The sequence below is a fragment of the Lytechinus pictus genome, chromosome 3, assembly GCF_037042905.1.
Source record: "Lytechinus pictus isolate F3 Inbred chromosome 3, Lp3.0, whole genome shotgun sequence".
Taxonomy (NCBI): domain Eukaryota; kingdom Metazoa; phylum Echinodermata; class Echinoidea; order Temnopleuroida; family Toxopneustidae; genus Lytechinus; species Lytechinus pictus.
Window position 1 is genome coordinate 74,972,430 of NC_087247.1, and position 280,728 is coordinate 75,253,157.

Sequence of the window (280,728 nt, forward strand, 5' to 3'; positions counted from 1 at the left end):
ACAATGAATAGAGGTGTGAAGATTATAGAACAGCTAACAATGAGAAGACTGTAAGTTACACAATGATCTTTTGTGTAACTGTTTGAAAAGAACATGTATTAAGCCCACTGATCAGTGATTAAGCCAGTCTACGATCAATGCCCACCCCCAAATTGTCCAATATAGTCAGCTTTCGGGGGCCCAGAGTGGTGATGAGGGTGACGATGATGGCCATGAGGATGATAAAGAGAAGGAAGATGTTGATGTGAAGGGAGGATGAAGATGATATTGAAAATCAATAATTTTTTTGGTATAAAATCACCTGTTGATAAAAAGAGAAACAATTACAATAAGTCCAGGTTGTCTGTTCTATATAGACGAACATTACACAGGGCAACATAAAATGAATATACATAAACAAACAAATTAGCAAGAGATAATATACACATGGATTAAAACGCGTCAATTCATAAAAATGTATCATTGCAACATTTTATTAATACTACTAAAATACATTAGGGAAATACGTTTTAAATGGTTTTTTGTCTCGCCTGCATAGCAGAGCGAGACTATAGGCGCCGCTTTTCCAACGGTGACGGCGGCGGCATCAACATCAAATCTTAACCTAAAGTTAAGTTTTTGAAATGACATCATAACTTAAAAAGTATATGGACCTAGTTCATGAAACTTGGCCATAAGGATAATCAAGTATTACTGAACATCCTACCTGAGTTTCAGGTCACATGACCAAGGTCAAAGGTCATTTAGGGTCAATGAACTTAGACCATGTTGGGAGAATTATTTTCAAAATCTTAACCGAAGGTCAAGTTTTTGAAATGACATCATAACTTAGAAAGTATATGGACCTAGTTGATGAAACTTGGGCATAAGGTTAATCAAGTATTAGTGAACATCCTGCTCGAGTTTCAGGTCACGTTACCAAGGTCAAAGGTCATTTAGGGTCAATGAACTTTGGTCAAGTTGGGGGTATTTGTTGAATTACTATCATAACTTTAAATATTTATGGATCTAGTTCATGAAACTTGGACATAAGGTTAATCAAGTATGAGTGAACATTCTGCCTGAGTTTCAGGTCACATGACCAAAGTCAAAGGTCATTTAGGGTCAATAAATTTTGGCCAAGTTGGGGGTATTTGTTGAATTACCATCATAACATTGAAAATTTATGGATCTAGTTCATGAAACTTGGACATTAGGTTAATCAAGTACCACTGAATATCATGTGCGAGTTTCAGGTTACATGACCATGGTCATTTAAGGTCAATGAACTTAGGCCATGTTGGGGGTATTTGTTAAATTACCATCCTAACTCTGAAAGTTTATGGATCTAGTTCATAAAACTTGGACATAAGAGTAATCAAGTATCACTGAACATCCTGTACGAGTTTCAGGTCACATGACCATGGTCAAAGGTCATTAAAGGTCAATGAACTTTGGCCATGTTGGGGGTATTTGTTGAATTACCATCCTAACTCTGAAAGTTTATAGATCTAGTTCATAAAACTTGGGATATAAGAGTAATCAAGTATCACTGAACATCCCCTGTGAGTTTCAGGTCACAAAACCAAGGTCAAAGGTCAGTTAAGGTCAATAAACTTAGGCCATGTTGGGGTAATTGTTGAATTGCCATCATAACTTTGAAAGTTTATGGATAGAGTGAATGAAATGTGGACATGGGTGTAGTTGACAAGTCTTAAGTCACCGTTCAAATGTCATTTATGGTCAATGAACGTGGTATTATGTCATTATATGAATGGTGTTTTTGTGAATGATTATTTTATTGTAGTTTTCAAAGTTAGCATTGCTGCTATATTAAAATCGCGTAATGCAGGCGAGACTGCCAGAGGCGTTCCACTTGTTTTTTAATGTTACAGCTAAACGTTAGGAAAATGTTTTATAGCATTGAGAAAACCATACATTTTTATATGATTTTAACATTTCCCTTAAACAATTTCATAATGTTTGACCAAACATTTTTATGATATTTTGTCAATGTTTTTGTGTTCGCTGGGGTATCACGGAAAATGGAGTATATTGGTCAAGCAAGAAAAGTGGAAGGTGGTGACTTGACCTTTTGACCTCAAAATGAATAGAATTCCAGGAATCCATGCTTGTATCATATACACACCAAATGATAAAAGCCTTGGTTAAGTTAAACTGGAGTTATCATGTTTACAAGGAAATGTTACCGAATGGACGGACAGACGGATACCGAGCGTGATACCATAATACGTCTCGTCCTATACGGGCGGGCGTAAAAAGACGATAGGCCCTAATATTACTTATAGGGGGGCAGGCTGTTGCTGGAATCAGGGGCGTCGATCCATTTTTTCAGATTGGGGGGGCAAAATCATGAATCAACGTTCCAAAAGCGCTCAATCACACAAAACAAACAAACCCACACACGCACACACATAGGCCTATATATATATACATACATATATATATATACATACATATATATATATATATATATACATATATATATATAAGGATAAAAATGAAGGTCCTGCGTCGGTTGTGGTAGTATATAGCAAAATACAAGGTGAATAAAACAACCGTTGAGAGAAAAGTTGATCAAATTTTCGCCCATATGGCTTCATCAGGAAAAATGAAGCCCTATGGGCGAAAATTTGATCAACTTTTCTCTCAACGGTCGTTTTATTCACCTTGTATTTTATATATATATATATATATATATATGACTCATGAGAAAGAGACACATATCTCACCAACAAATTAATGTGAGCGAGCGCAAAGCGCGAGCTGAATTTTTTAGTATACTGTCCTGAAAACAGGAAAAAGGTACTTGTTTAGGACTGATTGTAGTAACTCATGAGGAGAATACATATCTCACTACACAGATAATGTGAGTGCTGAGAGCGATATATTCTGAACTGAAAGCTTGATATTTTAAGCATTTATGGTACCAATGATTAAGACAGGTATCTAAAAGAACAATAGATGCGAGCGCGAAGCGCGAGCTGAAAATTTTGATTTGGTACTTAAAAAAATGAAAGTTTAATGGACGTTTTTAATAAAAGAACAAGATATATATCCAACAAAAGATTATTGCAAATCGAAGCGGGAGTTCTTTTGAGGTTTAGAACTGAAAACGGGACATTCTATTCACCTATTTAATCATGAAAAGTATGGGTTTATGCTCAAGAAATCATGCGAGCGCGAAGCGCGAGCTGAAAATTTTTACATTCCAATTGGAAAAACGGACATTTTGAGCACGCGATTTTAAATGAAGAACGAGTTGTGTATCTCAATGTCGCTTGCTGATTTCTGTGTAACATTACAATCTTATTTTATTTTTGCACATGCGGAATTATTGGGGGGGGGGGGCAAAACGATATGTTTGCCCCCCCAATATTTTCATTGGTGGGGCGATCGCCCCCCGTGCCCCCCCAGGATCGACGCCTCTGGCTGGAATGATGGACGGAGAGAAAGGTAACGGAGTAACACTAACATGCAAAAAAAAATATTTAAGGAAGATACAAGGGGGGGGGGGGAACTGAATAAGATTTTTCAGAATGTGCTGATGCTAGGCATTTAAAGCAGGGCCACTTGCGGGTTTTCTTTTTCCGGGGGGGGGGGGGTTTCAAGATAGCCGATCGAAGAGAAAAGAGGGCGAAGTAGGAGGAAGAAGACGACGGCTAAGAGAAGGAAATGAAGGATAAAGAAGATAAGAGAGAAGCAACAGATGATATGGTGGATGAACGAATGAAAATGATAAAGATAAAGGTAAAGCAGGCCTCTACAAAAGTGATGAAAATATTTGCTTGCCCGATAGAAAAAACTGCTTGCCCAATTTGTTTTATTATTTATGAAGATCATATAAATAAAAACAATTGAGAATCATGTACAGTAAAGAACACACATTTATAATTATAAGTATATTTTCAGCAAAGTAGGCCTGAGTCATTACGTTTATTTTGAAGAAAAAAAAAACTTTTGCTATAGTACTAGTAGATCTAAATGGGCGTTAAACGTTAAAAAAAGTATTTAAAAAAAAAAAAAAAAAAAAAAAACTTCCCCAAAAGTTGCTAAAATTACATATTTTGCATCTTAAAATCCATAAATGGTCATCTGTTTGCCACATTTCCTGGGAATTGTTTTGATTTAGTTGGAAACTATTAAGAAAATGAAGAATATTCAGCTCTTTCTTGATTCTGGAAAAGATCGTTTTATGATGTAAAAAAAAAAAAAAGGCCTTCACCAACTGGACTCTTAGAGTGGCTAAAATTTCACATTTTGCATCTTTAAATCCATGCCATTTATTTTCCATATTTCCTTGAAATTGTTTTGATTTAGTTGGAAACTATCAAGAAAATTAAGAATATTCACCTCTCTCTTGTCTTTTCATCATCGTATTATGATGTTACACTCGGTCAATATTTTTTTATATTGTGGTCCCACATGTAGACTTTCATGGTGTTGCAACATTATACTTGGTCAACACCATGAAAGTCTACATGTGGGACAACAGTAAGAAAAAACATTTACCGAGCGTAACATCATCAAAATCAGAGTCAAGAAAGAGCTTAATATTCTTCATTTTTTGGGTTGTTTCCAACTAGATCAAAACAATATCAAGGTAATATGAAAAATAGACGTCCATTTCATGTATTTAAAAATTAAAAATGTGAAATTTTAGCCACTTTTGCCTTTCTTTTTTTTTTTTTTTGGAGGGGGTTGCATCGGCAAATTGCGCAAGATAGTAGCGCATGCGCACATAGAACGTGAGATGAGATGGCACGGTTCTTCGAACGAGGTACCTCGCGATAAATTATCTGTATTTGGCGCTGATTTTACATCAGTTTCCATTGTTTTTTGACTGGTTTGACAATATATGAGAGATAGTTGTGATTATCACTGACATTTATTTTCAAAATATTCACTTGCCCGATCGGGCAATTGATTTTGAGAAATGCTTGCCCGCCCGTCATTTTCACTTGCCCCGGGCAAGCGGGTTTGTCGCGCCCTGGTAAAGAAAGAAGAACACGAACAAAAAAAAAGTGCATGAAAGACATAAGAAGAATTGAATAAGGAGAATAAATAATATACAAATGATGATGATGATATTGTTATGTAATATTTTTGGGTATAAAATCACCTGTTATTGATAGCGAAAAAATGAAAAATGATGGGAAGCGAATCATCTTTGAAAAAAGAAGTAACCGATGAAATGAACACACAGAATTGATAAACAGAAAATGATGGAAACAAGTCTACTCGTTCTTTGAATAAACAGACGTAACTGATTAAATTAAAACACAGAATTGATGAACAGGAAAATGGAAAGCAAATCTACTCGTCCTCTGAACGTCATAATGACGGAAAGTGAATCTACTCGTTCTTGGAATGAACGATGTAACTGATAAAATAAAAATACAGAATTGTTGAACAGAAAAATGATGGAAAGCGTTTCTTCTTTAAATAAAAGACGTAACTGATGAAACAATGAAAACAAAACACAGAATTGATGGAACTAAAAAATGATGGAAAGGGAATCAACTCGTTCTTGCAATGAACGATGTAACTGATAAAATATACAGAATTAAACAGAAAAATGATTGAAAGCGAATCTTCTTTGAATAAAAGACGTAAGTGATGAAATAAAAAAAACAAACAGAATAATGATGAACAGAAATGATGGAACACGAATCTTCTTTGAATAAAAGTCGTCAGTGATGAAAAAAACCACACAGAATATTGATGAACAGAAAATGATGTTAGCAAATCTAGTAATCTCTGTTCCATTCTTAATGGATTTCATATTGTGTTTTTTTATTTAAATGTTCTATAACTATGATTAATTCTAACTTGATTCTAAATCTCTATTTCATAACTCCATAATAAAACTCAAATCTGAATTATACTCGTCCTTTGAATTAACGTCGTAACCGATTAAATGAAAAAGGGTCAATCAATGAACAGAAAAATGATGGTAAGCAAATCTAGTAATCTCTGTTCCATTCTTAATGGATATCATATCTCATAGGTTGTGTTTTTTATTTAAATGTTCTATAACTATGATTAATTCTAACTTGATTCTAAATCTCTATTTCATAACTTCATATTAAAAAACTCAAATCTGAATTATACTCGTCCTTTAAATTAACACCGTAACCGATTAAATGAAAAAAGGGTCAATCAATGAACAGAAAAATGATGGTAAGCAAATCTACTCGTCCTTTAAATGAACGACGTAACTGATAAAATAAAAATACAGAATTTATGAACAGAAAAATGATGGAAAGCGAATCTTCTTTGAATAAAAGACATAAGTGATGAAATTGAAAAAAAAAAACAGAATTGATAAACAGAAAATGATGGTTAGCAAATCTACTCGTCCCTAAATGAACGACGTATTACTGATTAAAAAAAACAAACAATGAACAGAAAATGATGGAAAGCGAATCTTCTTCTTTGAATGATGAATAGAAAAATGATGAAAATTCTCGTTCTTTGAATGAAATACGTACCTGATTAAAATTACAGAATTGAAGAACAAAAGATAAAAAAAGATTATCTACTTGTCCTTTAAACGGAAGACGTCATTGATAACATAAACACTGAAAAATAAACCATGGAGCTAGCTCCATAAATAAACAGTGGAAAGAAAATCTACTCGTCCTTTAAGCCAAAGATGTAACTATAACTGGGTCACCCGGTTTCACGCGCGAAACCGGCTGGCGGTAATTTTTTGGTTCACGCCTGTCTCGCGGCAGATGCGTGACCCTTCGGAAGGGTGTCAACTTTATTCCGAGCAAAACTGTATTGGGGATGATTATGGTGGTGTATTTTCCTGTATTCTGACAGATATTGGGGATGATAATAGTGGTGTATTTTCCTATATTCTTACAGATATTGGGGATGATAATAGTGGTGTATTTTCCTGTATTCTTACAGATATTGGGGATGATAATGGTGGTGTATTTTTCTGTATTCTTACAGATATTGGGGATGATAATAGTGGTGTATTTTCCTGTATTCTTACAGATATTGGGGATGATTATGGTGGTGTATTTTTCTGTATTCTGACAGATATTGGGGATGATAATGGTGGTGTATTTTCCTGTATTCTTACAGATATTGGGGATGATAATGGTGGTGTATTTTTCTGTATTCTTACAGATATTGGGGATGATTATGGTGGTGTATTTTCCCATATTCTGACAGATATTGGGGATGATTATGGTGGTGTATTTTCTGTATTCTGACAGATATTGGGGATGATAATGGTGGTGTATTTTCCTGTATTCTTACAGATATTGGGGATGATTATGGTGGTGTATTTTTCTGTATTCTTACAGATATTGGGGATGATTATGGTGGTGTATTTTCCTGTATTCTGACAGATATTGGGGATGATAATAGTGGTGTATTTTCCTGTATTCTTACAGATATTGGGGATGATAATAGTGGTGTATTTTCCTGTATTCTGACAGATATTGGGGATGATTATGGTGGTGTATTTTCCTGTATTCTGACAGATATTGGGGATGATTATGGTGGTGTATTTTCCTGTATTCTGACAGATATTTGGGATGATAATGGTGGTTTATTGTCTCGCCCTGTTTTGGCGGTAAATACCGGTAGCGGTAATTACCGGTGGTAAATACCGGTAAATAAGATGGGTGTCCGGTAAATATGTAAAAAACGGGAAATATGATTTATAATTCTTTTTTTTTTCCAAAATTTTAGTTTTTTTTTACAAATGAAAATAGTGTTCTGAAATAATTAGAATCACAAAACTCATAGTAGAAACACACAAACAGATAGAATCCATACTGCGTACATGTACATAGTACCCAAACAAACATAGGATCTAAGTCCACACATACGTACACAAACTCAAATTATGTTCCTGGAAATTGAATAATCATATTAAAACATAAACAAATATTTCTCCTGGGGTTTAACTTTTTACATGCCATTGTATCTCATTACAATATGATTTTTGTTTTCAAGTGTGAATAAAGCTCAGTATTCTACTGTATGTAAGGAGTTTTAGTGTGTACATGTATCAGTGTGTACTAGTGGTTGCTGGTTTTGAATTTTGATATTGCTTACAGAAAAAGATCTTTTTGTAGCCTAAAAATCACACAATTCGGATTATGCCATTTTTAATGTTGCAATTCTTTTAATATAACTTTTAAAAGAAGTTTAACAAACAAAGCAAACACAAAAATTAAAAAGCATAACTTATACAAATGTACATGTACACAAAAGTGGAAAGAGGTGTCAAAAGTTGTTTCCTTTAAGAAATATAAAATGAATACAATAACAACACTAGATTTTAATTCGTCATGCGGACGAATTAGGTGGTCTGTCCTTATTCTCGCCATCATGATCACTATTACCATGTTCAAGCAGATCAATATGATCTTCATGATGACAACGGAATGTTCATTATGGATGGAATACTTGTGAAAGAAGGGAGATGATAAAGCACTGTGAAAAGGGTCTCTTTGATATATGAAAATACATGTGATATGAAAAAAGTAATTATAATCTGTTTAATCTTGCTAAATTTTAACTTTTATACCTTTTAATTATAAAGGATCATGTACGAGGTGGTAAAAAGAAAAAAAAAATGAAAAAAAAAATCATCTTGTTCACCCCCAGGACTCGAACCTGCGCCCCCGAGAACTCAAGTCAAGTGCGTTATCCATTGAGCCACGATATTCCCCATAGAGATTACACGTTCCCATAGAGATTACACGTAAGCAAATTTGAGAATTACAAATCCAATTTTGCAAGCGAAAAACGGGCATGATCCTGGCATCTGATCGAAAAATGGAGGGCACACTTCCGAAAGCTTAGAATCTCAGCTACATCATACCAAAAGCTCAGGGATAACTAACAAGAAAAAATGGAGATATAGCTCACGAAATAGAGGAATGTAGAATCTAGTTTTGAGAAAAAGTCATGTCCCATAGAGATTACACGTAAAATGAGGAAAAATGACATGCCTCTTTTCATCGCAATTTTACACCATGATGCGTTTTTCAAAATGAAAATTCATGCTAACTAACGAGAAAGAGTACATTCTAAACTACAACATATCGAAATCTTGGCGAAAAATTATCAATATTCACGGAGTTATGATCAAATTTGCATAAATTTGATGACGTCATTTTTGAAAAAATGAAATTTTCAGTTTAGGCGCAATTTTGATGACGTTATGATCAAATTGAGGGACAATGGTGACATGAAATCAAATTTACAACTCATACTCTATCGATATATGAAAAAAAAAATTGGGGTCAACGGACTATTTAAAGAGCTACAGTGAATTTTCAATAGACATGTTTTTGCCCATATATGGCCTGTAGTGAGAGCTCGCGCGCACAGGTGCTGCAAAGTTTAACGGGTGATAATTTCGTTATTACTTGTCGTAGAAGGTTGATCAAGGTATCAAATTGTTCAGAATTATATTATCGGTGCATTGATATAAAAAAATTTGGCGATTCTATGTTGGAAGATGCAATTACGCGCGAAAACGCGCGTGCATGTGCGTGCGCGCGTTTTTTTGCAAAATGCTTAAAATGGCCTGAAACGTATGGAAAATTAATTTTGAACGAATTTGAGCATTTTAAAATTTTAATGCGCGCGTACGTGCGCGTCGAGGTGCGCGCGCGGAATTTGATGAAATTTTTAGTTGACCGTTGACCTGAAGTTGATGTATACCAAATATAGTTGATTTTTGATGACTCGTTATCGAGATATGATAATGACCTGATTTTTACAAAATGGCGCCTGGATGACGTCACGATGACCTAATGACCTTGAAAAAGTTGATTTAACTTGAAATCATAGGGCTTGATGACTGACAGAAATTTGAAGGAAATTGACCATGTCGATTTCGAGTGAACGTGTGTACAAAAAAGTGTACGGAAGATATAAAAATAAATAAATAAATAAATAAAGAAAGACAATTCTAGCGAAATCAAGAGGTGATCTGTCATAGACAGACCACCTAATAATTGACATACATGTACTTTAGCTACTGAATGTTTCATGGGAAATGTAAAATAAATAACTTGTACAGTTTTGTCATATTCATATTGATTGAAAGCTATTGTAAACAAATCAATCTTGGAGCACGCTCCATTGTTTCCCCTTACAATAGCTTCTATTTTTAATCAGTCATAGTGAGATCAACAAAATTTCAAAAGAACGTCTAGTGCACATTGAGACAAGGATATCCTCGATCAGGGTTGGCGCGTTTTAAACGGTGTGTTTTAAAACATGTTTTAAAACGCGTTTTAAAACACCCGTTTTTTTTACAAAAAAAAACGCGTTTTAAAACACCTCATAGACTTGTGTGTTATAAATATGCATGGATGTGATTTTACATGAATTTATTTTTTTTACTTTTATTTCTTAATTGGTTTATTATTTTCTTCTAACTAAATATCTTTCTCAACACTACTCTTTTTCTCCTCTCTCTTTCCCCCCTTATTCTCCCTTTCTGCATTGCTTTGTCATGTTCCTTTCCTCCTGTTCAATTGTGCACATCAATCTATATTTAAGAATATTCTCATTTTAACAAACATCTGAGTGTTGTGCTCACTTTTAGACAGGGAAAGAAACACTATTTAAAATGAGCTCAAATATGTAATAGTAGTACTTGAATGAAATGGAAGTGTTGCACAAACATAATAATATTTTGCAAATAGACTGTATATCTGACATTGTAACCTTGAGGTACACACAAAATTAGGTGAAACTTTGCGCTTCGTAAAGATGAAGAAAAGTAATTTAATTCAGTATAAGATAATCAGCTAGCAAACCTTTTTATCTCCCTGAACATGTGTGGAACTACCATTGTTTTAACATTTTTTGGTTCAGTCAAGTTGGTCATTATTATCAAATCTGTACAAATTGAAATATTGTATTGTTCAAACAATTTTTAAAAAAATAGTGAGGGGCATTATCAACTCTCTCATTTGCACATCACTGAGTTGTAATAAATGTTTTTGTGAAAAATAAGCGAAATTTTAAAATGTTATAACTTTCTTATTTTACATCCGATTTTGATGAAATTTTCAGCATTATGCTTGTTTGAATTTTTTCTACTGATTCAAATCAAACATTTTTCTGGGGTGGACTTGACCTTTAACCCTAACACTCCCAGGGGACCGTAATGGCCCCCTTAAAAATTTCTATGATAAATCCATAAGCACAACAGGGCCACGCCATATGACTATTTTTTTGGATACATGCATGGATATGTGGTTATGATATTACCATGGAGCTATCAACACATTAATAGCTCAATGATATTACAAGTGCATGACAGACCAGAATTGCTCAATTTCGTGATTTCATGTATAAAGCCAATGCAAATTTTTCGCCAACATTTTTATCTGTATCAATATTTGTACTTTTTGTTAATGATTGGAAAATTATTGCCAATAATTTCCATTAAAAAACCGATTAAAAAAACACAAAAGTAACCACAAAACTGTAGATAAGAAATATGTAAAAAAAACAGTTAAAACAAACATTAAAAAAACAATTTGATCAGAATTCCTCAAATAAAGAAATAAGCAGTTCAAGGGCCTAATATTTATTATCTACAAAACTGTAGATAAGAAATATGTAAAAAAATACAGTTAAAACAAACATTAAAAAACCAATTTGATCAGAATTCCTCAATCAAAGAAATAAGCAGTTCAAGGGCCTAATATTTATAGATTTAAACCCAATTTTGTATTTCATGCACTTATGGGTACCCGGTAGAATGTAAAAGTCATTGTAGCTTGTCCAGTACTGTGTGCGCCTCACTGGCGACTGACTTGAATACTACCCAGGGAGTGGAGGATGTGCATACATTGTGTGCGGGAATTACTGATTGAATCCGATGATTGTGGTAATAATAAATCTTTAAAGCGCTTAGACATGTCGTTCCAATGTATTAAGCGCGATATAAAAGCGGACTTATATCATTATTATTACTTAAAATTTGTATAATTGATTCAAATGAAATAAAGCATATTGAGTAAATGAAATTAAGCATTGAAAGCCTATAGTCTATAGATTATGTCATTTTCTTACATTGTGCAAATTCTTCTCACCCCCTAGATTGACAAGACTAAAAAAAACCTGAGACTACATCATATGTATGAGGAATAAACTTATGAAATATCAACTTACTTTTTCGGCATTCAATTTCCTTGATTTTGTTATTTGGGGGAAAATATGAACTTATCTGTTGGAAATTCAGTAAAAAAAATGGTAGTCATCTCTTACTAATTCTCCAAAAATGTATTTAAAACATCAAGAGCTTAAATCATACTGTATTAAATGTACAATTTAATTGATTTACAGAAAATTACATCGTTCGTTGGGAAAAAAACGTTTTAAAACGATTTAAAACGTTTTAAAACAATAAAAAGCGTTTTATTTGTTTTTTTTAATAAAAAACGTTTTTTATTACAACCCTGTCCTCGATATACATGTATAACGAAGAAGGATATAGCAGAGATAGTGACATCAATGAGGATGACAGAGAAATTGAAGAATTTGACAATGAAAATGGGGTCCCAAATGTTTATGATAATATTTATGTATTTTGAAGCACATGGCATTTTGTTCATATGCTAAAACAAGTTTATGCTCATTAATACATGTACACATAAATGTAGGTATTCATGAATATGGTAATTATTGACTGACTTAATGAAGAACATCATATCTAAATTAGATGTATATTTGGGATCTTTTTAGTATTTTATTGTATTTTTTCCAGCATTTCATGATAACAGACATAGATTACACCCAAACACAAACATAAACACACATACAAACAAACAAACACACACACACTCACACAAATAGTACACACCAGAGCAACCATACTCACCACCTTTGTTTTTATGTTCAAAATTTGACAATCCCTATTAGGCCTAGAGCATTAGGCCAAAATAGGCTTAAGAAAGGAAATTTCTGGTAACAAGCTGATTTTTTCAGGATAGGTCCAGAAAAATGTCTAGAATAACATACTAAAAGTCCTCATAAATCTTCCGTGGGGGTTTTCCGTAATCCAAGATGGCGTCCAAAATGGCCGCCATTCACAGAAAATGGACATAACTCACTCATTATTCACACCAAACATCAAATTTTGGTGCATATTTCATGGTTTAAAGAGGTAAAAGATCTAGTGATACAGGTAAGAGTGAAAATAAGCAGACTAGGGTACCTAAAAATCCAAGATGGCATCCAAAATGGCTGCCAAAGCCTAAAAGTCCACTAATAATCTACTACTTCCTTTAATGTCTTTAATTTTGTTTCTATTCAATGGTTTTAATGGTCAAGTAATAAATTGGGACAAGTTACAAGGACAGTCAGTGGTCAAGTATGTCCAAAAATCCAAGATGGCTTCAAAAAATGGAGTCTAAAATGGCTGATTTTACTTACGAATGGGCATACATGTAGTTCATTCAATATCTGCCTGAGATATGTGATTTTGGTGTCTAAACCATGGTTTGAAAGGTCAACTAATACATTTGGACAAGTTAAAGGACATTCAGTGGTCAGGTATGTCAAAAAATCCAAGATGGCGTCCAAAAATGGAGTCTAAATTTACCACTGTTACTGAAAAATTGACATACTTCATTAAAAAATCCACCCGAGAGATATGATTTTGGTGTCTAAACCAGGGTTTGAAAGGTCAAACAACATATTTGGACATGTTAAACGGACATTCAGTGATACGCTATGTCCAAAAATCCAAGATCGTTTCCAAAATGCAGTCTAATTTGACCGCTGTTACTAAAAAATTGACATACTTCATTAAAAAAAATCCATGTGAGAGATATAATTGTGGTGTCTAAACAATGATCTAAAGGGTCGAATAATACATTAGCACAAGTAAAAAAGACAGTCAGAGGTTCGGTATGTCTAAAAATCGAAGACGGCTTCTAGAAATGGAGTCTAAAATGGCCGCTGTTACATTCAAATTGACAAAATTCATTTAATATCTGCATGGGAGATAAGATTTTGGTGTCTAAACCATGGTTTAAAGGGTCAAATAAAAACATTTGGACAAGTTAAACGGACAGTCAGTGGACTAGTATGTCCAAAAATACAAGATGGCTTTTAAAAAATGGAGTCTAAATTGACCATGGAACTTAAAAAATACATAAGCACAAGTAAAAAGGACAATCAGAGGTCCAGTATGTCCAAAAATCGAAGACTGCTTCTTAAAATGGAGTCTTAAATGGCTGATGTTACATACATATTGACATAGGTCATTTAATATCTGCATGGGAGATAAGATTTTGGTGTCTAAACCATGGTTTGAAGGGTCAAATAAAAACATTTGGACATGTTAAACGGACAGTCAGTGGTCTAGTATGTCCAAAAATCCAAGATGGCTTCCAAAAATGGAGTCTAAAAATGGATAATGCTTCTTACAAAATAACATATCCACCTGAGAGATAATATTTGGGTGTGTATACTGTAGTTTCAAGCGTCAAATAATACTTTGGGACAGCTTATGATGATATGCAATTGTCCATTTTCCTTCATAATCCAAGATGGCTTCCAGTATGGCGTTTAACTCTCATCGCTTAAAAATAGTCATACTCAATATTCACCTGTGAGAAATAAATTTTGTTTCTGCACTATGGTTTGAAATGTCAAATATATATTAAGGACAAGTCGATCGCAAGAATGTTCAGTTTTCCATTTGATGTGCAATTTGGTTCCCAAATTGAGCAAAAACATCTGCTGTTACGTACCCGGTACTCCTTAATCCTTAAGATTACTTTTCCCAAATGTATTTAAGTGTAGTAGACACCACAATTATTCCTCACATGAGGATATTGTATAAATAATGATCATTTTTAAGTGATTGGAGTCATTTACACGCCATTTTGTAAGACATTTCGCATTTTTAGGAAAAATGGACAACTGCATTATCATTGTTTACAATCCCAAAATATTATTTGACCCTTCAAACCATGGTTTAGACACCAAAATCATATATATCAGGCAGATATTAAATGTCCATTTGTAAGTCTCAGAAGTCATTTTATTATTATTATTATTTGTTTTGGCGTCACCTGTGCCTGGGAGGCAAAAAGCAAACTGAATCACTATGATCCACAAGTCTCTCCTCCAGATATAACTGATTTATACTCCATTTTTGGAAATTATCTTGGATTTTTTAACATACTGGACCACTGGCTCATGGTCTAAACACCAAAAACATATTTCTTAGGTGTATATTAAACAAACTGTCAATTTTTAAATAACAGTAACCAATCATTTGTACCCAATTCACCAAAATCATATATCTCAGGCAGATATCAAATGAACTATGTCCGTTCGTAAGTAAAAACAGTCATTTTAGACTCCATTTTTTGAAGCCATCTTGGATTTTTGGACATACTTGACCACTGACTGTCCTTTTAACTTGTCCCAATTTGTTACTTGACCATTAAAATCATTGAATAGAAACAAAATTAAAGACATTAAAGGAAGTAATAGATGAATAGTGGATTTTTAGGCTTTGGCAGCCATTTTGGACGCCATCTTGGATTTTTAGGTTCCCTGGTCTGCTTATTTTCACTTTAACCTATATCACTAGATCTTTTACCTCTTTAAACCATGAAATATGCACTGAAATTTGATGTCTAGTGTGAATAATGAGTGAGTTATACCCATTTTCTGTAAATGGCGGCCATTTTGGTCGCCATCTTGGATTACGGAAAACCCCCACGGAGGATTTATGAGGACTTTTAGTGTGTCATTCTGGACATATTCCATGACCTATCCTGAAAAAATCAGCTTGTTACCAGAAATTTCCATTTTTAACCTAATGCTCTCGGCCTATATAGAAAAGTGAGTGGAAAATTATATTTCCCGGTAAAAAGTGGTAAATACCAGAAAAAATTGCTTTTGCCTTGTTTTTCTGTAATCTGACAGATACTAGTATTGTGGATGATAATGGTGGGGTATTTTCCTGTATTCTGACAGATATATAGGATGATAATTAAGCCTGAGTCATATCGATTATTTTGAAAACCGGTGTTCGACAGCTTTAATTCGATCGAACATCGATGAATCGAATTTTGAAGGCGCGGCGGGGAAAATCGAGTCAATATTTTTTTTGCTCCGGCCGTCGCGTCGATGCACTATGCACGCATTGCATGCACTGACGGTATGCGCTGGCTGGGTGAGCGTTGCACAAGCAGATGACAGAGCAAAGTTCGTTTGTATTTTCCATGATCACAAAACACAAAAAAGCCGGGACCAATGCAGAATTCTTCCCAAAATATCATCAACAATGATATTTGCAGATGACAATATATAAGTTTAAAATGAAACAATATCAAAGACATGAATCACGCAGAGTCGATCCGAACGATTCTCGGTCAACTAGCATTCGCGGTCCAGACTCGCACACACCACCCCCGCCCGCAGCCCCGGCCATCGCCAGCAAAAAAGTGCAACCAGCGGGAGCACTGTAACTTGCCTGAGATTGTGTAGTTAGATCCAAAATGAGCTCCAAATTGACGGGAATAAATACGTAATTTTCTCTGGATGGTCATTTGAATTGGTATTCAATGCTGATATAACGATTGTGAGGAAAGATTGTGGAATATGAGTAATGACGATGTTCGAGAATTAATCCTGATATGATAATCCATATTTTTTTAATTTTAGACACGTCAAGACAAGAGCATGCAATCGAAATAAATATATCTCGGATCGAGCACTAAATTCATATGAATTATTATTGGATGTTAAGTAATTACGATTTAATAAGATTTTATGGCCATATTAAAGATAATGACAATGTCAGCAAAGCATGTCATGTTCATATGGAAGTATTTATAGTATTAAATATACTGGCATTATTTTTTATTTTAATTCCATCTCTGGCCTGGACGTCTCCGGAGCTAGCTAGCTAGCTCCGAGAAAAAAAAGCACAATGCGCATGCGCGTTCGTTGACGTAGGACATATTTTCCATTAATGAAAATCAGAGCTCGAAGTTGGGCACAAATTAGCTTCAAATTGATGGAAAAAAAATATCACGCAATTTACTCTGTTTTGTCATGTTACATGATGTAAAATGTTATTATATGGAGATATTACGATCTTGAAAAAGTTTCTGCATGTTGACAATTATGTTCGAGAATCAATCCTGACGTGATAATTTTTTTTTTTTTGACAAGTGTTCTCGCTCAAGTCGATCGTCATGTGATGTCCGTCATTGAAAATTGAAACGAAATACAAACGTTTCACATCAAGCTCTAAATTCATATTAATGATTATCATATGCAAATTATTGTCAAATATTACGATTAAATAATGTTCTATGGTCATGATATTAATATTGTTCATGATAGCAAGGTTTATTTTACGTTGATTGCGTCAATTTTCCGGCCATTTTCTGTTTTGATTAAAGCACAGTACAGCGCATGCGCTGCACAATCGATGATTTCCATTCATGAATTCATCGTGCATAAATTATCTCGGCACGAGCAGACGAGTAAGACTCGAACTATGATCGAAATAAACTTCAAATTAATGGTGAATAGGCATCATAATTACACAATCGGTTTCATTTTGGGGGGAATACAAATCAAGTAAGTAGTACTAGTAGTCAAGTTGGACATTTCTGTTTATTTTGATGATTGATTGTGTGAATCAAACGAATCTGCCGGCCGATGTATTTTTTTTCTTTTTTTTTTCGATGCACCGATTTTGCAAAATCTGCACCGGCGCTCGATGACATCGATCGAACACCGATTTTAAAATCGATTCGACTCAGGCTTAATGATAATGGTGGTGTATCTTGTTTTTCTTCATTATCTCTGCTCTGTTATGTTTTTAGCTCATCCGGCCTGAAAGGCCGGATGAGCTTATGCCGTGGCGTGGCATCCGTCGTCTGTCCACAATTTCAAAATGCTTCTTCTTCGTCATTTCAAGTCCGATTTCAATTCTGTTTGCTTTATATCAGGGTTGGCACGTTTTTAACGGTGTGTTTTAAAACATGTTTTAAAACAACGTGTTTTAAAACACCGCATACATGTAGGCTTGTGTGTTGTAAATTTGCATGGATGTGATTTTAGATAAATTTTGTTTTTCATGCTTTTATTTTTGAAGTGGTGTACTATTTTCTTCTAACTAATTAAAACTCTTTCTCAACACCACTCTTTTTCTCCTCTTTCTCTTTCCCCCTTTATTCTCCCCTTCTCCATTGCTTTGTCATGTTCCTTTCTTCCCAGTTCAATTGTGTACATCAATCCATATTAAGAATATTCTCATTTCAACAAAGATATTTAAGTGTTGTGCTCACTTTTTGGACAGGGAAAGAAACACTATTGAAAATAAGCTCAAATACATACATGTAGTAGTACTTGAATGAAATGGAAGTGTTGCACAAGCATAATATTTTACAAACCACCGCCATTCCACATAAGGGCCATTAGCACGCACTGTTAACTGCACGCTAACGACATTTCTGCGGGAAGGCGACATGCAGAGTGCACTAATGGCCTTTGTTTGGGAAGGCAACGTGCATTGTGCGCAAACGGCCTTTGTATGGGAAGGTGACGCGCAGTGCGCGCTTAACGGCCTTTGTGCGGAAGGTGATGATTAATAGATTGTAAAACTGACATCGTACTCCTGAGGTACACATGAAAGCAGGTGAAACTTTGCGCTTTGTAAAGATGAAGAAAAGTACTTTAATCAGTATAAGATGATCAGCTAGCAAACCTTAACCCTAACAATCCCAGGGGACCTCAGTCCTCAATGCATGGCCCCCTCAAAAATCTATATAACTAGATTTTAATTCGTCATGCGGACGAATTAGGTGGTCTGTCGTATAGATAGATAAACAGGAAAAAAATATTTAAACAGATATTAGATTGAAAAATAGATAGACAAACAGATTTACATAATCAAACAGATACATACAAGAAAGATAATTATATTAGATGGATGGAGTGATGGATGGAGAGATAAATTATAGGTGGTTATATTAATAAAACATAGACATATATAGATAGATATAGAGAGACAGACATATAGATAGAGAGACAGACATATAGATAGATAGAGAGACAGACTTATAGATAGAGAGATAGATTGATAGATATATAGATATATAGATAGATAGAGAGATGATTGGTGGTTATATTAATAAAACATATATAAACATATAGATAGAAAGAGAGACAGACAGATAGATAGATAGATAGAAAGATAGACAGACATATATATAGATAGAGAGACAGACATATCATGAAGCTATTACGAGCTATCTCGTAATAGCTTCATGCTGCGTGGTCCTATCGCGTTATGTAAGCGGGCTCTAACTTTCGCCTGGCGGCTCGCCAATTGATGTTAGATATCGTTCCTTCGCCCGAAGGAAGCGATAACAAAGGATTAAGAGAGAAATTGGAAGATGGTTCTCCTTCTCGTGATAGCTTCATGGATAGATAGACAGACATATAGATAGACAAACATATAGATAGACAGAGAGACAGAAATATAGATAGATAGAGAGACAGACATATAGATAGATATATAGATAGATAGATAGATAGATAGATAGATAGATAGACATATACATGGATACAGAGACAGACAGACAGATTGATAGAGATCGAGACAGAGATAGATAGAGAGACAGACATATAGATGAATAGAGAGACAGACATATAGATAGATAGATAGATAGATAGACAGATAGATAGATAGATAGAGAGACAGACAGACAGATAGATAGATAGATATATAGATAGATAGATAGATAGATAGAGACAGGCAGATGGATGGATAGATAGATAGACATATCTAAACAGATAGATACATATATATTAGACAGAGAGAGAGAGAGAGAGATAAACAGACAGATAGATATACAATGTAGGTAGATAGACAGACAGACATATGGATAGATAGAGAGAGAGGGACGTATTCAAACAGAAAGATATATATTAGACAGAGAGATAGATATGTCATGTAGGTAGATAGACAGACAGATAAATAGATATGATATAAAAAAGTAATTATAATCTGTTTTATTTTGCAATATTTTAGCTATTATTTGTTAGAATTCTTATAATTGATCGTGGGCAAGATAGCTAAAAAAAAAAAAAAAAAAAAAAAAATCATGTTCACCCGCGGACTCGAACCCCTGCCTGCATGATGGAATGAGAAGTAAGTCTGACGCCTAACCGATTGAGCTAGAATATTTCCCATAGACTTAACACGTAAGCAAAACACCAGAATCTCAAATCCAATCTTGCAAGTGAATTACGGGCATGATCCCGACATCTGATCGGAAAATGAAGGAAACGCAACCGAAAGCTTAGAATCTCAGCTACTACATACTAAAAGCTCAGGGATAACTAGCAACAAAAATTGGAGATATGGCTTACGAAATAGAAGAATGTAGAATCTAGTTTTGAGAAAAAGTCATGTCCCATAGAGATTACACGCAAAATGAGTAAAAATGACATGCCATTATTATTTGCAATTTTTGAGGATGATCTGTTTATCGAAATGAAAAATAAAGGCAATAACTCAGAAAGAGTAAGAACTAAGCTACAACATATCAAAAATTGGGTGAAAATAGACCGATATTCACGGAGTTAGAGCAAGATTTGCATAATTATAATGACGTCATAATAGGCAAAATGGATTTTTTGACTTCCGACGCCATTTTGATGACGTCATAATATAATTGAGGGTCAAATGAGACATGAAATTATATCTCTAGTTCATACTCTATCAAAATATGAAAAAAAAATTGGGGGTCCCCACGCGTTCTGAAGAGCTACAGCGGATTTTCTATAGGCATGTTTTTGCCCATATATGGCCTATAGTGAGAGCTCGCGCGCACACGTGCTGCAAACTTTAACGGGTGTTAATTTCCTTATTAATGGTCGTAGAAGGTTGATCAAGGTATCAAATTGCTCAAAATTATATGATCAATGCAATGAAATAAAAAAAACGGTGTTTCTGAGTTGCATTCAAGGCGTTACGCGCGGAAACGCGCGCGCATACGTTTGCGCGCGCAATTTTTTGAAATGCTTAAAATGACCTAAAACGTACTCTGTTTTGGTCAAAAAGTGATTTTTAGCATTTTAAAATTTTGACGCGCGCGTACGCGCGCGTCGTGACCTTCAGGTGACCTTTGATGACATGACCTGATGACCCTTGATCTGAAGTTTATGTCATGTGAATTTGATTTATTTTTGATAATTGATAATGGAGATATGATTGATAATGTGATTTTACAAAATGGCGTCTAGATGACGTCATGATGACGTCATGACATTAAGATTCTTGCAGAATTGAGGTCTTATTGATGTTGATATGTGGTGATATTTTGATGATTATTGAATATGAACTTTCTGAGATTTGCTGTCCACAAGAAATGGAGGAAATAAAAATAATAAATAAAAACTAGATTTTAATTCGTCATGCGGACGAATTAGGTGGTCTGTCGTATAGATAGATAAACAGGAAAAAAATATTTAAACAGATATTAGATTGAAAAATAGATAGACAAACAGATTTACATAATCAAACAGATACATACAAGAAAGATAATTATATTAGATGGATGGAGTGATGGATGGAGAGATAAATTATAGGTGGTTATATTAATAAAACATAGACATATATAGATAGATATAGAGAGACAGACATATAGATAGAGAGACAGACATATAGATAGATAGAGAGACAGACTCATAGATAGAGAGATAGATTGATAGATATATAGATATATAGATAGATAGAGAGATGATTGGTGGTTATATTAATAAAACATATATAAACATATAGATAGAAAGAGAGACAGACAGATAGATAGATAGACAGATAGATAGACAGACATATATATAGATAGAGAGACAGACATATCATGAAGCTATTACGAGCTATCTCGTAATAGCTTCATGCTGCGTGGTCCTATCGCGTTATGTAAGCGGGCTCTAACTTTCGCCTGGCGGCTCGCCAATTGATGTTAGATATCGTTCCTTCGCCCGAAGGAAGCGATAACAAAGGATTAAGAGAGAAATTGGAAGATGGTTCTCCTTCTCGTGATAGCTTCATGGATAGATAGACAGACATATAGATAGACAAACATATAGATAGACAGAGAGACAGACATATAGATAGATAGAGAGACAGACATATAGATAGATATATAGATAGATAGATAGATAGATAGATAGATAGATAGATAGATAGACATATAGATAGATACAGAGACAGACATATAGATTGATAGAGATCGAGACAGAGATAGATAGAGAGACAGACATATAGATGAATAGAGAGACAGACATATAGATAGATAGATAGATAGATAGACAGATAGATAGATAGATAGAGAGACAGACAGACAGATAGATAGATAGATATATAGATAGATAGATAGATAGAGACAGGCAGATGGATGGATAGATAGATAGACATATCTAAACAGATAGATACATATATATTAGACAGAGAGAGAGAGAGAGAGATAAACAGACAGATAGATATACAATGTAGGTAGATAGACAGACAGACATATGGATAGATAGAGAGAGAGGGACGTATTCAAACAGAAAGATATATATTAGACAGAGAGATAGATATGTCATGTAGGTAGATAGACAGACAGATAAATAGATATGATATAAAAAAGTAATTATAATCTGTTTTATTTTGCAATATTTTAGCTATTATTTGTTAGAATTCTTATAATTGATCGTGGGCAAGAAAGCTATAAAAAAAAAAAAAAAAAAAAAAATCATGTTCACCCGCGGACTCGAACCCCTGCCTGCATGATGGAATGAGAAGTAAGTCTGACGCCTAACCGATTGAGCTAGAATATTTCCCATAGACTTAACACGTAAGCAAAACACCAGAATGTCAAATCCAATCTTGCAAGTTAATTACGGGCATGATCCCGACATCTGATCGGAAAATGAAGGATACGCAACCGAAAGCTTAGAATCTCAGCTACAACATACTAAAAGCTCAGGGATAACTAGCAACAAAAATTGGAGATATGGCTTACGAAATAGAAGAATGTAGAATCTAGTTTTGAGAAAAAGTCATGTCCCATAGAGATTACACGCAAAATGAGTAAAAATGACATGCCATTATTATTTGCAATTTTTGAGGATGATCTAATTATCAAAATGAAAAATAAAGGCAATAACTCAGAAAGAGTAAGAACTAAGCTACAACATATCAAAAATTGGGTGAAAATAGACCGATATTCACGGAGTTAGAGCAAGATTTGCATAATTATAATGACGTCATAATAGGCAAAATGGATTTTTTGACTTCCGACGCCATTTTGATGACGTCATAATATAATTGAGGGTCAAATGAGACATGAAATTATATCTCTAGTTCATACTCTATCAAAATATGAAAAAAAAATTGGGGGTCCCCACGCGTTCTGAAGAGCTACAGCGGATTTTCTATAGGCATGTTTTTGCCCATATATGGCCTATAGTGAGAGCTCGCGCGCACACGTGCTGCAAACTTTAACGGGTGTTAATTTCCTTATTAATGGTCGTAGAAGGTTGATCAAGGTATCAAATTGCTCAAAATTATATGATCAATGCAATGAAATAAAAAAAACGGTGTTTCTGAGTTGCATTCAAGGCGTTACGCGCGGAAACGCGCGCGCATACGTTTGCGCGCGCAATTTTTTGAAATGCTTAAAATGACCTAAAACGTACTCTGTTTTGGTCAAAAAGTGATTTTTAGCATTTTAAAATTTTGACGCGCGCGTACGCGCGCGTCGTGACCTTCAGGTGACCTTTGATGACATGACCTGATGACCCTTGATCTGAAGTTTATGTCATGTAAATTTGATTTATTTTTGATAATTGATAATGGAGATATGATTGATAATGTGATTTTACAAAATGGCGTCTAGATGACGTCATGATGACGTCATGACATTAAGATTCTTGCAGAATTGAGGTCTTATTGATGTTGATATGTGGTGATATTTTGATGATTATTGAATATGAACTTTCAGAGATTTGCTGTCCACAAGAAATGGAGGAAATAAAAATAAGAAATAAAAAATAAAGAAAGAAAATTCGGACAAACATAAGAGGTGATCTGTCATAGACAGACCACCTAATAAATCTATACACATGACAGGGCCACACCATGTCATTCAAGACTATTTTGGGATGCATGCATGGGTATGCGGTATGATATTACACAAGTGCATGTCAGACCCTGTATTGCTCAAAAACCTGATTCATGTATAACGCCAAAATCTGTATCATTATTTGTACATGTACATGTAAGAGGAATAAATGTATAAAATGTCAACTTAAGTGGGTTTTTTTTTTGGCATTCAATTTCCATGATTTTGTAATTTTTTGCGGGAAATTGAACTTTTCTGTTGGAAATGAAGTAACAAAAATTGTAGTCTTCTCTTACTTACTCCAAAAAGTATATTCAAAACATGAAGAGCTTAAATCAAACTGTATAGTTTAATTGTTTTACGGAAAATTGCATCATTCATTGGAAAAAAACGTTTAAAAACGATTTAAAACGTTTTAAAACAATAAACGTTTTATTTGTTTTTTGTTTTTTTTAACTTTTTTTATTACAACACTGCTTTATATGATAGCACTAGGTTGGGTATTCAAAACTTCTACACAGAATTTTGAAACTCATGAAATATGCTAATTTATGTGCATTTTTCAAAATAAAAAAAACTTCTTTATTTGTTGACCGATTTTGATTTTTGTCTCACTGCATAGCAGAGTGAGACTAAAGGCGCCGCTTTTCCGACAGCGGCGGCATCAACACCAAATCTTAACCAAAGGTTAAGTTTTCGAAATGACAGCATAACTTAGAAAGTATATGGACCTAGTTCATGAAACTTGGCCATAAGGTTAATCAAGTATTACTGAACATCTTGCCTGAGTTTCAGGTCACATGACTAAGGTCAAAGGTCATTTAGGGTCAATGAACTTAGACCATGTTGGGGAATCAACATCCAAATCTTAACCTAAGGTTAAGTTTTTGAAATGTCATCATAACTTAGAAAATATATGGACCTAGTTCATGAAACTTGGACATAAAGTTAATCAAGTATTACTGAACATCCTGCTTGAGTTTCACATCACATGACCAAAGTCAAAGGTCATTTAGGGTCAATGAACTTTGGCCAAATTGGGGGTATCTGTTGAATTACCATCATAACTTTGAAAGTTTATGGATCTGATTCATGAAACCAAGACAAAATACAGGGATGCCAGAGTTCCGGCTATAGCTGGAATTCCGGCTTTTTCATTTTTTTGACCTTAAGTTCCGGCTGGTCGAGTTTTCTCAGGCCGGACAGAACTGTCAACGGCCAGATCCGGCCGTTCAATGAGATGTCTTTGCTCCGTACGGCTGTTGTATGTACCTAAGCTATTGTGCAAGAAAAAATCCTGTGATATAATGGAATTAGACTCCTACGAGCCGGTCAGTTAAACGCTAGTTTTAATCAAGGTTTTTTTGTGCGCGTGTGTGTATATGGTCGCATTACGCTAGACTGCACTGTATGTATGTTATTGGTGTTGACTGATCGCCGTACATTATAACGTGTATGGATTGTGAACGTAACTTTGAATTTTGATAAAACGACTGTATTTGAGTCTAGTGTAATACCAATGCGATAGTGGCATGGGTTGCATGGCCATGCATTCGCTGCGCGATGTGTATGCCTATACCGGCCGTAGTACACGGTGTTTTCGCGCTCCCGTTCAATTCACGTTGTTATACTGAGCTGATTCTCCGTTTTGATTGTGAATTTAATCATAATTTTTCAACAAGTATGGATGTTGAAAGAGGAACCAACATTAAGCAAATAGACAGTGGAATCAAGAACAAATTCCAGTGGAAGTGGTTGGAGAACAAAGACAATAGTGAAACGTTTCTCTCAGATTATTTTTCATGAATTAATTGTAAGTTGAGGCTCTGCAACATAAAAAATGCACAAAACTTGAGCTAAATTTTTGGGAAATTGATCCCTAAAATAGGCTCAGATTGCATCAGAGACCATTTAGAACCCTAGAGCTTCCAGAGCTTCTGGACCCCGGCCAAATGGGACTTCGCGCTTCGCGCTCGTCATGTGCGCTTCGCGCACATAATTTACCTTCCAAAAAAAGTTCAGGCCCTGGGACCATTTGCCACTGGCATCCCTGATAATAGTAATCAACTATCACTGAACATCCTGTGCAAGTTTCAGGTCACATGATTAAGGTCAAAGGTCATTTAAGGTCAATGAACTTTGGTAAAATTAGGGGTATTTGTTGAATTACCATCATAACTTTGAAAGTTTATTGTTCTAGTTCATATAACTTGGACATAAGAGTAATCAAGTATCACTGAACATCCTGTGCGAATTTCAGGTCACATGACCAACGTCAAAGGTCAATGAACTTTGGCCATGTTGGGGGTATTTGTTGAATTACCATGATAACTCTGTAAGTATATTGGTCTAGTTTATAAAACTGGGACATAAGAGTCATGAAGTATCACTGAACATCTCATGCGAGTTTCAGGTCACATGACTAAAGTCAAAGGTCATTTAAGGCCATTGAACTTTGGCCATTTGAGAGGTAATTATTAGATTGCTGTCATAACTTTCAAAGTTTATAGATATAGTGTATAAAATGTGGATATAGGGGTAATCAAGTATCACTGACAAGTTTTAGGTCACATGATCAAGGTCAAATATCAATGAACATAGTATTGTATAATTATATGATTTTTTTGTGTGAATCGTGTGATGCAGGTGAGACCGCCAGAGGCATTCCACTTGTTTTTCTTCCATCTCGTAGAGCTGAATGAGGTTCACCAAACTTCTACACAGAATTTTGAAATTTATTAATGCTAATTTATGCAAAATTATTCATAAATCACAGAAAATTCCTCTTCTTCTTTATTTGTTGACCGAATTTCAAAATACTTCTTCGTCATTTTTTCGTCAATTTCAATTTGTTTGCTTTTATATAAAAGCAATGTTTCAGAGAACAAATGAGAGAAATCCTGGAACTGGTACACTGGCTATTTAACAATGCTGATGGTCAGATACGATTCCAGGTGAGAATGTTCATAGTGTTATAATCCAACATGACATCCTGTCAGTATCAGCCATCCATTCATTTGCACTCACTACCAAAATTAATTTCAATTGCAAATCTAGTAAACAATTAAGTTATAAAAATATATTGACTCAAATTTATAATAACCAGAAAATATCAATTTAGGAATATGTTAGCATTTAGCAGATATAAATGTATTTCTTAGTTGTAAAAGAACATTATTCCCATTTTGACAAATGCTTCGTGTACTGCCCTAGAGCAGTGAAAATTTGACATGTGATCATATTTTCAGCTGAAACTTTCTTATAAATTGGAAACATTTAATTGGAATGTTTGCTGTAAATATCAGTGGTAAATAGAGTGTATAAAATATATTCTTTATAATCTTGTAGTACCATACTGACTGGGCAGGTTTTTGTTTGGTAAGAGCAATTTAAAATATTGAATCTGATATCAATTCTACAAATTCGATATTGGATTGACAAAAAAATTTGAAAACGAACAGTTGATTTGTATATTATTTCATTCTACATACTTAAGTTGGATCCAGGAGCCAACATGCTTGTCAGGTGGGTCATTGATAATTCCCTGAGCACCGCAGATGTGATCTGATTTGGTGACATGACGGTTGAATTGGTAGTGACTGGATTTTAACAGTGTGCCCTGATTTTGAATTGTTAAAGTAACCAAATAAAACTAGAAACATCTTCTGAGAACTCTGACTGCGATTCTGATGATGAAACTTTGTCTACACTTGTGAAAAGTATAAAGGAGTTGGCTCTGCCTCATGGCCTATCAACGCTCTCACTTAACTTTTTCTTTAGTTTCCAGCTGGGTAACTGATGCCAGTTTTAATTTTCTTGTGATTTTGACTTCAACATTAGTTTAGTTTTTAATTTTGATAGGATTTTCAAATCTGGCTTAATTTTTAGAGCAGTGTATTATATAAAGAAACCATGCTGCTTGAACTAGTCTGTGCTCTTACAGTGATATGATTATGAACTCCTTCAAATATGTTTTATATACAGTCAAATATAAAGTTCAGAATAGTCATTTATCTGCTATACTTACCACATGTTTAAATTGCTTATAAATACACATCGTCCGCATATGGATGCAGAAGAATTACCCTTCTTTATTCATTTTGCTTGGTGCCATCTAAAAAAAAATACTGCATATTTCTACATTTTTGTAAACAGAATATTACTAGTTTTATTGTGCTTAAATGTATTGTATTAATACTTCATAGTCCTCTCTTATGATAACATACATCTGTAACCATACAATTTAGACTGACATGTATTGTGAAACTCGATTGTTACAGGATATTACTAGTAAGGCTGAAAATCATATTAGGTTTTCATGAATTCATTTTCAAAAGCCAGATGTGTTAATACAGACCCCCCCCTTCCATGAGGTAATGTTTTTTTGGTCTATCAGGGGTGTGAGAATTCTTAAGCTGATTTCGATATTTTAGATTTTTTTTTCCAGCTTGATATCCCTTTTCAATAGTTTGAGAGCTCATTGAATTTCATCCCCTAACACTCTTCAGCATTTTCAGCTCTTTATCTTTCATTCACACACTTGGTTTATGCAGGTTTACAGTTGATGTGTCATCATTTTATTCCAGAATACCCAACTGTTTATTTTTTAATGAATGATATTCAGGAAAGAAATAATACATGATTATTCTTAGCAGACATTTTACATTAGCTTGAGGTTAAAGATACACTGCAGACTGCAGCACATGTTTTTCTGTATATTTGTAGTAAGAATTTAACTTATTTGTACATGATCCCACTAATTCAAAGATGTTATTTGCTAAAATCGTGACAATTTATTGTAAAGTTTTCATAGTTGGAACTAAGGTGTATTTTAATGTATCTTTCTGTTTTTGGACTCGGGCAATAATTTGCTATTAAAAAACAAGTGTTTGATTGGAAAATGTATTGATGAGTGTTTTTAGCCAATAACTTGAGAATGATGGAAAAATACAAATCTACTTAGTCATTCATATTTTTATTACTACATTTTTTTTGCTTTTGACGCTGTTTTCGGGATCTTGATTATAAATTTGTTAATAAATGATCCTGTTTGATATGAAGTTAAATAATTGATTTAAAATTACATTTCCTTGTTTGAGTTTCATTAGTTGATAATTGTTTATTCAAAGGTTTACATGTTTCCTTTGGTAAAGATTGGCTTTTAGCACTTAGACTTTTTAGTACTTGACAGTGTGAAAAAAGATGAAATAACTCAAGGCAATTGTGTCAACTGATTTAATCATGACATTCTTTAAAAAAAAGTTTAGTGAATGTAATAAGTAATGGTGATTATGTTACTTCTATTTTGATGGAAAATATACCATTTTACTTGTATATGTGTACATGTATGTCAATACAAATAGACATAGAGAATACAACTTTCCTGCACCACTAGTATTGATTATATTCCAGTATTCTTATAATTTATTTTATTGTTGCATATATTCAAGTTTTATTTAATGTATAAAATGACAAAATTATTTCAATGTGTACCTGATGATTCACTTCTTATGTATACATTTCACAGTGCAATATTAGATTCATTATAATAATTATGAATGTCGATGTGTTTGTCACTAGCGATTATGGTCCGATATATTATTGAATTAAAAATATGTCAAAAATATATTTCAATTGTTAACATTGTATAGAATTGATAATTTAATGAATTTATTAAGCATATCCTTTATCAAAATGATTGATATGAAAAAATGTTATATTTTACTTGTCTATTTGTCACTTGCTGCTATGGTTTCATATGTTATAAAATTAAAAGAGTTCTTCTAAATTTATTTACATTGCTCACTTTGTGGGATTTATTTTATATAGTTAGTATTTTCAATGATTTATGACAAGTCATAATTCTTATTTTGCATGAAAAAGGTATTTTAATTTTGTTTTTAAGGAGAGAATACATGACAATTTTGATAAAGGAAAACTTGAGAAGAGAGAGAAAGAGAGAGGGGGCAAGAGTGGCTGTACTCAAAATTTGCTCGCTTTTTTAGACAAATTCTTATTCTTCTCATTTTTTTTTTTTTGGGGGGGTGGCAATCAGTCATAATTTATCAATTCTTGCCGTTTTGACAAGTTAGTTCCACATTTAGTTTTGTACCATTTTCGAGGTAATTAAGTCTCAAGGAATAACTTTGAATAGCTAACTCGGCCTTAACAGAGAATACCTTTAACATTATAAACAACATTTAAGAGAAACTTAATTGGGATTTCATATTTTTAGGGGGGTAGGGAGGTTAGTAAACTGACAAATATTTGTAATGTTGCATTTTCTACTCCAACGGAGTCAGTGCTTAATAGTCCTCCTTTTTCAAACTTAGAATTACAAAGACGAAATGTGTTGTATCTCTTGTAGTCATTTTATTCATATCCTGTTAGGAATTTTCCGTATATCAGAGTTCATCTGTCAAAAATGAAGATAATATTGAAATGAAATAAACCTAAGTATAACATGTGTGTCTATTGGTCTTCCTGTTATTACTTGAAAAATGAAATCAAAGTATTTAAAGTGATTTTTTTTATTAAAAGAAGTAAATGTAGGCCTAATTATTCTGACATTTGGTATTGATTTTTCTAACAATAGCAAATAAAGAAATTATGTATATCTAGACCCTATTTATCGAATTGCATCAACAAGGCTATACGTGGGACTAAGGCGAAGCTTCTTCCCGTCACTTCGTAAAAAAAAATTTAAGAGCGTCCTTGAATTTTGGGTTTTCACGAAGTGACGGAAATGCGCGCGGAGCACTCTCCGTCACTTCGTGAAAATAAATCTAAGCGCGTACCGTGATATATTTTTTTCATGAAAATATGGTTCTGCTTACAGCTCATTATCTTCTTAAATATTCAAGGAAAATGCAATTGATTGGACTTGAATATTGTCCAGAATATGCCCAATACGAGGATATGAAATTTATCCACCCTGCATACGTGGAAGACGTTGAGATTGAGGTCTAAACCTTTGAACGCGATTTACTAAAAACTAACTTTTTAAAAGTTGCGCGCTCATCCGTCACTTCGTGAAACAAGGGATGATGTGTTGTGAATATGCTAATGTTAGGGCATTTATAGCTATTTTTAAATCAAGGTCAAAAGATAAAGATATGACTTTATGTATTATTTGGAGCCTAAAATAGAACCAGAAAGGAACATGATTTGCAATTGTCAGCTTTAAGTCACCATTAGTATTGAAATGACACACAAGTGAAAGTGGGTGTAAACACATTTTAACGCCCTATCATTATGGAAAATTGACCATTTATTGTTTTTGAATATTTTCAGCTGTGTTTTTCAAGGTCATTGCAAATAAGACAAACTATTTGTGATGCATATCCTTTTAGTACTAATTACAGACTACCATTACAGACAATACCAGTGATTGCTCCCTTTTCATTTTTCATTCATCCCAATTTGAAATGTGCTGAAAACTTGTACGTGTCGTTTTTCATCGATTTTGGGGTGTTTACGACAATTTTCGATTGCGTTAACCAGCTATTAAACATTTCGGTCACAAAAATTTTTAAGTATCCCATGAAAATATAGGTAAATGTCTATCAGTATACAGAAATTGGGGTCGCACCTGGGTGGGACGAGGGGTAATTCGTGACCTTGAACTTGGCAACTTTTAGAAAAAATCCAACTTTGAGGGCGCCCTATGAGAAATCGATGCGCATGGTAGGGCCAATTTTTTTTAGGTCTGTTGAGCAAGTCATAGTCTTCAAATATGCATAATATTGGGTTCTAAGCTAATTGAATTTGGAAGTTATGAGCCTCAAAACATGCACCCAAAATCATTGACTTGGATGCTTAACACCATTTTCGGCGACCTTGTGCACAATAACGGCTGGTCAGATCCACGTCATATTATATTGTGTGTGTTAAGACTATAAAGTTCTTCCAATTTACAGAAAATATAGTCTACCTCATCAAACTTAGCTGCAGCAGTCAATCAAAATTAGTCAATTTTATTTAACCACTTGACTGCTATAGGCTGTAATGCGCACTGACCCCCCTGGTGCTACTGAATGGGACTAACAAGTTAGATCTATTTGGGACTACTACCGACAGCAACTTGGGGGAAAATTGTAAATAATCTCGTCAAAATCCTTCTGATTCACTTCTCCACTGCGAGTCGCCATTTTGAACTGAGCGCCGTACACTGTCACTATGGAAAAGTGAATACAAACATTTATAAATCACTGCAAAAGTTTCAATAAGTTTTGTGGAATAGCGCCATCTAGTGACCATAGTCTGAAATTTGATATACATGCGCTGTTTTCATCGTAGGGGTATTAACAACACGGTGCTGACGCCTCAAACAGAAGATAGGTCAAGCACGTAATATTACGTGCCCAGCACATATCGTACACTCGCCCAGCACGTAATATTATGTGCTACGCAGTCAAGTGGTTAAACTCGATTGTTTGGCCACGCATTGGTTGCTAAGGGAGGCTATATCTTAGCAACCGTTTGACCTTGGAGCAAAATATTTCAGATTTTTCCGTCAGACACTTGGAGGAACATTTGGTGCGAGTGTAAAGAAAATCGAAGGGGGTCGGGTGACAAATTTTCTAAAAATTGGTTGATTTGATGTGGATTGACCCACATATGATAGCACTAGTAGTGTGGTACGGTATGTCACTGACACAGCTCCCGTAGGACTTTTGTGCCAAAATTGATTTTTTTTTGTTGGTTGTTTTAGGCTTCAATAGGGTCCCTTTAGACCAAAAATGATGGGGTTCAAATTTTCAGACCCCTCTTTCCCTTTTTGGGGGTCCTTTTTTGGTGCCATATTGGCCTGTACAAATTCCAATAGGATAATCCATTGTTTCAACCTTATTTCTCACTTTTCTTCACCAACTTTATTTTTAAGTTGTCTGAGGTGTACAAGAATGAATATTCAATAATATTTTGATGTCAACGTTTTTTCACTTTTACCACATGGGGGCGGACTTTACGAAAACTGCTGAAAATTGTTAATATTACCCCCAAAATCTTATTTCCCCTCTTTTTGGCACTAGAATTAGGACAAAAAAGATTACAAAATGAAATAAATATGTCTTGTTATACAGTGCAATAACAGAGGAATACTTCACATATAATTTTGCAGTACATGTATATCATTATTTTTGGTTGATGTAAAAATCAACCCCATTTCAGGATTTTATGCAGTGAAAACCTTACTACATCACTAGATGGCGCCATAACTTATCATGATGATAATTATGATAAGCACTTCTCTCAAAATAATATCGACTTCTAGGCACTGTAATTGTATCATTGAATCAGAAACCTGACACATTTCGAGAGCAATTATTTCCAATGCCATTTCATACAACAAGTATGGGCATTTTGTTTTGTTTTTACTCAGGGGGGGGGGGGGTGGCAAAATGGCTGTCTTAGGCTTGAAATTCACTATTCATTTTTTTTACTTTATTGGCTTTAATTGGGTTTCTATTCAATTGTTTTAAGCGCATACATTTGTAATTCCGAAGCTTCGTTATTCCGAAGGTTCGGTTATTCCAGGTTCGTATTTCCGAAGGTTCGTAATTCCGAAGGTTCGTTAATCCGAAAACGAAATAAGGTTCGTAATTCCGAAGGTTCGTTAGCCCGAAAACGAAATGAGGTTCGTAATTCCAAAGGCTCGTTAATCCGAAAACGAAATGAGGTTCGTAATTCCGAAGGTTCGTTAGTCCGAAAACGAAATGATTAACGAACCTTATTTCGTTTTCGGACTAACGAACCTTCGGAATTATGAAGTGTAACCGTTTTAAGGGTGAAGTAGTAATTGGGAAAAGTTACAAGGACAGCCAGTGGTCTGGTGTGTCCCAAAATCCAAGATGGCCTCCAAAATGGAGTTTAAAATGGCTGTTGATACTTTAAATGGACATAGCTCATAACCATCTGAGGGAGATGGCTTTGGTGTCTAGACCATGGTTTCAATGGTCAAATAATACATTGGGACAAGTTACAAGGGCAGTCATTGGTCCCGTATGTTGAAAAATCCAAGATGGCTTCCAAGAATGGAGTTTAAAATTGATGTTGCTACTTAAAAAAAATGACGTAGTTTTTTTCAATATCCGGGAATATGATTTTTTGTGTCTACCATGGTTAAATGGGTCAAATAAAGGAGAGTGGGTGGTCAAGTATGTTAATGAAATGGAGTATAAAATAGCCGCTGTCATTTACTATATACAAATATTCAATGTTGATGAGTGCGATCGTTCCAAATATTACATGAGTGTGCAAGTTGAAAGAGTCTATTCAACGACGCAAAGCGGAGTTGAATAGACTGTTTCAACTTGTAACGAATGTAATATTCGGAACGTCGCACGAATACAACATTGAATATTTGTTTTATACAACACCGATAGCTTACAGTTTAGACTACTATGGATCTAGAGATCTAGTCTATATTAGGTCTAGATCTAAGTTAGGACTAGATCTAGATAGGCTAGATCTATTGGTCTAGTCTACATGTATGACTAACATGCGTTAGGTCTTATTTTGCGTACGTTGTCTTTTGAGCGTCAGTAGATTTACTCCAGTAAAAGTAGAGCCAAGTACCGCGGTAGACCTACTTCCAACATACATCCATAAAGTCACAGATCCATGAAGTCCAATTTGTGAACAAATTCCATAAAATCCAGAAGGAAATCCATTTCAACCTCATAACACAAAATTTTCCAATACCAAGTCAAACTTCAACAATAAACAAACTCTCGAATTTCGTTCCATAAATATCCAATTCCAGTTGGTAGAATCTTCTAGAATAGTCTAGAGTAGGCCTAGTCCTCATGAAAACGAAAGTTGATATTGGAAAAGTAAAAACGAGATAAAACCAACACTGCACTATTTAAAGCGCATCGTCTAGGTTACGCAGCCGTACCCTGGGAATGATTAGCTTAGCAACGTACGTACGGGCATTGTGTTCAGCTTAGCAACGTGCCACATACATCGGTCAAAATACGAAAAAGGTGATTACGTATGCGTGTATACAGCTAATTCACTTAATTTGTAAAGGGTATGTCCATGGGTTTAGTGTGCCCTGGGATCTTGCAGTGCTGGCTCATTTACTTCAGCGTGCTATAGTCGACTATAGCACGGCTTTCATATCTAAGCATGCTATAGATGATTCCTCTGAATGTCATGTGACGTGCATTAATCCAATCAGCTGTCAGGGATCTCTGTATGTGTTGTAAAAAAATGGATATGTAATATCTGTCAAGGGTACACTGTATATGATTTGATGTCTAAACCAAGGTTTTTAAAGTCAGAGAAAATTAGTTACAAGGACAGTCAGTGGTCTAGTATGTCGAAAATGCAAGATGGCTTCAAAAATCTGAGTCTAATACCCCTTTCATAAACCCATCCTCCAATTATCCGCCTAAGAGTAATGTGGATAATTAAATAAAAATTGCATTCACAAACTCTGAAAATGATCCGCACTATTTTTTACGAGTGCCTGACCTGAAAAAGGCGGATAATTGTCATGGCAACTGCAAACACCCCCTCCAATGGGGTTGTGTTGGAAAAGGGTGACCTTGTGACCGCACCATGGCAATTATCCGCATTACTTTGGAAATGCGTTCATAAAGTCAAAATCTGGTCCCGATGCCGCTATTATGCGGATAATTGCAGCATCGAAATAATGCGGATAACTCTGGTCCCGCTCCGATTTTACAACCAAATTATGCGGATATTATCCGCATAATTGGGTTCATGAAAGGGGTATGAAATGACTGCTGTTACTTAAGAATGGACATAGTTCATTTAAAATCCACCAAGGAGATATGATTTTGGTGTCCACACTGGTTTCATGATTAAAATAATATGTTTCAACTGGTTCCAAAGATATGCACTTGTCCATTTTGCCTAAAAATCCAAGAGGGTTTCAAAATGGCATCTAAAACTACTCCTATCACTCAATAATGGTCAGAGTTCATACAATATTAATCTGTGACAAATGTGGTGTCTACACTGTGGTATAAAGGGTCAGATAATACATTCAGACAAAAATCCAAGGTAGATTCTAAAATTTCATCAAAATGTGCAGGTGCTGTTACAAACTCATGAATCAATATGATTACTAATACATTAGAGTGTAGACACCAAAGATATTTCTCACAGGTGGACATTGTATGAACTATGTCCACTTTTAAGGAATAGTAATTTTTAGAACCCATTTTTGGAAGCCAACAACTTGGATTTTAAGGCAAAATGGATAACTGCATAATCATTGTAACCAGTCCTTAAGGATTTTATAACCCTTGGAATCCTAGTGTAGACACCAAAATAATATACCCAGGTGTAGTTTAATGTTCTATATCCACTTTTAAGTAACAGCAGCCATTTAAGACCCCATTCTTTAAAGGACAAGTCCAGCCCAACAAAAAGTTGATCTGAATAAAAAGAGAAAAATCTAACAAGCATAACACTGAAAATTTCATCAAAATCGGATGTAAAATTAGAAAGTTATGACATTTTAAAGTTTCGCTCAATTTCACGAAACAGTTATATGCACATCCTGACTAGTATGCAAATGAGGAGACTATGACGTCATCCACTCACTATTTCTTTTGTATTTTATTATATGAAATATGAAATATTCTAATTTTCTCCTCATTGTCAAGTGATAAAACGATTAATTCCTCCCTGTACATTTGAAATTTGCATTGTTTAATACTATATGGTTCAGTCAAGTTGGTCCTTATTGTCAAATCTATAAAAAAATGAAATATTGTATAATTCAAACAATAAAAAACAAAAGAAATAGTGAGTGATGGACATCATCGACTGACTCACCTTAGTTGTGCATATCACTGTTTTGTGAAAAATAAGCAAAACTTTAAAATGTCATAACTTTCTTATTTTATGTCCGATTTTGATGAAATTTTCAGCACTATGCTAGTTTGATTTTTCTCTATTTATTCAAATCAGCATTTTCCTGGGGTGGACTTGACCTTTAAAGCAATCTTGGATTTTTGGATTGACACCCGACTGTTCTTTCAACTTAACACAAAGTCTGTATTACTTGACCCTTTATACCCTAGTGTGGACACCAAAATCAAATCCACAATGCGTATTTCTAATGAACTATGTCTACTTTTAAGTAACCACAGTCAATTAAGACCCCTTTTTTTTGGACATACCAGGCCACTGTCTGTCCTTATAACTTGTCCTAATATATTATTGTCCCAATTATAACCAGTTGATTAGACACCAAATGACATCTCCCAGGATGATATGAAATTAGCTATGTCTGCTTTAACTTTAAAGGAGAATGAAACCCAAAATTTAATACCACATAATATCATTGATAAGTACATGATAATCAAAATGAATCCACTTATACCCAAATCCGATTTCCCAGTATGGAGTACCACCTCTTCAAAGTTGGGCTTCTTCAGGTTCGAAGTCTCTGAATGGAGATCGCCATTGTTGTGGGGTTCGTTCAAAATTGTGATGTCAGCGACGAACAACTGCTCTCGGTAGTACTTCCATGTGCAGTTATACATGGGCTGAAACCACCCCCAAGTTTGCATAATATAGATACTTTTTTTACCAGAAATACCGTAACGGACTATAAACCGCACCTGTGGATTAACCGCACCCCCAACTTTGGACTAAAAAAAAAAAATCCTTCTCACATTTACATGTGCATATTTGAGGTACGAAGAAACAAAAACTAATTAAAAGATTTCAAAGTATCCAAAGAGATTAATACCGGTATGCGGAAATCTGCTGTTCTTGATCAATTCATCAACAAATGTTAGCAAGAAAGGTCCCAACAATATTGGCCACTTACACACTCACTCACCTCACAGTCACAGTGTACACACACAGCACTGCCGTTCTTTGTACATTGCAAACTACCATACGGTACCAGTACATCTTATCAAATAATGATCTGTGTCTTTCCCTGCGTAGGAGCAAGAAACATTCACATTTCTTGCATCACAAACTCACAATCACTTTCAGAATTTGTCTAGCATTCGATGTCTTAGCATGAATTTTGGATACGGGATTACAGAAAGGTTCAAGAAACAAAGAAATTGGAATTTTTTACAGTCGTTTTACGGCTACGTGCCGTCTCTCTCGTGCCTGGTGTACATGGTATCTTATGAAAAGCAAACGGGAAAGAAAAAATAAGCTGGCGCGAAACGGGACTTTGGAGGGAGGGGTTAAAATGAATAGCGCCAGCTTAAGTCGCACCATAACCACAATACAACGCAAGCTAGCTCAGCCCACTCAGCTCTCGCTCAGCTGTGACAAAATATTACAGAGTATGCTTGGCGTCTCTTTGAACTTGGCAAGGGAACTTCGCTGCTTTGAATCGAGAATAAAGTCGAAATTAGTGTCATGAAGGTGGGTGCGTTTGTTATGGACAATATTTGATAAGATCGTAATAATCGCTTCTCATTCATTACCCGCGGCTCATACCCCTCTAAACGACATTGCCCTGGGCGGCTACGCCCGGCCACTCGATGTGTTGTGAACTGGCAGACGTCTTACATGTTCGGGAGGGGTTACGACGGACTGGCTCAGACCGGTCACCGTGGATAAACCGCACCCCCGACTTTTGCTTCTATCCCGCCGAGAAAAAGGTGCGGTTAATAGACCGTTACTTACGGTAAATAAAATATACACATAAAACACTTTGAAATATTATTAAAAAGCTATTAAAATTATGCTATGGTTTAAAAACACAAATTGATGAGTTTTGATGAAAATGTTTACACATTTATGTACGATATCCAAATTGGCAAATTTGACAAAGCTAAATTTGTACGGACGGCCGGCCCCTGAACCGAGTGATCGTGTTATGTTGGAAGTTTGATTGTCTATCCCGTTTGAATATCGTAAAATTGTTGATTGTGCTATATTTCAATATATCTAACGTTTATTATTTGTTATCGTCGATTTTAAGTAAAACAAAACTTATCGCGGACGTTTGTATTGAAATAGAACTTAGAAGGCCCGAGAGCCTACAACTTCGAGCCCCAATACTCGGCCGAAGAAATCAGTAAAATGCTCACTACAAACAACATCATTCCTCGTGAATTTGGAGGAAGGCTTGTTGTATTTCTCCACCTTTAGTGCAGCCACCCATTTTTAGAGATTTCTGGCTTCTTCTGAGGATCAGAATTCGGTAAAAGCTGCATTTTGTGCCCCTTTCAGACCGATTTTATGCTAGCAATTAGTCGCGCGCCGGGGTCGGACACCGAGTTGTCCGTCGCTGACATCACAACCCCCCACGGAGATACAAGGAGTATGAGCAAAATGGCGACCTCCACGAGTCTTTAGAATATCAAAATATTGATAACTTTGACTTGGCATATCATGGGAAATAGGAAACCGTTCTGACTTATTTTAATTTTATTTTAATCAGTGAAATGTAATCGGCTTATGACCTGATGATAAATCTATCCTTTCATTTTCCTTTAAGTATCAACAGCCATATTATTAAGATCAATTTTTGGAAGCCATCTTGGATTTATGGACATAAGCAGACCACTAACTGTCCTTGTACCTTATCCTAATATATTACCTGACCCTTGAAACCAGTGGTTTAAACATCAAAATCACATCTCCCTGGTCGATATGAAATGAGCTATGTCTGCTTTTTAGCAGCCATTTCAGAATAAATTTTTGGAAGCCTTCATGGATTTTTGGACCCAGCCACCAGACCACTGACTTTCCTTGTAACTTTTTCCAATGTACTACTTCACCCTTAAAATCATTGAATTGAAACCAAATTAAAGCCACTTATGTAAGTTAGAGATGAATTGTGGATTTTTAGCCCACAGCAGCCGTTTTGGACGCCATCTTTGATTTTTTAGGTACCCTGGAATCCTTATATTCACTACCCCGTGTCAACAAATTATTTTACCCCCTAGACCATGGAGTATGGGATTACACACCATACCGCACTACAGGTGGGGGATTTAAAACAACTACACAGAATTTTGAAACTCTAATGCTAATTTATATACATTTTTCACAATTCACAAAAAATGCTTCTCCTTCTTTATTTGTTGACCGATTTTGATTTTTATGCTCCCTTATGGTAGAACTTGTCCTTTAATGAGTTTCACCAAACTGCTACACAGAATTTTAAAATTTTGACTAGAAAAATTTGTATGCTAATTCATGCGAAGTTAATTTATGCATATTTTTAAAAATTCACATAAAGTGCTTCTTCTTTATTTGTTGACAGATTTTGATTTTTTTTTTTTGTGGCGTGGCGTCCGTCATCTGTCCACAATTTCAAAATGCTTCTTCTTCGCCATTTCAAGTCCGATTTCAATTCTGTTTGCTTTATATGATAGCACTAGGTGGGGGATTCAAAACTTCTACACAGAATTTTTAAATTTGGAGTAGAAAATTATTTATGCTTATTTATGCGAAATTCATACATCACAGAAAATGCCTCTTCTTCATTTGTTGACTGAATTTCAAATGCTGATATTTTGAAATTTTGACTAGAACAATTTTTATGCTAATATATGCAAAATTAATTTATGCATATTTTTCAAAATTCACTAAAAATGCTTCTTCTTTATTTGTGAACCGATTTTGAATTTTTTGCTTCCATCTGGTAGAGCTTTACGAGGTTCACCAAACTTCTACACAGAATTTTTAAATTTGGAGTAGAAAATTATTTATGCTTATTTATGCGAAATTCATACATCACAGAAAATGCCTCTTCTTCATTTGTTGACTGAATTTCAAATGCTGATATTTTGAAATTTTGACTAGAACAATTTTTATGCTAATATATGCAAAATTAATTTATGCATATTTTTAAAAATTCACATAAAATGCTTCTTCTTTATTTGTTGACCGATTTTGATTTTTTTTTCTTGCATCTGGTAGAGCTTCATGAGGTTCACCAAACTTCTACACAGAATTTTTAAATTTGGAGTAGTAAATTATTTATGCTAGTTTATGCGAAATTCATACATCACAGAAAATGCCTCTCCTTCATTTGTTGACTGAATTTCAAATGCTTCTTCGCCATTTCAAGTCTGATTTCAATTATGTTTGCTTTATATGATAGCATTAGGTGGGGAATTCAAAACTTCTACACAGAATTTTGAAACTCATTAAATATGCTAATTTACGTGTATTAAAAAAAATTCACATAAAATGCTTCTTGAATTGTTGACCGATTTGGATTTTTTTTCTTCCATCTGGTAGAACTTCATGAGGTTCACCAAACTTCTACACATAATTTTGAAATTTTCAGTAGAAAATTATTTATGCTAATTTATGCAAAATTTATTCATAAATCACAGAAAATGCCTCTTCTTCTTTATTTGTTGACCGATTTTGATTTTTTCTTCAATCTGGTAGAGCTACATGAGGTTCACCAAACTTTGTCTAGAAAATTATGTATGCTAATTTATGCAAAATTTATTCATAAATCACAAAAAATGTTTTTTCTTCTTCATTTGTTGATCAATTTCAATTTTGTTTGCTTTATATGATAACTCGAGGTGGTGATACAAAATTTCAACACAGAATTTTGAAACTCATTAAATATGCTAATTTATTCATATTTAAAAAAAAAAACTCACAAAAAATACTGAATTATTTGTTGATTGATTTTGATTATTTTTGTTCCATCTGAGAGCTACATGAGGTTCACCAAGGTTCTACACAGAGTTAAGAAATTTTGGCGAGAAAATTATTTTTTGTTTACAAATTTTTCGGCATTACTCCTACTTGTATAAGATCGGTATGCTCGATCTGTAATGAAAATCATAAGTCAGAAAAAATTGGAACCAGTGGGATTCAAACTTGCTATCTACTGCTTTCTGGGCAGCGACTTAACCACAAGGCTATTCTGGTTCACGGCTAAGCCACGATGAACTGGAAATCAAATACCCTCGATCCTCTTATTTCTGACTCATTAGTATCCGAATGCCATCCGCTGTGGACAATAGATAGTAAATGAAGAGGCTTTAATAGGAGGAAATTATAATTTGTTTACAAATTTTCGGCCTTACTCCTACATGTATTTGTTTAAGATCGGTATGCTCGATCTGTAATGAAAATCATAAGTCAGAAAGAATTATTAAAAAAATTATTTATGCTTAATTTATATGAAATCTATTCATAGATCACAAAAAATGCTTCTATGTCATTTCTTCATCAATTTCAATTATCCTCAATTTATTTCACCAATATAATTCACTACAGTGTCAACTGGGCTGAAATCAAAATTGTGTTAAATTTCGTTGCGAGATGCCGGATGAGCTCCACATCATTGATATGCTAGTTTCTTCATCTGGTTGAGCTTGAGTTTCACAAAATGTCTCAACAGAATTTTGAAATTTTGAGTAGAAAATTAGTTATGCTAATTTATTTGAAATTTATTCATAATAAAAAAAATGCTTCTTCTTTATTTGTTGACCAACTTTGATTTTTTTCATCCATCTGCTAGAGCTACCTGAGGGTCACCAAGTTTCCAACACAGAATTTTGAAATTTTGACTAGAAAATTATGCTAATTTATGCAAAATTTATTCATAAATAAACAAAAATACACTTTCTCCTTCATTTGTTGATCAATTTCAATTTTGTTTGCTTTATATGAGAGCTCTAGGTGGGGATACTAAATTTATACACAGAATTGAGAAACTCATGAAATATGCTAATTTATGCATATTTTACAAAACTCACAAAAATGCTTATTTATTTGTTGACTGATTTTATTTATTTTTTGTTCAATCTGAGAGCCTCATGAGGTTCACCAATTTAAATTCTGTTTCCTCAATTTATGTCACCAATATAATTCACTACAGTGTCAACTTGAACTTGGCTGAAATTGAAAATTGTGTTAAATTTTGTTGCAAGATGCCGGATGAGCTCCACATCATTGATGTGCTAGTTTTATTTTCTGAAATGCTCCCATGTTTTACATGTATGTGCTCAAAGAGAAATTTTTTCTTTATTTTGATGTTTTCAGTGGGTGTATAACATCTTGGAGAAGAAAGCTGAATCAGAACGCATTGTCTTTGAAGATGCAGATCCTGAAATAGGCTTTGTTATGTTACCAGACATGAAGTGGGATGAGAAACAAACAAACAATCTCTACCTTATTGTCATCATTCATCAGCGAGGTATCAAAAGTCTACGTGATCTCACTGCGTCTCATCTTCCACTGCTGCGTAATATCCAGGAAAAGTGTTTGGTAAGAATTATCAAAAGCTTCATTCTTCTATGTACTCCAGTGCATTACCACTGACAAACAATGCTCTCTGTTCATCAGGGAGTATGATAAAAGTTACATTTTATATAGCACTTATTACACTTTATTTCTAAGCGCTTTACATTGTAATTATTATTATCCTGTTCATTGTTTCCTGGCATGCTCGCATACATTGTATTCTGATGCAGGATAAAATTTCTTTTTAACCATTTAGTTTTACTTTGCATTCATAGTTGAAATAATCTTCATAAATAATCTTAATTCATGTACAAACTACTCTCTTAACTTTTTCTGAATCCAGTAATGAAATGGTATTTGTTGAAAAAAAATAAAACCCCAGACCTGTTGTTGATAGACCATTGGCATCAGATATATCTTGTTTTTATAAAAAAATACAAAATGTCTTGGGAAAATCCCGAGTATGGGCTGAGAGCATTAGGCCGAAATAGGCTAAGAAAGGGAATTTGAGGTAACAAGCTGATTTTTGTCTCACCTGCAAAGACTTGAGACTTTTCCGACGGCGTTGGTGGCGTCAACATCAAACCTTTACCGAAGGTAAGTTTTTGAAATGACAGCATAACTGAGAAAGTATTATGCTTTTCACATTGCATTTCCTTAAGGACGTTCCACAGTTAAAATGAAGTCCATGTCATTTTCACCAAATTTTGCAGAGAGTTACTTTGGTTTCTATGCATTATAAAAATGCCAAAAATGATATAGGTTCATGTAATTATTATTTTTCTACGGGACTTCAAAGTCGCCGTATTTGAATGATCTGAAATGTTGCGCAATCATGAGAATTATGCCTCTCTTAGACCTCACGGATTCACCAAATGAGTTTAAATCATCTTTACTCTCTCGATATTGCATCAAACTTCATCAAATTTTCAGAATGTGTAACTTAGTAGATACCAAAGTAGTAGAATGTCTTTTAATTGGTAAAACTATATCTATTTGGAGTCAGCAGCGCCCTCATGTGGCAAGAATTGTTCAAAAACTTGGAAAAAACAAATCTTCAAAGACGTGAATTTACTCAAAAATTAAAAAAGTATAGTTTAAGCTGCACTTTATTCAAAATCCATGTCATTTTCATCGAATTCGGCTTAACTGTAGGGAAATGTATATGGAAGATGTAGGGAAGTTAAAAATATAGGGTCCATGTGCTCGTTTTTTAACTGTAAGTGTCCAAAGTGTTGCGAGTTGGCTTGAAAATCGCTTAAAATGCGCCGAAAACATGCAAATGTCTAATAACACCGTCTTAAATGGGAATGGTTCCGTAGTTTTGCTCCCAAACATTCAAAATCCATGTCATTTTCATCATACTCTCTAGATTTGTAGAGGAATATATTCTAAAGCCGTTAAAATATTAAAAATATGGGGTCTATGTGCTCGTTTTTTAGTTATCAGTGTCCAAAGTGTTGCGAGTTGGCTTGAAAATCGCTTAAAATGCGCCGAAAACATGCAAATGTCTAATAACACCGTCTTAAATGGGAATGGTTCCGTAGTTTTGCTCCCAAACATTCAAAATCCATGTCATTTTCATCATACTCTCTAGATTTGTAGAGGAATATATTCTAAAGCCGTTAAAATATTAAAAATATGGGGTCCATGTGCTCGTTTTTAAACTATCAGGGTCCAAAGTGTTGCGAGACGGCTTGAAAATATTGAAATCCTCCTAAAGTGCGCCGAAAACGTGCAAAAGTCCAATAATACTGTCTAAAATGCGAATGGTTCCCGTATTTCGCTCCCAAACATTCAAAATCCATGTCATTTTCATCATACTCTCTAGATTTGTAGTGGAAGATATTCTGAAGCCGTTCAAATATGAAAAATATGGGGTCTATGTGCTCGTTTTTTAGTTATCAGTGTCCAAAGTGTTGCGAGTTGGCTTGAAAATCGCCTAAATGCGCCGAAAACATGCAAATGATGGCTTCTTATTCCCCCTATTTTTTAGTCAACTGTGATCATGACACCACATTGTATATTGTCTAGCTTCATTTCAATCTGATATTGTTTACTTTTTAGAACTGCATCCAAGACAAGTATGGTATACCAGCAGATGAGCTGAGAGCATATCTCCACTATCAGCCTTCCTACTACCACCTCCATGTTCATTTTACCCATCTGAAGTTTGATGCACCCGGTACCAATGTTGGTCGTGCCCATCTCTTATCTTCAGTCATTGAGAACATTGAGCTGATATCTGATTATTACCAGAGGAAATCTCTTGCATATGTCCTCAAAGAGAACGATGGCCTCTTAGCAAAGTTTAGAGAAGCAAGATGTGGGAATGGAAAGTAGAAATGGAGTTAATCATATTGTGTTTACTTATTGTTGTGTACAACATGTAAACTAGCATACATGTAAGTCAACCTTTAAGTCAAATATTGGCTAAAGTCAAAGTAAATATTTTAGACCAGATTATGCAATATCACTTGTGTTTATACCCTTCTTCTAGGTCGAATTTCTCTGAAGTTGAGGACATTTCTGTGGTCCTAAATATAGATTTGACCTGGACAAAGGTACCCGTACTTAAGTTTTAGGGGCATCATGACCTTGGCTCTCACTAATCTAACATGAATTTTGAGGGAAAAAAATCCTACATTAAACTGTAAGATATAATAAATAACCTATTTTGAAACATTCTGTGTTCACAGTACCAGAGGTCTTTCTCATAGACAAAATGGCTAACATGATGAATCATATATTACTATTATAACTATGGGAAAAAACTGTCATTGATTTGACATTTGAAAATTCAGCCAATTATTAATTTGTGCCAGTTCCATACATACTTATAAGACATTGAAAGTGGTTGCATTTCTTGTTATTCAGAGGGGAGTGCATGCCATCCAGGGTTTAACACATCGAAATTGTAGATTGATTCCTATACCATCAGTGTGTCCATGAACAGCAAATGAACAAGTTCTGATTAAAGTGTTCATGTATTATTCAAATATGTCTCAAAATAATGAGAAAAAAATTATCTTTAAGATACAATATTACAGATCTTTGTATACTTTCTATCATCTATTATATGCATATGATTAACTGATTTATTGTAGAATTGGAAGATTCTACTTACAGCTCCATTGATTAATTTTTGCCAAATTTGCGAAACCAAGTTGTACTTATAAATTTCATACTCTGTACACATTTTAAATGGTTTGTATTAGAAGTACACTTTACATGTATATACCATTGTTATCTCAAGGTTGGTCTATATTTTGTTACTTTTAGGTTTTAATAGTGATAATACGGTAATAGGGTATTTATTTAGTGCACATCCACATTGTTAGGTGCTCAAGGCACTCTATAAGCTTGGCTACTGATTCTGGTGCTCAGGGCTGTGTAAGGAAATCAAATCAGCACCTATCGGATCGATTTCTTGCTGAAGGAAATTATGCCTTGTGACTCAAATCCTTAACCCTGTTTCAAAGTCCGGAGACTAATCCACTGGGCCACAGTGCTTTACTTTTAGGGTCATGATATTCAAAAGCCAAGTTTAATGTAATTCAATTGAAGATTTATTTTTACTCTCAATAAAGTGCTTTGATACCTATAATTCCATTCACCTTTTACCAAACTTCAAACAGTATTTTAAAAGAGCTCTGTTACTATGGTAGGTACGAGTAGAAAAAAAAATATTCTTGGCTGCTATAGCATTCTTACAAAGACATTTTTATTTTAGAATTGTAAAGTACTTTGTCTTGAGAAAATTGAGTATAATATGAGTCTGTTTATAAAAGTTCAGGTTAGAGTTCTCAACATCTTTGTTCAAAATGGTTTTATATTTTTTAGTATTTTAATCATTTGTAATTTTCCTTTAATAAAGCTGAATATTTTCATTTTGCTTACAATTATCTAGTCAGATTATGAATTCAGTATGTAATTTAAGTCATTAATTAATAACCAAAAGACATAATAAATACACACACACACAAAAATAACTTGAAATATATATATTTGTATGTGAAAAATTATAACAAAAATCCAATGAAATCATATATTAAAGGAGAATGAAACCCTTGAAACCAGCTGAATCCATATCAAAGAGAAAAATCAAAGGAACACATTGTTGAAAGTTTGAGGAAGATTGAATGAATAATAAGAAAGTTATGAGCATTTGAATATTGAGATCACTAGTGCCATGTAGATCCTCCCGTTGGCAATGCGACCAAGATCTGTGATGTCACACACGTACAACTCTACCATTTGGACACTGAAAATATACCCCAAAACATTTCTTTTTGCTCATTCTAATCATATGACAAACGATTCATCAATGATATAATGTTGTGAAACCTCTGTACGTGTCATCTCATAAAGAGAACACCTCACCTTGTGATAGACTCTATAAAAGTGAGAATATAAGTGAAATAAGTACTAAAGTAATGAGGGAGTTGTACGTGTGTGATATCACAGATCTTGGTCGCATTGCCGATGGGAGGATCTACATGGCACTAGTGATCTCAATATTCAAATGCTCATAACTTTCTTATTATTCATTCAATCTTCCTCAAACTTTCAACAATAGGTTTCTTTGATTTTTCTCTTTGATATGGATTCAGCTGGTTTCAAGGGTTTCATTCTCCTTTAAAGTCTGTCTTTTGTTATTAGAATTTACCATATAATGAATAAACAACAAATCCAAGAACTGATGGAAAATATGTTAAGAAAGTCCAAAGCAGCATATTTGGGACTGTGTACTATACATGAAATAGATGTGAGTTTGACATGGAGGGGTATAAATATCCCTGCTAATTGAAAGAAAAAAAACAAAGACAGACTAACCACTTTGGATTGATAAGAAATATAACTTTAAAACGTAATAAATAAATCAAAAACTTAAAAAGGGTGATTCAAGACTGAAGAACTTGACTTTTCCTGACTATGTTGATCTGAATTGCCACTATCAAATCACAGCAAAACTATACTTCTTCACATTTCAAATGTTTAGTAATGGTAATCTACATTGACAAAGTGTGGGCTAGACCTTCAATATACATGTACGTTTAGGGATCAGGATATTACTCTCTTCATTGCGAAGTTTCACTGTTATTGTCCTGCTTCTTCCACAGTATTAGAGAGTTGCAGACTGATTCCTACCTGGGGGTAGGATGTTATACCACTCAAATTATTCTCACTAATCTATTCTTAAAAAAAAAATTATATACCAAATTTCTTTGGTAGATGTGGTTATTATGCAAGATTGACATGGAATAGTGTGAATGGGTGAACTGAGAAGTAAAGTGAACAGTATATAAATTTGACTCTTTATATACGGTATCTACATCAGTATTAAAGCAGAAATTGTGGGTATACAAAATAAACCATCTGACACAGTACAAGTGATATAATCACTCTTCACATATTTGAGGATTAATGTGTAACTACACACATCATTCTTTGATGGACAAATGGCGACTTGAAAAATGTCAACAAATGGATTATATGTGATGCACCAAGAATGTACATGATACAATTTGAAACCTTTTTTTTTTCATGCCATGCAATAATGGTATGCAATATGCCTTTCTCACATACTCCATATAGAACACATAAAATGAATTACCATGGCATGTAGTTTGATTGGTCATGAAAATATCTTTTGATAAGCTGCTTTAGTGACCACATCATCTTCAATGGTTCTGAATTCAGAACATCATTAATTTACCCACCACAATGCAATATTCAAACATTTAAGAGCATGGATGATGTTCACATAAAACAAACTAACAAAGACTAAAACTTTAACCACATAGAATTAATGGGCTGAAGTGCAATAAAAAATGAATTCCCTAAGTGATCGTCCAACTTAGCACCAGTTTGCTCTTTTTTTTTCAACTATCCTATGTACATGTATTTTGATTCTTTATTTTGTAAAAATTCTGATATTCACAATTATGATACTAGAAGAAAATCTGATTACCGTGTTTCATGTGGGAAATTATCCTTATCCCGAAAGTCAATAATTCTTAATGGTCCTGTATTCTGGAACAGTCTCCCCGATGATGTAAAAAGTTCACTATTCCTTAATGTGCTTAAATATAAACTTAAAACATTTCTTCTACAAAAACTTTAATTTCCTAGACTAAGTTACCTCAATTACATTTTCATTTTTTTTTCTAGTCTTTCTCTGCAAAACTCAAACTTTTATTGACAAAATTGGGATTATGTTATAAGTTTTTAACTTTTTAAATGATCCCCCACATTTACATATACTGTTTCTCTTCTTGTCTGATTTAAGTATTGATCAGATTTTGGTTTATGGTTTTGTGTAGTGTATGTTTTCTTTACGCATTGGAATATATTGTACTGTATTCTGTAATAATCATCTTTACACTGCATTGTTCTTTTTATGAAGTGTGGAAATAAATGAATCAATCAATCGTTTGAAAGAGCAAACTCTGAGTGAAATATAATTTGTCAATATTTCAGCGAGACATTTGAAAGAAAAAAAAAAAAAGTTTGAAGTGTGAGGTTCAATTATTAAGCATAAGATGTGCTGAAACTCTCAACAATCTGAAAAAATAGTGTTATGGATAAATTCTTGTATATCTTGTTTGTGTGAATATTAGGACCTTTAGATTTAATAGTCTTACAGGAATGTCAATTTCATTTTTAGAGCACAAATGATCATTGTCAAATGATTTGATAAATTGCACCTGTAATGTTTTGTCATATTTTGCTATCCATAGCCTTTATATGGACAAGAGTTTAGAATACAGATCAGAGACTGCACTTTGTTGGAAATAAGAAAGAGATTGGTGCAGTGAGGCAAAAGTTCATATTCCCTGAAAGATGGTGTTTACTAAGCTGCACTTATTCCCATTAAATCCAATCAAGAAGATTCATTGAATAGGAACGAGTAAAACTGATATACAATTTTTCTTCAAGATGGATGCAGCGTTTCAAGTACAAAAGTTGGTCAATGAGATATATACTTGGACTGGATATTTTTATTCTGTGTAGCTGACTTTAAACATTTTGTGAGCCTCTCACAGCTTCGTATGATGCTAAACTCCAGGAACACCAAACTTATCAAGATGTGCAGCTCTCTTTGCTGGTATGAGAATCTATGAGAATAATAATCAAAAGAAGAAATATACATCTCAGATGAAATTATGAAAATACTTACCATGATTTTCTTATTTACGAGATAACTGGATATACTCATTTGATTTGCTAGTTCATTACGATTAACTTGCACGCCGAATAAAAGTACACAATTTTTCCTGCGCGCGCGCAGCATCTCCCTACGCACGCACTATCCCAAGATCATCACGCAAAGAGGCGTCCATTTCCTCTCATGAGCCTGAACGCAAGACATGTTGCCACGCAAGGCGAGGGGTCGGTGGGAGGGTTCAAATGAGTATATCCAGTTATCTCGTAAATAAGAAAATCATGGTATTTTCATAATTTACTATCAATAACTGGGATCTACTCATTTTATTTGCTAGACCAACACGGATTCAACGTGAAGGGAGGCATGTCTAGACTAAAAAAGTGCGTACAAAATAGGGAGATGAAGACACGAAAGGAGAGCGCCAAAAAGGCGGTCCTAAAGATGTCGTCTACGACGATTCAATAGAAGAGAGCCCAAGAAGAAACGATACTGTAGTATCATGGGCCCTCGGCCTAGTGTCAGAAGGAGAACATCATCACCAACTGACTTGATCGTTTCAACAATCCAGCGTGAAATGATGTCTCGAGAAGCTGCCGCAAACGGCTCGCGCGACAATACAACCAACTGAGCAGAGTTGGGAATTGTCTGAAGAATGGCAAACAAAGACAAGGGTTAAAAGTTACGCCTAATCTACGCCATCCCGGCAAAAGTCCGGGAGCGATGCATAAGTATGCAAAGCTACGTACTGTAAATGGTTACAGATAAAACAGATACAGGAGGGATCTAGACTGATAGACAGACGAAAGATACCCTGAAAACCGACCCAAAAGGAAGTTAGTGAAGCGTCAAGAACGACCGACAGGTGCCATGACGGACTAAACCATACAAGCTCAATGTTTGAGAAGAAACTCAAGAGTTTGTAAGATTCCGATTGAAGGTATTAAACATCCGTAACCGGAGGGATGATAATCGCCGATGATCAATAAACGATCCGACTTTGTTGAAAACTTGGACAAGAATCGTGATCGGAATACTGAAACTTGAACGGTTCAGTAAGTGATCAATCAATCAATCCGAGAAGGCAACAGCGGGGCTAATAAAAGCCACGGTCGGGTCACCGGCTTAATAAAATAAGCCAAGCTGCAACGATGCAAACGTAAGGAATGCGAGATATCTCAGAAGCCCCCGCGTGGGGGAAAGCGCCCAGAATTCGATATCTGTCTCAAAAGCGTGAGGGCAGAACATCTGCAGAATTCCGATAGAGAGCTGTGGCAGGACGTTTCCAGCGGTCCGATAAGGACATGGAACGGCAGAGAGTAAGGTTGAAGTAAACCACTCGTAAGGCAGTCAATATGTCGAGAAAAACGACTGAGTGCCATCCTGTTAATAAAGAAACTGCCACGGACCTGCTGTCTATGTGGAATAGAACAGTCTGGTCAAACAGCTCAACTGGGCGTATCGGAGAAAAAACGCGGCTCGCATCACGACATAACAAGCGTGATAGACCGAGCGGTCGAGAGAGGACCCCGGATCCCATCTCTCCCTTACTAAATAAAGCACCCGCCCGAGGGTGCAGCGCCCGCGGCGGGAGAGGTGGCTTGACTGAAGCCACCATCGGCGAAACGAGAGGGCCCGTAAGGCTAGGCTGCGATGGATGTCCGCTGAGCGGAGCAATCCCTAGCCGCAGCAAGCGTACGCCAGAGGTGAGCTGGCGAAAAAATGCCTCTGTCATGATCTTACGTGTAAACGACAATCAAGAGATGTTGGTCAAGATGATGCTCTGAACCAACAGACATCGCCAGACATGATACCTCAACAGTTACGTTCCCGACGGAATCGAGTGAGGTAACAACGGCCCTGTCCTATCAAGGTTAGGGACGGAAACTGGCTAAGTCCTCACTTGAAGAAACAAGCGGAGGAGTAAGGCGACTTGAGGAAAATAATCACCAATATTTCCCTCAGTCTGCGATGAGCACCAGTTGTTTACGAAAACAGCCACAATGCCTGGTTTCTCTGGTGATCGCAAGGGCAAGCACCGCCGGCGCCGGTAGCGAAAGCATGGAACAGTCCGATATCGGTAAGACAATGAGTTCCGAAAGCTGCGGGGGGGGGGGGGGGGGGGGGGGCAAAACAGACGCCCTAAGCAGGGGGGGATGAGAATCTAAGCTTCTAAAAAGAAGAGCTCCAGTGAAGTAAATCACTCTCATGGAGGAACTCATCCACAGTCGGCCCAAGAGAAAGCGGGTCGCGGTGATCGTGGTTAGACAGATATAAGCATACATACACACACGCATACACATATACCCCAATATATATATATATATATATATATATATATATACATATGCATGCACATAGCATCCATCCACGATCACATCATCCCCGGTCACGCAGTGACCATGGCCACATACATAGCATGGAAGGAGGATGAAAGCAGCCTGCGAGGCGACTCAAGTGTGCCGAGTGAAAAAGCTCCTAAATAAGAAGACAACTCGACACACGGGCACAGTAAATGCATAGACCGTAGCCCACTCCACACAAGGAGGAAGCGGCGGAGACGCCCACAAGCTTGACCCACATAGAGGGCAGTCTATCAGATAGACTGTTTGAGCTCGACCGATGGCCTGGCGGCGGACAGTTTGGTTTGAACTCGCCGACCCGGCACGGTGGGTGCGCCCAGGAAGTAGGCATAGAAATGCCGACAGAAAAAGCCTGAACGCACATACACAGCCGACAATCTGATGAGATACGGCTGTTTCTTTCCTCCGAGATTATGCTTACCCGACCGGGAAAGACTCTGGGAACAAGCTGTGAATGTCAACAGGAGGGGTATCTGGCATATAAATAGCCGATTCCCTCCGGGCGTTCGGTGCGGGTGCTGCCGGGGGGGACGACCGATGATGGCAGCTCGGGCAGGGCTCGCACGAGCCGCCCGAATACGAGACAAACAGGTTAAAAATAACCATAATGCACGGGGTGGTGAAGGCATAGCGATTATTAAGTATAGGAGAACTATTAAACGCCGTGACATTCAGATCCGATATTTATGCTCATAAGCTCGGCAGAGCTACGAGATAGAGAGACATACCGCTGAGCGGTGATGGTGCTAATATCGGAGTCGCCCTCTCTACAGCGGCGATCGCTGGAGGACGGGTGTCTGTACTAGCCCTGACTCTAACCTTACAAGGAGGAGTTAAAAGTAGAGACAGGGCACCCTTACTTTCGTATAGAAAGTGAGGTTCAGGCCAAAAGCTGACGGTCCCGTCGCCTGGGCGGACGGTCCGCGGGCGTGATAGGTTGCCCTCTCAAAAACAGCCAAATATTCTCATGAGAGAAGGAAGGCATGCGGTATGTAAGAAATTCTTACCCCCAATCTACAGGCCCGCCAAAGGGGTAGAATGGAGAGAGTTACCGCTGAAAGAGCCGTCGCCGTAAGCGATGCCCGGTCAAACTGTGAAGCTTGACGTAGAGGGCGAATTCGGGAGTACCTGCATATTAATGGGGGATACCCATGCAGACCGACAGAAAGCAGCGTCCAACCAGCAACATACGGGGGCTTGCCGACTTGCTGGGTGAGACCCATACGTCAGCAGCACCTGTGCATATCGTGAAATCACCCGTGCGGGTGAAAGGGCCGGCAATTTCAAAGAAAAAGGGGGCCGGCGGCTGGTGCGAGGCTGCTGATAAGCTGGCTGAAGCTGACATGAAGCGTGGGGCACATTACCCGCATTCTCGTGGGCGTGTGAAGCAACATGAGAGTTGCGACGCCTGACCCACAATTATCGGTGACATAATGGGGGGCGATGCCCATATGTCGATAACACCTGTGTAATAGCGGGAATTTCCCTTGCAGGTGCGTGAGCCGGCGATTCATGAAATTGCTGGTGACTCTCCGAAGTGTGAGATGGCGAATGTCTGCTTGACCTGCCCGGTGCTTGACACGGCGGTTTTAGCTGACGGAGAGCATGAGGATAAGAATCCGTGATGCTCGAGGGCGTTCTGTTGTAACATGAAGTTACGACGCCTGGCCATCGGCACAAGAATCAGAAAGAAAGGTCTGCTCGCGAAGCGGGGTTAGCAACCTAGAATTTCTTCTTCTTCCTCTTCTATGCAGCCCCCGCCGGGGGGCAGAAGAGAGCACAAGAGACAGGGGGGACGTGATATCTCGCATGAGAAAAGTCACCCAAATCTGATCAAGCCGTTTAGGCACATGAACGCTAATTCCACGGTTCCACCTTTAAGGGCACGTGGACGCGATTCCACGGTTCCACCCTGATCAGATAATCGTGAGATTGACGGGGTCGAGCTCACGTGTCTCTAGCGACTAGGGGCTGGTAGCCCTTTGCTAATGCTCCCTGACGGAGACTGACAAAGCATCGAGCCTAGTCTGTGCTGGGAAAAGAGTCCCATGCTCTTAACCCGGACTTGTTGGACCCGATAGCCGGTGGGTCAAGCAGTCCTGGAGGAGTGAGGTTTTCTATACTAGTACAACACTCCCCAAAATAGGTTCAGGTCCCGTCGAGGGAGCCTTGGCTATCACCTTTCAGGCACGTGGCCGCAGCGCCACGGTTCCACCCTAAAACGCTCGGGCACGTGGGCGCGGTTCCACGGTTCCACCCTCTTGGGCACGTGGACGCAACTCCACGTTTCCACCCTCCTTTTTCCAGGGCACGTGGACGCAAACCACGGTTCCACCCTTTATAGAGCCCTTCGCAAAGGGTCTCACTCTCTTGCCCTCATACTCACCGCCGCTGATCACGGGAACAAATACCATGTCTGGTTCTCTTCCAGCGGCAGGTTTGGAGTCATCAAGAGATGAGTCGAAAGAGCTCATCTACCTGGTAAGTTCTTAGCCTGAAAGAACAAAAAGAGGGTCGAAAACAGAGAGGGGGCGGAGGGGTGGGTGGGCAAGAAAGGTGACAAGCAAGATCCTTTTCAGAAAATATTAATAATAAAATTAATAACTCCGGAAAAAACAGGACCGACTTCTTAAACATGAGTTTTGAAACAAAGTTAAGAAGCTGAAGTTTTTTTTTTATTAATTACACGAGACATGACGTTAATTAATTAAAACAGAAACGGTCTTAAGTCCAAGACGAAGAGCAGGATCAGCTAAGAAAAAAAAACACAAAGGTTTTTTTCTTTTTTTTGACAAGGTCAAAAGAAATAAGTAAAAGAAGCTGATCTGAAGGGAAGAAGTCAAAACTTACTTCCCTAAAACTGGAAGCCGAAAACTCATTATCGAAAACAAAGGAAGCTAAAAGAGAACAGGGGGGCTTCCCAAAAATTTAAGATTTTTTTTTTTTTTTTTAAGACAATAAGTCAAAAAAAAAATTCAAAACAAAATAATTATTAAAATTAATTAATAATTAAACAATTAACCAATTAGTTAATTAAACAATTAATTAATTAATCAATCAATCAATTAATCAAACAAGAACAAAAGATGATTGAGACAATCAACCGACTCACAAAAGAGCAAGTTGAAAACAAGTTTGAGAACAAACAAGGACGACGCTCCTACCTGTCCCATAGCCTAAGCAGTGGAGAGGAAATAAAATCAATTCAATTCAAGACGAGGCAAAGGAGCAAGTCAAGAATTATAATGAATTAAAAAAGGATTATAAAGAAAAAGGGAGCATCGTATCAGTGCCTGCGTCACGCAGGGAAGCGCGGAGCTATTCGGGGAAGGGAAGCGGAAGCAACCCGTCTGTGAGAAAACGAAACTGACGGTTCGGAACTCACAAGTTTATTTAAAGAAAAACGTGAATAATAACACGAAAGCTCCGTGCAGTAGAGATATGAATGAAATCAATCTAAAGCCGAAAGGCAAAGGATTGAAATAGGTTGTAAATACATAGATAAATATGTTAACAACGGACACTTTAAAAAGCAAAGTGGGAGTGTACTTAGCTAACGTCTGATCACGGCGGCAGGCGAAAGTAAAAGAGGAAATGGACGCCTCTTTGCGTGATGATCTTGGGATAGTGCGTGCGTAGGGAGATGCTGCGCGCGCGCAGGAAAAATTGTGTACTTTTATTCGGTGTGCAAGTTAATCCTAATGAACTAGCAAATCAAATGAGTATATCCCAGTTATTGATAGTAAATTGCATAATATACATGAACATTACTTAGTGAGAACTACAATCACACAAACTTTGTTACTTATATTGTTCTTCCAGTGTTTAAGTTAATTAAACCTACTTCATATCACTGACAAATCATCATAGCTTAACACCATAACCTACCCCTTTATGAATATAAGATCAAACTGATATCAGTATAGCTTAGCATCATAAACCTACCTCATGTATAAAATCCATAGCACCAAACTGAAAAATCAGTGTAGCTTAACACCATAAACCTACCTCATTATGTATATAAGCATCGCATCCATAGCACCAAACTGACAGGTCAGCATAGCTAAGCACCATAAGATGATTAGACTCCAACCCATGCATTAACATATGCTCGTTGACATAACGCCCACAGTATACCTACAATATACAAGAAATCAATGCTCATTAAAGGCACAGTATAGAAAGCATTTAAAAAACTGAATAAACCATGCTACTGAACCAGAAAAACAGCATTGCCTTTTTACATTGGGATTTGCTCTGCCGATCTCCAAAATGCACTTATTTCAAGATATACATGTACACTGATTCTTGCTATATATTCAATACTGTCCAGAAAGATGAAGAACCAAACCCATCTAATAACATGGCCTTGCACAAGCAAGACAAAAAAATATCAGCATGACAGTACACTGGGTTAGGGTTCTTTATTTTTGTCTCACTTGCATAGCAGAGCGAGACTATAGGGGCCGCTTTTCCGGCGGCGGCGTCGTCGTCAACATTGAAACCTTAACCAAGGTTAAGTTTTTGAAATGTCATAACTTAGAAAGTATATGGACCTAGTTCATGTAACTTATCACTGAAGATCCTGCCTGAGTTTCAGGTCACATGACCAAGATTAAAGGTCAGTTAAGGTCAATGAACTTCGGCCATGGTGGGTGTAGACTATACTATGTTATTACACGTGACCACTTGTACTGAGAAAGCTATGGCTGCTACTAAGATGACGGAGTAGTGATGCAGCTCACCTAATAAATGTCTGTTGTAAATATGTTACAAAGAACTGCCTACTGGACTTTGATTTATATTCAACACAAGTTCCAATTATGGTGTCAGATCCTGCATTATTATGCTGAGTAACCCACCGAGCCTTGAGATGGAGGAATCATTGAAATCAGGCCAGTTCATTCCATTTTCTCCCAAACCCTCGTGAGAGATGGTGAAAGACAAAGAGCTTATTGTATTGTGTATCAGTGAATGACCATTGCAGTGTGATATGTTATGTCCATAGAAGTTGGCTCTGTCGTTGTATGGATTTGGAATGCATGAATGTGCCTGGCCAAACTCCAGTATGACGGGCAGTTAGCGTGACGTTTATGGGACATGAACATTCTATCTCAGTGAGAGTAGTAATAATTGAGTGAACATAATTGTTGAAAAGATACAAATATGCTAATTATTATACTGTTCATGAGTATATGCATATGTGATATGGTTTGTTAAAGTTACTTAAGTAAGACAAAGTTACTAACATTAACGATACACAGAGACGAAGACAACAACAGACAAAATTACAAATCTAAGTCAACCTCCTCCACTTGACTTAAAGGGAAATATTTCCGAGAATTGGAAAAGATTCAAACAAAAATTCACTCTATACAATGTTGCCTCAGGAATGTCAGAAAAAGATGACAAGTCACAAACATCAATGCTTCTACACGTAATTGGTGATGCTGCCTTGGAATTGTATAATACATTTGTATTTGCCGAGGATGAGAGCATGAAGCTTGAGAAAGTGTTGGAAAAATTTGAGGAATATTGCATGCCAAAACGTAATCTAACGTATGAGAGACATAGATTTTTCACAAGATCACAATTAGAGCATGAGAGTGTTGATCAGTATGCAACTGAATTGCGAAGTCGTGCACAGTCATGTGACTTTTCTTCGTTGAAAGAGAGTCTTATACGGGACGGAATATCTGTGGTATCTTAGATGATGGTCTAAGAGAGCATTTGTGACTCGTCATACCGAAATGAGAGACAACTCGGAATTTTTCAAATCCAAGTTTTGTAGTGATTATTGTTCTCCGTTTCTTTACCTTTAATTTGATATATCACTCGACCCTTAAGAGTAAATAATAGTGGAGATATTAGCCTTAGAATGCAAGAAGAATTGGGCTTTTGAAAATAAAAATCAAGAGAAAAACGCCTTCGAAGTTTGACTTCCGTTTTGAATCCGCTCAATGAAAAAATATATATTTTGCCACCGCCAAACTAACCGAAATGTCCTAGCAACCGCTTGCCAAAGAAGGCGAAACGATTGACCAATGAGGAGGCTGCATTTGGAACAATAGTGAACTTGCAGGTCACGCGCGACTGCAAGACGAAACAAAGTTAATGTTCTGGTTCGATATGTCAATCCACTGATCTTCTATACAGATCAGTGTAATAGCTCCATAGTTATACTGGGGTTTTATAATTATATTCGTGAAAGAAATAATTGTCATGATCTCCCTTTTTAATGAAATCAAAGGTAGGGAGAAAAGGTCGGACCTAAAACCAGTGAGGAGGGAGTATACCAATGATTTTCATTGTATCATCGTCTTGTTTAATAATAATAACAATTTCATATACCACAAATTGCCTCTATGCGGTTGTTTGAATGTCGATCCCGTTTACTCTAACATGTTATCTATCAAGCGAGTCATTATGACCTAAACTTTAACCGCATGTTCTAATAAAAAGAACTATCCGTTGTAAAATGGTAAGATAAGCCTTCAAAATATTTCAATTTGAACCTTATCTTTATACGAAAGGCTTGTGTGATCATGTTTTATGAATGCTTATGTTAGATTGAGGCAGTGAGAACAAAAAACGTGAATAATTTGCTCAATATCGCATATTGTCGATCTTTTTTTTTTTGGGGGGGGAGGGTATAATTATTTACAGCATTGGAATGATTCAAAATTAGTATGAAAAAAAAGAAGATATATAAATGAAAAAAAAGTTATAGTGATTCTAAAACTGATTCCGGAAAAAACCCTGGCATAAACGTCTTAACTCTACAACAAAAAGAGCGAGGAGGTGCCCTGAGTAAAATCCCGCCACAATTATTTCCAAAGGATAGATTAGGGGAGTTAAGATTATTTTTTAACTAACAAGTGCACACCTAGTTACCAAGAATGCATACAACATTCCACTTATTTGAATGCAGGATAAACCCCGGGCTTCCTATGTATAGTCAGGCACCTTGGACCACTCGGCCACGACACCTCCACGAATGCTGATTTTCGGATCGATATCAAGCACAAACAATATTTTGGTTGTGCCGTGGCCGAGTGGTCTAAGGCGCCTGGCTATACATAAAAAGTCGCGGCACCTATGCCTGTGAGCAAGGCATTTTATGTGCAATGCTATTTTATCCTGCTTTCAAATAAATGGAAATTCTATAGGCATTATTGGTAGCTTGGTGTGCACTTGTTTTAAAAAAATATATATATTCTAACGCAGTAATACAGATAAAGAATCAGAAGATTGTTGCAAATGCCTTGTGCAACAATGATATCTTTGTAAGATTGAATGATTAAAGAAAGAACAATAAAAGCTGTTCGATATTTTTTCGCATGTGTTCACTCTCAAACATATAAAGAGGATTTTAAAAAATAAGACGAAGAATGGAGGAAAAATACGGTGGGCGTGGGCAGGAAAGAGGAAGAAGAAAGAACGGCTGTGAAAAAAAAATAGAAGATCGAATGGGGAGAAGAACAAATAATACAGAACAACAAAAGAAATAAGAGGAAAAAGGATGCGGAATAAGACGGTGGGGTGAGCAAGAGAGAGGAATAAGAAGGAAAAAAGGGGGAAGAAATGAGGTTAAAAAATATTGAGAGCAGATCGACGGGGGAGAAGAAAAAGAAATGGAGGGGGGAGAGGAATAAGATGGTGGGAATGGGCAGGGGAGAGGAAGAAGGAAAACATAAATATATAAAGAGGAACGAAAGAAAAAAAGAGGAATAAGACGGTGGGTGAGGGAGGGAGAAAACAAAGAAGGAAAAAAGAAAGAAAACCGGCAAAAAGAGAGAAGATCGAAGGGTGAGAAGAACGAAAAACAGAATTATGTAAATAGAAACGAAAACAAGAAGAAAAGGGGAAAAATTGAAAAAAAAGTGGAGGGTGAAAAAAAGGCAAGAGAGAAGAAGGAAAGGAGGGGGAAAAATCGGCAGAGAAAAAAAAGATCGAAAGGGAAGAAAGAAAAACAGATTAAGAGGGACGAAAGAATTAAAGAAGAGAAAGGGGATGAGATAGAATAGGGGAGGGGGGTAAGAGAGAGGAGACCGAATGACCTGAATAAGAAGAGCGAACGAAAAGGGGGAGAGAGGAAGAAAGGAAGAAATAAAACACAAGAAAGACGAAAGTAGGTAAGAGAATAAGAGAGAGGGAAAGAGAGAATAGATCTGGACACAGTCGAATGGAACAACATGACAATGACTTTTATGAAATGTTTATTTCAATATGTGTATTTTAAATGACTAATATTTTCAATCAATGTCTTTATCCAAAAAAAAAATGCACTAAACCTTCTGCATGGTCGTTTCAGCCATTTTTCATTGGTCGACGTTAGCTGTCTCAGACTTTCTGTTTGTACAGTTATTTCTTTCGCTTTCTCTATCGTTCATTCAAACATGATAAAAATTGAGGGCAACAATGTCTTGATTATAAATAATTGGAAATAATGAAGCCCACCAAGCTTTCTACATAAAATTTTGTTTCTTTTGTTAAAGATACTGCAGATCAATTAACTCACATTCACGATCAAACAATACTTTTAAGGATTGTAAACCCTTTCTTTTGAAAATGTTCTCTCTTGAAAACATCCCGATCACTTGCAAATGATGGAGAGAATCTTCAACATGTCCATGTTATGTTTAATGAAATTAATCCTCGCAAACAAACCGTGTTCTGAATACTTTGTGTCTCTGCATGACTTTTATTTCGCGATTATAGCCAGGCTAATACTCTAAATCCGGTATCAATCTATCGCTAATACCCCCGCCTGGTACTATTATCACCAAAAAATAACCCTTTAGAAGTTGTATCCCATTTGTTAACTATTGTCAAGAAGCCCCCCTTTTGAATTTCAGAATACGTATTGAAATCGATGCTTTTGATCTTTCTTTTGAAGCTGAATCATTGAACCGATCGATCGATCGAGCAAGCGGCCGCCGCCAGCTGTACACGAGTTTAAATGAATAGCCAATCAACAATGGCATACGTTGCTAGGGGCGGAGCTTAGTATGAAGCGAAATTCGATCAAGTCGAATGTGCCAAGTATCAGAAATTTTCGAATTGACCGGAAAAAACACTCGCAGAAAAACTGCTTTTTTATATTCCCGTCATCAATTTCACTCATCTTTTTCACAGAGTAATTATGAAACATGGAAGAATCATAAAATGAAAAAAAAAAAAATCTTCACAATTTTGACTTTTTTATTTGTGTGTCGAATTCCAAGGAATTTTGATTTGCGACTTGTCTCTCATTTCGGTATGATCGATCACATTTGTTGAGGCTAGATGATCTCACATTGGATAAAACATTGCAAGTGTGTCTGGTGGCTGAACAAACTCGAACGCAGGCCCAAGCGTTGAGTTCCACCGGTGAAAATGCCTCAATTCCGGTTGATTCTCTCAGCAAGAATATTTCTTCTGGTAAAAAGTCAAACCAAACAAGACAAACAAAACCTCAAGATCGTACTAACAATAAAACATGTACAAGATGTGGTAATAGACATACCAAAGAAAAATGTCCTGCACAAGGTAAAACATGTAAAAAGTGCGGTAAGCAAAATCATTTTGCTAAGTGTTGTCGTACCCCGGTAGCAAAAGTCAATGAATTGCAACGCTTAAAGGTAGATTCAGACGGTTCCATGATTTGTTCAGTTGATTCACAGGAACATGAATCAAAGGAAAAGTGGAAAGTCAATTTGAGAGTCAATAATGAGCCAGTTGAGTTCAAGATAGATACTGGAGCTCAGGCTAATATTCTCCCTGAAACAATCTATCACAAATTGAAACCGAAACCAAAACTACAAAAAGCCAAAGTGAAATTAACAGGTTACTATGAGACAAACATTCCAGTAAAAGGTCGTTGTTATGTCCAAATGGAGTACAAAGGAGTTAAACACAGTGTTCAATGTTTAATCATTCCTGGAAATCGTTAACCATTGCTAGGTCTCAGGACAAGTGAAGAATTGTATCTAGTAAAACGCGTCTATCATGTTGATAAACAGAGATAAAAACAGGCAAAACTGTAGTGCAAGATTATGACAATGTATTTGTAGGATTAGGATGTCTTCCAGGCAAACACCACATCACATTGAAAGACAATGCACAACCAGTTCAACATGCATGTCGCAAAGTTCCATTTCCACTTCAAAAGAAACTAAAAGAGCTATATAAGATGGAAAACATGGATGTAATCAAACAGGTTGATGAACTGACATATTGGGTGTCTTCTCTTGTTGTAGTCAAGAAAAAGAATGGTCAACTCAGAGTCTGTCTAGATCCGCGTGATCTAAATCGAGCAATCAAAAGAGAACACTATAAATTGCCTTCTAGAGCTGAAATAACCTCTGTTTGCTGGAGCCAAGTATTTCAGTAAATTAGATGCATCAAGTAGTTTTGGGCAAATCCAACTTGATGAAGATAGTTCCAAGCTTTGTACATTTATCACTCCATACGGAAGATATAGATTCTTGAGACTACCTTTTGGTATCTGTAGTGCTCCTGAAGTTTTTCACAAGATAATACATAACTTGTTCGTAGATGTACCTGGTGTCAATACCGTGATGGATGACATAGTGGTATGGGGAAGCACGCAAGAAGAACATGACGATCGTCTGAGTAAAGTTCTAGACATCGCACAAAAATCAAACCTGAAACTCAATCGAGAGTTCAATGTGAACCAGATGACTTTCATTGGTGACTTGATCAGCAAAGATGGAGTCAGACCAGACCCTAAAAAAAGTGGCTGCCATCAGAAACATGGCAAGACCAACCTGTAAACAGGACATACAAAGGTTCATGGGGATGATAAACTACCAAGCAAAATTCATTCCAAACCTATCAACAAGGTCAGCACCTCTACGCATATTGCTTGACAAGAAAGTAGAGTGGATGTGGGAAAATGAACAAGAAAAAGCGTGGTGCGAGCTGAAAGAAGCTCCGAGTCAACCAGTGCTTCATTTCTATGATTGCACAAAAACCACAAAGATATCAGCTGATGCTTCAAAAAATGGACTAGGAGCAATTCTACAGCAACATGAGCAAAATGGGCATCCAGTAGCTTACGCATCAAGAGCTATGACTGATGCAGAAACACGTTACGCTCAGATAGAAAAAGAACTCTTAGCTATCACGTACGGATATGAAAAATTTCATCAATATATCTATGGTCAAAAGATAGAAGTTGAAACAGATCACAAGCCACTTATTCCATTGTTTGTTAAGTCATTGGCAGATTGTCCTCTACGCATTCAAAGATTACTAATCAGAGTACAGAGATATGAGCTCAAAGTGTCATATACACCTGGAAAGTACATGTTCACTGCTGATACACTGTCACGAGCAGTAGATTCAAAAGCAGAATTGAATGTTGAAACTGAAGAAGATATCAGAGTCTATGTAGGTATGATAGTACAAGCAATGCCAGTAACATCAAACAAAAGACAAGAAATTGTTGAAGAGACAAAAAAAGATGTAGAGCTTCACAGTCAGTCGGCAAGCCCTGAAAAAGTAGCTTCTTTTATCCAAGTGATATTCATGACAAGAGGGTTTTTGCATAGTTAATGAGCTTGGTGCGAACCAAAACACCTCTTTTTATTCGGCCATTGCTGCTCTAAATATTGACCAAATGTCATGTTTTTGGTATCTTTGTAAAGAAGAAGAATCATTCTTGTAGGTCATGTGTTTGGATGTTTAAAAGGATGTTGTAATATAAGGAAAACTTTTGATCTAATACATGAAACAAAATAATTTTTTCATGCAACAAAAGTTGTTGTTTTCACACTTAATTTCTGTTTGAGCACAAATGATTTTTAGATCATGATAAAGCTTTAATATGATATAATTTTTATAAGAAGATGTATTTTAGATGGGTCAGCAGCCAGCTTTTCATAGGCCAAGTACATTTAACAGCTCAAAAACAAGAATACTGCGCTCTGATTGGTCATAGAGACTACACACCCACGCAAATTCCAATGTTCCCATCACTGGGCCTCTGCAAGGTCACACTCACCATGTGGTAATCTCTTCAAATTACCCGCGCCTGTTGTGTTGAAAACATTATTTAGCCAATCAGAACTCTGGATTTTATGTTACTCAGAAATTTTAGAAATCTCGTCTTGCATCTTGATGGAAAAAGCTAGCTGCTGACCCATCTAAAAGATGCCACATATCAAGAGTGACATTGTAAGAAAGTATAGAGTTTGAGCTTTCTGATGATATAAATAATGTTGGTGCCTAAAACACAAAATGTTGCACAATTTGCAAGTGAAAACAAAGGAAGAAAATTATGTTTGATGCATCTTTTCAGGTAAAAATTTCACTTATTTATCAAAATATTTCGTTCAAAAGAAATGACCAATATAAAAGAGTAACATTTACTCTTGCCCATGGTACAAAAGTAATCAATATTACTCAAGTAGAAAGTGGTTAAATTCTTTGAGAAAGAAAGTCTCACAATTCACGAGATTTTGCAGGGACATGAATTCAGCCACGAGAGGACTTGGATAAATCTTGCTCATTTGCTCATTAACACAGGGGCTTGCCGACTGACTGTTCAAGAGTTGCTAGCCACCATCAGAAATGGTTGGCCAGAAAGTAAGCAACGATGTCCAGCAAGAATAAAACAGTACTGGAACATTAGAAGTGAACTCTCTGAAGCAGATGGAATCATCTTCAAAGGTTCTAAAATAGTGGTTCCAAATTCCATGAGACGATACATACTAAACCAAGTACACGAAGGTCACTTAGGCATTGAGAAATGTAAGAAACGTGCTAGGGAAGTAAATTATTGGCCCAGAATCAATGCAGACATAACTGAAATGGTCCAAAATTGTACTTCATGCCTAATGTACAAACCAAAACAACAGGCTGAAAGCCCAAATCCTCATGCCGTGCCCAATCGTCCTTGGGAAAAAGTTGCCGTAGATCTATTCACTTTGAACAAAAGAGAATATATGGTCGTCGTCGACTACTACTCACAATACATTGAAGTATGTACTATGACTTCAACTACAAGCAAGGCTGTGATTAATCACATGAAAGCAATATTTGCTCGTCATGGTACACCATGTGAACTGATGTCGGATAATGGTCCTCAATTTGCAAGCCAAGAATTCAAAAGCTTTGCAAAGGAATGGGATTTTCACAATACCACATCGAGTCCATACTATCCACAATCAAATGGCCTCGCAGAAAATGCTGTGAAGATTGTCAAAAATCTCATACTGAAGTCACTGCACAGTGGACAAGATATCCACAGAGCTTTACAAGTCTATCGAAGTTCACCAATAGCATGCAGAAAATCTCCCGCAGAACTTCTGTACAATCGTCAGATTAGGTCAAACCTTCCCATGCTTGATACATTGCTCAATAACCAACAGATTGATACTAAATCTGTGAAGGGAAGAAAGGATGAGCAGAAGGTGAAGCAAAAAGAGCGATTCGATAAACATGCTCGAGACTTGCCAAAGCTAAAACCTGGAGATCATGTGATACTCCAAGACATGAAAACTAATACCTGGTCACAACGAGGTATCATAAAGTCTGTCAATAATCATAACAGATTGAAACAGCTACAGGCGAGATACGTCGCAGAAACAGACGTCACCTCAGGCCAGATCCGAGACACCAAGCCGAGTCTATTCCACTACCAACACAGGATGACTTCGAGCTAGATGACAGCACAGAAGCGGAACCAGCATCTGATGTTCGCAGTTCGCACATCTTCGTCATCATCCCGTACAACCAGAAGCGGACAAGTCGTTAAACCGCCAGATCGTTTAAACTTGTAAAATAGAGGAAAGCGAACTAAACAGAAAAACTTTCGCGTTTCGTTTTGTAAATAGCCATACGAGTTCAAAGATAACTTTAAAACTGTAAATGGTTTGAACTCTAATACAACCCCATGATAACTGCATGATTGCATGTGCATGATATAAATTTGCATGTTAAAGTTAATCAGCAATACAGGATTGAATTTATCGCTATCACAAAACTCAACTCAACAGATGTCTCTACCTGGTCAACGAATTGTCGTATCATGAACAGCAAAAACGAAATATATATGAACTGTAATGTTATATGTTGAAATATTTGACAGCGACAGTACTCCAGCTTGAAGGGGCAGAATAATACCTTAGTACTGTTGTAAGTGTACAGGTAGTCCACCCTGTCACTCTGTAGTTTAAGAAGTATTATATATGTGTATATAAACCTCTTTAAAGAAAGGTAGGTGTGGTGATGTCTGATAAAGGTCTGCAAGCGTAGACTACTATGTTATTACACGTGACCACTTGTACTGAGAAAGCTATGGCTGCTACTAAGATGACAGAGTAGTGATGCAGCTCACCTAATAAATGTCTGTTGTAAATACGTTACAAAGAACTGCCTACTGGACTTTGATTTGTATTCAACATAAGTTCCAATCAGTGGGGGTGTTTGTTGAATTGGCATCATAACATAGAAATACCCCCAACATGGTCAAAGTTCATTGACCCTAAATGACCTTTGACCATGTTGGGGGTATTTGTGGAATTGTCATCATAACTGAAATTTTGTGGATCTAGTTCATGAAACTTAGACATGTGAGTAATTAAGTCTCCCTGAACATCCAGTGCGAGTTTCAGGTCACATGACTAAGGTCAAAGGTCATTGAGGGTAAAAAAACTTTGAAAATGTTAGGGGTATTTGCGGAATTTTCATAACTTTAGAAAAGTTTATGGATTTAGTTCATGAAACTTGGACATAAGAGAACCATGTATCCCTGAATATCCTGTGTGCGTTTTAGGTCACATGACCAAGACCAAAGGTCATCTAAGGTCAATGAACTTTGGCCGTGTTGGGGGTGTTTGTTGAATTGGCATCATAACTTAGAAAGTTTATGGATCTTGTTCATGAAACATACATGTAGACATAAGGGTAATCAAGTATGAATGATTGTTTTGCACACATCTGATGGATCTACACATGTAGTTCATGAAACAAAGATATAAGGGTTATCGAGTGTGTTTTGCACACCTCTTAGGTCACATGATTATTGTCAAAGGTCACGTTGAATCAATGGACATAGTATTTTATTATCATATGAGTGTTTTCTTTTTGAATAATTATTCAATAGCTGTTTTCAAAGTCAGCACTATATTTAATCGCGTAATGCAGGCGAGACTGCCAGAGGCGTTCCACTTAAAATCATTTTTAAAATTATAAATTGTAATCCATGATTACCCACTGCAATTTGATATATATATACATGTACTTGCAAAAATAGCTATTTGCATCATATCAATATTAAGTATACAGTATATAGGGGTGAATCAGGTTGTCAAATAGAGTTTTTCATAAAATACCAACAGTAAACAAAGTGAATCATCAAGCTATATGATTGTTTGTATACTTGTGCGGGCAGTAGATAGGTTGCCATCAGCTTATCATACCTTTTAGGGTTTTTGTCTCGCCTGCATAGCAGAGCGAGACTATAGGCGCCGCTTTTCCGACGGCGACGGCGGCGGCGGCGTCAACATCAAATCTTAACCTAGGGTTAAGTTTTTGAAATGACATCATAACTTAGAAAGTATATGGACCTAGTTCATGAAACTTGGACATAAGGTTAATCAAGTATTACTGAACATCCTGCCTGAGTTTCAAGTCACATGACCAAGGTCAAAGGTCATTTAGGGTCAATGAACTTAGACCATGTTGGGAGAATTTTTTTCAAAATCTTAACCGAAGGTTAAGTTTTTGAAATGACATCATAACTTAGAAAGTATATGGACCTAGTTCATGAAACTTGGGCATAAGCTTAATCAAGTATTAGTGAACATCCTGCTCGAGTTTCAGGTCACATGACCAAGGTCAAAGGTCATTTAGGGTCAATGAACTTTGGTCAAGTTGGGGGTATTTGTTGAATTACTATCATAACTTTGAAAATTTATGGATCTAGTTCATGAAACTTGGACATTAGTTCAATCAAGTATCACTGAACATCCTGTACGAGCTTCAGGTCACATGACCATGGTCAAAGGTCATTAAAGGTCAATAAACTTCGGCCATGTTGGGGGTATTTGTTGAATTACCATCCTAACTATGAAAGTTTATGGATCTAGTTCATAAAACTTGGGATACAAGAGTAATCAAGTATCACTGAACATCCCCTGTGAGTTTCAGGTCACAAAACCAAGGTCAAAGGTCAGTTAAGGTCAATAAACTTAGGCCATGTTGGGGTAATTGTTGAATTGCCATCAAAGTTTATGGATAGAGTGAATGAAACGTGGACATGGGTGTAGTTGACAAGTCTTAAGTCACCGTACAAATGTCATTTATGGTCAATGAATGTGGTATTATGTCATTATATGAATGGTGTTTTTGTGAATGATTATTTTATAGTAGTTTTCAAAGTTAGCACTGCTGCTATATTAAATTGCGTAATGCAGGCGAGACTGCCAGAGGCGTTCCACTTGTTTAGTCTGAGCCTTACTTTGATCATCAAAAAAATATATATTTGAAATGGAAAACTGTTGGACTTTAAATGGATTTCACTTACTAATATCCCTTATCAATCCAAGCTTTCTGACAAACACACTTATGACATAAAATGAAATAAAACATGTGAGCTTTATTTAAACTTTAAAAGGTAAAGGTTGGTTTTCCCCATCAAGAATCGTTTTAATTCGGGAAAAAAAACAAGATATGAATGATCATTAATAAATTTCCTGTTACAGGTAACAAAGTTAAACATTCAGAAAATCAAGACAATAAAAATGAGATGGATTCATGTAGTGCAACCACTATGAGTGGATTGCTGAATATACTAATTAGTCTTACAGTTGTTTATTGTCTCCAGTGTATGTAGAACTTCTTACTGTAATATTCGACTACCTCAGATGACTAAGCTTCTTTGGTAAACCAGTAGTAGTGATACCATTTGGTTTGGTATGAACTTCATATTGGTATGTATACCGCCGCTAAAATGTCAATACCTTTATACCAAAAGTTGAAAATATCATACCGGTATTTTTCTTCTGTATTGTCGTCTATGGGTATTTTTACAGTAAAATTAAGCTAAAACAAGAAGTTGTTTGGCTCTCTCAATGTATTTAAAGAAATAGAAAAACGATAATCTAACCTCGAAATGAATACATCATCCCTAAACTGATGTTTGAGCTCCGCTAGCCGCTGCATAAGGCCTCAGCCTCTACGCTACGTACATGGTGGGGTGTATGTCGGCTACATGCACTTGTGTACACAGTTACAGTGCACAAACGAAGCTGATCGAGACGGGGAGCATTTCATGAAGAGTTTTTCAGTGGTTTCAAACAACAGATTTGCTTTCCGCCAATTATATGCAAAGGTTTTCCATAGCTTATAACATCCCTCTGTAAACAAACAAAATCACTGACACATCTCTTTTTGAAACACTCCCGAGCCTGCCTTTTGACCACATGGTGTATATGGGCTTCAACAAAGTATCAACCTCGGGGCATTGACAGACAAACCACAGGGATTAACACTTTTTTTTCTTTATGCAATTTTTTTTTCTCGGACAAATAGGCAACTTACTGCTCTTAACTTGTTTCAATGGGATTTTAATTGAGTTTTTTTTTATTATTATTATTTCTTTTTTTGGGGGGGGGGTGTGACTATAATAATCTTATACCTACGACTGTATGTAGGCCTATGATGGCAAGTTTACTTTTATACTATACTATATGCTATAAAGTTTGTCTGACCCCCCCCATAAAAAAAATAAGAAAAAAAAGAAAGAAAAATGTTAACAGGAAAAAACGTTACGCCGTCCGTCTTGCTTTATTTTGAAAATGATCTGTGAACTGATCGCGAATGGAAGAAAATTGCTGGGAATATTTATGTGATTTGTGATGGGTGCTGTATCCTTTTTGCACATGTGCGGTCATGAATAAAATGAAAATTTAAATAAACTATTGGATTGATTATAATTTAGATTTATGATGGAATGGTGGCATGATGATAACGATGATGATTAACTCAATTTTGGCATGTGTGAAAGATAGAAGAATTTACATTATTAAAATGAGAGAAAGAGTATTGATGACCAGGACTTGGGGGCGAAAGAAGAGAGAAATAGAAAAAAAAAGGGGGGGGGGGAGATCAAGACTCGGACAAGAAGAGGATGTTGAAGGTAAGTCCACCCCAGAAAATGTTGATTTTAATGAATAGAGAATAATCAAACTAGCATAACGCTGAAAATTTCATCAAAATCGGATGTAAAATTTTAAAAAATTATTATGATTTTAAAGTTATGCTTATTTTTCACAAAACAGTGATATGAACAACTCGGTGGCATGAAAATGAGATAGTCGATAATGTCCCTCACTCACTATTTCTTTTGTTTTTTATTGTTTGAATTATACAATATTTCATTTTTTACAGATTTGACTATCGGGACCAACTTGACAGAACCATATAGTATTAAACAATGATGATTCCACATGTTCAGGGAGAAATTAATTGTTTCACTTGACAATGAGGATAAAATTAGAATACAAAAGAAATAGTGATAGGATGACGTCATCAGTCTCCTCATTTGCATACCGACCAGGATGTGCTTATAACTATGTTGTGACATTTGGCGAAACTTTAAAATGTCATAACTTTCTTATTTTACATCCGATTTTGATGAAATTTTCGGTGATATGCTAGTTCGATTTTTCTCTTTATATTCAAATCAAATTTTGTTGGGGTGGACGTGTCCTTTGATTGTTTGTGGTAAGAGTGGGGGAGAGCGAGAGAGAGGGGGTGGTGAAGGGGAGAGGTTGGGCCAATTGGAAAGAGAAGGTGGGGAATTAAGGGGCTGTGGAGATCAAGAAAGAGTGAAAGAGGCGGGGAATAAGAAGTCAAGGGGGAGAGGGTTTTACACAAGGGAGAAAACAAGGCCTGTATGGACTTTTAAACAAATCAAGATTATTTCCATTTGAAAATCTAAGGTTAGTAATGATTGGCAAAGCTCAAGTCTTGACTTCGTCATAATTTTTTAATATATGTCTATAAGAGCGGAACATGATGAGCATTCTTTAGCTGACCGCAAGCACCCACCCACTCTTTATCCGAGGCCATAGCAGGGCTAAACATTGGACACTGTTTGCACAATGAATTGGGAATTAACATTATATTTGTCGGTATACCGGTATTGAAGTAATTAGTAATTCCTTTAATGAAAATATCAATTCTGAAAAAGCTTATTGATGACTATAAGCAGTGAAATGATTGCTCTGGGGGAGATGTCCCATATCTGAATCCACTTGGTATGCTAGCAGATGGCATAAATAATTTTCAGCTCATCTTACACCGTTATATGTAAACCCACTTGGTCTATCAATAATATGGTCTACTTGCTGGTTGGTCAATCCATTACTTGGTCTTATGCCCAGATGGCCTCATTTCCACTTTGTCAAATGAATATTTAATTCATGAACAGTATCTAAACATACAGACCATGTGCTGTTTTACCAAGGGGACACTAGACAAAATGATGAAGGGCTAAATGGCAATTAGGCCAAATGGCGAGTAGACAGTTGAAATGGTTGTAGATGAATGAGGATTAGACCATGGGGGATGAGACCAAATGGAAAGTAGACAAAGTTAGTGGAAACCAATTAGCACTTTACCAACAATATGGATTGAACATGCCTTGCAATAGAATTTCAATAAGGAACTGTGCATGGAGGTACTTCTTACAGCAATCAATGTCTATAGTAAAAAAAAAAGTCTTGATATATGCTTGTAAACAGTGCAGTGATTGCTTAATAAAGTGACTGGGGATTGAGTGTTATAACCTTACCTGATAGCAGTGTAAACACACCCAATTCTCTTTGGTATCACCACAATCCGTGCAAGGTAATGATACATCTAGTCCATAAAAAGGTAGAGGTCTTACATCAGATTCTAAATGAGGGCACCATGGCTGAGGAATCACTGCATGCATCTCTACCTGAAATCATCAAATAAAACAAAATCAATCACTCATAGCACACTATTAAGATATTATTTATATTTTACATGTTGAGTTCTGCAATCGCTGACTTATTTCAATTTATGTGATTCATGAGAATTGCCGATACCTCATATTCTTTTTCTGGTGTGAAAGTGGGCTTATAGTCAGTATTTAGCTACTTTGACCTTCAATTATGCATTACAATGTTATAGGAATTGTACAGGCAAAAATTTCTGAAGCACTGGTACACACAGCGTGTTAAGGAGGCTATTCAAATCTGATTAGAGATAATGGCATGGCATCTGGGAGGAATCACTTTCCCTCCTGTTGCACACTACCTATTAAGGCCACTTCCAATTTAAACTTGCATTTCCATTTGAGTATTGCCATAATGCAGCAGTGAGTGCAATCACAAAGGACTCCTTGGCATCTGCATTTCATTTGCTAGAAGCACTGCCTGCTGCTGCCAGGGATTCCCCAATGTCTGCATCCCAACCAGTAATTGCATGGACAAATAGTAGTAAATCGGTACCAGCGCCTGCAAAACACAGCTTTGCTATAAAAGGTGCCTGCAGCGGCAATCAGTCCACATTACCTGATGAAGGATAGCAGTACGCAGCCGTAACATTGCAACTCTTGTTTGTGACAACTACTCATCTTTACCTACTCAATACGATGATCATCATCTTCTGTACTAAAAATAGGCTAATTTTTCTTTTAGCCTATACTTTTACGATGTAGATGATAACAATCAAAATTATAAAGAGGAAATATGATTGATTTAATAACACCAGAAGACTTTTACAGATTATTAAAATTGATGAATATACTCGATTTGGGAGATGTTTATATCCGTAGAAAGTTCATGGCTTGACAACTGGGGATGTTCTCTTACTTCAGGACCAAATGATCGTTGAATGCTACTAATGATGTTATCTTCTGCTTCTGGAGTTGTAGCTTGATCTGATACACCACATGCTCCTAGTGCTTCATCTTCAGGAACTATCAGTTTCGGGATATATATGCAAATAAAGATGAAATTATAATTATAATGAGACTGTATATGTTATGAACGTGTCATTTCCATCAAAAAATTGTACATTTATATCACTGCCCTGCATTGATTAATGAGGCACAACCTGTGCTTATCAAAATCTGTTTGGTATGTTTTGTATCTTCATGCAATTTGTAAATCAATTTCCTTTCACTGGTGTACAGACCCCTAAAAGTTTTACAATCAAGGAAAAAAGGAGAAAATGACCTGTTGACCCCATCATCTCCATGGGCACATATGTGGTACCGTAAGTAACGGTGTATTAACCGCACCTTTTTCTCGGCGGGACAGAATCAAAAGTCGGGGGTGCGGTTTATACACGGTGACAGGTCTGAGCCAAGCCAATCTCGGCCCGATACCACTACTAGTTTACAACTTGCGTCGGGTGGCCGAGCGTAACCGCTTGGGCCAATGCCGTTTAGAGGGGCATGAGCGGCGGGTTTAAAAGAAAAGCAACTATGACTACCGGTATCTACCGTAAATGTCCCTCAAAGTTAGATTACGGTAACAAACGCACCTACCTTCATGAAACTGACATTTTGAATGGTGTGACTTTGTCTTTGTTGTCATTTATTAGTCAACGCGGCAAAGTTCAGACGCCGATTGACAATCGACTGAACAGCGCGGTGCGGCTAGCCGAATAAGACACGCATATATGTAATGCTTATCGCAACGTCAACGTAAGCTGGCGCTTTACCTTTCCGTGGCTGTTATAATGTTTGACAAATTATTGGTATTATTTGACAATTTTGTGCCATGAGGAGGGAGGTAAACGGAAGAAAGTTTCTTTCATTTGCCTTTCCTTCATTTCTCTCTATCATCCATCAACTTAAAATCAATCTTCGATCCCGTCTTCATTCCTTCCGACTATTCCCGCCCAGAGCTCCCATTGAAAATACGGTATACCGGTACTAGCATTTTTTTCCTATTTGCTGTCTGTAAGATACCGCCACACACGTACTGAGAACTACCGGTAGTGGTTCAAAGCAGACAAGAAAAACACCTGAACAAAATCGCAAATTTCTTGTATCTTGATCCTTCCCACATTCCCGTGTCTGAAATTCATGTCAAGACATTGAATGCTAGACAGAATTCTGAAAGCAAAAGTGGGGCTGTGATGCAGGAAATATGGTATGAACGATCTTCTCGAATGGGTGAGCCCCCATGTTGATGCTGGTATCGGTACTTGCAATGAACACCAGTACCATATGTGTGTGTGAGGTGAGTGTGTAGTTGGCCAATAATGTCGGCAATTTGCAGATAAGTGACAAAGCGCTGATTTCCCATCATTTTTTTACCAGTAATACTTTGATATTTTTTTTTTATACATTTTTGGTTCTTGACTCTTTCTTAAATACGCATATTAGAGATAGAAAGTCAGTTTGATTACTTTTTTTTTTTGGATGATTTTTTTTTTTTTCTTTTTTTTTTCATCCGAAAATGGGGGGTGCGGTTAATACACCGTTACTTACGGTATTACTAGTATGAACATAATTAATATTTTAAAAAAATGAGAGAAAGTTGAACAATCACTTAAACATTTTTGTAACAGACCAACAGGATAAGTGATTACAAAGTTTCTGCTGAACTTTGTTCAGGTGAGGGGCAAGACTAAATGTAGTCCCATACATTTATAATTTTTGTATAGTTTGTATTCTCCTGTAAGGGGGTGCGTTAGGCAGATTTTTTGAGGCTGTTTATGACCTGCCTTTGTATTCATGAGCTTTCATATGAGTTTTCATTCAAAATTTTGATCTACATTTGCAATAAAGCCAATTTTAAATCTTGGAAAATGTCCACTGTTGCTTGGAATTGGTCTTATACTATTTTATAAATATCAAGTTACACTCTATCCAAAATAAGATTTTTTTATCAAAAAGGTCAAATTTTTTGAACGCCTGCATCTTCTTAAAACTTTTGCTCCATCTGCCATACCTGGCCCCCTCATATCATTGTTTCCTTTATTGCAAATGATCTCAATTAAATGATATCAAATCAAATGTTTTGTCTTCAAACTAATGTGATTAAAGTGAATGGATATTTCATTTTCATTACTTCCATGACAGTAAAGACAGCAGCAATATTCTCGATATATCATCTCAATTACTATAAAATGTCTTCTGTGCAGTTCTGTTGCAGATGAAATTCATTTGAGAAGATAACTTGATAATAACATTCTAAAAATAAAAATTATAACATTCTTGTGAAAACTCTTTACCATCATCATGTATAACTTCATCCTTGGCACCTCTTCCTCCTCCTGGAGATTCCTCTCTTGACTGCTGAAGATTCATCCCTGATATTCCTTCTAAGATATCTTTTATTCCATCTTCTTCATTGATCATCTTCTCTCCATCATCCAATCTTGAAGATGAAACCTCATCAACTCTCTCTGGTTCCAACGAGGTCACTTCAACCCTTGGTGCAGCACTATACACAAAAAATACAACAACACTGATAAGGAAAGCTGGTGATGGAATATTATTCTTTGAAAAGTATATTGGCTATTGCATCATCTATATTTTTAAGATTGACTCATTGTTTGAATTACTGTTTGCCTATTTTTGCATATAATTTGGTCTTTGTATTTCATTTATTTGAAAAAATTTTTTGGAGGGGAGTGGGGTTCCAAAGCATATCATTGCAATATTGTTTAAATAAATACATGTAATCATAAAATGATCAGTCTATGCATTGTGTAATGTACAAACATCTAGAAGCATATCTTATGAGTCTTAAAGGAAACCAACATACATGTACAAGGAGAAAACCTATCCTATCAGAAAGAATACAATGAGAGGAGCAATCTAAAACCTGTTTGATCAAAATCGGTTAAAGAATAAGGGAGTTATGGAAGTTTAAAAACTCTTGTTGTACTTTCTACGGGATCCTCAAATTGGCAAACGTACTTCAAAATAGCTGATTTTGTGGACAACTCTCCATTTGTTTTGTACACAAATTTTCAGATTTTCCTCATCTTTCAAATTGCATCTTGCCTCCTTCTGAGCACAACAATATATCATAGGAAAATATAATTCACACCACATATGTCAAGGTCAGGAGGAGATAATGTGAAATATGTAAAATAAAGGGGAAGATCTGAAAATTTTTGTACAAAACAAATGGAGAGTTGTTCACATAATAAGCAATTTTGAAGCATTGTTTGCCAATTTGAGGACCCCCATAGAAAGTCCAACAAGACTTTTTAAACATCAATTACTTGCTTATTTCATAACCAATTTTGATGAAACTTGTTTTCAATTGTTCCTCTCATTTTACTCTTTCCAATAAAATTGATTCTCTTTTTGGGATTTGGTTTCCTTTAAAAACAACATTCAGACATGAAAATTTGGCTCCTTTCTAGTCTTGTAATTAACTGTAGAGGGGGTACGCTTATCACTTATCTTTGCCCACAATTTGTCCATTTACATGTACTTTTTAGTTTTATATTATCTATATATATATATCACATATTGTTTTCCATCACTAATGCCGCATGCTACACCCCTTTACATTACAAGCACTTTATTAATGTTTAGTTATTAATTTTAAATCAGCCATTGCAATTGGGACAGGAGGAGGCTTTATGCCACAGTAGTTCAGTTAACTTTTTCTGTCCCTGGCATTCCAATGATTGAAATTTCTTATTTGGTATTGTTTATACTGAAAAGTATTTTCGTATTATTTGCCAAATAAATAATAATCATAGTAATAACAATTTTTCTTGACTGATCTTTAGAACAAAAAAAAAATCTCTCAAATTGTTGAACATTACAGAGGATCTGCAATAAGATAATCTGACCCCTAATGGATCAGGTCTAGCAAAGATGTTCATTATTAAGACATTCTATTTCCAATGCCCCAAGCTAGTTCGAAAGATAATTCCATCTGAGTGTAATTGTGGTATCAATTCTCCCCTTGCATGTTATATGTTCATAATGTGATTATAGCCAACCTTCCAAACTTTGTTCAAGGCTAATTTGAAATATTTCTACAGTATGCTTATCATTTTTTATTGATTATACTCCAGAAATAATGAATACTGAGAAACCTTAAGGATGTAGTGTATACTGATTACAAGCTAATAAATAAAATTCAAGAAAAGGAAAAGCTGGAGACAACAATGATAAATAAGTGGAACGCCTCTGGCAGTCTTGCCTGCATTACGCGATTTGATATAGTAGCAGTGCTGACTTTGAAGACAGCTAAATTGAATAATTATTCACAAAACTAAACAGAATACTAGAATTTTAATTCGTCATGAGGACGAATTAGGTGATCTGTCTCTGATTTCATGATCACGAAGACAATCAGCATGTTTATTGACATCAATACGATGATCATATTGAAAACTAAACTTCTATTACAAAAAGAACATGATGAATACTCTTGAAAAGAGAGAAATGAGAAACTTTGGAAAATAGATGTAAATGATACACATGGTACATGTACATGTTATATTAAAAGGATTTTTAAAACTATTTTATTGTGCAATGTTTTAACTTATATACCTTGTAATGGTCATGAAGGACCATTTGTGAAATGTTGAAAAGAAAGAAAAAAAAATTAAAAAATCTCATGTTCACCCTGGGTTCCAACCCTCGACCTTAAGATTGCAAGTCTGATGCCTTATCAACTGAGCTACACTATTTCCCATAGACTTTTACACATAAGCACTATTTCCCATGGACTTTACACATAGCAAATTGAGAGGATCTCAAATCCAATTTTGCAAGTGAAATACGGGCATGATCTCGGCATCTGATTGGAAAATGGAGACCACATTGCGATAGCTTACAATCTCAGCTACAACATACTCTGAGCTCAGAGAAAACCGACAAACAGAAATGGAGATATGGCTCGCGAAATAGAAGAATGTAAAATCCAGTTTGGAGAAAAAGTCATTTCCCATAGAGATTGCACACAAAATGAGCGAAAATGACATGCCTCTATAACTTGCCATTTTTCAGGATGATCCATTCCTTTAAAAGAAAATATAGCCATCAAATTAAAAAGAGTATGTCCTCAGCTACAATATAAGAAACTGAGCGAAAATTGACCAATATTTATGGAGTTAGAGTCAAATTTGCATAATTGTGATGACGTCATAAGTAGCAAAGTGGAAATTTTGAGTTCCGACGCCATTTTGATGACGTCATGATAAAATTTCGGGTCAAATGTGACATGAAATCATATCTCCCGTCCATACTCTATTTGAATATGAAAAAAAAATTGGGGGTCAACGGACTACCTGAAGAGCTATAATGAGTTTTGTATAGGCATGTTTTTGCACATATATTGTCTCTGGTTAGTGCGCGTGCGCGTGCGTGCTGTAAACTTTGATGGATGCTAATTCCGTTATTACTTGTCGTAGAAGGTTGATCAAGGTATCAAATTACTCAGAATTATATTATCAATGCATTGATATGAAAAAAAAGCCGATCCTATGTTGTATAGTGCTGTTACGCGCGAAAAGGCGCGCGTAACCGTGCGCATGCGCAAATTTTCGATATGCTTAAAATGACCTGATTCATACTTTACTTTGGTCAAAAAGTGATTTTGAGCATTTTAAAATTTTGACGCGCGCGTACGCGCCCATCGTGACCTTTACATGACCTTTAATGACATGGACATTTGACCCTTGACCTAAAGTTAATGTGATGTAAATATTGTTCATTTTTTATAATTGATAATGAAGATATGATTGAAACTGTGATTTTACAAAATGGCGTCTAGATGACGTCATGATGACCTTTTGACCTTGAACTTGCTTTATACACATCACATGATAAGTCTTTATATTTGATGATATTCTGAAGATAATTGATGGTGTAGATTTGGAGATTCTGTGCTAACAAAAAAAGGGCGGAAAATAAAAATAAATAAAAAATAATAAATAAATAAAAAAGAAAATTCGTACGAAATTAAGAGTTGATCTGTCGATTGACAGATCACCTAACTAGAACTTTAATTCGTCATGAGGACAAATTAGGTGATCTGTCTCTGATTTTCATGATCACGAATACAATCAGCATGTTTATTAACATCAATACCATGATCATATTGAAAACTGAACTTTTATTACGAAAAGAACATGTTGAATACTCTTGAAAAGAGGGAAATGAGAAGTTTTGTGAAATAGATATAGGTGATACACATGGTACATGTACATGTTACATTGAAAGGGTTTATAAACTATTTTATTGTGCAATATATACCTTGTAATGGTCATAAAGGACCATTTGTGAAATGTTGAAAAGAAACAAAAAAGAAAAGAAAAATTCTCATGTTCACCCCTGGGCTTGAACCCTGGACCCTAAGGACGCAAGTCTGATGCCTTATCAACTGAGCTACACTGTTTCCCATAGACTAATACACATAAGCACTATTTCCCATAGACTTAACACATAAGCAAATTGAGAGGATCTCAAATCCAATTTTGCAAGAGAAATACGGGCATGATCCCGGCATCTGATCAGAAAATTGAGACCATTTTGCGATAGCTTACAATCTCAGCTACAACATACTCCAAGCTCAGAGAAAACCAACAAACAGAAATGGAGATATGGCTCGCGAAATAGAGGAATGTAAAATCCAGTTTTGAGAAAAAGTCATTTCCCATAGAGATTGCACACAAAATGAGCGAAAATGACATGCCTCTATAACTTGTCATTTTTCAGGATGATTCGTTCCTTGAAATGTAAATATAGCCATCAAATTAGAAGGAGTATGTCTTCAGCTACAACATATAAAAAACTGGGCGAAAATTGACCAATATTTATGGAGTTAGAGTCAAATATGCATAATTATGATGACGTCATAGGTAGCAAAATGGGAATTTTGAGTTCCGACGCCATTATGATGACGTCATGATAAAATTAAGGGTCAAATGTGACATGAAATCATATCTCCCATCTATACACTATTGGAATATGAAAAAAAAATCGGGGGTCAATGGTTTACCTGAAGAGCTATAATGAGTTTTGTATAGGCATGTTTTTGCACATATATTGTCTATGGTTAGTGCGCGCGCGCGTGCGTGCTGTAAACTTTGATGGAGGCTAATTCCGTTATTACTTGTCGTAGAAGGTTGATCAAGGTATCAAATTATTCAGAATTATATTATCAATGCATTGATATTAAAAAATAATGATGATCCTATGTTGTATAGTGCCGTTACGCGCGAAAACGCGCGCGCGCGCAATTTTTTGAAATGCTTAAAATGACCTGATTCGTACTTTACTTTGGTCAAAAAGTGATTTTGAGCATTTTAAAATTTTGACGCACGCGTACGCTCACGTCGTGACCTTCACATGACCTTTGATGACATGGACAGTTGACCCTTGACCTGAAGTTAATGTGATGTAAATATTGTTAATTTTTGATAATTGATAATGAAGATATGATTGAAACTGTGATTTTACAAAATGGCGTCTAGATGACGTCATGATGACCTTTTGACCTTAAACTTGCTTTATACACATCACATAAGTCCCCATATCTGATGATATTTTGAAGATAATTGATGGTGTAGATTTGGAGATTCTGTGCTAACAAGAAAAGGGCGGAAAATACAAATAAATAAGAAATAATAAATAAATAAAAAAGAAAATTCGTACGAAATCAAGAGTTGATCTGTCGATTGACAGATCACCTAATAAAAAAGAAAATTCGTACGAAATTAATAGTTGATCTGTCGATTGACAGATCACCTAATAATAACTAAATAAATAAATAAAAAAGAAAATTCGTACGAAATAAATAGTTGATCTGTCGATTGACAGATCACCTAATAATAAAATACTATGCCCATTGACCCAAAATGACCTATGACCATGATCATATGACCTAAGACGTGGCAAAACAATCATTCATACTTCATTACCCTTATGTCTACATGTATGTTTCATGAACAAGATCCATAAACTTTCTAAGTTATGATGCCATTTCAACAAATACCCCCAATTGGCTAAAGTTCATTGACCTTAAAGGGATGGCCGGGCTGAAAGTATTTATAGCTTAATAAATAGAGTAGAATTCACTGAGCAAAATGCCGTAAATTTCATCAAAAACAGATAACAAATAACAAAGTTAATACCAAATAGGTTCATTATTGCAGAATGAAATAATCGCTAGAGGGTATTCATTTGTCTCGCAATCTACTATGGTCAACAAGGAAATTCGTGATCACTCTCGCAAAAAGTGTTCACTAGCTTTCTAGGAAATTCGTGATCACTCTCGCAAAAAGTGTTCACTAGCTTACAAGTTCACGAGCTTTCGAGTGCCGCTGCAACTCTTTATCAAGTGACGAAAATTATCTGATACGGTAGTCAATTTATACGAATTTCCTTGTTGACCATAGTAGATTGCGAGACAAATGAATACCCTCTAGCGATTAATAACAAAGTTATTGAATTTTAAAGTTTAGCAATATTTTGTGAAAACAGTCGTCATGAATATTCATTAGGAGGGCTGATGATGTCACATTCCCACTTGTTCTTTTGTATTTTATCATATGAAATTAGGTTTATTCATTTTTTTTCCTCCAAGAACTAGAAAAATTGGATTGACAACTGATTTAGTGCATTAGATATTTATTGCTGCAACTTATTTCATTTTAAGGGAGACATATTATTCACACAAGTATGAAATAATGAAAAAATTATGATTTATGTAAATAACATAAGAAAACGGAAAGTGGAGATGTGACATCATCAGCCCACCTAATGAATATTCATGATGACTGTTTTCACAAAATATTGCTAAACTTTAAACTTCAATAACTTTATTATTTGTTATCCGATTTTGATGACATTTTCGGCATTTTGCTCAGTAAATTGTACTCTATGTATTAAGATATGAATATTTTCAGCCTGGAGCATCCCTTTAAATGACCTTTGATCTTGGGCATGTGACCTGAAACATGCACAGGATATTCAGGTATGCATGATTTTTCTTATCTCTTATGTCAAATTTTCATGAACTAGATCTATAAACTTTTAAAGTTATGACAATTCTGCAAATATCCCCAACATTACTGAAGTTCATTGATCATAAGTGACCTTTGACCTTGGTCATGCGACCTGAAACTCTGGCAGGATCTTCAGTGATACAACATTACCCTTATGTCTAAGTTTCACGAACTAGGTCCATATACTTTTTAAGTTATGATGACATTTCAAAAACTTAACCTTGGTTGATATTACAATGTTGATGACGCCACCGCCATCGCCGCCGTCGGAAAAGCGGCAGCTACAGTCTCGCTCTGCTATGCAGGCTAGACAAAAATGAGGAAGAAATACTGAATAGTTCTGAAATGTTCAATGCTCTTACTTGATTTTATACTGCTGGTTCTTCAAAAATAATTTATTTAAAGCTATCAATCATTCAACATAGTATGCTGTTTAATAGATCAGTGATGTGATGAAAAGGCAGTCACAGCAAATAACATGAGAATGGGGCTAACTCAATACTTTCTGCGTGACAACACTTCCAAATGTGAAGGCATGCATGGTAATGGCATGAATTAAGTCCTTATTACATTCAACAGTTACTGTAAAAAATAACAGACCATATACAAAATGAGTCATTGAACATTGGGAGTGAATTTCTGTGAGGATATGATACAAATGAAATTCATGTAAGAGCAGTGTTGGCATCAGAGGATGCATAAAAAATACTTAAACAAAAAATAAGCCACAAATATGTAGGTCTATATCTTATACCCTTTTTACACAGGATTTTCTTAACCCCGGACTATCGCTAACCCCGTACTATCCTTAACCCCGTACTATTTTTTTTTCCTTTTCACACATGCCAAATTGTTATCGCTAACCCCGGATAAGGAATGCTTGCTTTTCACACACGAAACTCGCTAACCCCGGACTAGTGGTTTTTGTCGATCATTCGTAGTACAAGTACTTCACTCGTACCTTTTTACACACGCTAAAATTTCCTTAACCCCGTACTATAGGTGGGGCTAAATTGCCATTTAGCCCCACCTATAGTACGGGGTTAAGCTTAGCCCACTTTCGTTTTACACTAGCGATCTTAACCCCGTACTATCGCTCTTAGCACCGCAATTGCTGGGATAACCCTGCTTTTTTGCAGGGCCAAATAATCCCGTACTAAAGGTGGGGTTAGCCCACTTTGCAAAAATGCTGTGTAAAAAGAAAGTGGGCTAAGCTTAACCCCGTACTATAGGTGGGGCTAAATGGCAATTTAGCCCCACCTATAGTACGGGGTTAAGGAAATTTTAGCGTGTGTAAAAAGGGTAATATTGGATGAAACGTTTAATACTGAAATTCCCCTTTCATTAAAAGCTGCACAATCTTTGCTACAATATGTCTTCATGGTCATAACTGGTCTTAATTGCCCAAAACAAACAATATACATGTCAGCAATCTTTTTTTTCAATAGCTCTCACTTCTATCTATTTTTAAATCGATGAGAACCAATGAATAAAAGATGACAAAAATGTAATTAAAAGTAAAAATAACGATACTTCTTCTGAGATGCCAGGAACTTTTTTAACCCAGGGAGCCCAGGAGCTCACCGTGCATTTACTCATACTCACGGGACTAGGGTAGATTGTGGTCACAATAACTTGGAAAGGAAATTGTGAAAACAGAAATTATGCACTTACCACAATTATATGGATGAAGGTCTATTGTGTGGCAGTATCCTGACATCGAGGCACAGACTGGAACCTAAAAAAAAAACACGAAAAGTTCTGTCGCAATACCTCTCCTAATTCTTTCAAAATTCATAACAAAATGGCCGATCGAGACTGGGGTAGGAGAGAACTTTTCGTTTTTTTGAGGTTCCAGTCTGTGCCTCGATGTCAGAATACTGCCACACGATAGACCTTCATCCATATAATCGTGGGAAGTGCATAATTTCTGTTTTCACAATTTTATTTCCAAGTTCTTGTGACCACAATCTACCCTAGTCCTGTGAGTATGAGTAAATGCACGGTGAGCTCCTGGGCTCCCGCCCGCTTTGCGGGTGGGAGCCCCCTGGGTTAGAACTTTTTGAGATCTCTCTAAAACAGCTTTGTAACAAAGTTTACAAGCGCAATTTCATAAATTTAGATTTGAAATTTAGATTTGCCATTCAGATATGACACAAAATATTTTCATTGAATGGTAATGTGTATAATTTATTAGGGGGTTAGTTTCTCCAAGGTTTAAGGATTTTTTTTCTTCAATCCACATCCACAATTGTTTTAAGTATCCTTTAAACAATCCCTCAAACTCAGTTCTTTCCCACATTCCATTATGGTTACTTAATGATTTATCTGTAACACTACTTAAAGATTGCCATGAGCCTTCCTTCTTAAATTTTACTGATAATAGCAAAAGGGTATCAGGGTAACCAAACTGTCTCATTTGACCTCCCCCCCCCCCCATAAAAAAATGTTTTCCTTCAAATTTGGTTAATGTGACTTAAACAAGTGAAATGAAATTTCTCTTAAATTGCAAGGCATAAGGTCTATCACTTACTTTTTCTGATTTATACTTGGGTTCAATCTTTAATTACATGTTCTGCCTATATTGAGCACTTATAAAAAATGGATTCGAAAACATGGAACTGTGAACTGACTGAAAAATTAGTGGATGTAGGTGAAGTGAATACTCTTAGTTTGTTGTAAATATAATATACAAGTGTTCTTAGAAACAAAATCATTATCAATTGAGTTGGCTAACCATGCATAAAATCACTTAATTCAGAGAGGAAATTTGGAACAGAATTGGCATGTTATTTTTAGCTTTTAGGGTTTTTAATTTTTTAAATTTTGCATTTCAATAATCAATTCTGGTTTGTACAATGCCTAATGATTGCTAATAAAAAGATGCGAGGGCTCAAAATAAAAAAAACAAGTGGAGCGCCTCTGGCAGTCTCACCTGCATCACGCGATTCAATATAGCAGCAGTGCTGACTTTGAAAACTACTATTATACAAATAATGAATGTTCAAGAGTGCAATGGACAGAATACTTCATGAGGTGAAAGATGAAATGATCCATTCAACGAGGCGTAGCCGAGTTGAATGGATCATTATTTCATCTTTCACCGAATGAAGTATTCTGTCCATTGCACGAATGAAAAAACATTCATTATTTGGTTTATATGACACCTAAAAATTGATTTTTTTTTTCATATGAAATTAATGAATTTCGATGCAAAACACGCTCATGCAGTGCGAGTTCGGTCTGTTGATTGTTACGTCATTGCAACATGCGCACTGTTGGTGCCTGCAGCTGCAGTCTGTGTGCGCGAGTGCAATGGACAAAATCGTATGGATCTAAAATTGCACGATGAATGGATCCAAAATTGCACGGTTGATGACGTCATTGTAAAATGGACTGAATGATCGATATCAAACAACCAATCAAATCACGAGGATCTATCTAGGTGTCATATAAAAAATAATCATTCTAAAAAACACCATTTATATAATGATACAATACTACGTTCATTAACAATAAATGACATTTGACCTTGATCAAGACTTGTCAGTGATACTTGATTGCCCCTATATCCACATTTCATAAACTACAGTATATCTGGTCGCATTTCATTAGTTGGGTATGCAAAAAGGGTGGCGGGTGAACAATTTTCCACATGGTGCCATGGATAGATGGTTGCTACATCACAGCATCTTGACCAAATATATTGAGTAAGATCTCATTTTAAAGCTAGAACTATAGGCTACATATATTACTATAAATTAGATCAATACAATATAAAGAACAAAAACTATAGAACATTCAGTTTGAAGGGGTGGTGGAGCCGGTGGATGCGGGGAATGATAGAATGTTAATAAAACTTAATTAACAAGTTAATATAATATGTAATATGACTGTTAGCCTCAATGACTGTTAGCCTCAAAAGCAGGGAACAACTAAATGCTATGAAAATTTGACAATTTTGAAAATATGCAGGAATGAAATACATGTGCATGTTGGCTCTGATCTGCAACCTAATCAATTAGTAAACTGGAGAAATTTGGTTAATTATCTAATTTGTAATCTTAATTTTTAATGCAAATGTTGTGGATCGTTGCAACAAACATTTCTTCCCATAATGTAGTCATTTAGCCAAGCATATAAACAATGACAGGCATTTTTGGGGGGAAAAATGTAAAACTAAATATTGTTAATTAATTAGTGTAATTAATATGCATACAATAACGGATAATTATTCAATTTTTGTTACAGATTTAATTATTGATGTTATAAGATTTAAACTGCAAAATACTAGGGTGATCCAATGTTGCATTAACTTTTGACACCAGTTTATGTGCTGCAGGTCCAATTTGAGAAAAACACATTTCAAAATTCATATTTACATTGACGTCTATGTAATAATTAACTGTTAATTAGTCATTTTAAGGAAAAATAAAGGTATTTGAGACTTAAAACTTTGTCATTATTTACAGAATGGAAATACCTATAAAATATCAAAAAATATTTTTTGACCATTTTTACCTTGTTTGCGAAATTAGACCACCTTATGACATGTGACCATCTATAAACTCTGAAAGTTATGACAGCAATTCTAATTATTACCTCCAAAATAACGAAAGTTCAATGGCCTTAAATGACCTTTGACTTTGGTCATGTGACCTGAAACTCACATGAGATGTTCAGTTCTTAAAACAAAAGTTTTATGAACTAGATCCATACAATTTCAGAGTTATGATGGTAATTCAACAAATACCCCCAACTTGGCCAAAGTTCATTGACCTTAAATGACCTTGATCATGTGACCTGAAACTCACACAGGATGTTTAGTGATACTTGATTACTCTTATGTCTAAGTTTCATGAATCAGATCCATAAACTTTCAAAGTTATGATGGTAATTCAACAGATACCCTCAGCATGGCCAAAGTTCATTGACCTTTGACCTTGGTCATGTGCCTTGAAACTCCGGAAGGATGTTCAGTAATACTTGATGAATCTTATGTTCAAGTTTCATGAACTACCGTAGGTCTATATACTTTCTAAGTTAAGATGTCATTTGTCGTTTCAAAAACTTAACCTTCGTTTAATATTTGGTATTGACGCCGCCGCCGTTAGAAAAGCGGTGCCTATAGTCTCACTCTGCTATGTAGGTGAGACAAAAAAATGAGACAATAATTTTTGCCCTAAAATGCAAGAGAGAAAAAATTTTAAGAATTAAACATGCATTACAATAATTTTGTTCTCTCTTGAAGGCCCGGGGGGGCCACTTCCATTCACGAGTGGATACCATGCGCGACCATGAGGTCTCGAAAAGCACCCTAAACACGTATTGGCGTGTAAAACCCTACCCTTAACAAGTATTGGAAACAAAGCGATACTCTTGGCAAGTATTCCCTGAATTGAACCCCTAAACAAGTACAGCTATATTTCAATTGTTATGTCACAGACATCGGTCGTCGGTTTTACCTACATCATTGGGTTTAGTACAGCCCCACCTCCCACACCTCGCGCAAATCGTACTCTAAACACGTAGTGTTGACTCTTGGGGCAAAAAGTACATCCTTTATAAAACATTTAAGTCTCAATTTTTTATAACCTCGCAAATTTGACCCTAAACACGTAGCTTTCCTAGCAAAAATAGATACCCTTTTTTTCATCATTTTGGGTGATTCCATACGTGTCGTACAGGACATTTAGAGAACATTTGACAGTTTTTTGACAAGAAAAACAAAAAATATTCCAGTAACTAAAGGTGATCATCAAGTATTACCAGAGTGTTAGAAAAACCAAGACTTAACATGACTTGAATTCACATCCTGTATAATACAGATTTAAAATAGTAATGTGTCGTATGGACGCAGAAAAAGTGGCTCTTTTAGAAACCTCAAGTTTGTACTCTAAAGTCTGTGAGTTGGGCAGATAATTTTCATAGAAACTGAACTCAAATTGATATTCAATTACCCAAAAACAAACACATCTATGAAAGAAAGCAAAATATACATTCATGAATAAATAAAGCAAATTGCAATTTTCGAGAACATTGTGGCGTACAGGACACTCAAAATGTGTCGTACGGGACATCTCTAAATTGAAGCCAAACTTTCTTACTTTATGTCTCTTTGACTTCTTCAATCACTTTATTTGGCTGATGATAATGATAATCCTATCAAACTAAAGACATTCATTATGTTAGAAACCGCTATTGGCTGAATATTTCTGTCAATTATCATAAACAAAATAATGTGTCGTACGGGACACTTGTGTGTCGTACGGGACAGTTTTGTGTTGTACAGGAACTTGCGTGTTGTCCTCGGCAGCCTGAATAAAACAATGAACTTTTTATCAATCAGAAGGGGAGCATTGCCCCTAAATTCTTCCTTTTTAATGAAAAGTATTTTAATAAGTAGTCATTCAGGACAATATAATTAAGTAACCTCAATATATACAATCGGGAGCAATATGTTATCATTTTTTTTTCATGATGGGAAATTTACAAGGTTTCAAAGCATTTTTACGAGCTGAAAAACTTGAGGTTTTGTGTGAAGTTATATTTAGTGAATTAATTGATATCCAATACACTATTTAAACAATGAATGAATGAGACTGTTTGTGTAAATTATGGGGCAAAAATGTTATAATTTTTCATATAAAATGTATATATACATGATATATGTCACACCTGTCACATGTAATTCCACAAAATATTTTTTTTTTCTAAAGAAATGCGGTTCTACTTTTTCAAACCTTTCTGCATTTCATGAAACCATATGGTTTGTCTTATTTTCCAGATTTTGTGAACAACATGGTTTGTCTTATTTCCTGATTTTTTTTACAACTTGAAAAAAGTAAGGAGTTTCAATACTGTATATAAAAAAATAAGTGATCATCAAGCGAAGTCCAAATAGATGATTGATATGTAATTTTTTTTTACATCTTATAATAATTCCACATTAGCATGCAAGAGGAAGTCATCTTCCAGGCTAGGGTGAATCAATTATAAAGTTTTTCTTCTCATGCTCAATGACAAAGAAATTAACCTGCTCTGACCAGTGAAAATCACCAGTTTAGCTGAAGGGATTCACAAAAGAATACGCCTACATGAAATCAATTAAAATGGTTAGAATCACCTATTTCATGTTCTATTGAGATAAAAAAGTACTTTTTCAGTTCACTTTATGTCAAATCAATTACTTGAATTAAAATAGGTCAACTATTTATAGTTTCTGAATCCAAATCCTGCAATTCAATGCATTATATATTGTGTGTCGTACGGGACATGTCCCGTACGACACAGTGTGTGTATAAAAATAAGAAACATTCTTTCCACAAAGTCAGTCTTTCTTACTATACCCCAATAAATATGCATTACCCTCATACACACACACACACACAACACATATACAAACATCTCTATATCCCAAATCTTTCACACACAAAACAAGTTCACATCTTCAGTAGCTAACATGTTGGAGCCAGCAGTGCACTGCTTATTCCACCAATCACAGACTTTGCCTACAGTAAAGGGGTGTGTCTTTAACAGCTTCTATAAAACACACAATCACACTACATATCTGTACATAATCATCTCAATGTAAAACACTTGTAGCTCTCAGCAGAGAAGTGCACAGAAAGTACATTGAGTTGAACCATACCATTCCTATGATTATAGATCAAGTCACAATTTTGGATGCATCTTAACTACACATGTTGGAAACTTGTTTTTTTCTTCTAATTACTCAGCTGAATTACATACAGTCATCTCAAATTCTGGAGGTAAGTACCAAGGATCTAAAAATTCATTTAACCACTGCCAATAATTTTGACATTTCAGACATCAAAATTTTGTCTTTAATAAAATATCTTTAAATATTATGCTTAAATTAAAATCAGGCAAAGAAATGTTCAAATATAACATGGCAAGGAGATATGACATTTTCAGAGTTAAGATTATGGCATTTAATTAAATGTATCTACTGTTGTGCAAATAAATTTAAGAATTTTATTTTAATACATCATAGTTTGTTTCAGCAAAATTGCAAAAAATGCTTCATTTGCAGCATTTTGTTTTCTGCCTAGTTTCAGATCTATTGTTTAACTTATCAAATCGTCGGCGGTCATCCGAACCGTAGTATCAGTCAATTTTGGTCCAAAAATCAATTTGGAGAATTTTTCATAAAATGAAAGTACAAGTCCTACTCTATTCATAACTAAATTTCTAGGCAGTAATTTATTTTATTTTCTGAGACATGAGAGGATTTTTATAGCGATGCCATGCAAATTTTCAATGAAATTTGTAATTCCCATTGGAAAGGTGTACTGTAACAGAGCAATACGACGTTTAGACTGATCGTGATTTCAATGCGCGCGGTTGGCCAAACCGTCTTATTGGCACTGAGCACTGCGTTGACTTTGAACGTAAAAAGCGATACAACGTTTTGACTGATCGCATGGATTGAAATCGCGGTCAGTCAAAACGTTGTATCGCTTTTTCCCTATGGCCTTTTTGTACAGGGAAAATCTAAGCCGCTCAAACCGAAATTACAAGCATGTAGCTCTTTTGCGATGTTTTCTTGAATCCTTAGTTTTTTGTAGAAATAAAGATAATAATGTCAAGCAATTTTCTTGGTCTTTCCAACCGTGTATTTTTCTAGCAATGAATATGTTGTAAAGCTGGGGAACTAAGTGTGAAAATTATAGTAAACTTTAAAGTCGATTTTCTCTGAAATGGGTTTGCACCGTCGTGTGTGTGATACGACGGTTCAGATGACCGCCGAAAAAATGTGGGATATAAAACAAATATAGCAGGCCTTAATTTTGAAAGTATAGAGGGAATTATTCATCCTTGGTTGTACTGGCAAGATTATTATTTTCCCTCGGGGCGATTCCTGCTATACTTAAAGCCTGATATATTTGTATACTTTATTCAGCCTTTTCTTTTCACCATGTGCTTGAGATTCACTACTGTTTAAAAAACCATGTTAATGTCTTTGACTGCTGTTTCGTATTCTGAAATATTAATTCAATTATTTATTCACATCAACCCTTCTAAAAAGACAACAGCCTAGTATTGGTGAACAAAACACCTATGTTGTCTAACCACAAAAGTGATGATATTGCCATAAATATTAATGGAAACAATCAACTAATAAGCTACAATTAATGTTAAAGCCTTAGTTTGAATCATCAATGACAGGGCCGCAAGGATTTAGAAAGCTTGAGCACCAAGACTATCATACAAAATAAATAAAAAACATTAAGGTATTCGTAGTCTAAAACAATCCAAGTTAATCCCTTGGAGAAAAATAAAAAGTAACTAATCAAGTTCAGGGGGAAGGGACACTGGATCATGCAAAGAGAAAAATGATTATCACTAATATCAAAAACTTAACTTGAGGGTTAAGATTTTTACTTTAAGGCCACTGGGCCATATCCATACAATCACGAAAAAATTATCAATACATGGACCAAAATTACTAAAGTTAAAAGTGTTTTCTTGATCAGGTTAAAAGCTATAAAATACAAACTCAAAAACCTTTTGTTTTTGTTAATAATAATAATAATAATAACTTAAACTTATATAGCGCTTTTCATGAAATCATATCAAAGCGCTTTACAATGTAGAACATACAAAATATATTAACAAAAGTGAAATTAGAAATCATATAACTAAGAGAGGAAAAAGGACACTGTAAATGGAGCTATGTTGAAAATGCTTTCTTCATGAGGTATGTCTTTAAATTAGAATGAAATGAAGTGATATTTGGGATACAACGGAGGGAAGCTGGAAGAGTGTTCCAAAGACGTGGGGCAGAGCTTGAAAAGGACCTATCACCAAAAAGTTTAGTTTTTGCTTTTTTGACTGTTAAGAAATTTTGATTTGCAGAGCGAAGGGATCTACTGGGAGTATATGCCTGGATTAATTCGGAGAGATATTTTGGAGCATGTCCATGAAGAGATTTGAATGTTAGGAGTAGAATTTTGAATTGTATACGGAATTTAATGGGGAGCCAGTGCAATTGTTTAAGAGTAGGGGTTACATGGTCATGTTTTTTTGTGAGGGAAACTAGACGGGCTGCAGAGTTTTGAATTCTCTGCAGCTTAGAAATATCCTTTTCTGGAATTCCAAGGAGCAGGCTATTGCAACTGTCAAGAAGTGAGCTAATAAATGCATGAATGAGGACTTCAGTGGATGACTTTGAGAGATATTTTCGAATTTTACCAATTTTTCTTAGGGCGAAGGATGCTTTACGACAGATGCTGTTGACATGGGGACGCATTGAAAAGTTTTTATCAAACAAAACACCTAAGTTAGTAACCGTTTTAGAGGGATGTATATGAACATTTGCAATTTGAATTGGAGGTAGCTCAGGGGTATGTCTACGATGGGAAGAGATATGCAGAACTTCCATCTTGTTGTCATTAAGGAGTAGATAGTTCACAGTCATCCAGGAACGAATGGCACCAAGACAATCTTCCAGTTTCTGCAACATTCGGAGAGCTTGTCCAGACTTGAATGAGATATATAATTGTGTGTCATCAGCATATATCATAGACGAGAATCCATAGGAATGAATAAGATCTTCCAACGGTGTCGTGTAGCATGTAAAGAGTACAGGCCCGATAACCGAACCTTGCGGCACCCCCCATTTAAGTAGAGTTGGTTCAGATCGTGAGCCATCAATGATCACCTGTTGATATCGTCCAGTGATGTAAGAGTCAAACCACTTTGCTACAGTCCCAGAGACACCAAATCGTGTTTTCAGCCTGGAAAGAAGAACATCGTGATCAACTGTGTCGAAGGCTGATGTTAGGTCCAAAAGTATGAGAATAGCATCATCTCCGGTATCCAAAGCTTGTAGAATATCATCTTGAACACGAAGTAGCGCCGTTTCCACACTATGATCTTTTCGATATGCAGACTGTCGGGATGCGAGAAGGGAGTTTGCAGTAAGGTATTCAGTAAATTGATTTGAGACAACTCGTTCTATTACCTTACCCAAAAAAGGTAAATTTGAAATTGGTCTGTAGTTCCTTAAACTTTCTGCATCCAGTGACGGTCTCTTTAGGGTGGGAATGACCAAAGCAGATTTGAGCGCCGAAGGGAAGACTCCGCATTCTAGTGAATCGTTGGTAATGTCCGTGATGGCCGGTACCAGGAGCTCGAGACACTGGCTAAGAATTAGCCCTGGAAGAGGATCTAGGTCACATGATTTTATTTTATGTGACCTGATAATCTTTAGTACATCTGCTTGGGAAACTGGCGCAAACTTCTCAAGACGACGATCACAGGTTTCCCCCTCCACAACAACAGAAGAGGAAGAAAATGAAGATCTCAGTTGTTCAATTTTACTGTCAAAAAACTTTGAGAACTTCTGGGCAATCTCAGCACTTGACTGATGTGATGGCAATGATTTATCAGGCTTTTCAGCAATCATCTTGTCAATCACATGAAACAGTTGTTTGCTGTTGCTAGTGGATATAAGTTCTTGAAGATGCTGACGCTTAAAGTTATTGACAAGTTGGTAATATTCTCTCGTTGCTTCCTTCATGTCATCAGATACAACTGTTCTAGATGAACGCTTGGTCTTTCTCCATCTCCTTTCCCTTGCACGAAGGTCTTGTTTGGCCTTGCGGATTGCGTCGTTGTACCATGGAGCATAAGGACGCACTCTCACTTTCCTTTTCTTGATTGGTGCATGACGATCTAGATTAGAAGCAAGAGAGTCATTGAAAACATGTACCTTCTGGTCAATTTCCATTTCCTCTAGGTTTGTAACTGCTTCGAAGGACTCGATGATATCTAACTTGAATTGATCAATGTCAAGTTCACGTAACATACGGGCATGAATGACATTAGATGTTGGCGATGGTCTCACGAAGGGGAGTGAAAAGATGATTGCAGAATGATCTGATGGCAAAGTCTCGGTTACCACAATGTCCCTAATTGAGTGATCATTATCCCTCATAATTACCAAATCAAGAGTGTGTCCTTTAATATGAGTAGGTTGGGATATACGCTGACTCAAACCCGCTGATTCCAGTAGATCTTTAAAGTTCTTTGCGTCTGCATTTGTGTCACTGTCAACATGTATATTGAAATCACCCAAGATAACCACTTGATTCAGAAGCAAGTTGGCCGATTCAAGAAGTTTTGAGAACTCAATCAGAAAATGTCCAAATGATTGACCACGCAAGCACGATGGTGGTCTATAGATTACAAACAAAGAGAGACTTCTCTGGCTACTCATCTTTCTAGAGCTTGCAGTTACCTCAAGGCATTCAAATGTGTCAAACACATGTGGCTTCTTTTTAGTAGAAAAAGAATTTCGCAAAATTACACAGAGACCACCACCCCTCTTTCCTTTTCTGGGTAGTTTTAGTAGCTTGAAATCCTGAAGTGTATTCTGTATGCCTGCTATTGTAGGGGAGTCTCTCCCGTCCCCTCTGAGCCACGATTCTGTGACAGCCAAGACATCAATGCGTTCCGAGATGATAAAGTCACAAACTTCAGTCTCTTTGTTCATCAAAGATCGAGCATTCCAAAGTCCAATCCTTGTTGGAGAATTTTCATTCCCCTGGAGACTAATGGTTTGTGGGATTTGCCTGAGATGCTGTGGTGGATGTTTGCTTTTGAAGACAGATGCTCTTGATGTCCTAGAAGTAATGAACACAGGAATGTAAGTGTCCTTTGGCTCTGCATCTTCAACAGATTCAAGCATGGTCAAGGATGGGTTCTGACGAGGCTTTCCTCCCCGTCTTTTACGACGAGTTCTTTTCTTCCGTTTCACTGATCTTCCTGTATCATGTTGCGAAATTCCAAGATCTAGTATAAGGCTTCTGACGTTCATTGGAGGATGTGCATGTGTCAAAATCCATGATGACTGATTAATAGACTTCATATATAGAGGATCATATCTATGCATAACAGAAGGTATGTCAGACGTGCCAGTAAGTCTAATCTTAACACCAGAGCCATCATGTTCTTCAGGGCCAGGATTTGGACACACGTCACCACATTTCATTAGCTGTAGTTGAAAGGATGATGACGTGTTGGCATAGTACGGGATTGGGAGTCCAGAGAACTTCCTCAACACTTTGGGGCGACTTGAATATACATTGGTATCCTTGTACATACATGTGTGTGTAATACATGACAGTTGAAAGTTTGGTAGAGAGTGGCTGCATACCAGTACAATAACATGAATAGATAGAAGCTTAAGTAGCTCCATTGTTCCATAGAAAATAAGCACAAATACTCAATGGAACAAGTTCAAAGGCTGGCTGATCGTGAAGAATAGGGAGTCACAGTAGAGGCTTCTATGATGGCTGACTGTACATAGTTGATGCTCACTCCATTACAAACTTGATGAAATTTGTCTCACACTTACAGAAAGAAAACAGCAACAAGGATCCATCCAAAAAATGGCCACAAAACTCCAGGTAGTTGGATCAACACACTGGTAACCACAAATTAACCCGAGACTGCCAATAACATAGATAAACAATGAAAAATTCAGAGAGCCAAAAAGAGAGCGCCTGTAAGGGCGCTCAATCTTTTGGTTGTTTTCAATGCTGTAAGGATGTCAAGCATAGGAAGTAGGGATTTAAAGGATAATAAAGCAGGAGTTATGGGAACATATAATAGTGATGCCATTTCATATGTTATTATTTAAAACACTGAATTTTTAATTTTCATTTTACCAAATAGGTACATGTAATTTCTAGTTTGGTATAGTTAGTGAGAGTATAATTTTAGCTGCCTGACCTAGGTCTAACATTGAATGTGGGTTTACAATAATGATGCTTATCACACTAATGATAGTTCTAATCTAGTGATGTCAGTCCCTTCACCGTCTTTATTTTAAGGTTAGCATTGTCACTACTGTATATAATAAAATGAAAGAAAAAACCCCAGCTAAATCACTTAACTTGACACCAAGTTCCCTAATAGAGCTCTCAAGAAAGTGCTTTTTTAATTTCAGAAACCACAATTCCAGAATCAAATTCTCACAAAGCGAAAACCTTATTGAAATACAAAGCACTGCTGTAATTCCCTTCTATATTTACACAAATCTTGGCAATGTGAATTCGTCCCATGACTTATCTCTAGATTTCCAAACGATACAAAATAATCCACTCAGGAGGAAAGTGAATGACAAGTACAAACTCTAATCAAGCATTAACACATTCACTTCCTTGGCATCAATGGCCTGTAACTTTTTTTTTTTTGGGGGGGGAGGGGGTTGAAATTACCTCTTTCAGAAATTCTCCTGCTCCAGGTCAGCACCAATCACTTAAAGAAAAAGGACGATAGATTTCCAGTAATACACTGCAGACTGCCCCCTATCACAAGGACCCTTTCAGCACATATTCCTAAACAGAGCCAACCATCATGGTAAATGCACACCTCCACAACAGGTCCATACATACATGAAATCATACTGCAAAACCTCATTACAATTTACCAAAATCACTTATACAGCTAACTACAGAATGCACATGCTCACCAAGTGACCTTTGATTGATCCTGCTTTGAATTTGGCCCAGATTTGATAGCTTTAAGTGATTCTCTGGTCCGCACCTGGCATGGCGCCTACCTTAAAAGCACTAAATGAGCGTGCAACCTAGCACGGACCTTGCACAGATCAGGTGCACACAAGACACCAACCAATTAAGGGGTCCATTAATACAGGCAGAAGATAAATGTCTCTCCATCTTTAACCCTAAAGCTGCCGGGAGGGGGGGTAAACTGCTGAGCAAACCTTTCACTCGAGTTAAGGGTCTGAATTGCAGCCTACTCATGGCTTGTGTACTGAAGGCCCTCTAACAGCAAGTTTTGTATGTGCTAGTCTTTGCATGGAGACACACTTGTAAGATCAAATTTTCAATCAGGGTCTGTGCCTGCAGACTAAGTGGGGTTGAATCAACCCCCCATCTGCATCTTCCACAACCATTCCGCTGCGCAATTTTTTTTTACTGCACCACTCACTGACTTTTTACTATGAAGTCTTGCGCATCTCTTGAGACCAAATATGATACCCGGGTATGCGGTTGAAAAATTACACAACATTACGTAAGTGCATGTCGGACCAAACATTGCCCAAAAACATGATTTTGTGTATAAAGTCAATGTAAATTGAGTTTTCTCATCTTATTCATAAAGATATGATTATTTTTACTGACATTTTACTGACAGCTGAAATTAATTGATTTTAGTATAATTATGCTCCAAAAAGGTTCTGCTTTAAATTTGGTGAAAACAAACAAGAATTTTATTTTCATTTATAATTGTTAGCAACGGTATAAAGAATATTAACACCAACAAGAGTGTCGCTAAGACCAGCACAAAATACGCCCGCCTGTAACGCAGAAAATGGGAGTTATTGGTCAAGCAAGAAAAGTGGAAAGTGGCGACTCCACCTTTGACCTTCTGACCTCAAAATCAATAGAATTCCTGGGATCTATGCTAGTATCATACACACCAAATTATGAGCATACGTTAAGTTAAACTAAGGGCGTTAACAAGGACTTCAGAAGGGTAAGATGAAAACATGTCACTGTGATCTTGACCTTTGACCTTTTGACCTCAAAATCAATAGGCTTCTTGGGATCCATGCTAGTATCAAGTTATCGCGTTTACAAGGACTGCAGGACAGTAAGATGAAAACATGTCACTGTGAAATTGACCTTTGACCTTTTGACCTCAAAATCAATATGCTTCCTGAGATCTATGCTAGTATCTTACATACCAAATTATATGAAGCTAGGTTTAAGTTAAACTGAAGTTATCACGTTTACAAAGACTGCAGGAGGGTAAGATGAAAACGTGTCACTGTGAACTTGACCTTCTAACCTCAGAATGAATAGGCTTCCTGGGATCTATGCTAGTATCATACACACCAAATTATTTGAGCCTAGGTTAAGTTAAACTGAAGTTAACGTGTTAAAAAGGACTGTCGAAGGGTAAGATGAAAACATGTCAGAGTGACCTTGAACTTTGACCTAAAAATAAATACCGGTAGGCTTCCTGGGATCCATGCTAGTATGATACGGTACACACCAAATTATATGAACTTAGGTTAAGTTCAACTGAAGTTATCGCGTTTACAAGGAAAAGTTAACGGAGAGATATAGACGGACAGTCGGACACCGAGCGTGATACCATAATACGTCCCGTAGGATGGGCGTATCAAAATTAGCATTCTAGGAGCTCTTTTAGTATGAGCAAAAACTATGATTTACGCATAAATTCGCATAATTAATTCATATTTTAAAAAATCTTGCAATATCTGAAAAATTAACCATACAGCCTTGTACTTCACATCCCACACACTTATCATGCCAATTTTCACGGTGTTTGCCATTTTTCACGGCTGCCAAGATCTCAAGGGGGGTTAATGTTTAATTCAGATAATCATGATTGTTATTGATCAATATATAGGTTTGGCTCTGATATATCTGACAACTCCAGTAAAGATTATTATCATATGTATCAAAAACCATTTTGATTATGAATGATATCTTTTTTAAATGAAATAGTTCGCTCTAATCTTCAATTTAACTAGTATATGACAATAAATTGGAGCATCTCTAAATGAAAGTAACAGATGAATATTTTTGTATGGTATATTGTCCCATTTTATCCGGGGGGGGGGGGGGGGGGGCACTTTCATTGACGAGTGAATACCATGCGCGACCATGGGGTCTCAAAATGCACCCTAAACAAGTATTTTCCATATTTTTAAAATGCACCCCTTAACAAGTATTTGCATGTGAAACCCTACCCCTAACAAGTATTGGAACAAAACAATACCCTTGGCAAGTATTCCCTGAATTGAACCCCTAAACAAGTACAGCTATATTTTTATTGTTATGTCACGGACGTCGGTCGTCTTTACCTTTACCTACATCATTGGGTTTAGTACTGCCCCACCTCCCACACCTCGCGCAAATCGCCACGTAGTGTTGGCTGTTGGGGCAAAAAGTACATCCTTTATAAAACAGTTAAGTCTTTATTTTTTATATCCTCGCAAATTTGACCCTAAACATGAAGCTTTCCTAGCGAAATAGATACCCATTTTAGTGTTTTTGACACCCTTATTACGTTACGTACGTAACATGCCCTATCTTGAAAAAGACATCCTTTTTACATGTTTTTTGGTCGCGCATGGTATCCACTTGTCAATGAAAGTGACCCCCCCCCCCCTGGGCATTTTATCCATCTTCTATAAAACAAGTTTAAGGATATAGCCAATCATGTGTAATGTATATATGCAAGTCACATGTTCAATTTCACACAAACCCCAAGCTCTGCATTTTGGATGCATCTACCTTTAGCTCGCAAGAACTGAGATGCAACAAAATACTTATTTTGTGTTGTGTATGGACATTCTAATTTAGAGGGATTTTAACAATTATTTTCACCAAATATCCATACTGTTGACCCATTTTATAAAACAAATAATGCACAGGATTATCTTTTTAATGTACAAGTGTTGCAGGTATCTTAATTATTAACAATATTATGCCTATTGCACCTATTCAAGTAAACTGCTACATTGTTGACACACTCACACTTGTGCATCTTTCTGTATTACCAATGCAAACTTCTTAATACCCAAATACGAAATATCACTGAAGGTGATTAATACCCCACCCTGTGCCGTACCCATGGTAATACAGTTTTCAACACATCTAGAAAATAAATCTTCCATGTCTTTACCCCTAGAAGAATATTTGACCTAACTTTCATGAACACTCTAAAAACTAGGGAAGTAGTTTGATCCACAACAAGTTTTCCTGAATTTTTGGTGATGTGTGGTTACCATGACAACAAAGTTTTTGATAAATGTGAAAAATATGTCTTGCCCATCTGTACCCTAAGACCAATGTTTGAGGTAAATTTCATGTGAAATGGTTGAAAACTGATGAAGTAGATCAAACCGCAAGGTTTTTACCTACTTGTTGCCATATATATGCTGTTACCCTGGCAACACAATTTCTGACACAAAAAATATGCCTGTACATCTTTACCTCAATTCCGATGTATGAGCCAAATTTCATGAGAATTGGTTGAAAACTGATGAAGAAGTTTGAACTGAAAGCTCCTGGTGAATTTTTCGCCACATGTTATTACCATGGCAACTTTCGACACACACAAACATTATGTCTTGCACATCTTTACCTCAACACCAATGTGCATGCCAAATTTCATTAGAATTTTTGGCATATTATACCGACACCATGGAAACACAGTTTCCGAAACATGCGAAAAATGTGTCTTGCACACCTTTACCCCAAGACCAATCTGTGTTCCAAATTTCATGAGAATTGGTTAATATTGAGGAAGTACTTAGACCCATAAGATTTGCAACGGAAGGACGAACGAACCGACTGCACTGATTCCTATACCCCCTTGAAACTTCTTTTGGTAGGGATTTAAAAAGAGAGTAGATAAATGGAACATTATTGTCTTGAATTCACACATGATTACATCTCCTTCAAGGCTAAAACCTCATTCAATGTCATGTGAGATCTTGAACATTTTGAAACACAAATTTTACGCGAAGTGGATCAAAATTTGCTTGGGATTTATAAATGATATTTTGTACCTGCTAAGAAAAACTAGTAATGATTGTTTGAAAGGAATTTGATATTTCTTTAATAAATTCATCATATCACCTGCAATAAATGCCTTTGTAATTTTTTCATTATAAGCTATCTTTCTCAATTGCATCCCAATGTCCTCTCTGTTATGGCTTTTCTCATTATTTAATATTATCCATTATTTTGCAATAATTTTCATTCAAATTTCTATTCACTTCCTTTTCACTTTGAAGGAAACCTCCCCTATCAAGTATATTTCTCAGCCATCAAATATACATAATTGTGTTGTTCTTTTCTCCCAAACCTCAAGGTTTTGAGAATCAATTATTTTCAAACAAATTATTTCCATTTGAGTAATTTAATTTCAAAATTGCAGTAACCCAAAGCATGAGATAATTCAATAACATAGAAGCCTAAAAACGACGAAGGATATTGTTGGGGTTTGATCAATATTCTACACAAATATTCTCCTAAATTTACTATTCATGCAGAAAGAATTATTTGTAGGTCTACTGTGTGTAATCAAATCAAATTGTTAGCCACAGGTCAGAGAGCATATGCCAATCTTCTGTTTTAATCATTTTTTTTATCCATGTAACATAACTGCATATGTTCAGAGGTTTTTTTTTAAGTTGTGCATATTCTTTTCAGTAATAAATCCTGAATATTTTGTAGTCTTTATACCCAAGACACTTAAAATGCTAGCTGACACCCTGCTCCCATCCTCCTGCACAATTTCAAATTTTCCTCAGTTTTTAATTTATACACTCTGATTCTTAAGATAATTCAACCTATAAAATACAATTCATTATGTATTCCTTGAGAAGTGTGGGATTGTTATTAGTGTGGAACTCAAAGTGTAGCTCAAGAGGAACTATCTTCTCTATCATTATAGACAATCATAATGATTTCTGTTTCTCTGATATCCTTGAAAAAAGACATGAGTTGAAATCGATCATAAAGTAACCAATACAGACGAATATCATTAGAATGAGTTATTTGTCTGATGGAAATCATCATTTGAAATAATAAATTTTTATTTGTAGATTAGCAGTTCTGATTAAAACTACATATTTTTAATAGGGAGATATTTGGCAACCAGATAGCTCTAGATATGGCTTACCTGCAAAGGTATAAGTGAAGAGGGGGTGCTGTAATTCTTGCATTGACCTTATCAGACTAGTTTGATATTTTTCATAGATTTGATTATTACATTTACTTCCAACCTCCGTTGCTTTTTCATTGACACTCTCATCTTATTTTATTTCAGCAAGGTGACCTTTGGAATTCTAGCAGGCAGCTAAGGCAGGCTTCAATCCTCATATGCCATAATACTAATCAACTTTGGAACAACCTTTGTGTATTTTTTGTTGTTTTTCTCTTGACGTAGTAACAAGTATTTCATTATCGCAAAAAAAAAAGATAGAGTACATCGACATCAATCAATCAAATGTTTCCATACTAAAGTAAAATAATAAAATAGCAAAATTTAGACAAAATATATTTAAAAGTAATGAATGGGATGCGAGGGAGTAGAAAAAAACCAAAGGCATATCTAGGCTACTCCCTGATTAACATTCATTACTGAAAAAATCTTCTAATGAGCTTTCTAGATTGCAAGAAACAGAATGATAAATAATGCACAAGCCATTTCAATATATATAAAAACAAATAGAATGATCAAAACATGTGAGAAAAACACATCTGTTTCCCTCCCCTTCCCCTTAAAGGACAATTTCAATTTGAAATAAAAATCTATACAGAGAGAGAGAGAAAAAAGATTTAAAGTGTGTCCCCCCAAAAATGAAGAGATTAGTTAATGATCCATCATAACTTGATCACAAATTCATAAGACATATCACTGTATTAAAGCTTAGAATCGTCTCTTTCACCTCATATGATTCCTCATTCATGCATGAGTAAAAAGATACCAAACAAGTGGAGCGCCTCTGGCAGTCTTACATGCATTATGCATAAGCTTTCAAAGTTATGATGGTTATTCAACAAATACCCCCAACTTGGTCAAAGTTCACTGACCCTAAATGACCTTGGTCATGTGACTTGAAACTCAGGCAGGATTTTCATTAATATTTGATTACCCTTATGGCCAAGTTTTATGAGCTAGGTCCATATTCTTTCAAAGATATGACAACATTTGTTAAGATTTTGATGTTGATTCCCCCAACATGGTCTAAGTTCATTGACCCTAAATGACCTTTGACCTTAGTGATATGACCTGAAACTCAGGCACGATATTCAGTAATACTTGATTAACCTTATTTTCAGCGATGTTGTGTCTCACCCACTTGTGGAAATAACCAGAAATATCGCAATTTGTGACGGCACGCAACAGAACTGCATCAAGATTTTATTGTGAAATAACTGGGATGGAATAACATTTGTCATGTAGTCTTGCACGTAAACTTTAATGTTGACCTCAAAATGGCCTTTGACCTTACCATGTTACCTACGACTGCAGCATAACATGCAGGTCTCCTAAGTACATCTACAACCCAAGTTTGGGTGAAAAGTGACTTACGGTTGTGGAGTCATAAAGGAGTCTTGCACATAAACTTTAACATTGACCTCAAAATGACCTTTGACCTTTAATACTTTGTGACCTCTTGACTGCACAATAACATGCAGGTCTCCTAAGTACATCTACAACCCAAGTCTAGGTGAAAAGTGACTCAAGTTTGCGGAGTTATGTGTCATAAAAGAGTCTTGCATGTAAACTTGAATGTTGACCTGAACGTAAACTTTAATATTAACCTCAAAATGACCTCTGACCTTACCATGTGACCTGTGACTACACTATAACATGCAGGTTCCCTAAGTACATCTACAATCCAAGTTTGGTTGAAAAGTGACTCATTGTTGCAAAGTTAAGTGTCATAATATATGTGACGGACGGATGGACGACATTTGGATCCCTTAATCTCGGCTTCACCTCTGGTGGGTGAGACAAAAATTATGGATGTACAAACATTTTGGGGGACAGACACTGTATTATGCAGTTGACAAGCCAAGCCTGGCAACAGCTTCAGATTCCTTCTAAGGGTGTGTACAATGTTGATTTCAAATTTAAACAGCAACATAAATCATGATTGAAAACTCAATTACAAAATGCAGAACACAAACTCGATCAGTGGTGCACTGTTCAGTGTCAAAAATATAAAGCAGATTATTTATCGATCATATTTGAATTTCCCACTTTCGTTAGCGCAGCTTTAGTGTGCAGTTTGACCCATCACAAGAAAGGTCAATTCTGGCACCTGCTTGTTAGTCTGCAGGCACAGACCCTTGATTTTTGCAATTTGCATAGTGCATAATGTGGAGTCTGAATTGGTGAGACCAGATTCACTGTGTACTGTGGCTGGCTCTATCTTATTTGACACAGACAAGAGTCTATGGCGTCTAGTCTTCACTCTAGACCTGTTATTAGTTGAAATGTCAAATGTGAGTCTGTGCTTGCAGACAACCTGCTTATTTAGATTTCCACTGTGAGAGCAAATTTAAAGACGTTTAGTGTCACACTAAGGGCTGGAGATATTTATATTTTAATAAATTCAGTAAAATTCACAGAGCAAAATGCTGAAATAGGATAACAAATAACGAAGTTATTGAATTTTAAAGATTTGCATTACTCCGGTGAAACAGTTTGAGGCATGTCTTCATTAATATTCATTAGGTGGGCTGATGATATCATATCCTGGTGATCGTGCATTTTCTGTAATTGCTCCCACCCTCTGGAATAAACTCCCAACTCATATCCAAAATGCTCCCTCCGTGGAAATTTTCAAATCGTCACTTAAAACTCACCTTTTCTCAAAACTTGTTTTCTTTTTCTTTTTTCTTTTTTAATGGATTGACTCTATATTATTATAATCTGCCAAACTGTGCGCTTTGAAACACCAGTATAAAGCGCCCTACAAATGTTATTATTATTATTATCATTATATCCTCACTTGTTCTTTTGTATTTTATTATATGAAATTAAGTTTATTCAAAATTTTTCTACCAAGGACTAAAACAATTCAATTGAAAACTGATTAAGTGCATTAGTTATTTATTTGCAGCAACTTATTTCATTATAATGGAGACACATCCTTTACATATGTATGGAAAAATGAAACAATTTTGATTTCATGTAATAACATCAGAAAAGGGAAAGTTGGGATGTGACATTATCAGCCCACCTAATGAATATTCATGACGATTTCCTATAACTGTTTTCACAAAATACATGTATTGATAAACTTTATAATTCAATAACTTTATTTGTTATCCGATTTTGATAAAATTTTCAGCATTTTGCTGTGTGAATTTTACTCTATTTTTTAGATATAAATATTTTAGCCCAGACCATCCCTTTAAGATGATCGTGCTTACAAACGCATCTTTTTGACGTTTAAATCTTCCTCCAAATCATGATTTGAAAGACGTTTACTTTTACGAACAGGAATGGAAGACATCGAACACATCCTTTGTTTCTCATTATTTCGGCGTTTTGTAATCACATTTCCAATCATGGTTCATGTTGCCATTTAAATTTGGAAACCGACATTAAACACAGCATAAAACAATCTAACAAGAAGAAAAACTAATGGTCACAGTGGCAGAAATAAAGCATACCATAAATCAGATATTAATTATTTCATTGTTACACTCACAGCAAACTGAGCCACAAGCAAACAAAGAAAATATTATACTTGTAAACAGTGGGTGGGAGAAATGATATTAATCTCACTAAATCAAATGTGATGCATTTTCATTCATTTGATCTTTCAGCCAACTCAAAGTGTGTATTCAACATACAAGCTTGGAAAACAATATATGATTTTAATTTGTTTAACACTTAAAACAGAGTCTACATTTTATTCTTCTACATCATAGAGTCCAAGGAAATATATTTTATATGATTATAACTCCTCGTGTAAAGAAGTGAAATAGGTTAAATAAAGAAAGATAGATACATCATATGGCGATATACAAGTAGCATGCCCAAGGCTATAATACCAACCAATGGTAGCCTTTGTCAACTAGTATTTACGTCAAGTTTCATAATGCATTTTGCAATATCAAACATACATAAATATATTTGTTTGAATGGAGTTGATTAGAAAGGAGTTTGAATTTTTTTTGCAATATAATCATTTCCTTTGATTTGTACAATCATATTCCCCTGACAACCAACTCTATACATTTCTAAAGTAGTGACAACTATTATTTTGTGCATCATAAAACAGAACCTCCCCTAAAGGCAATAATTGGTTATTTGTGAAACCACCTGCATGTTCATTTTGTTTTCCTCTTTTCTAGATAAGAGGAGAATAATTTGATTTGGTTAGTTTGACATCTAGCTTGCTTAAGGCAAGCACTCAAATTGATGGCGATCATTGGTGCCACAATCCAGATCTCTACTGGTAATCTTGACTGTCAAGCTCTTTATTGTAAGGCTGATAGATTGGTCATATAAAATTCTCTTGGAATTTCAAAGGTACTAGTTTTATTCTTTAACTTCTTACACTTCCTCTTGAAATGCCCGTTAACAGGGGACCATAAAAACAGAATGACACTTTTCACAAGGCTTATGGAAGAATCATACCTACCCATTTAAATAATCTTTTCGTTGTTTCTAATCATCAAAATAATCTCAGCCTATTTTTTTCCTTAAAGAATACTACAAAAATCAAGATACTTTCTATTAAAAATCCAATATAATATGCAGCAGAAATATAAATTTCAAAATATTTAAATCATTTAAAGACACTATCTTGTGAGTTTACAAACCAATTTTTTTTAATTGAGCTCTCTCTTTTTAGTGTTCAGCCAATTATTCTTATTAATCTACAACAAACAAAAATAATTATACAGTCTTTATGCAGATCAATCAAAAGCTCTATATATTGTTCCTTGATAAAAAACAATAGCTGACATCAATTATTACTCAGAGAAATAATTCATCAGTGACTCCTTATGATAAAGATGCTGTTGTCACTTGCTAATATAGACATGGTATTGTGGGCCACAATTAACTGAGCGGATATTGGATAAATGCTTCATTTGATGTCACTACATTTTTCTTAATTATAACATTTCACACAGAGATAGAAAGAAGAGATGTACAGAAATAGGAGAGAGAGAGAAAAAAAAAGCAAGGTTGATGAAGATCAGCATAAGATTGTCAGTTGACTGTTATGGATGAAAAGAAATGGATAAAATTATATTACCTATAGTCCCTAGTTCTCAATACTCACACGAAAGCTTTATTTCAATAAGAATTAAGATTTTATATACTTAAAGAAAAAGAAAAGTGAGATGTGATATGAACACTCATCACATATTCATAGTGTTATGCATTACATTTTTTAACAAACAATGCCAAATGTTTAGTTTTTACCTAAATTTCATGAATTTTTCAAAAGTGTTTGTTTAATTCAACTCAAGTTATTTCCAGGCCAGAATACCTCTTAAATATATATATTTTTTTCATTTTGACTCTTAATACTACTCAGTTAATTCAAATGATCTTTCAATAGGAACTATCAAGGGAGCTTGGAGCCCCTGTTTGAAATGCTGTAATTACATCAACTTTTTTTTTGCTGGATAATCAGAAAGCATTCCCCTGATATCCTGATAAGTAGTATTTATCAAGGTTGACTATTCCCACAGAAACTCATGAGATCTACAACACCAAGTTGTCTGATCCTCTTTTAAAGACGCAAATGTGAAAAGGGAAACTGACAAAATCAGAGTATTTTTGCTTGAGAAAATCTTCAAAAACAGCTTTTTGCTGGCTTCTTCTTGGCTTGTGATGCCATTCTGTATCAGGAGGGTAAGGATACATAAAAACAAGGCAAACGCCAAGCGTTGTCTCGCCTGCAGTCATGAAGAGACTGCATGTCAAAACTACATGTATGCTATATGACTTAGATGGACCTCTGTTACGAGTTTGGCGATTCCACCTCAAAGCTATAGAAAGTTATTGTGTGTACAGCAGTGCCAGTCATGGAAAGTTCATTGACCTTTGACCTTAATCAAATTCAACTCACATTCGAACTTGACCTGCACCTTCAAGAGATGGACCTCTTGTTTGAATTTGGCAATCCTACCTCTAAGATATAAAAAGTTATTATGTGTACAACAAAGCACAGTGCCAGTCATGGAAAAATCATTGACCTTTGACCTTAATCAAATTCAACTCACATTTGAACTTGACCTGCACCTTCAAAAGATGGACCTCTTGTAATAATTAGGCAATCCTAACTCGAAGATATAGAAAGTTATTGTGTGTACAGCACAGTGCCAGTCATGGAAAGTTCATTGACCTTTGACCTTATTCAAATTCGGCTCACATTTGAACTTGGCCTGCACCTTCAAGAGATGGACCTCTTGAATGAATTTGGCGATCTCACCTCGAAGCTATAGAAAGTTATTGTGTGTACAACACAGCACAGTGCCAGTCATGGAAAGTTCATTGACCTTTGACCTTATTCAAATTCGACTCATATTCGAACTTGACCTGTACCTTCAAGAAGAGATGGACGTCTGTTATGAATTTGGCGATCTCACCTCGAAGCTATAGAAAGTTATTGTGTGTACAACACAGCACAGTGCCAGTCATGGAAAGTTCATTGACCTTTGACCTTATTCAAATTCGACTCATATTCAAACTTGACCTGTGCCTTCAGGAGATGGACCTGTGGTATGAATTTGGTGATCCCACCTCGAAGATATAGAAAGTTATTATGTGTACAACACAGCAGTGCCAGTCATGGAAAGTTCATTCACCTTTGACCTTATTCAAATTCGACTCATATTCGAACTTGACCTGTGCCTTCATGGACCTCTGGTATGAATTTGGTGATCCCACCTCGAAGATATAAAAAGTTATTATGTGTACAACATAGCACAGTGCCAGTAATGGAAAGTTCATTGACCTTTGACCTTATTCAAATTCGACTCATATTTGAACTTGACCTGTGCCTTCAGGAGATGGACCTCTGGTATGAATTTGGTGTTCCCACCTCGAAGATATAGAAAGTTATTATGTGTACAACACAGCACAGTGCCAGTCATGGAAAGTTCATTGACCTTTGACCTTATTCAAATTCGACTCATATTCGAACTTGACCTGTGCCTTCAGGAGATGGACCTCTGGTATGAATTTGGTGATCCCACCTCGAAGATATAGAAAGTTATTATGTGTACAACACAGCACAGTGCCAGTCATGTAAAGTTCATTGACCTTTGACCTTATTCAAATTCGACTCATATGCGAACTTGACCTGTGCCTTCAGGAGATGGACCTCTGGTATGAATTTGGTGATCCCACCTCGAAGATATAGAAAGTTATTATGTGTACAACACAGCACAGTGCCAGTCATGGAAAGTTCATTGACCTTTGACCTTCTTCCAATTTGACTCATATTCGAACTTGACCTGTGCCTTCAGGAGATGGACCTCTGTTATGAATTTGGTGATCCCACCTCAAAGCTATAGAAAGTTATTGGGTGTACAAAGTTATTATGTGTACAACACAGCACAGTGCCAGTCATGGAAAGTTCATTGACCTTTGACCTTTGACCTTATTCCAATTTGACTCATATTCGAACTTGACCTGTGCCTTCAGGAGATGGACCTCTGGTATGAATTTGGTGATCCCACCTCGAAGCTATAGAAAGTTATTGGGTGTAGAACACAATTGTTGACGACGACGCCGCCGGAAATAGTGATACCTATGTCTCGCTCCGCTACGCAGGCGAGACAAAAACAGGATAACTATTTTATTTTCCATATTATGCATTTTGATAAGAAATCAAGAAATCTATCTTTTTTTTCTTACATAAAACATATGTACTTACAGTCCTCCTGCACACAGCATGACATCACATTTAAGCCTGGTGAAAATAACAAGACTATTTTAAAAACCTCACTAATTCTAGTTATTATCAAGTAAAATACGCAGATAGCAAGCAGTGATTATGCATAAAATTTGTATTTGTCAATTCAGCTTTGGTTGTATCTTTAACATACCTTTTTCAATGTTATCTGAGATAGTTCCCAATTTTACTGATTAATTCAAATGAAGTGAGGAGACTGTATGTACATGTAAAGGTCTCTCTCTCTCTCTCTTTCTCCCACCCCCCCCCCCCCCCCACACACACACACATGCTTTCTCTCTCACACATAGGTACCATAACACTTGTCTCCCTTTCTTTAACACTTTGACTTTATATGGACCTACACATGTTCAATTAAAAATAATATTCTGCTTTAATATAGTGCTTGATACAATGCAGCAACATCTCTAAGCATTTTAATGATATATTATCCTACAATATATGCACTTTCTCCACTCCTGGGGAGCATTCAAAGAAAAGTTTCCAAATTCTATGGCAAAGGCATACTTCATTTATAACTTTCTTATTTTACATCCGATTTTGATGAAATTTTCAGTGTTATGCTTGTTGGATTTTCCTGTTTTTATTCAAATCAACTTTTTGTTGGGGTGGACTTGTCATTTAAATTAAGCTAGCAAACAAACTTATCTTATTTTCAAAGGAAGATAATATTTATTACTAATTTAATATGCCTGATATAGCAATGAAAGGTAAATCAAACTCAAAGAAAAACATCTAAGAGTCCATTCAGCTAAAGCTAGTAACACTTCTATAAACACCAAATGAAAGCAATCTCTGCTTTAATCAACACAATGGATTTGATGACAAGTATGATGGCTTAAAGGAAATCCTGATCATTTATCTGTGACTCATAGCATTATTTTGTCTATAATAGAAATAGAATTAGTAGAAAAGGGAAGCTGGCTTAGAGTTTGTATTGGTGTCTTAAAGGGAAATACGAATACCATTATATCAATTTTTTTTTATCTCAGTGGATTTAAGAACTATCATTATGGATTTATGACATGATTGCACCCTTAATAAATACTTGATAGTCACTGCCTCCAGATTAAATACATCTTTGAAACAAGTCCACCTCAAGAACAAGAATTTAAAATTTCATCAAATCTGATGTAAACTAGGAAAGTTACTACCTTTGCATTTTGTACTTTATTAAAAAACAACAATTAAATTCAAAAGTATGCAAATTTGGGAGTCTATGATGTCACACATACATATTTTAAAGGAATATAATTCTATATAAATATAATTAAACCATTTATAATATAAAATATTGAATATTTAAATTTTCATAGAGTTGATAGAGCAAATTAACAATTGAAAAATAGAAAAAATAAACACATAAAGGAATAAATGAATGTCTCTCAATATGCACTATGTAGGTATGTCTTTCCAATATATTCTAAAAACTATATTCTATGTTCCAGGAGAAATCAAACCAAGTTGTTTTTCAACATTAGTTGTTTTATTTTTAAGGATATCATACAGAGAAAATAGTGAGTTTGTGATATCACTCGCTCCCTTGTTTGCATACCACCATCGTGCATATAACTGAAACAACAAAATTTCACAACTAGCTTCCTAGTATTTTACACAAAATCAACTTTTTATTGTGCTGGAATAGACCTTGAATAAAAGGATTCAGCTATTTCGATCAAAGTGACTACTGACTACCTAAGGATTTAGGTCAATGACAAAGGAGCAATTTCCCATTCTTTGATTTGTTTTGCCATTTGCTGTGTAAATGGTAATCACATATTGTCATATTAGGCAGTTTGACAATTCGCCAAAGGCCATAATAATAATGCTGTATGACGACCCTACTGAGCCTCCATAAATAAATAGAAATTACAGAACTGTTAGTAGGCCTACTGAACTATTCTAATTTATTGAGGTTTCTTTCCTGGCAATACAAGCATGAGGCTCATCTTCCAAAGAGATACGATGTATTAAAATCAAAGTCAAACTAAGATTGATCTTGTATTGTGTAATTGAGAGATAGGAATTGAAAACAATCTAAATTTTATTTGATTTGAATATATTGCAACTCTATTCAATATAAATGCATATAAAAACTTGGATTAAAGTGTTATAAATTGATTTTAATGTGAGCACACACGTATGCAGCTTTCTATTTTTGCTACAGGAACATCATTAATTAGCAGCCTTAGCCTCCTGAAAAAATCAGCCATATTATCCATGAATAAAAGGGAAATAATCACAACTCATTCTCCCCCTCTCTCTCTCTTTTCATTTTAGACTTCATCATCAAGCGGGGGAAAACAAGTGAAGTCGACACAACAATGGGAGATCTTTCTTCATCCACATTACAAACTTACAGAATTATTTGAAATATAGATGTACAGAAGAGTGCATTTGACCTCTTGATTGAAGGAAGCATGTAGACAGAATTCTTGCCCTCTTCTCAAATGTGTGAAAAATGTTTCCTACAGTATAAAAATCCAAACACTATCTAAAATTATGACATGATGATCATTGAAAGACTCTGTTTCTAAACAAACCATGACATCATTCACAACACTCACAACCGACATGATGGAGACTACCTTGGTATTAGATACTCTCATGTCAAGTGATGAGGTATCCATGGATACAGATGAAGGAACATTGATAGTTACTTATCCAAGATACATCCAAATCATTGCATGTACAGTGGGTATACCTATCATTATAGTTGGAGCAGTAGGGAATCTACTTACTATTCTAGCTGTAGCAAAGAGTAAGCGACTATGTGCAAACACTATGAATCTCTACATTGTCAGTCTGTGCATTTCTGACATTCTCTACTGCTCTACAATCCTTCCTGTTCTGCTCACTGTATATACTCACAATGCATGGATATTAGGACAGACCTATTGCAAGATCTATGCAACACTTCTCTTCACATTTGTAGGGGCAACCCTGATGTGTCTGGCAGCAATAGCTCTCAGTCGATACTTCAAGATACGTCACACTGTTATCTACAATCGCTTATTTACAAAGTATTTATTCATCAGTGGTCTGATAGTCATAGCATGGATACTTCCCATTTTATTCCTGTTTCCAGCTATCATTGGAGTTTGGGGTGGGATAGGATATGAACCAAGAACACTGACCTGTACCTTTCTAAGGGAACATTCCTCCTATAATCGTTTCTTTATGGTCTCAGCCCTTATCTTTCCCACAACATTCATTGTTACCTTCTATCTACGTATCTTCTGTATCGTCCAGGCAAGTAACCGGCGTATAAACAACCATAACATACAGCTACCTGCCCCATCTAATGTAACCCAAACAGAAGGACAGCAACGCAAGAGATACATAAGAGATGATCTTTCCTTCACTCGTATGATGATTGCTATCTTCCTGATCTTTATCATCTGTTATTTCCCCTACATGCTTACTAATCTCATTGACCCTGAGGTCAAGATATTAGACTTGCATTTTTTTGCTGGCATGTGCTGTTGGTTCAGTAGTTGTCTCAATCCTCTACTATATGTATTTATGAATAAACATTTCCGCCGAGCATTTGCAAACTTGCCTTTTTGGCGTAATGAGAGCACAAATACTTAGTTCTTGCACATTCACAACACAGATATATGTACATAAGGAAAAAAAGTACAAACAATATGCAACTTCTCATTCCACTCTCGCATATCAGCACTGCATGTCAGCACATTAAGACAGATTTCAAAAACAAACTTTTCACTTTATGATGCTAGCCATAGTAAAAGAAAAAAAAATCAAGAAAAAACAAGTAAACTTACTTTGATGAAGAGAGAGAATCTTCAGTGTCATTTTCTTTATAGATCATTGTCTCCAAGAAACATACTAAAAATAAATATGAACATACAGATGTGTGGATAATACATTCAACATTGAAATAGAGAGGAATAATTCCTATGGCAGGATATGAATTTCATTCCACCTTTGAGAAGGCCCAGTCACACATATTCAGATTCAGCAGACTAAGTTGGGATGAAATACAATACAGGAAAAATTATTGGAGAAGGTTCAAATTTACCAAACTTTAGTTCAAATGCAGTAAATATGCTATGTTCTTGGATATTCGAGGGGCATTCTAGAAAATCTGACTGCATTCTGAGTGTATTCAAAATATTTGGGCTAATTTTTGTGGCAGCCCCAAATATATATTGGTCATGTTCAACATTTTTTGAGGTACATTCGAAGTGGAGAGAACATCGAATGGTGTAACTTCAAAGACATGTGGCTATTAAAGTTTGGGGGGATTTCCACAAAGAGATGGATCTCATTGGTACATAAAAAACAGAATATCCCCTTTAATTGTATTTTCATGGAGACAGTTGTGTCATTATTACATAATAAAGTTTTTAATGGTCTGAAATTTTGTGAGATTCAAGATAACAAGTGAAACGCCTCTAGCAGTCTCGCCTGCATTACGCGATTTAATATAGCAGCAGTGCTAACTTTGAAAACTACTATAAAATAATCATTCACAAAAACACTATTCATATAATGACATAATACCACGTTCATTGACCATAGATGACATTTGAACGGTGACTTAAGACTTGTCAACTACACCCATGTCCACATTTCATTCACTCTATCCATAAACTTTCAAAGTTATGATGGCACTTCAACAATTACCCCCAACATGACCTAAGTTTATTGACCTTAACTGACCTTTGACCTTGGTTTTGTGACCTGAAACTCACAGGGGATGTTCAGTGATACTTGATTACTCTTATATCCCAAGTTTTATGAAATAGATCCATGAACTTCAGAGTTAGGATGGTAATTCAACGAATACCCCCAACACGGCCAAAGTTCATTGACCTTAAATGACCATTGACCATGGTCATGTGACCTGAAACTCGCACAGGTGGTACTTGATTAACCTAATGTCCAAGTTTCATGAACTAGATCCATAAATTTTCAAAGTTATGAAGGTAATTCAACAAATACCCCTAACTTGGCCAAAGTTCATTGACCCTAAATGACCTTTGACCTTGGTCATGTGACCTGAAACTCAGGAAGGATGTTCACTAATACTTGATTAACCTTATGTCCAAGTTTCATGAACTAGATCCATAAATTTTCAAAGTTATGATAGTAATTCAACAAATACCCCCAACTTGACCAAAGTTCATTGACCCTAAATGACCTTTGACCTTGGTCATGTGACCTGAAACTCGAGCAGGATGTTCAGTAATACTTGATTAACCTTATGTCTAAGTTTCATGAACTAGGTCAATATACTTTTTAAGTTATGATGTCATTTCAAAAACTTAACCTTCGGTTAAGATTTTGAAAATAATTCTCCCAACATGGTCTAAGTTTATTGACCCTAAATGACCTTTGACCTTAGTCATGTGACTTGAAACTCAGGCAGGATGTTCAGTAATACTTGATTAACCTTATGTCCAAGTTTCATGAACTAGGTCCATATACTTTCTAAGTTATGATGTCATTTCAAAAACTTAACCTTAGGTTAAGATTTGATGTTGACGCCGCCGCCGCCGCCGTCGGAAAAGCGGCGCCTATAGTCTCGCTCTGCTATGCAGGCGAGACAAAAATGAATGATATCCAAAAAGCAAAAAAAAATTGTTTTACCTCACTATATATGACATATTTCCTTCAAATAATCCAAATGTCCCAAATTAATTATGCACAAAAATTGTAATACATACAACCTTTTTATCTTTACTGTATAGTTTGTATTGTCTACATTATGTCATGTGTAATCAATGAAAGTGAAAGTACGCTTTTGTATTATGTATGAAATTATCACTTTAAATAATCACTAAATTGCTCATGCTCAATATTTGCTGTCAAATTCAAAGAAGAAATAAACTAATGACTGCTTTGCACAAAATTGTATATTCTGCATTGAAATAACTGGAAAGAAATGTACAAGATGGGGCATAATGGCAACAGGAAGAGCAAGAGAAAGATAGTGAAAAAAGAGGATTAGGGATAAACAATGTTGGTAAGATTGAGAATTTAAAAAAAATCGCTTGAAGATTGAATAACGAAATTCCAGTAAACAAAAATACTGGTGAAAAAGTAAAACATTACTGTACAAGCTGTTACTTTCGCGTACAGAATTTTTTCGCAAATCGCGGGGGTCTCGACATTTTCGCAGGTTGTTAAATTTGCGATCGGAAGATGTACGAAACATTTCCACAGCATTTCAAAGAAGCAAAACTAGTGCAAATCATGTGCAAACTTATACTTCTAAAAATCTCATGCTGATGTTTGTTTTGTACATATATATGTCCCAGTAAAAACAGTTACAAAGTAAGGAAAAAGGTGGCTTAAATTTGGTGGGTTTTTTTTACCTTTAGATCTGAAAATTCATTCTGTAACAGTTTGATCTGTAATCCATAGGGTTAAGCAATCTTTTGAATTTGTGTTTGTTAGATTCGTTTCTCAAAAAATTGGTAAAAGTGCAAAAATGTTGATTTTTTTTTGTGAACAGAATCTTCACCTCTAAAAGCTCTGGTCATGTGACTTATGAATATTAATGAGTATGCAAATAGCTGCCACTACGTGTGTAAAGAGTCAATCAGATGACAATAAAATTAAATGATTTCATGGAAAATACATTGTAATATTACAGTGAGTGAATAAATATTGATAAAATTACGTTAGAAAATAGTTCAGGCTCTGATTTTGTTTGAGAAATAAAAAAAAGTGAAATTCTAGCTAACTTATTGAATCACTAACTAATTTCTAAACCTTATTTTTTGTACATATAGAGGTGCATATTTTAATTTTCTCTTTACAGGATATTTTCAATGGCAAAGCTTTGCGGTTGGGAATATTGCCTGACTAATAGACGTATCAATATTTTGGCGTGTTGTTAAATTCGCGGCCGATCAGCAATTCGCGAAATCCGAGAAAATAAAACCCCTGCGAAAATAACAGCTCATAAAGTATATTGATGCAACCAAGCTTTCATGTACTATAAAAGTGAGAAAGGGAGAAAAGAGATAGAGGGAGGGGGGATTGGGAGGAGAGAGAAAATAGGAAATGGAGAGAGTAAGAGGGATGCAGCGGGCAGGAAGGGGACAAATAGAGAGAGAGAGAAATATTTACCTTTATCTTTCATGGATGACCAAAACTTCTGATGAGACTTGGCAGCATCATAGATTGCTTGCATCCCACAGCATGATGGAATACCAGGTGAAAGGTCAGGACACGGATCACCTAACATGATGCGGGTGCACATCGCCATGGAAACAGCTATGGAATGCAAGTTGTAACCTCCCTGATAAATGAATAGGGAAAATATTTTTATAACTGCATCTCATATGCAGTGCTTAATAGGAAAAACTATTTGAAAAAATGAATAAATGAATAAAAAAGTTTGCAATCTTATAGATCAAACTATAATCAAAGTATTCTCAGCTTTTTAAGAAACAAAATGAACACTTTTTTAGAAATAAATCATGCTAAAATATTCATTCAAATTTAAAGCATAAACTTTGATTTTTTCAACAAAATACAACTTGAAATGGTAGAGTTTCATCAGACAAGAGATGATATATCAGTAGTGCTGTTATCAATAGCCTCTTAATCGCTAGTCTTGTCAATAATCACTTGTTTTTTTGCCACTTAGCGATATCGATAACCTTTCTCTCGTTGTCCATAATACCTGCTACTATGTAGGGACATGACAGTGATATTCCGCAATTTTACGGAAACGGCCTTTTGAAAGTTGCTTTTCAAACGGAAAATCACAGAGAACGCATTTTTCCTCAAAATGCACAGAACAGCAACAGAAATTACTACAAAATCTCATGACAAAATACAAATACTTACTTGACACAAAACACAATCTCACCCCCACTTCGCTATAATCATGACAATCAAAACATCATGACCGCACTCGACTCCATTTGATCGTATCGAAAACATTCACAAGCGCAAGTTCAATTTTAGCAAAGTACCAACTAACGTAGAATGCAGCACACAGCCGAGTGTTGCTGCCCTCACCTTTCAAAGATGTACAGCAAGATATCAAAATGGCGGATAGGCGAAAGACATTGACTGCTCAGAACGATGTCCAAAAAGCCCAAAAATTATCAATAAAACTTCATCCAACCCTAACATAATGCTAATAACATGAAAGGTGAGGGTGTATTAATGCTAAATATGTTTGTTCAAAGATGTTATGTAATCCTTTACATCTGAACGCGGATTTTAAAGCGTCCTTGGTACAGTGGCAGATACAGATTTTGGCCAACGAAAGTATGTGACATCGCTATAATGCATAAAAAATGAGTATTGATTATGTTCTTTGGTCGATAGTTATCAATATCGGTAAGATATTTCTAGCGATATAAGAACAGAGAATTTTCAATTTTTCATACTGATAACAGCTCTATATATCAAGGATAGTTATCTTATATGATTAACATACATACAGTAGATGTATAACACAAATGTTAAACTGTCATAACTTGGTAACTAAATACATCTAAAAAAAGTCAATTCACAGGATCATTTTCAAGGAGAAATGTGACAAGGACTCTTTGTAAAAGGATAATCTAAAAAAAAAGATATGATAGGACAAATGAATAATTTGAATGACATTGTATGTATATTTTTCTACTGGAATCATACCTCTAACACAGTAATGACACGCCCACCAGCGAGACTGCTAAGCATATGGGTCATGTGACCATAGCCTTCTGGTGATACCAAACAATTCCCCTGTGATTGAAAAATATGAGTAATTAGTCACATAGGCATTTCCATATATATATATATAAATATATATATATATATATAGAAACAAATGAAGACTTAATAGAAACGCCGTAAGGAGGAACTCTTTGATTTATATATATATATATATATATATATACATGTATATATATATCTTTCTACATCTGCATTTAAGGCGATTTGTTTTGGTCTTTTTTCAATGTTCGTAATGCGCCTTAACGCCCTCTACCTTCGACTTAACGTCTAAATGTGTATTATAACGGAATAACCCATTCATAGACTTCACCCTTACATAGGATGTATGCATATATATATATATTCACATATATATATGTGAAAGAAATGAATGAAGAGAACAATGGTAGGCGTAGCTTAAATCAAGGTTCCCCAGAGCTATCTGCCCTTTTGGAATCTATTTATCTGACGGTCAATCGGATCGGGGTCGCCCTCCATCTCTGTGATCTAGTGTTTAAGGCACCGGCGTTTGGGGCCTGGATTCGATTCCCGGCAGAGACATTTTTTCGGCATCACCAATTTATCCAAAAGGTCAAATAGCTCTGGGGAACCTTGATTTAAGCTACGCCTCCAATTGTTCTCTTCATTCATTTCTTTCACATATTTAATACAAGAGTTGCCAAACCTGTTGTATATGTATCTCTTGCATTTATATACATATATAAATCGTAGATTTTATACATAAAATCTACGATTTTTCCTAAATCTACGATTTTATTTCTATGACATTTACTAAACCATTTGTGATTATTTTATTCCATATGGCGAAGCAGACATTTCTATTTTATATATATATATATATATATACACACATATATATGTGAAAGAAATGAATGAAGAGAACAATGGTAGGCGTAGCTTAAATAAAGGTTCCCCAGAGCTATCTGCCCTTTTGGAATCTATTTATGTGACGGTCAATCGGATCGGGGTCGCCCTCCGTCTCTGTGATCTAGTGTTTAAGGCACCGGCGTTTGGGGCCTGGATTCGATTCAAGGCAGAGACATTTTTTCGGCATCACCAATTTTTCCTAAAGGGCAGATAGCTCTGGGAACCTTGATTTAAGCTGGGCCTCCCATTGTTCTCTTCATTCATTTCTTTCACATATTTAATACAAGAGTTGCCAAAGCTGTTGTACTTGTATACGTATCTCTTGCATTTATATACATATATATATATATATATATATATATATATAAAAATCGTAGATTTTATATATATACATATATATATAAAAAATCTACGATTTTATTTCTATGGCATTTACTAAACCATTTGTGATTATTTCATGCCATATGGCGAAGCAGACTATTTCTATTTTATATATATATATATATATATATATATAAAATTCTCACCAAAATGGCAATATGATAAACAAAAAAAAATCTGCAAGGTAAGATTGTATACATGTTCACAATAGTGTAGGATATAACAAGTTAAAGTATTCCTCCTCTCAGGGAGCATAAGACAAGCAATAATGACACTTACCAGGGGATCTCCCTTTGCAGCATCAAAACCAGCAGAAATGAAAACTAACTCTGGGTTGAACTGAAGATTAAATTATATCAAGGGGAAGAAAAATATATACATTAGAGATTAAAGTAGACTGAAAAAAAGGAAAAAGAAAAAGAAGAAAAAGAAAGAGATAAGGAAGGCAGGGTAAAAAGGAAAGAGAGAATGCAAAAGTGTGGAAAATAGAAACTATGGAAGGTTAATGGGCAGCACAAGAGATTAGGAATAACAGAGATGCTAAATTTCCAGTGAACAAATCGGTTATCATAAGGCTAACAAGTGGAGCGCCTCTGGCAGTCTCACCTGCATTGCGCATTTCAATTTTGCAGCAATGCTGATTTTGAAAACTACTATAAAATAATTATTCACAAAAAATACCATTCATATAATGATACAATACTACATTGATTGACAATAAATGACATTTGACCTTCATCATGCGACCTAAGACTTGTCAGTGATACTTGATTACCTCTATATCCACATTTTATAAACAATATCTATAAACTTTAGAAGTTACGACAGCGATCTAATAATTACCTCCAAAATGGCCAAAGTTCAATTACCTTAAATGACCTTTGACTTTGGTCATGTGACCTGAATCTTGCACAGGATGTTCAATGATACTTGATTACTATTATGGCAAAGTTTCATAAACTAGGTCCATATACTTTCTAAGTTATGATGACATTTCAAAAACTTAACCTTAGGTTAAGATTTTGATGTTGATTCCCCCAACATGGTCTAAGTTCATTGATCCTAAATGACCTTTGACCTAGGTCATGTGACCCAAAACTCAGGCAGGATATTCAGTAATACTTCATTAACCCACTGAACTAGAAAAACGTGGAATACGTGTCCCTATTCCCAACGTACACAAAGCCGTGCGGCAACGAAGAGCATCGGGCTTCACGCTCGACTGAGCGCGCCGCCATTTTGCTAGGTCAATACTGGCTGGTCGAAATGCTGCATGTAGGCAGATGGGAGAAAGGAACGCAAAGAAAGTGTTCATTGTGCTGTTTAAAGATTTAGTTTGCTTTGTTACATCATGAACCATATGTTATTGAATACTTTCATAACTGAAAATGTTGATTTAGTCACATTTTTGTATTAAAGGGGAGTAAACATACAGACATGAAATCATAAAAAAACTTGACCTTTTTCACGCGCACACTGTGACAAAGAAAGGCCCAGCAACAGATATGCTTTCTGAGTAGGCCTACAATTTGTCTGAACAATAAAGGCCTACTAGCTGGTTGCATTTAAAAACAAATTATTTTAACGATTAGAAATCATGTCCCTTTTCTCTAGCTTTTGTTTAAACCTCCCATTCAACTATTCATCTCATCTCATTTTCTCTATTTTCCTCTTCTGTCCATCTCTCTTATCCTCCCTTTTCTCCATCCCCTTCTATTTCTTCAATTTCTACTTTCATGCCCCTCTCTCTCTTATTTCTCCCCTTTATATCATCTCGATCTCCCTCTTTATTATTTTTCCTTTCTCTTTGGCTTCTTTCTCTCTGATTTTCCTCTTCTTTCTCATCTCTCTCTCTCTCTTACCTTCCCTTTCTATCTATCCCCCTTATATCTCTCTTTTATTTCCCCATCTCCCTTATATCGAGCCCTCTTTTATCTACCTCTCGTCTCGCCTTTCTCTCCCTCACCTCTTTCTCGTTCCTCGTCATTTCCCCCTTTCTCTCCCTCTCTCTTTCTCTTTGATCTCCCTCTTCTTTCCATCTCTTCTCGTTGATCATCTGTTTCTTTTTTTCTCTCACCATCTTTACCATTTCGCCTTTCTCATTTCAACTTTTTCTATATAAATTTTGAGTAAATATTCCCTTCCCTCCCTTTGTTCAATCATCAAATAACCAAACAGATGACGAAGCAGAGACAACAATAAATCGATAACTAAACGTTTGCAAGTTCTGCGGGTGATTTTTATCCTAACCCAATACATTGCAAACGAGCTGGCTTCCTGCCTGTGTGTGGCAGGCTCTATGCATGTAGGATCGGAGCAGATTCTTAATGGTGCAAACAATCTCACAATCATGATAAACAGTTTTTCCACCAAAATAATCACAAAATCGGCGGGAAATTTTTATGATCATATAATAGATTCTCAGATTACTGATTTAATAGGAGGAACAAGTTTTTTTAGTTTTCATATATAACTGGATCTACATGTAGTTGTTTTAGCTTTTGTTTTGAGTCTTGTTGTGTAGGATGCCGGCGCTGTTTCCTCTAATTTGTAAGTTGACAATGTTTCACTTTGAAATTTTATTCATTTCTAAACCACTTAGTTTTTCAAAATTTTAAAGATATATCTAAAAAACACCAAATATCATTATCATTTCTGTTAGATGATTGGATTGCTTTTGTTAGCTTGAAGTTTAAACTTTTTCCTCTTTCATTTTTATCCTTCATCCTTCTATCCTTCCTGCTTGTTTTTTTTTGTTCCATCTATCTTTCAATATTTCCTACCTTTCTTTCCTGATCCTTTCTGTGTGTTAATTTTCTTTCTTTCCTTCTTTCTCTTATCTGCCCTTTTTATTTCCTTCATTCTTTCTTTCCTTATACTTTTATTTACTTCCTTCTCCATTCCTCACCTTTTTCTTTTCGTTTTTTCTTTCCTTCCATTATTTTTTTTTCTCTCCTCCCTCTCTTTCATTCTTTATTTTATTTTTCCTTCTAATTCTTTCCCCTTATTCTATCTTTCTTCCCCCTCCCTTCCTTCCTTCCCCCTTCCTGTTTTCTTCTTTCTTTGTTTCTTTCTTTCAAAGAATGAATTTTTTTTTCTTTCCTTCATTCTTTGTTTCCTCCTCCTTTTTCTTACTTTTTCTTTCTCACCTTTATTCGTCTTTCACACATCTTCCCATTCTTTCCTTTTCTTTCTTTCTATATTCGATGAATTCAAAGAATGACGGAAACCTTTTTTCTCTTTTATTCTTTCTTTCATCGTCCTTTTAATTATTCTAACTTTCTTTCATTTTTCCCCTTCATTTTTTCTTTCTTCTTTATCATTTCATTTCTTTTCTTTCGTCTATTCTTTATCTCCTTCATTTTTTCGTTCACCCTCCCTTCCAATTCTTTATATTTTTTTTTCACAAGTATAACACTGTGTAGCCTTCTTTGATGATCTTTTTTTATCGATTGTCCCGTATTTCATTTTGTGAAATCTGGTCACCCTGATTTTAACCTTTTTTTTAAACTACATTACCAGGTCCCAATACATTGTGCATATAGAAATAGGTTTGTACATGATTGGCTTAGTGACATTAAAATACACTTTGCCACACTAAGTACATCAGTATTAATTTTATATTTATAGAGAAAACATATTGCATCTTGCACATACTTTCAATTGCCCCCAATTGCCTTCTACGGCGCGTTCTCGAACAATTGACCTAGCAAAATGGCGGCGGTCACGTGACTTATCGAGTTCGCCGGCGATGTTTTGCTTGGGTGAACACGACTTCCACCTATTTCTAGTTCAGTGCATTAACCTTATGGCCAAGTTTCATGAACTAGGTCCATATACTTTTTAAGTTACGCTGTCATTTCAAAAACTTAACCTTCGGTTAAGATTTGGTGTTGACGCCGCCACCGCCATCGGAAAAGCGGCGCCTTTAGTCTCACTCTGCTTTGCAGGTGAGACAAAAACCAGTAACTTGGAGACAAAATCAGTAATTTGCAACCTGACACAATTTTTTTCTATACGATGGCAAGCGGCTCCTGCAAGCAAGTGCGATAGCACAAATGATGATCATACCCACGTGAAAGTGTTCTTTCAAAATACTTGATGACCTCCTTCACAAAATCTTGACAATGATATGTACATGTATGGGAGCTCACTGTATGATCTCAAGAATGAAAGATGGTAATAATCTATACCAACGAACGTAGAGGGCAGCAACACACGGCAGTGTTGTTTTTAGGAAGGTCCACTTCGCTCAGATTTTGTGACCATTTTCTCCCAGAGCACTTTTTTGGAAGATTGTAGAGTTGATTTTTTTTCGTTTGTTAAATTTTACTATATTTTATTGATAATTAAATCTCCAAGAAAATATGCTAAATAACATTATTTTAGTATATTTGTATTTTTAAAAATTGTAAAACAAAAGGTAATCATGATTCTTGTAGTTTACATAGCAATAAAAATACATAGACTGATGACATTTGTGTTACCGTTCTTCTGCTTAATTTTGCTGCCCCTACCAAATCTACACAAGCTAACGCCAGAGCCAAGACCGTGATGTTCTGGTCTGGCCGCGCCGAAACTTCCCCGGTCACCTGTACCTCGGTGCGCGTACTGCGCTGCGTGAATGATAATGCTGACTGCACTGCACTGGCATGATAATATCGACGCGACTTGACTTAGCTAGATATGGACTTGAAAGGTATAGACTGGGTCTGTCATTGATGTGGCACTATGGCGGATGAGCAACGATAAATATTCAAGGTTAGAATTTTAATTTTCACTTACAGTGTAGATTGTAGTCTGAAAATCTAAAAATAATTATGATATATCCACAAAACCAACCCACATTTTGCAATCCATCAGGCAGGATAGAATACGACCACTAAAACAGTAAAGCCAAGTCCCAGTCTAACGTTGTGGCCCAGTGGATTAGTCTTCGGACTTTGAAACAGAGGGTCGTGGGTTCGAATCCCAGCCATGGCATAATTTCCTTCAGCAAGAAACTGATCCACAGTGTGCTGCACTCAACCCAGGTGAGGTAAATGGGTACTGGTAGGAAGTAATTCCTTAAAAAGCTGTGTGCGCTATGAACGCCTAGCTTAGCCGGGTAATATACATGTAGGAGCGCCTTGAGCACCTAACAAGGTGGATATGTGCGCAATATAAATACCCTATATTATAATATTAGACAGAAATTATCTGGTTCAGTATCGAGCTATGTATATTCCGACGGGTCTTGATTTGAGACGAACTATCAACGGGCAAAGGTCTATGTCACATCTATTATTTTCATTCCATAATTTTACAAAAATTTGTGTTAGTATATGCATGCAGCCCACCGTACCCTACCTCAGCACCGACCGGCCCAGGGCGCCGGCGCGCGGTCATGCCAGTCATGGCGCTTGTATACTCTCAAGAGGCGGTGCTGAATTGTGTAGGCGCATTATGGTGCAGCAAAATTTAGATGAAGACGTATCAACCTCACGTAAACTTGTTATCATATTTATATGCAAAGTCATAAAACTGTTGTCACCACCATGTAATATTTTATGAAAAATATAGGAACAAGCATTTCATATTTTTAAGCATGATATTTGATGTAAAACATTTCAAGCAAAAATAATGATAAAGAGGAAATGAAAATAAATCAACTCTACAATCTACTAAAAAAGTGCTCTGAGAGGTTTTCGGTGGTCACAGAATGACTTGGCTAAATCCGGGTGAAATTAGCAGACTGGTTTATTTATGACAGAATATTATCCTGTTTTACTGAAGATGTACAAAAAAATGTGACAGTAATTTAGTGATATATTATTTTAAGAATGTGGTACATTATTATTCAATTTTTTATATATTTTTTGTTTTTATTGTTTTAATCTACTATTGTCATAATCTATTAGTTTACCTCTATTTTGCTGTCACTCCGTGAGTGTATTGTATCGGATCATGGTTTCGTTGGCATGACTACCAAATTGTTCGCGCACTTCATTTATATGCGCGTATCGAGTGGACCTTCCTAATAGCAACATGCTTGTGTGTTGCTGTCCTCTACATTCGTTGATCTACACTAAAGCACCCTAAAGCTGGGCGTTGTGGCGTGCGCCTGTAATCCAAGCTATGCGGGGAAGTTACAAATTGATGCAGAGGTTCGAGCCCTGGTCACGTCTTTCGGATGGTGACGTTAAAGGTCGGTCCCAGACGTAAATAATCATATCTGATTGATACACGTCTGACAAAACTCAAATACACACACACACACACACACACACACACACCCTAAAGAAGAACTATTATGAAAAAAAAATAATATTCACTACTGCACCTTCTTTGTAATCATACTCTAATAGCAATGCCTTTGTGAATAAATCTATGATTTAATTCAAAACTCTTGATTCCTAACAATTGCTTCTTCTTTGCTACTCTCCATCTTTTTTTTTATAACTTAGCTATAATGAATCTAAACTCCATTATTTTACTTATCAATTAGGATGACGTAAAGCTTATAAAAACGTTTGATAATACAATGAGCTTCTAGAGCAATGCAGAAATGCATACTCCAGTGACATAATGTGCCTCACAAACGATTTAAGCTGAATGCATAAAATATTTATGAACTTCTAGCATCAAATAAATGATACATACCTGGTATGCTAGAGGCATGATGATATGATGAAAAGCAGCTATGTATTCAGCATCACTCATTAAGCCTTTATTACCCTGGAGAAATAGATGGATAAACATCAGCAAACTCAGCAAGATAATAATAATAATAGTTCATATTTCTATGAGATACAAAGCACTTAACAATTATTTCTCAGCAATGACAACAATAATAAAGTGAGACACTTTGTTGGAATATTTAATTTGTGCATCTCGCCCAATGCTTATCTGTGTTGGAAATTAACCATTTATTCAATCTGGTGCACATCTATCAGATGACTGGGTCATATAAGCATCAGAATATTGTTGATGAGAATGAGAGAACAAGGGCTAAGATTCAATTACAGGTGTGCTAACTTACTGTATTCCATGCAATGTTGACGTTGTATCCTTGTCCGTCACCTTTTCCAACTTGATCTGCTGCTCCCTCTGGTCCAATAGGAAAGAACATACCATTATCATGACGATGAAGTGAGATGTAGAGAACTGATGGGTCACTCTCAAAGATTCTCTGTGTTCCGTTACCATGGTGAACATCCCAGTCAACAATCAAAACTCTGCAGTTAATACAACAATCAAAGGTGGGCTATGAAATAGGAATTTGATATGACATGGACTCACTCTTTAAACCCTTCTCCTTCATTGAGATGGTGATACAGTAATTAAGGCATGACCCTATTACAAATATTATTGCATCACATCAGTATCCTACATTATCAAATTTATCTTGACCCAACACTAAAACTCAATCACAAATGCAACCTTAAATGTCCAATGACACAAAAACCATCTTATTTTGGATATATATCTATTCTTGGGTAGTTTTACTTGAAAAATACAAATTTGCCATCGGTTTCTGTGTACGACAAACCGGTGTTGAGTTATTCCATGGAAATTAACTTCAACGGGAACGCCCACTAAAATTTTTTTTAAAGTCGGCCGATCGACCTGTCAATCATTGTGACGTCATCGAAAGAAAGCTTTCTCAGCTGAGCAGCCGGACCCCTAGTTATTGCACATGTTTCTCGTGTAGTTGCTGTTTCGACCGAGCTCATCCTTAACAGATTTTTTAGATTTTTATGAGGTTTTGATCATGGCTGCAGCATCGTCATCAGCTGCGTCTGATTCTTCAGACTTTGAAGATTCAGGTTCTGAATATTATTCCAGCAATTCAATTTATTTACTTTGAATCCACACGTGCAACCACAATAGGCACTTCACGCTCCAAACGTCAGCAACACTCAGCAGATTCTTCCCCTGATGTCATAATTGTCACGTGATATACAAAACCAAATCGGGCTGAATTTTTTGTGGGTGTGGCAAATTTGGCTCAATTTTCAATATGAAACTGCCTTTGAACCTAATGTGGGATGTTTTTTTGGGGTAAAATTTTGATGGAATCGTTATTAGTAACCACTAAGCTAATGAATAAATCAGCATCTTTGCTGTATTTCATAGGACCTTTAAGTAGATCTGCCTTGCTCTCCTAATGAAAGGGGCATGTTAATATTCCATCCCTATACATTTTTAACTCACTTGCAATGGCCCATGAAAACTGCCAGAAAAAGGTTGACATGATAAAATTTTCAAGGAAATCAAGAATTAAAAGTATTCATTAAAAAAAAAAATTTAACTGATCTGGGCCCTGTTGCATGAAAGTTGGTAACTTAGCCATCCAATGGTACCGCTGATCAGCAACCAAACAAAATCAAGGATTCCGGATGTGTTACCATTGGATGGTAAAGTTAACCTACTGCCAACTTTTATGCAACAGGGCCCTGATATATACAAATGAATCTAGTTGGAGTTGCAACTACACATATTACCCAAGGTTAAGGAGATGATTATCATGGATTCTCATGGCTCTTTCTCATCATCATGATGAATAACTTTCTACACTTCCAAAGAGTAAATCAGAGCCAGGGTTCCCAGCTATTCAAAAAACAAAATTCCCTGATTTTTCCCTGATGAAGTTTTTAAAAATTCCCTGGTAATTATTTAAACCCATTCCCAGTTTCCCATGTTTTCTAAATTGTTGCAGTGAATTACACATTTTTGTCAGTATAAAAACAATAATGTAAAACTAATTAGTACCACCATAACCAGTCATTCAATGGATGTTGTTTTGATATGCAACAAAATATATCAGAGTCTGACTGACTACCGTGCTTTCGACTTTTGGGCCGATCAAAATTCCCTGATGTTTTCCCTCATTTGAGGCTTTTTTCCTTGATTTGAGGTACTTTTTAAATCAAATTCCCTTATTTTTCCCTAACTGGAAAAAAGTAAAATAATTTTCCCTGATGGGCTGGGAACCCTGCAGAGCTATTTCACATACCAGTGTAGCATTTAAAGCCTATTCTCTTTATATTACTTATTTCTCATGGGGTGAAGGCAACTTGTAGGTGATTTGTGTTACATTAAATTGTCCTGCATTTTCTCCTCAAAAGGGAAGTGTCCTGTGCATATTGTATCATTTCCTTTAATGGAGAAAACTGAAAACATGTACTAACATTAAAATCAACCAGAATATTGTTTTATTCAAGGTTCACTATGTACTATCAAAATATATATTTAAATTCTGAAACCATATAGATACCTTTTAACACCATATTTATTGTGAGCATATCTGGAAGCAATAGCAACATTGTTGAAGAAGCAGAAACCAGATGCAGTCTCGCTATCAGCGTGGTGGCCTGGTGGTCTATCAAATCAATCACACACAATGGTTTTATTTGGTGGTCTATCAAATCAATCACACGCAATGGTTATATAAAAAAAATTTGGTGGTATGAAAACAAGTTTTGCACTTCTCAAAATTTCACATAAAAATCTACAGATTTAGCCGGGGTTTCAAAGTTCAAAGTTTATTTTCCTCATTTCCATAAAAACACACACACAAAAAAACAATACAGCATATGGAAGCGTCGTGGTGTAGCGGTTCTGAATCTCGCCTTGTAATAAGAGGGTCATGCGTTCGAATCGAACCATGGCCTACCGTCCTTTGGCAAGGCGTCAATCCACACTTTGCCACTCTCCACCTAGGTGTTAAATGGGTATGCAGTAGGATGCCAAAGCCTATGTAGTATGCCTAGCAATTGAGTCTTGGAACTCTTCTTGGAATGCTCCCCAGGGAGTGGAGAAAGTGCATACATTGTGTGCAGGCATGTGAGGATCTGATGACCTGGGTAATATATCTGTAAGGCGCTTGGAGATGTCGTTCCGATGTATTAAGTGCTATATAATATTTGATTATTATTATCAAATCATAACAAATAAAATGTATATATAAAAGGATTGAGTAAGGTACAAGAATAACTCAGTAGACAGGTGTTCTACAATCATAGAGAATACAAAATACATTATAAAAATGTAGTGGGATCAAGAGAAATTAATCAAACTTAAAAGATTAACCCCATTCTTAGGTGGTAGATTAAAGTAGGAGACAAATAAAGTAAAAAAATATTAATAAAATAAAATAAATAAAAACACATGAAACAAATTAGAACAAGCCAATATGTAATCAAATTGAATTTAAAGGTCAAGTCCATCCCAGAAAAAATGCTGATTTGAATAAATAGAGAAAAATCTAACTAGCATAGCGCTGAAAATTTCATCATAATCGGATGTAAAATAAGAAAGTTGTGACATTTTAAAGTTTTGCTGATTATTCACAAAACAGTGATATGCACGATTCAGTGTCATGCAAATGAGACAGTTGATCATGTCCTTCACTCACTATTTTTTTTTCATTGTATGAATTATACAATATTTCATTTTTTACATATTTGACTAAAAGGACCAACTTGACTGAACCATATAGTAATCAAACAAAGCTAATTCCACATGTTCAGGGAGGAATTAATAATTGTTTCACTTGACAATGAGGAGAATATTAGAATATTTCATATTTTATATAATGAAATACAAAAATAATAGTGAGTGGATGACATCATCAGTCTCTCCATTTGCATACTGACCAAGATGTGCATATAAACGTTTTGTGTAATTAAGAAAAATTTTAAAATGTCATAACTTTCTTATTTTACATCTGATTTTGGTGAAATTTTCAGTGTTATGTTCATTGGATTCTTCTCTTTTTATTACATAGTTCATTAAGAGATGGATTTGAGTAACAAAGAAGAGAAATGTAGCAAGGAATTATAAAATATTTAAAAAATTTCTCAGCAAACAGAAATCTTGTTATTTCTTTACATTACATTAAATGTGCATTTAACGATGAGTCGAATACCATAGTATCATCATTTTGATTATCCTGTTCAGTTTCTTTAAATGCATTGATATATTCAATATGAATAAAAACACTTACCTAACAATTCCAACAGCATTCAAGACCTATTAACAAATGAAAATTAAAAAAAAGGTTAAAATAGACTTTAAGTGACAATTTTCACATATATACAACCAGACGTCTACAAGATCACCTGCGACTGCAGCAAAGTCTACATCCCAACTCAAGAAAAACAAACCCACCACCTATGCAGCGACTAAGACAAGTCAGCCATCATCAAACATGCTCAACAAGAGGACCATCGCATTCACTGACCAGTATAAAAGCCACCTCATCGCCACCATCCGTCACTGGAGCACCAGAAGAGTCTGAGAAGCCATCCACCAACACAACCCCAGTCTTCACATCAACAGCATCTGGCACCAAATCCCTCACCACCGCCCTACTTCCAAGTTCCTACCGATCTTCATCCAACTCTGCGACCAATACACCAAGCACCAGTACCAATCCAACACGTAGAGAATAATCACTCCTGAAAACGAACAGTCATCCTGCCCGGAACGTTAAGTCTTTTCTCCGGCTCCTGCTCTACAACTCCACTTGCCGACTCAAGCCAGCCTTCTCTGATGTACTCTAGCCTCTCTCACCCCTCTAACTTAACCAGCATTCTACTCAAGCCTCTCATCCTGCCTACTACTCAAGCTTTCCACTGCTTCTGGTTTACAGTCCTTTTAAGGACTACACTCATTTTCCAAAGATACTTTGTAACCTCCACTTTCTTGCCTCTGTTTCACTTCTATCTCTATCCACCTTCATAGTCCATACCAGGACTTTACACACATGATGTACTGTAAACCACTTCCACAACTGTTCATACCACCATGCAAATCATTAAACATAATCTCCTCTCATTTGTTTATTCTTAGTACCTGAAGAATTTGAAAGCGCATATTTATTCAGTTATATTAAAACGTACAAAAACAGAAAGTAAACGTTTTCTTAAATGAACGTGCATATTTGATCTAAATGATAAAAAGTGGGAATCTTATTGCTCATTGGAATTTCAGTGTACAATCCATGTAGCATTATTCAATATAAGGTTGTGAAAAATACTGACTTCCTTTTTTAATTGAAATTAGTTTCAGAAAACAAATGCACCTTTTTTAGGAAAGAAATTGGAACTGTTTTGCATTTATATTCTGAGTGCAGGCATGTTAAAGGGTCCCATGACATTTACTTGAGCGACAATTGCTCCGCTATAAATTCCACACACTAATTGAATGACCAACTTCAACTCTAGATTTAAAAATACCCTTTCCTAAATGTAACCCTAAACCTAACATAAAACCCTGTTGCAACCCTAACCCTATATACTAAGACGGAATAATGCCCAGAGCAGTTTTTGCTGGACCAAATAACATGTCACCATTAATAACATTTGGGAAAGTTAGATAACTCAATTAGGAACAAAACCAGCAAGATAATAAAATTTTCTTCTGAAAATTAAATATTCAGATTTATTGGGAACAAACTGTACTCTCAATTGTATTGTAGTTATAGTAAGAAAAAATTAATATGATTGTAACAAATATTCCTGATTTAGTTTCATTAAATCGTCAATAATGAATTAATCATCAAAATGAGATATACATTGCAATCTAAATTAAAACAAGTGGAACGCCTCTGGCAGTCTCGCCTGCATTACGCGATTCGATATAGCAGCAGTGCTGATTTAAAAAAAAAAAAATATTAAATAATTATTCACAAAAGAATACTATGTCCATTGACCCAACATGACCTTTGACCATGATCATGTGACCTAAGATGTGTGCAAAACAGTCATTCATACTTGATTACCCTTATGTCTATGTTTCATGAACTACATGTGTAGATCCATACACTTTCTAAGTTATGATGCAAATTCAATAAATACCTCAAACATGACCAAAGTTCATTGACCCTAAATGACCTTTGATTTTGGTCATGTGACCAGAAACAAGCACAAGATATTCAGGGATACATGGTTAATCTTATGTCCCAAGTTTCATGAACTAGATCTATAAACTTTAAAGTTATGATAATTCCACCAATACCCCCAACATTATCAAAGTTGATCCTAAATGACCTTTGACCTAGATCATGTGACATGAAACTTGCACAAGATGTTCAGGGATACTTAATTGCTCTTACCTCTAAGTTTCATGAACTAGATCCATAAAATGTCAAAGTTATGATCACAATACCCCCAACATGGTCAAAAGTTTGTTGACCCTAAGTGACCTTTGACCTTGGTCATGTGACCTGAAACTCAGGCAGGATCCTCAGTGATACAGTATCATCCTTATGTTCAAGTTTCATGAACTAGGTTCATATACTTTAGAAGTGATGACATTTCAAAAACTTAACCTTGGTTAAGATTTCGATATTGATTTCCCCAACATGGTCTAAGTTCATTGACCCTAAATGACCTTTGACCTTGGTCATGTGACCTGAAACTAAGGCAGGATGTTAAGTAATACTTGATTACCCTTATGTCCAAGTTTCATGAACTAGGTCCATATACTTTCTAAGTTATGATGACATTTCAAAACTTTAACCTTGGTTAAGATTTCAATGTTGACGACGCCGCCGTCGGAAAAGCGGCGCCTATAGTCTCGCTCTGCTAGACAGGCGAGACAACAAAAAAAAAGATTTGTAAGGAGATGGTTCAGATTGAAAAATCTTGTTGTTTCATTGTCACATACAAATGATTACTTTGTAATACTTGTCAATTTATTGTATCATTATTGATTGTAATATTATTCACTAAAATTACTGTAAAGGGGTAAAAGACACAAAATACTTTAAGTGATAAACAGCAATATCATTACTTCATGAAATAGCAAACAGGGAAAGAAAAACAATCATTATAACATCAATAAATTGTCTGCTAAAAGTTAAAGCCACAGGGGTGAATTAACCTACCAATGAAGGAGTTGATAGTTTATTTCCCAGAAGACATTGTAAAGAGAAACTGACCTGGTTTGAAAGGACAGCATCAACAAGGTTGAGAGTACATCCAGCGGCTAATGACGCACACAGATACGTATCCTATGGAATAAGCATCAGTAAACATTATAGACTCTGAGAAATAGCAACAGGTTGCTGTGAAACAAATGCATAAATACTATATTTAAATGTGAGGAAATAATTTTTTTTTTTTAATTAGCAATCTTAGAAACTAGAATTGTCACATAAATTTCCTTCAGAATCTAAGAACTTCTACAATAAAATCCAATTTATGACCATCATGCTATCAAAGTAGAAATGCTAACCTTTTGAATTTCCATTGTTGCAGTATGTTTTAAAGCAGACATGGCATACTGTTTATATTTAGGGCGGAATAACATTTTTAAAGTTTGTAATTGACCAGTTTGATAATGAAATTCTGGCATCTCAACTTCAAAGACTCTACAGTGCGTGTCAAAAAAAAGTTTACACTTTGAAAAAGCCCTGGGAATTAAAAAATATACAACACGTGGGTAATTTTTTCACATATAATCTTAGGTTTGGGTCTCATCTATCCAATGCAAGTAAAAGTTTTGACAGAATATTACACTTGAGTGAGCACTGTCCATTTTTGTAAAGCTCACAGAAATCTGTTTGCGCAGAAATGCTCGTTTTCACGCAGTGTCAAGGAGAAAGGGCGAAATCAAATTTACCCTGCGAAACATTTCTCATACATTTCCCTTGCACTTTTAGTCAATAGAAATTAGACGGATACATTCAAGCATTTTGTAACAATTTTGCTACCCAAATTGAAATTTCTACACTTAGTAAGCACAACCTTTACCCTTTTTGTGCCAGCTGGATCTGAGGACATAACTAAATCTGAACAAAAGTTTATATCAGACATCTCTAGCATTTTTTCACTAAGTTCTTATCATTTATAGTGGGTTTACATTTCATTTTTATTTAATACTTGTTTCTCCACACCTTTTCCAAGCTTTACAATGATTAACAAAATGAAAATCAAGCCTAAGCCATTTCATGTAAATCACAGCTCAGTGTAAAGCAAATATCGTCACGGTTGCCTCAGTGTGTGGGGGAGTGGGATGGGGCGCAATGCACTCTTCGAAGTGTTTTGGGCAAGGAAAAAAGTTTTAAAAGGTAAAAGATATCTTCAAATCAATTTTAATAGATAAATTCAACTTGTTCTTCATGATTAAGGTCTACTTTTATTCACATAACTATTTCAAAGTTCTGCGCAAATCATTTTTCACTAACTTTTCAAAAGTAAGTGGTGTTCACTCAAGCGGAGATATTTTTCGACAGTTAAATCGTCATTTGCTTAAATGTTAAATGGATCTGTACCAATGTTACAATGTGGAAAAATCTTCAGGATATTACAAATGTATAATTTTACAGGATTTTTTCTAAGTGTAAACTTTTTTTTGATATGCACTGTATATTAAATCATTTAATAAGTACACATATCAAAAGGAAAATTGAGCCTATTGAAATTTCCCTAGGAGTGGGCTATACATGTACATGGGTCAAAAATACTTTTTTTGTAATTTCAATATGACAACAGTTTTTTTTAATTCCTTGTAATGAATCTCAACATGAAATGACAATATTTTTTGTCTCGGGTCCGAGAAAAAAGTGTGCCGGGCCAAAATCCAAAATGGACGCCAAAATCCCCCAAAATCACAGTTTTGGCCACAACTTTTTTATTTGGTGGTCAATTTCTCTGGTTTTGGTGTCTATTCATATGTTTTTTGGGGGCAGGCAATTTGTTTTTCCTATAATTAGTACTTTTAAACCATTATTTGTAGAGTTAGAAGGTAATTATACCTAAATTTTCCCATTTTTGTAGCCATTTTTCAGCCAAAAAGTAGGTTTTATCATCCTGGGGTTCTGGGATATTAGATGGTACTAGGTCAACAATAGCAAGCAGCTTCATATAGCTATATTGCTTTTATTCCTCCACTTTGGGTTTTACGGATATTTGTGAAATATATCTGATTAAATAAAAAAATGTCAATTATCCATTGGGGCTATACAGTATACATATGTACAATGTACTGTACATACATACTGCACTGCATAAATGCATTGGCCACCATGACAGATAACAAGGCTTGTATAAACTATAGTGTCATAGAAATGAGCTCTCAGGTTTAGAATTAGATGCCTCAGAAATTGAAGATATGTTTTGTCTCAGAAATTGAGGACATGTTTTGTCAAAATAAATATGCTAATTCAGGGGGCGGAGAGAGGTAATTTACACTGTAGCTATTCTGGGCCCCGTTGCATAAAACTTTACCATTATGTTAACTTAACTTAATGGTAACTTGCATGCAATCCTTTATTCTGATTGGCTGTTGATCAGCGTTACCATGATACTAGTAGTTACCTGACCCCATAAACATAGGCCACTTAGACTCCAGAACCAGGTTTAAAAAAAAGCCTCAAAATGAAGAAGATATGGCTAAAAATGTGATGTACGTATATATATATACATGTATGTGATATTTACATGTAAGTGTAATTTACGTTGCTTGTTTCACCATGTACATCAGCTGACAAGGAATCAAATTCACAATCTAATTCTAAACCTTTGAAGCTCATTTCTATGACACTATAGTTTATATACAGGCCTTGTCATATGCCATGGTGGTCAATGCATGGATATATGCAGTGTAGTATGTACAGTGCATTGTACACCATATATCCCCTATGGATAAATTACATTTTCTTTTATTTGATAAGATATATTTCACAAATATCCGTAAAACCCAAAGTGGAGGAATAAAAGCAATATAGCTACATGAAGCTGCTTGCTATTGTTGACCTCGTACCATCTAATATCCCAGAACCCCAGGATGATAAAACCCACTTTTTGGCTGAAAAGGCTACAAAAATGGGAAAAATTTAGGTATAATTACCTTTTAACTCGACAAATAATGGTTTAAAAGTACTAATTATAGGAAAAACAAATTGCCTGCCCCCCAAAACATATGAATAGACACCAAAACCAGAGAAAATGACCACCAAATAAAAAAGTTGTAGCCAAAACTGTGATTTTGGGGGGTTTTGGCGGCCATTTTGGATTTTGGCCCGGCACACTTTTTTCTCGGACCCAAGACAAAAAATATTGTCATTTCATGTTGAGATAAGGTAAAAGGAACACAAAAAAACTGTTCCCACAGTAAAACCAAAAATCACCCATTTATAGCCCACTTATACAGTATCATAAATACTAATGATTTTTCCTGACGCTATTCAAAAAAAAAAACTTGTGGAAAGCAATATCTCCACATTATAGTTTATGAAAAATGTCAAAATTAAATCAAAACTTGTTATTTACCTTTTTTTCAAATTTTTTTTTTTCATGTTGTTGTGACTGACTTTGTTCTAAAATCTAATTTTTATCAATATTAAATGAGAAAGTATATAAACTAAGGGGTTAGGATGTGAAATCAGAAATGTTTTATTCATATCACCACATGAGCAACTTTTCTTAAATGACCTTTCTCATTTCTCATTAGGATTAACACTTTTCAAATGAAGATTTTGCTTAAGCTTTCCTGACATAGCATTCTGTGGTATTCAAATTCTCGCAAAGAAAGTCATGGCATATACCAGGTGACTAGAATAGTTTGTCAGTGATCAAGTTTGGAAATCATCACTTGTATTGATTGCTTTTGCAAGTACTAAATTTGTTGCTTTTCAGTGGATGTAAAAAATGAATACATGAATAATCATCAAATCACGAATGTGGGTGATTAGATTTACCTTGAACAGATTAATAGCAATGACTAGATGTAGTGCACATTTACTAAGCCTGTTTTCATGGGTTGGCAAATTTAATTGTTATAAAATATTAAAGTACTATCAGAATAAATTAATGGTAAGTAATATGATGCACTTGTGTAAGTGTTCCTGCACAATGTAATCAGCATTATAGTATGCCATTCCCTTAGTCCTCCCAGTTTTCTTTTTACATCGCCTACTTAGCTTGTTATACGCGAGCAAATGGGAGAATGAATGTCAAACATTTGTACCGTTGCACAAACACCATACCATCCAAAATGTACCGTTGCACGGCTTTAGGATGTGACATCACAATATGATTCAATTCATTGCGCTCAGTAAAAAATGAAGGTGAACTACGCGTATATAAGGGCTGTTATAGTTAGGAAAATTCTCCATATCGATATATCGCTAAAAATATCCTTCCGATATCGATAACAAATGACAAAAGAATATAATACGCATTTTTTATGCATTATAGTGATGTCACATACTCGTGTTGGTCAAAATTTGTATCTGCCACTGTACCAAAAACGCTTTAAAATCTGTGTTCATCGGATGTAAATGAACACCATCTTTTAACAAACTTATTTAGCATAAATACATCCTCACCTTTCACGTTATTAACATTATTTTAGGGTCGGATGAAGTTTAATCGATAATTTGGGGGCTTTTTGGACATAGTTCTAAGCAATCAGCATCTTTCGCCCATCCGCCATATTGATATGGTGCCGTGTGCTGCCTGCGACGTTAGTTGGTACTTAGCTAAAATTCAGCCTGCGCTTGTGATGTTTTTTATTCGATTGAATGGAGTCGAGTGCAGTCACAATGTTTGGATTGTCATGATTATAGTGAAGTGGAGGTGAGATCATGTTTTGTGGCTAGTAAGTATTTTTATTTTGTTGAGATTTTTGAGTAATTTCTGTTGCTTTTCTGTGCAGTACTGCAGTTTGAGAAAAAATAAATTTTCCATGATTTTCCGTTTAAAGAGCCACTTTCAAAAGGCTGTTTCCTTGAATTCCGTGAAATCGCAGAAAATCACTGTGTCCCTACATAATAGCGGGTATCATCGACAATGAGTGAAGAGTTATCGATATCGCTAAGTGGCAAAAAACAAGCGATTATGGACAAGACTAGTGATAAAGACGTAATTGATAACAGCCCCAACGTAGAGCCGGCTGGCTAAATGCGCAATGCTGCCCGAGGTCATACAAGTGCGCTTGTGGGATTTCGCTTTCAATATTTTTGCTCCCTTTTCATAAATTACTGCAGGGAAAAACTTGTTGTTTTTTTTTCCATATTTTCGCTTAACTCTGAGGTGTTGTACAATGCAAATAGTGAATATTCTTATTCTTGCAATGGTGCGAGATTTCGCATGTGCTAAACTTGTTAAATAGAGCATCTTTCTTTAACCTCATGCGAAATCTTGCACCATCGCACTCATGCCTATTTGCTATTTGTACACTATTCTCTCCTCACCTCACAAAATGTTCAAGCAATGAAGATTTGAGAGCAGATAACATTTTGTTATACATGTATATAAGAAGAATTGTAGGAGCAATTACATTCATTTATTTAGTTATTTCCTCTTTAAGGATATTCACAGCATGATTAAGAATATTCCAGAATGTCTCATAGCTTTGTGAGGCATGCCTACACCTATTTAAAGGCTGAAGAATTTTGTTATATCTGAATAGAGATTGCTTTACAATAGACTTGTAGTGGCAGTGAAAAGAACAATAGGATTAGCTATTTTGTTTACATCGTTAATTTCACTGAGGTCATTCAAGAATGTTCTAGAATTAGACTGCTCTAGAAATGGGCAGAATGTTCTTTTTGTAGACAATACTAGAAGCTTCCAGAATAGTAAATAATTTGTATATAAGCTGGCAGTTTCTTCAAGGACATCATCACATCATATCAGATCAGAACTCAGAGTTTCACACCAGACTTTATGTCAGAGCATAGATTATTTCCACCTGGAATACAACATTTATCTTCTGTGGATTATTTGCACGCCATCAATGAACTGTTTACAGTTACTTTGAAAGAGGAATTCTCAGTTCTCATCGAGATCAACAACCCGTTTTAATGAATGCTTTCAACCCATGGATTGCTGAAATTGACTGTTTAATCATCATCAACATCGTCTTCACAGACATTTCAACTTGTTACAGTGATTCTTGTTATTCATCGTGCTTCAACATCAATTTAATCATCGCCAGCATTGTGGACATTAATTTAAGGAACCTTTGCCAGCCAACCTGGATACTATCATTTGGAATAAATTAAGAACTGACACTTCAAGAGTTGTAAGATCAATATTATTTTTTTTTTAATAGTGATCTATATATTTCCTGTAATAAAAGAAAAGGAAATCAAATTTAAAACTAAATTTTCATTATTTGTTGCAGTATCGTAACAAATAATTCTGGGGGCTTGTCCGGGAAACGAAAGCCAATTTGTACAAAAAACCAATTTGAAAACGAAAGCAAATTTGAAATCGAAAGCCAATTTGAATTGAAAACATTTTGGGAAATTTTGGATAGTTCTAGAATATACTACACTATGTTATCACTTGCTTGTATTTCTGTATATTCCACTATGGCTACATTTGATGTTGAAGAATTTCTTGCAATGACAGAATTGTCATATGATCATTTGAAGTCACTGAAGAAAGATGATTTGATAACAGTTTGTGATCATTTGGGTGTATCTCTAGCCCCAGGTTTAAAGAAGGCAGAGATAATTGACTTGTTAGCTCGTCACATGAAGCTTACAGATGAGTCTGAAACTTCTATCAATATGTCAGAAGATGCTCAGATCAAACTGGCAAATATTGAATTGGAAAAAGAGAAAGTCAACCTTGAAAAGGAGGAGATAAAAATGAAAGAAAACCTTAAAAAGGAAAGAATCAGAGAAAACATTGAAATGGAGAAAATGAGATTGGAGTACCAGTTAAAGTTGAAAGAAATGGAGTTAGCTCATGCAAATACTAATACTAACTCTGTTCAAGATAAATCTCTCCAAGTCTTTGATGTGGCGAAAAACATTCGCCTTGTGCCAAAATTTGATGAAGAGGGAGTTGATACATTGCTTGTTAGCTAGTCACATGAAGCTTACAGAGGAGTCTGAAACTTCTATCAATATTTCAGATGATGCTCAGATCCAACTGGCAAAAATTGAATTGGAGAAAGAGAAAATCAGAGAAAACATTGAAAAGGAGGAGAGAAAAATTAAAGAAAACTTTGAAAAGGAAAATATCAAAGAAAACCTTGAAAAGGAAAGAATCAGAGAAAATTGAAATGGAGAAAATGAGATTGGAGTACCAGTTAAAGTTGAAAGAAATGGAGTTAGCTCATGCAAATACTAACCCTACTAAAGATAAATCTCCCCAGGGCTTTGATGTGGCGAAAAACATTAGCCTTGTGCCAAAATTTAATGAAGAGGGAGTTGATACATATTTTGTGTCATTTGAAATAGTGGCCAAGAGACTGAATTGGCCCGAGAAATACTGGACTCTTCTCCTCCAAAGTGTTTTTGTTGGAAAGGCTGCAAAAGTCTATTCTTCACTCTCTGAAATTGAATGATCATGTGACTATGCTACAGTGAAAGAAACAATTCTCAATGCATATGAGTTAGTACCAGAAGCGTACAGACATAAATTCAGGAACATGCAAAGACAATCAGGCCAGATTTATGTTGAATTTGCTAGGGAACAAGAAATGATGTTCGATATTAGTGGTATAGATCACTGAAAGTTGACAAAGATTTTGTTCACCTTAGGGAAGTTGTCCTCCTAGCAGAATTCAAAAAGAGTCTTCCTTTTGGCATTAAATCTCACTTAGATGACCATAGAGTAACTGAAGTCAGTAAAGCAGCCATAGTAGCTGATGAATTTGAGGTCACACATAAAGGTAGTGGCCTCCTTTCAAGAACTATTGGAAAAGGAAAGGTAAAGGGTCATTTGAATCCCACAATAGACCTGGTGAGGGAAAATATGCTAATAAATAATAATAATAGTACAGTTCTTAAATACGCATAACACCTACAGGTCTCTATGCGCGAGGAAAGCGAGAAATATTGTTAGAATTTTAAATTTAAATATTAGACATCAAATAATTATACATAATATCAAAGAATATTAAACATGGATTGGACCTACATGCGACTAAGTTAAATATTCTGAAAAGAGGTGGGTTTTTAATTGTACTTTGAATTTCTCAAGCTGGGTAATATTTCGCAATGTCAGTGGTAGAGAATTCCATTGTGCTGGTGCAGCTTTTTGGAAAGCCCGATCCCCATATGATTTGGTCTTGACAGTAATTTCAGAGAGAAGATTTTGCGAGCCAGAACGGAGATTACGCTTGGGTTTATGAATTTGGACAAGTTCTTGAAGATAAGCAGGGGCAATACCATGAATACATTTGAATGTTAATATGAGAAGTTTATATTTGATCCTTGATCGAACGGGTAGCCAGTGAAGGTCAGATAAGATAGGGGTGATATGTTCAAACTTTCCTTTTCGAGTTATAAGTCTAGCAGCAGAATTTTGGATATGTTGTAATTTATCGAGAAGTGATTCCTGTATTCCGAATAGTAAACTATTATTATTATCTAAGTGACTTAAAATGAAGGCATGTACTAACTTTTCAGTAGTTTTCCTATCAAGATATTTTCTCATTTTCCCAATTTTGTGTAACCCAATTGCAGCAGCCCTACAAATACTGTTAACATGGGACTTCATTCCTAGTTCATTCTCGACAATTACCACTAGATCCCGAGCCTTGGAGACTGGCTGAATGATAGAACCAGCAACATTCAGAGTTGAAACATTATCCGAGTTTCTGTGACGAGATGTTATGTGCAAGATCTCAGTTTTCTCAGAATTCAACTTCAAACTATTGCTAATTGACCATTTCATAATTCCATCTAAACATGACTCTATCTTAGGGATAATTGAACTACGGTCCCTATCTGAGAACATCGTATATAACTGGGTGTCATCTGCATATACTATTCTATCCATACCATGCTTCTCAATTCTGGATTCTAGAGAAGCAGTATACATTATATAACACAGCAGTCCCATTGCTAGCAAGGACAAAGACACTTACAAGAATCAGGCTAGTGGGGGCACAGAATAAACCAAAAGGTCTGAGAGTCGTAGTTCCAAAATTTGTACTCATTGTCATAAATCGGGACATTTGAAAGAATCATGTTGGAAATTGGTTGGAATGCCAACCAAAGTTAAGAAAGACATGGGTTTTGTCAAGCAAACAAGTGTTCCCTTGATGGAATTCGTCCCATCAGAGCCTATTCAAGAGGTTGAGAGTGTTTCTCTGGTATTTGCTGATAAAGTCAAGCAGGTTGATGAAAGCTTTAGAAGCTTTTTGTATGATGGTGAAGTATCCCCTTGTTTGGCTGGTGCTGCTGGTAGGTCAGTGATCCTTAGGGATACAGGGGCTGCACAGTCCCTGATGGTACCAGGGGATTTGGCTTTTCCTCCGGAGAGTTCAGAGAATGCCAAAGTCTTAATTCAAGGTATTGGCCCAAATTACATGTCGGTTCCTTTGCATAAGGTCGACTTAAGATGTGACCTAGTTAGTGGTCCTGTGACTGTTGGTGTCGTTCCAGAATTACCCATGGAAGGTGTTGATTTCTTGTTAGGTAATGACTTGGCTGGAGATAGAGTTGTTGCATCTCCAGTGGCTTCGGAGAAGCCGGTTGAGGTAGCTGAAACTGAATTGTTGCAGGAAGATTTTCCAGGGATTTTCCCGGATTGTGTTGTTACTAGGTCTCAGACTCGTAGAGCTGAAAAGAATGATGCGCATTCTGCTGATGTAGAGGAGAGTACTGATGTCTGGTTAGCTGAAACCTTTTTCAAGGATTTGAATGGGGATAGTGTTGAAGGCTCTGTTGCAATGATAGTTTGTTTAGTAAATCCTCCCTTGTACAGGCACAACAGGTAGACCCAGAATTGAAAAGCTAGTCACAGAAAGCATGTTCTGAGGCTGAGAAGGTTCCTGAGTGCTTTTATGTCAAAGATGACATGTTGATGAGGAAGTGGAGACCTTCCCGGAGACCAGCTGATGAAGATTGGTGTATAATTCACCTGGTAGTAGTTCCTCCCTGCTACCGCACAGAGATTCTGAAAATGGCTCATGAGTTACCTATTGGCCTAAGATGCACAAGGATGTAGTGCATTTCTGTAAGACATGTCATACAAGTCAGATTGTTGGTAAGGCACAGCCTTCTATCAAGCCTGCTCCATTGATACCCATTCCTGCATTTGATGAACCTTTTACTAGGGTTCTTGTTGATTGTGTTGGACCCTTACCCAGAACGAGGTCGGGTCACAGATTTCTCCTGACGATTATGGACTTGTCTACACGTTTTCCAGAGGCGATACCTTTGAGGAGTATCACTGCAAAGACAGTGGTACAGGCGTTAGTGCAGTTTTTCACTCAGTATGGTCTGCCTAAGGAAATTCAGTCTGACCAAGGGTCAAATTTCATGTCAGGAATATTTCAGCAAGTGATGAGGGAGTTGGGAATAAAGCAGATCAAGTCCTCTGCTTATCATCCACAGTCCCAATGAGCGTTAGAACGCTATCATCAGACCCTAAAGACCATGATTAGGGCTTACTGTGAAGACTATCCCGATGACTGGGACAGGTTTCAGTCCATTTGAATTGGTCTATGGTCATGAGGTAAGGGGCCCCCTAAAGCTTATCAAAGAGAGGTTTATGGTTCAGGATGATGATGTAAACCTTCTAGACTACATATCAAAGTTTAGAGAAAGGCTCTCAAAAGCTTGTGATGTGGCTAAGGAACACTTGAAAGTGTCGCAGGGAAAAATGAAAGCTCAAGCTGACAAAAAGGCAAAAGAGCTAAGTTTCAAGCCTGGAGACAAAGTGTTAGTGTTGTTGCTTTTGCAAGGTGAGCCCTTGAAAGCTAGGTTTAGTGGTCCCTACATAGTAAAAAAAAAATTGAATGATGTCAACTATGTGATCAGTACCCCTGATCGAAGAAAGTCTCAAAGCGTTTGTCATGTAAACATGTTGAAAGAATACTTTGAGCGAGAGGCTAGTCAGCCAATAGGTATAACACAGGTCAAAGAAGAAGAACATGTAGATGTACATGAAGATGAATGCTATGGAAAGACAGATAATGAATTGTCTTATACAGATGTATCTAAGAACGAACCATGTGGTGTAAAGTTGTCTAACTCAGAGATGTTAGGAAATATGGATGAGGCATTTAAACACCTGCCTGAAGATCAGAGAAATGATATATCTGGCCTGTTAAGAGAATATGAAAATGTGTGTAAAGACAAACCAGGTCGTACACCTTTAACTGTACATGATGTAGACGTAGGTGATGTAAGACCTATCAAACAGAATCCTTATAGGCTCAATCCAAGCAAGTTGGAAATGGTGAATAAGTGAATATTAGATAATGACATAATCGAACCGAGTCAGAGTAGTTGGAGTTCCCCTATTCCAAAGCCAGACAGCTCTCAGAGATTTTGCATTGATTACTGAAAGGTAAATGCAGTAACTAAAACTGACTCGTACCCAATTCCTAGGTTAGAAGATTGTATTGATAGAGTTGGAAATTCTGCCTATATCACAAAGATAGACTTGCTTAAAGGATTTTGGCAAGTGCCACTGACTGACCGAGCCAAAGAGATGCCTTATTTCAATGCAAAGTCATGCCTTTTGGAATGAAAAATGCACCAGCAACCTTCCAAAGGTTAACAAATCAAGTGATTGCTGGGCTTGACAATTGTGTCGTATACATAGAGGACATCCTAGTGTACAGTGATGATTGGAATGATCATCTGGATCATTTGAGAGCACTGTTTGACAGGCTGGATAAAGCCAACCTAGTAGTGAATCTGATGAAGAGTGAATTTGCCAAGACGAAGGTCACATATCTTGGTCATGTGGTTGGTAAGGGGCAAGTGCTACCCACCCATGGTTGCATTACTGCCGCTGTGCACGGTAAAATCAAGGCATGTCGCATGCAACTCACTCTATGAGCTGATCCTTCCAAAGAATTTGGAGATTCCTAGAGTCCAGATTAACCACTTCCATGCACATAGCTGAATCGATATTGCTACATCTATTATTATCTCATAAAATTATTCCATTTCACTTATCGATCCATATGAAGTCCATTTGGAGACTTATTTGAGCACTCTATTCCCCTCTGTTCCTCATCTTTTCTTGCTCTTGACGTCGCGCGGCTTGTCGAATGACAACATCAATTTTTGGCCTAAAGAGGGCGCGCCATTTATATTCATATCAAAGACATGACAAGGGAGAGACTAGGCACCTAAACTATTTTACACACAAATCGCTGCAAAGCATTACGCGAAGTCCGTAAAGTGACCAATCTTTTCATCGTATAGACTTCGGTAGACCATATTATTGTTGACGTTCGTTTTAGCCACCGAACTGGAAATACGTATTTCCAGTTCAGTGGTATAGCTTGTACTGCTGGTTTCGTTCCAGGTACGTAAATTTTTTTTTTTTTTTTTTTTATTAGTCGTTTTAAATTATTTGCAAAAAAGTGTTATCATCGCCAATAATAATCTTGAATTATGTTTATGAAGGTATTCCATTTATTGGTGCCCATAATTAGTCAAGTAATCATAAGAATTGCGCATTCAAAGAATTTAGACACGGTTATAAAATTACCGAGGAGCTGAATCAAGGTTGTGAAATTTATTAGCGCCACCAACAGGCTTCCTTGTATTTCCATAGAAGAGACATGCGAAGTCACTTTCCAGGCCGAGGTAAGCGAATTTGCTCTTTTTTGTACGATTTCGATTTTCAATTACAATATAGAAATTATGATTGATTACCGGAAAGAGCCCCGATGAGTAGCGAGAATGAGTTTCGGCAAATATTACTTCTGCACTGAAGCGATGTTTGCCGACTACTTAAAAATCCAGGGTCAAACGCGGTACGGTGTACGAGGTTAGACCTCGTACTAGTGTGAGTGCGTGCTACTAAGAGAAGCCAAGATACAAGCTATCTTAGACTTCCCGATTCCCACAACTAAGAAAGAACTGCTCAGATTCTTAGGTATGAGCGGCTTCTACAAGAAATTTGTTGCAAATTACAGTACAGTGGTTAGACCTCTGACAAACCTGCTGAAGGCAAAAGTGAAGTATGTTTCGTCTGACAAATGTCAGAGATCATTTGAGAAATTAAAGGCCATTTTGGTGAATGAGGCGGTTTTGGCAGCTCCAAACTTCTCAAAGCCGTTCAAAGTAGCTATTGATGCATGTGATGTTGGAGTAGGAGCAGTATTGCTCCAAGAAGATGAAGAAGGCATCAAATAACCAGTGTGCTACTTCTCTAAGAAACTCAATCGGTTTCAGAAGTATTCAACTATTGAAAAAGAGGCCCTGAGTCTCGTACTTGCCCTTCAGCAGTTTGAGATGTATCTAACCAATGGAGAGATTATAGCCTATACAGACCACAATCCTCTTGTGTTTTTGGAGAAATTCAAAACAAAGAATCAACGACTGTATAGATGGAGCCTTATGCTCTAACCATTCCCACTGAAAATTGTACACATAAAAGGAAAGAATAATGTAATTGTTGATGCTCTTTCAAGAGTATAAAAAGTGAAATTATTCATGCATTTGACCACGTGTGCCATTAGAAGAAAATGTCTTTGATGTTCATTTATGCCTTTGATGTTCATTTATTTAAAAATGTTTGTTAGTAGTATACCTTTGTACACAATATTGTAAATGATTTATCAAGATGACTTTTATCAAGCTTTCTTTTCCCCGGTGGGGGAGGTGTTATACATGTATAAAGAAGAATTGTAGGTGCAATTACATTCACTTATTTAGATATTTCCTCTTTAAGCCCCCATCACACTTATTCCGAATCAAGCAGGATTGGCCTGAATGAAAGGACTATTGTTTGACCACCAGTTGGTCATTTAAATCTACTTCGAACACCGTTAAAAAATATCCCTCGAATGTTTTATACATGACCAAAACCTTCGGAACGGCCAAAAGAAATGAAAAAAATATTTCGAATGCACTCAGAATGCAGTCAGGATATTTAGGATGCCCCTAGAATGTCCAAGAACGTAGCACGAATTATCAATCTGACTCCATTGCGGTTCATTTTGAGTAGTGTATGATGATACACGTGGTCAATTTACTGAATTTCAACTCCAGTTTGGTGAATTCATAAGTTCCTCCCAAAAATTTCTAGATTTTTTGAATATTTTTTTCTTTCCAGCTTCGGCTTGATTCCTGCTGATTCCGAATAAGTGTGATGGGGGCTTTAAGGATATTCACAGCATGATTAAGAATATTCCAGAATGTCTCATAGCTTTGTGAGGCATGCCTACACCTATTTAAAGGCTGAAGAATTTTGTTATATCTGAATAGAGATTGCTTTACAATAGACTTGTAGTGGCAGTGAAAAGAACAATAGGATTAGCTATTTTGTTTACGTTGTTAATTTCACTGAGATCATTCAAGAATGTTCTAGAATTAGACTGCTCTAGAAATGGGCAGAATGTTCTTTTTGTAGACAATACTAGAAGCTTCCAGAATAGTGAATAATTTGTATATAAGCTGGCAGTTTCTTCAAGGACATCATCACATCATATCCAGAACTCAGAGTTTCACACCAGACTTTATGTCACAGTATAGATTATTTCCACCTGGAATACAACATTTATCTTCTGTGGATTATTTGCACGCCATCAATGAACTGTTTGCAGTTACTTTGAAAGAGGAATTCTCAGTTCTCATCGAGATCATCAACCTGTTTTAATGAACGCTTTTCAACCCATGGATTGCTGAAATTGACTGTTTAATCATCATCAACATCGTCTTCACAGACATTTCAACTTGTTACAGTGACTCTTGTTATTCATCAAGCTTCAACATCAATTTAATCATCGCCAGCATTGTGGACATTAATTTAAGGAACCTTTGCCAGCCAACCTGGATACTATCATTTGGAATAAATTCAGAACTGACACTTCAAGAGTTGTAAGATCAATATTCTTTTTTTTTTAATAGTGATCTATATATTTCCTGTAATAAAAGAAAATGAAATCAAATTCAAAACTAAATTTTCATTGTTATTTGTTGCAGTATCGTAACAAGTTCATATGAACTAGAAAAGAGCAAATCATTCCCCGAGAGTCCAAAATATAAATGCTACATGTAGAATTACTTTTGATATGCATTAAAGCAAAGAAAGTTTTCTAAATAAATTGCATGAAAAAGAGGAATACAGCATTATATATTCAATTTGTAAACATGGGATGGTAAAATTTGAATTGACTTAGGATAAAAACAAAGGTAGGTAACAATAGGAATGAGATAAATATATTTTATCTTGCTATTAGTACAAAGCGAAGCATGGGAATATAATAAGATTGGATTGGCTGCCGGTATATCATGGATGAACGTTGACATCAATACAAAGATATCTTTACTCACTGGATTAATAAAGATGTCCCTGAATGGAGCATTACTTACTGGATGAACATAGATGTCTCTGCTATACCTTGTAGGATTAAACTTATCCTGTATATCAATCAATTCTCTAGATGTGTACTTGCTTGTCTCTCTGATATCTCCTATCATGTCAGCTCTGTTTAAAAAACAAGGGATTCCTCAGTGTATCACAATTATTTTATTTTGTAGACATATAATGTAATATATATATGATTGGTCCAATAGTCACATGAGGTTCACTTTTTAGACATTATACCACACCAATTAATGGTAATTAAAGGGACCACTTATTTAGGTGGTCTGTCCCTGACAGATCACCTCTTAATTTCGTCAGAATTTTCTTTATTATTTATTTATTTTTTGCACCTATGTATGTAGCCTACTTTTCTCCAAATTGGCTGTACCAATTTTGCTGAATTTTTCGTCATATATGAAGTCTATCATAGAGACGCTCTACTAAGCTTTTCAAGGTCATCTGTTCTTGATGACGTCATCTACGTGCCATTTTGTAAAATTCTTTATTTGATCATATCAACATAACGGATCATCAATAATCAATCATATTTACATCAAATAAACTTTAGGTCAAAGGTCAACTGTCAATGTCATCAAAGGTCATGCAGAGGTCATGACGCACGCATAAGGGCGCGTCAAAATTGAAAAATGCTCAAAATCGTCTATCTTTAATTTTAGGTACGTTTCAGGTCATTTTAAGCATTTCAACATTTTGCGCGCGCACATATGTGCGCACGTTTTCGTGCGTAACAGCATTACGCAGCATAAATTCGCTGTTTTTTCTCTGCGTATTCATCAATGATATAATTCTGATCAAATTAATACCTCGATCAGCTCTCTATGATCATTAATGAGGGAATGAACACCCATTAAACCTTACAGCCCACGTGCACGCGAGTTCTTTCCATAGGCTCTATATGGGCAAAAACATGCCTATTGAAAATTCACTGTAGCTCTTCAGAACGAACAGGGACCCCCGATTTTTTTTTCATATTTCAATAGAGTATGCATCATAGATATGATTTCATGTCTCATTTGACCCTCATTTATATCATGATGTCATCACAATGGCATTGGATCTCAAAATTTCCATTTTGCGTGTTATGACGTTATCATAATTATGCAAATTTGGCTCTAACTCTGTGAATATTGATCAATTTTTGCCCAATTTTGGATATGTTGTAGCGTAGGTCTTACTCTTTCAGAATTATTGCCTTTATTTTTCATTTTGATAAACGGATCATCCTTAAAAATGGCAATTTTTAGAGGTATGTCATTTTTGCCCATTTTGCATGTAATCTCTATGGGAGATGACTTTTTCACAAAACTGGATTCGAAATTCCTCTATTTCGTGAGCCATATCTCCACTTTTGCTTGTCAATTTTCCTTGAGGTTTTAGTATGTTGTAGCTGAGCTTCTAAGCTTTCGCAAATGTTACCTTCTTTTTCTAATCAGATGCTGGCATCATGCCCGTATTTCACTTGCAAAATTGGATTTGAGATTCTCGTATTTAACATACGTGTAAAATCTATGGGAAATATTGTAGCTCATGGGTAAGGCGTCTGACTTGCATCTCATTCAGTCATGCGGGCACGGGTTCGAGTCCTAGTGTGAACATGATTTTTTTTTTTACTATCTCGCAAATGATCTTTTATAACAATTGCAATGAATAATAGTTAAAATATTGCAAAATAAAATAGATTATACTTACTTTTTGCATATGACATCTATCCTTCTAATCATATCTGTCCATCCGCTATCTATGTTATAAATCTATCTGTCTATCTATCTTTCTGTCTATCTATCTATCGATCTACCTACATGATATATCTATCTGTCTGTTTGTCTATCTATCTATCTGTCTATCTATCTATTTATCTATCTCTCTGTCTAATATATATCTATCTGTTTAAATATGTCTGTCTGTTTGTTTGTTTATCTATCTATCTAATGATTTATTCGGCTGTTTAAATGTCTGTATGTCTGTCTTTTTTTCTATCTCCCTATCTATCTTTCTTTATCTATCTATTTATCTCTCTATGTATCTATCTATCCACCTATCTTCTATCTATCTATCTATATATCTTATGTCTATCTGATCAAAATATGTATGTCTATCTGTATGTCTACCTTTTTTCTTTCAATCTAATATCTATTGATCGGTTTAAATAATCATGTCTGTTTATCTATCTAATATCTATTAAATCTGTTTAATATGTTATTCTATATGTCTATCTATCAACAAATATATTGATCTATTTTCTCTCTGTCTATCTATCTATCTATCAATCTATTTATCTATCTATCTGTCTCTGAATCTATGTGTATATCAAATATAATATCATAATCACCGTTATCATCATCATATTTGTCATCAATCATTATTAGCATCATCATCGTAATTTTAATCGTCAATCAATATCTATCTTATGTCTATCTGTCTATCTATCTAATACCTATTTGTCTGTTTTATATATATCTATATCTATCTATATATTAATATATATCTGTCTATCTTCTATTAATCTATCCACCTATCATTTATCTCTCCATCCATCCATCTATCTATCTATCTTTCTTATTTGTATCTGTTCAAATATGTATGTCTATCTGTCTGTCTATTTATCTTTCAATCTTATATCCACTCATTTGTTTAAATAATTATGTGCGTTTATATATTTATCTACGACAGACCACCTAATTCATCCGCATGACGAATTAAAATCTAGTAATTACTTTTTTTTCATATCACATGTATTGTCATATATTAAAGATACCTTTTTCACAGTACTTTATCATCTCCCGTCTTTCACAAGTATTCTATCCATAATGAACATTCAGTTGTCATCATGATGATCATATTGATCTGCATGAACATGGTGATAGTAATTATGATGGCAAAAATAAGGACAGACCACCTAATTCATCCTCATGACGAATTAAAATCTAGTTGGTTTTTTTTTGCTATTAAATTAATAATGGACTTGCCCCTGATTACAAGTCTCTATTGCATGCTTATCAACCCACACAAACCCTAAGATCCTAAATTTCTTGCCTTTTCCATGTTAAACTTTCAAAGTTTTGCTAATGCCAGATGAACCATTTCTCTCTCTCTTTCTCTCTCTCTCTCTCTGACTTTAAGTGGCTAAAGCATTCCAGCAAAGTGGAAATGGTGCTATATAAAGAATCATATATTATCATCATTATTAATATAAACTACAGAGTAATCTTACACCATATCAGTAAGCATAACCTCATTGTGGACTGTTTGATTTTAAAAAATAAATAAATTTACTTATACATGTACATGTATACTTACAAATGACAAGTTTCCATTTCTTCAAATGTAGCTTGTCTTGTCTGAAAGATATTAGGGGAAAAAGTAATGCTTCAATATACATAAATAGGAATGTTTAAAAAAATAATCTTTAAGAAGGAAAATGCTATAATATGCCATTGTTCTGAGCATATTGTACAGTTATAGTTTAATGTCATGAACTTGTGATTCTCAATCCTCTCATTTTCAAAAGACAATCTTAAATCATTGGTAGTTTGGGGTTACATGTCTAATTTTGCCATTCATTCAAGTTTGGAAACCCATCTAATGAATGCAGATGCTCATTATTTCGAAGCCTCAGAAAAAACAATCTTGGGATATTAATAAGGCGTGGCGCGAGGGGTTGGGGTTACCGTCCGTAGACATAGTTGACATAAGAAACAGTGGTTGACTAAACACGCATTCACAAAATTTATCGCACTTTAGATGTAGAGATCTAAACATTGGAAAGTATGGAGTAACATTTAAAATGTATCGATCAATATACATGTATGAACGAGTGGAGCGCCTCTGGCAGTCACACCTGCATTACGCGATTCAATATAGCAGCAGTGCTGACTTTGAAAACTACTATAAAATAATTATTCACAAAAAATGGCATTCATATGATACAATACTACGTTTATTGTCCCTAAATGACATTTGACCTTGATCATGTGACCTAAGACTTATCAGTGATACTTGATTACCCCTATATCCATAATTCATAAACTATATCCATAAATTTTGAACAATTTAATAATTACATGTACCTCCTAATTGGCAAAAGTTCATTGACCTTAATGACCTTTGACCTTGTTCATATGACCTGAAACTAGCACAAGATGTTCAGTGATACTTGGTTACTCTTATGTCCAAGTTTTATGAACTAGACCAATACAATTTTAGAGTTATAATGGTATTTCAACAAATACCTTCAAAATGGCCAAGGTTCATTGACCTTAAATGACCTTTGACCTTGGTCATGTGACCTGAAACTCGCGCAGGATGTTCAGTGATACTTGATTACTCTCATGTTTAAGTTTTATGAATCAGATCCATAAACTTTCAAAGTTATGATGGTAATTCAACAAATACCTCCAACTTGGCCAAAGTTTATTGACCCTAAATGATCTTTGACCTTGGTAAGGTGACTTGAAACTCAGGCAGGATGTTAAGTAATATTTGATAACCCTTATGGCCAAGTTTCATGAACAGGTCCATATACTTTCTAAGCTATGATGACATTTCAAAAACTTAACCTAAGGTTAGGATTTTGATATTGACTCCCCTAACATGGTCTAAGTTTATTGACCCTAAATTACCTTTGTCCTTAATCATGTGACCTGAAACTCAGGCAGGATGTTCAGTAATATTTGATTAACCTTATGTCCAAGTTTCATAAACTAGGTCCATATACTTTCTAAGTTATGCTGTCATTTCAAAAACTTGACCCTAGATTAAGATTTGATGTTTACGCTGCCGCCGCCATCGGAAAAGTGGCACCTGTAGTCTCACTCTGCTATGCAGGTGAATCAGGTTAAACGGTTTATTGTCTCACTCTGCTATGCAGGTGAGACAATAAAACGTTTAACTGTAAGTAGGGCCTATTGAGTGGGACTTTATAATCTATCCTTTCCTTTCTCTCCTTTGAAGTTGGAAGGCGTCACAGTGATGCCTTATCAAATTTTCTGCATAGATTCTAAATCGCAATTCGCGCAACAGCTGTATAGCCGGAGAAGCATTACATAGATATTAAATATGGTGCATTACGCAGCAAACTACATGTACTAAGCTCTTTGATATTTTCATGAATTACACAAGAAAATATTGGGACTTTAAAATTGATTTAAATTATTGCCTATGACAACACAATATCCAGGTTTAGCGAGGTTGATAGTTTGTGTGTGATCATAGGTTGTTCGGAGTAGGGTTTCAATGCGTATTTTCTTTGAAAATGGAAGTTCATTCTGGGCGCTCAAAATTTAAAAAAATAATGAAATCTGAGCACCCGGCCAAACCCCTGGTAAAAAAGTTAGTTTCAAGCCCTGAATTAATATCTTATCTTTAATGGCCATTATCAAATTAAATTTTGCAACATGGCACAATAGTGTACAGTAAGTTGGGACTTACTCAGATTTTGGCACATCATGCAATACACTCTGTACACTGCACAGGCAAATCATGCAGACTAAAATACACATTTATGCACTGCTAAAATGCCCTAGATATAGATAATATAAATTATTCACAAAACATTTGCAGTACACTGTAACATGCAAAACAGAATAATAATTACAAATCAATTTATGATAAATACCTGTAATCTGATACATCTATCTAACAATCCATGTTCTTGATGTTTGCTGTATATCCTAGCTATTCTCTCAGGTCGTTCTGGGTGATTGCTAAAAACAGATTAAATAAATCAGTATTATTATCTATTTACTGGTACAAACACATAATCATTAGCAAGCAGCAAGGCTGAAAGGGCCAATTTACAAACTCATTTCTAAGTAAAATTACAAAATTATAAGTACAGTATACAGAATTGATGGGCTTAATGACTGAATTGCATCAATTATAGAACATATCATAAGCAATTGGGAAACACTTTACATAAAAACATAGGGATCTCACAGAATATATTTTCAATTTAATCAATGGTATTGTGAGTAAATGGACAATTAAATTTGAAAGTCTTTATACAAACATTCTCTATAATATTTTAATGATGAATCATGCTAGTCCTACTCACAAGGTTCTGTGTAGTTTCATTCGCTCATCATAAACTAGTCCAGTCCTGATTTAAAGAAAAACAAACAGAAAAAGACATTTTCTTCAGTTTTCAAGAATAACATGCAATTGGGCATAAGATTAAGAACATGAATATTTCAAAATACAATCCCTATAAGGGGTTCTTTAATTAAAAATTGTCAACTATACTGAAATGTTTATAAAAGAAAATGAAACTTGATTTATTTCAATACTTGTCCAGATTGTAATATAATAAGATATATGTGAATGTGCAAATATGTGTGTGTTGTTGGTTGTAAATGAGGGTGTGTAAGATATAAATATTGTTAAAATTGTAATATCATTATTGGGGCACTTTCATTAGTAAGCAAGTATAATGTTCTTCATATGAATCACTGTATTATGTGTTTCTCTCAGTAAACAATCTTCTCTTTCATAAATATTATAAATACAAGTAAAGTGAAAAAAAATCATAATAATCAAGGATTGTGTAAAATTGCAAACTGTTTGTTTGATAATAATCTTACTGGTATGTGTTAAGTTGCATCAATTCATATTTTCTTGTTTTATTCACATTACACCCACATGTTGTATTTGACAGGGTCACAACATAATTTTCAAAAAGTCATCTGCCCTCTAATCTTGTAAATAAAGAGAAAAAGAAAATAAAGTAATACACACAGATGATGAAAGATATGTTACCTGTGTGGTGGTGTTGATATCATGATTTCTCTGAGTAGTGTAGTATCCACATCAGTCTTCCTTGAAGTGCTTGGGGATTCATCTGGAGTTGTACTACTCACATCTTCACTCTGAATGGGCTCCTCATTTGATGACTTGTTAACTTGTTAATAAAGGTAATAGAACTAAATATGAACTTTCCATGTGACTATGCTTATCATATTCTTTCATTCTATTTTTGTTGAATATGCAAACTGAAATAATAATCACAATAATACAAGATAGTCTAAATAAAATGTCAAATGTCATTAATTTTCACAGGCTTAAAAGTATCATATATATCTCTCAATTTTAGAGGAAATTTCATCATATTAAAGTACACACTCCATTTAAGATGTTTACTTACATCTAAACCTTTTTATGCAAACATTTGGGGTTTATTCATTCATTATCATGCTCTTTGTTTCAAACATTGACTGATTGATTCAAACAATCAAAATACAAACTTCATTGATCTGAAAATCAATGTATTTGTGAGAATTCTGTGCAAATCATACAAATATCAAACTAAATATCTCAACATAAAGCCAAATGATATGGGGATCACTTTAAAAGACAGAAAAAAATAGAAGTCCATTGCAAAGGAAAATAGCAACACCATACAACAGTAGCAAAGGAACAAAGAGTAAAAAGTAATGGAAAATAAAGTCTCAGCGGCTCAGTCAGGAGAAATCAAATATGACGTGCCTGTCTACAGGTGTCATTGTAAGTAAAGTATTGGAATTAAAAGCTATACAAATTACATATAAATTGATTGAATCCACTGCCTGAGGAATTACCACTTAGGCATAACAATCAGCAATGCAATATCTGTTCAAGCAGAGAAGATTGTTTTACTTACGATCATATTGAAAACACTTCCAGTATGGTTTTAGGGCTTCAGTCACATTGTGTATGGTTTCCAATGAACTATGTTATCAAAATATGAAAATAGGCATCTAATTGTTTATACTAATTTTCAACAAAAATTGAAATAAATGTTCAATGTTCAATTGAAAAACAAATAATTTGTGCAGCTATTCAGGTAAGCACAAGAGGTGTTTTATAATTTAATCTGTAAAATAACAATAAATGATTCTGTAATGATAAGGGAACAGTGGAAGCACAGGAATTACAATCATTACATTTTATTCACATAAAAAATAGTACTTTTTATCATATCCAAGAAGTAAAACCAATGTGAATAATTAAGCCTGAGTCATATCGATTATTTTGAAAACCGGTGTTCGACAGCTTTAATTCGATCGAACATAGATGCATCGAAATTTGAAGGCGGGGAAAATCGAGTCATTTTTTTTGCTCTGGCCGGCCGGCCGTCGATGCATGCACTACATGCACTGACGGTCTGCGCTGGCCGGGTGAGCGTTGCAAAAGCAGATGACAGAGCAAAGTTCGTTTGTATTTTCCATGATCACAAAACACAAAAAAGGCCGGGGAGCAATGCAGAATTCTTCCCAAAATATCTTCAACAATGATATTTGCAGATGATAACATATAAGTTTAAAATGAAACAATATTAAAGACATGAAAGTCGATCCGAATGATTTTCGGTCAACTAGCATTCGCAGTCCAGACTCGCACGCACCAGCCCCGTCCGTAGCCCCGTACTCTCCCGAAACGACAGGCGTGCTTGCCAGAGCCATCTAACTTGTGCAAACAACGGGGAGAGCGCTGTAACTTGCCTGAGATTGTGTAGTTGGCGGGGTGGTTGGATCCAAAATTAGCTCCAAATGAATTGATGGGAATAAATACGTAATTTTCTCTGGATGGTCATTTGAATTGGTATTCAATGCTGATATAACAATTGTAAGGAAAGATTGTGGAATATGAGTTCTGGCGATGTTCGAGATTTAATCCTGATAATGATAATCCATTTTTTTTAGACACAAGAGCTTGTGATCAAAATAAATACGAATGTCTCGGATCGAGCTCTAAATTCATATAAATTATTATTGGATGTTAAATAATTACGATTTAATAAGATTTTATGGCCATACTAAAAATATTGACGATGTCAGCAAAGTATGTTATGTTCATATGGAAGAATTAATAGTATTATACTGGCATTATTTTTATTTTTTATTCCATCTCTGGACGTCTCCGAGCTCCGAGAAAAGAAGCACAATGCACATGCGCGTTTGATTACGTCTGACATATTTTCCATTCATGAAATCAGAGCCCAAAGTTGGGCACAAACAAGCTTCAAATTGATGGGGAAAAAATATCAAACGTAATTTTTTTCTGTTTTTGTCATGTAAAATATTATATCGTGATATTACAATCTTCAAAAGAGTTTCTACATGTTGACAATGTTCGATAATCAATCCTGACGTGATAATTATATTTTAGACAAGTGCAGTGCACCCACTCAAGTCTATCGTCATGTGATGTCCGCCATTTAAAATTGAAACGAAATACAAACGTTTCACATCAAGCTCTAAATTCATATGAATGATTATCATTTACAAATTGTTGTTAAATATTACAATTAAATCATGTTCTATGGTCATGATATTAATATTGTTCATGAAAAAGCAAGAATTACTCTACGTTGATCGCGTCAATTTTCCGGCCATTTTCTGATTTGATTAAAGCACAGTACTGCGCATGCACGATCAATGGCGACTTCCATTCATAAATTCATCGTGCATAAATTATCTCGGCACGAGCAGACGAGTAAGACTCGAACTATGATCGAAATAAACTTCAAATTAATGGTGAATAGGCATCATAATTACACAATCGGTTTCATTTTGGGGGCAACATAAATGAAGTAAGTAGTAGTCAAGTTTGATATTACTGTTTATTTTGATGTTTGATTGTGTGAACCAAATGAATCGGCCGGCCGACGTAATTTTTTTTTTGTTTTCGATGCACCGATTTTGCAAAATCTGCACCGGCGTTTGATGACATCGATCGAACACCGATTTTAAAATTGATTCGACTCAGGCTTATGAATAATAAATCTCACTAAAAATTATTTTGAGTATTGTTTTCCAGAACTCTTACAACTAAATACAGATGTAGAGAATAGGCCTATAAGCAGAGTGAAACAATGAAATAGAATAGTGAGGTATTTCTGAAAAATGAAATCTTACTTTTCTGAGATGTGTTTGAGTTGTGATAGAGGCTTGCATGGATCTCCAAGAAGTGTTCTGGTGCATATAGTAGCTGACTGACTGAGGCCTTCTAAGCAGTATCCACCTTCTAAACTTAACACTACCTTGCCTTGTGCTAATCCCATCAGGTGGTGTGTCATGTGACCAAAACAGTCAGGACTTACTACCATCTCACCCTATAAGGTATAACAGGAGAACAATCAGGACTCACTACCATCTCACCTTACAAGGTATAACAGGAGAACAATCAGGACTCACTACCATCTCACCTTACAAGGTATAACAGGAGAACAATCAGGACTTACTACCATCTCACCCTATAAGGTATAACAGGAGAACAATCAGGACTTACTACCATCTCACCTTACAAGGTATAACAGGAGAACAATCAGGACTCACTACCATCTCACCTTACAAGGTATAACAGGAGAACAATCAGGACTTACTACCATCTCACCCTATAAGGTATAACAGGAGAACAATCAGGACTTACTACCATCTCACCCTATAAGGTATAACAGGAGAACAGTCAGGACTTACTACCATCTCACCCTATAAGGTATAACAGGAGAACAATCAGGACTTACTACCATCTCACCTTACAAGGTATAACAGGAGAACAATCAGGACTTACTACCATCTCACCCTATACGGTATAACAGGAGAACTTGTGAATAATTGCAGTAGTTTACAGGGGGGCGTTTCATGAAAGGACTTGTCAGACGTTTTATCCGACAAGTCCCATTTTATCCGACAGTTACCATAGGGACAAGGCCTCTCAGCCAATCAAAATCATGGAAAGATGTCAGATCTGACAACTTGTCGGATGAAAATATTGATGAAACGCTCTCCAGGTCATCATTTGAGATTTTAAAAAATAATGACTTAATGCCTCAGCCTTACAGTGATGACAAGGAATGTTGCAAAGAGTTCTGCTTTTAATGACAATTATCAAGTTGCTTTCATTGATTATACCTTCATATTTTCAATTCATAACATTTTATAATTTAAATCATCAACCTTTTCCCTTCCAATACAAACCAGTGCTACCTGTTGTAAACAACATATATGGTGGAATTTAAAAATACAAATAGTACATCATTATTCATACATTATTCTAGATGGCTCAACAAGAACAATATTCACCTTTTTTCCCAACATTGATGCTACGTAAATGACTAAAAATACAATTCAGTATAGTGTACAAAGTACAAATTTTCAATGTTTTCCTATGCAGAGAGCCATGATAGTGTTATTAGTTTAAACAGATAACCTTGATAGCCTTGACTCTGCAAACACAACCAGCCTCATTTTTTATATCATATTGTCAATAGTAAATGCTAGAAATAAATTACAAATCTGATAGTGACCAATTAAATGACAGAATCTTTATAGTTTATAACAGCTTGAAACTTACCATTGGAACAAGCTTTATGAAAGAAGGTCTTATTTTACCAAAGGTACCTCATGAACATGGACTTCAATTTTTATCAATCATAAAAAAAACCACACAAATGATAGGATTGCTTACCTTAGGGTCTCCTTCAACTGCATCAAAGCCAGCACACACGAGGACAAGCTGTGGATTGAACTGAAATACAAACAGATTACACCAAGTCAATATCATGTCATACTGACCATTTAGTATTTTACTTTATAACTAGAGTCAAATGTACAACGATGTATAACAAATCATTATTAATTAGTTACAGAAGAGAAGCAGTATTCAGATTGTTGCTAAATTATGAGCAAAGGGGAAAAAGGATCATAGACATGAAGATCTATAAGCTAGTGTTTTTTACTTACCTCATAAGATAGAGGAATAAGTAGCTGCTGAAAGACAGCAAGGTATTCTGCATCACCCATTCCAATCTGAAATAAAGAAAGAAAGTACCTCTGTGCATGAATGGTATTTGCATTACAAATTTAGGAAAATATTTTCAGTAGTATATGGAACCAGCCAATATATACTGCAGTCTTCAGAGTGTATGTATTGAATTGAAACTCTTAATCCACATTATGAATAGATTGTACTAGTAATGTTAAAAAGCTACAAAGATTTCAATGGTCTTTTGTTCCATAATATGGAGATTAATATCAACCATGACGCAAAATCTTCTGACTTGGAAAAAAAACATAATGCACATAAACGACAGCGCAGTGTTGTGTTATGGGCTAGATTGTCAAATCTTCACGTCATAATATTTCACACAGACATAATGAGCTCCTTTAACTCTTTCATCGGTGCTGCGCGAACTTTGCATTTCACGCTCAAACATTCAGTCCATTGTATTTGTGCGAATTGTGTTGATATCCCCGGAGGTGGCGGTTTTCGTTCAGCTTTGGTTATTATCCACACTCACAAGGCTTTCGTATGCGGTCGATTTTACTATAGATTTACATTGCAAATTTTGGAGAAAAACAAGTTTTTTTACAGCTCTTTTAGTATTGCCATCATGGCTCCGAGGAGGCTATTTTCCGTAGATGAAGCTCGTGAACTTATACTGGCGGGCTCTTCGGAGTCACCTGCTTTTGTCATGGATTCAGATTCGGAGTCGGAGCATGATGAGCCCATGTCATCTCAACGCAGTCCCACCCATAGCAATACAGGTGGTGAGTTGGATATCGATGAAGATGAACAGTTTACTCAAGATTCGGACAGTGAGATTGAGGATGATGATGAACAAGAACAGAATGATGATGAACAAGATCATTCCTTCCTTTCTTCCTGACTTTCGTTCGTTCTTTCTTTTTTTCTTCCTCTCATCTATCATTTTACTTTACCTTTTCTTTCTTTCGTTTTTATTGCTTGCTTCCTTTCTTTCCTTCCTTCCTTCTTTGTGTCTTTCCTTCATTATTTGTCTTCCTTATATTTATCATTTTACCTTTTATTATTTATTCCTTTTTTTTTTCCTTATTTCCCTTCCTTACAATCACTCCTTCCTTTCATATATCCTTTTACCTTTTTTTGTTTGCTTCCTTCTTTCTTTCCTTTATCCATTTCCGTTGCTCTTTCTTTCTTTTTTTCTTCCTTCTACCTATCAATTTAGTTACATTTTCTTTCTTTTATATTTCTTCCTTCCTTTCTTTCTGTTTTTGTTCTTTCTTTTTATCCTTCAGTACTGTCTTTATGTCTTTCGTTCATTCTTTCTCTATTGCATGCTGATCATTTGTTCCTTCTTTCTTTCTTTCCTTCATTCCTTTATTTCTTTTATTTCGTTCTTTTGTCCTTTCTTAATTTCCCTCTTTCTATCATTCCTTTTTCGTTCATTCTTTCCTCCCATCATTTCCTTCTTTCTTTAATTCTTTCTTTTTTTTTCCTTCCCCTCTCTTTACATTTTTAAAATGTTTTTCTTTATTTTGGAGACCAATTAATTTTAGGTTTGGACCAGTAAAAAAAATGGAAAACCGGGTATCTACTGGTCCGACATGAACAGGTTGGACCGTTAGAAAAAAGGGTTAGCGTGGAGCCCTGCAACTGGCTCCCATAACATGAATGATGTTTCACGATCTTGACCTGGTTGATAAGTATTTGGTATTATCTAAGATGCCAAAGAATAAAAAAAATCAATAAATGCACTCAAGGCCCCTCTCAGAGAAAAGAGACAGGATATAGATACAATAGTTCATCGGGTCACGTGGTCATGTACTCCGAATAGGGGGCAGGATATGAGTACAATAAGACACACTTCTCAACCCTAATTGTCTCTTTTTCTTTTCTCCTTGATTACTTCTTTCTTTAGAAACATGGTATATGTTTGGTATCAATTGAAAGCTTATGATCCACTCTGTACGGACAGTGTTTTATTTGAACAAATGGTTATGTAGATTCTTATACATGTTATACATAGACAGTTGAATAAAACATACACATGTAACTATTTAAAAAAATGATAAACTACATAGACAACAGGAAGCTGAAAATACATATGTTGATAAAGAGAGATAAATATATAGATAAATACATAGAATACACATGTATAACGATTCAAACATTTATAGAATTAAAAAATAAAGACGGATAGATAAATGAAAATAGTAATAAGTTTACAGGCAGACATACAGATAGAAAAGGTATGCAAACAGTTTTGTAATGGCAGATAAAATAGGCAAACATTTACAAATGTATATGGTTGCTATAAAAAAAAGATAGATAGAAATATGCGTAGGTAGATAGATGAATGGATTGATAAATAGATAGATAGATAGGTAGATAGATTTATAGATAGATAGATGGATGGATGGATAGATAGATAGGTAGGTAGATACAAGATACAATGTGATGCTAAGAAGATATATAAACATAATTCTGCAGATGAAATAGAGCAAATTACAAATTTAGCAAGTGGCAAATATGTAACTTGTTTGTGTTTATTGGGTTTTGTGCCAAACATTTATAAACCTTTGATGCAAAATATAGAGATATATAGAGTACAGAATGTCATTTTTGACTTGCAAATACCAAACTTGTTGTCTAAAGGGTATTATATAAAATTCCAAAGTATCTCTCAAAAAATCAATAAATGCACTCAAGGCCCCTCTCAGAGAAAAGAGACAGGATATAGATACAATAGTTCATTGGGTCGCGTGGTCATGTACTCTGAATAGGGGGCAGGATATGTGTACAATAAGACACACTTCTCAACCCTAATCATCTCTTTTTCTTTTCTCCTTGATTACTATTTTTCTTTAGAAACATGGTATATGTTTGGTATCAATGGAAATCTTATGATCCACTCTATAAGGACAGTGTTTTATTTGAACACATGGTTATGTAATTTCTTATACACTAGGCTTTGAACATCCTTTACCATAATAGAATCATCTTTCTATGAAATTATGGATTATATACCAATTTTTAATCATTATTTCCCCCAAAAATTGATACAGTTGGAAAGCCTGTGAAATTTTCTACAACTTTGCTGTGAAGCATTTTCAATCAAAATGTTGGAGTAAAAAGTTATAGCAAGTTGAAGTAAGCAAGTCTATTTTTTTACTTCTCCTGATGCCTCCTTGAAAACAATTCAGCACAGAAGGGGTTCATGGCCCAGCGCACAAAGAGTTAATAGGAAACACAATATAAAAAGAGGGGAGGAAAGAGATTGAAGGAGGATGGATGTATCTATTTTGGTGCTGGTAATTGATACAGATAAACAGGGTTGTGATAAAAAAGGTATCTTATTAAAAAAAAACAAATAAAACGTTTTTTATTGTTTTAAAACATTTTAAATTGTTTTAAAACGTTTTTCCAACGAATGATGCAATTTTCCGTAAATCAATTAAACTATACAGTGACCTTACATGTAAGCTCTAGATGTTTTAAATATATTTTTGGAGTAAGTATGAGATGACTACAATTTTTGCTACTGAATTTCCAACAGAAAAGTTCCTACATGTACATGTATTTCCCCCAAAATTCATAAATCATGGAAATTGAATGCCTAAAGAAAGAACACTAAAGTAAGTTGACATTTTATAAGTTTATTCCTCATCCCTGTACATATACATGTAGTCCTGGGCATCATTTTTTAGTCTTGTCAATCTGGGGGGTGGGGGGGGGGGGCAAGAAGAATTTGCACAATGAAAGAAAAGGACATAATCTATGAGGTTCCAATATGCTCTATTTCATTTGAATCATTTATGCCAATTTTAGTTAAATCTGTAAATAAAGCCCTTGAGCTGCTTATTTTTTTCTTACTAGAAAAAAAATCAGTGTAAAATGTTTTTATTACTGTTTTTTCTTATTATTTCTAATGTACAGTTTTCTGTTTTTTTAATTGTTTTTTAATGGAAATTATTGGCAATAATTTTCCAATCATTAACAAGAAGTACAAATAATGATACAGATACAAATTTTGGCGAGAATTCTCAATTTGCTTTATACATGAAAAGTCATGAATCACGTTTTTAAAGCAATTTTGGGTCCGACATGCGCTTGTTGTGTAAATTGCATACCCATACATGCATCCCAAAAATAGTCTTGAACGATATGGTGTGGCCCTATCGTGTTTACGGATTTATCATAGAAATTATTTATTTGAGGTGGTCATTAAGGTCCCCTGGGATTGTTGGGGTTAAGGTTTGCTAGCAGATTATCTTTAAAGTACTTTTCTTTATCTTTACAAAGCGCAAAGTTTCACTTGCTTTTGTGTGTACCTGATGAGTACAATGTCAGTTTTACAGTCTATTTGTAAAATTATTATCATGCTTGGGCAACACTTCCATTTCATTCAAGTACTACTATTACATGTACATGTATTTGAGCTTATTTCAAATAGTGTTTCTTTCCCTGTCCAAAAGAGTGAGCATAATACCCAGATATATTTGTTAAAATGAGAATACTCTTAATATGGATTGATGTGCACAATTGAACAGGGAGGAAAGCAATGGAGAAGGAGAGAATAAAGAAAAAATAATACATGCTCTGATATCATCTCGACTTGATTTTGGCAATTCTCTTTTGTTTCAGCTTCCACAATCCCAACTCTAACGCTTACAAAAATTACAGAATTCTGCAGCCCGTATTGTTACCCTTATCAGACACTCTACTCACATAACTCCAGTTCTGTCCTCACTGCATTGGTTACCCATCGAGTACCGTATTGCATTTAAGTTATTATTGTTAGTTTTTCACTGTATCGATGGATCTGCCCCAGAATATAATGTTAATTTGTTGATGCCATACAATCCTCCTCGACGTTTAAGATCTTCTGATTCAAAATTGCTTACAGTTCCTAAATCCAAGAAATCATTGGGGATCGGTCATTTGCACTTGCTGGGCCATCCTTGTGGAATCAGTTGCCATATTCCATTCGTAGTAGTTCAAATTGCTCTAAAAACCCATTTGTTTAAAATTGCCTTCCAGTAGTTTCCTGTCATTGTCATGACTGTGCTTCTTTTTATCTTTGTCCCTTCCTGCTCCATGTAATTTTTCTCTTATTTCCTTTTCGCAGCGCCTTGAGCACATAATCAATGTGGATTTGGCGCTTTAGAAATACTCTATATTATTATTATTATTAAAGGGGGAAAGAGAAAGAGGAGTGGTGTTGAAAGTTTTAATTAGTTAGAAGAAATAATACACCACTTCAGAAGTTAGTTTAAAAAATCATCTAAAATCACATCCATGCAAATTTACAACACACAAGGCTATACGGTGTTTTAAAACACTTTTTTTTAAACGGGTGTTTTGAAACACGTTTTAAAACACACCGTTTGAAATGTACCAACCCTCCAGCTCAATAAGTGACAGACATTGTGAACTACAAATTTCCTACCTTGTTCCAAGGCACATTGATGTTGTAACCTTTTCCAGATTCTTCTCCAATGTTATCATAGTTAGATTCTTCAAGATGAGGCCAGAAGCTTGTGTGCTCATAGCGATGCATGGAAAAGTACATTATACTGAGCAATGTTACAATATAAAAATAAAAATGAGAGTTTCGTACAGACATGTTGATAATAATGATTGATTAATCAAATATATTGTTTAATTCATATAAAATAACTTCTTTAAATGGTAGCTTTACATACTGGTCTTAAATGCCATAAAAATAGTAAAATAATCTGATAACCTACAGAACGATTAGAAGCCATTTTATGTCATTACTTCTTGATAACTGAATGATATAGATGAACATTAAACAATATTCATATCTGGTTAAATCTGAAAGTTGAGATAAAATTCACTGACATTACATATGATAGGTGCATTTCTCTTTAAAGTCAATCAAATTCACACTTTTATCTGTATTCAATCTTTCATGAAAACATTTTCAAACAAATATATAACTAATAAATGCATGTGATATATATATATATACATATACAGAATGAAATAGAATGACATAAAACTTTACAAACAAACAAAAATACATTTTGAAGGAAAAACAGTTTGAATGATTTCAATGACATGATTACCTTGGATCATCCTGTGTGAGATATTGAATTCCTTGACCATGATGAACATCCCAATCTACAATCAGTATTCTAGTTTGGAAAAAAGAGGGATTTATTTCTTACTACTAGAATATCTTTCATTTCTTCATAAATTCTACCTCACACAGTATCAATTGTCAAATAATAATACTATCCATCACTTAAAAAAAAACTGCTTAATTGCCGTATATATATCTTAAATAGTATTAAAAAGTGCTATGGAAAATTTGATCAAATAGATTACATTCCGTTTTCTAACACATCTAAAAGCTTCCAATACAATCTAGTACTCAAATGTAAACTTGTTCTTCAGCTACAATTACCATGCTAACTTGAAACAGATAAGCTATTCTGATTTTTTTTTATGGGGGGGGGGGGGAATTTGGCAGATTGATAAACAGCTCTTGAATTCAACAATATAATGCCTATTGTTGTAACATTATTATAATCTTCACAAATAAACACCTGATTCTTAAAGAATATTTGTTTGGACAGGATTGGTTTAGAGAACTTTATAATACACTAATTATATCAATAAAATGATCATAACTTTGATCACATGACCAAAGACTCATGCCAGACGATTAATGATACATTAACACCCTTATGTCCAAGTTTCATGAAATAGGTTCATACACTTCCTAAAAAGTTATGATAACATTTCAAAAACTTAACCCTGGATAAGATTACAATGTTGAAGATGCCACCGCCGTCTGCTATGCAGATGAGACAAAAAGGGCTTCATACTAGTTGACTGTGAAGATTGTGAATAATACATATTTATCTAGTACAAATATGTGGGGTTTGTTTCTTCCTTTATCATTACCTATCAACATTCCACTTGGTCTTGGCTATTTTAGCAGTCAGAGCAACATTGTTAAGAAGACTATATCCGTTGGCTTGGTTCCGCTGACTATGATGCCCTGGAGGTCTACCAAAAAAAACAAAAAAAAACATGTATTTCTTTATAAGTCAGTAAGAGTTAAATTCATATAAACATGAAAAGCTATTTCCATGCAGAAGCTTATCAAAATAGCCCAAATTCTAGTACCCATATCTTGTAAGGATGCACCAACTATATACAACATTTATAATATTATGTAACCTTTATCCAAACATCATATCCTGTTATTATCCAATGCATAATATTGTACTAGCTTTTTGTAGAATTATCCTATAAGCTATGCATATCTCTTAGACTCTACGACCCGAATTCACAAAGGTGATTTTTAACACCATGGACCTATTAGAGATGGACATTCAAGTCTTTCATTCCTTTGATTGAACCAGGTCCACTGCCTGGGGATTAAGTGCATCTGAATGAGGACATACAGGTGTTTTGACAATAGTGACTACCAAACATATCTGATTATTTACAAAGGCACAGCTTTCCAGGTTTTGATTTTTGTTGGCTGATGCCTTGTGTTAGAAAATGCTTTTCAATCAACATGCTTTAGATTTGAAGCAGCAAAATTAAGAAGCAGACGATTTTGTGACATATGATGTTATTATTTGATCCACACACTTTCGCACGCACATAATAACCTCAATAACATTATGAGATAAATGCTCTCTACACGATAAGAGCCATGCACCTATCACTGGAATATTAGGAGGAAAATTGGAAAAATGGGATTATAAATAATAGGCAATAAAAATCACAATTTTGCCTCTATCTTTAATTATGCATACATTTTCCCAAATAAAACACATGGAAATAAGATTGACAAAGGTAAACCAGAACTGCACATCTATTTTCCAAGATTTAAGTGATTTATTATCTTCTGCGCATACAGTTTGTGCAATATGTCTCATCACAAACTGCTTCTTTCAACTAATGGCCTAACTGACGGCGGAACATGGTAGGATAAAAGTAGCAATATATGAAGAGAATGTTATTCAGATAACAATGACAGTCACATGTTAGTGAATTTATTAACTATTCGATGAGTGTCCATCTGTAACCGGTCCATGGTTAAACCCATGGTTTATGCAGATTTTCTGTATATATTATAATATATTACCGCGTATATTAAACAAGTGGAACGCCTCTCTGGCAGTCTCACCTGCAATATGCGATTCAATATAGCAACAGTGCTGACTTTGAAAACAGCTATTGAATAATTATTCACAAAAAAATCTAATGATAATAAAATACAATGTCCATTGACCCAACATGACCTTTGACTATAATCGTATGACCTATGTGCAAAACATACTTGATAACGGAACCCTTATGTCTATGTTTAATGAAACTACATACGGGTAGATCCATAAACTTTGTAAGTTATGATGCCAATTCAACAAATACCCCCAACATGGCCAAAGTTCATTGACCTTACATAACCTTCGACCTTGATCATGTGACCTGAAACTCACACAGGATGTTCAGTGATACTTGAGTACTCTTATGTCCTAGTTTCATGAGTCAGATCCATAAACTTTCAAAGTTATGATGGTAATTCAACAGATACCCCCATTATGGCCAAAGTTCATTGACCTTTGACCTTGGTCATGTGACCTGAAATGCGCACAGGATGTTCAGTGATACTTGATTACTCTTATGTCCAGGTTTTATGACCTAGATCCATAAACTTTCAAAGTTATGATGATAATTCAACAAATACCCCCAATTTGGCCAAAGTTCATTGACCCTAAATGACCTTTGACCTTAATCATGTGACCTGAAACTCAGGCAAGATATTCAGTAATACTAGATTAACTTTGTGTCCAAGTTTCATGAACTAGGTCCATTTACTTTTTAAGTTTTGATGACATTTCAAATAACTTAACCTTGGTTAAGATTTCAATTTTGACGATGCCGCCGCCACCGTCGGAAAAGTGGCGCCTATAGTCTCGCCCTGCTTTGCAGGCAAGACAAAAATTTCCAATGCTGATGTGCGCTTTTGTTGACGCTTGTTGCCATGGTTAAGTACGCTATTCTATTCATGAGTCCACTGTTTGAAGAGTGGACTCATTAATTCAAAACAGTGGACTCATGATAAAATAGAGTACTTAACCATGGCAACAGGCGTCCATTTGGCGCACTGTGACAAAAGCGCGCATCAACATTGGACATAAAAGCTGTAAATAAGTTAAATTTATACAGGACATCTGCATAAACCATGGGTTCAACCGATGGTTATAAAAACCACCTTTGTGAATTTGGGCCTATATATCTTTCTTATAGCAGTTAAGTGTTTGAACGAAAACATGTTACTACAATTGGAAATCATCATTCACAGAGTACTAGTAATACCTAACTTAAAGGGAGTTCACCCTGACGAAGAGTTTGTTGTAAAAATAGTAAAAAAAATAATCAAAAACAATATTGAAGTTATGAGGAAACTCCATCAAAGATTAAGAAAGTTGTTAGAAATCTAATTTTTGGATTTGTGACGTCCTATACGAGCAGCTGCCCCATAAAATACATGAATTTAATTTTTATAGTGGTTCATGAAGACTTTTTTTTTCTTTTTAGGAGCAAGGGTGAAATTATATTTGTATTGGTATAATAAAAACCATTTCAATTTTCAGAGAAAATTACTTTTAATTGATTTTTTTTTACCATACTATGGACGAAAGCTGCTCGCATATGATGTCACGAATCAAATAACTAAAATTCTAATAACTTTTTATTCTTTGATGGATTTTCCTCAAACCTTCACAAACATTTTTTTTGTATATTTTCTGCTATTTTTACAATAAACATTTTGTCAGGGTGAACTTTAACAAGGAAACTGAATGTGGATCGTCTACCTTTTATAACATGTTATAACAGTTAAGGACGTTCCACAGTTAAAATGAAGTCCATGTCATTTTCACAAAATTTTGCAGAGTTACTTTGGTATCTATGCATTATGAAAATGCAAAAATTAATATAGGTTCATGTGCTTATTTTTTTTCTATGGGACTTCAAAGTCAACGTATTTGTATGATATGGAATGTTGCACAATCATGATAATTATAGACCTCACAAATTCACCAAATGAGTTTAAATCATCTTTACTCTTTCGATATCGCATTAAACTTCATCAAACTTTCAAGATGTGTAACTAAGTGGATACAAAAGTAGGTGAAAGTCTTTAATTGGCAAAACTGTATCTTTTTTTAAGCCAACAGCGCCCTCATTTGACAAGAATGGTGAAATTTAAATAAAAAACTTGAGAAAGACAAGAAATGCTGCACTTTATTCAAAACCCATGTCATTTTCAACAAACTTTGCAAAGTTGTAGAGGAAGGTCTACCTAAAAGGTTTAAACATAAAAAAATATTGGTTCATGTGCTTGCTTTCAAACTACCAGCACATTTATTAGAGCAAACATGCTTTGTAAAACACCAAAAACGCATGACGAAAAACCTCCATTTGAGAACACTATACCCCAATTTCCCTCAATCAATTCTCTTCTCCAAGTACAACAAACCCACTGCCCCAAGTTTAAGTATCAAAACACCTGTTTCTTGACCTCGGTCCGAAGATAACACTACAGCCCGAGCGCAAAGCATGCCGCCATTTTATTTACTTACTTTCCTTATTTCAGGGTCGATTTTCTTCGTTCGAAATTGAAAATGGACTAACATTGGATTTCTGAATACAATATGCCTTTGAAAACGTGATTAAATATCGAATACAATAATTTCATTCCGAAGGTCCTACTACAGGCAGAGAAGTCTTACGTAATAGCACAGCTGTTGTTTATCATTTCGTCCTTGGCTCAACGCTCATTAACTGGCCTGTGGAGGTGAAATTGAGACAACAGGGATTTCCTGGCCAAGAAGGGTTTATCGGGGCTTGGAAATGTTATTGAGATTTTCAAATGAAAATTGGGGTAAAGAACCGCAGTTTGCAATCTGAACTGCGGTCTTTTTCCAAACGGGGGTTTGACGTAATGCGTGCCAAAAGCTTTGTATCTATGTGAGGAAAAATTCCAAACCACTATACCAATTTTATTCAAACTCGAGGTCATATTCGTCATACTTTGCAGCACTACAGAGTGGTCCATGGAATAATTACAGTTTATTCGCTTCATTCATAAAATAACATGTCGGATCTGCAGTTAGAGCAGATAGTGAGAAAAATAAGTTCATACCTACAGCTGATCACCTGTTCATCTATTGTGACGTCAGCGCGCAGAGTGTAAAATATGCGCAGAGCATGATGCGCACAAACATAACTGTGGAACGTCCTTAAATGAAATGCATTACTTCATTACTTAGTAAGTTAATGACTAAATGCATATAGATGATTGAGATTTTTCAGATTTAATGAACGTGCAAATTTATTTACCTGATGCATGCAAATCCATTTCTCAGCTGTGAATTAAAAAAAAAGAATTGCTTTAATGAAGAAAACTGCTAGAATACATGTATGTGGCTATGTACAGTTCAAATGCAGATTTTTATAATAATCTACTTGAAAAAAGAGTGATCACAAAATATATCAACAGTGATAAATGAATAATAAATTTAAACTGCTTATGAATAAAAAGGAGTTGAAATGAGCTCATGGGAAAAAATTACTTGCTTTTCTTAAATCAATGTATGGTTGTGATCATAATTTAGTACACAAAGATCAGTGTATAGTTAAGATCCAAAGCCTTAATAGTGCACAAAAATCTGTCTATAGTCGTGATATGCCTTACTAGTGAGCATTTCAGAAAAGGTCTTGTCAGTGATTGCCAATGTTAAATTCTATTTCAGGCAATCATTTGCAAGGATTTTAGTAACAATGGAATTGAAAATCATAAACTCAAGACTTGCTTTTAGATATGTACTAACCTCTCCTTTAACAACTTTCTCTGTCAAGTCTAACAGTCCACCTAACGTTAGCTGAGCAATCTCAAAGCTTTTCTACATACAAAAAAACACAACAGAAAACAGAATTCGAAATCAGTCAAAAATCATACACTTGTAGTGACCAAACTAATTTCTTAATTTTTTCTGTTTGATTTATCTATTTTTACCACCCTACGACCAATTCGGGTGTGGTAAAATTTTATCACAGACCGCGAAACCTAATCACTTTTGGGTCACGTGGGTCTAGTGTCATCCCACCGAGAAAAAATAGTCCTCTCCTTTATTATTAAAAAAAAACATGTATTATGATACAATTGTTGGACATAGATGCATGAATATAAATATACATATATATATTACACATTAATGTCGATTTAAATTTATATTCACTAGCATATCATATTTTGATGCATTAGAGTGTGACGTCATTAATATCTAAATGCGGAGATATATTAGGCAAGGCCCGGTAGCTGGGCAGTGACATTATCCCGCGCACAACACAAAACGAAGTCGTCGCGGCTTGTGACTCTTTTAGAAGCTGCACATTAGCTTTTGACTGTAGGTTTGCAGTTGTTATTTACCAGGTATGTTAATTGAATTTTGTCTGATGTATGTTTACTTTGCTGGAATTTATAGGATCTCGTTACTCGAAAAATATTCTTATTTCTATGGAATTGTTCATTTCTAGCCGGACAAGGTAGTGTTAGAAAACACACTGTTTTACATTTTGAATTGTGTCGTTATGTATATCCAGCTTATAACTTTTGAATCTTTGAACACACCTTAATATTTACTATCTACCACGAAATAAACTGCTCAATATTTCATGCAGCTTATTTGATTGACAGTGATGATATTTAATCACTTTGCATTTTTTATATGACATGTTTAAATTCATTCACCAAACGATGGAATGTATAATTATGTACGTAAGCGTACTCTTTGCGATCTTTGCTTACAATATTTAGATTGATGCTTAGTCTTAAATATCAGACCCGCTTTGGTTTTGCGAAATTACTTGTTTCATTTTTGAAGTAACGGTTTATATGATGAAACACATAGTAGATAATGGATCTATTCTTTTTTTATAGCCGCTGATATAGAGGCTGATGATTATACATGGCTGCTGACCATGGGCGCAGCTGACCAGGAGACATACATGTATAATCCTGGTATTATAATAGGGTGAGTTATTTAATCTAGACGGTGATTTACGCCAAATTCTAACATGACCATCTGAGTCAGAAATACTTTGATGTAATAATTTCAGGTGTTTTTCCTTTCCGGAAAATGAAGTTGACACGTGTGATATATGATAACGCCTACAGTATTACGACAATTTATAATGTTATAAAATGGTGATAATTATGTTTGGTTAAATAACTACAATATTGATATCCCATATCAACTTACTTTAATTGAAATGCTTATTTGTACAGAAGTCTAATAACTGATGATACAAATTGTAACAATTTATATTATTTTATACTCATGATGTTTTCTTTTGTCTTCTGTACAATCAGGGATGCCAGTGGCAAATGGTCCCAGGGTCTGAACTTTTTTTGGAAGGGAAATTATGTGCGCGAAGCGCACATGACGAGCGCGAAGCGCGAAGTCCCATTCGGCCGGGGTCCGCCCAAGGGCCCTGGAAGCTCTAGGGTTCTAAATGGTCTCTGATGCAATCTAAGCCTATTTTAGGGATCATTTTCCCAAAAATTTAGCTCAAGTTTTGTGCATTTTTTTATGTTGCAGAGCCTCAACTTACAATTAATTCATGAAAAATATTTATGTCTTGATGAAGTCTACAAGAACATAATTAAACAATACATCGTGCTTTACCAGCGACATCGATTTTGCGAAAATAATCCGAGATAAACGTTTCACTATTGTCTTTGTTCTCCAACCACTTCCACTGGAATTTGTTCTTAATTCAACTATCTATTTGCTTAATGTTGGTTCCTCTTTCAACATCCATACTTGTTGAAAAATTGTGATTAAATCCACAATCGAAATGGAGAATCAACTCAGAATAACAACGTGAATTGAACGGGAGCGCGAAAACACCGTGTACGGCCGATGTAGGCATACTCATCGCGCAGCGAACGCATAGCCATGCAACTTATCGCATTGGTATTACACTAGACTCAAATACAGTCGTTTTCTCAAAATTCAAAGTTACGTTCACAATCCATACACGTTATAATGTACGGCGATCAGTCAACACCAATCACATACATACAGTGCAGTCTAGCATATTGCGACCATATACACACACGCGCACAAAAAAACCTTGATTAAAACTAGCGTTTAACTGACCGGCTCGTACGAGTCTAATTCCATTATATCACAGGATTTTTTCTTGCACAATAGCTTAGGTACATATAACGGCCGTACGGAGACTTCTCATTGAACGGCCGGATCTGGCCGATGACAGTTCTGTCCGGCCTGAGAAAACTCGACCAGCCGGAACTTAAGGTCGGAAAAATGAAAAAGCCGGAATTCCGGCTATAGCCGGAACTCTGGCATCCCTGGTACAATGCAGGGTTTTTTCCCGTTTTTTCTTCTGTTTATGATTAAACACTACACACCACATTATCTGCCTGTCCCTTCGCTCTCATTTGTTCTTGTCACCCTTGATGAGTGAATGGTTGCGGCCGACATCGGCCCCAACACACTCATTCGATAACAAAAGATGGAAAAAAAATCAATGAAATTATATTTCTTTTGACCACTTTATCTTTACAAAATTTTCAACCAAGAATGGGATTTTCATCCTAAAAAGAAAAAATAATAATAATCATTAACTCCACCAGCAGAGCAAAATGAAATAATTACCCTTTTCTTTTGACCAAGCATACTGAGTGAATAATTATTAACTCCACCAGCAGAGCAAAATGTAATTATTTACCTTTTGTTTTGACCAAGTATACTGAGTGAATAATTATTAACTCCGCCAGCAGAGCAAAATGTAATTATTTACCTTTACTTTTGACCAAGTATACCCAGTGTTAAAGAGAACATGCATTTTGAGCACTTTCACAGAACTATGAATCTAAGCAAATCATAGATTGTCTGGTAATATTCCAAAGCAAAACAATAAAAATCATATTGCTGATAGGCAAAATTAGGTATATAGTGGAGTCCTCAATGCTTTAAAACAACAATTTTAGCAATAATTGATAATCTGGTTATTCTTTTTTTTAATATTGGGGAAAGACCACAATACAAGTATATCTTTCCTATTAGAAGTGGATAACAACTAAACATCATGCAAGAAAGGAATCCATTCACTTACATTACAAAGATAGATAGAATCATAACTCTCAGCAAGCTCCTTCAACTCATCTGATGATAAAGAACCAATTCTCTTCAAAGTGTCTAAGTATTCTTGGCTGAAGGGGAAAATAGACCATGAAACTGCAGTGAAAAAGATCATCAGACCTGCCAATCTCAACCTCTGGGAATAAAAAATTGTATTCTGTGATTAAAAAAAACTGTATTTCCCCCCCCAAAAAAAAAAAAATTGTGTGGCGCGCGCTCATCGCGGCACTCAAGCTGCATGCCAGCTAAAATGCGCACTGCTCTTGCAGATGAAAAAAAAACATTGAAACATGTGCATATCTCACCCTGGTTTTAACAAAATGATTTTTTTTTAAAAGTTACCTGACATTACATTGATCCAATAACCATATTTGTGAAAGTTTTATGAAATAGAGACATATAGAGATGATTTTTCTCAATAAATTACGATTTTGCAAAAAAAAGAAAAAAAATAAACATTGAAACATACATATCTCACCCTGGTTTTAACAAAATGATTGAAAAAAAAAACAAGTTACCTGAAATTACATTGATCCAATAACCATATTTTTGAAAGTTTTATGAGATAGAGACATATAAGGATGATTTTTCTCAATAAATTACGATTTTGTATAAAAAAATACTAAATTGAATTTTTTTTTCTTCACAAAGTCATATTTTTAAAAGAAAAAACGTACTGTCGTATTTTGGTTACAAAAACGTACTAAATACGCTAAACACGTATTGGTTGGCAGCTCTGGATCATGCTTTAAATATAATTTTCCTTTGTCAAGGATGATGTCTAAATATTTCCTCCTGATAAAAATCATCATATAAAAGACAATCTCAATATTCAATATTTTGGTTTACAAAACTTTTGAAAAAGAGAATAAATTTGGTATGTAGCTTAAAGAAAAAAAAAATACCCCAACACACAAACATACACATGAATATGACATAAAGCAACTAAAATATTTTCAAGTCATATTTCCATTTAGATTTGGACACCTGTAGAGAAGCAACCATATTATTTTCTTGAATAAAGTAATTTTCTTATGAGTCCTTAATCTGTATATTTTGTAAATCTAAATTTATTTCCCTTACCTGTGCAAACTCAATATTTCCTCATCTGATGCAGCACGAGACTGTAAGAAAATTAATAGAAGTGATATTTACTTTTTCATTACGTAACCTGATATCAACTGGAAAATCAGAATAAAATAACGGATCAACTTTCAGCTGCAATAACATAAAAGACTACAAGATAAATAAGGGATAACTTACAGGTACTCTTTTACATCTATCAAGCAGTCCCCCTTCTTGGAGCTTCTTAATGCATACTGTATAGCGCTCTGGACATTCACTCTTCCCATGATCACTATAAGAGAAAGAAATGAGTTATAAGGTATAACATTGACTTGAGCAGAGTTAGACAATTATGGTAATATCATGTACGTGTACCGTAAATCCTGCCCTGATATTACTCTATATGAAATGCACGTATAGCAATAATGGGTAGCAATAACCTGACATGGTGATGATGTGTGTTGTCACACATATTTCCATCTATGCATAATTTTGATCCTTCTACAAGGACATGGAATTTTTAAGGTATTTATTCTTCATCTCCCTATGTACTGATAATGAATTTGAAGCCCCATAACATACGACATGAATTTGAGATTGAGAAGAAGAGCAAAAAGAAAACAAAAAACTAATTTCCATCTTACCATGGGTTGCTGAAAACAAACAACATACCAACCTTCCAATAGGGCAATAATGCTCCTTGAATCTTTCATCATAAACCAACCCAGTACTGTAAAAAGAAACATAGAAAAATCAAATAGATAGGATTAGATGTAGATCCCAAAGCCAAGGACAAGGCCAGGGCCTGATTTACCAAGGCCAAGGTAAAGGACTAGACACAATTCTTTACTCCTTCTGTCCCCTGGTCTCTTCCATTTGATATTTTCTTGCCAATGAGGAGACAAATCAACTTTTAAACCTCCATTCCATAGAGAGCAAGACCTCTGAAAGACTGCTCAGAGACCAAGAAATTTGCTTGATCTATCAAGGTTCCTTCAATGAACTTTCAAAGATCTCTGAGGTCTTTCACAATTCCTGATTCAGTGGTCTTTGTGGTCTCCATGATCTCCAAAACTTTTTGAAATGGTTCAAAACAGTCTTTCAGCGGTCTCTTGATGAACTTTCAAAGTTCTTATTAGTCTTTCCATGATCTTTCCATCTATTATTAGTCATTTCAGTGATCTTGGAGACTGCTGTAAGACCTTGCCAATTTTTTGTCTTTCAAAGGTCCTTCAAACGTCACCCATCTGTGGAATGGGGGACGAAGTATTGTAGAATATCTAAGGTAGCTTCTTTTTTTTTGGAGGGGGTGTTTTTCTTCAATAATTTGACTTTTAGTTTAAGTGAGTAATAAAAACAAGTGGAATGCCTCTGGCAGTCTCACCTGCATCATACGATTCAATATAGCAGCAGTACTGACTTTGGAAACTACTACAAAATAATTATTCACAAAAAGCACCATTCATATAATGATACAATACTACGTTAACTGACATTTGACCTTGATCATGTGACCTAAAACCTGTCAGTGATACTTGATTACCCCTATATCCACATTTTATACACTATATCTATAAAATTTGAAAGTAATGACAGCAATCTAATAATTACCTCTAAAATGGCCAAAGTTCAATGACCTTACATGACCTTTGACCTTGATCATGTGACACGAAACTTGCACAGGATGTTCAGTGATACTTGATTACTCTGAAATGTCCAAGTTTCATGAATCAGATCCATAAACTTTTAAAGTTATGATGGTAACTCAACAGATACCCCCCCCCACATGGCCAAAGTTCATTGACCTTTGACCTTGATCATGTGACCTGAAACTCCCACAGGTTGTTCAGTGATACTTGGTTACTCTTATGTCCACGTTTTATGAACTTGACCAATACACTTACATAGATATGATGGTAAATTGCACAGGATATTCAGCTATACTTGACTACTCTTATGTGTAAGTTTTATGAATTGGATCCATAAACTTTCAAAGTTATGATGGTAATTCAACAGATACCCCCAATTTGGCCAAAGTTCCTTGACCCTAAATGACCTTTGACCTTGGTCATGTGACGTGAAACTCATGCAGGATGTTTATTTATAATTGATTAATCTTATTTTCAAGTTTCATGAACTAGGTCCATATATTTTCTAAGTTATGATGACATTTCAAAAACTTAACCTTAGGTTAAGATTTTGATGTTGATTCCCCCAACATGGTCTATTAAAGTTCATTGACCCTAAATTACCTTTGACCTTGGTCATGTGACCTGAAACTCAGGCAGGATATTCAGTAATACTAGATTAACCTTACGGCCAAGTTTCATGAACTAGGTCCATATACTTAAAAAAAATATGCTGTCATTTCAAAAACTTGACCTTCGGTTAAGATTTGGTGTTGACGCCGCCACCGCCGTCGGAAAAGCGGCGCCTATAATAATAGTCTCACTCTGCTATGCAGGCGAGACAAAAATGACCTATGACTACTCAGCAGGAAATAGCATGCAAAATTGTGACAAAGCAATTTAAAAATGGACTGGTTCACTGTAGAAATAGGAAGCTTGGAAAACAAATGGCTTTAAAGATAAACTGATGGTTACTGATAAAAACTACTGGATTAAACTTAAAGTACGGTAGGTTAATTTATCTCTTACCCAGTAGGTCTTGGTGGAGGGGAATCATCTAGCACCTGACAAAAAAGAAAAGGTATAATACAGGGCATTTTATGTAAATATAGAATGTGTGTTCATTATCAATTTATTGTCAAATTCAGACAGCAACATGAATCATGAATGAAAACATGATTACAAAACGCAATATGAGAAACAAAGGGTGTGTTCAATTCTCCTGTATACAGTCGTAACCGTAAACGTCTTTCTGATGATACTGCGGAAAATTTAAACACCGAAAAAGGTACATTTGGAAACCCGATCAGCTCAGATTTTACAACCTTCATCATTGCGAATGGAATAAAATGTGACACTGAACACGATAAAGTTTGGAAACGCCTTTAAACTTGCTCTCGCAGTGGAAGCCTGCACAAGCATGTGCCAGAATTGACCTTTCTTGTGAAAGGCCAAACTGCGCAGTAAGCTGCACTGACAAGAACAGAAAATTTGAAGACGATCAATTTATAATCAGCTTTATATTTGACACTGAACGGTGCACTGCTGATTGTGTTTAAATTCAGTGTTTTGTAAAATTTTACATTTTCAATCATGAATCATCTTGCTGTTTAAATTTGAAAATCAACAATGAACACACCCATATTGACATTTTTACCACAACACTTGATGCCAAACCAGAAACAAGATAATTAAACAAAATTTTGCTTATTTCATTCACAAATACTGTTAAAAGACTTTCAAGAATTCTTACATACATGTACATTGCATTGTCATTCTCAAGAAAGTTCAAATTTCATGAAAATCACAACTCAACCGTCTTGCCACCCATGACTCCACACCCTCACAAGAGTGAACAAATCTGCACATTACGTCCACTTTCAGTGATCTGAATATGAATTTTAAAATATTTTGTAACAGATGTTTATGCTATGGTATTCAACAAACTTGTTCACATTTTCAAAAGCATCACTGTCCACCAAGCACATATGTATGTTTGGTAATGGCCAGCCGTTCCTGTCATTGCTCAAATGATATTCAAAGAAATTAAGGAATGATGGAAGGTATTTCCAAATATTATTTAATGCAAATTGCAAATGATTGAGTAACAGATTTTTAATGACATGGGTGTTTGAAACTCTTTTTTTTTCAAACTAAAGCATCACTGGTATCCATGCCCCAACATGGTGCAAATGATCAGCAATCCATGTTAATGTTTTCACAATTTATCAAACAAAAACAACGCAAGATATAACAGAATATGAATGCAAATTGAATGAGATGTTAAACATTATTTCTTTATCTAGCTAAAGCATTTTTTACCACCAAGTACATGTACTTATGTGATACAATGGCCAACCATCCATGTTACTGCATGTACATGTACTTTTAAAATTCTAACATAAATCATGGAAGAATGCGAGGCTACAGGGCCAAATAAGAGAATGACCTGACAATACATATCACAGTAGACTACTGTATGTCAAATATAAAATAACAATAAACAGAAACAGTGAAAAGACATAGTATCACAAGTGTAGAGCAAAAATTAGTATACTGGAATAAAATATATACAAACAAAAATTCCTATTGATCCAAGTCAATAATCTGCTTATAATATCAATTGAGTATTAACCCAACATCAATCTTACTTCAGCTTTTGCAGCAAATAGCTCAAAGAGAATCCTGACTTTCCCTGTTGGATCCATTAAGCAGGAAAGCTAGCCTAATATCCTGAATGTGACTACACGTATGTGTTCACTCTTCAACCAAAATATAGATCTATGCATTGCTTTGTCAACAACTCCCAGTCTAGCCCACCGGTATTATGCTTATCTCAGTCCTATCAATTTGACACAGAATTTAAAGGGAGTATGCAATAGTTGTTTGTAGAAAAACATTTAAGTGGAAGTTCACCCTGAAGAAAATTTTATGTAAAAATACCAGAAAAAACCCTAAAAATACTGGTGAAGGTTTGAGGAAAATCCATCAAAGAAAGTTATTAGAATTCAAACTTCTTCATTTGTAACATCATATACGAGCAGATGTACAAATTTCCACTTTTTTAATGGGTCATAATGACTCTTTTTTTCAGAAAATAATATTTCAATAATTTTTCATTAAACAATGTATAAGATCTTTAAGTTAAAATTACTTACAATTGAAACTAGCAATACAAAAAGCAACAAAATAGTTACATGTGTGTAATTCATTCGTTCCACACACAAGCACAATCATAACAAGTGTAGAATGAAATAAAAATTGATATGAAAAACAAAACCAATTTAGTAAAGGAAAAAAATGAATAACTACTGTACTTAATGGACAAGTCCACCCCAGCAAAAAGTTGATTTGAATAAAAAGAGAAAAATCCAAAAAGCATAACACTGAAAATTTCATCCAAATTTGATGTAAAATAAGAAAGTTATGACATTTTAAAGTTTCGCTTCATTTCACAAAACAGTTATTTGCACATTCTGGTCTGTATGCAAATGAGGGGACTGATGACATCACTCACTCACTATTCCTTTTGTATTTCATTATGTGAAATATGAAATATTCTAATTTTATCCTCATTGTCCTGTGAAACAAAGTTTTATTCCTCCCTGAACTTGTGACATTACCATTGTTATAACATTTTATGGTTCGATTAAGTTGGTCCTTGATGTCAAATAGGTAAAAATTAAAATATTGTATAAATCAAACAATAAAAAACAAAAGAAATAGTGAGTGATGGATGTCATCGACTCACTCATTTGCATGCCACTGAGTTGTGCATATAACTGTTTTGTGAAAAATAAGCGAAACTTTAAAATGTCATAACTTTCTTATTTTACATCCGATTTTGATCAAATTTTCAGCATTATGCTTGTTTGATTTTTCTCTATTTGTTTAAGTAAACATTTCTCTTGGGTGGACTTGACCTTTAATAATCTGATATTAAGAATAGAAATTTGAGTGATGAAAAATATATATATACTATATTCAATACATGACAATTACAAATAATATAGGCACTGCATGTATAAATGAAATTAACAAAATAATCAATCAATAAATCAAATAAATTGTGAAACAATAATATTCACTTTAGATTAATATATATATAAATTTCTACCTTTACACCAAAATCACAAAGTTTGTGATGAATGATTTTATCAAATTGTTACAAAATTACGGTTCATTTTGAAAATGAGATGTAAAAAAAAAGTTTCAGCTGACTTACCAAACCAGTCATTTGAACAGCAACATCCCCATCTACGTGTTCCTCTTTTTTTCTTCCTTTCTTCTTTGCTGCTCTAAGAGCTGCTCTTTGATCATTCCTAGCTGCTTTCTTTGATTTTTTTCTGCCTTCACTATCATTCTGATGAATATAAAGGGGAATCAAAATAAGACAAGTTGTAAGCACTGTACTTTAGGAACTGCTTTTTGGTCACAGTGGTGATGTAAATGTGATGTATGGTACAGACTAATCTTCCATTTGTACCAATACACAATATGGCATTTTTTCAAACGTTTTAAATTAATACAACTACATGTATTTTTCTTTTATGATTATGAGGATATATAAACATTCTGCATATTCGAAATGTTTCAGTTGCCTCATACATTAAAGAGCCATAACTTTTTTACTCCTTGTCTCATTTTTATCAAATTTTTCATCTGTTCATTCTGTTTTTCATCATTATTTTGTTTTCCTGCCATGCACACCATTTCGGTCTTCAAAAACTGAATCTCACCTCAACAGAAATATACACTTGGAAGGTCAACATTTTAATAAGTTTTCTGTGGTTAAAAGAACTAAATTGTAGCAAACTCACTCCCATAGATACAAAGTTTAAATATTTCTTTTAAAAAATGAGAATCAAGCAAATACATACTTGAATATGTAACAAACAAGGGTGAGAAACAAAAATGTTGCAATGGACTGTACAAAATAATATCCAGATAACAAAAAAAAATCTACTCTCACACATGATGACATCAGCTACATTCTTTTCAGCAAGAAGTCTTATGATGTAGGCATATATATTATTACCTGGATTGACTTTGTTTCCTGAGTGCCTGTCAGAGTTAGAGATGAAGATTTTTCAGATTCTTTTCTTCTCTCTGTGGATTCCTTCTTAAGAGAGACCTCTTGCATTAGATCAGCATCAGCCATCTCAAATCTCCCTCCCTGATAATCTTGTATTTACACAATATAATTTCAGTATAAGTTCAGTATCTCAAATTCTGTCATTCAGAAATAATGTTACATGTAGTACAGTAAGAGCATTCAATATGTACATTTTACAAAAATATATGGCTTGCAGTTGCAAGCTCAGAAGATTCTGCTCTTGTTGAGATTTACATCATGTTCAGACATACAACAAATTAGTAGACCTTGAAGTCTACCTAAAGCCAGTCATTTCAATGTCCATAAACACATGAAGAAACAGATTTCTATATTTTTTTCCTGTTTCCTCTAGTGGATAAATGTTAGATTTGGGGCACAATATCTGGTATAATAAGCATTTTTTGTGAGGCCATCTATTGGAGAAAAATACAGAAATCGATTGCACAAATTTTTTCTTTCTACAAATATAAATAAGGAAAACCAATCAGCCTTGTGCATAGGACTTGGCACATGATAAATAAATGTAACTAGGAACCGAGTCAAATGACTGGGTTCCTAAATTTAGTATTTATCAATCAACCATTAGATCAGAGCAGATCTAGACAAAAACTGTCAGAACCCATTGATTTTAGCTATTTATTGGGAAGACAAAGTTATAATACAACCTGGTGTACCATTTGTTGTTTCTTCGGACAGCTAGGGTTTCTAATGGTGGCATTAATTAAGTTCATAACCTTAATTCAGCCCCATGGTAGTTTTATAACTGTCCAAATCCAGCATATGTGCAACTGAAATGTGGGCACCAATTAATATTGGCACTTTTGAAATCAATATTTTACTTCTAAGCAGCAACAAGTAAAAAACAATTAAAAAAAAATCTACATGCTTTGAACTTTTCAACCTCTGAGTGAATGAAAGACTCTAGAACGGGAAGACAGAACACTTCACTGACTTCGCGTAACACTTTAGACCACTCATACGATTGCGAGGTTAGTATGCTATACTAACCTCGCACACCGAACCGTGTTTGGGTCTGGATTTTGAAGAAGTCGACAAACATCGCTTCATTACACTACAGAAATAAAATTTGCCGAAACACCTTTTTACTACTCACCGGAACTCTTCAGGAGGCAGGGTAGCTCAGTCGGTTAGAGCGCCTGTTCCGGATAAGATCGTAGATCTCAACGTGCGTGGGTTCGAGTCCCGCAGCATGCCGGAAGACGTTTAACAAAAAAAATCTTATGCTAGCATTGTATGTTAGCGTGCCTCACCGCTGTGTTCAGTGAGGGTGTGAATGCAGTTGGAAAACACTCCGTCCATCGGAAAGGACGCAAATGTTGGTCCCGTGTATAGGAGAGTCACAACCTATGCACGTTAAAACCAATACAAAAAAAAGAGCAAAATCGCTTACCTCGGCCTGGAAAGTGGCTTTGCATTCTAATGTACATCCTCTTTCACAGAATAAAAGGAAGCTCGATGGTGGTGCTAATGATATTCACAACCTTAATTCAGCTCGTTTTATAACTGTGTCTAAATTCATTGCATGCGCAAGGCTACAGGCTAATTGTTTGATAAAATATGGACACCAATAAATGTAATACCTTCAAAAACATACTTTTAGATTATTATTGCTAACACTTTTTGGAAATCATTTAAAGTGACAACAAATTAGTGCTGTTATCGATAACCTAGATCTAGTCCTGTCGATAAGCGCATGTTTTTGCCACTTAGCGATATATCAGTAACCTGTCTCACGTTGTCCCAAGTCTCCAATATGGGAGAGAGTCTCCCAATACTTTAGACTATAAAGTGGCCGTGCGCCTCTAACATTACACCGTCTAAACTCATTTCGTCTGCAACCAGTTCGGCTAATATCCAATTTGTCTAATTCCCACTTGGTCTAATATCCAATTCGTCTAATTTCCATTTTGGCTAATAACCAGTTGGGCTAATTCTCATTTGGTCAAATATACAATTCGTCTGATGACCACTTGGTCTAATAGCCAAATGGTCTAATCCATTTGGTCTAATGACCACTTGGTCTAATCACCAATTGGTCTAATGCCCAGTTGGGCTTATCGGCACTTGGTCTAATTCACACTTGGTCTAATGTCCATTTATTATACAAGGCATTCATAGAGCCACACATAACTTATGGAATCGAGGTGTGGGGGAGTACTTACAAGAGTAGCTTAAATTGTATATTTTACACCCAAAAAATGGCAGTACGTGCCATCACATTCAGTGAGTGGCGAGCTCATACACGTGTATTATTTCAGAATTTAAAGATCCTAAATGTATTTGAAATGCACAATTTATCTATATGTACCTTCATGTATGACCTGGGTAATAATAACTTACCTCACTCTTTAGTAGATTATTGCGATGTAATAGAGCATAGATACCCAACAAGACAAAAAGAAGGTCGACAAGTACATTTACCAAAATTACGGACTACTCAAGGACAATTCTCTCTATCTTTCTTAGGAAGTGATTACTGGAATAATGTACCATTAGCCATCAAACTAAAAGTATCCAGAAACGATTTCAGGAATTCATTACAAAATCATTTATTAAATCAATAACTTATCATATTGCTCTGTATATAACATAAATGTTACACTCATAATTTTATTATTTTTTTTTTTTTTGTAGTTGTTGTTTTTGTTGTTTTTTTTAAAAAAAACATACTTTAAAGTTCAATATTCGCCTATATTACTAATATGTATAGGGGCCAGGCTCGATTAGCACTTGTGCTATTTTCTGGTCCCTTTTATCAGCTCTTAACATATACATGTATGTTTCATTTCTGTAATATTTATATGCATGACATAATAATGTAATATGTAAACATCTGTAAATATGTTGTTATCGTTGGTGAATAAAATCAAATCAAATCAAATCAAATCAAATCAAATAATTCATTATCATTTATTTGATTTTAGAATTAACAAATATTGTAAGTAATGGATACATATCATGGATCAGTTAATACATGACGCCAGGATCCGGAGGACGGGCCGGAGGGGTAGAGCTGGGGTAGGGCTGCTGGGCGCAAAACCTCGACGTGAAAGTCTATCGATGACGAGATAGTTGCTCATCAAATGAATTATTCTAATCAAATATAATTCTTATAATTAGGCCTACCGGTATATATCGATAATATAGATGATGATGAAAACTATATCATACTCATCATTACATCATTGCATGCACATCATTACATCATTGCATGCACATTTAAAGAACAATAAGTTGGGGACCTTGTAGCTTATAATGATCGAATGGCAGGGTTTTATCAGAATAACATTATGAAGAAAGGAACGAATTACTATAATTGTGTGGATACGTATCTGGTAAACATGTTTATGCCTCTTTTAAATCATTGTTACAAGTATGCACCATATGTTATGGACAATACTTGAAGTTGATGTAAAATAAGCAATAGTTATCCAGCTTGGGTATTCCAAAAGTTACAAAGCCATTAGATCATGTATTGTTATGAATATTTTGTTTAGTTATTTCAATAGTGAGTTTGGAGGCATATAACAGACCAGTTTGATAACACTATACAGGTTTATTGGGTTAGCTGCGACAACATCACATCGACCATCTTGGTGGCAGCCATGACTCATTCTGACGTGTAATAACATAGTATAGCCTACGCTTGCCGATCTTTATCAGTTATCACCACAGTAGTCATTAATCTTATATAATCTTCTAATTCTGTTTTTTTAACTACTTCTTCGCCTCCTCCTTAAAATGGATTGGCAGGGTTCCCAGCCCATCAGGGATATCAAGGAAATAAGGGATTTCTTTTTTATTATTCCAGTCAGGGAAAAATCAGGGAATTACCTCAAATCAGGGGAAAATGCCTTAAATGAGGGCAAAATCAGGGGATCTTGATCGGCCCAAAAGTCGAAAGCACGATAGCCAGTCAGACACTGTTATATTTTGTTGTATATTAAAACAACATTCATTGAATGACATTTTATGGTGTTTTTTTTTTTAGTGTAGCCTCTTTTACTACAGTACAAGTAGGCCTCATGGTACATAATTAAACATAAAAGTAGGCCTACATGTATATAAAAAAATAATAATACAAGTAATCCACTGCAACAACTTAAAAAACATGAGAAACTGGGAATAGGTTTAAATAATAATCAGGGAATTTTTAAACTTCATCATAGAAAAATCAGGGATTTTTGTTTTGAAAAATTGGGAACCCTGATTGGGTTAAGCCAAGAAGATTCTATGACTAGAGTTCCAACAGGCAACAAATTTATTCAAGCAGCTGTTCATTTCTAAAGAAGCACAAAAGAAAGAACGGCAATAAGGACCTTTTTGATGTCCGCCTTCGAAGCCGCCAGTTTCAATGAAGAAATCCGAGGGGTGAAATTTTACGAATATTCATTTGTATCAACTTTTCATGTTTCATATTAATAAACAAACTGAAGTTTGAATGCATGACAAAACATCAATAACCAAGCACTATTACGACGAGATATTTGCCCATATTATATCAATTAACCTTTAATTAGTGAAAAAAGAAACAATTTGACCTTTACTGAAACCAGATTTTAACACTTTTCCAATCGTTTGCGGCGAATGGAAATTTCAAATGTGGTCAGTGGAATATTGTTATTCATTACTGTATATGCCAGATGAGTGCCCGCACATGCCCAGTCGAGCAAATTTGAGTCATATTTCAGGACATATTGCATAGTTTATTTTCGCATGCCTCCGAATTATGTACTACACATATAACCAGACCAAGATGCGGCGAAAAGTAATTATCATCACAAAAGCATATTGCCCTTTATGTATGACCTATAGCTGCGGAGGCATGCGGGAATCATTTGTCTACACAATTGCAAGAGATGTTGAGCAAAGTGCATGCCTGACATACTTTCTGCTGGCGGTTCTTTTCCTTGTTCAAAGAGATTTTATTTGCTGTTACTCCACCTCATTTGAAACCTCCTTGGTTAAGCAAGCCATTAACTATCTACAGTAGATTGTATAGGCCTACATAGATGTGGATGTATATTTAAAAATCTTACTTTTTCACCTCTATGATCGTTTATCAGCGTTATTTGACAGAAAATTGCAAATTTTATTGTTTTTCACTATAACCTTCAAAAGTCCCCTTAAATAGACAAAATATCCCTAAAATTTGTTTAATCCCCAAATATTTTTTTTCTTCCCCAAAGGCTTTTGAAAATCCAGAAATTTTCAAAATTTGAGGATGGAAATATATCGTACGTTACTCTAACCATAGAGCTATTAACAGAAGGAGATCTGACTCTCTCAAACGCTTTGCCCCATGCGCGGCACCGCTAATCCCCTCTCAGCAGGGTCCCTCACGGCGCATTATACACAGGCCGCTCGTAACTCAGATAAGGAAAGTTGATCGACGCGGTCGACAGCTCGGGTTTGCGCTTGCGCAGTAGCGTTTTCACCCATAATGCATTTCACATCGGTTTCACGAATTTTATGCAAACATGGCGGCTCACGATTTCGAAGACGAAAATCTGGTTTTGGAACCAGCTGAATGCAGGGTGACCAGATTTCACAAAAAGAAATACGGGACAATCGACAAAGTACGCTGCATGAGCGGATCGACCGAGCCAGGTCTTTAAAAATAAAGATCAACAAAGGAGGCTACACGGTGTTCGAACAAAAAGAATGGGGTGAACAAAAGAATGAAGGATGGAATGAAAAGGCGAAAGAAAAGAGTTGAATTGAGAACGGAAAGAAATAAAAAATGAAGGGGAAAATGAAGGAAAATATATTTTAAAAAAGGAATTTTAGAATAAAATGATGAAAGATAGAATAAAAGAAAAAAACGTTTCCGTCATTCTTTGAAATGAATTAAGAAGGAAAGAAAAAGAAAAGAAGGAAGGGAAGATGTATGAAAGAAAACATAAGGGAGAGAAAAGAAAAAAAGAAGCAAGAAAAAAGGAGGAGGAAAGAAAGAACGAATAAAAGAAAAATGTTTCCTTCATTCTTTGAAAGAAAGAAATAAAGAAGAAAAACAGAAAGGAAGGGAGGGAGGGAAAGAAAGAAAAAAGGACACAAAGTAGAAGGAAAAAATAAAATAAAGAATAAAAGAAAGGATGAAAGAGAGGGAGGAAAAAATAAAGGGAGGAGAGAATAAATATAGATAAAATAATGGAAGGAGAGAAAGAACCAATAGAAAAGGGAGAAGGAAGCAAAGAAAAGTTTAAGGAAAGAAAAAATGAAGGGAAAAAAGGAAATTTAAAAAAGGAAGGAGAAAGAAGGAAAGAAAGAAAAATGAACAGAGAGAAGATCAGGAAAGAAAGATAGGGAATAAAGATAGATGGAATAAAAAAAGGGCAAAGAGGAAGGATAGAATGATGAAGAAAAAAGGATATGAAAGAAAGAAAGAAAAAAGTTCAATCTTAAAACAAACAAAAAATCCCATAATCTAACAAAAATCATGATATTTCGTGTTTCTAAATATATTTAGAATATAAATAGAATGTTTTAGAAATGAGGGGGGGTTGGGTATCCGGACACTTTATATTTTGGAAGCCTTCTTTTTTTTCTTTAGATTAAACTAAAAATATTAATTCAATAGTTGTACCGGTAATCATCTTTTATTTTGTTCTCTATAATATTTTTTAAATCATAATTATTTTTTGTACTAAAAATTGTAAAATTTCGCTTGTAAATTTTTCCAAATGACTTTGTAACTTAAAATGAATCATCCTGACATAGAACTGGGTATACTTCTTTGTGGTCCCAAACATGTTATTTTTAAGTTCTTTATTATGTAGAATAACAATTTTTTGTACTTTATTCTCCTTTTTACTGGTTTGTAAATTAAATTAATTCGCTCCGCGGCCCCTGCTATTTTCCAAAAACGATCCAGAGACAAGAGCTGAGCGAGCACAGAGCTCCCGTCATTCATTACACTCACTTTCAACTTACACAAATAGGAGTACGGTACGTGGGGCACCAGAGGGTACTCCACGATGCGACAATCGCCAGAGAAATGCCCCGCAGACTCGTCGTTATATTATCAAGACCATTGTAAACACGCAAATGATTTTTGCATAAAAATAAAGCTCAAAGTATGCTTTTTCACCTTATTATAATTTCTAAAACATGTACGGGAAGGGAAAGATTTAACTACGTAAGAAAGACAGACATACCTAAAATGACCAATCTGCAACTTCCTCCGTTTGTAATTTTGTTGAGTCAAATCAGATTGTGACGTATTTGGTATGTGTGCAAACAGTCAGAGCGCCACGCGTATGCTAATGAGCACGATCGCTGAAATTTATTCAGAATCCCATCCGCCCGAAAATCATCTAGCGGGACTCTCGTAGATCGCGAGATATCACGAGAGTCATGCAGGTCTCGTTCTAATGACGTCATACTCTTCACTGGAAAAGCCAAGATGGAAGAATGCAACCGTAAGTAAATCTTGAAATCTTTAGCTTTATTTTGATATGAAATATGTGGTAATCCGAAAAAAATTGAACCTGAAATAATGCTTTAGATCTAGGCAATATTTTAGCCGGATCGGAGATCGAATTTTTCATTAGAATGTTGTTTTTTACGTCCTGACCCTCCTCAGAATTTTTGGCTTTCGTGAAGCCTCCGATGTTGTAGAATGTATTTCAGTGATGAACATGTGTAAATATCTCTGGGACGCAAAATCTCCTTCGTACTCGTATTTTACTATGAAACTACCTCAAATTTTCCATTTTGTCAACTGCACTGACGCTGATTCTTCTTTTGTACTTGTTTATTTTATTGAGTGATGACGTCAGCCATGGTCTCGCGCGGAGTAACCAACTGGTGGGTCAGTCCCATTAGTGTATTTTTGTGTCTTGTTTAAAAAGCTTGGTGCCCAATTCTCTCACATTGATTGTGCGAGGGCCAAATCATTGCCATGCGAACTTGAAATAAAGATTAGATCTAGTTTGAAATTATTTTGTAATTATTCCATGAGGTTGCAATCTAATTTTGTGCCTTATATTCTGATGCATTTCATCCAAATCAGACTATTATTTGAGACTGAGATAGAGCTCGAGAGCTGTGACACTAGTGACATGACACTGTCAACAGTTGTCTAAAAAAAAAGGGAATTGACAGATTGAGATTGACTGACTTCTTGACTAGCCATGAGGCTCCTTGAGAGTAAATATCATTCATTAACGTGTGCTTACCCTCCTTGGAGCCAGGGATTGCATCCCATACATTTGCGTGTACCGCGAAAAAAAAACCAGAAATTTTACGCTCTCGAGATTTCTACTTTCCATATAAGAGAGGTAGATCTAGTCCTAAATCATGTGAATGGGATATACAACTTCATCTCTGACATTTTTACATTTAAACAAGAATTCATTAAAAAGACAGAAAACTTTCAACAATGTTCATGTCACCATCATGGTTTTTTTTTTTTTTGCCAAGGCTACAAAACACCTATTGAGGAAATGAAGTTGTATCCCATTTACATGATTTAGGTATAGATCTTTTAGAAGGAAAGTAGAAATCTTGGGGAGAGTATGCATTTTACTCTCTGGGTCAGGAGCCTCCTGGCTACAGGTATTCTCTCTAGTTGTCAGTACTAATAGATCTCTATTGTAATTGATTATTGAATTAAAGTTAGTAAGTAAATTGAAAATGAATTATGGAAACCTCAATAATAAACCTTGGTAAACACAGGTGTCATTATAGATTTTTTTTAGAATTCAATTTAATCGTAGAATCTAATGTTAGATCTAAGCTTGATCTACTTTCTTTGAAAATTTAAATTCAAGACTCGGGCAATATACTAATCAAGAAGTTAACGTCCATGGGAACTCATTCATTTACTCATATTTTGTGGACTTTGAATTTTGATGAGACAAAAAGACATTTTAGCCCAAGATTTATTCAAGAAAGTTTGCATTTTTCAGGTGACAATCTGACATAGACTCAGATTTGAATTTTATTGCATTTTTAAAAACATGTATCATTACATGATTAATTGTGCAGATGGGTGAGGCCTGAGGGGCCCTGATATGGTGGGGGGGGGGGGGCTTTCATTATCATAACTGCACTTTTTGCTATAAATTTTATTACAAACAGCTAAAACTTACCATCCAATTATGATTTTTTGCATGATCCCAGGCTATGTTCTGCTCAGTCCTCCCCCTTCCCACTCCAAAAAAAAAAGAAGAAACATTCTGCGGCCTTTGGGTATCCACACAGACAATGTCATTGTACAGATATTTTTAAGAAGTGCCATACTGATACAGCAACGCTTTGATAATTGAATTGTCACACTGCTGAGTTTATTTTCTGGGGGAGCAGCAACATTATTTTTTGATGGAGATGTGTCCCTCAAACCCTGAAATGGGAGTTCAAGAGGGAAACATACATGAACATGTATTTGTTTTTAATATAGTTAGGAAATATGAGCAATATTTTGATAAACTAAAATATGAATCTATGCATTTTATTTATTGTAAATTACTGAGCCTGCAAATTCTTTTTGCTTTGGGCAAAAATATTACTTGGATGGGCGCTTCTATTGCTATTTCAATAGATTTGTTTGCTATTTTTTCCACCGTGTCCTTCTTCATTAAGTGCTGACAAATTTTTATATGTGAACATTGTAATTTTGCTCTGAGTAAATATATGATAGGAAGTTAAATGTTATGTTATTACATATTGCAATTATTTTCTTTGTAATAACATTTAACCCTCTGTCCTTTTGTTTTATTGCTTTCCTAGTTTGGAATTTATTTTGTTGTAAAAGCAATCTTTTCTTTTTTTTTCTTTACAGATCACCTTCACATCTGGCTGGATGCCAAGTTCTTTTGATAGGAGACTCAATTGTGCGACACGCTGTTTTTAATGGACCCTTTTCTTCTGAAACTTTGTGCTTTCCAGGGGCTAATGTTACATCGTTAAGATCATCATTCGTCAAATCTTTCAGAATTACTTCGACTTTTCTACAAAGGCTGTTTTCATCCATATAGGAACAAACAATTTAGAACATAGTGTTTGGGAAAAGGATTCCAAAGCATTTCATAATTTGTATATTAGTGTTAGAGAGCAATTTCGGTGTGCAAAGATTATTAACTGTTTGGGATAAAGTACAGATTCCCATATACTATTATCCAGACATTGAATTATATGGCTTTGTTGTATCCAGGGATGATGGGGAAGTACATGTAGCATGCCAGTGGGACACAGATGAAAGTATTGAAAAGATTAAATCAAATGTTTTATATCTCACAAGGGGTTGTTCTTGTGCCAAGAGCAAATGTCATAACCGTTTATGTAAATGTAGAAAAGAGGGTAGATTTTGTGGGCCAGGTTGCCGATGTAGACAGTGCCAAAATCTTACTGCTGTAGAGAAACTGGCAAGTGATAGCGACTCCAGTGAAGAAGATTCTGATATTGATCATTTTGATTATGATTCTGATTTTGATGAAGTTCCTTGTGATAAAACAAATATCGAAGGTACCATTGAAATCGACATTGATGGTGATTTATCTCTGTTTGAAGATTTGCAGGAAGACTGTTCAGATTATGAGTAGGCATTCTCTGTGTCATGTTCTTGTAGCCCTTTAAAATCATTCATCAGTCATTTAATCAGTCTATTATATGCCAGTATTCATTGGCTGCTGTGAGGGTGAAGTTTGTTACATTTAATCAATTCATGATAGCTATTACTTTTATATTATGTACATGTTTTTTTTAATGGTTATAATTTTTGTTTAAAGAACATTTATAAGAATGCATGACAGGCAATGTGGAAATGTTGGTGAGCATTTACACATGTTTTTATGCATGTGATACCTTTTTATTTGTATATCATTAAGTGTCTGCAACATTACACTATTTCCACATTATGCATAACAGAAGAAGTTGAACTATTTTTTTTTCACAAGTATGCACATTCTTCATATATTTAACGTACCTTGCCATGTTATGTTTATTCTTGCTTTTTACTGCAATACATATGAGTCAGTGTATGTATACGTTTCTTGCCAGTTCCATTGAGGTCTTGCAGGTCAATCATTTTGGTAGCTGAAATAATAGTTGTCGTAGTTGTATGAAACAAATGTGAAGTTTATTACGACAATTGTGAGGCTTAAGCAGAATACATGATGGTTACATGTATTTTGTTAGATTGGCTAATTATTTCATTAGCAATATATAGAGGTGCAGTACATGTATTTCCTCTTGAACTTTGACGCAGCTTTTTTCAATATGTGTGTGATTTACAATATCCTATAAACCAGTTGTGTATATTATTATTATTATTTTGCCCTGTTGTTGCTTTGCTTTTGCTACTTATGATTATGATTATGTAAATGTGTAACTTTTTTTGCTTACATACATGTATTGAACCTTTTGTACAAGTTGTCATGATGGTGAGCATTGAACTACCCTTGTTCCTACTTTTACATGTACATTATATATATTTTCATGATCACCTCTTTATAAATTGTTTTTCCTTGTCATTTAGATAGTGCATTGTGGCAGTTTCTTGAAGGTCAATCATTTTGGCAACTCAGATAATAGTTTTTGTAGTTACATGTATATGAAACTAATGATAAGTTTCTTACAGCAATTGTGAGGCTTAAGCTAAATACATGATGGTTACATGTATTTTGTTAGATTGGCTAATTATTTCATTAGCAATATATAGAGGTGCAGTACATGTATTTCCTCTTGAACTTTGACGCAGCTTTTTCAATATGTTTGTGATTTACAATATCCTATAAAACAGTTGTGTATATTATTTTACCCTGCTGTTGCTGTTCCTACTTATGATTATGTAAATGTGTAAATTTTTTGTTTATGTAAATGTGTAAATTTTTTGTTTATATGTTGAAGCACTTGTACAAGTTGTCATGATGGTGAACATTGAACTACCCTTGTTCCTACTTTTACATGCACATTATGTATATTTTCATGATCACCTTTTTATAAATTGTTTTTTCCTTGCCATTTAGAGAGTGCATAGTGGCAGTTTTAACATCTCATACACATGTTAACAATGGGGACATTATTACAGTTGGTGATACGTATATTGACCCCAGTAATTCCATATATTGTAATATGTATTACCTAGATATACATGTATGTAAACGTATGGCTGAATTATTTCTTTTATGAGGCAGTTTTGATGGCACTGACTTCTGTATACAAAGATTATTTCACTTGTTTCCTGTCATGACTACCAAAGTAATTTCACTGATGACGGGCTTTCCTAAACAATACATTCCTTGTTTATAAAATTGTTTAAACTCATATTTACCTCAACTACTGTCTGCTTGCCAAAGACATTCAGGGAGCATTAGATGTAAAACTGCCTTTATCTTTATTAACATGTTTGATTGTAAAACAAAAACAGTATTCACTTATACTCTCTTCATGTACTTGCCTTGAATGATATTAGGTGCCAAAGTTTTTTGCTTGTATTTATATGTTTTGTAAACATAAGTTTCAAGAGTTTGATGTTGGAAATAAACTCTTTTTTTCTTGTTAAAATTGATCAGATATTGAACATGCTTTCAATTTTTTTCTTTAGGAATATCCATTTACTATGAGCTAGATTTTGAATTCATGCATTGTATTGCACTGGAGATCTGAATATGAGAATATAGAAGAATAAATGAAGAAAGAAATAGAAAAAAATCAAGATTTAAAGAAAAAGAAGAGAATATGTGTATGAACTTAAGTTACAGTTACACAACTGTTTAAACACGTTTCTGTGCATGACAAAAAGAAAAGATGTGTTCGATTAGAAAGTCGGCTGGATGTGTGAGGAAAATATTACATGTAATATCAAGAGAGAGAGAGACAGACAGAGCAACACTAATAGAGAGGGAGAGAGATGGGTGTTTCCCACGGAGAAAGGTGTTTGAAAATGAATAAAAAAACACAGTAGTGGGACAAGATTTGTGAATATGAGGAATTGAAAATTGAGGAGGAAGACGAGATCTGTTGAACAAATGATATCCAAGTATCCCACTGCACGATGGAATGTAATTGTTCAGAGAAAAGGGTGGAGAATGAATCTTGATAAATAGAAATATACATCGCACCCAGGTGTGGAACCAGGGGGGGGGACACGTGCCCCCCCCCCCTTGAGAGTATTGAGAGAAACTTGTCTATTTTTTTTAATGTAAACATACCGTAAATACACAAATGTCCCCCCCTTAGAGTGGCAGCAAATATTTTAAATGGGATTATGTGGTTCCTTTACAAGTGAGCCCCCCCCTTTTTTTTGGGGGGGGGGGTTGTTAATTTCAAATGTGGCAAAATGTCAGTCATTTTTGGAGGGAAAACTTTTGCTTGTCAATATTTCCTACGAAATATTTGCCCCCTCCCCTTTTGGAAAATCCTGGATCTGGCCCTGATCACACCCCCCCCCCAAATAAATAAATAAATAAACAGAAATACTAGTGAATAAAACAAAATCAACTAATGGGAGAAAGAAAATTGATAAAATGGATTGATAATGATTTAGAACAGTAAAACAAAACACATGAATTATGGAGGGTGTCTTTGCATTTTTGTATTTTTTATGCTTTTCTAAACTTCCAAGCATGTTGACATTTATTAATTGTTCTATCCATTCTTGTTTGTTTCTGAAAACGGGATGTGTGCATGTATGTAATTCTTTTCAACAAATCTTGGCAACAAAACCGGCCGGGGGGGGGGCAGCATCAATAAGTTAACTAAGTACATACATGTAATTCAGAAAACGCAGAATTGCATACATGGGACTGAGTTTATTGATAAAACACAAATACGACTCTACTCACTTAGAATGGCTATAATAATGAATGCAGAGATATAAGGAAATATCCCATTAAATTTCTTGCATTCTTGTCAGTCTTCTATATTGAAAAATCTATCAAAAACCATTTTACGTCTATAAACTTTGTATAAAAGAACAAATACTCTATGAAAGTAGACGACGTTGTTGTTCGGGGTTTCGCTTCGAAAGTCGATGTGTAGAAAGGTCATGACCTGCGATCACGCGTTGAATCCATGGAATGCGTTGACCAATCAGATTGCTCTATTTACGTAACTCGTTTGAAGCTCGTTTTGGACAGGCCCTCATAATGACTTGGCGGTATGTTTCCCTGGTTCCTGACTCTCCTCATTAATGAAAAACCATGAATTATGTCTCATTTTAAAGAGTGATAATTCAGCTTTACAACTGTTATTAAATTTGAAGGACGCAAGAATTATGAAATGGTATTATACGTCGTTAAAGCTGAATGATTTGAATTTTTCCGGGGGCAAAGTTCTAGGGCAGTTTACCTTACTAAGTTATTGAAATATGTCGATAATTATGGTATATATCGAATCCTTGATTCTTCCCCTTTCTATCGATATAATGTTTATGGTTTAAAACAGTAAATTAACCCGGTAAAACGCAGAGAAACTAGACCCTTGCGTTCCTCATTACGTATTCATGAACCGAGCGGTCACGAATACGAGCTGAATAAATACGTGCGAATTAGCTCGCGCGGCGGAGTGACTGCAAAGGGGATCATCTCAGAAGTTCAACCATACATAAAAGATGTACATCAGGAATCCGTACAAAGAGATATGGATGTTAGAAGAACAGCAAGTCGTGTTTCAATTTTGAAAAAAAAATTGAGCTCGGAGAGAAGTTATGTGGGAGAACGTCGTTTACGGCGGTGCCTCGCAGGGTCCTTCAAAAAATCTCTGACCTCAGATTTTACGAGGGGCTTATCGCGTTATGTAAGCGGGCTCTAACTTTCGCCTGGCGGCTCGCCGATAGATGTTAGATATCGTTCCTTCGCCCGAAGGAAGCGATAACAAAGGATTAACAGAGGATTTGGAAGATGGTTCTCCTTCTCTTAGTAGCTCCATGCTCTAACTGTACTCAAATATCGAGGGGCGCGCATGTGAAGATTTGAAGCCGGCGCGCGGCTTCAAGCGGCTTCAAACTTAACAAATTTCACCAGAAATTTGAAAACAAGTCACCAAACTTAACAAATTAGACCAAGTAGACAAAATGAATGTTAGACTATCTGGAAATTAGACCAAGTGGAAATTAGCCGAAATGGAAATTAGACCAACGGCACATTAGACCAACTGCACACAAGACCAACTGAGTAATGGACCAAGTGAGGATTAGCCGAACTGGGCATTAGACCAATTGGCTATTAGACCAAATGGTCATTAGACCAATTGGCTATTACACCAAGTGGTCATTAGACCAAAAGAGAATTGGACTAAGTGGGTTTAGCCCGAATGTTGTTAGCCCATCTGATGATTAGACCAAGCGATGTTAGACTAACCGTCAGTAAACCCATTATAGCACTCAAGGTTCCAACTCGGGCATTGTGCACAGGAAAGTACAAGACACAACACCCGCAAAACTTCCTGGAATTTTTCAGTATTTAGACACTAGATTACAAATTGTTTACATTAATTTTTCCTATGAAACTTACTGGGCAATATGAAGCCACACTTTCCCTTGTTTGTCTTTCTATAAAAATAATATTATTAATAATATAAATTATTCTTGATGCCAAAGAAGGTTGGACCTCACATGTGGCGTATTCGGATTTTTCGCGTAGACAGCTGAGAGGGGGCGCCAGATATACGCTTGTTTGTTTACATCAGAAACTTGTATTGCTGGTTGCGTTCTAGGCGCTCAGCATTTTTTTTCCTCTTGACCTTTCATCATCTTGTCAAAAGATGGCGTACTTCACCTTTAATTTGTTACATGAGGTCCTAACTGTCCTAAACGGTTTCTTAACATAACAAGTGGAATGCCTCTGGCGGTCTCACCTGCATCACGCGATTCAATATAGCAGCAGTGCTGACTTTGAAAACTACTATCAAATAATTATTCACAAAAAACACCATTCATATAATGAAACAATACTACGTTCATCGACATTTGACCTTGATCATGTGACCTAAAACTTGTCAGTGAAACTTGATTACCCCTATATCCACATTTTATACACTATATCTATAAAATTTGAAAGTAATGACAGCAATCTAATAATTACCTCTAAAATGGCCTAAGTTCAATGACCTTACATGACCTTTGACCTTGATCATGTGACGCGAAACTTGCACAGGATGTTCAGTGATACTTGATTACTCTTATGTCCAAGTTTCATGAATCAGATCCATAAACTTTCAAAGTTATGATGGTAACTCAACAGATACCCCCCCACATGGCCAAAGTTCATTGACCTTTGACCTTGATCATGTGACCAGAAACTCGCACAGGTTGTTAAGTGATACTTGATTACTCTTATGTCCAAGTTTCATGAATCGGATCCATAAACTTTAAAAGTTATGATGATAATTCAACAGATACCCCCATTATGGCCAAAGTTAATTGACCTTAAATGACCTTTGACCTCAATCATGTGACCTGAAACTTGCACAGGATGTTCAGCGATACTTGATTACTCTTATGTCCAAGTTTCATGAATCAGATCCATAAACTGTCCAAGTTATGATGGTAATTCAACAGATACCCCCAATTTGGCCAAAGTTCATTGACCCTAAATGACCTTGGTCATGTGACGTGAAACTCAAGCAGGATGTTCAGTAATACTTGATTAACCTTATGTCCAAGTTTCATGAACTAGGTCCATATATTTTGTAAGTTATGATGACATTTCAAAAACTTAACCTTAGGTTAAGATTTTGATGTTGATTCCCCCAACATGGTCTAAGTTCATTGACCCTAAATGACCTTTGACCTTCGTCATGTGACCTGAAACTCAGGCAGGATGTTCAGTAATACTTGATTAACCTTATGTCCAAGTTTCATGAACTAGGTCCATATACTTTCTAAGTTATGCTGTCATTTCAAAAACTTAACCTTAGGTTAAGATTTGGTGTTGACGCCGCCGTCGCCACCGCCGTCGGAAAAGCGGCGCCTATATATAGTCTCACTCTGCTATGCAGGTGAGACAAAAATGAGGTGCAACCTGTTGAGTTTTTGTACAATTCCCTTTTATGCGCTGACGACTTGAATCGAGACTGTTATAACATTTTGATTGTTGTTTGCGTGATTTCCACTGCAGTACACTGTATGAAAGGATCTTTGGAGCAGCTTCGCTGAGATTTGGAGGTAAATCTAAGCACTAATAATTATATTTTTAAAACTTAGACATAGAGTCTAACATAGATCTATATAGACCTAGACACCCTCTATATATAATCAAGGTAATTCATAGATTGAAAGTGATTGACTCAATAATATGAAAAGATTTTAGCATGTTTTATCAGCCCAAATTCGTGTGAGGCAGGAAAAATCAAATATCCATATAGTCAAAACGCATACGCTGTGCGAGGTTAGTATAGCATACCTCGCATGTGTGTGAGTGACGTTATTATTATAGACCTTATCGCAAATAGATTTACGCAAAGGATCATGGGATCGAAAAGGGGCAATGACGCCGCTATTGTCTGGATGTGACCATGCAAACGCTAGCAGCCGACAATAATTGTCTACGATATCCATAGCGCATCAAAATACAATCAACGCCCGCAGCCACCATTTCGCTTTCTTCAAGTTAGCACCTTGTCATATTTGTTCCTGAGTCTAATATCACTTTTCTTCTTAATTATGGGTGGCAGAGTCTATGTGCTGTCTATAGCTGCAAGAATTACCACAGACTTTATGAAGAAAAGTGCAATTTTGTTTCATTTTCACGCACTGCCTATGGGCATTTTCACCACAGATGGACACAGAGGCAAAAAAATCAAATTGATATTAATGTCAAATTGTTTTTTAATAATACAAAACCTGAAGTTTCTGGGACAATTTTTTTTTCCGACTCTGGCAGCCATTTTTTATTTCAAAATGGCCGCCAAAGTATGGATACAAATCAGTGTTGAAAAAGGTATATATTGATTCATATTTTGTTTTGACAGATTTTTAAAGAACAGGTTTGATCATGATTTCCCCTGTGATTTAGCTTGCTATTATAACACTTTATAAAATCCCATCTAGAAAGAAACACCAGCAATTCATTTATTTGATTAAAAAATATTGATGAAGAATGTGATAAGGTATGTAATGTCAGTTACCAAAAACATGAACTTTGTTTTCTTATTTCCCAGAAAAGAGGATATATTATATTGAAACTTGGTAGATTTCCTCCTTAGGTAACACCCCTCCCTTCTACACCAAAATTAAAGATAAACAATCAAGCCATAGGGTACCATTAAATATGTGTAACGTCAGTTACCAAGTGGAAAATGTAATGTCAGTTACCTAGATGTAATGTCAGTTACCATGATAAAACGTTGGTTACCAATAATGAAACGCCAATGTGGCCAATTATGTTAACGTCAGTTAACAGCATGGTCGTGGAAAAATTATCATAGCCCCCAAAAGACAACAAGTGGAGCGCCTCTGGCAGTCTCACCTGCATCACGCGATTTCAATATAACAGCAGTGCTGACTTTTAAAACTACTATAAAATAATTATTCACAAAAAACACCAGTCATAAATGATACAATACTACATTCATTGACAATAAATTACATTTGACCTTGATCATGCAACCTAAGACTTGTCAGTGATACTTGATTACCCTAGAGATCCAAAGTTTATAAACTATATCTATAATTTAAACTTTGAAAGTTATGACAGCAATTTAATAATTACCTCCAAAATGGTCAAAGTTCAATGACCTTTGACTTTGGTTATGTGACCTGAAACTCGCATGAGATGTTCAGTGATACTTGATTACTCTTATGTCTGAGATTTATGAACTAGATTCATACACTTTCAGAGTTATGATGGTTATTCCAGGGGCCACGGAACCGGGGGGGCTGGGGGGGGCTTCAGCCCCCCCACTTTTTTCCAAAACCATGTACAAAAATGTAAAAATGACCATATGAATTATGATTGTGATTTTTAGCATGGTCAGCCCCCCCACTTTGAAAACCGTTCCGCGGCCCCTGTATTCAACAAATACTCCCAACATGGCCAGAGTCCATTGACCTTTGACCTTGGTCATGTGATCTGAAACTTGCACAGGATGTTCAGTGATACATGAATCAAAGGAAATTCAATACATAGGACCAGAGTAAAAAAAGATGCTGCCATGCAATCACATCCCCAAAATGGAGAGCTCAAAGCTTATGAATGAGTAGACCAAAAGCTTCAGTCTCTGTCTTTTGGTTGTTCCGCTGAACTGCGTTGGCTCGATCCACTCACCAATACATAGACTGAAGATTTGTTGTCCCGTGCGTTAAGACAACGTATAAGCAGTAACGTTAGGTCAAACATTCGGCGGAATCCTGATTTTCAGATCGGTTTTTTTTTACATAAAATGTCACATTATAAGAAAGAAATTACACGCAAATTTACGAGAAAATATATAAAATTCAGAAATATTGTACCTTAGACCGCAGTTACCGCTAATTCCTTTCAAATGATGATCAAAACATAGTCATCCTCGATCCTTTTGTTGGTCACCAAAAGTTGCCATCGACTTGGATGACGTCATCATCCTTACAGACGTATTTACCAGTCGCTACATATATCACGATTCTAGCCGCTGCGTTGCGCTTGTCTATGTGAGTGCGTTCGGAAATTGTCGCTCGCATTGATTTGCCAGGATTATGAAAATTCTAATCGGAAAGCCTTGATAAAAGCATAACTCAATGAACATAGAGGGCAGCAACACACGGCTGCCAGTTTTTCCTCTCCGGCAGAAAAATGTATACCTTCTTGGTCACATTTGCTCTACGGCGGCTGTACGGCGAGTCAAAAACAGCCGCTTTATCAATTTTAATTCAAACCACCTATATGTAATCGGTACAACAAAATGTTAAAACAGCTGTTTTCGACTCGCCGTACGGCCGTAGACCAAATGTGACCAAGGTATTACTCCCCAGACGCCTCCAGGCTAGTCTCGGGGGCGAAAATTTCAGTTTTTTTCGCAGTACACGCACATGAATGGGACGCAATCCCGGCTCCGTGGAGAGTAAGCACACGTTAGTAAATGATTTTTACTCTCCACTCCAGCTGGCTAGAGCCTCCTGCCAGCCCTAGGCGAATATTGTTAGGGTGTCTGAAGCCCACACTGAAAAGTGTCAGCATAAAACAGGCTGATTTAGGGGAAAATATGGCACATTTTTTCGGGAAGTTCAGGCTGCTAGAAAAACGTGATCTGAATTGATTATTAACTTGTGTTTGGCATGTATGGAAAGAGAAAATTCAGGGGCTTCTTTTGACAGTAAGGACAAGTTTATATGATCATTTTAAATAAGGATTCAGAGATAAATTGCAAACCCTTATTTGTGTGTGTGTTGAGAATGCCATTTCCCCATGCGTTTTCTATGGGAAAATTAGATTTCTGTTTTGCACAATTTTTTTCACTTTGTCGCAATTTTTCTTTGTGATCTGGTTTCCAAATCTTTATAAAAATCATACCATCAGAAAGAGCATAAAAAATCCTATTGGACTCTTTATGGACAAGTTTTTGGCATTAATAATAAATTTTTAACAGCTCTCGGAAGCTAAAATTTTGGATCTGTGTGTGTCCATTTCTTAACTACACAGTCTATGGCAGAGAAATGCTGAAAAATTGACCTAATTTCATTCTTCTTTTTTGCAGCCAATAATTTGATTTTTTTCAAAAATGTTACATTTCTGTCAGTCTGAAGGTCATTTCTCTTCACAAAGAAAATGTGATATTTTCTTGAAATAAGAAAAATAATTTTTTTCTCCAGACACCCTAATATTGTTCTTGTACTGTAGTTGTACTGTAGCCTGCTTAGGCTCCACTAACAAGTAACATTACACTTCACTACCGCTACCCTCCGCTTACGTACCCGAGGGCCGTTTCATAAAGCTGTTTGTAAGTTACGAGCGACTTTAAGAACGACTGGTGATCCTTTCATACGCGCTAAACCATCACCAATTAATAAACCATTTAGTTTTTTACCACAAGAAAGGATCACCAGTCGTTCTTAACTTTCGAACAGCTTTATGTAATGGCTAATGCCTTTAATTATTGAAACACCCTCCCCAGGGCCCAGCTCCCGGACCCGGACTGTACTCTGTAGCGGAGGGTAGCCGGTATGAAGTGTAGTGCCTGGAGCCTAGCTACACGAACCATCGCCTGGGAGTGCGGGGTACCTCGAGCGAAGTTCGTGCAGGCTTAGACCAAAAGCTTCACTCTCTGTATTTTGGTTGTTCCGCTGAACTACGTTGGCTCCACTCACCATACATAGACTGAAGGGGATGGGGCCCCGTACCTACAGCCAACGTATAGTGACCTAGCGTTTTATAGATCGCGATTTAAAACTGTTTTTTAAGCAAAATTGAAAGTTTCATGGTTTCCATTATCAGGGAAATATAAATCACTTATGTAATTGCATACCTTGGGCCGGAGTTATTGAAAAAAATCCTCTGGATGATTGAGAAATCTGTCATCTAAGACATTTTCACCTGACCTGACGGTTTTTCTTGCAAGTTGCCATCTTGAATGACGTCATTATCGTTATTAACTTAATGTCTCGAATCGATATATCGCGATTATAACTAGTACTAGTACTAGTATAAGTAGTATCGTTTATTTTCGGTTTCGTTCGCATATGGAGCAGATCGTATAATATCATAAGCAATATCGATATCACATTCGTGATTGTTGACGTTCGTTTGTAAATATTTTATAGTGTGGCTGCCATTTTGACCATTTTTATCGTGTTCAACCCAATTAAACATCGGTAAAGTATATTTTTCATGCCTTTTTCATCTATATCGTTTAAAGTATTTAAACATTTAAATATCAAGTTTTAAAAGTTTGTTGTTTATACATCCTTAGAATAGATTGTATGTAAATTCGATGTGTAAAATTACATCAAACTTTGGACTGTGAATTGACAAAAGGGAGGGAATGAGAACACATGCGAGCCCACACGTACACCCTACCGTCGGTAAATGGGGATTACAGTAAAATGTCAGAAATTGTTGAATAAATCCCCAGAAACGACGGTTATTCCTGTCTAGTGCAGGCTCCACTCCACTTCACTACCGCTACACTATACGCTCCACCTACCTCGAGCGAAGTTCGTGCAGGCCGGCCGCGCTCCACTCCACTTCACTACCGCTACACTACGCTCCACCTACCCGAAGTGTAGCGGTAGTGAAGTGGAGTGGAGCCTGCACGAACTTTGCTCGAGGTGAGTGCGGGGTAGAAAATAGTCGTAGAGTCTAGACTAGAGAGTGAAGTGAAACTGGGTCAGGAAAGACAGGTTTAATTAGAAACAGACATGGCCGAAATTTACATATACAAATCCCGAAATTCCTGGTTGAATACTCACCTAACAGAATGTTTATATTTTTTTTACGAAGATAGAGGATCCAATCAAAACTACCGCAGCGGCATGATACAAATGTAAACTCCCCGCCGTCTTATTTTTATTTAACTGTCTAGCGCCATCATTTGCTAGGGCGGTACGGTAATTTTATTGCCAAATTAAGAAAATGGAATGGATGAGAGGGAGGGGGTCTTGCGTGCCGCCCCCCCCCCCCTCAACCCGGTAAGAAAGAGAGAGAGAGGGCAAGAAGGGGAAGGAAAAGAAGAAAAGATACAGAAGAAGAGGGGAAAGTAAGAGAAAAAAAAGAGAGTGGAAGAGGGGGGAACGGAAGAGAAGACAAAAAAAATAAGAGAGACCGACTAGGAAAGGGAAGGAAAAAAGGGAAAGAGGAAAAGACTGAGAAAGAGAAATATAAATGAAGACCAAAATCCAGTTAAAACCAATTAGGGCAAAACCAATTGAAACCAGTTGGCCAACTGGTTTCAATAGGGAAATTGGAACAACTGGTTCCAATTGAAAACCAGTTGCCAATTGGTTCCAGTTAAAAACCAATTGAAAACCAGTTGCCAATTGGTTCCAGTTAAAACCAATTGGGCAACTGGAACCAGTTGGCAATTGTTGTCAATTGGTTCCAGTTGTTCCAATTTCCCTATTAAAACCAATTGAATCCAATTGGAGGCAACTGGTTTCAATTGGTTCCAGTTGAAACCAATTGGAGGCAACTGGTTTCAACTGGAACCAGTTGAAACCAATTGGTTTCCAACTGGATCCAATTGGAACTTCCAGTTGGAACGAACTTAATTAGTTACAAATTAATTAGCATTTGCACTAACTATTTCTCATGCCAACACAGAAGCAGTGTTATATGTCTATTAATACCAATGTAAAGGGCATTGATAAAATACAGACTTTCATGTGTATATATTTATATGGAAGATCTTCAAATATATGTACTTTTATTTGATGTAATTTGGTAACAGTTAGTGGTGTCCTAATTATCCTTTAATCTGTTTTAATTATAATCTATAACATTTATGAACATGGTTTTCACTGCTAAGTATTCTAAATACTAATCTTTAAAAAGTGTGGTACTTGAAATTGTAAAGAATTAAATAGATACATTGTTAATGATGATTAATCTCATAAAACATTAATCTGTGCACACTGGCAAATAATATGCAAATTAACTGGTTTCAATTGGATCCAGTTGGGTAACTGGAAAATTTCCAATTGGAAACCAATTGGAAATAATTTCCAGTTACCCAACTGGTTCCAATTAGAATTCATTTCCAGTTACCCATCTTTCCAGTTAGAAGTCATCTCAGTTACCCAATTGGTACCAGTTAGGATTTCCAGTTACACAACTGAATGGTTCAAGTTAGGATTTCCAGTTACCCAACTGGTTCCAGTTAGAAATCATTTCCAGTTGGAAGTCATTTCCAGTTACCCAACTGGTTCCAGTTAGGATTTCCAGTTGCCCAACTGGTTCCAGTTAGAAATCATTTCCAGTTGGAAGTCCTTTCCAGTTACCCAACTGGTTCCAGTTAGGATTTCCAGTTGCCCAACTGGTTCCAGTTAGAAATCATTTCCAATTGGAAGTCATTTCCAGTTACCCAACTGGTTCCAGTTAGGATTTCCAGTTGCCCAACTGGTTCCAGTTGGGATTTCCAGTTACTCAACTGGTTCCAGTAAGAAATCATTTCCAATTGGAAGTCATTTCCAGTTACCCAACTGGTTCCAGTTAGGATTTCCAGTTGCCCAACTGGTTCCAGTTGGGATTTCCAGTTACTCAACTGGTTCCAGTTAGAAATCATTTCCAGTTGGAAGTCATTTCCAGTTACCCAACTGGTTCCAGTTAGGATTTCCAGTTGCCCAACTGGTTCCAGTTAGAAATCATTTCCAATTGGAAGTCATTTCCAGTTACCCAACTGGTTCCAGTTAGGATTTCCAGTTGCCCAACTGGTTCCAGTTGGGATTTCCAGTTACTCAACTGGTTCCAGTAAGAAATCATTTCCAATTGGAAGTCATTTCCAGTTACCCAACTGGTTCCAGTTAGGATTTCCAGTTGCCCAACTGGTTCCAGTTGGGATTTCCAGTTACTCAACTGGTTCCAGTTAGAAATCATTTCCAATTGGAAGTCATTTCCAGTTACCCAACTGGTTCCAGTTAGGATTTCCAGTTGCCCAACTGGTTTCAACTGGAAATTGTTAAATTCCAGTTAAAACCAATTGAAACCAGTTGAAACCAATTGAAACCAATTGAAACCAGTTGGAAATCCAACTGGTTTCAATTGGATTTTGGTCCTGGGGGGGGGGGAAGGGAGAGAGAGATAGAGAGACTGATTGATTGATTTTATTTGGCAAGTCACCATAACATATATACAGTAGCATTAAAACAACAGGCTTGCACAAGATGACCCACGAAAGCTCGAAAGCTTATTTTCAGTGGGGTCCTCACAGAGAGGGAAATAATCAATGATCTGAAGCGCCGATTTGATGTTCAAAATAGGGGCGCCAAATTAATTAGCGTGATAAGGGATACGGTATCAGAGCCATTGATGATCGAACTACTATAGGAGGGTGCCAAATTGATGTTGGAAACTAGGGGGCGTTGAGTTGATGTTCGAATTAGGGAGCACCAAAATGATTGTTCGAATTAGGGGCCAGCGCCAACTAGGGGAGCACCTGTTCGATCTATATATAGGGGGTGCCGAATTGATGTTCGAACTAGGGGGCGCCAAATTGATGTTCAAACGTTACGGGGGAGCCAAATTGAAGTTTGAACTTGCATTGAGGCGCTGAATTGCCATGTTCGAACTTGGGGGCGCCAATGATGATCGAATTAAGGGGGTATAGTCTGTGCTGAATTGATGTTCGAACCATCAGGCGCCAAATTGATGTTCGAACTATATAGGGGCCGGGCGCCAAATTGATGATCGAACTAAGGGGGCGCTGAATTAATGTTCGAACCTGGCGGGCCGAGATGCCAAATTTACCGGGGTCGGGCGCCAAATTGACCTGAAATGACCGGGGGCACCAATTAAATTGACCTTAAACTCGGGGGGAGGAGGGCCTGTGCATGTTCGACCTTTTGCGCCAATTTGATGTTGACAAATTCATGTTTCAAAGGGGGGGGGGGGGAAACTCATATTTCACATGCAACTGCCAAATTAATTTTTAATCAAGGGCGCCAAATGTAGATGTCCTGTCCCCCAATAGTCCTAAATGCGGCTCAGTGAATTAAAATATCATGTTTTTACGATATCCACAAACAAAAACATTGCGTGTTCGCGATTCAAGTCGATCTGTTTAGCGAGATGGGTATCCGGCTTCAGCCACAAAAAAAGGGCTCATCAGCTTGCGCTATATGCTTGCATGTATTTGATAGTGAGTTGTCCTCTCCATAGAGCCCACTTACATAAGTCCTTAAAATGTTGGATTTTTAGGATCCAGGGTGGCCCGGCCGCGAAATTATTTTTCCCACCGAGTTCTGGACCAACATATGAATATTCATGAGTTGCGTCTTCGGATTAAGAGTACGCATGCGCGTGGACTTTGCCTCGACCAGTGCCGGTCGTAAGCATTCACGTTGCTCAGAATGAATTACTAGTAGCATCGTCATATTACCGGTACCCTTACATAGTTACATAGGCCTTATAGGCTTAGATCTATATATATATAAACTCCTCAAAAAAAAGTTTGGAAATCTGACTTTGATCGATAATCCCTCCTCGGATTTAATAAATAACAATGTTTAATTAATATCAACGAATAGAACATTTAATTTTCTTGCAGTCAGATGTCATCAAAGCACTATTATCTTGATCATGACCCCTTTTGCCTAATAATTTTGACAACATTTTTCAAACCAATAGAGATATACATACATATAATACTAGAAACTCAGCTGATACTCGTGCAATATATGGCCATTATTCTTTCTCAAACAACATATTTTTATGTAGGGGACCCATTATTTGGAATAAGATCCCTCAAAATATCAAGCAGTGCAAAACCCTTCAAAGCATTAAAAGACATTTAAAAATACATTTCATGCAGAAAGTCTAATACTAATAGTAATACTGATATAGATAAATTGTATACTTTTGTTATGTTTGTTGTTCTGTATTTCCTGACTGCATTTGTTTTTTAATTGTGTTGTTTTGTGTTAATTTCAGGATCACTAACTTATAAGTTCCTTGTAACTTCTCAGTGATCCTTCCACTATTCTTAAATATACTCACTTTTGTTATAATGTATTTCATTGAAATATTTATACTTTTTGATTTGTATGTTTTTTATGAAGACTGTGGTAAATAAAGTTTCAATTTTAATTTCAATTAATCATTGTTAAAAGGGCATCCTTGCGCAATGTTGCCAGCGCGAACCACCAGCTCAAACTTCTTGACATGTCGTGTAATAAGACATGGAAATTAAATATTTTGAGCTGGTTTTGTAATCATGAAAAAGATGTCTATCTAACTAAAAAATAACTTTACGCTCGCTAATTTTTTTTTATATACTGACCAGTAAAGGAAGCAGTTAATTACTGCATTTTAAATAGGATACATAACTCACCAATAAAAATAATGCGAGTGCAAAGCGCGAGCTCAAAAAATTGTGATATTCCAACCTGAAAACTGGACATTCTAAGCATTTTTTTTGTGAACGGGAAGAGAACGAGTACAATAATTGATGCGAGTGCAGGAAGCGAGACAAAAATTTGTGATATTCTAACCATAAAACAACATTTTATACATTTTTGTAACCATGAGCAGGATTAGTACTGTACTAAACAATAATTGATGCAAGCACGATTCAAAATCTGTGATTTTCGAACCTAAAATGTATTATGTTTTATTATTAAAGAAGGTATATTTCTCTTTTAAAAAGGGCATATTTCATTTGGAAAAAAAAAATCCTACAGGGATTTTTTTTTTTTGGGGGGGGGGGGCAAGAGAGCACAAAGCGCAAGCTAAAATTTTCACATGCTTAAACTAAAAATGAGTCAATTTTAGGACTCTTGTCAGTTTTCATAATTTTTTCTGCTTACAACCACCTTTAAATTTCAATTCTCATTTCTTGAATCTTCTACACTTATTTTACCTAAAAAAACAGAATAAAGAATACTAACAAAATAAAGTTATATTCAAAAGGATATAAAACAAACAGGGCGCACCCCATACCCTTAGTTGGGAGAGGGTAAATCTTAATTATTTCTTTAAACAGTTAATCAATCATTAATTATTAATACTTATTGATAATATTAATAATTTTTAATTATTCAATTATTATTTTTTTATTATTATTTCTTGAAACCATATTGACACAAAAACAAATACGTTGTTTATTTCCTTGAAACTGTAGAGAAATGAAATTCACTGTTGAACGATATATGATTAAAAAAGAAGTAAACATTTCTTCCCCTTTGTTTTGTCAATCTGACCCAAAACATATATACAATTTAGAAAAGAGATAGAGAGAAGAAGAAGTTCCACCACCAAGAATAAACTTAGACAAGGGGGGGGGGGAAGGGAAAGGAAAAGATGGAGTAAATGTGATATTATTTTTTAAACAATCTATCGCAAAATTAGCTTTTCCTATAGAAAGAGGGGGACAAATTTTGTTCACTCGCTCGCTTCAATCGCTTTCTTCTTTTTTTTGACAGAAATTTTGCTTTGTATGCCATGTTTGGCCCCTCAAAGTTTCTGGCTCATCATGCCATTGACATAACCCATTTGGATATGACAAAATTGAAGACTGTGTTCAAGTTTACCAAATCTTTTCAGAATATCATTAAGACTTAAAACATTCTTGTTGGCCAAAGAAAATAATACAAGGAAAATCCTAATGGAATAGAAATCAACCTTGTTATCGTTCTTTAGAGTTAGCTATGTTTAAAGTATGAAAATTGTTGTCAAAATTGCAGTCAGATGTAAAAATTATTCTTGTCATCAAAGCACTATTATCTTGATCATGACCATTATTATTTACTGTCATTATCATCATATGATTACAACATATTACCAATACATAATGCTATTTTTCATAACTGATGTATTCTTTGTTTGAATTTCTTGATAATGGTGACAATTACAATTGATGACACTGCTAGTACACTTACTACTGCTGCTGCTACTGTTACTGGTGATTGGTAGTATTGACCATTAGTGTTATTAAATATATTAAAAAAAAAACAATTGAAACATTTATAATTACTTATTTCAAACAAATGAAAGTACAAAATACAAAATGCCTTGAAATTTCAATGCTCAAAATCCTCAAGGCCAAGGCCCTCTCAAGGCCAAGGCTTTGAAAAAGTAGGCATTAAGGCGCCTTAAGGCCAAGGCCGAGCATCAAGGCACTACAACGCTGATTAGTACTAGGCATTAATTAGACAGGTCCAGATTTGAGGTAAAGTTAATGCGCTAGCCTAATTAAGCTAGCCCTACACTAGCACATGTCTTGCCATTAATGGCAGCTAGTTTATTAAGTGTTTAAGAATTGGATATATATATAAGCCTATCTAAGCCTATAAGACCTATGTAACTATGTAAGGGTACCGGTAATTTGACGATGCTAATTCATTCTGAGCAACATGAATGTCCACGCGCATGCGTACTCTCAATCCGAAGACGCAACTCATGAATATTCATATGTTGGTCCAGAACTCGGTGGGAAAAATAATTTCGCGGCCCGGCCCCTCACATGGCGGTACAAAAATGGGGGGGGGGGGGGGGAGAGAAGAGAAAGAAGAAAAACAATTCTTATATAGGGACGCTCCACAGTTAAAATAAAATCCATGTCATTTTTACCAAATTTTGCCCAGACTTTAGCACCTAATATATTCCAAATATGCAATAAATAACATGGGTTCATGTGCTTTATTTTTTCTATTGAGCTTTGAAGTTAACTAATCTGACAGGTCTCGAGAAAGTACACAATAAAAATACTGTTATCACCCCCGAAAAAAGTACATACTGAGTTACAACTGGGTGATGAGGGGTCATAAGGGTAATGTTGAATGGCTTTGATTGGTTGAAACATTGCAAACTTTAACAGTAATCTCACAGAAATCCCAGCGAAATCTTGAATTCCAAAAAAATTACTGTTATCACCCTGATGAAACCAACATTTTACCGAGTTACAAGAGGTTGATAAGGGGTATGGGTATATAATCTGGACTTATTCATTACAACAATGACCAATTTTTTTTAAAGCTAATATAGCTATAATTATTAATGTGCTTATGTTTATGCCATGATTCCACCCCAAAAAGGATCAGAAAAACATGTAGTTATATAATATTCATAATCATGACATTTAATTTTAGAAGAATGTTTCAGGGTTAAATATAATTTGTCAAGTTTTGTAAACTCGCTTAATGTAGTCAATAATATAGGACTCGGTGGATTAGGTGTATAGGATTAGAATGTAATATTTTAGGATAGGATAAGATGATATGGCCTGCAGTAAGGAGTTGTAAAAATGTGCTTCAATTAACTTAGTGATAATCATTATCTTTTTAATGAGCCCATATGGGACCCACATTGATATTTCGTAAACAGAGTAATATCAGGTGGTAATACCATGAAAATGCTAGAAATATTAGTAACATCATACTGGGTAATATTAGGTAAATGGAGTAATAGTCCAGGTAACAACAGGAAAAGATTGGTCTACTATTTCCCTGTTTATACCCACTGGTGTTGTATCATCCACGTTATTACCTATTACCAGGTAAAATCACAGTGCCCAACAGTGGGTTGCTATTCGCGTTTGCTTTTTAAGGGGTGGAAAAACTTTCGATTTTGAAAATAAGTTATGAAAGACGACAAAAACATATTTAAAATATTCGAAATTTATATAACATATTTATAAACGGCTGCACTTTAAAAAACCCATGCAATTTTCAACAAATTTTGCATGGTTGTAGAAAAGTAGGGCCTACTTAAGATCGAGGTGCGAACTTCAACAATTTGGAGGTTCGTGTGCTTGTTTTCAAGCTATCAGCACTTTTGTTGGAGCAAATGTACTTTTGAAAATGCCACCCAAAAGCGTAAAAAAGCCTTTTATCTATATATAAAAAAAAAATCTACACCACTATCCCATTTAAAAACTGGAGTTCATATTCATCATAAAATTATACTTTGCAAGTTTGCAGCAGTGGTTGAAAGGTAGAAAAATCAAAAATTTTCAGCTCGCGCTTCGCTCTTGAGCCCGCATAAATTGTTTACGTAGATATATAGTCAGTGACATAACCGGAGGGGGGCAAGCTGCCCTCCTGGCGGAGTTTCACCGAGAAAATTAAAAAAAACGGGAAAAAGAGAAAAGGGAGAAAGAGGGGAGGGGAAAGAAAGAAAGAAAGAAAGAAAGAAGGAAAGAAAGAAAGAAAGAAGGAAAGAAAAAAGAAAGAAGGAAAGAAAGAAAGAAAAAGAGGAAAGGGAAAAAAAGTGAAAAAGTGAAAAAAGGGACAGAAAGACAGAACATAAATACAGAAAATGGAAGGAAAGCGGAAAAAGGAACGAAAGAACATTTGAGAAAGTACAAAATATCTTGAAATACTAATACATGATTATCAATAGCATGATTATCAATAGATGGGTATAAAATCAAAAGATATGACTCAATAATAGCACAGGCAAGAATGGTGGGAAAATTGGAGAAAGACGCAAAAAGAAACGGGAAATTAAGGTTGAGCCAAAAGCTAAATCAAAAAATAAGAATATGAAGAAAAGGGACAAGAAAAAAGAAAAGAAAAGAAATTAATAACACGACCGGGCTGCCGATGATTTAAAAATATAAAGAACGGGAAAAAAGGTGGATGGCGTATATTATAAGCTTGCTAAATTGTATGCATTAATGGTCAAGGGCTAATTATATATCCCCCGAAATCGATCATAACCTATAAGTAAAGCTTTACGCGGGGGGGGGGGGCACTCAGTATATATTGCATAGTGGGTATGTACGTGCCGCGGAGAGGACCCCATTTTTACACTCAAATTTCCGTTCCAAGGCATAGCGTTTTTGTCTTATTGAGAAAAAGAACAAAGATAGCCGCTCCAAAGCATAGCATTTTCTTCTTATCGAGAAAAAAAGAAGAAAGAAATCCTCTCCCAAGCTTCGCATATTTTCCGTTACGCCGTTCCGGTCGCAATTTTGGTGAAAAGCGGCCGCAAAGCGCTGTCCGACCATCGCCTCTGCGCTAGCGCGCCCGGCAGTCGTGCCGCCGGGCTAGCTGCATGCGCTGCACGTTCCATGGGGATGCATCATAGACAAATAAATACGTATAGACGGAAAGGTAGCACCCGCGGAAAAGCCTCATACGCACTCACAAGTAGTCCAGATGCTGGACCTTCGAGATTTTGTTTTCCTCCACACATACACTGCGCTCTAACCACTGCTCACTTTTCCTACACACTGCACTAACCCATTGATCGCGCGATCCCCAAATTTACCCTCCTATCGGTAGGAGGGCAAAATTAGGGGATCGCGCGATCAATGGGGAAAAGCGAACAGTGGTTAGAGCGCAGTGTGGGGCAGTGTGTGAAGGAAAACAAAATCTCGAAGGTCAAATTAGGGGATCGCGCGATCAATGGGGAAAAGCGAACAGTGGTTAGAGCGCAGTGTGTGAAGGAAAACAAAATCTCGAAGGTCCAGCATCTGGACTAACTCACAAGCGGCGACCGGCCGTTCCAATTAGGACCCCCGTTTTCACAAACATTTGTAGTTTCGAAGCCCGTTCCGAGGAACATCCTTTTTATAATAAGCCCGCTCCAAGGCCCCCGTTTTTTGTCTAGCCCGTGGCACACACCTACTATTTTTTTTGTCGATCGAGTGCCCCCCACCCGGGGCTTTACGCCTGCTAGATTTACCGTAAAAAGTCTCTTAAAGGACAAGTCCACCCCAATAAAAAATTGATTTGAATAAAAAGAGAAAACTCCAACAAGCACAACACTGAAAATTTCATCAAAATCGGATGTAAAATAAGAAAGTTATGACATTTTAAAGTTTCACTTAATTTCACAAAATAGTTATAATTTTATTTTTTCTTTTTTCTTGTCCCTTTTCTTCATATTCTTATTTTTTAATTTAGTTATGTGCACATGCAAATGAGAGAATTGAGGATGTCACTCACTCACAATTTCTTTTGGTTTTTATTGTTTGAATTATACAATATATTTCAATACACAGATTTGACAATAAGGACCAACTTGATTGAACCATAAAATGTTAAAAAATTGTCATTTCACATGTTCAGGTGGAAATAAAACTTTGTTTGACAGGACAAAGAGGAGAAAATCAGAATATTTCATATTTCATATAATAAAATACAAAAGGAATAGTGAGTGAATGATGTCATCAGTTCCCTCATTTGCATACCGACCGGGATGTGCATTAAATTATAACTATTTTGTGAAATTAAGTGAAACTTTAAAATGTCATAACTTTCTTATTTTACATCCGATTTTGATGAAATTTTCAGCAGAATGCTTGTCTGATTTTTATCTATTGATTAACATTTTTCTGAGGTGGACTTGACCTTTAATGTTTACTTTGGCTAAATTTCTAAAGCTTTTATCACATACATAGAATTTAATTTCAAAATATTTTTATAAAAGGCCATTTTTTTTCTGGCTTGCTTCGCACGCTGGCGACTTTTTACAATTTTTTTACCATATTCGCTATGTTATGCTGCCACAAAATATTTCGTTTATTATCCGCAACTGCTTTGAAGTTTTGTGCTGTGTGTGTACCCGCGGTTTGATAATAAAATAACCATCTGCCATCCGCCCCGGACCAGTGACGGCACTAAGAGGGAGGCACGGGGGCATTTTACCCGAGTGAATTGCCCCCCCCCCCCGAAATTTGAGAAATAAAAAAAAAGATGTGCAGATATGTTGTCATAAGCTAGCATCTTACTAAATCTGCAAAGTGCTCCAAAACAGCTTTTCGTTCTTCAATTTTTAAAAATTTTCTCACCCATTCACTGTTAGCTCCAGCTCCCAACAATATGTCAACATAAATCTTTCAGGTCATATTTCGCTCGCGCTACGCGCTCGCAGAGTAACGGTTGACTGATACCGTGTTTACACTTAATCGGCGTTTGAATCGATCGGCTCGCGGTTCTGAACCGCGAGCCGATTCAGCATCGGCTTTTTCATAGCGTGTAAACGCGAGCAACTTGAATCGGCTCGCGGTTCTGAACCGCGAGCTGTAACAACGTGTAAACGCAATCCAAATGCCGATTCTGCATCGGCATTTGGTTCAGAACCAATTGCCGATTAAGTGTAAACACGGTATGAGATGAGTAAATTATCTATTCAATTGGGGCATAAAACGAGATACACATCCTGCGCGTATTCATAAATCAAAAATTTTCAGCTCGCGCTATACGCGCTCCCATCAATAGCCATCCAGTTCATGATGATATCAAAAAGTGCTTGGAACGTCCAGTTATCATCTCAGGATAGCACAAATTTTCAGCTCGTGCTTCCCGCTCGCATTATTTATTTGGGGAGATATAATCTTCATGATCCAATGCAAACAGCTAGTCCTTATAACATGTCCCTTTTCAAATCAGTGGTGCCTGAAAAAAAAATACAGCTCACGCTTCTCGCTCGATTTGTGAAACAGGCAAAAAAAAAATGTGTTGCCGCCCCCATGTTCTTTTTCCTCCCCCTAGGTTAAAAATCCTGGTGCCGCCACTGCTCCGGACCCAATCCGCATAGCACTGGCCCTCAAAAGTTACAACCAAGAACAAAAAAAAAGACATATAAGGAAGATGTATAGGATATGATCCTATGATGCTATTTTCTGAATACATTGTCAAAAGCAATCTCAAAGTTAATTCTCATGAAAAGGTGATTTTTTTCCTCGCTCGCTTCGCTCCCTCGTGACTTACTAGTATATTAAGCAACTTTTTGCCGCGCGCGTTATGCTGTGTCTGTGTCCCCTCTTTTTTGTACTTATCACGCATTGAGCTGCTTCGCCCTAAAGCTCGGGCACAATCATAAAAAGTCCTGTTCATACCATGATATGACCGGGAAATTTTTGGCTCTTGCCCCCCCCCCCCCCCCCCCCCTTGGCCACCGACACCTGTTACGCCCCTGGATATAGTCCTATACCTATCCTATTAATGATAACGAAAAGTAAATTTCCAGTTTTCTGGTCGGAAAATTAAAATGTTAAAGGAGAATGAAACCCTTGAAACCAGCTGAATCCATATCAAAGAGAAAAATCAAAGGAACACGTTGTTGAAAGTTTGAGGAAGATTGAATGAATAGTAAGAAAGTTATGAGCATTTGAATATTGAGATCACTAGTGCCATGTAGATCCTCCCATCGGCAATGCGACCAAGATCTGTGATATCACACACGTACAACTCCCTCATTACTTTAGTACTTATTTCACTTATATTCTCACTTTTATAGAGTCTATCACAAGGTGAGGTGTTCTCTTCATGAGATGACAAGTACAGAGGTTTCACAACATTATATCATTGATGAATCGTTTGTCATATGATTAGAATGAGCAAAAAGAAATGTTTTGGGGTATATTTTCAGTGTCCAAATGGGAGAGTTGTACGTGTGTGACATCATGCACAGATCTTGGTCGCATTGCCAATGGGAGGATCTCCATAGCATTAGTGATCTCGACATTCAAATGCTCATAACTCTTTTATTGCTAGTCCTATTTTACTCAAACTTTTGTTGATCTTATTTTTTGATTTTTCTGCTTTCACAAAAGCTAACTTGCTCCAAGAGTTTCATTCTCCTTTAAGCTCGCGCTTTGCCCACGCATGCATCAATATTGTTTGGTTACTGAGATATCTATTATACCGGTACCGTAATCATGGTAATGATTTTAACAAAAAAGTCAAAAAGTTTATAGCCTACTGCATGCTCGCACTTCGCGCTCGCATTTAAAAATTGTACTAAAACCTATTTGATTTGAACACCAACCATTTGGTTGATTTTCAAATAGGTGGACCAATCCAGTTTTTAAATGCAAAGGGGGAAGGCCTGCCAGGCCACAGGAAATGAGTTGGCATTTTATTTTGTATCCAATGTGTAGGGGCGGATCAGCCTTCGCCAATAGGGCGGAAATTTCTTCAGCCATATTTTCCCCAATCAGCCGCTCGAAGTTGATTTTTGTTTGATTCTTTGAAGGGGTAGTCCTAATGGTCACTTCTTATCTTTATTCTTGTAAATCAGCATAAATATATAATAATCTGGTAATCCTTAAACAGTGCGAGCGCGAAGCGCGAGCTATTTTTTTTTATTTTATGTATTATGTCCTAAAATTTGAACATTCTTGGCAATGTTTGTGATCCCGAACAAGATGTGTATGCAACTAAAATGATGACTGCGAGTAAATGTAAACGTTTTTAACTGATCGAATAGGTACCTGTTATAAGGACTGCTTGCAGTTAGACATGAAGACACTACATATTTACGAGCGCGAAGCGCGGGCTAAATCTTTTTTTTTACATTTCTAAAGAATGGAAATTCTAAACACTTTTTGTTATCGTGAAAAGCTTGGTATAAAACTAAACGATTGATGCGAGCGCCGAAGCGCGAGCGGAAAAATCGAGATTTACGCCTAAAAACGGGGCACTCTGTTTTTTAAATCATGAAAGGATGAGTGCATGGTTGGGGATCTTTTTACATTAATAAAGCGAATGTAAAGTGCGAGCAGATTTTTTTTGTCATGATCTGAAACTGGATAATGATTTAAATATAGAACAATTAATTAAGCTGCGTATCTAAATAAACATGCGCGCTCGTGTTTCAGATTTAGACCTAGAATCTGGGCATTCTAAATATATATTTTACATGAAAATTAATAATGGGGATTTAACTAGTTTGTTATAGAATTAATATTGAGATATACATAAATAGCTAGCTGATAAGTTTTGATAATCAGACCTGAATAGGGATATTTTGAGAACTTTATGCAATACACGGAAATAATAGGTATCTGACAAGTCAAATTTTGCGAGCTCGTAGCGCGAGCAGAAAATGTTAGTATTATCATACCATAAGACTGACATCTTTACAGAGCACTTTTAAAGGACAAGTCCACCCCAAGAAAAAGTTGATTTGAATAAAAAGAGAAAAATCCAACATGCATAACACTGAAAATTCCATCAAAATCGGATGTAAAATAAGAAAGTTATGACATTTTAAAGTTTTGCTTAGTTTCACAAAACAGTTTAGATTTAGATTTAGATTTATTTATTTCCGTTCAACAAAATTTTCAAAATATAATCAAAGTAACAATATTTACATATTCAATATGATACAGACAGATCAATTACATTTCGTAACAAGTATTAAATATAAATTAAACAAAACTACAGTGTGTTGCAATAATTTTATCTATGAAAAGAATGTAGAAATGCCAAGAAAAGCAAAACTTATATAGAAGGCAAGCCCTTAAACTTAGTTTCAATACTAATTATAAACAAATTATATATATACAACTACTATACAACAATCGAGACGGACACAGAAGACGAGCTTAAAACAAGTAATCCACTAATAACAAAATAAAGCGAATAAGCGACAACAAAAATAAGAGAAAGTAGTTCAAATAATGATAATTACAGTGATAACAAAATAAAATTACAAAATTATAATAGGGAGGGAAAAGTGGCAAAGGAAAGAAAGAGGGAGATAAGGGAGGTGCAAATAAAAAGTGCAAATGAAAAGAGGAACATGGCAGGTGCACAGGTCGTAATGTATATATTGCATCATGTTGTAGTGTCGTTTTTTTTTTTAATAAGTAAAGTTTGAAAAATTTATTGGTGGTTAAAGGTTAAGTTGTTTTATAGTTTTAGTTTAGGTTATGTGTTAGCTTGACTTGTTGGTGTGGAGTATTGACAAATGAGCATCTTTTTAAGTTTGCGTTTAAAAATATTAAGGCTTGTAGATTCTTTAAAGTCGTTGGGCAGGGAATTCCAATACACAGGTCCAAAAAAGATGAAAGAGTTTTTGCGATGGTACGGGTTGGGGGTAGGTGATAACAGTTACGTTGTCTCGTTGGGTAATCGTGTATCTGTGTATAGAGGAGTTTTTACAGAACATATTTGAAAAAAATGTTGGGAGATCATCTTTGCTTAGTTTATATATTAATTGGGCGAGTTGGAAAAGATATATATCGCTCACTTTAAGAATGTTATTTTGGAAGAATAGTATATCTGTGTGTGATCTGAATTGGGTTTAAAAATTATTCTAAGAGCCTTCTTCTGCAGCAACAGTATTATTTATAATTGGGTTTGGATTGCACAATCCCATGCCAAAATGCCATAATTAATGTATGGTAATATTAATGTATGATAGAGTGTAAGTAAAGAGTGAGATGGGAGAAAATATTTGAGTTTGTTGATAATTCCGATGTTTCTTGAAATTGTTTTGCATATGTTATTGATGTGTGGTTTCCATGATAGTTTATTATCAATAGTAACCCAAAAAAATCTGGTCTCTGAAACATTTTCAAGAACAGTATTATCAAAAATGAGATTATCAGGTAATGTATTTATTCTGTTACTAAAAAGCATAAAATTCGTCTTTTGTAAGTTAAGTGATAGTTTATTCGCCTTAATCCAGTCAGTGACATGTATGAGTTCTGAGTTTACAATTCTTACAAGTTGGTTTACGTTATCATGAGAGAAGAAAATGTTCGAATCGTCAGCAAACAATATAAATGTTAGTAAACTTGAACTTTTTTAATGTCATTAATATATGTAATAAAAAGAAGAGGACCAAGTAAACTACCCTGGAGTGTGGTACTCCACATGTTACAGTAATAGGAAGAGTAGAAGAAATAACGTTGTAGACTGACACAAATTGAGACCTGACAGTTAGGTAGCTCCTGAACCACTCCAAGGCGGCAAGGCCTTCCCCCTAATACCATAAAACGAAAGTTTATGAAGAAGTATTTCGTGGTTAATGGTATCGAAGGCCTTGGTGAAGTCCAGGAAAATACCAACAGTATGATAACCTTTATCTATGGAAGAAGTGATTTTATTAATAAAAGTCAGAATTGCATGCGAGGTGCTATGATTTTCGCGGAACCAAATTGCGAGTTCGAAAAAGTATTGTAAATATTTATTAAAGAACATAATTGTACGAGTATGTATAAGTTTTTCAAGAATTTTAGATAACGAAGTGAGCAATGAAATAGGACGGTAGTTATAGTAGCAAGTTGATTATCACCTTTTTTGTATAGGGGGATGACTTTGGCTATATTTTCATGAGATTAGGTACCTTCTCTGTGTTCATAGAAATATTAAATATATGGACCAGAGGATCGACGATAGTTAAAATAATTTTCTTAAGTAGGAAGTTAGGAATACCATCGAAACATGGGCTCTTCTTGGTCTTTAGATTATTAACAATATTAATAATTTATCTTGTGTTATAATAGGATTTAAAAATATAGAGTTTGGATTTTGGTTGTCAAGAAAACTGTTGAAAGATTTATGAGTTAGAGGAACTTTGCTAGCCAGATTGTTACCAATATTTGAAAAATATGAATTAAACTCCTTTGCAATTGAGTTGTTGTCATCGGTAATTGTATTGTTTGCTTTTATTTTTGTTATAGAAGTACTTTTTTTCTTTTTATTTAATGCTCCATTAATGATTTTCCATGTGTTCCTCATATCGTTTTTGTACAAATTGAGTTGGGAGGTATAATATTCTCTTTTGCAATGCGTAATAAAATAGTAAGTGTGTTTTTATATGAAGTATATTCAAAGCGAGATTCGTTACTTTGTTTAGTTGTGTATTTATAGTACAGGTTGTTCTTTCGGTTGATTGATCTCAAAAGTGATTTAGTAATCCATTGGTGGAGTGGAACCTTTTTTATAATTTGGTTTTCTGTTAGTGATAAAAGGAACGTGAGTATTAAGAGAAGAGGTTAATTTGACAATGAAAAAAAAAAAAATATGCGTCATCAACGTCTGTGGATTCAAAAACAGTTGACCAGTCTGTTGTATCTAAATTATTAATTAGATTGTTTATGTTGTCATCAGTTATCTTTCGAAATGGAGTATTGAATGTTTCTTTCATGATAATTTTATTTGTAGATAACTTAGCAAAAATTGGAAAGTGATCAGAAATGTCACCAAGGATAATACCGGCTTTGGGAATTTGTTGAGTCATATTACTAAAAATATTATCAATTAGAGTGGCCGAGTTATTTTGTCACTCTTGTCGGTTTAGTGATAAGCGGTAAAAAAATAACATGAAAGAAACATTTCAAGAAACTCATGTGAGGTGCTGTTAGAGTCACCCATAAAAAAACAATCTTTTTTTAAAACAGGATTTGATAAAATTAAGAGATTCTAAAAAAGTATTATTATTAGATTGAGCGGGTCTGTAAAAAACACCAAGTACTAAGTTTTTATTTGGGGTTTGTGACTTCAACAAACATGGTTTCTAAAACGTCGTTTGATATGGTCATGTTATCTATCGTATTGTTGCGGCATGTAAAGAGCGACACCACCCCCAGGTCTTAGCGTTCTATTGTTAACTATCAAATCAAAATCAGGGAGTGTGAAGAGGGAACATGGATTATCAGAGAACCATGTTTCGGATAAACCAAAATAAATGAAGATTTCGGAAACCGGTTTTTATCTAGAAATAGTCTAAGTTTATCAAAGTTTTTACTGGCACTTCTAATATTAAAATGGAGAAGAAAAAACATTTCGCCAGTGTTATCTGATGTATAAAAATGTATGATTTGAAATGTTGTTCTGTGAAATAATGTGATGTAGTGAGCTGTCCGAAGTGATCATTTGCATCCAAGTTGTAATTAAGATCGGATGTATTATTGTCCATAAAATGTTGTATGTGTGGATCATAGTTGGAGTTATCATGATTATCTAATGTACGAGTTACGCTATGCTGCGCCGAGAGAGACAAGTCATCGTTATTTAAAGAGCTAAATGGAAACCTAGAAAAATCCGTCATTAGCAGGGGACATGGTGGTTAAATGAAACCTAAGGGAAACAATGCACTATGCTATGTGCCTGTTCCTGAGTATGTGTAGAAGAAAAAAAAAAGTGTGACAGTAAAAGGGCAATAAAAGAGGAGTAAGGTAAAGAAAAACAAAAACAAAGAAGGGGAATTGAAAAGTAGTTTAAGATATAATGACAAAATTTGGAAGGGGTGGGTTTGAAAATAAAGGAGATGAAATACAAAACAAAATAAAAACAAAACAAACTTAACTGATCCTTAGTGAATTACTAAAAGTAGGTCTATGCACATCCTGGTGGGTATGCAAATGAGGAGACTGGTGACGTCATCCACTCACTATTTCTTTTGTATTTCATTATATGAAATAGGGAATATTTTATTTATCTCCTCATTGTCAAGTGAAACAACCATTAATTCCTCCCGAACATGTGTAATGAGCATTGATTGATACTATATGATCCAGTCAAGTTGGTCCTTATTGTGAAATCTATAAAAAACGAAATATTGTATAATTCAAACAATAAAAAACAAAAGAAATAGTGAGTGAGGGACATCATTGACTTTCTCATTTGAGTTGTGCATATCACTGTTTTGTGAAAAAATAAGCAAACTTTTAAGTGTCATAACTCACGTATTTTACATCCGATTTTGATGAAACTTTCAGCGTTTTGCTAGTTTGATTTTTCTCTATTTTATTCAAATCAACATTTCTCTGGGGTGGACTTGACCTAAAAAAAAAACAATTTGTAAATCAAAAAAATACTAAGTTTGATTCCCGAGGTGAAATATGTTTTGTATATTAATTGACTTCCAAACTTTGTATTTAATGCTCCATATTGACCGAGATATGTAAATCACCTAGCAGGCAATCCGAGCGCGAAGCGCGATCGAAAATTGTATATAGATCTAGTGACACGAAATATTTTTTCAAATTCTTCCCCTCATGCATATGATGTTCTCTCGTCTTGCTCCTCTTCTTTTTTTTCTCCTCTCTTTTCCCTCCTTTTTTCTTTTTTTCCTTTTTTCTTTCTTTTTTTGCTCCGCCAATAGGGGGGGCCGGGCCGCGAAATTATTTTTCCCACCGAGTTCTGGACCAACATATGAATATTCATGACTTGCGTCTTCGGATTGAGAGTACGCATGCGCGTGGACTTTGCCTCGACCAGTGCCGATCGTAAGCATTCACGTTGCTCAGAATGAATTGGCATCGTCAAATTACCGGTACCCTTACATAGTGACATAGGCTTAGATCTATATATATATATATATATATATATCCAATCCTTAAACACTTAATAAACTAGCTGCCATTAATGGCAAGACATGTGCTAGGGTAGGGCTAGCTTAGGCTAGCGCATTAACCTCAAATCTGAACCTGTCTAATGCCTAATACTAATAGGAATAGCCGACTAATGCCATGGTTAACTTCGAACTTGTTAATTCCGAACTTTACGTTTGATTAGGTTTGGACCAATATTAGCTTATTTACCATGGTTTAATATGTCTAGTCCGTATAGAGAACCAGTCCTAGATCTAAAATAAATATCTTAGTTCTAGTCTAGTCTCTAGATCTAGACTCTGATCTACGCGCTATCAGCATGGAACCACTAGTGTACCAAAGGGGGGGGGGGGGCAGACTGCCCCCCTGACGAGTCACAACTGATCCAGGGGACGTGCCCCCCCCCCTTGAGAAGCCTAATTTGTAATGTCAAAATGCAACGAAAAAAGACGTATGTCCCCTCTTTTGAACGTGAAGATCTTTTTTTTTCTTGTCAAATTTTTTTCAGCTACGAAATCCTTAATTTTGGGTGAAGACGGGGATCAAGATCACTGACGTTAATTTGTGCCTGACGTTAGAATACGTTCCATGCACGCACTGGTGTACCTAGGATTTTCCAAAAGGGGGGCAAATTTTTTAGAGGATATTTCGTCCGCGAAAAAATGTGACAAGCCCCCCCCCCCTTCCCCCCCAAAAAAGGGTCTTCACCCCAAATTATGGATTTCTTAGCTGAAAAAAAAATTGACAAGCAAAAAAAAAAAGAAAAGATCTTCACGTTCAAAAAAGGGGACATACGTCTTTTTCATTGCATTTTTACATTACAAATTATTAATTTGGCTTCTCAAAGGGGGCACGTCCCCTGAATCAGTTGTGACTCGTCAGAGGGACAGTCTCCCCCCCCCCCTTGGTACACTAGTGGTTCCATGCTGATACAGCGTAGATCAGAGTCTAGATATAGAGACTAGACTAGAACTAAGATATTTTTTTTTAGATCTAGGACTGGTTTTGTATACGAACTAGACATATTAAACCATGGCAAATAAGCTAATATTTGTCTAAACCTAATTAAACGTGAAGTTCGGAATTAACCAGTTCGAGGTTAACCATGGCATTAGTCGGCTATTCAGTGTTGTAGTCAAGGCTCAAACCTCCAAGGCCAAGGCCAAGGCTTTAATACCCAAGGCCAAGGCTTCAATACCAAAGGCAAAGGCCAAGGCATGGAAACCCAAGGCCAAGGCCTGAAAACCTCAAGGCCAAGGCATTTCAAACTTACGATATACAGAACAATGAACTAACAATACTTAGGCGGCAGACATCACACATGGTAAAATGTATGTGAGCGAGGGGACTGAGCGAGAAAAAAATTAACCTTTGTACGTTTAAAACAAAACTAATTTCATGATAGAGACATATTAAAATAATGATATAGTTACCTGTGTACACATAATCCATAATTTTTCTATAGGCGATTTACATTGCAATAATTATTATTACCACGGTCATCTGATCCTGGCATTCTCAACGTATGTTTTTCTCCACTCCCTGGGACAGGGGCAGCAGAAAATTATTATGGGGGGGGGGGGGTCAACGCCAAAAAGGCACCCATTTATCAAAATGAGTTTTTTTGTGCAAACAGATACATGTATTTTCAAAATGAGATTATGAACTGCGTGAAGTAATTGTGTGTTTTATAGAAATTAAGTTGAGCAAAGGCTTTCTAATATGATTTTTAATTATAAGATAGATATTTTGCTCTAGGTTTTACTTCTCAGCGAGAAAGCATAGCGAGCAAGCGGTTTTGAAAAAAAAAATCAATTCTGATGTTGTAAAACTTGATTTATGGTCAATTATGGGGCTAATCATTGTTGAAATTTCCTTGCGCGATGTTGCCAGCGCGAATCACCAGCTCAAACTTCTTGACATGTCGTGTAATAAGACATGGAAATTATTTTATTCTGAGCTGGTTTTGTAATCATGAAAAAGATGTGTATCTAACTAAAAAATAACTTTGCCCTCGCTAATTCTTTTTATATACTGACCAGTAAAGGAAGCAGTTAATTAAGCAGTTAATTACTGCTTTTTAAATAAGATACATAACTCACCGATAAAAAATAATGCGAGCGCAAAGCGCGAGCTCAAAAATTTGTAATATTCCAACCTGAAAACTGGACATTCTAAGCATTTTTTTGTGAACGGGAAGAGAACGAGTACAATAATTGATGCGAGTGCAGGAAGCGAGCCAAATATTTGTGATATTTCAACCATAAAGCAACATTCTATACATTTTTGTAACCATTAGCAGTACTGTACTAAACAATAATTGATGCAAGCGCGATTCAAAATCTGTGATTTTCGAACCTAATTAAAGAAGGTATTTCTTTTTTAAAAAGGGCATTTTTTTGGGGGGGGGGGGGGGCAAGAGAGCACAAAGCGCAAGCTAAAATTTTCAAATGCATAAACTGAAAATGAGTCATTTTTAGGACTGTCAGTTTTCATATTTTTTCTGCTTACAACCACTTTTATTAAACAGTTAATTAATCATTAATTATTATAATTATTGATGATATTAATGATTATTAATTATTAAATTATTTTTTGTTAATTATTATTTCTTGAAACCATATTGACACTAAAACAAATACGTTGTTTATTTCCTTGAAACTGTAGAGAAATGAGATTCAATGTTGAACGATATATGATTAAAAAGAAGTAAACATTTTTTCCCCTTTGTTTTGTCAATCTGACCCAAAACAAATATAAAATTTAGAAGAGAGATAGAGAGAAGAAGAAGTCCCACCACCAAGAATAAACTTAGACAAGGGGGGAAAGGGAAAGGAAAAGATGGAGTAAATGTGATATTATTTTTTAAACAATCTATTGCAAAATTAGCTTTTCTTATAGAAAGAGGGGGACAAATTTTGTTCACTCGCTCGCTTCAATCGCTTTCTTATTTTTTTTGACAGAAATTTTGCTCTATATATGCCATGCTTGGCCCCTCAAAGTTTCTGGCTCATCATGCCATTGACATAACCCATTTGGATGACAAAATTGGAGACTGTGTTCAAGTTTACCAAATCTTTTCAGAATATCATTAAGACTTAAAACATTCTTGTTGGCCAAAGAAAATAATACAAGGAAAATCCTAATGGAATAGAAATCAACCTTGTTATCGTTCTTTAGAGTTAGCTATGTTTAAAGTATGAAATTGTTGTCAAAAATTGCAGTCAGATGTAAAAATTATTCTTGTCATCAAAGCACTATTATCTTGATCATGACCATTATTATTTACTGTCATTATCATCATATGATTACAACACATTACCAATACATAATGCTATTTTTCATAACTGATGTATTCTTTGTTTGAATTTCTTGATAATGGTGACAATTACAATTGATGACACTGCTAGTGCACTTACTACTGCTGCTGCTACTGTTACTGGTGATTGGTAGTATTGACCATTAGTGTTATTAAATATATATATAAAAAAAAAACAATTGAAACATTTATAATTACTTATTTAAAACAAATGAAAGTACAAAATACAAAATGCCTTGAAAAAGCCTTGAAAATGCCTTAAAATTTCAAGGCTCAAAATCCTCAAGGCCAAGGCCCTCTCAAGGCCAAGGCTTTGAAAAAGTAGCTAGGCATCAAGGCGCCTTAAGGCCAAGGCCAAGCATCAAGGCACTACAACACTGATTAGTACTAGGCATTAATTAGACAGGTCCAGATTTGAGGTAAAGTTAATGCGCTAGCCTAAGCTAGCCCTACCCTAGCACATGTCTTGCCATTAATGGCAGCTAGTTTATTAAGTGTTTAAGGATTGGATATATATATATATATATATATATAGATCTAAGCCTATGTCACTATGTAAGGGTACCGGTAATTTGACGATGCCAATTCATTCTGAGCAACGTGAATGCTTACGATCGGCACTGGTCGAGGCAAAGTCCACGCGCATGCGTACTCTCAATCCGAAGACGCAAGTCATGAATATTCATATGTTGGTCCAGAACTCGGTGGGAAAAATAATTTCGCGGCCCGGCCGCGAAATTATTTTTCCCACCGAGTTCTGGACCAACATATGAATATTCATGAGTTGCGTCTTCGGATTAAGAGTACGCATGCGCGTGGACTTTGCCTCGACCAGTGCCGGTCGTAAGCATTCACGTTGCTCAGAATGAATTACTAGTAGCATCGTCATATTACCGGTACCCTTACATAGTTACATAGGCCTTATAGGCTTAGATCTATATATATATAAACTCCTCAAAAAAAAGTTTGGAAATCTGACTTTGATCGATAATCCCTCCTCGGATTTAATAAATAACAATGTTTAATTAATATCAACGAATAGAACATTTAATTTTCTTGCAGTCAGATGTCATCAAAGCACTATTATCTTGATCATGACCCCTTTTGCCTAATAATTTTGACAACATTTTTCAAACCAATAGAGATATACATACATATAATACTAGAAACTCAGCTGATACTCGTGCAATATATGGCCATTATTCTTTCTCAAACAACATATTTTTATGTAGGGGACCCATTATTTGGAATAAGATCCCTCAAAATATCAAGCAGTGCAAAACCCTTCAAAGCATTAAAAGACATTTAAAAATACATTTCATGCAGAAAGTCTAATACTAATAGTAATACTGATATAGATAAATTGTATACTTTTGTTATGTTTGTTGTTCTGTATTTCCTGACTGCATTTGTTTTTTAATTGTGTTGTTTTGTGTTAATTTCAGGATCACTAACTTATAAGTTCCTTGTAACTTCTCAGTGATCCTTCCACTATTCTTAAATATACTCACTTTTGTTATAATGTATTTCATTGAAATATTTATACTTTTTGATTTGTATGTTTTTTATGAAGACTGTGGTAAATAAAGTTTCAATTTTAATTTCAATTAATCATTGTTAAAAGGGCATCCTTGCGCAATGTTGCCAGCGCGAACCACCAGCTCAAACTTCTTGACATGTCGTGTAATAAGACATGGAAATTAAATATTTTGAGCTGGTTTTGTAATCATGAAAAAGATGTCTATCTAACTAAAAAATAACTTTACGCTCGCTAATTTTTTTTTATATACTGACCAGTAAAGGAAGCAGTTAATTACTGCATTTTAAATAGGATACATAACTCACCAATAAAAATAATGCGAGTGCAAAGCGCGAGCTCAAAAAATTGTGATATTCCAACCTGAAAACTGGACATTCTAAGCATTTTTTTTGTGAACGGGAAGAGAACGAGTACAATAATTGATGCGAGTGCAGGAAGCGAGACAAAAATTTGTGATATTCTAACCATAAAACAACATTTTATACATTTTTGTAACCATGAGCAGGATTAGTACTGTACTAAACAATAATTGATGCAAGCACGATTCAAAATCTGTGATTTTCGAACCTAAAATGTATTATGTTTTATTATTAAAGAAGGTATATTTCTCTTTTAAAAAGGGCATATTTCATTTGGAAAAAAAAAATCCTACAGGGATTTTTTTTTTTTGGGGGGGGGGGGGCAAGAGAGCACAAAGCGCAAGCTAAAATTTTCACATGCTTAAACTAAAAATGAGTCAATTTTAGGACTCTTGTCAGTTTTCATAATTTTTTCTGCTTACAACCACCTTTAAATTTCAATTCTCATTTCTTGAATCTTCTACACTTATTTTACCTAAAAAAACAGAATAAAGAATACTAACAAAATAAAGTTATATTCAAAAGGATATAAAACAAACAGGGCGCACCCCATACCCTTAGTTGGGAGAGGGTAAATCTTAATTATTTCTTTAAACAGTTAATCAATCATTAATTATTAATACTTATTGATAATATTAATAATTTTTAATTATTCAATTATTATTTTTTTATTATTATTTCTTGAAACCATATTGACACAAAAACAAATACGTTGTTTATTTCCTTGAAACTGTAGAGAAATGAAATTCACTGTTGAACGATATATGATTAAAAAAGAAGTAAACATTTCTTCCCCTTTGTTTTGTCAATCTGACCCAAAACATATATACAATTTAGAAAAGAGATAGAGAGAAGAAGAAGTTCCACCACCAAGAATAAACTTAGACAAGGGGGGGGGGAAGGGAAAGGAAAAGATGGAGTAAATGTGATATTATTTTTTAAACAATCTATCGCAAAATTAGCTTTTCCTATAGAAAGAGGGGGACAAATTTTGTTCACTCGCTCGCTTCAATCGCTTTCTTCTTTTTTTTGACAGAAATTTTGCTTTGTATGCCATGTTTGGCCCCTCAAAGTTTCTGGCTCATCATGCCATTGACATAACCCATTTGGATATGACAAAATTGAAGACTGTGTTCAAGTTTACCAAATCTTTTCAGAATATCATTAAGACTTAAAACATTCTTGTTGGCCAAAGAAAATAATACAAGGAAAATCCTAATGGAATAGAAATCAACCTTGTTATCGTTCTTTAGAGTTAGCTATGTTTAAAGTATGAAAATTGTTGTCAAAATTGCAGTCAGATGTAAAAATTATTCTTGTCATCAAAGCACTATTATCTTGATCATGACCATTATTATTTACTGTCATTATCATCATATGATTACAACATATTACCAATACATAATGCTATTTTTCATAACTGATGTATTCTTTGTTTGAATTTCTTGATAATGGTGACAATTACAATTGATGACACTGCTAGTACACTTACTACTGCTGCTGCTACTGTTACTGGTGATTGGTAGTATTGACCATTAGTGTTATTAAATATATTAAAAAAAAAACAATTGAAACATTTATAATTACTTATTTCAAACAAATGAAAGTACAAAATACAAAATGCCTTGAAATTTCAATGCTCAAAATCCTCAAGGCCAAGGCCCTCTCAAGGCCAAGGCTTTGAAAAAGTAGGCATTAAGGCGCCTTAAGGCCAAGGCCGAGCATCAAGGCACTACAACGCTGATTAGTACTAGGCATTAATTAGACAGGTCCAGATTTGAGGTAAAGTTAATGCGCTAGCCTAATTAAGCTAGCCCTACACTAGCACATGTCTTGCCATTAATGGCAGCTAGTTTATTAAGTGTTTAAGAATTGGATATATATATAAGCCTATCTAAGCCTATAAGACCTATGTAACTATGTAAGGGTACCGGTAATTTGACGATGCTAATTCATTCTGAGCAACATGAATGTCCACGCGCATGCGTACTCTCAATCCGAAGACGCAACTCATGAATATTCATATGTTGGTCCAGAACTCGGTGGGAAAAATAATTTCGCGGCCCGGCCCCTCACATGGCGGTACAAAAATGGGGGGGGGGGGGGGGGGAGAGAAGAGAAAGAAGAAAAACAATTCTTATATAGGGACGCTCCACAGTTAAAATAAAATCCATGTCATTTTTACCAAATTTTGCCCAGACTTTAGCACCTAATATATTCCAAATATGCAATAAATAACATGGGTTCATGTGCTTTATTTTTTCTATTGAGCTTTGAAGTTAACTAATCTGACAGGTCTCGAGAAAGTACACAATAAAAATACTGTTATCACCCCCGAAAAAAGTACATACTGAGTTACAACTGGGTGATGAGGGGTCATAAGGGTAATGTTGAATGGCTTTGATTGGTTGAAACATTGCAAACTTTAACAGTAATCTCACAGAAATCCCAGCGAAATCTTGAATTCCAAAAAAATTACTGTTATCACCCTGATGAAACCAACATTTTACCGAGTTACAAGAGGTTGATAAGGGGTATGGGTATATAATCTGGACTTATTCATTACAACAATGACCAATTTTTTTTAAAGCTAATATAGCTATAATTATTAATGTGCTTATGTTTATGCCATGATTCCACCCCAAAAAGGATCAGAAAAACATGTAGTTATATAATATTCATAATCATGACATTTAATTTTAGAAGAATGTTTCAGGGTTAAATATAATTTGTCAAGTTTTGTAAACTCGCTTAATGTAGTCAATAATATAGGACTCGGTGGATTAGGTGTATAGGATTAGAATGTAATATTTTAGGATAGGATAAGATGATATGGCCTGCAGTAAGGAGTTGTAAAAATGTGCTTCAATTAACTTAGTGATAATCATTATCTTTTTAATGAGCCCATATGGGACCCACATTGATATTTCGTAAACAGAGTAATATCAGGTGGTAATACCATGAAAATGCTAGAAATATTAGTAACATCATACTGGGTAATATTAGGTAAATGGAGTAATAGTCCAGGTAACAACAGGAAAAGATTGGTCTACTATTTCCCTGTTTATACCCACTGGTGTTGTATCATCCACGTTATTACCTATTACCAGGTAAAATCACAGTGCCCAACAGTGGGTTGCTATTCGCGTTTGCTTTTTAAGGGGTGGAAAAACTTTCGATTTTGAAAATAAGTTATGAAAGACGACAAAAACATATTTAAAATATTCGAAATTTATATAACATATTTATAAACGGCTGCACTTTAAAAAACCCATGCAATTTTCAACAAATTTTGCATGGTTGTAGAAAAGTAGGGCCTACTTAAGATCGAGGTGCGAACTTCAACAATTTGGAGGTTCGTGTGCTTGTTTTCAAGCTATCAGCACTTTTGTTGGAGCAAATGTACTTTTGAAAATGCCACCCAAAAGCGTAAAAAAGCCTTTTATCTATATATAAAAAAAAAATCTACACCACTATCCCATTTAAAAACTGGAGTTCATATTCATCATAAAATTATACTTTGCAAGTTTGCAGCAGTGGTTGAAAGGTAGAAAAATCAAAAATTTTCAGCTCGCGCTTCGCTCTTGAGCCCGCATAAATTGTTTACGTAGATATATAGTCAGTGACATAACCGGAGGGGGGCAAGCTGCCCTCCTGGCGGAGTTTCACCGAGAAAATTAAAAAAAACGGGAAAAAGAGAAAAGGGAGAAAGAGGGGAGGGGAAAGAAAGAAAGAAAGAAAGAAAGAAGGAAAGAAAGAAAGAAAGAAGGAAAGAAAAAAGAAAGAAGGAAAGAAAGAAAGAAAAAGAGGAAAGGGAAAAAAAGTGAAAAAGTGAAAAAAGGGACAGAAAGACAGAACATAAATACAGAAAATGGAAGGAAAGCGGAAAAAGGAACGAAAGAACATTTGAGAAAGTACAAAATATCTTGAAATACTAATACATGATTATCAATAGCATGATTATCAATAGATGGGTATAAAATCAAAAGATATGACTCAATAATAGCACAGGCAAGAATGGTGGGAAAATTGGAGAAAGACGCAAAAAGAAACGGGAAATTAAGGTTGAGCCAAAAGCTAAATCAAAAAATAAGAATATGAAGAAAAGGGACAAGAAAAAAGAAAAGAAAAGAAATTAATAACACGACCGGGCTGCCGATGATTTAAAAATATAAAGAACGGGAAAAAAGGTGGATGGCGTATATTATAAGCTTGCTAAATTGTATGCATTAATGGTCAAGGGCTAATTATATATCCCCCGAAATCGATCATAACCTATAAGTAAAGCTTTTCGCGGGGGGGGGGGGCACTCAGTATATATTGCATAGTGGGTATGTACGTGCCGCGGAGAGGACCCCATTTTTACACTCAAATTTCCGTTCCAAGGCATAGCGTTTTTGTCTTATTGAGAAAAAGAACAAAGATAGCCGCTCCAAAGCATAGCATTTTCTTCTTATCGAGAAAAAAAGAAGAAAGAAATCCTCTCCCAAGCTTCGCATATTTTCCGTTACGCCGTTCCGGTCGCAATTTTGGTGAAAAGCGGCCGCAAAGCGCTGTCCGACCATCGCCTCTGCGCTAGCGCGCCCGGCAGTCGTGCCGCCGGGCTAGCTGCATGCGCTGCACGTTCCATGGGGATGCATCATAGACAAATAAATACGTATAGACGGAAAGGTAGCACCCGCGGAAAAGCCTCATACGCACTCACAAGTAGTCCAGATGCTGGACCTTCGAGATTTTGTTTTCCTCCACACATACACTGCGCTCTAACCACTGCTCACTTTTCCTACACACTGCACTAACCCATTGATCGCGCGATCCCCAAATTTACCCTCCTATCGGTAGGAGGGCAAAATTAGGGGATCGCGCGATCAATGGGGAAAAGCGAACAGTGGTTAGAGCGCAGTGTGGGGCAGTGTGTGAAGGAAAACAAAATCTCGAAGGTCAAATTAGGGGATCGCGCGATCAATGGGGAAAAGCGAACAGTGGTTAGAGCGCAGTGTGTGAAGGAAAACAAAATCTCGAAGGTCCAGCATCTGGACTAACTCACAAGCGGCGACCGGCCGTTCCAATTAGGACCCCCGTTTTCACAAACATTTGTAGTTTCGAAGCCCGTTCCGAGGAACATCCTTTTTATAATAAGCCCGCTCCAAGGCCCCCGTTTTTTGTCTAGCCCGTGGCACACACCTACTATTTTTTTTGTCGATCGAGTGCCCCCCACCCGGGGCTTTACGCCTGCTAGATTTACCGTAAAAAGTCTCTTAAAGGACAAGTCCACCCCAATAAAAAATTGATTTGAATAAAAAGAGAAAACTCCAACAAGCACAACACTGAAAATTTCATCAAAATCGGATGTAAAATAAGAAAGTTATGACATTTTAAAGTTTCACTTAATTTCACAAAATAGTTATAATTTTATTTTTTCTTTTTTCTTGTCCCTTTTCTTCATATTCTTATTTTTTAATTTAGTTATGTGCACATGCAAATGAGAGAATTGAGGATGTCACTCACTCACAATTTCTTTTGGTTTTTATTGTTTGAATTATACAATATATTTCAATACACAGATTTGACAATAAGGACCAACTTGATTGAACCATAAAATGTTAAAAAATTGTCATTTCACATGTTCAGGTGGAAATAAAACTTTGTTTGACAGGACAAAGAGGAGAAAATCAGAATATTTCATATTTCATATAATAAAATACAAAAGGAATAGTGAGTGAATGATGTCATCAGTTCCCTCATTTGCATACCGACCGGGATGTGCATTAAATTATAACTATTTTGTGAAATTAAGTGAAACTTTAAAATGTCATAACTTTCTTATTTTACATCCGATTTTGATGAAATTTTCAGCAGAATGCTTGTCTGATTTTTATCTATTGATTAACATTTTTCTGAGGTGGACTTGACCTTTAATGTTTACTTTGGCTAAATTTCTAAAGCTTTTATCACATACATAGAATTTAATTTCAAAATATTTTTATAAAAGGCCATTTTTTTTCTGGCTTGCTTCGCACGCTGGCGACTTTTTACAATTTTTTTACCATATTCGCTATGTTATGCTGCCACAAAATATTTCGTTTATTATCCGCAACTGCTTTGAAGTTTTGTGCTGTGTGTGTACCCGCGGTTTGATAATAAAATAACCATCTGCCATCCGCCCCGGACCAGTGACGGCACTAAGAGGGAGGCACGGGGGCATTTTACCCGAGTGAATTGCCCCCCCCCCCCGAAATTTGAGAAATAAAAAAAAAGATGTGCAGATATGTTGTCATAAGCTAGCATCTTACTAAATCTGCAAAGTGCTCCAAAACAGCTTTTCGTTCTTCAATTTTTAAAAATTTTCTCACCCATTCACTGTTAGCTCCAGCTCCCAACAATATGTCAACATAAATCTTTCAGGTCATATTTCGCTCGCGCTACGCGCTCGCAGAGTAACGGTTGACTGATACCGTGTTTACACTTAATCGGCGTTTGAATCGATCGGCTCGCGGTTCTGAACCGCGAGCCGATTCAGCATCGGCTTTTTCATAGCGTGTAAACGCGAGCAACTTGAATCGGCTCGCGGTTCTGAACCGCGAGCTGTAACAACGTGTAAACGCAATCCAAATGCCGATTCTGCATCGGCATTTGGTTCAGAACCAATTGCCGATTAAGTGTAAACACGGTATGAGATGAGTAAATTATCTATTCAATTGGGGCATAAAACGAGATACACATCCTGCGCGTATTCATAAATCAAAAATTTTCAGCTCGCGCTATACGCGCTCCCATCAATAGCCATCCAGTTCATGATGATATCAAAAAGTGCTTGGAACGTCCAGTTATCATCTCAGGATAGCACAAATTTTCAGCTCGTGCTTCCCGCTCGCATTATTTATTTGGGGAGATATAATCTTCATGATCCAATGCAAACAGCTAGTCCTTATAACATGTCCCTTTTCAAATCAGTGGTGCCTGAAAAAAAAATACAGCTCACGCTTCTCGCTCGATTTGTGAAACAGGCAAAAAAAAAATGTGTTGCCGCCCCCATGTTCTTTTTCCTCCCCCTAGGTTAAAAATCCTGGTGCCGCCACTGCTCCGGACCCAATCCGCATAGCACTGGCCCTCAAAAGTTACAACCAAGAACAAAAAAAAAGACATATAAGGAAGATGTATAGGATATGATCCTATGATGCTATTTTCTGAATACATTGTCAAAAGCAATCTCAAAGTTAATTCTCATGAAAAGGTGATTTTTTTCCTCGCTCGCTTCGCTCCCTCGTGACTTACTAGTATATTAAGCAACTTTTTGCCGCGCGCGTTATGCTGTGTCTGTGTCCCCTCTTTTTTGTACTTATCACGCATTGAGCTGCTTCGCCCTAAAGCTCGGGCACAATCATAAAAAGTCCTGTTCATACCATGATATGACCGGGAAATTTTTGGCTCTTGCCCCCCCCCCCCCCCCCCCCTTGGCCACCGACACCTGTTACGCCCCTGGATATAGTCCTATACCTATCCTATTAATGATAACGAAAAGTAAATTTCCAGTTTTCTGGTCGGAAAATTAAAATGTTAAAGGAGAATGAAACCCTTGAAACCAGCTGAATCCATATCAAAGAGAAAAATCAAAGGAACACGTTGTTGAAAGTTTGAGGAAGATTGAATGAATAGTAAGAAAGTTATGAGCATTTGAATATTGAGATCACTAGTGCCATGTAGATCCTCCCATCGGCAATGCGACCAAGATCTGTGATATCACACACGTACAACTCCCTCATTACTTTAGTACTTATTTCACTTATATTCTCACTTTTATAGAGTCTATCACAAGGTGAGGTGTTCTCTTCATGAGATGACAAGTACAGAGGTTTCACAACATTATATCATTGATGAATCGTTTGTCATATGATTAGAATGAGCAAAAAGAAATGTTTTGGGGTATATTTTCAGTGTCCAAATGGGAGAGTTGTACGTGTGTGACATCATGCACAGATCTTGGTCGCATTGCCAATGGGAGGATCTCCATAGCATTAGTGATCTCGACATTCAAATGCTCATAACTCTTTTATTGCTAGTCCTATTTTACTCAAACTTTTGTTGATCTTATTTTTTGATTTTTCTGCTTTCACAAAAGCTAACTTGCTCCAAGAGTTTCATTCTCCTTTAAGCTCGCGCTTTGCCCACGCATGCATCAATATTGTTTGGTTACTGAGATATCTATTATACCGGTACCGTAATCATGGTAATGATTTTAACAAAAAAGTCAAAAAGTTTATAGCCTACTGCATGCTCGCACTTCGCGCTCGCATTTAAAAATTGTACTAAAACCTATTTGATTTGAACACCAACCATTTGGTTGATTTTCAAATAGGTGGACCAATCCAGTTTTTAAATGCAAAGGGGGAAGGCCTGCCAGGCCACAGGAAATGAGTTGGCATTTTATTTTGTATCCAATGTGTAGGGGCGGATCAGCCTTCGCCAATAGGGCGGAAATTTCTTCAGCCATATTTTCCCCAATCAGCCGCTCGAAGTTGATTTTTGTTTGATTCTTTGAAGGGGTAGTCCTAATGGTCACTTCTTATCTTTATTCTTGTAAATCAGCATAAATATATAATAATCTGGTAATCCTTAAACAGTGCGAGCGCGAAGCGCGAGCTATTTTTTTTTATTTTATGTATTATGTCCTAAAATTTGAACATTCTTGGCAATGTTTGTGATCCCGAACAAGATGTGTATGCAACTAAAATGATGACTGCGAGTAAATGTAAACGTTTTTAACTGATCGAATAGGTACCTGTTATAAGGACTGCTTGCAGTTAGACATGAAGACACTACATATTTACGAGCGCGAAGCGCGGGCTAAATCTTTTTTTTTACATTTCTAAAGAATGGAAATTCTAAACACTTTTTGTTATCGTGAAAAGCTTGGTATAAAACTAAACGATTGATGCGAGCGCCGAAGCGCGAGCGGAAAAATCGAGATTTACGCCTAAAAACGGGGCACTCTGTTTTTTAAATCATGAAAGGATGAGTGCATGGTTGGGGATCTTTTTACATTAATAAAGCGAATGTAAAGTGCGAGCAGATTTTTTTTGTCATGATCTGAAACTGGATAATGATTTAAATATAGAACAATTAATTAAGCTGCGTATCTAAATAAACATGCGCGCTCGTGTTTCAGATTTAGACCTAGAATCTGGGCATTCTAAATATATATTTTACATGAAAATTAATAATGGGGATTTAACTAGTTTGTTATAGAATTAATATTGAGATATACATAAATAGCTAGCTGATAAGTTTTGATAATCAGACCTGAATAGGGATATTTTGAGAACTTTATGCAATACACGGAAATAATAGGTATCTGACAAGTCAAATTTTGCGAGCTCGTAGCGCGAGCAGAAAATGTTAGTATTATCATACCATAAGACTGACATCTTTACAGAGCACTTTTAAAGGACAAGTCCACCCCAAGAAAAAGTTGATTTGAATAAAAAGAGAAAAATCCAACATGCATAACACTGAAAATTCCATCAAAATCGGATGTAAAATAAGAAAGTTATGACATTTTAAAGTTTTGCTTAGTTTCACAAAACAGTTTAGATTTAGATTTAGATTTATTTATTTCCGTTCAACAAAATTTTCAAAATATAATCAAAGTAACAATATTTACATATTCAATATGATACAGACAGATCAATTACATTTCGTAACAAGTATTAAATATAAATTAAACAAAACTACAGTGTGTTGCAATAATTTTATCTATGAAAAGAATGTAGAAATGCCAAGAAAAGCAAAACTTATATAGAAGGCAAGCCCTTAAACTTAGTTTCAATACTAATTATAAACAAATTATATATATACAACTACTATACAACAATCGAGACGGACACAGAAGACGAGCTTAAAACAAGTAATCCACTAATAACAAAATAAAGCGAATAAGCGACAACAAAAATAAGAGAAAGTAGTTCAAATAATGATAATTACAGTGATAACAAAATAAAATTACAAAATTATAATAGGGAGGGAAAAGTGGCAAAGGAAAGAAAGAGGGAGATAAGGGAGGTGCAAATAAAAAGTGCAAATGAAAAGAGGAACATGGCAGGTGCACAGGTCGTAATGTATATATTGCATCATGTTGTAGTGTCGTTTTTTTTTTTAATAAGTAAAGTTTGAAAAATTTATTGGTGGTTAAAGGTTAAGTTGTTTTATAGTTTTAGTTTAGGTTATGTGTTAGCTTGACTTGTTGGTGTGGAGTATTGACAAATGAGCATCTTTTTAAGTTTGCGTTTAAAAATATTAAGGCTTGTAGATTCTTTAAAGTCGTTGGGCAGGGAATTCCAATACACAGGTCCAAAAAAGATGAAAGAGTTTTTGCGATGGTACGGGTTGGGGGTAGGTGATAACAGTTACGTTGTCTCGTTGGGTAATCGTGTATCTGTGTATAGAGGAGTTTTTACAGAACATATTTGAAAAAAATGTTGGGAGATCATCTTTGCTTAGTTTATATATTAATTGGGCGAGTTGGAAAAGATATATATCGCTCACTTTAAGAATGTTATTTTGGAAGAATAGTATATCTGTGTGTGATCTGAATTGGGTTTAAAAATTATTCTAAGAGCCTTCTTCTGCAGCAACAGTATTATTTATAATTGGGTTTGGATTGCACAATCCCATGCCAAAATGCCATAATTAATGTATGGTAATATTAATGTATGATAGAGTGTAAGTAAAGAGTGAGATGGGAGAAAATATTTGAGTTTGTTGATAATTCCGATGTTTCTTGAAATTGTTTTGCATATGTTATTGATGTGTGGTTTCCATGATAGTTTATTATCAATAGTAACCCAAAAAAATCTGGTCTCTGAAACATTTTCAAGAACAGTATTATCAAAAATGAGATTATCAGGTAATGTATTTATTCTGTTACTAAAAAGCATAAAATTCGTCTTTTGTAAGTTAAGTGATAGTTTATTCGCCTTAATCCAGTCAGTGACATGTATGAGTTCTGAGTTTACAATTCTTACAAGTTGGTTTACGTTATCATGAGAGAAGAAAATGTTCGAATCGTCAGCAAACAATATAAATGTTAGTAAACTTGAACTTTTTTAATGTCATTAATATATGTAATAAAAAGAAGAGGACCAAGTAAACTACCCTGGAGTGTGGTACTCCACATGTTACAGTAATAGGAAGAGTAGAAGAAATAACGTTGTAGACTGACACAAATTGAGACCTGACAGTTAGGTAGCTCCTGAACCACTCCAAGGCGGCAAGGCCTTCCCCCTAATACCATAAAACGAAAGTTTATGAAGAAGTATTTCGTGGTTAATGGTATCGAAGGCCTTGGTGAAGTCCAGGAAAATACCAACAGTATGATAACCTTTATCTATGGAAGAAGTGATTTTATTAATAAAAGTCAGAATTGCATGCGAGGTGCTATGATTTTCGCGGAACCAAATTGCGAGTTCGAAAAAGTATTGTAAATATTTATTAAAGAACATAATTGTACGAGTATGTATAAGTTTTTCAAGAATTTTAGATAACGAAGTGAGCAATGAAATAGGACGGTAGTTATAGTAGCAAGTTGATTATCACCTTTTTTGTATAGGGGGATGACTTTGGCTATATTTTCATGAGATTAGGTACCTTCTCTGTGTTCATAGAAATATTAAATATATGGACCAGAGGATCGACGATAGTTAAAATAATTTTCTTAAGTAGGAAGTTAGGAATACCATCGAAACATGGGCTCTTCTTGGTCTTTAGATTATTAACAATATTAATAATTTATCTTGTGTTATAATAGGATTTAAAAATATAGAGTTTGGATTTTGGTTGTCAAGAAAACTGTTGAAAGATTTATGAGTTAGAGGAACTTTGCTAGCCAGATTGTTACCAATATTTGAAAAATATGAATTAAACTCCTTTGCAATTGAGTTGTTGTCATCGGTAATTGTATTGTTTGCTTTTATTTTTGTTATAGAAGTACTTTTTTTCTTTTTATTTAATGCTCCATTAATGATTTTCCATGTGTTCCTCATATCGTTTTTGTACAAATTGAGTTGGGAGGTATAATATTCTCTTTTGCAATGCGTAATAAAATAGTAAGTGTGTTTTTATATGAAGTATATTCAAAGCGAGATTCGTTACTTTGTTTAGTTGTGTATTTATAGTACAGGTTGTTCTTTCGGTTGATTGATCTCAAAAGTGATTTAGTAATCCATTGGTGGAGTGGAACCTTTTTTATAATTTGGTTTTCTGTTAGTGATAAAAGGAACGTGAGTATTAAGAGAAGAGGTTAATTTGACAATGAAAAAAAAAAAAATATGCGTCATCAACGTCTGTGGATTCAAAAACAGTTGACCAGTCTGTTGTATCTAAATTATTAATTAGATTGTTTATGTTGTCATCAGTTATCTTTCGAAATGGAGTATTGAATGTTTCTTTCATGATAATTTTATTTGTAGATAACTTAGCAAAAATTGGAAAGTGATCAGAAATGTCACCAAGGATAATACCGGCTTTGGGAATTTGTTGAGTCATATTACTAAAAATATTATCAATTAGAGTGGCCGAGTTATTTTGTCACTCTTGTCGGTTTAGTGATAAGCGGTAAAAAAATAACATGAAAGAAACATTTCAAGAAACTCATGTGAGGTGCTGTTAGAGTCACCCATAAAAAAACAATCTTTTTTTAAAACAGGATTTGATAAAATTAAGAGATTCTAAAAAAGTATTATTATTAGATTGAGCGGGTCTGTAAAAAACACCAAGTACTAAGTTTTTATTTGGGGTTTGTGACTTCAACAAACATGGTTTCTAAAACGTCGTTTGATATGGTCATGTTATCTATCGTATTGTTGCGGCATGTAAAGAGCGACACCACCCCCAGGTCTTAGCGTTCTATTGTTAACTATCAAATCAAAATCAGGGAGTGTGAAGAGGGAACATGGATTATCAGAGAACCATGTTTCGGATAAACCAAAATAAATGAAGATTTCGGAAACCGGTTTTTATCTAGAAATAGTCTAAGTTTATCAAAGTTTTTACTGGCACTTCTAATATTAAAATGGAGAAGAAAAAACATTTCGCCAGTGTTATCTGATGTATAAAAATGTATGATTTGAAATGTTGTTCTGTGAAATAATGTGATGTAGTGAGCTGTCCGAAGTGATCATTTGCATCCAAGTTGTAATTAAGATCGGATGTATTATTGTCCATAAAATGTTGTATGTGTGGATCATAGTTGGAGTTATCATGATTATCTAATGTACGAGTTACGCTATGCTGCGCCGAGAGAGACAAGTCATCGTTATTTAAAGAGCTAAATGGAAACCTAGAAAAATCCGTCATTAGCAGGGGACATGGTGGTTAAATGAAACCTAAGGGAAACAATGCACTATGCTATGTGCCTGTTCCTGAGTATGTGTAGAAGAAAAAAAAAAGTGTGACAGTAAAAGGGCAATAAAAGAGGAGTAAGGTAAAGAAAAACAAAAACAAAGAAGGGGAATTGAAAAGTAGTTTAAGATATAATGACAAAATTTGGAAGGGGTGGGTTTGAAAATAAAGGAGATGAAATACAAAACAAAATAAAAACAAAACAAACTTAACTGATCCTTAGTGAATTACTAAAAGTAGGTCTATGCACATCCTGGTGGGTATGCAAATGAGGAGACTGGTGACGTCATCCACTCACTATTTCTTTTGTATTTCATTATATGAAATAGGGAATATTTTATTTATCTCCTCATTGTCAAGTGAAACAACCATTAATTCCTCCCGAACATGTGTAATGAGCATTGATTGATACTATATGATCCAGTCAAGTTGGTCCTTATTGTGAAATCTATAAAAAACGAAATATTGTATAATTCAAACAATAAAAAACAAAAGAAATAGTGAGTGAGGGACATCATTGACTTTCTCATTTGAGTTGTGCATATCACTGTTTTGTGAAAAAATAAGCAAACTTTTAAGTGTCATAACTCACGTATTTTACATCCGATTTTGATGAAACTTTCAGCGTTTTGCTAGTTTGATTTTTCTCTATTTTATTCAAATCAACATTTCTCTGGGGTGGACTTGACCTAAAAAAAAAACAATTTGTAAATCAAAAAAATACTAAGTTTGATTCCCGAGGTGAAATATGTTTTGTATATTAATTGACTTCCAAACTTTGTATTTAATGCTCCATATTGACCGAGATATGTAAATCACCTAGCAGGCAATCCGAGCGCGAAGCGCGATCGAAAATTGTATATAGATCTAGTGACACGAAATATTTTTTCAAATTCTTCCCCTCATGCATATGATGTTCTCTCGTCTTGCTCCTCTTCTTTTTTTTCTCCTCTCTTTTCCCTCCTTTTTTCTTTTTTTCCTTTTTTCTTTCTTTTTTTGCTCCGCCAATAGGGGGGGCCGGGCCGCGAAATTATTTTTCCCACCGAGTTCTGGACCAACATATGAATATTCATGACTTGCGTCTTCGGATTGAGAGTACGCATGCGCGTGGACTTTGCCTCGACCAGTGCCGATCGTAAGCATTCACGTTGCTCAGAATGAATTGGCATCGTCAAATTACCGGTACCCTTACATAGTGACATAGGCTTAGATCTATATATATATATATATATATATATCCAATCCTTAAACACTTAATAAACTAGCTGCCATTAATGGCAAGACATGTGCTAGGGTAGGGCTAGCTTAGGCTAGCGCATTAACCTCAAATCTGAACCTGTCTAATGCCTAATACTAATAGGAATAGCCGACTAATGCCATGGTTAACTTCGAACTTGTTAATTCCGAACTTTACGTTTGATTAGGTTTGGACCAATATTAGCTTATTTACCATGGTTTAATATGTCTAGTCCGTATAGAGAACCAGTCCTAGATCTAAAATAAATATCTTAGTTCTAGTCTAGTCTCTAGATCTAGACTCTGATCTACGCGCTATCAGCATGGAACCACTAGTGTACCAAAGGGGGGGGGGGGGCAGACTGCCCCCCTGACGAGTCACAACTGATCCAGGGGACGTGCCCCCCCCCCTTGAGAAGCCTAATTTGTAATGTCAAAATGCAACGAAAAAAGACGTATGTCCCCTCTTTTGAACGTGAAGATCTTTTTTTTTCTTGTCAAATTTTTTTCAGCTACGAAATCCTTAATTTTGGGTGAAGACGGGGATCAAGATCACTGACGTTAATTTGTGCCTGACGTTAGAATACGTTCCATGCACGCACTGGTGTACCTAGGATTTTCCAAAAGGGGGGCAAATTTTTTAGAGGATATTTCGTCCGCGAAAAAATGTGACAAGCCCCCCCCCCCTTCCCCCCCAAAAAAGGGTCTTCACCCCAAATTATGGATTTCTTAGCTGAAAAAAAAATTGACAAGCAAAAAAAAAAAGAAAAGATCTTCACGTTCAAAAAAGGGGACATACGTCTTTTTCATTGCATTTTTACATTACAAATTATTAATTTGGCTTCTCAAAGGGGGCACGTCCCCTGAATCAGTTGTGACTCGTCAGAGGGACAGTCTCCCCCCCCCCCTTGGTACACTAGTGGTTCCATGCTGATACAGCGTAGATCAGAGTCTAGATATAGAGACTAGACTAGAACTAAGATATTTTTTTTTAGATCTAGGACTGGTTTTGTATACGAACTAGACATATTAAACCATGGCAAATAAGCTAATATTTGTCTAAACCTAATTAAACGTGAAGTTCGGAATTAACCAGTTCGAGGTTAACCATGGCATTAGTCGGCTATTCAGTGTTGTAGTCAAGGCTCAAACCTCCAAGGCCAAGGCCAAGGCTTTAATACCCAAGGCCAAGGCTTCAATACCAAAGGCAAAGGCCAAGGCATGGAAACCCAAGGCCAAGGCCTGAAAACCTCAAGGCCAAGGCATTTCAAACTTACGATATACAGAACAATGAACTAACAATACTTAGGCGGCAGACATCACACATGGTAAAATGTATGTGAGCGAGGGGACTGAGCGAGAAAAAAATTAACCTTTGTACGTTTAAAACAAAACTAATTTCATGATAGAGACATATTAAAATAATGATATAGTTACCTGTGTACACATAATCCATAATTTTTCTATAGGCGATTTACATTGCAATAATTATTATTACCACGGTCATCTGATCCTGGCATTCTCAACGTATGTTTTTCTCCACTCCCTGGGACAGGGGCAGCAGAAAATTATTATGGGGGGGGGGGGGGTCAACGCCAAAAAGGCACCCATTTATCAAAATGAGTTTTTTTGTGCAAACAGATACATGTATTTTCAAAATGAGATTATGAACTGCGTGAAGTAATTGTGTGTTTTATAGAAATTAAGTTGAGCAAAGGCTTTCTAATATGATTTTTAATTATAAGATAGATATTTTGCTCTAGGTTTTACTTCTCAGCGAGAAAGCATAGCGAGCAAGCGGTTTTGAAAAAAAAAATCAATTCTGATGTTGTAAAACTTGATTTATGGTCAATTATGGGGCTAATCATTGTTGAAATTTCCTTGCGCGATGTTGCCAGCGCGAATCACCAGCTCAAACTTCTTGACATGTCGTGTAATAAGACATGGAAATTATTTTATTCTGAGCTGGTTTTGTAATCATGAAAAAGATGTGTATCTAACTAAAAAATAACTTTGCCCTCGCTAATTCTTTTTATATACTGACCAGTAAAGGAAGCAGTTAATTAAGCAGTTAATTACTGCTTTTTAAATAAGATACATAACTCACCGATAAAAAATAATGCGAGCGCAAAGCGCGAGCTCAAAAATTTGTAATATTCCAACCTGAAAACTGGACATTCTAAGCATTTTTTTGTGAACGGGAAGAGAACGAGTACAATAATTGATGCGAGTGCAGGAAGCGAGCCAAATATTTGTGATATTTCAACCATAAAGCAACATTCTATACATTTTTGTAACCATTAGCAGTACTGTACTAAACAATAATTGATGCAAGCGCGATTCAAAATCTGTGATTTTCGAACCTAATTAAAGAAGGTATTTCTTTTTTAAAAAGGGCATTTTTTTTGGGGGGGGGGGGGGGGCAAGAGAGCACAAAGCGCAAGCTAAAATTTTCAAATGCATAAACTGAAAATGAGTCATTTTTAGGACTGTCAGTTTTCATATTTTTTCTGCTTACAACCACTTTTATTAAACAGTTAATTAATCATTAATTATTATAATTATTGATGATATTAATGATTATTAATTATTAAATTATTTTTTGTTAATTATTATTTCTTGAAACCATATTGACACTAAAACAAATACGTTGTTTATTTCCTTGAAACTGTAGAGAAATGAGATTCAATGTTGAACGATATATGATTAAAAAGAAGTAAACATTTTTTCCCCTTTGTTTTGTCAATCTGACCCAAAACAAATATAAAATTTAGAAGAGAGATAGAGAGAAGAAGAAGTCCCACCACCAAGAATAAACTTAGACAAGGGGGGAAAGGGAAAGGAAAAGATGGAGTAAATGTGATATTATTTTTTAAACAATCTATTGCAAAATTAGCTTTTCTTATAGAAAGAGGGGGACAAATTTTGTTCACTCGCTCGCTTCAATCGCTTTCTTATTTTTTTTGACAGAAATTTTGCTCTATATATGCCATGCTTGGCCCCTCAAAGTTTCTGGCTCATCATGCCATTGACATAACCCATTTGGATGACAAAATTGGAGACTGTGTTCAAGTTTACCAAATCTTTTCAGAATATCATTAAGACTTAAAACATTCTTGTTGGCCAAAGAAAATAATACAAGGAAAATCCTAATGGAATAGAAATCAACCTTGTTATCGTTCTTTAGAGTTAGCTATGTTTAAAGTATGAAATTGTTGTCAAAAATTGCAGTCAGATGTAAAAATTATTCTTGTCATCAAAGCACTATTATCTTGATCATGACCATTATTATTTACTGTCATTATCATCATATGATTACAACACATTACCAATACATAATGCTATTTTTCATAACTGATGTATTCTTTGTTTGAATTTCTTGATAATGGTGACAATTACAATTGATGACACTGCTAGTGCACTTACTACTGCTGCTGCTACTGTTACTGGTGATTGGTAGTATTGACCATTAGTGTTATTAAATATATATATAAAAAAAAACAATTGAAACATTTATAATTACTTATTTAAAACAAATGAAAGTACAAAATACAAAATGCCTTGAAAAAGCCTTGAAAATGCCTTAAAATTTCAAGGCTCAAAATCCTCAAGGCCAAGGCCCTCTCAAGGCCAAGGCTTTGAAAAAGTAGCTAGGCATCAAGGCGCCTTAAGGCCAAGGCCAAGCATCAAGGCACTACAACACTGATTAGTACTAGGCATTAATTAGACAGGTCCAGATTTGAGGTAAAGTTAATGCGCTAGCCTAAGCTAGCCCTACCCTAGCACATGTCTTGCCATTAATGGCAGCTAGTTTATTAAGTGTTTAAGGATTGGATATATATATATATATATATATATAGATCTAAGCCTATGTCACTATGTAAGGGTACCGGTAATTTGACGATGCCAATTCATTCTGAGCAACGTGAATGCTTACGATCGGCACTGGTCGAGGCAAAGTCCACGCGCATGCGTACTCTCAATCCGAAGACGCAAGTCATGAATATTCATATGTTGGTCCAGAACTCGGTGGGAAAAATAATTTCGCGGCCGGGCCCCTCAACTCCAACCGCGTAGCCAGGATTTCCGATTTTGGAGGGGGCGGTAAATGCACGCAAAGCGTGCCAACACTTACAGAGCGGATGAGTGCATGCAGGGAGGGAGAGTTTCCCCCTCCCGCGCGAAGCTTTCGGTGTTTCATAAATTAAAATAAAAAGGAGCCGTCTCTCTTGTCTCTATATCAGCTCCAATTCAGTTGACTATGTTGTGATTTTGAACCTTGTTTTCAAAAGTGATTGTGAATGCACAAAAAGGGATAAAATGGAGGAAATTAAAATAATAAGCTAAAGCGTTTTATCATTTTTTTTGCAAAGAAAAGGGTCCCGAGAAAAGGGTATTCTCTAAGTTATGCTTCCCTTGTAAAGATCAGATTTGATTACAAACTATTTAGCGACAGTGCATATCTTTAACTCGCAAAACAGAGGAAAGGAAGGGTATATGCCGGGAGGAAGATATTCCTCCCCGCGCAGAGCAATGAAACTCTGAAATTTCAAAAGGTCAGACGATTCATCAAACATATCTCTATGACCCCATCGGCTCTAATTCAATTGATTTTCTAAGATTATTGAACTTCATTACAAGGAAAATAGTGCGCAAAAATTTGAAACTTCTTTGATTTATTGAAATTATATAAAAGGATGATGTATAATTTATTTGACTTATCCTGAAGCGCTTCATTTTGAATGATAAAGAAACTTGAATGTCATTCAAAATTTCAAACTGAGGGCGCAAAACAGGACAGGAGATAAATGTGCAGGGAAATGACATGAAGTTTAATAGATTTGATTAAATATATATATTGTACTTTTTTTTATTTAATACGACACAAATTTTATACCTTCCTCTTTATAAATTAGGAAACTGTTTGCCCCCAAATTATGGTTGTTTAGTAATGAGCTGAACAGCGGGAGAAGTTGCCTATATGGAGGGGACGGCAGAAATTGATATCAAGATTTTACCCGCCCGGAGCCGACCCGCGACCAGAAGTTGCGCGATCATTGGAAAAAAAAAGAAGATAACTTCAAGTTCATTATACTTCGGCATAATACCATGCCCTAATGTATACATTTGAGCTTTAACTGGCAAGAAAATATAGCTGAGATGGAATAACAGAGTTATAGAGAAAGGGTGCATGAGGGAAAAAAAAGAAGAACTGCAATATTGTCATTTAACCGCGCGCAGCGCGGAAGCAAAATTCATATATATAAATTTAAAGCAAGAGTAAAGGAGTTTCTTTTTTGAGAAAAAAATAAAGAATAAAAAGAAAAACCAACAAAGCTACCTTTCTTCCCTTTCCTCCCTTCGCTTTTCCTTTTCTCCTCTCTTTTCCCCTTTTTTTTTTTTTTTTTTTTTTTTTTAATTTGGGGGGGGGGGGGGGGGCGACCGCCCCCACCGCCCCCCTGGCTATATACGCGCCTGCTCAACTCCCCCCTGGATCCGCCTATGATTGTGAGCATGCTAATGGAATAGCTCACACACCCATCCCCTCCCGAAGCTTGTTAAAAATTGTCATGATTGTGGGGAAAACGAATGGGGGGGGGGGGGGGGGGGGGCAAAAGTGAAGTGGGCTATGAGGCGCCGAATGTGCCAATATTATATAGAACAATTATTTGTTATATAATCATTATTTATTAAATAATAACTATTATTTATATATAATTTACATTTTATTTGTAAATAACTACTATTATATTAAAATAACATTTCTAATTATTTGTATATAATTCCAAGTAATACTTCATTATTTGTAAATAATAATAGTTCGACATTCCATTATTTATAAATAATGATTATTTGTTTTTCATTATTTATAAATAATGATTATTTGTTTTTCATTATTTATAAATAATGATTATTTGTTTTTTAAAATAATGATTTTCATTATTTATAAACAATGACACTACATACTTCATTATTTATAAATAATTGCAATTCGTTTTTCCATTATTAATAAATAAGTTTTCTATTATTTATAAATAATAATTATTTATTAACAATGCCAGTGCACATTTCTTTATTTATAAATAATTTGTTGAGTTTTCCATTATTTATAAATAATGATTATTTGTTAAATAATGAAAACGTCTACTTCATTATTTATAAATATTTTTTTCGAGTGCACCATTATTCTCATTATTTATAAATAATCATTATTTAATGTTCGAGTTTTCCATTATTTATAAATAAAGATTATTTGTTAAATAATAAATTATCTACCTCATTATTTATAAATAATAAAAATTCATCGTGTTTCATTATTTATAAATAACAATTTTGTTTCAATATCCCATTATTTATAAATAATCATTATTTATAAACAATTTTTACAGTTTGCCATTATATACAAATAATCATTATTTATATACAAATAACCAATATTTATAAATAATGGAAAACTCGCTATAACATGCAAATGTGGGACCGCCCATGATATGAATATTCATGATGTGATTTCCTTTTTCGTGATTTTTCTTCACAAATTTTTGTCCATTTCCTCTTCATATGACATTTCTTAAAGCAATTTTCTAGGGATATGGTCTGATTGTAATATTCTTCATTTTCTCTATAACTTCGTCTTCGTAGAAATATCAAAAAGTGTAATTTTAAACAATATTTCCTAAAGTTCACAATCCCCATAGGCGCGCGTGTATTTCACCTTTTCCATCGTAGGGACAACCGGTGAATCGACGGAGTGCTCTTCATCGAAATACTACGTTGGTTGGTCCCCGGAAGTGGCGGGCGGAATTTAGCCCGAATGCTCCTTTGAGCATGGCGGTTCACAGAATTTCTTTCGGGCCGGGGGTGGGGGCAGACGCGCATAAACATTCTCAAGTTGAAAGCGAGACAGCGAAGCGACCAAGCTTGCCATTTGGGCTTGGTCACGTGGCTGTCTCGCTTTCAAGATTTTTTTGAGAAAGTTTACGCGCGTCATGCTCCCCCCCCCCCCGGAAAAAATTCTGCGTAAGGCCATGATGATAATGAGATAAAAATAATGAAAATGAAAGTATACATAAATCAATGTGCCAGGCTCTTTAGAGCATGGCCGTATACAGAATTTCTTTCGTCGGAGGCGGGGGGGGGGGGAGCAGACGCCTAAACGTTCTCAAGTTGAAAGCGACACAGCGAAGCGACCAAGCTTGTCATTTTGGCACTTTTTGGAGTTTTAAAAGTGAAATACGAAGGCTTTCGTGCATACTTTTGGTGAATTTTGTGATAATTTTCAATAGAAAAATAAGTTTTTAAAAATTTAGGGGTCATCATGCCCCCGTATTGTCGTTGCGAGCATTTTGGGGCCAGGGTGAAATCGCCCCAAATGCCTCAAACAGACACTCCAAAATGTATTTAAAGTGCATTATTAGAACTGAAACTTATCTCTACACCAGGAAAATTTAACTTAACAAAAAAAGCAACAAGAAATATTTATAAAAAGTAGAAGGGCCTGATGCACGTACACTGATATTTCACTCTCTCAGCTCATATGCACTTGATCCACTTCCATCGAGGATTCGGGCTAAATTCCGCCCGCCACTTCCGGGGACCAACCAACGTAGTATTTCGATGAAGAGCACTCCGTCGATTCACCGGTTGTCCCTACGATGGAAAAGGTGAAATACACGCGCGCCTATAGGGATTGTGAACTGTAGGAAAAATCGTTTAAAATTACACTTTTTGATATTTCTACGAAGACGAAGTTATATAGAAAATGAAGAATATTACAATCAGACCATATCCCTAGAAAATTGCTTCAAGAAGTGTCATTATGAAGAGGAAATAGACAAAAATTTGTGAAGAAAAATGATCATGAAAAAGGAAATCGCATCATGAATATTCATATCATGGGCGGTCCCACATTTGCATGTTATAGCGAGTTTTCCATTATTTATAAATAATGGTTATTTGTATATAAATAATGATTATTTGTATATATAATGGCAAACTGTAAAAATTGTTTATAAATAATGATTATTTATAAATAATGGGATATTGAAACAAAATTGTTATTTATAAATAATGAAACACGATGAATTTTCATTATTTATAAATAATGAGGTAGATAATTTATTATTCAACAAATAATCTTTATTTATAAATAATGGAAAACTCGAACATTAAATAATGATTATTTATAAATAATGAGAATAATGGTGCACTCGAAAAAATTATTTATAAATAATGAAGTAGACGTTTTCATTATTTAACAAATAATCATTATTTTATAAATAATGGAAAACTCAACAAATTATTTATAAATAAAGAAATGTGCACTGGCATTGTTAATAAATAATTATTATTTATAAATAATAGAAAACTTATTTATAAATAATGGAAAAACGAATTGCAATTATTTATAAATAATGAAGTATGTATAGTGTCATTATTTATAGATAATGAAAAACGAAAATCATTATTTATAAATAATAAAAAACAAATAATCATTATTTATAAATAATGAAAAATAAATAATCATTATTTATAAATAATGAAAAACAAAATCATTATTTATATATAATGAAAAAACAAATAATCATTGACATTATTTATAAATAATGAAAACAAATAATCATTATTTGTAAATAATGAAAAACAAATAATCATTATTTATAAATAATGAAAAACAAGTAATCATTATTTATAAATAATGAAAAACAAATAATCATTATTTATAAATATTAAAATGGAATGTCGAACTATTGTTATTTACAAATAATGAAGTATTACTTGGAATTATATATAAATAATTAGAAATGTTATTGTATATGATAGTAGTTATTTACAAATAAAATGTAAATTATATATAAATAATAGTTATTATTTGATAAATAATGATTATATAACAAATAATTGTTCTATATAATATTGGTACATTCGGCGTCTCATAGTGGGCGTGGTCGCATCTCCATCGAGCAATTAATTAGCGCTAGCGATAGCTCGAGCTCACGATAATGCACATCACTATGGGGCGCCAAGTGTCCGCCAGTGTATTCCGTCCAAATCACGGCATTCCGTACACAAAATGTGTTTTTATTCAGACGAAAATCATTTCGTCATGACGCTTTTTTATTTCGTACACAAAATTTATTTTTTGTCACACAAAATCAATTTCGTCTTGACGAAATGCACGAAATCAATTTCGTCTAGACGAAATGTAATTGCGTCCACAAAGTTTATTTGGCGTGCCATACGAAATGAATTTTTATCAAACGAAATGGCGCACCAAATGTCCGATGGTAAATTCCGTCCAATTCACGCAATTCCGTACACAAAATGTATTTTTGTTCGTATGAAAATCATTTCGTCATGACGCAGTTTTATTTCGTATACAAAATTATTTTTTGTCACACAAAATCAATTTTCGTCGAGACTAAATGTAATTGCGTCCACAAAATTAATTTCGTTGCGATGCGAAAATCTATTCCGTCGACGAAATCATTTTGTGTCAAAACCACAAAAAAATTCCGTCAATGAAATGATTTTGTGTCAAAACACAAAAAAATTTCGTCGACGAAATGATTTTGTGTCAAAAGACAAAAAAATTTCGTCGACGAAATGATTTTGTGTCAAAAGACAAAAAAATTTCGTCGACGAAATTTTTTTGTGTTTTGACACAAAATCATTTCGTCAACGAAATTTTTTTGTGGTTTTGACACAAAATGATTTCGTCGACGGAATAGATTTTCGCATCGCAACGAAATAAATTTTGTGGACGCAATTACATTTAGTCTCGACGAAAATTGATTTTGTGTGACAAAAAATAATTTCATATACGAAATAAAACTGCGTCATGACGAAATGATTTTCATATGAACAAAAACACATTTTGTGTACGGAATTGCGTGAATTGGACGGAATTTACCATCGGACATTTGGTGCGCCATTTCGTTTGATAAAAATTCATTTCGTATGGCACGCCAAATAAACTTTGTGGACGCAATTACATTTCGTCTAGACGAAATTGATATCGTGCATTTCGTCGAGACGAAATTGATTTTGTGTGACAAAAAATAAATTTTGTGTACGAAATAAAAAAGCGTCATGACGAAATGATTTTCGTCTGAATAAAAACACATTTTGTGTACGGAATGCCGTGATTTGGACGGAAATCACTGGCGGACACTTGGCGCCCCATAATTCACATGCACTGCATGCACTAACTGACGCTGGCCTAGCCGGCGCGCCTAGCCTCGACTCGACTCAGATATCAGCTATGCGCTAGCGCTAGTGTAGTTATAGTATACGAGACCACCATGGCAGAAACATTCCAACCAGGAACTGCTGCTATTGCAGCAACACAGGTTGAAATTTCAGTTTCGTGCAGGTATGAATTCACGATATTTGGGTTTTCTTCATGGAAATGGTCTTGGGTCCGTTCCCGAATTAGCAGATTAGGGAGTTCAGTGAAATGCCACTTTCAGAATCTGTAAAAGTAATTGTTGTGTATCTATCTGCACTCAAATCTCAATATGTCATTGTCAATGACTCATTCACTGCATCAATCATGTCCATATGACATGTGGCAAAATATTAAAGATTGGCAATGTTTAGCTTACTTTCTCTTTTTCTTTGGGACAAATGCTTGATTTTTTAGCACTGTCAGTATCCAATACAGCTAATCATCACATAGACCACTCATTCGATGAACAAGGTTATGATATTATAACCTTGTTCTCAGTTATATCTCCATCAGTCCATGACCATGTGTGGCAAAATAAGGGTGGCAATGTTTGGCTTAATTTCTCTTTTTCCTTGGGACAAATGCTGATTTTTTTTACACTGACAGTTTCCATTACACCTATTCGTCATACAACTTGGCTCTTAAGTAAATTTGATTCTTTAAATTATTTTTTTCTTAATTGAAAATAGAGATCAAAAAATGAAAATTTTCTTGCCATATTACTTTCCACCAATAGAGGGCTTACACAAAAACATGCCCAAAATTCAAGTTTTTGAGCGCTTTAGTGAATACAAAAATTATTCCCAATTTACTTATGAAAAGTAAATTGCAACTGTATGGAAATTAGTAATTTTGGTCACAAAAATGATATTTTAATGATTTTTTTAAGTGTGTGCTCTGTACAGGCATTGGCATGCCATAGTCCTACCTGTAGATTCCCCACAGACAGGGTGGTTGCAGTGAACAAGTGACATAGACCAAAATCCTTGGTCTCTGTTATGTTGGTTGTTCCGCTGAACTCCGTTGCCATGGTTGCGTTGGCTCCACTCACCAAATCCCAATTACAATTACGAGGAGAAAAAAAAAAAAAATTAAAGTGTTTAAAAACTCCCCGAAATAGACGGCTGCCAGCTGTCTAATCATATTACTTGGCTCTTAAAGGTAAATGCTAGTTTTGGTAACGATATCAAAATGAGTTCGTACAGAATCCAATGAAATGACCACCAAAGTGTCTGTTTGTATAAATAAAACGCATGTGCCAAAGGATTCTGGAAGAAATTGTGTAATTGCTGAGAAATCAGCAAATAAGCACAGGATTCGGGTAGAGCGTCGGGCCCGACGCTCAAAGCAATAATTATACACTGTCCCACGTGCGCTTATCTGTGTTGGGGAAGTTCAGTCTGAACGTTTTTCAGCGTAGATTTCAAGATTTCACAAAGTTCAGTTTATGTAACTGTACCAGATCTAGATCCTCGATGATATACAGACAATTAAGCCTGGTTTTACAGACTTTCTCATGAAGTCAGTGTTTACTGCAACTACTGACTACTGCCTTTTATCTTTAAGTAAATTTGATTATTTTATTATTTTTTTCTAAATTCAAATTTTTGAGTGCTTTGGTGAATACAAAAATTATTCCCAAGTTACTAATACTAATGAATAATATAAACAGCAACTGTATGAAAATTAGTAATTTTGGTCACAAAGGTTATATTTTAATGATTTTTTAAAAGTGCATGCTGTGTAGGCCTCTACTGTATTGGCGTACCATAGTCCTGTAACCACTCACACGTATTGCGAGGTTAGTATTAGTATACTAAGCTCGCACCATGAACCGCGTTTGACGGTGGATTTCTAACTAGTGGGTCGCGTGTGCTGCGATCCCACTTCTGGTGTCCACAACACACGACTTCTATGGCTTGATTTTTCTGTGCGCGGCGGCATGTAATGAACCCTTGAGTGACCTGGGGCCCGTTGCAGAAAGAGTTGCGTTTAAACGCAAGTAAAAAAATCAATCGCAAGTCAAAAATGCGCGCTATTGATTGGTTGAAAATGAAGTTACACATGATTTTTAGAGTTACTTTTGAGTACAGAGTTTCGTTATGGACCAACTTTTTATTTCAGAAGGGGAGCCACCCCAACCAAGTTCGTCTTCCCCAGTTGCCACGGATTAATTAAAAAAAAAATATTATTCCCCCGTATATGGTAAAATAAACATGGCATTAATTACCTAACTTAATAATTTAAAGCTTCAATTTGGATACAAGTGAAATTTACAAATATTTGAGGTCATCAAAATAGTTACAATCTGTCCACGTTGCCATGGTAACTGCTTATTTTCCACCCAGAAAAAAATGTGAATTTTTCATTTCTCGAAATGTAGAATCTGACTTTTCTTTCATTTCATTTATCATAATTTTAGGATGTTTAACATAACGTGTTTGTTGAAAAATGCATAAATACCATCTTAGGCCATTGATGCAACAAAATAACATCTAAATTCTAATTTGCAAAAAAAATAAAAATATGTAAAAATACAAAAAAAATTACATTATCTGCAGGTTTTACCCACTTATTCAATGAGGAAAACATATTACAGTAAGTGTTCTGAGTTCATTAGAATGATATTGATGTTGCCTTGGTAACGCTAGAATTCAATAATAAGTGTTGAATATGTCCTGTTGCCATGGTAACGGCTTATTATTCCCAGAAAAATACAAAATTTGATAAAAACATGTAGTATCAGGTTTTTGTCTCACCTGAATAGAAGAGTGAGACTATAGGCGCTGCTTTTCCAACGGCGGCGGCGTCAACACCAAATCTTAACCGAAGGTTAAGTTTTTGAAATGACAGCATAACTTAGAAAGTATATGGACCTAGTTTATGAAACTTGGCCATAAGGTTAATCAAGTATTACTGAACATCCTGCCTGAGTTTCAAGTCACATGACTAAGGTCAAAGGTCATTTAGGGTCAATGAACTTAGACCATGTTGGGAGAATTATTTTCAAAATCTTAACCGAAGGTTAAGTTTTTGAAATGACATCATAACTTAGAAAGTATATTGACCTAGTTCATGAAACTTAGACATAAGGTTAATCAAGTATTACTGAACATCCTGCCTAAGTTTCAGGTCACATGACCAAGGTCAAAGGTCATTTAGGGTCAATGAACTTAGACCATGTTGAGGGAATCAACATCAAAATCTTAACCTAAGGTTAAGTATTTGTCTCACCTGCATAGCAGAGTGAGACTATAGGCGCTGCTTTTCCGACGGCGGTGGCGTCAACACCAAATCTTAACCGAAGGTCAAGTTTTTGAAATGACAGCATAACTTAAAAAGGATATGGACCTAGTTCATGAAACATAGACATAAGATTAATCAAGTATTACTGAACATCCTGCTTGAGTTTCATGTCACATGACCAAGGTCAAAGGTCTTTAGGGTCAATGAACTTTGGTCAAATTGGGGGTATCTGTTGAATTACCATCATAACTTTGAATGTTTATGGATCTGATTCATGAAACTTGGACATAAGAGTAATCAAGTATCACTAAACATCCTGTGCAAGTTTCAGGTCACATGAATAAGGTCATAGGTCATTTAAGGTCAATGAACTTTGGCCAAGTTGGGGTATTTGTTGAATTACCATCATAACTTTGAAAGTTTATTGGTCTAGTTCATGAAACTTAGACATAAGAGTAATCAAGTATCACTAAACATCCTGTGCAAGTTTCAGGTCACACGAATAAGGTCAAAGGTCATTTAAGGTCAATGAACTTTGGCCAAGTTGGGGTATTTTTTTTTAATTACCATCATAACTTTGAAAGTTTATTGGTCTAGTTCATAAAACTTGGACATAAGAGTAATCAAGTATCACTGAACATCCTGTGCGCATTTCAGGTCATATGACCAAGGTCAAAGGTCAATGAACTTTGGCCATAATGGGGGTATCTGTTGAATTACCATCATAACTTTGAAAGTTTATGGATCCGATTCATGAAACTTGGACATAAGAGTAATCAAGTATCACTTAACAACCTGTGCGAGTTTCAGGTGACATGATCAAGGTCAAAGGTCAATGAACTTTGGCCATGTGGGGAGTATCTGTTGAATTACCATCATAACTTTGAAAGTTTATGGATCTGATTCATGAAACTTGGACATAAGAGTAATCAAGTATCTTTGAACATTTCGTCTGAGTTTCAGGTCACATGACCAAAGTCAAAGGTCTTTTAAGGTCATTGAACTTTGGCCATTTAGAGGTAATTATAAGATTGCTAGATCATAACTTTCAAAGTTTATAGATATAGTGTATAAAATGTGGATATAGGGGTAATCAAGTATCACTGACAAGTTTTAGGTCACATGATCAAGGTCAAAGGTCAATGAACGTAGTATTGTATCATTTTATGAATGGTGTCTTTTTTTAATAATTATTTTATAGTAGTTTTCAAAGTCAGCCCTGCTGCTATATTGAATCGCGTGATGCAGCTGAGACCGCCAGAGGTATTCCACTTGTTGAAATGTCATCATAACTTAGAAAATATTCGGACCTAGTTCATGAAACTTGGACATAAGGTTAATCAAGTATTACTGAATATCCTGCCTGAGTTTTGAGTCACATGATCAAGGTAAAAGGTCATTTAGGGTCAATGAACTCTGGCCAAATTGAGGGTATCTGTTGAATTACCGTCATAAATCTGAAAGTGTATTGTTCTACATGTAGTTCATAAAACTTGGACATAAGAGTAATCAAGTATCACTGAACATCCTGTGCGAGTTTTAGGTCTCATTTTCAAAGGTCAAAGGTTATTTAAGGACAATGAACTTTGACCATGTTAGGGATATTTGTTTAAAGTTGAATTAAGAAGACGGTTCCAAATATTGAGATATTTACATAATAGCAACCTTACAACCCCCCAAGAGGTGATATGACCCCCCATTTTCTTTTTTCAAAATAATGAATTTGAACGATTTATCCCTACCCATTTTCCCTGAGTTCGCTCCTGCAATGCCTACCGAGACGGGTGTTCTTTGACTGTGACGTCACCGGGGGGTATTCGGTCCCGGTGTAGCAGGGTGCTACATAACTTTTTTTAAGCACTTGCCCAGTCGGGCATGTAAATTTTCAAATAGTTGGAAAATCTTGCCCGAATATAGATTTCACTTGCCCAAAAAAATCCTTCAAAACAAAGTTTTATTGCTTCAAAACAAGTTATAGCCTTATGGTTTTACATACCATACCATTGACGGCTTAAAAATACATTTTTCAACATGACTACTGATGTACCTTGTAGTTGTATTTCTTTTTTTTAATGATTTTTATCTTGAACATCATGACAAAATATATGGTCAATATGCTCTTTAATTAATTTCCTAATCTCATATATTTTCCATATATTTTGGAGAGGACTAGGACACACAATAAAAAAAAGGGGAAATCACTGAAAATAACCAGAGAAATTGCTATGTATAAAACATTGCTCTGTAATGCAATTAATTATTTTTCAAAACGAAATTAAGAGAGGGGGAGACAATGAAAGAAAAAAATAAGAAGAAAAACAGAAAGCACGAAGGAAGAAATAAAGGAAGGAAGAAAGAAAAAAAAGAAAGAAAGAGATAGAGAGAATGGCTGCGGGGAAGAGATAGATGGAAAGAAAGAAGGGAAAGAAGGATGGAAAGAAAAAAGAAACAAAAAAATAGAAAAAAAACTGAGGGGAAGAGAAAGGAACAAATAAAAAAAAAGAAAAAGAAAGAAAAAAGGTAAAAAGAAAGAAAGGAAGAAAGAAAAGAGAAAAAGAAAAGGTAAAGGATTGATGGAAGGAAGGAAAAGGGAAAGAAAAAAAAATGAGAGAAAGGAAAGAAGGAAGAAAGAAAAGGTATAAGGATAGATGGAAAGAAGGAAAAAAAGAAAGAAAGAAAAGAAAGATAGAACGAAAGACAGAAAGAAATGAAGGAAGGAATGAAGGAAAGAGATGAATGAAGGCAGAAAGACAGAATAAGGAAGAAAAGAAAGGATGGATGGAAAAAAGAAAGATCAAAAGAACGAAAAAAAGAAATAAAGAAAATCAGGAAGAAAGAAGGAAAGAAAGGAAGGAGAAAGAAAGAATGAAAGACAAAAAGAAAGGAAGGAATGAAGGAAAGAAATAAAAGAAAGAATGAAAGGGATGAAGAAAGTAAGGAAGAAAAAAAGACCGGAAGAAAAGGTAAAGAATGGATGGACGGATTAAGGAAGACAGTAAGAAAGAATGAAAGGAAGGGGGAAAGAAGGAAGGATTAAAGAAAGAGGTAAACAAAGGTTGGATGGAAGGAAGAAAGAAAAAAAGAAAGAAAGAAAAGAATGACAAAAAGAAAGACAGCTATATTAACAGAAAAAAATGAACAAAAGAAGGAAGGAAATTTAAAGAAATAAAGAGAGATTCAAAAGAAGGAAAGATTGAAAAAAAAGAAGGAAAGATAGGCAGAAATAAAGAAAATAGAGAGGAAGAAAGCTCAAACTATCCAGTCATAAATAAATTAAAGAAGAAAATTTATCAATTTCCTTGCCTAAAAAAAATAGTTACGAAAGAAACCATGTTTATCAACATACACACAAATGCATAAATTATGTGGGACTGTCAAACAATGTATTTCAGTGTGTGCGATACAGACGATCATTCGAAACCCGATCTTTTTGAAGCATAACAGAAGTGAAAAGTTCTCCTTTTACTGCTTACAAATGAGAGAGCTACCCCAATTTTTAGGAAATATGGACATTACAAGAATTTTCATTGGTAAGAAATGTGAATTTTGACAGTTCTGTGGGAGATTTCTTCCAGAGCAAACTTCGTTCGTGCAGCACCGGACTCAGTAGAAACTTAACTACATGCATCGGCTGCGTGGACTAGGCGCTAGACTGCCATTGATTCTGTGTGTGTGTACGTACGTCTCTGAGCTGTGTGTTTATTGCAGAAAATGGCACAAATTTTGCTATTCGAATCATGACTTAAACTTTTTTGAAAGAAGAAATTAATGATATTGCTTTTTTTTTTGGTCTCTTTTTCTTTTTTCTATATTTTGATGGTGAAATATGGGGAATCTTTAAAATGTAATTTCCATAGGAGAATTTTGCTTGCCCGATTCGGGCAATCAGGTTTTGTCGCACCCTGTGGTGTAGTAAACAAGGCAGTGCCGTTTTGTGTACTATGCACGTACGCCTTCATATTTACTTTTGTGTCAAATCTTCATTTTATCGCTATTGATTTTATGTGAACGATACTGAAAGGAAGTAATAATTATTCAAAGACATATAGTCAATAATATATCCCTACATTGTTAAAACTGTTCTTCTTTGTAGCGATTTTAGACAATTTTAATGCCTTGTTTTCGTTCGGGACTGTGTCCATGGCGAAACAAGTCATAATGAAATAAACTGCAGTTGAAGTTGTATCTGCGAGCCGGAGAACTTGCAAAGAGGAAATGATTAAAAGTATATTTATGGCCGTACTATTATTCCAAATATGTAAATTCCCTCAGAATGATACCATAGACCCTAAAGGAATAATTTCAAAGCGAATGATATGAAATTTGATCGAGATCTTCTCACCAGTCGATAACGTAGCAGACGTGTTATTATGACATATTTATCCGCGTGTGACGCGGCTCTTGCAAAAAACACAGTTGGTTGCGGAATTGCTTTGTGCCGACCGGCCGCTCCGGCTCAGCTAGCTGTCGAGCTACCATACCGCATACCTTTCTTGCTGTCTTCAACAGTTCAACTCACTTGCGAATTGCGTTTGTATGTGTGACAATGACCTCTCGTGTAATTAGATATAGAAAACAACTCGGAAGGCTGAGAAGAATAGTACGTTTGATTCAAGATTGTTCTGTGGAATGAGCTATGAGTGGAAATGATCCGGAGGATGTAAAAATGGAGTCAAAGACAAAAGGAAAGAAGAAAAAGACACCAGGGGCCCGTTTCTCAACACCGTCATAAGTCTAACTTCTTGACTAAATCGGAGATAGTGAACTACTTGTCCGCTAACCATTTCACGAAGCCCTCTTTACCAAGATCGGGTACAACAACCTAACTTAATATTTATGACACCTCCGAACATGTCATAACTTCTTTCTTAATGACGTAGTGGCATCACGTGGGTAGACTATGACATGCAAAAGTGCCTATAAATGTTGAAATTATAATCTTACGTAATCAATCATAGAGGTTGAAATTACATCACAAAACAAGTGGTATAATGCATTCAATGATAATTGTAATACAAAGAAACTATATACTGTTGGTGAAACGCATCAAAACCATTCATTTTGAAATAGTAAAATGATTTAATCCAGTCAATATAGAGTTTGACCCACCACTAATTGCAACACGAGATATTCCACTGCAGTTTTTTCAAGGAAGGTCCCCTAAACAACATACTAAAAGTCCCAAGAAATCCAAGCAGTGGAAATTTATGAAATTTGCATATTATGCAAATTAGCCATAAAAAGTTAGAAAAATAAGGAAAATAGCCCAAAGATTACAAATTGAGTGTCCAAAACAATTTAATTTGAGCGAAAATTCATGATAAATAACTGTATTCAATGTTTTTGTCAAAAGTGCAAAAAAATCTACCTCATTTGCATAATATGCAAATAAGCATCCTTTTATGGAAAAAATGTCAAGGTATTGTGATTTTTCTCTCATTAACTGCTTGAAAATTTCATTAATATTAAAATTTACATGCTGCTACCACTAAGGACGTTGAATACATTTGTATTCAGTTTAGTGTCTGTAGTGTAATTTGCATATTATGCAAATAAAAGTATCCAACATGTTATAAATATTCAAGAAAACACACTGGTAATACATCCCTCAAAAATTGCAAGTAGATTATCTATTGAAATTGGAATATGGCATTACCTTACAAGAAGGTTTCCTAAACACCATATTAAAAGTCCTTAAATATACAAGCATATAGGGAAATCACAAAATTTGCATTTTATGCAAATTAGCCATAATAAATTACAAATAAGGAAAATAATCCAAATATTGGAAATCAAGTGCAGAAAACAATACGAATTGAACTGAAGCCCATGATAAGTTTTAGAAATTTAGTTATTTTTTAAATAAGAAATCGTAAATAAATCTACCTCATTTGCATATATATGAGCATTTTTATATGGAAAAAAATCCAGAAATTTTGATTTTTCTCACAAAAACAGTTATGAAAACATTTCAGTCTAGATCAATATGATCTGATAACTAAGAATGGCAAAAACATTAATAATCAGCTTAATATCTGAAGTGTAATTTACATAATCATCCGACATGTTTATAAATATTCAAGGAAACGCATAGTGATACTTTCCTCTAAAATTCCATGGAGATTATGTTTATTAACCATGATGACCTTCCCTACACTTCTTGCTTGGTTGATATTGACTTTTGTCACGAGCAGTTACCCCACTCATATTGTACAATGATGAGTCCATTCTACATGGATCCCACTGCTCGAATGCTTCATTATTTCCATCCAAGTCTTGCTCTCTTCTTGACTTTGTAGAGACTTTGCGTTTCTTGCGAGTATAGTCCACGCTAGCAAGCTCCTGGATTGCCAAGTGATCAGCACAAGATGTCACACCGGTACAAATAAAAGCCCATTAGCTTCGAATATTTGGTCCTTGTAGCACACCACTTAGCTTATAAACTTGGGGTCCTTGTATTTAAAGCGCTTAACGATAAATCTCCACCCTACATATCAGAGCTCTTATCTCAGCATAGACCAACACGCAGTCTCAGATCAGCAGATCAAGCATTGCTGAGGGAATCTCTCAGCCACACAACCTGGGGTGACAGAGCCTTCTACATCTCTGGACCAATTAAGGCTGTGGAATAGCCTTCCCCAATTTGTCAGGAGAGCAGAGACCCAATCAACTTTTGAGTCTTACCTGAAGACCTTTCTGTTCCCCACTCCAACATTATCCCAAGAATAACTCAATTGTAGTAGAACAGTACTTGAACTGAATGATGATCCTAAGCACTGTTTGAAGACATTGAAATTTGTGAGATATTTCCTATTTTTGAGCAAGCGCCATGAGCACCCAGCTGAGGCGGATACCGGCGCTTTACAAGGCCATCATCATCATCATCATCATCACTTGTCTTGGTTGGTGAATATGAGTACTTGCTTGGATCACAAGATCTCTGGGCATGCTTAATAAGAGTAACAATGGGCATTTGCCTATACGAGCGACATGAAAGCCATTCATAAATTCATGATGAAAGGCTTAAAGTGCATTATACTTATAGGCATCTTTCTCAGATACAGGAATCGTGATTAGACGTTCTTGCTGAATCCAGTTGCTGCTTCATGATGAAGCATCCATTTTCTGTTCTTTCCTCTTTGATAAATCTCCTATGCCTATGGCAACCATCTCCAAATATTAAAGCCATAGTTTCTAAGTAAGTCGTATGCAAATAATAATATTAATGTCCTCATATTTATGGTAAACAGAAATTCCTCAGTGAGAAAATGAACAAACCAAATGGAGGACTAAGCCAGATTATTGCCTTTCCAACAAGAGGACACAACATAATGGAACACCCTTAACATCACCATCAAATACCATCCAACACTGATTAGACAGTGTGTACCACTTCCATGATTTATTTGCCACAATGTGTTACTCATGGGTATACTGTGAGGTAATCCAGAGGAATAAACCTTTTAGTAATTATGGTACGACTAAGGATGTTCTTCTGGAGGAATGCTGATTTAATAGTGTCATGCAGATGTACTTTGGACAATCATACAACTCTCTGTTCTAAAATCCGACAAGTCGAGCATAGGAGACTGAATGCCAATCAAGAGGACTTTAACAAGAACACACCGTTAACCATGTCTTCTTCCGACACAAGTTGCCTCAATGAGACAATGGACATAAGTTGTGTCGGAAGATGTCAAGAGTTTTAGAGAAAGGCTAGGAAGGCTTGCACGTTTTAGAGTTCCAAAAGCATCAGTAAGGTAAAGCTCAGAATTGCTATCATGCATTAAAGAGGACCATAAGAGGGTTTGTAGACAAGCCTATGATACATAATTTGTTGACCGGATTGACAATGATCCAGGCTGTAACAATTAGCATGTTGGGAGCTCTTAATATCAATAGCTATGACTACATTGGAATAGCATTTTTAGGCAAAGATTTTTAGTCTTAGTATTCACCACTGATGATGATGATGATGACGCTGCTCTACAAGTCCTGGGACCCAGTCCTGACCCAGATATGGCCAGATAACATATTGTTTAGTCAAACATACTACTGAAGAAATTGTTAAAGAAAACACCCTGCATGAAGCTATTAGGCCAGACGGAATCTCTGCTCCACTTCTTAATGAGACTACTCATCAGATCTTACCTGCCATAAGATTGCTTTTCCTGGCCTACCTTTATCATGTTTATACGGTGAATTTTCAACAAAGTATAAGTCGTTCCCATCCATATAAGAAAGGGTTGTCAACTCTAACAAACTACACACCAATTAAAATACTGTGCTTTGTTCCAGACTTGCCGATCCCATCATCTTGTCAGACTAACAACGCGGCTTAGGAAGCGAAGAACATATTTCCAGTATTTTTCCTTGAATATAAATCATATTAGGATAGATTTGAATGCTTAGTGATAGCAGCATATTAATTTGAAAAACTGATATATTTTCACTGCAGTCAATGTGATAAAAATCAAAATTTCTTGAAATTTTCCATACAAGGATACTTATTTGCATAATATGCAAATGAGGCAGATTTGCTAGCTTTTTTAAATAGACATTGAACTTATATTTTCATCATGAACTTTTGTTCAAAATTACTTGCTGTGGACATTTAATTTGTAAACTTTGGATCAATTTCCTATTTTTTATATTTTTTTAAAGGGGAATCCAGCTTTGGCCATAAAATGTTGTGTTGGGAAGGAAAAAAATAAACCAAACAGAATAGTGAAAGTTTGAAAGAAATCGGACAAGCAATAAGAAAGTTATAGCTGCTTTAAAATTGAGATCACTAATAGTATGTAGATTTCAAATTGGCAACTGGGTAAGTAAATTATGACAAGGTGAAAGAACGACTTTCCCATAGGCCATGTACTTTATTGTCAGGGATTTGTGGTTTCCTCCTAAGTACCCATTCCCCTGGGGCAGTAATCTAAATATCACCCAGGTAGTATATTGTTTTATGTCCGCATGAAAAAAAAATATAATTTGAAATAAACTTTTGGGAAAAATGACATAATATGTATTGGAGTACATGGAAGAGTAGTCCTTGCCTTACATCACTATGACATCCCATATGCGGCCAATTTGAAGTCTCCATGAGTATAGTGATTACCAATATTTACAACTTTAAAAAAATCATAACTTTCTTGTTGTTTGTCCAATATTGTTCAAACTTTCACCTATCAACTTGTCTGATTTTTTTTTTCTTATAAAAACAAGTTTTTATTTGGGCTGGAATCCCCTTTAATGGCTAATTTGCATAATATGCAAATTAATTTTCAGGCATTGGGATAAATTCTCATGTTTAGTGATATAGTAGCATATTAATGTCAACATTAATGAAATGTTTTCAAGCAGTCTATATGAGAAAAATCACAATATCTTGACATTTTTTTCCATATAGGGATGCTTATTTGCATAATATGCAAATGAGGTAGAAATTTTTGAACTTTTGATTAAAAACATTGAATTCAGTTATTTATCATGAATTTCCATTCAAATTAAATTGTTTTGGACATTTAATTTGTAATCTTTGGACTATTTCCCTTCTTTTTCTAATTTTTCATGGCTAATTTGCATAATATGCAAATTTCATAAATTTCCACTGCTAGGATTTCTTGGGACTTTTAGTATGTTATTTAGGGGACCTTCCTGGAAAGCATTTCAGTGGAATATCTCGTGATGCAATTAGTGGTGGGTTACCTCCCTATTCTGGCTAGATTGACTGGACTAATAAGATTCTACCACGTCAGGCCATCCATAACTGAACTCGTATTTGTTGTTTTCAGACCCATATCCAGTTGGATAAATTCTATCTTTAATTCATGCATATAATTTGTCAAATATAGTATGTTTCGGTTTCAATGATTAAAAATGTTTTGTTAAACTATATTTTGATATGGATATGGTTATGGTTTACTTTCGTAAACTATTAAAATTGGATATCCCGGGGGAACCCATCTCAACGTCCACAAGTGATTTTTTAGTCATGAAATGAATTGTTCAGAATTTAATTTTCTCTGCAATTGAATGCTCCAGTCTTCATGGTCTAAGTATGTATAATACATAATTCACCTGTGCTATTATTTTGAAAAGATTTATTTCCCAATTCATCTCAATATTTGCAATTTTGTCATAATTTTTCTTTTTGAAAATTATGCTTTTTTGTGACTAAGGCTACGTCTCGTCTGCTCTTTTTACCGATAGTATCGATATCAAGGTATTCTAGTTAAGAAGCCTTTCGAGAAACAGGTTTAGTAAGATTGGAACTAACTCCGTGGTTGGTGGATAAAGATATGACTAACTTGTCCATGTGTTGAGAAACGGGCCCCAGGGGATCATCACTGCATGGTCATGAACTGTGGGTTGACATACCGGTACCAGACCACTACAGTGCACTCAATGCCTGGGTGTTGTGTGTATTGTATAGGCGTGCAGCGCGCGCAGAGCTGAGCTAGCCGCCGGAATTACTTTCCAGCTACTCATTTGATGGAACATCATGATAAAATAAATGAGAAATAGTGAAAATATCATTCAATAACTCACTGTTTGCAATCTTACATCATGATTTAAGAGTTCATGATAGTTATTCATACTGTTTTTTATACAGGGAAAGTAAAGATTTGTACATATGATTCCTATTTGTTTGATTTGAGTTGCTTTGAAAATAAATTGTAAAATCATCTTTCTCTCTCTGCATAGCATTTCTGTATTATATCCGGACACCCCTTATACTAAATTCCCCCCGGTGACGTCACACTCAGAGTGATTTTTCTGTACACTCGTCTCTCGGGCTCTGACAGGTGGCTAATTTCATAGACTTTCAAAGCAAAATATCGAGAAGGCAGAGGATTTTTGTGACATGCTATCTGTTTGAACAACTGATATATACTATATATTGTGTGTGGAACCCATATTTATGGAAACTCACCCCTTCTTAATTCAACTTTAATTACCATCATAACTCTGAAAATGTATTGTTCTAGTTCATAAAACTTGGAAATAAGAGTAATCAATTATCACTGAAAATGTTGTGTGAATTTCAGGTCACATGATTAAAGTCAAAGCCCATTTAAGGTCAATGAACTTTGGCCATGTTGGAGGTAATTATTAAATTGCTTTGTAGTTTATACAAAGGGGTAATCAAGTATCACTGAGAAGTCTTAGGTCACATGATCAAGGTCAAATATCATTTAGGGTCAATGAACGTAGTATTTTATCATTATATGAATGGGTTTTTTTTGTGAATAATTATTTCATAGTAGTTTTCAAAGTCAGCACTGCTGCTATATTGAATCGCGTAATGCAGGTGAGACTGCCAGAAGCGCTCCATTTGTTGAATTTTGGACCCAACAGACCACTGGCTGTCCCTGTAACTTGTTCCAATGTACTACTTCACCCTTAAAAACATTGAATAGAAACCAAATAAAGTCACTTAAAGGAGAATGAAACCTTTGGAACAAGATAGCTTGTTAGAAAGCAGAAAAATAAAAAAAACATATCAACAAAAGTTTGAGAAAAATCGGACAAATAATGAGAAAGTTATGAGCATTTGAATATTGCGATCACTAATGCTATGGAGATCCTCACATTGGCAATGCGACAAATATGTGTGATGTCACTTGTGAACAACTCTCCCCATTACTTAAATATATATTTCACTTAAACTGCCTCTTTTATCACATCTATCAGTAGATCATGTGTTCTTTCTATAGGAGGGCATGTAATACAGATTTCAAAATAATACATCATGGATAAAGAGTTTGTATCACCATTAGAAAAAGCAAAAAGATACATTTTGGGGGTATTTCATAGTCCATCAAAGGGAAAGTTGTTCACACGTGACATCACACATCCTTGTCGCATTGCCAATGGGAGGATCTCCATAGCATTAGTGATTGCAATATTCAAATGCTCATAACTTTCTCATTATTTGTCTGATTTTTCTCAAACTTTCTTTGTTCTTATTCTTTGATTTTTCTGTTTCGACAGAAGCCCAGTTGTTCCGAAGGTTTCATTCCCCTTTAAGTAATAGATCAATCACAGATTTTTAGCCCATGACAGCCATTTTTGGCGCCATCTTGGATTTTCCAGGCACCATGACTCATGCTTATCTTCACTCTTGCCTGTATCAACAAATTATGTTACCCCCTAGACCATGGAGTATGAACTGAAATAGGGTTCTTGGGTGGATAATGAGTGAGTTGTATCCAATTTCAGTGAATGGTGGCCATCTTGGACGCCATCTTGAAAATAACCACTTTCCGGGATGCGGATTTTGGTAGATTTTTAATATGCTATTCCTGAGGTCAAATAGTACAACAACCATTGAAAAACCATTTGTTGCAATTTGTTCCGGGTAGGGGTATTTTTGGTCGTATATTGACAAGTCTACTCCACTTCTCATCATTCTTATTAATAACAAGTTTAAGTATTAAGCTTGGCCAGACTTAACCCTAATATTTAGTGTTTAGTGAGGTAGGTTTCAAGGTACACCATGTATTTTTCTTGGGACAAGTGTGTTCTTGTCGTCTTCAGGAGTCGACACTTGCCCAAGAAAGATACATGGTGTACAGTGAAACCAACTGCACTATTTTTCTTCACCATAGAAGTCTTCAGAGGTTACATTTAAGTGTTTGTTTGAAAAATAATAACTTGATTTCTGATATGAATTCCTTGGCCCTGTTTTTGTCTCGCCTGCATAGCAGAGCGAGACTATAGGCGCCGCTTTTCCGACGGCGGCGGAGTCAACATCAAATCTTAACCTAAGGTTAAGTTTTTGAAATGACATCATAACTTAGAAAGTATATGGACCTAGTTCATGAAACTTGGACATAAGATTAATCAAGTATTACTAAACATTCTGCTTGAGTTTCAGGTCACATGACCAAGCTAGGTCAAAGGTCATTTAGGGTCAATGAACTTAGACCATGTTGGGAGAATTATTTTCAAAATCTTAACTGAAGGTTAAGTTTTTGAAATGACATGATAACTTAGAAAGTATATGGACCTAGTTCATGAAACTTGGGCATAAGGTTAATCAAGTATTAGTGAACATCCTGCTCGAGTATCAGGTCACGTGACCAAGGTCAAAGGTCATTTAGGGTCAATGAACTTTGGTCAAGTTGGGGGTATTTGTTGAATTACTATCATAACTTTGAAAATTTATGGATCTAGTTCATGAAACTTGGACAGAAGGTTAATCAAGTATGAGTGTACATCCTGCCTGAGTTTCAGGTCACATGACCAAGGTCAAAGGTCATTTAGGGTCAATGAACTTTGGCCAAGTTGGGGGTATTTGTTGAATTACCATCATAACTTCGAAAATGTATGGATCTAGTTCATGAAACTTGGACATTAGGTTAATCAAGTACCACTGAATATCCTGTGCGAGTTTCAGGTCACATGACCATGGTCAATGGCCATATAAGGTCAATGAACTTTGGCCGTGTTGGGGGTATTTGTTAAATTACCATCCTTACTCTGAAAGTTTATGGATCTAGTTCATAAAACTTGGACATAAGAGTAATCAATTATCACTAAACATCCTGTACGAGTTTCAGGTCACATGACCATGGTCAAAGGTCATTAAAGGTCAATGAACTTTGGCCATGTTGGGGGTATTTGTTGAATTACCATCCTAACTCTGAAAGTTTATGGATCTAGTTCATAAAACTTGGGATATAAGAGTAATCAAGTATCACTGAACATCCCCTGTGAGTTTCAGGTCACAAAACCGAGGTCAAAGGTCAGTTAAGGTCAATAAACTTAGGCCATGTTGGGGTAATTGTTGAATTGCCATCATAACTTTGAAATTTTATGGATAGAGGGACTGAAATGTGGACATGGGTGTAGTTGACAAGTCTTAAGTCACCGTTCAAATGTAATTTATGGTCAATGAACGTGGTATGTTATTATATGAATGGTGTTTTTGTGAATGATTATTTTATAGTAGTTTTCAAAGTCAGCACTGCTGCTATATTAAATCGCGTAATGCAGGCGAGACTGCCAGAGGCGTTCCACTTGTTTAACATATTTAGTCCATTCTTTTCTTCACCCCCCCCCCCCTTCTAAATGATGCAGAAATCTTCTGGATAAAGATGTTATGTCAAAGTCTGATCCAAGTGAGTATTGTAAATTCCATACGCAGTGTCATAACCCATATATTGATCTAGTTTAACTACACACACAGGGTAAGCAGATGAATAGAAGTATTATGTAAGACCCATTCATCGGGGGGGGGGGGGACATTCAGAATCTTTTGAATCACTGGCGTACAGATACAGGGGCTCGAGGGGGAGGCCATGGACCCCCAAAATTTTAATGACCTACAAAAACAGGAGAAAAAGAAAAAGAAAGGAAAATAAAGAAAAAAATTGATTTCTCTGAATATTATGTCAAATCTATTAAAAAGAATAGATTTTTGTAATAATTGCTCAATTTTTTGCTTGCTCGCTTCGCTCAATTGCATCTAGCCCCCTCAATTTTTTTTGGCTCATTACACCACCGACTGGAATCCATTGACCAGCACACAAATTAGAATTAAGTTAAAATGTTTCTGCTTGCATGCTCTTTTGTGTCAGTCTAATGTCAATTTTAGGTAGTTTTTGATCTACAGCATCATCCTGATGATACGAAATACATTACATAAACTTATTTTGATTTTTTTGCTTCCTTCTGGTAGAGCTTCATGAGGTTCACCAAACTTCTACACAGAATTTTGAAATTTTGAGTAGAAAATTGTTTATCCAAATTTATGTGGAAATTATTAATAAATCACAGAAAATGCCTCTTCTTTATTTGTTGACTGATTTTGATTTTTTTCCATCTGGTAGAGCTGCATGGGGTTCACCAAACTTGTACACAGGATTTTGAAATTTTGACTAGAAAATTGTTTTTGCTAATCTATGTAAAATTTATTCATTTTAAAAAGAATACTTCTTTATTTGTTGACCAATTTTGATTTTTTTTTCATCCATCTGGTAGAGCCAAACGAGGGTCACCAAAATTCCACACAGAATTTTAAAATTTTCACCAGAAAGTTATTTAAATGCTTATACTAATTTATGCTAAATTTATTCATTAATCACAAAAAAAAAAAAAATTCTCCTTCATTTGTTGATCAATTTCAATTTTGTTTACTTTATATGATAGCTTTAGGTGTGGATACAAAATTTCTACACAGAATTTTGAAACTCATTAAAAAATGTTTCGTATTCATTAGTTGACTGATCTTGATTTTTTTTGTTCCATCTGAGAGCTACATGAGGTTCACCAAGGTTGTACACAGAATTTAGAAATTTTGACTACCGGTAGAAAATAATTTATGCTAATTTATATGAAATTTATTTATAAATCACAAAAAATTATTCTTTGTCATTTCTTTATCAATTTTGATTCTGTTTCCTCAATATATGTCACCAATATAATTCACTACAGTGTCAACTGGGCTGAAATTAAAAATTGTGTTAAATTTCGTTGCTAGATGTCGGATGAGCTCCAAATCATTGATGTGCTAGATTCCCCTTTTTGCAGTTTAGCAAATTGGGAAGAAAAGTCTTGAACATTGATACATTTTAGTAATAATAAAGCTTTCAAGATCTGTTTGATATAGAAGTTTTACTTTCATCTTTCAAAGATTTTACATATATGTTTAGCCTTTGCTTGCTGTATTTGTGTCAATTACATTATTTTTATTTTGTATGCATCATAGTGTGTGTACTCTATACTACTCAACTGGGATCAAAGCAGTTCCATGAGGTAATTATAATCTTACTGGAGTATGACATAAATAAGATTAAGTTTGCTTGAATTTCTGTTTTGTAGTTCATTCAATCTTATTCTTGTCATTAATGAATTAATTTGAAATTTACAAATATAAATACAAATGAAAAATATATGAAAGTCTTAAGTTTGTGTGCATATGTGTGCGTGTTTGTGTGCATTTTTTTACACTCATAACTAGGGACTTGAACTTCTTTTAAATGGGGACTCACAGTGAACCCAAAATATCCTTAATTTACAAACCATTTCCAGAATCACGCATGTATGTTTTTGTATATTTTGGGTACACTTAAAAAGTATTTGATTCACAATACCTGATGCACCTGGATTGAAGAAATACATGTACTTGGGTTTTTTTCTACTTCCTCCGCGTGTACGGGGATATCCCGATAGTCCGCGGGTCCGATAGTCCGCAGTGTGTGTACAATTTTGATCAGGATATAGTGAGATCAAATGTCATCGAGAGGTAAAAAGGTCAAATGATACAAGACCATGGGGTTTTATCAGGCGCGGATCCATGCCCCTCCCCCCCCCCCCCCCCGAAAAAAAGAGGGAGGAAGAGGGGGAAAGAAAGAGAAGAAAACAAAGAGAGGAAAAGTGGGAAAGAAGAGAAGAAAAAAGAGAGGAAGAGGGTGAAAGAAAGAGAGAAGAAGGGGAATGAGGAAAAGAGAAAGAGAAAAAATGAGATGGGAAAAGAAAGAGGGATATATTGATCGGGACGTCGATTTGATGTTCGAACTATGGGGTGCCGAATTGATGTTTGAACTAGAGGGGCGAATTAATATTCAAACTAGGAGGGGGGCGTCCACATTGATGTTTGAACTATAGGGGGTGCCAAATTGATGTTCGAACTAGGGAGGGCGCCCAATTGATGTTCGAAATTGGTGGGGGGGTCCGCCAAATTGATGTTTGAACTAGGGGGCGCCAAATTGATGTTCGAATTAGGGGAGCGCCATTTTGATGTTTGACCAGAGGCGACAAATACATATTTCAAGTTATATTTCACATAGGGGCGCTAAATTCATGCTCAACCGAGGCGCCAAATTGACCTTAAACTTAGGGGGCTCCATGCCTATTCATGTTCGACCGGGGTGCAATATTGCTCGTATTTCCTGTTTATAGTGAATTACAAGGTTAAAAAGGTTAAATAAATGCAGCTGAATTAAAATATCCCGTTTTTACGGGGTGGGTTACACTTTGTGTACTTAAGTAAAAGACGATTAAAATGTCATTTTTTATATCGGAATATATATATATATATATACATTGTTTTTTTTGGGGGGAGGGGTTCGCTCTTCGAGCTCGCGTCATTTATTTCGTGAAAATACCCCCCTCCTTTCCATTGTTAGAAAAAGTGCATAGATGTCCCATTTTCCCAAGTTTAGCTTGCGATTTTCTCTCGCACAAATTGTTAATTAGGTATCAATCCTGCCAAAAGTGCTCAGAATATCCGCTTTTCAGGTCGGAAAATAAAAAAATAAGTCACATCACGCTTCATTTAAACCGTTTCGCATAAATTTATGACTTTGATACTTACCTTTTTAATGATTACGAGAAGTACATTTTCAGTTTTCCAGTCGAAAAAATTAGTGAGATTCTATTCTGTTCATAGTTACAGATTGTTGTAAAAAATGCCAGTTTAAAGGTCGAAAAAAAAAATCATTTTTTTCAGTTCCTACTTTGCGCTCGAATCAATTATAGTAAGATAGCTATTCTGTTCATAGTTACAAAAAGTGCTTAAAAATTCGGGTCTAAAAGTTGGAAAAAAAAAAAAAATCAGCTCGGACTCGCATATATTGTTAATTTAAAGGTCAAGTCCACCCCAGAAAATTCTTTATTTGAATCGATAGAGAAAACTCAAACACAACGTTGCAAATTTCATCGAAATCGGATGTAAAATAAGAAAGTTATGAAATTTTTAAGTTTCGCTTATTTTTCACAAAACAGTTAAATGCACAACTCAGCAATATGCAAACGAGAGAATCAATGATGTCCATCACTCGCCATTTCTTTTGTTTTTTATTGTTTGAATAATACAATATTTCAATTTTTACAGATTTGACAATAAGGAACAACTTAACTTAACCATAATCTGTTAAAATAATGGTAATTCCACATGTTCAGGGAGAAATAAATCCTTGTTTCACTTGACAAGGAGGAGAAAATTAGAATATTTCATGTTTCATATAATAAAATACAAAAGAAATAGTGAGTGGGTGACGTCGTCAGTCTGCCAATTTGCATACCGACCAGAATGTGCATATAACTGTTTTGTGAAATTAAGCGAAACTTTAAAATGTCATAACTTTCTTATTTTACATCAGATTTTGATGAAAGTTTCAGTGTTTTGCTTGTTGGATTTTTCTCCTTTTTTTCAAATCAACTTTTTGTTGGGGGTGGACTTGTCCTTTAAAGCTCGTGCTTCGCGCTCGCATCAATTGTTAAGTTATATACGCATCCCGTCCTCACAGTTTTATGCGAACGAGAAGTGCGAGCTGAAAATATTTGATATTCTTACCTGACAACTAAAAGTGTCCTTTTCATTTCATCATTTTCAAAGTTTTCAGCTAGCACTTTGCGCTCGCCTTCATTTCTTAAAATTAGATAGGCATCGTACGTGTTCATCATAACTACTTAAGCTTTCAGGATAAAATCCATGAACAATTAAAAAAAAATCAGATCGCGCTTCGCGTTCGCATTATTTATTAATGCGTTGTGAGATACTCCAATGTGTTTAAAAAAATAAAATATCAGATTTTCTTATACTTCTACCCACCCCCAATTTTAATATTATTTTTTTTTATCTTGGTGCCCTCTACAAAAGTTCACGAAATCCTGGATCCGCGCCAGGGTTCTATAACAATAACCCAATTAAGGCAATCACCCCCTGACAACTACTTCAAGGAAAATATTATCCTCATATTTTTACTGTTACCCCCCCTGGAAATTTACCCTTCAGACAATTACCCCGGATAATTACCCTTAGTACGGAGCCTTTAAAATGCCATCGACTTGACGACATGGCGAGATACTTTATCTCGCCATGTAGACATATATAAGTCGACTTGGCAAGATAACATATCTCGCCATGTCGACATAATAAGCTTATTAAGTCGACATGGCAAGATAAAGTATCTCGCTATGTCGTCAAGTCGATGGCATTTTAAATGCTCCCTACTATTGTCTAGAGGGTAAATTTTTTGGGGGGTAACAGTCCCCGGTGATAAAAATGTGGGGATAAAGTTTTCCTTGATGTAGTCCAGGGGGGGGGGGGGCAGTCAAATGCATTGCGCTGTACACATGCGTGACCAAATTACTTTCCAAACACCCCCTAAACGAGTTTTTCTTTGTGTGCAAAATAACCCCCTAAACAAGTTTTTAGTGGGCTTTATTTACACATTTTGGCCCCTAAATAGGTTGTCACCAGAATATGACCCCGGGGAAAAAGCTTGGGGAAAAACATACCCTAAACATGTTTGGCTAGTCGTAAAAAAAAAAATTATTGGAAAAAATAATACCCAAAATACGTTTGACCCCGCGATTGACCATTAATTGATCAGTCTTTCAAAACCACCCTTTTTTTGGAAAATTGGTAATTTTGATACCCTTAACGATCGAGTGCACGCGCAGCCCGCAACCACAACTGAAAAAAACACCCCTTTAAACGCGTTTTTTTTTGGTCACGCATGTGTACAGCAATATATTTGACAGCCTCCCCCCCCGGGAAGTACTTGTCAGGGGGCGATTGTCTTTTGGGTTATTATTATAGAAACACATGTTCTCGTATCATTTGACCTTTTGACCTCTCGATGACATTTCATCTGACTATATCCTGATCATAATTTCACACACACTGCGGACTATCGGACCCGCGGACTAACGGACCGGCAGACTATCGGACCCGCGGATTATCAGGCCATATTATAACCGCGTGTACAGCATGTAGCCGTATGGGTCGACACATAACTGTAATTTTCAATCTTCTATTTTCTATAATGCATACAGTCGGTGGACATAAAATCATCTTATTAATGACTGTTTGGGTTTTCTCTGGAATTTGCAATATCATATACCTCTTTAGGTTCAGGGAATGCTTTGGAGCTGCCATTTTGTGGGAGGGGTTATATTTTTTGGGATTGTCATGTCGGGTTGTGCCATTGTGCTTATGACAGGTCATAAGCATAGTGGCATAGTTTGGCATTGTGGTCCTGGTAGGTGTGGCTTCTCTTACTGGATGGCGGCTTTAAGGTGTTTTCTGTACTGAGGTCTTAATTATTACTCTTTGGAGGTGGAGTCAATTTAACTTATTCACTTAATTTGTTCATGTATCCACGTAATAGCTCCCGGTACCTGTCTGCATGCTTGAGTACCCACCTTAGACTGCATTGTTCCACTGCGGGTGACACTATGTTTCATACAGTGGGTCAGTGGTTGGTGTCGTGTCGTGGGTGCTCAAGCATTCAATCAGGGTATATTTATGTATATTTATTTCATTGATATATTTATATTACATGTATGTATTATTTTGATGTATTTATAGTTTGTGATTGATTATTTTTTGTTTCAATGCACTTTTTGTTAATAAGAGTCTGAGGACAAGTTTTAATCATTGAACATGACAATAAAATAATTGAATTTAATTCTTAGCTGTACATATAATAATGATTTGTCTGGTCCTCAGTTGACCAATTTCCTAAAGAAACAGAAGTTCTTGGTTTGGTTGTTTTATTGATTGAAAGAATGTCTGATTTCAAAATTAAAGAGGTACTCCAGGCTGAAAATAATATGATTTGAACAGATAAAAAAAAATCAAACAAACAAATCACTGCAAATTGATCAAAATTGGAAAAGGGATAACAAAGTTATAGCATTTTGAATATTTGCATTATTCCGGTGAAATCGTTCAAGGCATGACTTCATGAATATTCAATGAGCAAACTGATGATGTCATATCCCCACTTGTTCTTTTGTATTTTATTATATGAAATTAGGTTTATTCAATTTTTTCCTACAAGAAAAAAATTGGATTGACAACTGATCTAGTGGGTTGGATATTCATTGCTGTAACTTATTTCATTATAAGGGAGACATATCATTCACACATGTATGAAAAAAAATTATGATTTCATGTAATAACATTAGAAAAAGGAAAAAGGGCATGTGACATCATCAGCCCACCTAATGAATATTCATTACGACGTGCATATAACTGTTTTCACAATATATTGCCAAACTTAAACATTCAATAACTTCGCTATTTGTTATCAGATCTTGAAGAAAATTTCAACATTTTGCTCTGAATTTTACTCTATTTATTTATCTATAAATATTTTCAGCCGAGAGAACCCCTGTAAAAGTATGTTGTGTCTGTATGTTTGTATTAAGGTGTGTAAGTATGGGGCTGGGGGTTGGTAGGGGTTTGAGTTTGTAAGGTCGGACAAGTAGAACATAGTCAAACTTTGCATGACTTACATGTAAACTAGGGCCATTCTAATCACAAGGTATTCTATCTTGTATCTATCTGACTGCAATTTTCATATAATTTTGTTTGATATTCTGATAGAATGTAAATAAGGTGTATGGTGAGACTACCATATATCGACCACCTCTTTTGAAACCGACCAC

General features: G+C 35.5%; 3 protein-coding genes and 1 long non-coding RNA gene across 5 annotated transcripts; 2 read left to right on the top strand and 2 right to left on the bottom strand.

Annotated features, from left to right (window-relative positions):
• The first annotated feature begins 38,393 nt into the window (after positions 1-38,393).
• On the top strand, positions 38,394-47,261 carry LOC129258059 (m7GpppX diphosphatase-like). Of its 2 annotated transcripts, none has more exons than XM_064097723.1 (3): positions 38,394-38,543; positions 43,152-43,376; positions 45,420-47,261. In XM_064097723.1, exons 1-3 carry the CDS (start codon positions 38,538-38,540, stop codon positions 45,693-45,695), a joined length of 507 nt encoding a protein of 168 aa, XP_063953793.1. In that variant the 5' UTR covers positions 38,394-38,537; the 3' UTR covers positions 45,696-47,261. The 2 variants fall into 2 exon arrangements, with proteins under 2 accessions (XP_063953793.1, XP_054752488.2); XM_054896513.2 differs by having other exon boundaries at positions 38,398-38,782.
• A 1,515-nt stretch (positions 47,262-48,776) lies between these two features.
• LOC129256697 (uncharacterized) lies at positions 48,777-57,022 on the bottom strand. The gene is made up of 2 exons (XR_008584076.2): positions 56,892-57,022; positions 48,777-50,473 (listed from the first exon to the last, which is right to left on the bottom strand). It is a non-coding gene; the product is annotated as an uncharacterized LOC129256697 (long non-coding RNA).
• A 13,394-nt stretch (positions 57,023-70,416) lies between these two features.
• LOC129256695 (histone deacetylase 6-like) lies at positions 70,417-187,464 on the bottom strand. Its single transcript, XM_054894860.2, has 33 exons — positions 184,307-187,464; positions 183,494-183,631; positions 180,298-180,332; positions 178,317-178,370; positions 177,839-177,932; positions 177,659-177,699; positions 176,550-176,646; positions 173,237-173,308; positions 172,746-172,771; positions 168,285-168,389; positions 167,441-167,509; positions 166,798-166,924; positions 161,330-161,395; positions 161,055-161,114; positions 159,503-159,699; positions 157,246-157,313; positions 156,366-156,507; positions 155,665-155,709; positions 155,227-155,314; positions 152,910-152,950; positions 149,597-149,711; positions 134,279-134,350; positions 131,339-131,364; positions 129,608-129,712; positions 127,370-127,565; positions 126,991-127,065; positions 120,628-120,687; positions 119,020-119,109; positions 117,490-117,661; positions 114,171-114,234; positions 76,119-76,330; positions 73,742-73,848; positions 70,417-72,843 (listed from the first exon to the last, which is right to left on the bottom strand). Exons 1-33 carry the CDS (start codon positions 184,427-184,429, stop codon positions 72,682-72,684), a joined length of 3,144 nt encoding a protein of 1,047 aa, XP_054750835.2. The 5' UTR covers positions 184,430-187,464; the 3' UTR covers positions 70,417-72,681.
• Positions 106,866-113,976, top strand: LOC129258057 (protein trapped in endoderm-1-like). The gene is made up of 2 exons (XM_064097818.1): positions 106,866-106,929; positions 112,907-113,976. Exons 1-2 carry the CDS (start codon positions 106,866-106,868, stop codon positions 113,974-113,976), a joined length of 1,134 nt encoding a protein of 377 aa, XP_063953888.1.
• Positions 187,465-280,728: the final 93,264 nt, after the last annotated feature.

What these genes read in the sequence shown, in the direction of transcription:
- LOC129256695 (XM_054894860.2), bottom strand. Translation starts at nt 184,429, where the DNA reads ATGGCTGATGCTGATCTAATGCAAGAGGTCTCTCTTAAGAAGGAATCC. An exon ending in CCTCCACCAAGACCTACTGG is followed by an intron (nt 178,371 to 180,297) that starts GTAAGAGATAAA and finishes TTCTTTTTACAG; the next exon opens with TACTGGGTTGGTTTATGATG. An exon ending in AACGATCATTTGGTCCTGAA is followed by an intron (nt 72,844 to 73,741) that starts GTAAGAGAACAT and finishes TGATGATTTCAG; the next exon opens with GTAGAGATGCATGCAGTGAT.
- LOC129258059 (XM_054896513.2), top strand. Translation starts at nt 38,663, where the DNA reads ATGTGTTGTGAACTGGCAGACGTCTTACATGTTCGGGAGGGGTTACGA. An exon ending in TCTATCCCGCCGAGAAAAAG is followed by an intron (nt 38,783 to 43,151) that starts GTGCGGTTAATA and finishes TGATGTTTTCAG; the next exon opens with TGGGTGTATAACATCTTGGA. An exon ending in ATATCCAGGAAAAGTGTTTG is followed by an intron (nt 43,377 to 45,419) that starts GTAAGAATTATC and finishes TTTACTTTTTAG; the next exon opens with AACTGCATCCAAGACAAGTA.
- LOC129258057 (XM_064097818.1), top strand. Translation starts at nt 106,866, where the DNA reads ATGGCGATCATTGGTGCCACAATCCAGATCTCTACTGGTAATCTTGAC. An exon ending in TGACTGTCAAGCTCTTTATT is followed by an intron (nt 106,930 to 112,906) that starts GTAAGGCTGATA and finishes GATCATTGAAAG; the next exon opens with ACTCTGTTTCTAAACAAACC.